Below are 288,358 nucleotides of genomic sequence, written 5' to 3'. Positions count from 1 at the left end.
ATGAGGTGGGACAACACGGCTGGAGATGTTGCACTCTGCACCGGTGGGGCAAGGAGCTGCGAGCAGCGGGGCTGGCTGCAAGGCTGCGTCCAGCCGCCCACACTGCTGTGACGGCAAGGCTGATTTAAGCCAGCTAGTGCAGCATGATCCTTGCTCTCCTCACGAATGGATGGGGGCAAAGACAGTGTGCGCGAGTACCTCAGAGCATTACTGGGCTGAAACCACGGTTTTGCACAGGGGAGCCTGACAGCTGGAGGTGGGGTAGTTCCTCATGGAGCATTTTCTTTTAAATCGAGACTGCTCCGAGGTGGTTCATCCCATCTGCCTCCCTGGCTCACGTAACAAGCAGCAGCGCCACGGGGGAAGTGAGACACGGGAAGGGTAACAAGGCTGTTTCATCCATGCCGTCACGCACACAAGTATGTGTGCATTTGCATGTGTATCCACACAGGAGAGACACAAGGACATAGTCCAGCCACCCAACACCTCTCCAGTGCAGCCACCCACAGAGCCACATGCTCCGGTTTCCCGGGAAATGGAGAACAACAGCTAAGGGAGAGGGAGAGCCTGGAACCCATCTCTGAGCCAGCCACTGCTCCCATGCGGGAGGGTATGAGCACCCAGGAAATGCAAAAAGGTGTGAAAATACTTCATATCATCTTAATAACTAACTCTCTAAGCACAGTTTTATGCTTCATTGTTATTATGGCCAGACTACAGCAAAACTGAAAAGCCCATGACATTGGGCGGGATAGGGCAGAACATGCATATCAGTAATTTAAGGGAAAGCATATCACTGGCATATTTGGATTATGCCAGAACAAAATGTTGTAAATCTTGGAAATACAAAATGATGGTTAAGTTCAGGAGGAACCAAACGTGTTCACAGTAGGGAGTCGTATATCTGATAGAGCCAAACAAGCCTTAACTCTGCTCATTAGTGACACTGTGCAATAATCATATGACTATGACATTTTCACTAAGCTTTTAGCCCAACACTGGATGAGCCTGGTTTCCAAACTATAACCTAGTTAACCCCTTTTTAATATTTTTTAGCCATGCTTCTATGGTAAGTAGTTTTGTTTGAGCAGTTTCCTCTTTTGAAAATGTTGAAAATGTCAGATTTGTACAGTGACCATGAAATGAGAAAACAATGCTACTGCGCAGAACAAGAAATGATTTAAAGCTGGAGAACACCTGTGTTAGTTAAATTTCTTGTCTTAATTTTTCTGACCATGTTCGTTCGTAGCAAAGATACTGAAGTAGGTAATTCAGCGGCCCCCCAAGACCTCCACGCTGCCTCCATGGCTTGTGCCACCTGCATTCCCCTGCACTGTCCTGTTCACTTCTTCTCTCCCGTATATCTTGTACATATATTCACCACGCAGGCATGTGGGCACTTTCACATACTCCATCCTCCTTCTCATTTCACAAGTGTAGTCCTTGTGCTTTTCTGAAACGTCCGTCAGTTCCTGTTGTTTTCAATTACATGGAGACTATTCCTGCCTCTTTTCAAAATGGACACCTGCTTCCAGCTTATCCATTTTGGGGAGAATCTTCTTCTCTAAAGACTCACTGATCTGTGCCAAGTTGCAGCCTCAGCTCTCCCAAGAGCGGTGGTAGGACGTCATGGTGGCAGCTGGATCCTTTATGAAATGGGGCAGCCTGCAACACAGCGGTTACCTCTCATCCCTTTCCAAAGAGGTTTCAGTGACGAACAAGAGGGGAGGAGCTCACCCACCGCCCTTTGCAAGCCCCTAAATGCAGCCTGGACAAAACACACCAACTGTAAGCGAAGGCTGAAGAAACAGCTACACACTTCCTCTGCAACATTCATGTGAAAGGAAAAGTCTGAAGACGGGTGCTAAATTTGTTAAAGGATGCATTTTCAAAGTACTCTTAACTCAAGCTAATTATCAAATTTATTTGCAAATTATTTGAAAATTCATCCTCTGCTCAGAAGAGTGAGTGCTGTGATTTTGCCAAAGATTCACTGTATCCATGTCAGTCACTCACTACCTCCTCCAAATGCAAAGAAATGCTGTAATTGTCAGCAGCCATCCCATCATGCAAACTGTTTTGTTCTGGCTGTTTTTTTTTCCCCAGCGTCACAAGTGAAGGGTCTCCTGGAGCCACCTAGAGCTGAGGGGCTCTGGAGGAAATGAAGGACAGTGCCGAGGTCTGGCTGCGAGGCTGGGGAAATCACTGGCGACATCTCAGTGTGGCTGAGGGCCTCCTGGGAGGGGAGGCAGAATAAGCAAGAAGCGTTTCTGAGAGGGGAAAAATGATAGAGGGAGTTTGTTTCGAAAATGATGTGTGTCTCCATCTCCATCAAACACAGACCAGGTCCCACAGTGTGGGGAAACGGGGCAGATGCTTGAGGTCTGGCAGTGGCCCTCCTCCGAATGTCGGTTGCCCCACGGGCCCTGCCGCAAGCCACCCTCCGTGGCTCAGCTCAGCAGGTTATTACTATTGTTCAGCCCATGCAATTAAAGGCGATCATCATATACGATATATATATGACATAATATAACATAATCATCGGCACCAAGGGGAAAGTTTTTCTTTCTTGGACTGTTCTTCGTGGGAACTCTTTTTCCAAGGAAAGGATGTGAGGGTTTCTCATCAGCAGTGAAAGCAGATTCAGACCAAGGGCAGCAGTCCTTGCCCATGCCAGTGCTTGGCAGCCTGAGCAGCTCTTGTGACCCTGAAGAAGCAATACTGCAGAAAAGGAATGGGCGAGGAGTCAGGGCAGTTCCCTGCCATAGTTTTGTCTGTCCTGTAGCAGCTGTTTGAGACTTTGGTGATGAATCGATGTCTGAAATGAAGGACACCGAAGGATAATCATGCAAGTGCTCGCTGTGATGAGAAGGGACCTTTGGCTTAAGTGGCAGTTGCTGCGGGGTGGGGAGGTTGTAGCTACACTTGCAATGTGCATGCCTTATGATTAATGTAAGGGAGATGCCAGGAAACATTTGGTGAGCATACACACGCTGTAAGACGGCCTTATAAAAGCTGGGCCCATAGTCAGGCCCAGATATAGGTGTGGGGCACATGCAGAGAAGGGCCACAGTGCTCGCTGCGCCAAGCAGAAGCTGAGGAGCAAAACACAGTCAGTGGAAGGAAAAGCAGAGGACCTGCCTGGCCTCCCTACCTTATGCTATGCCTTGGGTCACCAGATAGGGCTGGGTGATAGGGGCCCTTGGCATCTTCCCCCCTGAACCGCGCTGCCCCTTTGAGCTTAGCAAAACCCATTGTCCAGGAGCAAAAAGAATGGCCCCAACCTTCCTCTTAAGTAAAAAATTAAATGGCGTTTGCTTTCTTTTGCTTTCAACTGATTCTCTAATTATTAACTGTACAGAAAGGTTCAGCATTTACTGCGTGTGTTACTGCGGACCATCTTGCTCTGATAAGATACTGGGCACATCCCTGAGGGGCTGTTTGTTCCTCGGTGCTCCTGCATGATAAGAAAGATGTTAAACAATGGGAACCCAATAATCTTCCTTTTTTCCCCTTGACCGTTAATTTGATTCATGGTACTTTTTGTTTGCCACTCGTGAGTAATGAGCTATTTCATCTTCATTCTAGATCTGTGTAGAAATGAGAGGCACATATCATGCAATGTAAAAGATGTATGGATTTAACCCCTCTGTCCCAACAACGCAGTGCTAATGTCTCAGAGATAGTGCTGTGGTAGCAGAGAGGGGAAGTATTTTTAAAAAATCTACCTTTGATTAGGGACATACATTTTTGGTGTGATGGCCTGCCAGAAATACAGTATTACACAAGCTCTCATTTTCTGAACCAGCATCCGAGGAGTAGCTCATTTTTCTCTCTCAGGATTATTTTGTTATTATGCAATTGCACAACCAAGGCAAGCACTAAAAGGTTAAAAAGACAAAGAATGTTTTGAAGTGCTCCCAGGAGCACGGATTCATTTAAGGCTGTCCATTTAAATAGATATGTTTTAAATATTCCCCATGCTTCCTCTCGTTTTTGCCATTTTTTGCAGCCCCATTAGAGTCTGCGGCGCAGAAATGCCCTCTGCACCCCACTCGCAGGGTGCCTCAGGGTCCTGCTCTCCCTATGCCCAGGCTGGGGCCATGCAAGGAGGGCGCTGCATAAATATGTGAGTCTCCTTCCTGCTGATCCAGAGCGCGGGGAGAGGCACAGGCTGCTGGCATCTGCTTCGGTCTCACCCTGGGCTCGCTGCGTATCTCTAGCCAGAAACTGCTAGCAGGTGGGAAAAGTGCTATTTTCCACTGGCAGTGACACCCCAGCTGCCAGCCATCACCTTGCTCATGCTCCCTGACTCACCCCTGGGGCTGATAAGGGAATATGTGAGGGGATTAAGAGCAGTGCTGAATGGGTGATGGTTTTCCAGTGCCCTTCGCTGACTCACAGGACAGCACAGAGCTGCGCTGGAGATGACAAGGGGGACAGAACTCAGGGCCCTGATGAGCTTTGTCCTCAGTTATCTACTTATTTTGTGCACCATATTCCCCTCCTGCCTGTTGGCAACAAGCAGCATTCATAAATGATGGTAATAAATGCAAAATGGCAGCTAATCTTAATTGACCAACGCTTCCCTCAAAAGCCTGGGTCTTGCTAGATGTAATATGCTCTAAATGTAAAAATATAAGACAGGAAATTACATTGGTGGTTTTACTTGCCTTTAATTGGACAGTTTTTATGCTGCCAAGCAACAAAATCAAAGTGGAATCCAGTTACGAGAGAGATTTTTTTTCCCTGAAGTGGAAACTGCAAAAGTCTCCCTTTTCCTTTGCACCACCGAAAAGGTCACTGGAGCAGCTGGGTGAGACAGCCCCGGCTTCCCTCCCTCGCAGCTCTGTGGGTGCAAAAGCCGGAAGCAGGAAATTCGTGGGGGAATTCGCAGAAAATCCATGCGGGCTTTCTAGAAACCTCGGCCAGCCCAAGCGAGCATCAAGGTGACTCAGGCAACGGTTCGGCACCCGCTTGGCCACAACAGCCAAGCAGGGCTCGGGAGCTGTGCACCTTGTTGGGGTCTCATCTTCTGTCTGGTATCACTGCACCCCAGCAGCCTCGCGGCCGTGTCTCCAGCTCCCCAGGCAGCTGATGGCCGATTTTTTGGCTCCCCAAATATATATATATATATATGTGCCGGCTGATCCTTGGGGCTAATCACCCAGCAGGTGTAAACGGCTTTTGCCATCCCTCCGTGCTGTTCCCGTGCCCTCCTTCCCCGGGGAAGGGGGCAAACACCCAGGCAGCATTGCGCGGGAAACTTCTCTCCCGTCCGAGGGCATCTGAAAGTTTCAATATTTTCCAGCTCAAGCGCCCGCGTGGGACAGCGCGCGGAGGAGCCTGGCTGCGCGGGACCTGCTCCCGTCCCTGCCGCAGGCCGGCTGCGCGGTCTCGCTCGGGAGCCCCGGGGCTTCCAGCGGGGTGAGCTGGGCTGGTGCCGGCCAGGGCACCTACACGGGAGGGACAGGGGCCAGGAGGCACAATAGAAAACCTGAAGATAAGAGCACTTTGAAACCCTGCCAGAAAGCTCTTGCTTATTTTTTTTTCCCCTCTCCCCACTGGTTTTGATAACTCTCCTTCTTCCTTGCCCTCCCCCCACGTGCCATGCCAGTTGGGCTGAGTTTGTACTGCGGCACTTTCATTAGAGCATCCCCGAGACTTCAAAACCTCCTCCTTGCGTCCTGGCAGAATGACTTGCAGCTTTTCGTAAAAACTGGCACGCAGTCTCAGTGCCTGAAGATGGGAACGGTGTTAACCCCTTCCCTCCTTCCCTCCTCCTCTCCTTTCGCTCTGCCCTGGTACATCACCCTGCTGGTTTGTCTGCGAATGGGTGGCTGGGAAGGACAGGAGGAGGAAATAAAACTAATAGCATTTAGTTTTTGCAGCCCTGTGACTCAGGGTGACTGGAGCGCAGCCTCATGCTGAAGTTTCATCAGTTTGAGGTCACTAGACAAAATCATTCGCACATGATATTTGAAAAGGAAAATTGTTGAGGCTTTTTGTTTGGTTGGATGAGGGAGGTGTGAAACATGCAGAAGTGGGGAAACAAGGTTTATGCTTCATGCACTGTAGCGATGATATGGAAGTGGATCAAATGGCTCCAAGCTCTGAAAGAACATTTGAAAGTTTTAATATTTCCTAGCTCTGCATAGAAGCAGCCTACCGGAGCTGTGCACCGGGGAATCAGGACTCCTGGGTCCTCTTTGTGTTTTTGCTTTGGGCAGAAATAGGAAAATGATAGAAGTTATATGATAGTGATATGGTAGAAATGATAATTTTTTTTCACGTGTAACTCTGTAGGTCCAAAAACTGTGGGGTTAAATGCATTGCAGCTGCAAATCCAGCTAACCAATGCAAGAGCTGTGCACTTCTCCCTGGCTTCTCCCACCGCCTTGTGGGAAGCATTTGCCCCAGGCTGCGGCGGCGGCACCCCGGGGCGCCCCACGGCGCAAGGCCAGGGCGCCCCCGTGTCCCGCAGCAGGGGGAAAGCCAGGCAAGGGCATGTGGCTGCTGGCGGGAGTCAGCCACATCTGCTGCCTTTCCCCGCAGTCCCACGGCACCCACAGCCGCGGAGCACTGCTTCCCGCGCCGCCCGCTCGCCTTTGGCAGCGTTTTCCCAGCAGGCGCCCCGCTGGGGTGGCATCGCAGCTGGATTTACCCCCTGCAGGGGAAAAGAGAGGAGTGACAGGGCAGGGGAAATCAAGGCACATTTGTAATTGGAGCCTTCCGAAAGGCGCTACAATAAATGCCTCACTAACAGAAATGACCACCGTCCTCCCACGTCCCTGAGTGCGGTGGCACCAGGAGAGGGGCCAGCGAGTGCTTGCACCCCAAGTTTTACCCTGAGCTTGGCGCCCACTTCCCGGCTCCTGCCCAGGCCCTCCTTTGCCTTTCTCCGCCTGCCCTTTTACAGCCTGCCTTCTCCGAAATGGGCAGGTTTTGCTCTTTTCCCAGGAATCCAGGCTGTTAGGAAGCTGAACAAATTGCCTCGGTGAGGGGGACCAAAGCAACTCGGAGGTAGCTACTTTGCTATTATTAATAAATCAGGACTCTGCTCCCATCCCAGGCGACACTCAGAAGTGCTATGTGGAGGGGCTGAGCATGGGGACCCCCCCCCCACCGCCGGCCTGGGCGTCCTCCCCGCCTCAGTGGCTGATTGCAGCCTCGCTCGCCCGCTGTGTCCTGGGGCACAGTGCCCCAAAACCCTCCCCGGGTGCCTCCGAGGCCACAGCGCAGCTGGGCACCAGGTTTTGCAGCCCAGAGGCCTTCCTCCCGCAGGCTCGGCAGCTGCCGGGCTGCAAATTGCAGATTTTTCAGTTTTGCCCATAAAGAGTCAAGCTGGATCCAGCCCTGTCTGCAGCAGGGGCTGCGCGAAGCCACCACGAGCAGCGGCTGGCCCCACTAAGAACCTGGGCAGGAAAACAGATCACTGGTTGCATAGCTGGCACCACCAGCAGGGTTGATTTTTTTTGTTTGTTTGCTTGTTTTTTCCCCTTTCCGAGGTATTTCACATTCCAGCACCATGACACAAAGGGAGGCTCAGGACTGATAGCAGCATCGCAGCCTGCCTAGCCCGGGTCTGCAGGAGGTTCATTATTCACTGCCAGAGCCAGAGCCAGAGGCAGCGTGCGTGGGGTTCATCTCCTCCAATGCACTGGCACCGCCGCGAGCGGGAGGACGGCTTGCAGCCCGGAAGAGCCAGGGACAGAGGCGTGGGAAGGGGCCTGAGAGCACCCCACAAGCGCCCGGCGAGGGAGGGTTGCCCCCGCCGTGGCGGCCATCTGGCCAATAGCCCCGGTGCAAGGCCAGGGCATACGTAGTATTATGGGTGATGGCCGCGGAGGAGGAATAATTACAGCAATGCAGATTAAGGAGTTGCTACCATGAGGGAGCCCAAACCAGTAAGCCCATACTTCCAACTTTCTTCCTTCTTTTTTTATATATATAATTCCCACTCCTGTGATTTCAAGACTTCAGATTATTGGAAGATAAATTTAGACTGGATCTGAAAAGTAATTTTGAGACCTAAAAATAGTTCTCTGCAAGCCTGTCTATCCAGGGATTGTAAAGCCGGAAGGGAGGAGAAAGGAGAGAAGCGATGGCAGGGGAATAGGAACAAACAACAACAAACGGCTATTGGAGCAGGCAACAGTGACCGAAAGAAACCTTGAGAGCACACGTGCCTGATCACCAAGATCATGGGTTGGACAGCAAGTTGTCTCAAGTCGTCTCTGCACATGTTGAGAAAATATGGCCGGCTATTTTTGTATGAAAACTTGGAGGTGCTATTTTCTGTCCCAGGTAGGGGACACCAAAATGCAAATGGTAAGGTCTCCAAAACGCAACACGTCACGGCTTGAGCTGATGGCGGGCCGCTCGGCGAGCGCCGGCCGGCTGCCAGGTCCTGCTGCCCAGCCTTTCCGCCCTGGGGGGAGACTCGGTCCTTCCCTGACCCTCCTGCTCCCCCGTTGAAAGCAGACCAGGTGGGACCAGGTCACTTCTCCCCGATCGCGGTGGCAGCGACAGTCCCCGGGGGCAGGAGGAGGGGGAGGCGCAGAGCAGCACTGCAGATGTTTCCTGCGCACCGAACGCAAGCCGCGAAGGGAAGACGAATGTTGGCGCTGCGAGCTAAGCCTCGCCTCATATCAAGGCTCGCTTTTATAATCTCTCCTTTTTAATATCCTGTTGAGACAAACAGCCCGTGCGTGCGCGCGGGGCAGGCCAGCCGGGCAGCTCGATCCCCACTGGCGCAGCGCTGCGAGGGAGGCCTGGAGCAAAGCGCGAAAGAAAGAGTCGTTACTTGGGGGAGCCGGCCGCTTCCCCCGGGGAGGACTGCCAGCGCAAGGCGCCCCGCGCCCAGCGCGGCCACCAGCCCCCTCCGCGGCCGCTGGCGCCCTGCCACACAGCAACCGGCGCGAGCTCCGGCCCCGCGCTCGCGGCCGGGGAGACGCGTGCCCTGCGGCTGCCCGGGCCAGGCTGGCGAGATGGCGGCGCGCGGGAAGCAGAAACGAAGCCCTGGTCACCGGCAGGCTGCGAAGAGCACGGTCGCAAGCGGCAAAGCGGGTTTCTCCCGCTGGGAGAGGGAGCTTCCCAACGCAGAGCCCGGCCGCTGAGGACCCTGCCTGCCCAGGGTGCCATCGCAGCTCCGTCCAGCGCCTTCAGCAGCTTTGCAGCACCAGGGCCGGTGCTAATTTATGCATGTCGTGGTTTCCTCCTTGCAGCTGAAATTTAAGGCTATGACTTCCAGTGAGATGGGGGTCTTGCACTGAAGTGGTTAAAGCGTCCAAGCCTGAGAGACCCCCAAATGTTCCAGAACCAGAGTGGGCCCCACGTGCCCACCACCGTCCCTGCTGCTGGCCTGGCAGCACCCACCGGGACATGCTGCAAATCTCAGAGAATTCGAGCACTGGCAGGTTTGAGCCAACCGGGAATGGGCTGCTTTTGCCCTAAATATGGGGGCCCAAAGACTACTTTGAAAGAAGGAGGGGCAAATCCTGCAGGTTTACATTACCCACCCCAGGGGAGCATCTGCAGTCCCTACCACATATGGGCTCCGCAGCCCGACCCTGGACAGCCACTCCTATGGTTTTGGAAAAGAAGGGGGGTGCTGAGCTGAACCATGTCCCGCCGTGGTCACCAGCCGAAGGGGGCTGATGTGACAGGCAGTCAGCGCCAGGCTGGTGGGCAAGCGATGGGCCTCTCTGACGCCGCTGGCATAGCAAACTCATTTTAAGTGCCACCACCTGGACGGTACTGTACTGCTTTTGCTCAGCCCAGGGTGGGAGCTGGCAAGCGCAGAGATGAATATGGGCAGCAGGTAGGTGAGGCTGCTGGCTTAATGCGTGATGCTGCTGCTGGCCGCGGGTGAGTTTGCGTCATAAAAAGGGTCCGGATGTGGCAATGTCACCTCTCCTTTTATATCTCCCGTCAAAGCACTCCTGCCCGACATATTTCTCCTTCCCTCCTTGGCACAAATTGCCATTTCTAGCTGGTGTTAGAGGGTGTCCAGCAGCATGTGGGAGAGGCAAGACAGAGAGCAAGAGCCTCTATTTTATTTACACAAATGTCCCCAGATGATTGATGCCCAGGATGTGGTGGAATTTCAATTTTCCCCTTGAACAATGAATCATGCCCTGTTTCTGTAACACATGCCTTGTGGCGGACGCTTCATCCGTCACGTGGCCCGTTGCCTTTAAAACACTCCCACCTTCGAGCCACAGGCGGAGGTGCCAGGAGCGGGCAGCGGGGGCGTGAGGGCCACCACCTCTGCCCGCGCTGGCGGTGTCAGGTCTCGGAGAGCAGGTGTCCGCTGGCCACTGCCGGCCGCGGAAAGGATCGCCCATGCGAGGGACTCGGCCCAGCGGGTGCCTGTCTCCCTCCCGTCACCCCAGTGGGGGACTCGGCTAACTGGGCACGGCCAACAGGGCACTTTCTCCTCTCCTTTTCCCAGCTGGTGCTATGTCGGTGCCTCTCCAAGACAAAATTCCACTCTTGTAACTAAACACACAGCTCCATCTATTCATTCCCATTACTTTGGGGACGATCTATGGCTGGAGGAAGTGCTAAGCCTTTTGGTTTCTTCGCCCGCGCAAGGGAACTGACCCGAGGTGCTGTGCTCACCCTGCGCATCTCCCCAGGGGTGGCCCTTGCCGCGGGGCCGGGGCAGTCTGTCCCCACCAGGGCTGTGTAAGCCTCACTAAAATCTTTCTGAGTCGTTCTGTCCTAATAGTGACATGCAGTGGCGGCACACTGCAATGGAGATTTAAGAGACCATTGCACTCAGCTCAAGTTGCTGGTAGCGAGTTTCCATAGTCATATGTTTATGTTTTTTTTTACTAATGGTTAGACACATTGCAGGGTTCTCACGCATTCATACACGTGCACAGTAGCCCCCGGGAGGATTTAGCTGGCTCTCCCCAAGCTTGGAGACATGTGCATATGTGGCTAAGACTAAGCATGGACAGCGGTTTGCAGGAGAAAATTACAAGGTCCTTTGCAAGGTAAATGGCCACCTTTTCTGTTTTCCAGTGGAAAACTAAATATTCTTACTATGTTAGTATTATCTTGATAATGAATAACTTATATCGGTCTTGTTTTGTGCAACATTGTTTTCTTAAATGTCCCTTGCATTATGCACATGCATGCACACCCACAAGTCTGCCACAACATTTTCTGTTGAGACACAGCTAAAAAGCATTAGAGCTGCCACTACTTTCCTAGGACATGGCCAGAGAAGACATGTTGCATCCTCTGGAGCAAGCAGGGTGCCCCGAGAGGCCAGGCTGGCCCAGGCTGGAGGGGTTCCAGCTGCTCTGCCCCAAATCTGCACCCCATGCAGACCTCATTGCCTGCCTGCTGGTCTTTGGGGTCTTGACACCTGCCTCAGACAGCTCCATTAAAACACAGTGAGTTTCTTCCCCATGCTCTTAAGGCGGTAAAACCCCTCCCTTTCAGCAGGCTGGCAGGATGCAATGCTTTGTTTAGCCCTCATATAGCACACCCGTGAATGTACCCCACCGTGCACCATGGCATGCACAGCGCATACTTCAGCACTGCTTACCTGCTGTTGCTTGCAGATCAAGTAGCTAATGTCTGAGCAGTCCCATTTAAACCCACAATCAAATTACAAGAACAAAATTAGAAGCCAGACTGGAGCCACTTTAAAAGTTGCCCCTTATTTAATAATTCTGTCGCAGTTATTTTTACTCTTATCACCATTTATTCTCATTCTGGGGTTGGTCTGTAATAGCATAGGAGGTTCATTTGTGCTCCCCCTCCTCTTTGCAACATCTAGTCTTGCTGCGTGGGTTTCATTTCTGCTTTGTGAAAAGACATTTAGATAAATAAAACAATGGTACGGAACTACAGAGGTCTCACTTTATGGGACCACACTGTACTCTCCCATTTCACGGCCCTCTCTTTCCCGTATGAAAAGGGTGGGTCAAATGCATGAAATTCCTGTTCGAGCTTCCTCTATCTTTTTCCTTGCCCACACCTATAATTATCAATCTGCTGTGCACGTGGAAGGAGATTTTGCAGTGCAGCTGCTTTTTTTCAGCAAGCACCACGCAGCAGCAGGAGCCTGATGGGAGCTGCCGGGGCAGCAGTGGCGGTTTCGGAGCACCGTCTCCCCTCTAGTGGGTTCGGCGCGGAACTGATGGAGGAAGGGGAGCGAAAGCCTCCGCTTCCCCCGCTGCTCCTGGGGAGCCAGAGCAGGGTTAGCATTTCAGGTGGGGAGTCATCGGGGTGGGGAGAGAGCAAAGGCTCAGCCAGGAGCTGGCTTGCACTAAAGGAGCCCCTGGAAATGCTTTGCGATGCAATGATTTGCATGTTTATTAAAGATGTGATTGATGGGAGTTCAGATTCATTCACCTGCCTGAATTTTCATCAGTGTTTCAGGATATTGCCAGGAAAGAAAAAAAAAAAAACCACGCAGCTTCTCTCTAACCCTTTAGCACATAAGTCAATACTACTTTTAGATGCCTTTTAGAAAAGCTAGAGCTGTTCTACAGTAAGCAAACACTGCTGTGTGGTTAACAGCTGTTTTCTCCCAAGTTACTGCTGAAATCTGTTAGCATTTAAAAATAATAGGAGCTAGCTCACATGATGTTTTGGTGACACCTGCCTCTGTGCCACACCTGGACTCTTTGTTTTATGGGCACGGTGTGACCCGAACTTGCGGCAGGCACCCACTCGGCCGTTTGCTGGCGGGAATCCTGGCCCACACCGGGCAGCCTGGGAGCTGCGGCAGGGTAATTAGGAGAGCAGCAAACACGGCCTGACTCTGCTGATACAGAACGAGGAGCTATCCAGAGGCACAGGGAGCTGAAGCGCTGGAAATTTCCAAGAACAAAAGACCGATGATTTGCAGTCAGCGAGAGGTGCTGGCGGCCCTGGGGGGCCCCGCTGCTTGTCAGACACGTCACAGCAGCGCCTGGCGAGGCTGGGAGCCGAGCAGGAGGCAGACGAGCGGGCTGGCTGCTCCAGGTTGTCCCCTAGGCTCTCCCCGTGCCTTAAGGGCAGCCAATATTGCCCTGCAGAGTTTCTGGCCAGTTTGTAGCAACGGTTGCATGTTCCTGAAGGCTTCAGCCCTAAGCAGACTAATGGCAGGTGGATGGCTTGGGTATTTAAGATGCCCAGGAGGCTCAAAGGGTCCATCCTGGGGCTCAGGGCTGCTGGACGGGGGAATTAAATTGTGAGAAGGGGAGCTGCAGCGAGCAGAGAAGACACCGCCACAGCCTGGAAGCAAGCCAGAGCCAAGGGCTGGAGAAGGTTGACCACCCCGCCGTGCTCAAGCCCTCCTTCGCTGGTCCTTATCCCATGTGCCCTGCTAGCAGGGTTTTCCACACGCACAGCTATGCCAAATGGGGCGTTTCCCGAGGAAGAAGTTTCTACGGGAACAATAGGAATGATTATTGTTTCCTAACCCTGTATTTTTCCAATCAACTACTGGGGCACTTTCCAGGCAAAACTGGCCACTTGCCTGAAGGCAAGCACAGCAGCTCTGTGTCCAGCAGGAAGAGCCCAGGTAAAGCTATCGCGTTGCAGGCAGACGCTGAAGACAATAATGGATCCCAGGTAAATGGGAGCAGTAATCTCTTCCTCTGAGAGGGCTCTCTACACGTGGGATTTGCATCCGCTGACCTCTTTAGCTTCAGTTTTAGATTTGAGCTCCGAGTGAATGTAAATGTCTTTAAGCGAAGTCAAAGCAGAAAGGCTGCTGAATATTAGGCAAGTATTTAAATATCACACGGTTACAAAGGAAGTGATAAGTCTCACCTTGCTCCACATATGGCTCCAGAGATTTACACATGAATTATGTGAATTCAAAAGTGCAAAACCAGACCTGTTAAAATACTGACATTCTGCTTGTGCAGTTATTTTCAAAACATATCTACTTCTTACTGTAGATTTAGGGTTAATGCTTCACCCCACAGCCCTCATCCAGCTTTCCAAAAAAGGTGTTTCAGTCTGCTAACTTTCCTTTACAAGCAAAGCGTAAGATATATGTAAAGTGCAATAAACACCTAGTTTAGTGCAGTCACCTCTTTCATCTTGCTAATTAGCATCACTTATAAATTATGTAGACACAAAAAAAAAATCTAAATTTCAGGGTAGCAACATGTTCTTGCTACTTGTGATTGTTTAATCTTTAAAAATATACTACAAATATTTCTATTTCTAGATAAGAAATATATTAAAAAATGTTCTGTATTTTAAAAAATTTCAGTGGAATGCTAGATCTGAGCACTAATGAAGCAGTTCTCTTAAAAAAATTTCTACATTCTATCTATCGCACGTGAATTTTAAGGCAGGATACTCATACGATTAAAATGCTATTAGGCAAATTGGAACACAGCCAAGACCCCACCACTCCTCTTGTAAAATGTGGTACATGATCCTCAGCGACCAGGCTTCTTCTAATCTTGTTTTTTCATTTTACCTCAGGCAGTTCAGTGTCCCCCTTACCTCATGCTCTGACACCAGTACATTTTTGACTCATAAGAATACCATTTCTCATTATCTTCCAAATACAGCGGGAGGCAGACTTTCTTTAAAAGTTTCCCACCCAAGTGCCAGTCTGAGGTGATGTTGCCTAGCTTGTGAAATACCATATGCATTCAGAGGGCAAGCTTTAGTCAAAGCAGATGTACCAAAACTTTACAGGGCCCCACGTATCAGCCAGACTTCCCTCTAGCTAGTGCTGCAGGCATTCCCCTTACCTTGATAAGGGTTATTATTGTACAGTAATTTTAGTTAGTGCAAATAAAACGAAAGAGAAGGGAGTTTGGAGATGGAAATACTAAGTGCTAACTTGCTGTCTAATTCCAGTGCCCAGAGAAAAAGCTATAGTTAAGACAAAGATTCAGTGTTTTAGGGAGGCAATGAAGAATTAATTATAAGAGAAGGTACTTCAGCTTAGCACTTACTGGATTACAGATGTTGGCTGCCTAGGGCTTAGTTACCTTCTTGCATGCACCCTTATGACAGCAGGCTACCTTCTGTTCTAGCTTACAATTTCACACCTACCTCCAGGGATTTCAGTTTAATTCTTCTTTCTCCTCGTTTGTCAGTTCTCACACACACTTTCTACGCCGTAGGCACCAGTGATTCTTCCCCTCTCCATTTCCCTTATCCTCAGTCAGATCTGAACCAGTTCTTGAGGCAAGACAAACGTTTATTCCCCACGCTCTTCGGCTGAATTTTGCTGTTTTCAGCTGCCTCACTCATTTCTAACTCTTACTTGTGGTAGATGGTGTCATTCCAGTTACAGGCCTCTGCTGCTACACATTGCTCCATCCATCTCCTTCTGGAAAGCCTGAAATCTCGATTGATTTTCATTTAATGCCACTATCTCAGAAAGCAGTGCTGCATGCCTCTGTCCTGTTGGGACCTCACTAATGCCTCTAAAACAAGTCTCTCTCTAGTTACCTTTACTGAACCCAAGCTGACCCTTTGCTGAGTTTCACTTACAGCTGTGTTTCCTACAGTCATTTCCTTGTTGAAGCCTTTTGGCAACTTAGGCGCACTGCCATGCTTAAAAATAGCAGCATGGGCTAACACTGAACAAGACAAATGTCGGATACTTGGATGGGCACTAAGAAATTACCCATTTAAAGCCTCATTCAACAGCTGCAGTGGAAATAGGTGTACTTAAAGACTTTCACTGAATTAACTGGTGTTTGGGCTAGCAATGCCTCTGTAGTTACTTCTCTTTACTGCTTTAAGAAAAAGTGAACAGCACTTTTTATTCTCTTGCTCCATGGTTACCTTACTCTTTTTCTAGTTGGTCACGGAATAACCCTGACTCTGATGAAGGGACGACCCCAGCTTTTGAATGATATACTGAGTTCAGAGTAACACAGAGAATACAGGTAGAATTAGTGTAAACACACTAAACACTGTGTACAAGCTTGGGAGATGTAGCCTTCTTAAAAGGAAAGAGCTAGAAAGTAACGTAACAAGCAAACAAGTCACTGCCTGTTTTAATCTCCTTGCATGTTGGGGGAAAATGCATTTAACAGGTGACTATTGGCTTTATGCTTCTAGAGGCTCACATTTCAATGAATGTTAGCAAAATAGGCGTTTTGAAATATGTCTGCCTATATATTAATTCCAAATGCTTTTATTATGCTTAATCTTGTCTAACTCCCAGTCAAAATCTTGAAAAACAGTGATTGGGAAGAGCTGGGAGTTTTGAGCATAGCCAGGGATCACAGTGAGTATTTCAGACTTAGATTGCCACATCAGTTTAGCATGAACTGTTACAGCAACCTTAAAAAAGATAGGGTTTAAAAACAAATGCCAGCATTGGGTTAATCGGAGTGAAACAAGATGACAGCATTTCTCCTGCTTGGATCCATCTCCAAGCTCAATGCCTATGAATTCACATGCTCAAGCTCCATTTCACAATCAGATGTGAACAGGGACTTTCTTGTGACGCTTGCAAATGTTTCATTATAACACCCTATCAATAAATTACTTCTCTGAAAATCATTTTTTTGGAACTAAAATCTAAGCTGGCAGCTGGTTCAATAAGTAACAAGATGAAGTCAGCCATGCAAACAAAATATTACTAAGTCATTTTAATAAAATTTTATCACAACAACTTTAGGAGGAAGAGAGTGTCCTGGAGATTCAGACAGTTAATCTCAGATTTTTATTAATATTTAGAATTTCTTATGCTATGCTGTAGCTTCTGATACAAAGCTGTCTTCATTTTGAGGCTACAACAGGATAGATCTCTGGGCGCTTTCATGCCTGTGATTCTTGTCTTATTTTACAGCACTCTAATAAAAACAGCCCCATTCACTGCAACACATTTTAAGCAGCCAGTCATTGTACTGAAACAGAACTTTTGGAGAAACTGAGCTTACTCCTTGAGAGCAATTGTTCACAAAAGATCTAGCTTCCAAGTCTTTTCAGTATATGCTATCCATTATCTGTTCAGCACCTATTATGATGTTTATTACAGTAACTTTATTAGGTTATGTTGCACACAACAGGATATTCAAAATTCCACCTTGACCTTCATGAGAGTATCTACTACGGCTTCGAAGACAACCAATTTACACTTTCTCTGTATGTACAGTCAGGGTTCTGAACGTGCAGCCGCTTGTTGACAAATGTTTACCTTCTTAGTTAAATACAAGAAATTTTAAGAACATTGAGGCATTTGAAAACAAGCCTTACTATATTTTTAACATATTTTTGAATTGTTTAGCACAACTTATTAATTACTTTTGACTTCCAGAGCTTAATCACAGATTATTACAAAAGCAACATTAAATCAAACAAAAATTTAAGACTTTTTTTATTGTGCAAAACTTAAGCAATAAGTTTTATTAGTACAACGAGCTGAAAAAGCAGGGGATATTCAAAAGAATATTCACATTCAGTGTGCAATTTTTATCCCTACCTACATCTTTTGATGTGGAATTTGGAATTCCCATCAGTAAGTGCTATCTGAAAATACCAAGTTTGTTTTGTCTGTTATTATTTGGAAGAGACTCGGAATATGTTTTTAGGTTAGGTTTTTACACACAGGTAAATGAGTTATTTAAGCTTATTAATGCAAATTAGACATTGATAAGGGTGAAAAAATATATACTGACAGCATCAGTGTAAATGGTGGCATGACTGATAATTTATAGCTTATACTAAACATAATTGATACTCTGATTTTCCATTTTGAATGCAAGATTTTAGCAAATAACACAGATTTAAAAAAAATCTGGCACCTGCTATTTGAAAATGTAACTGAATTCAATAAATTATTTTAATTAAATTATTTAACTTGTTAGGTATTAAGTGCTACCAGTCAAGGCAGTCACAAAGACTGTTTGATGTTTACATAGCACCATATATGAAACATCTCCTTGAGGGAGAGAGATTATGCTCAGGCTGGAACGTAATCAGAATATTTTCTGAACATTTTAGGTATCTTTGCCTTTCATGTCATAAATATGTGCAACAAATCATTAATTTGAACAAAAATGCACAGAATTCCACTCAAGCCTTAAAATGGTGCTATTGTTAATTAAAATCCTTTATGTATATAAAAGTATCAAGAACTCTGCAGTAGTCAATTCAACATTCAAAAGCAGATCAATAGTTTCATGTAAACTTGTTTTTAAAAAACAAACCACCACATAATTTGGCTTTAAAGTGACAAAGTATTTTGCTTAATATAATTTACTAAGCATGCGAAGAACTAACATCAAATCTACACTTTCAAAGAGATGCAGAGACTGGATTAGCTCTAATTTCAAAATATTCAATTAAAATATATAACTGCATAAAGCACCTCCAAAACATGTAATTATAAGTTGTTACAGTGGTATTGTTTATTCCAGTAATAATAATCCTTCCTATAAGGAGGCTGCATGTTAACTAAAATACACTATTCTGTTGTAGTTCCCAATTAGAGAACATCAGTATTCTCCCCCTCCCCACAAAATTTATTAAAAAGCAGACTAGGTTTTCTATTGAAAGAAAAAGGGAGTTATACTCACTATCCAGATGGCCATTTCCTAGCATTAATCCAAATCTTGTCAACTTATCTACAATTGTTAGGTTTAGGTTAGCAACATATCTTGCAGTAATTATATGGTGTTAAAAATAGATAGAGTAACTAACAAGCCATCTTCTGTATTTTAAAATCCCTGAAATCTACAAATCAAAGTATTTCTGGAAGCACGAATGTCAGTGACATCACTGACTCTTAGAAACTGAGGCTTCAATGAAAGTTACACACAAGGAAGAAAATGCCTTCAGATAAATGGAAATAACATCCAACTGCAGAAAGATTTCCTAATATCAAGCCCTGATTCCTTACAAACTAACACATTTCAGTGACAAACATTGTGCATTATTTTGGCCTTGTCTCTACCCCAAAATCAGCTTCACAAGCTGTTTTAACTCCAACAGGAAAAGAAACCCCAAATCTTAAAATATGGTATATGGAGTTCTGCAATCCAAAAATAAAGTATGTATGAGCAATTTCATATTCTTGCTATGAAACATCAACTAGAAAATATGAACATTTATAAAGAAACCAAATTGCATTTTATGCATTATATCTATATTGATATAGTTCTCTGTGTCAGTGGAGAATGCAACATCTTTATAACATTCAGTGTATGCAAAATTCAATTACAATTTGAAGAAAATTCCAGTTTAAAAAAGTTGTATGTAATTTCATATATGACAGGCCAAGACCTAAAGACAAATCTCAAACAAACCTGTACTGTACAAAGTTTGCTTAAAATCACCCTATCCCCCCAAAAGGCACTAAGTGGTTTAAGTGTGCAAATAACTTCTTAGAAGAAATAGTGTGCAAACAGAGCCTGTTCCATGAGCTCTGCATTCTTTAGTAATTTTCTACAGAGTATTGCTATGACATGTTACCTATAGTAAGAATTTCTAAAGAGAACACAGTCAAACACAGTCAGTCCACAGAATTGCAGATATCCTTCACTCTTTGATTGAAGTCTTCAGGTTGATCAGCATACACATAATGACCTGCACCAAGGATAGCCTGGAGGATGAAGGTAGAGAAAGAGGTCAAAAGGAGAAGAATGTAAAATATATATATATTACTGGGATATGTGAAGAATATCCCCACAACAAACTGAGTTTTACACATTATCAATTTGATACATTATTATTTGAAAGGAAAAACTTCGAAATTGAACTATCTATTGCATCCAGTCTGTTAATGAAGTTACCACAGTTGCTGCCAGGAGATAGTATCATGCAACCTAAAAAAACAATGGTCTAAACTTAAGGAAAAATGAAAGTTTATTTCACCTGTTGAAGGACTTTGTTACATAGGAAAAGAGGATAAAACCACTGCTTGTTCAATTACACACCTTGTTGAAAGTAAGATTTAAGTGGACAGAAGTCACTGCAAAACAAAAGAACACTTTACATATCAAGCTTTCAGTTAGCCTTCATCCCCTTCATTCTCCACTCAAAAAAATCTGCAAAGTGGCTCTTTACTTCCATAAGTGTTTGTACGAAAAAGAACATTTGATCATTTGTATTCCCTTATTAAAAGAATGATATGGAAAAGACTAAAAGGTACTAGGGTAAATGAGTAAGAACTTAGAGGCTTAAATTGCTGAGGATTTTCTAGACTTATGGAAGCAGATTTCAATCCTCTGAGTTAACTACTACTTTAAACAGGGAAAAGTCAAATCCAAATGATGCAGTATATGGGAGGGGAAAAAAAAATCACGTTTGTGAGCCTTTTCTGACCTAGATTATTTCAACAAAACCATGTAATAAAATGGCTTAAGTAACCACACATATGGGTGGTTAAAGCATTTCTGCAATTTATCACTCTCCGCCAAAACTGTTATGAAGCAAGTCACCATCATACTGTATGGTAAAGGTGCTTGACCTATTTTCTTCTAATGTTACAACCAATCCAAGATTTATTTGCATTCAAATCTACTTTTCCCCTCCCCCACCATTAAAACATTCCCTCTTAAGTCTCTAAAATGAAACACATTGCCTTAAATAGAAGTATAGCTATGTTAGCATGTTAAAAAAAGAAAACTTCAAGTAAAATTTAGTTAGAAATAAACATACACAATAAACCCCTCAAAATCTCTGTTCACTTTACCAAGGTTGGCAAAGGCAATGGTAAAAGAACAGTCCATGTGTCAGCCTTACGAGAGCCCTTTCATTCCTTTGTTTTTCTGAATATCTTTCAATGTCCCTGTAATTTTCTCCACCCCAACTACCTTTTAGAATCTGCACTTGGCTTGACAAAATTTTAACCTGAATTACGCTAAAACATTACATTATCTACTGTGCCTTCTAAAAACCACTGACCAGACTGGAAAAACTTGCCTGCCTGACATATGCTTATCCTAATAAGCTATTGTATACTTCTTAATAGTGATTTTTTGTTAAAACTTATTCTGTGGTTAAGCAGTAAAATGATGCTTTCAGTTCTGGATGTCAGCATTTATGAAAGGTATTCGTGCTCTTTAATACATGTAAACAGTTCCATAACAACATCATTTCTCAAATTTTACTTGAATGACTTGTCCAACTGTACTGTAGACATCACACACTGTAAAATTCCGTCCACTTAGGACTCGACATCAGTAAGAAGACAGCTGGCATATTCTAGCATTTTATCACCTCATAAGACTGTAACATATATACATATCCAATTATCGTGGCTGACTAATGTGAGAATGCGTGAAGAATACTTCAATATTTATTTGTTTTTAAAGAAACCAAACAAAAAATGCAGTGTGTGCACATCTGCAGCAAGTTACAAGTGCACGTATTTTAAATGATAATGCCATACCTCTAAACGGTGATGTACTTGCTAGAAAGACAAAACCGAGTATTTTTGTAATGATTCAAAGAAAAGTGCTTTCAAGAACATCAGCACCAGGCACAAACCACTCTCTTATCAGAGAAACAAAAGCATTATACAAACGGATTGCGACAATTTATAATGAGAGCCTCCTGACCATTTCATACATGGATGTTGAAGATAAGAAAGCTGTTGTTTAAAGCAAACAAAAAAAATGCCTGAATACTCACCAATGATCACAAAAACTATTAGTATTAGCATATTGTAGAGCAAAAACTTTTGTAGAGAAAAAAAATGACCTTGCTCATAGACCTAATTCAGCTTCTCATGGTAAAATAAGTTTCATTCTTACTCAGGGAGCTCGTACATTTTTGTTCCGGTTTTCTTTGAGCTAACACTTACTTTCTCTTTTTCTGTTACAGAAATCAGAAATTTTTATCCAAGGCTTTAAATCAAAGGGCCATCGTTCCCACAACTAGTATGAAAAATACAGAAGATGGATATAATTAAAACAAATCCACACAGATAAACCAAAAAATGTCTTAAAAGTCAACTTACTATTGTCTTCACATATGAATTTGGTCTCAGAGACTGGATAGTGCTGCCAGAATTGCCATCTATACATGAACGTGCCCCATAGACCACAGTGATCGGAATGTCTTGATCCATGTGTGAAATCCGTTTCAGCATTGGCCTTTTTGCCCATCCATAAGGAATAGTCATATTCTTGAAAGCAGTTTCACCACTTAGCCATTCAAAAAGGGTAAAAAAAAGAATAAAAAAAAAATCTTCTCCAATGTCTCTGCCCCCTTCTCTTCTCCCTTCCCCATACCTTGAACTACCTTTAAATTGGCGTATCTGTGCCTTTTGGTAACACACACAAAAAATGCAATAATAAATGAAGCTGGGATTTTTGACAATTAAAATCATGAGTTTTCAAGGTTTGCATGTAATTTTCAACATAAATGGTGTATGTTTTTACAGTACTGAGTACTAACACTTAAAAGCATGAGCTGACATATTTTTAAGGTTTTAAAGAAAGTCTTTACAAATTAAACTAGGATAACATCCTCTGGACTAAAAATTAGTGCCCAAGCTCTCTGTCAAAGTTAAAACACAAGTAGCTTGAAAAAAACAAAATTAAGATAGCTTCTACATTTATCAATTTCTGAAATTCAGAAAAAGTGCAATCCTCTTTTTCTTCTTTTTAATAATAAATTAATAATTAATAAATGTTACAGTTTATATTAATAAAATAAATGTTACAGTAAAAAAAAATAGCATGCACACTGTTACCATGACCATTGGAGGGAGCAGCACGCACTCAGTAAATGAGAGACATTTCAAAACACACTGGGAAACTCATACTCACCTGGGTGTCTGTACATTGCAGTGATAGATATACTCAGTCACAGTGTTATCATCAAACATTGATGAATATTTTCGCTTGAAATCTGGCCTTAAACGCTGTACAAGGCTTAATCCTGTTAAACAGAAAACAGTATTATAGGAAGAGCTGGTATAGACAACTTTATCAGGTTGCCTAATGCTTTTCATTACAATCCCCCAAACATACTCCCTTGAAGCTTGTGGCATTTGGCGATTTCTAAACAACGTTTTGCTTCATCACTTGCACGTCTTAGGAAAACATGATGGCCAAACACGATTGCACCAAACAGGAACTAAACGTAAATATTCTAAATGATTTTATGCTGCATTGAAACGTGGCAATTCAAACCCTGCTGAACACGCTTGGGGAACGTTTGCGAAGGGCCACTTCAGCAATAGAAGAAACATGCAAAGGGGATGAGCAAATGGGCTAAGCAGATTTTTTTTTCACCAGTTTAGTTTTACATGATACCAACGCTTCCCTCCCCATTGCTCTGGCAGCACTAGGTGAGACAAAAGCATCTCATCTTTCAGAACTGAAAGGCACCGTTGAAAAAAATGGGTTGTTTTTCCTTCTTAGATATGTCTATACTCCTCTTTTATAGAACAGTCTTCTTCTGAAGGTAGTTCATCTCACTAGCATTTAGTTGAAAGAACATAAGTCTACGCTGAAGAACTGGTGTAGAAACCTTGGTATGAGTACAGGACATAAGAAATGGTATAAATGAAGAGATTTAACTTAGGAAAGCTCTTCTCCCCATGCTCTCTTCACAACCAAAGTTAAGCTCCTGCTCTGAATCACTTTCTCAAGAAATGCATGTCTTCTAATTGACCAGGCAGATCTTAGGGACAAGAGTCTCAGCAAAGGCTAATTTTAGTCTATGAATATTATTCATGTCTTACTGAAGATGTAGCCTCACAGCTTACCACTTAAACTTATCAGCTGAAAATACTGTTGTTAATCTATGCAATTATGATGATGTCACTTCTTCCTACCTGTTCCAGGCCAAAGGCCTGTGGCTATTTATGTAGACCTTGTCACAGTGATCTATGCTTTTGTAACCTTGAGATTAGACTATTGCAACATGCCTTATGTATGCTTCAAATCAATTTAGAAACTGAACACAGTACAAGAGGAAACAATTGCCTTATGAAACGGAGGTTTAAGTCATGAGGTGATGAAGATTTTGCAAACATTCTGCAATTTGTTCTATTGCCTGTATTTTCTCTGGAGAGCTCAATTGTTCGATTTTTGTCTTTTTTTTGTTTTGTTTTGTTTTGCTTTGGACCATAAATGTTGCAGCTGGCCTTGAATAAGAATGCCTGTGAGAGACGAATTCTGTGTCCTTCCCACTACCAGTATAGAAGCCACAGTATGTCCATTTCCAGTAACTAGGGACTGAAAGTCTCCCCATTTTAGAATTCACTTTCCATTTTGCTAAAAAGCAAATGAAAAAGTGTTTTGATCTGTGGGTCAAATTGGAAAACTGTTCTCTTTCCCTGGAAATTTACAGGGAGAGAATGAAAGAAGGAGTCAAGATACCCTGGAATGAATTCTGGAATGAAATCATACTGATTTATCCTTAATGTTTATTGAAGACACCCTCAATTGTTTGGCTGATGTTTCCTGTAGTGTCTAGGGAAACTCTAAAAGACATATTGACATTAAAGACTAAGTTCTACAGAAGGATGTGGTCACAGTGATATTAGTGGTGCCATGAGTAATTTTAAGCATTCAGCTCTAGCAATGGAATTCACAAATCCAAACTAAGCATCTAGAACCCCTACACTGTGAGCTTACTGGCTGACTGGTCCGGTGAAGGAAAACAAGTAAATCAGCTAATTGGAAACTATTTAAAGAAAAAGATTTCTCTCAAATTCTGTCTCTCTCCCAGGTTCAGGTAACTGTCTGCTGGTCTGAATAAATATGCACGTGATACCACCATGATACTCCAAGAAATCTGTCCCCACTTTAATGCCTAACATATAACTTTGAACACAAGCAGCTGGCCCCATAGTGAGGACCAGACAGCTATGCCAGCCCAGCAGAGTGAGCATATGAGCATGAAGAGGGAAACTTGGGTTTGGTTCAGTGCCTTTAACGAGCTGGGTTCGACGCCTGTTCGTGCCTATCTCCCAGGACACTGTCTTAAACTTGCACTTCTCTATCTGTGAACTAGGCCTCATCTGTCAAGAATTCCATGCTATGTCAGTGTCGAAAAACTTTTTGAAAAACTGAAGTGAGAAATGGATGGAAAAGGATGAAAAATAATGCCCTCAACATCAACCTACAGGAAAGGCTAGGTTTGGGATACCTGTGCAAAACAGAGCCTGATTCTGCAGCCTGGCTATGACTGCATTTACTTGGTAAGGGAAGCAACTTCAGCTTTGAACTCTTCCATGTGAACTGATTTATGCACGCATTTGTTATTGGATAAAATGCATAAATCAGTATTTACCAATGAATATGCTTCAAGTTGTTTTGTTAACCAAATCAGAAAGCACTTTACTTAAAAATAATTTGTTTGTACAAAATATGTTGCTTGTCTGAAGAGCTAATTAATTTTGTCATGCTTCTGAAAACAATCAAATATATCAGCTTATTAAAATATATATTTCATACAAAAATAATTAAGAAACAGACGTGGTTTAAATATAAACAAAGACTAGAAGTGCCACTAGTTTCTTTTTAAACTGAACACTAAAAATGAGGGAAAGGTGAATGATAGCAACTGAAAATATTTCAAGAAAAGAAGTGATAAGCAAAAAGTTATTTATAACTTGTAAGAGGTCTAAAGAATACCTTTTTCCAAGCCTCCCCAACAGATACCCCTGTAATACAAGGAGTAATAAACAGATAACCTCTTTCCCTCAAGAAGGAACACACATAATTAGTTTAAGAATTGGCATGAATCTTTATGTTTTTAACCGTGCCCTCCTTCCCACTCTCCATACAAACGAAAACCTTACTATTTCTGGTCACCTGTACTTATTTCTAGGATTAGGGTAAATATAGAGTTTATCTAACTTCCCTTCAGTGCTGTTGAAGAGATGTAGAAATACAAAGAAGGGCAAGACTGCCACCGTAATGCAGGACACAGCTGAGAGGAAAACAGCAGACAGAAAAAAAAAAAAAACAGTGTCAGCTTAATTTCTCTAAACCCAGGCCAAAGACAAATTTATGAGAGATGGTATTCTAACATTATCCTAATTTGGAAATGCTGTTTGTCAATCAAACTGCAAATAGAAAGGAAACTAAATGGACTGTGACTGGAGGCAACTAGAAAAAAAACAAACAACTGTTCACACTGATACGTCTTTGTCAGGCCTCCCCAACAGATATCCACATAATCTATCTCACTATAACTGTAGCCTACAATAAATGCTATAAATTATCATATTAGTATTTCTAACAGAAAGATCTTGCCCTCTTGTCCTGAAGTGTTTTTTTTTCTCAAGCCCTCACACCTCTTCCTCCAATTCTTTTCTCTGTGGGTGGTAAGAGCTTGCAACAAACCTTATGTTAATGTCATATCTGCCCCATGTTTACATCCACAGAAAAACAGTATTTAAGAGTAGCTAACACTCACCAAAGGGTCCTGCTATCCTCAGCCCAGCTAATGGATTAAACGGACTCAATATAGCTCCCAGTGCTTTGATCCAGATTGGAATTGGTCTTTCTTGTTCAGCATTGTCAGGCCTCTCTGGAAAACCCCATGGCTCCACTAAGATAAGGTGCTTTACCCTGTTGGCAGAAAAGGTTCAGAGGTTTAGACGTTCATTTTTCTTCGGCTGAGAAAGATGGCAACTTGCTATCTGTGTATTATGCAACCTGTTTAGTCACTTCTATCATACTGGCCTATTACCTAATATCCGATTCATCAATGATTTTGCTTTTGAATGCTACTTAAGGAGAGGCAGAATGCAAAGCTCATTGCCAATATTTGTATTCTGTTGTGCTGCAAACACAATTGCAGGTAACCATATTTAAAAACACCAGAAACTGAATTTGCAATTCAAAAAGAGTATCAAAATTGGAAAAAAGAGTATGATTTAAGAAAAATGGAAGTTCATGTCAAAAAGAGAAACTCAGTATTCAATAGATGCCTACTGTCACACACATTTGAAAAAAAAGATTAGTCTTGCTTCTGTCTTTAAAAATGGCCTATTCCATGTACTCAGTCAACATTGGCAGCAGCAGCAGTTTGAGACAAAAGAGAATGGTATCTATTTCATTTAAAGCAAACTTTTTGAAGTCTTTCTTTTCCAAGCTATATAAGCTTTCTGTTCTAAGAAGGGATGCAAATTTATCTAAAAAATTATCTTATCAAAGTAAAATCTGAAGTGAGATGATTGATTGATTTAATTCACAACAGAAGCTTTAGAGATACAATTTATAGAATTATCATTCAAAGGAATCTCAGCACAGAAAGCACAGCAGGAGTCTCCAGCACAAGCAACTATCAATCATTTCATTCTTTGAGTCCCCTTCAAGCAAAAAATTTATTTCATCTTGGTGGATTGGAATCATCCTTTTCTATTTAATCCCATAATACACTTACTCTAAGAGGCCTGTACTAGACACTGCTGATTTCTGAAAAAGTGACTCTTCGCTACAGTTTTGCATATTTAAGGTGATTTTGCGTATGGTACAGCTTCATTATCTTTACTTTTTTCTTCATGACCTCCTTCTCTTTCAAAGCCATGAGATTAGATATTAAATATAGCAGAGTTGTCTTAGTGTCTAAAACGATTTCAGAAGCGATTCTGAAGGCTATTTCTGGACTACAATCGTCTGGGAAACCAAAAATCAGCACTTGAAATGAAGGGTTGAAAAGGATTAAGCTTGCAAAGATGTTTCTTAGCTGTCAGTTCAGCCACAAATGTATTTGCACACAGCAGCATACAAGAATGGGAACAGAGGACAGGGTGGAATTTAGCTGTATAAAAGAAGCAGGAGAGACTGGAAGGCTAAGGAGCGCAAGCAATGAGAAGCGGTTCAGGACTACTAAACATTCTATGCACAAACTATAGCATTAAACGTAAAACAACATATACATAAATGAAAACAGAGTAAGTTCTTTTCAGGTTTGGTTTCTTAATATTGTCCTTCCTGTTTTGCATTCCTCCTTATGGTAATCAAGCCTAAAAGATGATCAAGGAGAACGGGAAGCTCACCATGAGAAATACTTCCAAAAGTAATAGTCCAGAGGTTGCATTATTTGAAAATCATGGTTCCCCACCAACTCCCCAAGAATCTTCTACATTGGAAGTTTTTTGGACTAATCTCAGATTATGATGTATGATGATGTTCCATGCACAATTTTAGTACTACATAGTAAATTAACAGATCATCTAGGCTTGGAGAAACACATCTACTCTCCTAACAATATGTATTGAGAATCCCTTAAGCTTCGAATGCATTGTTAGATAATCTTGTTGAAGGCTGCCCTATATTTATCACTTGATCCAATACTGTCTTAAGACCCTACCAGTAAGTGTGCTAATTTGAAAGAGTGTTGGCTTAATTTCAGAGAAACAATATTAGTAATGTGAAAGCACAAACTAAAACCCTCACAAATTAGTTAAACCCCAACTTAAGCACAAGGAAGCCTGAAAACACAGAAGTGTCACCTTCAATCTAAATCAGATGACAGAAACAATATCCTATCCCACAGGGGCCATCTATAAATACTCCGGAAGAAAGAGCAAGCAACTTTTGTAGTGACTCCTACAGGAAACTAATTCCAGTTAGCTAGTTGTTGTACACCCAAAAGGATAAGAAGTTTATATCCCCAAAGCACAGGACAGCATTTCTTGAATTGCACTTCGCTGGAATTCTGGATTTAGACACACACCTACTTTCAAACATCATTTCCAGCAGTATGTGCCAGCTGTCACCCATTTGGAAAGAAACAGCCATTGTTTTAGGAAAAAATGGTTTATGAATTTATTTTAAAATCTCCAAATCAGAGAGAAAGATATGTATATAGTGTAAATTAACAGTATATAAAAGAATAAGGTATTTGTTCTGTATAGTATACAATCTGCCATGAGATTTGGAAAGCTAGACTTATATTCACACTTCTAGCCCAACTCAATAATCATGTACTAGAAAAAATAAATCACATCAGAAATCTGATGTGTCTTAAAATATGTTCTTTGGTATTGATAATTTTTTTTCCATTCTGATGCATACAGAGGGATAAAAGAGTAGTTAATAAGAACTGTATATAAAAATTTCTTGTTTGATTACACTGGAAGCAGGAGTCCATTAAACTTATCTAGACAAAAACAATGTCCTTTCTTTATGTAGAAGGACCTCAGCTGGTGGGATCCTAGCTCATCAGAGGCTATATAACCAGGCTATGTTAAAAAAGAGGCAAGTTATCAGTTTAGAGAAAAAAATGGATTAGCTGTTGACCATGATGTGTCTGCAGAAAATGCTGATGGATACAATTACAGCACTGCTGCAGCTGGATTGTTTTCCAGCAAAGAAATATGAAGTGGCATACAGACAATTTAAATCAAGCAGTTGCCAAAATTATTTTTATATAATCATGCTGGCACCAGGCTGACTGCCAGCATATAGGCATGAATTCCCTCGGGGGATCAGGTTCCTCAGTTGCATTGTTATCCAGGATAATGGGAAGTTTGGCAGAAATAGGCCTCTTTTCCCTTGACAAACCTAAGTTTGATCAGAGATGCCATGAAACATTAACACGTAAATATGATCTTTTCTATTTAGCCTTACAGCATGGCAAGGTAATGTTGAAAATCAACAAGGTACAGAAAAGTACACTTGAAACATTTCTAATATATCTATATTTCTAGTCACCTGGGAACAAAACCCATGATTAATACTTCAGGCTTAAAACTCAGTATTAAGTTTCTTTTAATCAACACAGTCATCTACTTAATCTATAAAGAACCTGATCAAATTAATTCTGTGGTAAAAATCACTAGTCAAATACAGAAAAGGAATTCCTTCATTCCTTTATTTTCACATACCTTGATGGGTACTTTAATGAGTAAGCAGCAGCCAGGAATCCACCTAGGTTGTGTCCAAGTAAAATCATTTTTTCTAACCCCACCTCCCTTCTCCATTCTTCTATGGATTCCACAAACTGATTTTCTGCTTCCTGAGCATCATTGTCAAAGTGTGGTCTACTGCTACGTCCAAATCCCAAGAGGTCAAAAGCATGAACGGTCCTGTTTTCACAGAGATCTTCAAAATTGAGAGCCCACAGTCCAATACCTCCTCCAAATCCATGAAGAAGAACGAGCGGGGTTTTATGTGAAAGGTCCGGAGAGAATGTCAGTGTCCATATTTTATTTCCATTAGATAGGTACACATACCGTTTATTGTATGTGCTTGCAATACCTGAAGAAAAAGGGGGAAAAAATTGATGTTGCTAGATGTGACTGATAAAATATAAAGTACATTCTATGGAAACCAATGTTTGAAATAGGAGATCCCTTTCAAAACAAAGATCCTAGGATCAAATATCACAAACAAGGTAACACTGAAAATCTATTTCTAAACCTGTTTATTTCATCACAGTGCAGAAGCCACATTTAAAAACTTCTAAAATTATTTTTAATGGAAATCTACAGAAAATCAAGTCATATCTATAAATCTTTTTAAAGAACAAACAGACTTACATTTTAGCATTCTGTCTTCAGCCTCTTTAAGATGTAGCAGTGATGTGGGACACCAGGCAGGAAGCCAGCTGAATAACCATCCTGACCTACAACAGTAATAAAGAATATAAATTTCTTGAGTAAAGTAATCACATTCTGCACCATCTGAAGCTTTGAAGGAGCTTAATTTGTTGCTCTGCATGAAAGAACATGACTAAATTACACATCATGTAGGACACCAGTGAGCTGTAGGAAGGAATTCACTTTCTCCTGACTTTTCGTGGTGGTATAATGATCAGGGGTGTTCTTTGAACAGTGTGCTGTCTCTCCATTAGCTGTTCCTCATCAGAGTGCACTGATCTATCTCTGTCAGAGCAGGCTTCTCCTGAGAATCTGGAGACGGTCCTCACACTGACCCAAGAAGCTTGGCAAGAAATACGACACAATTCCTGGGGTTTCCAGACTCTTTTTAAGTTCCCCTGGAGGTTTGCCTGCCCACACGCTACTCTGCATGAACCTACTACTTCCAAAAAAGCAATACACCTTGTGTTTGCCAGCTTCATCTGAACTGACTCATACACTAGATAAATTTAAAAGGTGAAACCCAAGCAGGTTTATTTCAGCAAAGCAAAAAAACAAGGGCCTTCATTATAAACTTAGAAACAAAGCCACAGAGGAGAATAAAACAACAATTTCAAGTACCCCTAACAGAATGTACTTTTCCAGCTCTCACTTACTATCTTTGTAATACTTTCTTGACCGTGAGAGCAGGAGGAATGATTCAGCTAGCAGCATCATCTCACAGATGCTGCTCCAAAGAACCCAGCAGTTAGGTTGCCAGGCTAAGATCATAACCACATCTTAGAGCTACAACTCTTCTCAGGTGTTAATTCACCCCTTTTTTCAAGATGGAATTCTCTTTTCCCTCTCTCGCCTGTTTTTATCCTTAAACTGGCTCAGGCTACTTCTTTCAGTGAGAAGGTTGCAACTGTAGGACCCTGGACCATTACTCAGGGAGAAAAAGAGGAGGTCACTGAGTTCACAACCATTTTTCCTTCTTTAGCTCATTTTTCCTAGATTGAATTGCTTTCCAGCTGGTTACAATATTGTCAAGATTGAATGCTGGAGTATTAATTGTACAACAATTAATGTTAAAGACCAAAAAGTTACCGATGTCCAAATTTTCAGAGTTTACAGAACACATTAATAACAAATTACAGGTCTGGCCTTTCAAGTTCTTTATCCAAGGGATCTTTTCCCCCACCTTTCTAGGGGCTTGAGCTATCACAGCTGCATAACTATTTAAGTTCATGATACAATATGGCAGGTTTTCTGAGAACGCACAAAGCAACTGCAAGCAGCACAGTTCAGATTCCTAGAAACATATTAGAGGACATCAGAAGAGAAGCATCTGATCAAAAAGAATTCATCAACCAATCACCGTTATCCAATATGGTTTACTTCTCTAAGAATCATATTGATGTCTGGCTTTTTGGTAGATAATCTTCCTGAATCACCAGAATTCTTGAATCACTTTAATGGTGTAGTCTCTGAGAATCTGAAAGTGAAGGCCATATGTTCTTTCAGATGCCTCATGCAATCTGAGAACTTAAAAAACTCAGCATCTTACAGGAATGGGTATCCAAGTAATTTGCTTCCACATTAATCCACATACTTATCTCTTTACAAGTAATATTTTTAAGAGATTAAAGCTGACACCAGCCAAAAGCAATATAGCCAGCAAATAACTGTTAAATCTGAGTTTAACAGTATTGCATTATATAATTGTGTCCAATTTTATGAACTACTTAGATAAATTATTAAACAATAACTATGTCACTACCCTTTTAAGCCAAACCTTTTTTTCTAGTGATGTGCTGAATTAGACATTTTCTTTCATAATTCTCAAGTCAGAAGCATTAAACCTAGTCACTATTTCCCTCAAACCAAAACAGTATGAAATGTTTCTTTTTAGGGAAACCCCTGCATTAGAAAAAGAGTTCTTTAGAAATTTTTTTTTAACAGAAATGTAGAACTGTAACATGTCAACATGAAGACAGTGCAAAGATATGACCACAAGGAAATAAAAATTAAATCCACAGTAGACAGTCCCAAGATTTTATTTCCCAACCCTAGGGAGACACATGGATACTGAGGAAAAATATTCCGAAAATTGCATCAGAATGAAGGGGTTGAACATTACAGATGCTCACTCTCTCATCTATTAGTTATCAGTACTGTTTATAAATATTGAGATTTTCACTCAGATAAGACATCACATGTATGTACACCTTGACGAATAAAGTAAGCAAGCTGAAATGCTTATAGTAAAAATTATGTTTGGAATTCAGTCATTCTGTAATTTCTGAACCAAGAGAGTAAATGAACAAGATGTTCTGTCAAGAAAGTGATGGGAAGAATTTTAGGAAGAAAATATTTAGTTACCTATGTTCAAAACTTATTCCTTTGCTTTTCCTCACCCTTGCCTTCCAAAAAACAATTTATCACATTGCTAGGTATTATCTATATGTGCAGAACAATCAACTATTTATCCTGATATTTGAATAATTTCTTTGGCATAGGCACACTCTAGTCTTCCAAAGGTATAATTTATTTTGTACATCTGTGCTAAATGTGTCTTCTAAATGAACATAAGAATGTTAATTGCTTATATGACTTATTGTTTTTATTTCTATGATATAAAGTTAAAACAGTTATGCAATATCAAAAAGGAAAGAACGGACCTTTCATGAGTTTGCCCACCAAAAATGGAGATAAAATATGAAAGAAAACTAAAGATTTCATTCATTGCTATCATTTTCATACTGATTGTACACATTGCAGTCACACATCAAATTACCAAGGTACTTAACTTGTGTAATTTAACCTATATTTTCTTTTGTGGCTGAGCAGTAACATAAACCAGTCTGTACATCCCTGCTAACATAAGTAATAATCAGTAGGGCACAGAGGCACAGCCATGCCATGGGAATCTTCCTTGCACTGCCCATCTGCGGTCACTTACTTTCCCAGCCACCTGAAAAAGCCTGGAGATCTGGAGGCAGGTAAAATCAGTGGGGAGCAGGAGAGGATTTGCTGGCCCCCTTGGTGTTCAAAGAACCCACGTGCTCTGGCAACAGACCACTGTTGTTACCTAACTGTTGCTAACTTCAAACTTCTTGTACTCATTTGGGACAAAAGACCAGAAGGTAATAGGAAACCCCAGAGACAGTCTCTAAATGGTTTTAGATATGGAGAAAGTCTGTTCCCCCATGACAGGCTGTCATTGGATTATTCTACTAATAGACAGCCCCAATCACATCATTATTCAATATACAATCAAAAACAAACAAAAGAATACCATACAATGTAGTTTAACTAAAAAGAAAGCCTGCTTATTCAAGTACAATATTCTTACTTTTATTGGGTGAGTTGGATGTTTGTGAACCACCCAAAACAGGAGATTCTCTTGCAGGTTACATAAAAGGAGAGAGAAGTCTCTGACAAAAATCAAAGTGTTTATGATTAGTTAACACACAGATGTGTAACAATCTTGCCTTGCCTCACAGGGTGTGATGCTTATTAACTATGCTGTGAACGGATTTCAATGTATTTTGCCAGACTCCTCTCTGTTTTTAATCAATTGGACACTGAGTTTGGGATCTCATTTAGAAAGCATTTACCATGCCACTCTGGTTCTCCAGACAAGTTAATGAAAGCCTTATTCTGGAGGTGCACAAAGATCTTACATCACCTGTTTCCAGAGCTGGACAATCAACCCAGAGGGAATAATGTGGATGTTCTGAGGGAGCAACTTCCCAAACGGAGCAAGTCAAATCAGATTCCCAAATACACTAGTCTCAGAGGAGACATTAGAAGTTCATTATCTATAAATAGCACAACCACCAAACTCCATTGGTATGAAAAGGCACAAACTCCAAAACTTGAAGCTGGAAAATGAGACTTAACTTTGCAGCTACTCTTTCCGAAAGGAAAACTTCAAAGCTGAGAGGGTATATTCTTTTAAGGTGTTCAGGCACATAATTCTTAGTTGTATTTCTGCTTCTTTTTAACTGATTATTCTAAGTAGTCTGAAATGGCTTAAGACTTCAAGAGTCCCTGGCTATATATATAAAAAGAAAAATCAAAGAATTAATGAAAGGTGATGATCAGGCAGCAGTGTGCTTCCGCTGTTCTTTCTACTAAGGTTTAAAAGCAATAGGGAATGTTACTAGTTTCCCAACTCAAACTCAAACATGAAAATGCTTCTGTTGTAGCTTTTCGAAGGTAGAGGAAAATTCTATTCATCCAAACAAGTTCATTCTAAGTTGAGAAAATTACAGAAATCCTATTCCACTCAACCACGAAACATATTGTGGACATTTTTTTTGACTGAGCTGTCAACTACAGTCTGCTTGGCTGAGGGAGTCTCATACATAAGCATGGTCAGGCTGAAAGTAGTAGGATTTAGAGAATACCAGAACATGTTATAGCAAAGCAGACAACTTCACATTTATAAAAGATACTCTTTACCTGTACAAGCATAAGAAGGGATACAGGTATGAAAAATAAATAATGATTACTGCCTGCAGAAATCTAGGGAGTAAAGAATAATTAAATATTGTGTAAAGTGATAGTAATACTCCTTTTCCTTAGCTGCTTGAACTTTAATTTGAATCAAATACTTGCTGTCCCAGCACAGCTAAAATTGCCTGAGGGTAACTTTCAAAAGAACTAAGAATCAAGTAGAGGCAGAGGCACAGTGAACCCGACCCACACATCCACCTCCACTAACTAGGTCAAATCAGATGAAGAATATGGCAAATAGGTAACTCAGATACTATCATTCTGTCAGTTCGATTAATCCTATTTAGTTTGGTGAGAATCGATTACACGCAAGACAATTGATGGATTTATGGCCAGTTACAAATTTGACAGACTCCACAAAAAGCTTATGAAAGCCTGGATAACACTGAATAACTGAGAATAGCTCTTGTTATGCTGAGGTAGACACTCAAACCGCTGAGTAGTCCACCTGATTTCTGGCTTGTAATGTGGATTACCGAAAAGAAGCCCTACCATGTAAAGACAGTTTCAACGTTCAATAACAGTTGTTTATAACTATCTAGGAGATACAAATACACATATATGCAGCTCATTCTCTCACTTTTCAAGCTTATAATTTACTTATTCACATTAGAGTTATAAGAATATATGGCCTACGAGATGTATTAGGCTTAAAATCATTCAACAAAGGTATTTTCCCATGTACAAAACTGCCGTACAGCTAGCTGTAATAGTCTGTGGAAAGCCTGTGTGTTAAGAAAACAAAACAAAAAAACCCCAAATGACAGAACTCCACTAAATCAGAGTAGCTGAGCACAATACCATTTCCTACAAGATGATTTGCCACAAGTTACTGACCTACAGAGATGACATATGCAGAGATTTTTCTATGGTGCTGATTATAAAATCTGCTTTTCACAAAGTATCTTGAAATTAGTAAAATAACTAAAACTCTCAGTATAGACCAAAAAGTTGCCTTGAAACATCTATCAGTGCCAGGAGTGTGGAAAACAGAATTTCCTGTCACAAAGATTACTTGAAGCAGCTGTAAAACACTGGACTTATGAAAGATATCACTGGGAAAATTAGGGCTTAACATATTTTTCAATTGTATTTCTACAAACAATGTTGCAAATTACCAAGATTTTAGCTATGAAACAAGCTAAAAAACTTTAAGAAGTTGAAACACCGAGTAAACTCACTGAAATGATTTCAAGCTTTACCCTTAGATCTTATTAGAATCAAGCTGGTCTTTTGAAAATCTTAAACAACCCTCTCTTCTCCTGATTTTCAGAAGTAAATGCAGCTATTTATAAGGAAAGAAATAATAAAAACATATTCATGCAGAGAATTTGTTGTATTGCTTATTCCTAACACCAGGATGAATGGCATCGTGATTTTCAGGGCCATCCAGCTGGCATGGCTGTTACGAACATCAGCTGATTAGATCTAGACCCAAATTAAGAAAAGCTTGCATCGTAACAGGAAAACAAGAGTTAGGTAATTCAAAAACAGCTCAGGTTCCCTCCTCTGGTTTCTGCACATAGTATTCTTGAAGTACTTTGCTAGCAAAGGAATTAAGAACTGCAAATGTTTCGAAATCTAAATATGCTAAGCACCATAAGGCTTACTCTTCTAAGGTCTCAAGTAACCTCATCACACAAAGCACTGTACTCAGTAAAACTAGTGATATATTTAAATGCTCCACTGAACTGAAGATATAGTGCTTAGTGTTTTATCAGAAAAACCATACAGATATACATACAGTATTATCATTACTCCATACATAATATTCAAAAGAGATTGATATCAAAAGAATGGAGCAACTACTGTTCTGGTTTTAACATCATTTAAAACTTCAGGGCAAAGCAACTCACTCAGACTTTTTTATTGTTATAGAAATACTAAGGAGGGGCAGAACAGGAGGAGTAAAAAAGAGCCTCAGGTATTCATAATGGGGCAAGAGTTCAATATATCAAAGGTAGGGCAAAGTGCCAATTTTAAAAGTAAAAGACTGTCTTGCCATAATGCTCTCTATAGTTAACACAGAATTTTATATGCATGGATATTTAAGTGAAATAACTAAGAGAGTCTTTTTTTTTTTTTTTCTTTTTAAAGGCACAGCAGAAACAAGCCTGTTTACTGGAAGTTTTATGCATTTCCCCCAGCATCAGTACAGGCACACCTCGTTTTATTGCGCTTCGCTTTATTGCACTTCACAGATATTGTGGATTTTACAAGTTGAAGGTTTGTGGCAACCCTGCGTCGAGCAAGTCTGTTGGCGCCATTTTTCCAACAGCATGTGCTCACTTTGTGTCTCTGTGTCACATTTTGGTAATTCTCACGACATTTCAAACTTTTTCATTATTACTATATCTGTTAGGGTGATCTGTGGTCAGTGATCTTTGATGCTACTATTGTAATTGTTTTGGGGCACCACAAACCGTGCCCATGTAAGACACAGAACTTAATCGATAAATGTTGTGTGTGTTCTGACTGCTCCACCGACCGGCCGTTCCCCCGTCTCTCTCCCTCTCCTCGGGCCTCCCTATTCCCTGAGACACAACAATATTGAAATTAGGCCAATTAATAACCCTACAATGGCCTCTAAGGGTTCAAGTGAAAGGAAGAGTCGCACGTCTCTCACTTGAAATCAAAAGCTAGAAATGATGAAGCTTAGTGAGGAAGGCATGTCGAAAGCCGAGACAGGCTGAAAGCTCTGCCTCTTGCGCCAAGCAGGTAGCCAAGTTGTGAATGCAAAGGAAAAGTTTTTGAAGGAAATGCAAAGTGCTATTCCAGGGAACACACGAACGATAAGAAAGTGAAACGGCCTTATTGCCGATATGGAGAAAGTTTTAGTGGTCTGGACAGAAGATCAAACCAGACACAACATTCCCTTAAGACAAAGCCTAATCCAGAGCAAGGCCTGAACTTTCTTCAATTCTATGAGGGCTGAGAGAGGTGAGGAAGCTGCAGAAGAAAAGCTGGAAGCTGGCAGAGGTTGGTTCATGAGGTTTAAGGAAAGAAGCCATCTCCATGACATAAAAGTGCAAGGTGAAGCAGCAAGTGCTGGTGTAGAAGCTGCAGCAAGTTATCCGGAAGATCTAGCTAAGATAATTGATGAAGGTGGCTACACTACACAACAGCTTTTCAATGTAGACGAAACAGCCTTCTATTGGAAGAAGATGCCATCTAGGACTTTCACAGCTAGAGAGGAGAAGTCAATGCCTGGCTTCAAAGCTTCAAAGGACAGGCTGACTCTCTTGTTGGGGGCTAATGCAGCTGGTGGCTTTAAGTTGAAGCCAATGCTCATTTACCAATCCAAAAATCCTCGGGCCCTTAAGAATTATGCTCAATCTACTCTGCCTGTGCTCTATAAACGGAACGACAAAGCCTGGATGACAGCACATCTGTTTACAACATGGTTTACTGAATATTTCAAGCCCGCTGTTGAGACCTACTGCTCAGAGAAAAAGACTCCTTTCAAAATATTACTGCTCATTGACAATGCACCTGGGCACCCAGGAGCTCTGATGGAGATGTACAACGAGATTCATGTTGTTTTCATGCCTGCTAACACAACATCCATTCCGCAGCCCATGGCTCAAGGAGTCATTTCAACTTTCAAGTCTTATTATTTAAGAAATACATTTCGTAAGGCTGTAGCTGCCATAGATAGTGATTCCTCTGATGGATCTGGGCAAAGTAAACTGAAAACCTTCTGGAGAGGATTCACCATTCTAGGTGCCATTAAGAACATTTCTGATTCATGGGCGGAGGTCAAAATATCCACATTAACAGGAGTTTGGAAGAAGTTGATTCCAGCCCTCATGGATGACTTGGAGGGGTTCAAGACTTCAGTGGAGGAAGTAACTGTAGATGTGGTGGAAACAGCAAGAGAACTAGAGTTAGAAGTGGAGCCTGAAGATGTGACTGAATTGCTGCAATCTCATGATCAAACTTGAACGGATGAGGAGTTGCTTCTTATGGATGAGCAAAGAAAGTGGTTTCTTGAGAAGGAATCTACTCCTGGTGAAGATGCTGTGAACATTGTTGAAATGACAACAAAGGATTTAGAATATGACATAAACTTAGTTGATAAAGCAGCGGCAGGGTTGGAGAGGATTGACTCCAATTTTGAAAGAAGTTCTATTGTGGGTAAAATGCTATCAAACAGCATCGCATGCTACAGGGAAATCCTTTGTGAAAGCAAGAGTCAGTCGATGCGGCAAACTTCATTGCTGTCTTATTTTAAGAAATGGCCACAGCCACCTCAGCCTTCAGCAACCGCCACCCTGATCAGTCAGCAGCCATCAACACTGAGGCAAGACCCTCCATCAGCAAAAAGATTACAACTCACTGAAGGCTCAGGTGATGGTTAGCATTTTTTAGCAACAAAGTATTTTTTAATTAAGGTATGTACATTGTTTTTTTAGACATAATGCTATTGCACACTTAATAGACTACAGTATAGTGTAAACATAACTTTTATATGCACTGGGAAACCAAAAAATTTGTGTGACTCGCTTTATTGTGATATTTGCTTTAATGCGGTGGTCTGGAACTGAACCCGCAATATCTCCGAGGTATGTCTGTATATCAAACGTAGGGCAAGTGTCAATTTTAAAAGTAAAACACCGTCTTGCCATAATGTTCTTTACAGTTAACATGGGATTTCATATGCATGGATGTTTAAGTGAAATAACTAAGAGAGTCTTTAAAAAAAAAAAAAAAAAAAAAAGCACAGCAGAAACAAGCCTGTTTACTGGAAGTTTTCTGCATTTTCCCCAGCATCAGTAATAGTCTATGTAGAATTGAAGAGGTCAGTAGGATATCGTTTCTGCCATCATCAACAATAAACGAGTTATCAGAGAAAATTCTATTCTTGGTCACTAAATTTCAAGTTTACTTTTCAAGTAATAACCTGAAATCATACAAAGCCAAAGAAACAGTCAAGGATGACAGAAACAAGCAAGACTGTGTGTGTCAAAATATCAGAGAGAAGCAGCAAGTTTACATCTGGCTAATTTATGCCTAAGCTAGAGTTAAGTTGTACACTTTTCCTTTCCCATTTTATTAATATAATGGTTTGCAACACCAGAATACTGAATGCTGTTTACATGGCTGATTATGGCAATAAAAAGTGTTTCTTTATTAACATTTACAAGCAACACTATTACATACAAAACACTATCATTTGAAGTACAAAAAAAATATTTCTCTCTGTAGGATTCACTATACTCAAGTTCCATAGTGTTCTCTAGTTACTCCCAGGAGTATTTTCCTTGTAGGTTGTTTAACAAATCACTGGAAAAAAATACTTAGGAGAAAAAGGCAATAAAGCTATTTCAAACTAGCATTTGAAAACATGAAAACATGTTTTTAAAGCCACAGCCACAAGAACCTGATGACAAGGAGCCCCAAAGAAACATGTACTAGACATAAACCTTTGCCTGGTTGACTGGAGTTAATCTTCAATGTTAGTTTGTTAAGTGATGAAAAGCCTATTTTTAAATGAGGAAGATAAAACACAAAGAAGTTCGTATGCTAGTCCAATTCTGAGAAGCATCCTATTTCTGCGTTTTCATTCCTGCCGCAGTCAGTATGAGGTAGCCCGGGAGATGCAATGCCTGATTCTAAGGCCATCACCACTGGCAGTAGATCAGATCTAAAAGTTTACTAGTTGCTCCATTTGGCTAGTTCAATTATTTTTGTGACTGTTCTGAAATTTCTGAAATGTTTCAGCCTAAAGAGAAATTATGTTTTAAACTGGATCGTTCCGGAGATCCAGCTGACAGATGAGAAACAGTTAACCAGCAAAGCTCTGGGCTAACAAGGTGGAAAAAGCCTGACCAGTGAGGCAAGGTGGAAGATGGCAAGCTTTTAAGCCAGAGCTGCCACTGACAGACAGCGACACATAACCATGACCTCAGTCAGACAGTTTGAATTTAACTGGTCAGGGACATCTCAGGGACAAGGCTCAGGATATGGTTTCATGAAAGCTTTAATAACATAACCAGTTTAAGGAGTCCTCCTTGTAGTCTTTCATTCTTGCCCCCAAAGTACAACATGTTCTTCAGTGCTTCAGGTTTCTGAGAATGATGAATACAGTCAGAATCATTCCAGCGTACATGATATATGCACAGTGAGTCTTACTGCAAGGGCTGCATATCCAGGGACACAGCTTTTGCATGTACAGTAGAAGTCAGTTGTAGTAAACACAAAAGTAATTTGAATGAGATGTTCCACAGACAAAAATTAACTTCTGGCAATTACAAACATCAGGAGAATAAACTTATTCCATTGATCCACTTCATGATTATTGCATAAAAAGACCAAAAATGTTGCAGTCCTCAGGGACATCAAGAGCTTGAGGAAAAAGGTGAGACCCAGAAGTGAGAATTAGGGGTGTGGGAGGGAACATAAAAACCTCCCAATCCATTAACAAATGTCTGTTCAGGATTTTCATGACGTGACAAAAAAAATATGAAATTGATGTAAATGAGTTTTATGGTTAAAAAGGAAACCACTTTTTTTCCCCAGATAGCATTATAAGCCTGCCTATAAAATTCTGTTTAGAAAAATTTCAAGCCAAGATGTTCCATGCAATTAAATGTTGTGAAACTCTTGGCTACTTCAGTAACACAAAACATATTTTTAAAGCCTCTGCATAATATTTCTAGGAAGTGTAATGTACATCAGCCCCATTTCAACAAAAAGCCCATGGTTATTGCAGAATATTGCTACATTAGGTCAGAGGCAAAAACAATGCATTCCTCATGTATTTACTGCATCTTGAACTCTGTATTCAGAACATTCAACATCAAAATTAATGTAAAAATTCAGAAGCAAATTTTATTACTCTCTCTACTTATATGAACAGTGCTACACAGGACTCTCACTTACTAAAATTAACCTGAGAACATAAATAAGGTAAATCATAAATAATGAGTATTTTCTGGCTATGTTAGTGATATTCAAGTTCCTCATGATGTTAAAATTCAGTTGAGCAACCTGAGCATTCAGGCAGAGGAGCGGACTTACAGTTTTGCTCTCTCCCATGCTGAACCCCAGCTGTAGGTGAGCATTGCTATATACCTTACATCATTGTTTCCCCACTACAAACACATTTTATTCTGTCTCCTGGTATTGCCTTTCACTTTTTATCCACATGTATCCTTTTTATACCTTTTTGTCATTTCTTCCATACTATTTCTAGGTATACGTACAGGTGTTCATTCCAGGAGACAGAGTTAAGTGGCATGTGCTCTTTTAGTGAACACCACAAGAATGAAGTTTATCAGTAGACTGCTGCCTGTGCCTGCATCCTGTAACACTCATACTGCTTACAAAATAAACTGCGTTAGTGCCTAATGCAAGAAACCATTAAGAATGTTTGCAGCAATGAGGAAAACATGCTTGTGGTCATGCAGCTATTCCTTACTCCTATCATTGTCAACTGCTATACAGACTCTAAATCTCCTCCAAATTGCAGTGTTCTATCTTCCTTCAAAACATCAGATATATTCCCCTCCTAACTCCATAGTCTGGTTAAAACCGGGTCACATATATACTACAGAGCAGAGAATTAATTAATTCTAACAAGTTTTCAATAACACTGTTCCTCCCTAACTTACAACATACTCCCTAACACACAAGCATTTCCACTTAAAAACTTTACAGCATTCCAACTGCTAACAATTATTTCCTCCCATCTTTTCTAATGACTCATTATATCTCAATTTAAAAGTTGAAATCAAAAACTATCTAGGGAAAAATCATATTAGCAACTATAGACCATGTACGAAAGAATACAGTATACAGAGATAAAGATGCAGATACAGCGGGGAGGGAAGGGGAGCTGCACAGTCACACTACAACTGCTCAACCTCGTGACAGAGATCATATGTGTAACACAGCTTTGGTACGAGTGAGGATCCACACCCCTTCGCCTCAACCACAGTAAATTCACATCTGATAGATCTCAGCATTGCCACAGTAATTAAGTGTTTTTACAAATATCACATTGTACATCACATTAAGAACTTTTGAAGAAATGTATTATTAAAAATAAATAAAATGATAATTTTCAGGTATTACATAACTTTCTACTATTCTCATTTTATTCACCTATTGATATACTCTTGGTGCCCTTCAGATATTGTATAACCTCAAATAAAATAAATAAATATTAAAAAAATAAGTAAATACTGTTTAAACCTTATTTATCAACCTTCTAATACCTACCTTGCCAGAGGCCCACATTTCAGACTACCCCTGAGTTGCATCAAATTGAACAAGAATAAAATATATAAGTAACAAGCATCTTTTGTAAATCTGCATAATTGCCCATCACCCCACTTATCTTTTGTTTATATTCCTTACTGCATTACACACAATTTGGATCACAACTTAAATAGGAGATGGATATATAGATTTTTCCATAAAGAACTGTGTAAGAACACAGATAAAAGACTATTTAAAGCGTACAATTATTTCACTTAGCTCCAAACATGCTATACACAAACCACATTCATACCACAACCTTTCACTGCATACCATTAGAATAGCAACTACATTGTGTTTTTTTTTTTTTTTTTTTTTTTTACCATAGTGTTACTTCTTCCTATGTCAAATTGCAGTATTCAGTGTTTTGGCCTACTGAGCCTAGTCTCCACTTCTTAGAAAACCCTCATGAATAGTGTCTAGGAAGTGCATAGTCCCTCCCATTCTCCCAGAAACTCAAAGATAGTTTTGTTTACATGCCTACATTGCAAAATTTTTAGATGTCAAGAAAAGTGTAAATAACCTTAAAAACAGGTAAGAAGATGAACAAGTCTAAAAAGCCATTGCATCAAATGTTCTGCTATGGAAAGCTATTATATATATACACAATTAATAAGCCTTTAGGGTCATGTATAACACTTGCTAAATGTAATCAAGAAAAAAGTTCAATAGTCTGTTAGTACTAGCCCACCCCATCTCTTTTTTTCCATTGTAACATGTTTCTCTTCCTCACTGCAATGTATGAACGGACTTTCTCAATGGCAATAGAAGCTCTTGCGACTTTACTAGAGAAAGCATTTTTGGGATATATTTTTTCCTCATTTCTGTAGTCTCACATGATCCTCAGTTTCCTATTACAACTCATTCAGAAAGTCTTCCTCCTTCACCATTTGTCTCCATGTTTTCTTCTTGTCACTCAAGGCTTTACCCTTAAATTTCTCCTCTTTTACCCCCTTAAGCTTATTCCAGAGTGACCTCATCCCATTACACAGCTTCAGTGACTCACAAATCTCTTTCTTCTCCACTGACCTCTCTCCTGCTGTTCAGCTTCTCATCTGGATCTCTTAGTGCCAATATAAACTGAGCCACTCACCTTTCCTCCCATGCCCTCTTCTCTCTTGCTGTCAATACAAATTATGGACAAAACCCTACCCTGAAAGAATGTCAGTGTTGCAAGTAAACACTCGAAAGTTATGAAATATGAAAATCAAAATTTCCTCATCAAGCAATCTTAGTAAGCCATCCGATAATTTATCAGACACTCTTCCCCCCCCCCCCCCATCAACCAGGAAAGTTCTTCAGATTCTCTCAGTAATGTTCAGAAAAACTGTAGCTTGCGGAGATCCTCCTGGCATGGACACTGTCCTTTTTCAAGGGATAGGTCTCTAACTGGGCCTACAAGGCAAGGCTTAGTATAATGTCAACAACAAAAGAACAGGACTCTGGCACAGCACCAAACTTTAAATAGGCTCTAAAAAACTTAGAATTTATCCAAAGGTATGTGATACTGGCAAAAGTTTGTGTTAGACTATGATCCCCAAACCCTTCCAATAATAACTCCAAAGCTAGTTTACCTTATTTGAGAGTTCACTTAAATTTCCATTGGGCTTATGACTTCACTTACTCACAGGTACTGGGATCCTAGTTTGGTAATTTCCATACTAGACTCTTCACTTGGTAAACATAAAAGTTTCCGCTTTATCCACAGTGTTAGTAGCAGAATTCCTTATGTTGCTTATTAATCCTGTATTACCCCCATTTAGTAACATCCTAAATGTAATTGAAAAGCTGCTGTATAACTGCTATCTTCCCCCCTCCACTCCTCGTTGTCTTTCTGAAACGTAAGGACTTGAGCCAGATGACTGATAAATCTAGTAGTATTTTTAACAGGGGATTTCTGCCATAACAGATGACTCAGCCAGACAATCACTGAAGGAGAGCCGGAATTGATAACTTCAGGCAAGATATTAAAAGTATGTTCTCTGTAATGGTATCTATAAGAATTCTGTGTCCATTTATTAGATATTTGAAGTGTGAACCACATGTAACACAGCTGAAGATTACCTGGGATTACCTTCAGGCCTAGTAGTGACAGGCGAAACCATGCAGTTGAATGCTGCTTCCCCTAGGATGGAAACCAGTGTTTTCAACACACACAACTGGAAAGGAACAATTGAAAAGATTCCCTGTTGCTTGAAAAGAACTACTGAGGAGGAAAGACCTTCTGCAGCTCTCTGGAGTACATTGGTATTGCTTCTTCTCATATTGTCTAACATAAGAACACATTGCAGAAAAAGCAGAGGAGAAAATCTTTAGCCTAGTAGCGTGTAACCTGTGGTGTTCAAACCTCTAGATTATGATTCCTAAGGCAGTCTCCCTTAAGAATCATATAAAACTATGAAGAACTAAAGAATTCCCTGAAAAATCATAAAAATGTGTTTGCTGATCTATAAATGGAAAGCGTGTCATGCCCAGATTTTTTTTTTTTTTTTTTAATAAACAGTGAAAGGAAGTTCAGGGACCTCCCTGAGGCCTCATGAACACATCTTAACCAACTGCTATTTCTTCCCTGCTGTGGCTCTTTGGCAACTCCTTGCCAGGCGCTCTATCATACCATTCCCTGCCACACTGAAGGAGCTTGAAAGATGGTAGGTAAGCACACAAATTGGTCCATCTGAATCTAAAAATCCATTTCACAAAGATTAGTACATCACATGTAACAATGGAGGACCAACCGGGAAAGGGGAAAGAAAACGAAGAAATGAACAGATAAGAAACTATCCTCTAAATCTCTGCCATAAACTTGAATTAAGGAATATCCAATAAACAAAAGAATCCAAAGAGCAGTCAAAAACAAGAGCAGATCATCCACTCCTATATATTCACTGCATTTTCCCCCCCCTTTTTCAGTAATGTTTGCCTAAAAGCCTGAACACTACTCTTCTATTCCCTAATGTGCTTATTCAAGCTTCTCAAGGGAGCATTTACATGAAATTCTTGCTTGCATAGGGATAGGAAACACACTATTGTGATCATCTTTCTTCTGTCACTGGAATGAGAAGATAGCTCCTATCTTTTTGCCATCTTTTTCCTTCTCTCCCTTGAGTTTGTGTCGGGGGAGAAGAGGTATCTTCCTGATGACCACAGACTTTCCTTTCCAAAAATTATACAAGGACAGGAAAACTGTTTGAGAGATGACTACACAAATGTAATGTAAAAGGCATTAAGCTCTGAAGTTACAACTTACACCACCCTACCAGTGAAAAAGACAAAATCAGAAAAGAGGAAGGAAACATTCTTTTTTCCTTTTTTACATGCGCTATCACAATGAACTTGTTATGTTTCAGTATCCCTTTAAAAAACGGAAGCTGCAAGTCCCAGACCTGCTGCTAGTCATATGTGCTATAGGACTGGCCTTTAGAAAAAGTCTCCTTTCACAAAGGAAAGTAAGCAGGATTGTGCTTTCAACAGCCCACCTGCTTAAGGTTTGTTTTAAAACCTAGATGTTGAAACCAGCAAGAAAGCAAGCAAAAATTTGAATTCAGACTGCTCCATAAAAATATGCTTTAATATCACTATGATACCAGTGTGAACTCTCTTAGTAAGAGACAGACATAGGCTGTATTAGGTCTGATACAGTATTTCTCTTTTGTTTTAATCAAATAACTTGCTTCTATAATTTGTAAAAAGAATACTGTAACATTTCAAACTGCATACCCAAAGAATCAAAATACAAGCAAGTCTGAAGGATAATGGAAAAATAATCGTGATTACTGGTGTTGCAGTAACACTTACAGTATATGTTTTTAAATATTATTCCAAGCTGCTATTTTGTGAGACTACAGGCCATATGCAAACAATTTGATATAGGCTCGTAAGTGCAGATCCCTTTAAACTTTTTTTCTTAAAGAAAGTTAATTCATTTATCTCAGAGGGAAAAAAAAACACTGCTCTATCTTTGGGATTTTTCCCAGATATGTACACGTACTTAGTAGCTGCTATTACTAGTTATATTATAAGTTGTAAGTAGTCCTGATGAATCCAGAGTGAATATGAGTGAATTCAATATTGGCAAAAGGATTATGCTAGGCTGATTGCCTCACAGACAGAAATCTACTTCTGTAACTTAAACAGAGAAGGTTCAAGGCTGTGAAGAGGTTTGGGAGTTGTTAGTAAGTGACATGTTAACCAAGCAATCGCTTCCATGATGAAGACTCAAAACATTTGTTCAGTTAGTTTTCTCATTCCAAGTTAGGACAATGTCATGAGTATCTTTCAAGACCATCTAGGAAGTTACTGAGACACTGTCATTCTGTTTTCACCACACCTGTGTAGTTACCAGATTTCAATAAACCGGGTATGTTGCAAAACAAGATGAGTAACACCAATTTTTCAAGCAGATGAAGTAAACTTCATATTTATTTTTCAGATACACTTGTCATTAACAATCTAATCTAGGGTTTTAAAGATATCTAATAATTCTTCCTCTCATTATCACAGAGGTTTAAATCCAAAAGTATTTAACATATTTCACTCATTTATAAATTTTCTCTGGGTACTGAGCTTTGTTCAGCTTGAAAGGATAAAGAAATACTAATTTTGACTAACATCAGAAACAGACCAATAGTGCTAATAAACTGGAGCATTAACATTTCATCATAGCTAATGCACTTTTTGAAACTATGGAGAAGCAGCACAAGATTTTGTTCTTAGAAGTCTTTAGTGAACTGGGGAACTTACTCTGAAAGATTTCACGTTAAATGTCCTGATTGTTTAGAAGGGGGATACTGACAACTTCTTCAAAATCAAGTTCCTTTAAAAACTATCCAGTTGAGCAAACCATGATGAGAGATTCGTCATAGTCCTTTTTGAAAATTTAGTCTATGATTCCTAACCCTATGCCCAGACTATCTAACATGACAATCCTGCAGTTCTGACAGGTTACAGAAGTTGAGGGCACTTGGCACTATTTAAGCAGCACTCAGCACTCCATGTGATCAAATCAGGCAGCTAATACAGTTCAGGCTAATGAGCTGAATGAACATATAAACAAAACAGGTTGAGGCAGGGCTATTTTAAGACTCTGATTTAGAAAACCCGCAAATCATCAACAAGAGGCTTTACAAGTAACGTGTATTTTATGAATGTGAATGGATAAGAAAGTCATCTGAATGCAGAACCAAGAAGGGAAATGTAGTTTCAAACACAAGTAGTAATGTTGCAGAAGGTGTAAAGAAAGAAAAGATTAAAAAAAAAAAAGCTATTTTTAAGTTTGAGGAAAGGAGGACCAGACAGAGATACAGATTAGATCAAACTGCACAGGGCTTTGCAAGTAAAGTCTTTGAAGCTTATACTAAAAAAGAGAATGCTGTGTGTATATGGGCGTAAAGGCACAGTAGGGAGCTGAAGGCATGAGAAGATAGATAGTCCAGGTTTGGTCAAATCGAGCTGGCAGCAGAAAACATCCAAGATGAAGTATCAAAGCCAGAAGTTGTAAAAAGGGCTAAATAGAGATCAAGACTGAAGGTGCAGCTAGTTTTGAAAGATAACAGAAGAGACATATAACATGACCACATGCAACTAATATCATCCTGGATATGAAGTCATGAATATACAGTATGATTTTCATGCTAGTAGTTAAAGAATTTTAGGTGGATTTCCTCAAAAAAAGTAAAATTTAATTATGAAAGGAAAGAAAGTAAAAAGGAGAAAGTAAGAGTGGGTTTCTGGGGGCCAGGAATCAGCCATGTGATACATTACCTGAAGAATGGAGATAAAGGAATGAAGGGAAAAAATATTTGTAAATAGCACATATGAAGTACATACACTCATCTGACTGAGGGGATACAGCATTTGTATGACTACAGCACAGTTAGATACACTCTGATAGAACACTGTTTGGACTAAAAACATATAATATGATTGAAAATTGGGAGATAAGTGACCAGCAGATACATTAAGAAGTATGCTTTGTGAATAAAAAAGACCCAAAGATGGGATAACTATATATTCTATAGTGGGATGAGGGAAGACAGAAAATATATTTCAAAGCAATAGAAAGATACCATAACAGGTCCATCTTGGCAGCTGAAGCATACAATGAGAAATAAAACATACACTGAAGGACAAGGCATGAGAAGATATACACCAATAAATAATATGGGAATGGAAGAACAGCAGAGCACTGATTAATAACTTATTATGGAACCATTTGAGCATACATAGTCTGAAGATAGAGCACAGGACTATGCAGCATCAGGCAGAAGAGTGATTAATAGCTATAATGAAGGCACATAATGAGAGTGTGAGCCAGTAGTTACAAACAAGTAGTAGGGATATCAAATGTATGTTAAGAACAAGGCAGGGCAATCTACAGCAGGGGAGCCGGTTTGGTCAATGAGAGTGTCTTGGGATACTGAAAAGAAAGAAAAGTTTAGTGAAGACAGCTGAAGATGAGGTAGGTGTACAGTACTAAAAAAGGGGAAAAGTCAGAGCAAGAGCAAATAGGTTTATGTTGTAAAGATGTGCTCTCATCCCCACCTTGTATCAAGGATTACACAGAAGAATAAAGGTAGAGTGGCAGAGAGACTGATAAACTTTACTGCCTGCTCTGTGCCTACGTGAATATATAGAACACATGGAATGAGAAGGTAAGATATTTATACGTACAGGTAAAGTTTCAAAGGCACACAAAAGTGCGGGCCATCCATATATACCAATGAGAGCATAGAGGAGATTGGGGTGCAAAGGAAGGACGGACAGAATTAATGTGTGCACACACCGAAGGAAGGCTGTTAGTGCAACGTGCACGCATCTCTTGCGGTTACAAAAGCCGGGCCAGGAGTTGTTGAAGTTTGCACGCAGAAGCTGAAGCAGCAGAGGACGGCTAGCGACGCAAGGCTTGTGTGTGCCCAGCGGTGAAATCACTTGGAGACGGCATGCGAAAGGATGAGTGTAGCTAAAGGAGGAAGGCACGGCAGGGCTTTGCAGCGGAAAAGACGGCAGCCGGCGTGTGCGCAAGCGGTGCCCGACACGGGCCGGCGGCAGGGCGCGCACGGCAGGGCAGGCGGCACAGCGGCAGCCGGGCCGAGGGGCCCCGGGCCGGGCCCAGCACACCGGAGCCGCCGCCGGGCCCCGGCCCCGCCACGGCGGCCAGGGGCGCCCCAGGGACCGGGACGTCGCCTATATGAGCACGCACCTGATACAGACAGACACCCGCTTCCCAAATGCACCTGCTTACACAGGCACGCGAGCCCCTGCAGCAGGGCACACGCGCGGGGGGACCCCAGCCGGCGGCCGGAGCCCACGGCCACAGGCAGGGCCGCGCGGGCGCCTATAGGCGGCGCCTGCCCCCCCCCCGCCGAGGGCACCTATAGGGAGGACGAGGGTCACCCTCAGGGCGGCCCCGCTGCCGCCCGCTGCACTCACCCTTCGCTGGGGGCCTCCTCCTCGGCCATGGCGGCGGGGCAGCGAGCGGGAGCGGGCGGCGGGGCGGCGGCGGCCGGCAGCGCGGCGAGGGACAGCGCGACCGCGACGGCACCGGCCATCACGGGACCCGCCCGCCCGCCGCCTGCGTCATCCCCGCCGCGGCCGCCCACACCATAGAGCGGGGAGGCCGCCAGCGGCTAGAGCGCCCCGCCGCCAGGCGGAGCCGGGGGGCTGGGGAGGGCCGCGCGCGCCGCCGCCCCGCTGTGCCAACCGTCGCTCTTTGCCCGCGCGCTGCGGGGGGGGAGTGTAATAGGGTGCCTGCGCGCCGCGGCGTGGCCGTTGGTCCGCGCGCTGGGGCGAGGCGGGAGGGGGCAGGGACATGGCGCCGGCTGCCTGCCGGTGTGTGTGTGTGACCCCGGGTGAAGGGGGAACAACACACGCCGCCCAACGCCCCCGAGAGGGCAGGGCAAGGACCTTTTGCTGGCGTTTCAGGCTGGGCTCCTGGGACTGTGCTCCTAGGCCCCAGGTCCCTGCAGGACCTAGCCCGATCCCAAGATAAAAGCTTACGTTAGTAATGAGGACTGCTGCCTTCATGAGGAAAGGCTAGACAGAGGGTGAAATCCTTCCTGGCTTAATGCTCTGTCGTGGCCTGTCAGCCACATCATCTTTATAAGTGTCTCTGAACTGTGAATCTTAAGTCTCCAAGAGAAATATGTATACATGTGTACTGAATGAATGCATTTCCCATTGCTTCCTCTCTAGTTAACAAACTGTATAATAGGCAAGAGCCTGAACATGAGAAAATTACATCAGATACTAAAAGCTCCTTGCCTGCGTACAGGTGACAAGTCATTCAGGAGAGGTGGCAGAACCCAAACCAACATCTCCTCCCCTCCACGAACTGAGATCATTCACCAGCTTGTTTAGCAAGGCCCACAGAGACAGCAGCACTGGATTTTCAGGTTGCTAGTTTGTGTTTAATTTTCTATGTAAGAAACAAATGATTACCTCTGAATATACCTTAAATAGTACCTCTCCTTAAGACAATTATGAAATAAACAAGTAAAACGGATATTGTGCTCTCCATTTTCAAGTATTTTGAAAGACTTGTAAGTACTTTGAAAGAAAGTTTGGCCATACCTATGGAGAGGACAATGCTGAGGGAAAGGGATATACTTGATCCAGGCAGCGTTCAGTGTTATGATATAGATTGCATTATTATTCAGTTATGTAAGAACTGCATCCATAGTGAACAATAAATAAACCTTAAATAAGGCACTAAGATGCACTGAGTGTCAGCAGTGGTGAGAAGTTTTTAAGTCTTGCATTTCTTCTGAATTTTGCCACTGAGCTGAGGCACTTTAGAAAAACAGATACTATCTTATGGAAGATTGTTTATTTAACTTTCTGAAATCCTTTGGTAAAATGCATAATATTAATTTGGTAATAGCTGAGATTCTTCTCAGATAAAATTATTCTATAATTTTAACAACAGTGATTGCTCAGATTAAACAATCTCCACTAAAGTTTGTTTGGCTGTGTCACAATGGTTCAGCAATCTAACATTTCTCGGGAGAGTTCATTTTTTATTATTTCTCTGAAAGATTTTATTTACAGAAAATATGAATATCTATGAATGTAGAAGTATATGATCACAGACAAACATTTGCAGTGATACTCTTTGGAATTTACAAACAGCCTGAAACAATAGCTTTGAATGCTGTGATTCTTTCCTCTTAATTTCAATGGCATAATAAATTTAAAACCTCATAATCAAGATTTAGGCCCTACTCATGGAACACACAAATGTTTAGATACAGTTATCTCCATGATTTCAATGCGGTAGTGCTCTCAAAAGCACTTTTACATGTGTTTAAGAATATAAGTGTACAAGTAACTTCTCTCTTTTCACAGTCCTTCTTTCTCTATTACTTTCTTAGTCTTTGATAGAAATAGCTCAGTTACTTTATAATTGACTTGATTACATCGATAAATTAGTTATATTTCTGTGCATGAAGAAAACACTGAGATAATGCCAATAGAAGAAAGAGGAACGTCAGTTGGCTGATGCTGCAGTGTAAAAGAATGAAAGACAGCTATATCATAATGAGAAGCAAATAGTTCAGATGAATTTTCTCATTTTGATATTTCAGAGAAATTCCTGGACACTGAAAATACTGTTTCTGAGACTGTAGGGAAAGGATACCTACCACTGTGTAATCTCTCACTTCAGTAATAAGACTCTATATTGATTTTTAGTGGGACTTTATTGGATTAGCTTAATGCCATTCTCTTTAAAAGACGTATATTACCCAGTGTTGCTATAGGGGCCTGAATTTTATTTCCAGATCCTATTGTCTAGTATAGATAAGGTTAAAAAAGAAAAACTTTCCTCTCTCACAGTGACAAAATAAGAAGAAATGTCTGCTCACTGTTGTTATCCTTACAGCTTCCTTTGTTACATTTTTTCAAGACAAACATTTTTTCCTGATAGCATCAGAAGAAAAAACAAGTTCCCTTGTCTGGGAAAAGAAGAATGATACAGCTGGCCTCACATATCCCCCTTGTCCTGGACTGAGATAAAGAGTCAATCTCTGTGCTAGAAAAAGCCTCCAGATGACATTACAGAAGTTTGAGTGTCAGAACCATCTTGCTTACTCTGGATTTCAAATAGTAACTTTTGAGACCAACTGTGTTAGAGATAACTATCATTGTTTTTATCTATTTAAGATTTGGGGTTGTACTATTGCCTATGTCAATATAATTCAAATACACAGAATTTCCATATTATGCATAATACACTTTAAATCCTACTTTCGACCCACAGAAAAAGTAGCTACTTGTTAGCTAGAGCTTGTGACTTACTGAAGCATGAAAAGAGAGCACAAGTATTTATCACCCATATTTTTAATAACAAAATATTTTTTTATAATGACCACTTAGCATGCTACTTCTCACAAATAGCTTCCTAAAATCAGCATAAAGAAGACTGACCTGGCCAAGTGTCTGCAGACTAAGGGGAAAGGTTTTTTTATGCTTGGTATTTATATGAAAGGAACATCATATACTGTGCCTATTCTGATTTGGTAGCAGCAACTAAGATAGCACCCCAGCTCACAAGCAAAGGGGCTCACACCAGTTGCAGCCTTGTGGCACTTCAGCAAGCATGTAGTTAACTGCCACACAGCCTCTGCACGCCTTTTGTTTCTTGCTCCCACAGGTCCTTCTCTAAGTGTCTACCCCACATGTTCTCCATGTTTTACTTCAGGCATGACTTCCAGCTGAATGTTTAAGCCTTGCAACCCAGGTAGCCCAGGCTGAGAAGGAGAGCCACGTTATTCTGAGATTTTGCTGTGACTCAGGATAACAAGCAAATTAAAATTGATTGGTCTCCACAAATAAACCTGTTCGCAACAGCAAAAGGACCCTGAAGCCCTCATAGTATGCCCCTATGAGCTCCCATCCATGCCTGGCTGTCTCTGGGAGGGCTTGGCTTATCTCCCATGTTCTTTCAGGAGAGGAGCCCAACATGTGTCACCTGCCTCAGGGCCCAGAGCTGCAGGTGTTGGAGCTAGCTATGGCTGAGCCTGAAGGGAAACCCAAACAGCTGCTGGAGGACTTGTCTCTCTCAGGACGTATAAATGAGGAAGTCTGCTCTGAGCCCTGTTGTCTTTGTCTCTCTGTGAAGACCTCTTGGTCTTGCTGAGTTGGGGGAGGAATCCTGACATCAGTTGAGCCTCTGCTGCCTGGTTACAGGCCTCAGTAGTATGGCAGTTTGGCAGCTGGTTGTGTCAGCCTTGGATAAGTCAGTGGAGAAAGGAAAAGCAATAATCATTTCAGTCTGGTAGAGTCAGGAGCTCTGAATTACTGGGCACTTTTAGACCCCCAGTGGTCTACAGAGGCCCTGCAGCCCACAGGCAATGTTTACAACTTTTTTCTGTCTTATAACTTTGCAGACTCAGTAGCAGGAGCATTGCTGGGAGAAGATCTCATGATAATACAGCACATGTGCTACAGGTAATGTTCTAGAGAAAGGGAAAGTGGCATGGCCTTAGGATGAGCTGTAGTGATCTGCCAAAGAATGAGGGTTGCATGCAAACAAGTACTGGGATGAGGGGAGAAGCTATGTGCCTCTGCTATATGAGAAGCAACTGGCTAATGGAGCATCCTTATTGCATGCTTTTCTTGTCTGATCAGAATGAGGAATGGGTTTTCCTGTTGCATCAGGGCTCCCTTGCAAATTGGAGTGGAAGTTTGAGACCAGTGGCAGCATGCTGGTTATGTTCCTAGTGTGACCGCTCTATATTATCCTGTTCCCCAGCCATATTGGGGTGTGGAAGTCTTGAGCTACCTGGAGGTCCTCCTTCACATGAATTTTGCCAGCATCTTCCACCTGGCACGTCTCTGCCTCTAGCGAGCATGAGCAGGCTGTTCCTACAGATACCCGAAGTCCTGGAAGTTGTAAGTGAGGTTGGTGGAGTGGGAGTCCCACTCTCACACAAGGCTAAGTGTTGTGTGATGGGCGCTGTGTCTGAGGCCTACCCTGCATGGAGAAACAATCTATCTCAGCCTCCTCTCATCTTCCTGCTTTGCAGGAGAGCAGGCTGCCTGGTAACCCTTCTAAGACTCATGTCTGATCCTGCCGTGGGAGCAGATTGTCCGTGGACTGGGGCCAGGACACTGAGGGGACACTACTTGGGATGGATGGTTGGGGCTAACAAGTGTCTATAAGGCTGGTGCTTGAACAAAAGAGGAGTATCTGAAAAGAGTCGTAAGAGAAGACTGAGGATCATGCTGGCTACTTCAGGGTCATGTCATGTCATTTAAGCACAGTAAATAGCAATCTTGACTGAGTTGCTGTTTACAAAATCAGAGTGTGTTTGCATTCAGAGCACCTATAGCACTGTTTTGAAACAGTGCCCACAGCAGTTGCAGTAGGAAGTTGTGTAACCATGCACAAGAGTCAGCTGTGGGAAGGACAAAAGAAGTTGAAGTGCTCCAAGAAGCAAGTGAACTGCACAGAGGGGTAATTTGATATGTCTTCATTGACCGGCAGCAGCTGAGGCCATGACATGCTGTGTTGCTAGCCAGAACTTCCATCTTGTAATACTTGGCTATTACAGAGTGCATGACTCAGATGTGATTAACCTGAAATTCCCTCCTGGATACTGGAGTGGCTGGAGAGAGACAAGATCTCATGTTTTCAGGTGGGTGGAAGGGCACTCCCATTGAGTACTGTGTCCGCCTGGGTCATATATGCAGACTGCCAGAGCCAGTGCTGACGGTACATTCAGTTGCATCAGACTGTGTGTGTCATCTAAGCAGGGTCCCCTGTGCCACCGCTTTCTGTTTTCTTTTACTAAGCTGTGAATATGAATACCCACATGAACACACAAGCTGGAGATGTGAGCCTTCCATGGTTTCTAATCAGGAGCACACATTAGCAAGAAGGCTATTCTAGTTCTGATTATAAACAATAAAAAGCAACTAGCTGAAGAGGTCAGGGTGGACATTAGATGAGCCTTTCCATGAAACAGCAGAGTTAGTGATCTGCACAACTGAAACGAGGAGTAGGATCAAAATAAACTCCATGAAATACAGGAAGAGAAACTTCAATGAACTTGGAGAAATGGAAGGTAGGGGTCCTCTGGGAGGCTTGTCTAACAGAAAAATAAGAAAAAAAGAGTGAATTCACAAGAGCTGCTAGTTCTTTAAAGGAATGCTATTAAGGGCACAAACAGGTTTCCATTGTGAAAGAAAGTCACCAAGTGTAGTTAAGAAACCAGCTTGGCTAAATTGCTCAAACCCAAGGAAGAAACATACAGGGAAGGAGAAAGTAAGTTAGGATACTGAGCTTCAGAATAAATGTTTAACACAAGCATGTAAGAACAAAATCAAGAAGACACAGACATAAAATGAAGTGCAACTAGCAAAGAAAATAACAAATCACTCTAGAAGCCACACTAATGTAAGACAGAAAGGGTTCTCTAACTGTAGAGTGAGAAAACTAAAGGATGTCAGGAAGGCAGTGCCTTGTAGACTTCACTAAAAAGATCAGCAAGATCAGGAAACTGATGCAGTATCAACAGAGGGTAGAATTTTAGCCTCAGTTAAGGGTAGAGTATTTAAGTCAGATATTTTCACATTGACCTCAGATCTCTTTAACTTCATCCTAGGGTATTTAAAGATTTTGCTGACAGAATGTTAGTGTCATTAAAAAGTTTCTTTGAGATGGATGATAGGTGAGACACAGGGAGGCTGTGGAGAGACAAGTATGGTGGAGGGGAGGTAAGTGAAAAAGAGGAAATATAAATTTATAGATTAATCAAACTAATTTCAATTCCTAGAAAAATATTGGAACAAATAAAAAATATTTGTACCTCATAGAAAAATAACCTAGGGATGAGTAACAGTCAACAAGAAATCATGTCTCAAAATCTGATTACCTTTATGACAGGATGACATACCTTGCAGACAGAGGACAGCTATAGATGTGATATGTCTTGGGTTTTGGGCAAATTTTCATGCGATTCCCATAAGCAAATGCATTAAGTATGGTCTACATTGATCTACAATTTGACGCATGCAAAATTTGTTGGAAAACCAGAGTAACAGAGTGGTTCTTTATCAAAATGGAAATGTGTACATCAAGTGGGATTCCACAGATCCAGAATCTGGTGCTAGTCATTAGTGACCTGAAGGATGCTTATAAAAGGGGAAATGCTTATTGAATTCACAAATGTATCAGGCTGCAAAGGAGTAAGTATGTTGGAGGACAGAGACAGAATACAGAGTGATGTCAACAAATTAGAAATATGAAAAAATGGGATGCTATTCAACAGAAACTGCTGCAAACCTAGGCAGGAATAATCAGCTGGTAGAGAAAAGTGGTTAGGTAGCAGTTCTGTACAATAGTATGTCAGGCTTTGAGTGGTCACAGACTGGGTGTGAGTCAGCAATGTTTTGTTATTGCACAAATAGATAAGTGTCCTGCTGGGATGTATTATGAGGATTATAGTCTGCAAGACTTGGCAAGTGATCCTGCTTTGCTCAGCAATTGTAAAGCTGTTGGAGTATGGTGTCTAGTTTTGGGTGTTGCATGTCAAGGATGTGGACCACCTGGAGAGTGCCCAGATAAGAGCAGCCAGAATGACAAGGGTCCTAGAAAAAATACACAATGATTTTGGATTGGTTAACTTAGGGAAGAAAAGACTGACCAGGGGAATGGTAACAGTCCACAGATATGTGAAAAGTTATTGCAGAGATGGGGAATAATCTGTTTTCTATGTTCGTCATGGGCAAAAATTGCAGCAAGGAGATTTTAGGTTAGACATTAAGACAAACTAAGATACCGGGGCATGGTCAGGCTCTGTCATTGGAGGTCTTTAAGAACAGGCCATGTAGAGATACTCCATAATTTGGAATTGCCTGGTATTGAGGCAGGAAGGCTGAAAAGGTGACTTCCTGAGGATCTTTCAGCCCTATGTTCCTGTGGTTATTAATGTCATTAAGGCCAGCTGTGGCTGCAAAGCAGATTGGGGTAGGCAGGGGTCCTGCCCACCAGTACAGTCATCTCCCCATCACGTGTCCTGGAGTGCTTGTCACTCCAGTTGATACTAGTTGGAGGGTTTCAGCTGCCTAAAATCCTCCTTCTAATCCTCCTCCTAGTTAATTCACCTGTGAAACAATAGTGCAACTTCTCTGGTGTAATCCTGATCTCATCCTAACTCTATTGGCTGTAAATAAAAACTTGTGCAATGTTTTGGGGTTTTCTTTTTACATTGAGCTACATCTTTTTTTTAACCTCAAAGTTCATGTTATACACGATTGGTCAAGAATCTCCAAACGACTGCCATGGGCAAAGGAGGAGGAAGTGTCTTGTGGGTACATACTTCATATCTGGTGAGCTCCAAACCTGACAATTTCCAGTCGTTACTCTTGAGAAAAAATTTCATTTTGTAGGTTTTTTTCTTAAAAATATTTTTCATACTTCTCTATATTTGAAATAAAATAATATATTCTTAATATAACATTAACCAGATTCATAAAAATAACTTAAATATTATTTTCCAGCCATATTAAATCCTAGTAATTTATGTACACAGTATGTGTAAAGAATAATTAACTTTACTAATGAAACCTATTGCTTTATATGTGTCAATAAAATATTGAAAACAATACTTAAAGTTAGTAAGCATACATTTGGTTACAATTGTGTAATTGTTGTTTATTCTTTTGAATGATCCATCATTAGTGCTTAGTAAGGCCAAAACAAAATATTTGCTATTTCTACTGATTCTAACTAGTAAGAAATGGCAGTAGTAAGTACTAGTGGAGAGGGAAATATATCACTCCTTGGCATTTGGCTGTTTTTAATATAATGATCACTTTTGCAAGGCAATGTCATGATGAGTAAATGTTTAAACTCAGTTTTAAAACAAAAATCCCCCCCCCCCCCATTTTTTAGCCTTTGTTGCTGGCCAGGATCAGCCTTGCAAATTGTTTTAAATCAGGGAACCTGGAGGCAGAGAACCCAGTTATCTCTGTGTTGTAGTGTTTTCATTTGCAAGGAATATACACAAAGCCCTATTTCCCTGGAAAGAGGAAGAATTAAACAAGAGGAGGCAGATTCTTTGCTCACAGTTCTTTCTTTTGCCTTTCTCTGTGTCATACAAACATTGCTCCACTTGCTCTCTCTGTGGCTGTTTTTTCCCTGCTTTTTCTGTTTGCTTGCTGGGTAACGACACACAGATACTCACTGTCCTTCCACACAGTACTCAACCTTTGCATTTGCATTCAAACCACAGGACTACCCTTTACACAACATGGCTCAGTTCCTACCCCAGTCTTGTCATGCTTGTTTTTATTTTAGCTAGTGGTTTTTACTGTGCCAGTTATTCATACATAAAGGCAAATTTAGCATGATTAGAAAGTCCACTGTCTTCAGCAGTGCCAAGAGGTCAAAGTCAATGGCTACTCCCATAGACAGCAAACCTACAGAAGGAAGTCATATTACTAAAAAAATATACATAATTACGCAATCTTGGTGTTCTGAATCCAGTGGCATATAGCAGCATGTAAATAAACTGTTTAACTTCACTGTTAAAACAAATACCACCCATGATTGTTCAAAGATTTAACAAGACATGGAGTCTATGAATCTGAATAAAAATCCCTCAAGAGAGGGGCAAAATATCATTTTTCCTAGCTGGCTGTGAAGCAGAATCATTCTGGGTGCAGTGTTAGCACATCTGTGCCTCAGCTAGCTGTTACTCACACCTCAAGTTAAGCTCCTTGGTGAACAAGTTCTGCAGCTGCACTGACTAGCTCCAGAGAGGATGCCGAAGGCAGCTGGGGCCACACCTTTTCATTAAATCAAAGATATTATTCTGCATGATCTGGGAGAGTTTTGTTACTGACCTAATTAGGATCAAAAGCAAATCCTAATGGCTGCCGGCAGGACCCTGTCAGTCCTGTCAGTGAAAGTTTTGCCATTGCACTTTTGTACCAACTTCTTACCACATCCTGACTTCCATCTGCATGTGTACAGAGACCCAAACAGCCTGAGTTCTTATCAAGCTTCTAGAATAAAGCTGATCAAAAGTAAAATACTGGGCCAAAATCTGCTTTGAGTTATTTTATGTTTCATACAGATTTAACTCCATTAATTGTCATGGAATTTCTTTTCAGTTTCACTGCTGCAAGTGAGAGCAGAGTTTTTTGCCTCTAATGTCTTTCAGCTTCATAAGATATTCTGATAAGGAATCTGTTAATTTTTTTCTGTTTTTTCTTGATGTTGAAGTAATTTCACTAACCCTTCTTTATCTTTGCTGCTGAATATACATTTGATTACTAAATTTAGTGCTTCTCTTCACATGACCTATTTCTTTTGAATCTTAATGTTGTTGCTTGGATACGCTTCCCTCTTGTAAGTGAAGCACTTGGTTTCATCTTGCATTCTTCTGTGCTTTGGGCAATACAAATGGATTGTTATTGAATATTTTTTCAGGTTCTTTAATGTATTTGATTTGCCTGACACCTTTGTTTCAGTAGAGCTTTGTCTTTGCAGATCTGAACTGGTATTGTTTCTGTGGTTTTATATATAATATATCCTGTATAGCATAGACTAGCTAGCTATTCTTGCTTGTCGTTATAATTGATTACAAAAAATTACACCGTTACAAAAAATGGCCAACTCCTAAATAACTTACAGGAATGTTAATATTTATAGATAGATAAATAGATATTTAATTTTCTTTTAGTATGTGGATTCATCTTTTTGTTTAGTCCTTAGCTAGTAAAAGTAGATAACAGGAATAAATTAAAGCATTTCAGTTTTTGCTGAGGTATCTTTACTCCTCCATGCTGTTTTGCTCATACCATTATGAAAAAGGTATAGTAGAAGAAGAAAAAGTTGAAGGAAGGATAACAGAGACTTTCAGAGGTAAAGAATAGCTACCATGTATAGAGAAGTTAAATAGGCTATAATTCTTGACCCTGGAAGAGTGATGACTGAGAGCAGCTCAAGAGAAATCTTTAAAATAATGGATGGCATGGAAAGGGAAACAAGGAACATTCATTCACTTTTTCTCACAAGAATTAGGAGCATCCTGTGAATCTTATAACAGATGTGAAACAATCAGAAAGAAGTACTTTTTCATGTGACACAAATTGTGGAACATGATGGTGTTTGGAGACTGAAGAGCCAGTACTATAAAAAAGGGAGTAAGCAGGGTAATGAATGGAAGATATCTGTTGGTGGTCTTTGAAGATAGTGGCTGGATGCAGCCCCCAGCTCAAGAAATCCTTCAATCACTGATTGTTGGAAGCTGGGAAAATGTACAACAAGAAGGATCAGGGTGTCACTAGATTTTTGTATTTTTGTGTGGGTTGTATTGAAGACAATTCTTTACTGTGAGGGTGGCTGAACACTGGAACAAGTTGCCCAGAGAGGTGGTGGAGTCCCCATCCTTGGAGTTATTCAAAACCTGACTGGACATGGTCCTGGGCAACCTGCTCTCGCTCTCCCTGCTTGATCAGGGGAGTTGGACCAGGTGATCTCTGGAGGTCCTGGCTAACCCCAACTATTCTGTGATTCTGATTTACATCATGTCCTATCTAGCCTATGCTACTGCATCTTCATTGCTGCTTACAGCTGTGCTAACTAGATTAAAGTTATCACATGTATGCCTCCCTATGCTACAGGTACACCTTCATTTTGCTGTGTAGGGTTTTGGGCATGTAGAGCAATTCTGAGAAGAAAGAAAACTTTTAAGGTTTACCCCTGTCAAAACATTCCATATACTGGTATGTAGCTGAGTAACTGACATAAGTGTTTAATACTGAGAATATTCTTTGTAGGTGGGCCCAAAGCTTTATTATAATTTGTATGGTTGGTGAACTAGTATGTTCTTTACTATCAAGGAGTTAGTTTTGTGAAGAGAGCAGTAATTGTCAGTGACGTGTTTTGGAAGCACATGCCTGAAATGAATTACGTACTTGGACATTCTATTTATTAACTGTATTATCAAAAGGCACTTGTATGAGGAAATTATTGTATGCTGTGTGCAAGAAAATTAATACATATGCCTGTTAACAATAAAAATGAGAATCATGTATATGACCCTGTTCTTGACTGAGTAACTTCTTGCATTAAAAATTCTTGGTTTTTTTGGGTCGTGCAGAACACTGTTTTCTCAAGGAAAAAAGATAAAATGCTCACCTAACTAGAAAAGCAAAAAGATTAAAAAAAAAAAAAAAGAAACTGAATTTCTAGTACATGTTTACAAACGCTTAACCTTGTTTCACTTGTATCCTTGGACCATCATCCTTACAGAGCTATTATTAGCAGCTATGTGTTAATGTATTGGAAACTGACAGGACCTCTAAAACTAGGAGCTCAATTGAGCTGCCTAAACATAGGTGTCAAGTACTATTTTAGTTGCTATGTGATATCTCTCCTGGCCTCCAGCTGCTGCTTCAGAAAGCTGCAGGTCTATCATCAGTCTTTTGTTGCATCTGCCAGTCCTCTGCAGATGTCTCTGATACACAAGGGTGTGTCAAGTGGCACTAGGTGATCTCTATGAAAGGCAACTGAAAGGTCACCTGGGAAGCTCTTGCTGACAATCCGTAGCGCTGTACTATCAAGAGCAGAAAAGTGGAGGAACCTCATCTGGGGAACCAATTCCTCATCTAGATGTGTCAGAGGTCTAAGGCACAGCCCCCAGAAGATATGTTTATACTCTAGCTACATGAATCGGACTCATTGGAGTCAACACAAGTAAATTACATTTAAAAAAATCAGGTGTATATGTGTTTGCAAGAGCAATTTCTACATTGTATATCTTCAGAATGTTGTCCAGGTACATCTATTTGATTAAATATTTGCTTGATTTGGGTTTTAAATATGGAATAAACTTTAAGAAAGGTCAGTTAGATATTAATGGATTGTTTTTCCTGATCTTTTTAGGAAATTTTGTTTCTTTACCTTTTTCCTCCTTAGTAAAATAAGTTTGGATGCTGTTGAGATTGTACTGTACCAAATGTATGTATACATTTAGAACAGCAAACAAATGTATATGACATCTGAAATAATAAAAAGTATTTTGGTGAACTATTTTTATCATCCACTGTGTACCTCAGAGAGCTGAATATTGACACACAGTGAATAAATCAACAATTAAACATAACTATCCCATGACAAACAAATGGGAAAAAAAATAACAAAACAGCCAGTACAGACCTAGATACAAAATCCAGGAAGATGTTAATATCTAGAATCTGCAAAATCTCCATCAATCCAAAAATCATTAAAATAATATTACACAAATAATACTACACTTCACCATAAGAACTCTGCATTTTGTTTAATCTGTGTTAATATTTTTTGGAAAACTAATCCTTTTATGTTGTTTTTCCTGAGAGTTATTGCACAGCATTACTTTGGTCCTACAACAAAATCTCAGGAGTATAATGAAACCTCCTGAAAGACCATAGACCTAAATGAGGCATAGATGTAGTCTGTTCTGGATGGTGACTGGAAAGCTTTGATTAGAGACTGGAACCTTTATTCTTAGCAAGAAGTTATTGGCCGGACTCTGCTTCCATTAAAATCAACAGGAGGAGCCACAGGCTTTCATTATTATTTCTAATTTATTTTGTGGCCATGCCTAGGGCTCAACCAGTCCAGGAGTTCTTTGAGGTAAGGACTATATGTATTTACAGCACAAAATACCTTTCACTTTTGAATCTTAAAGTCCTCTTTAAAAATGTCAGATGAAAAAGGGATGTGTGTTTGATATGTTGATGATTACTTTGTTAATGATGAAGGAAGAAAACGATGTATCTGATAATTCAGTATTACTTCTTATCAACAGTTGGCTAAGCAAGGGATATGGAGAAAATTTACAACATGTCTCTCCTCTGTCTAGATGATGCTGATATCTATACTCTTGCAGCATACTCTGTCAGTGTTGCCAAGTGGATCATTACTTGTAGTGAAAGCTACTGCAATTACATCATCTAATATTGTCATTACTCATCCTAATATTACCATTTCCCAATCCTCCTAGTTTTAAGAAAAATTTGAGAGTCCAGAATGTTTTAGGTTAGGGTGTTTCAAACCTAGATTAGTGTGAGTTTCAAACTATTCTGGATGGATAAAGCTCTGCAGCTGCATAAATTCTCAGTGGTTTCAAAGTACACAACCTTATTAAGCAGGAACAGGCCCAGAATAGCATGTTGTATAAACTGTTGCACAGACCCACATTTCCAGCAGGTTCTACCTATCTGGCATGTGGAAAACCTTCTCCCTAAATATGCTTGTTATATGCCACTAACAAAGGGTTATTGCCTTTCAGTCCTGACCACCAGCCATTTGTAAATGCTTGAAGGGAGAGTCTTAACTGTGTATTTTACTTGTGCTCTTACACTGATGTTTCTGCTTGCAAACACATGAATCCGTCTCACCTCAGACAGGAGGTAGGATTTCAGTCCAGACAAGCTGGCTCGGCTGGGACACAAGACCAGGCCTGCTTGCTGCTCTCACAAAGCTGCCAGCTTTGGAGTGACAACACAAATGAAATCTTTTGAGTGCTGACAGTCGCCCAGTACTCCCCAGCATTCCCACCATGAGTCCAGAAGAGCAGACAAGTTCTCCCACATTCAAGGGGGAAAGACTCATGGCTATTGTTGCAGGTGTGGATTTAGTGAAGAAAATTACAGAGGATTTAATCCTCCTAACTCTCAGCGTTAGCCTCCATCTCCTAGCTCCCTGCTGTAGTACCAGGAACTGGTGCTATTCGTGTAGCACTGTGGCTGCTCTCTGATTGTTTAGTCCCATGTGCCTGAAAAGAAGCCATGGCTTTCTCTAACAGCCAAGAAATATATGCCTCTCTGCCTGTACTGCTGGTCCATCCCACTGTGTGTCCCACCCAGGGGGCTGCCTACCTTACATGGCCTCCGAGGGAGTATAACCCATAGGGCCAGGGTGTGTGCCTCCAATGTATGGCTTGACACAGATGAGAGAAACCTTCATCTGTCCCTATACTGCAATAACAGATAGGGGATTATGTCCCCAGGAGAGCTAGTGTCTCACACACAGTGCTAGTGAGACTACTGTGACTCACATTCAGCTTTAAATACACCCGCTTGCACCTAGGCTAGACTGAGATTGCCTGTACCTCACTAATTCCGAAGTGAACACAGACTCTTGGTTGTATAACATAACACCAAAATACTGTTGTTTTTTTTTTCCCTGAAAAAGAAAGAAAACCCAAACAGAACTTTCATTCTATGCTTTGGTTTCAGTACATGCCTTCAGATCACCTAGGAAAAAGATTTTTAAGGGCGATATTAATTGTTAATCTTTTCATAACTTTCACTTGACTTGACATTTGATTTTAAGAATAGAGAATCCTTTTTTAATTTAATTTTTTCCTTGGCTTATTTCACTATAGTACTAGCAAGAGGGAGCAGTTCCTTCTATGGCTCAAAATGGGGCAAATAATATATTCTTCTGAAGTTCTATTTTGACAAACACTAAACATCTGCTTCATAAGGAACTGAATGAGAAGAGAAATAGGATTCCTGTTTTCTATCACATTGCTTTTCTAATTGCTGATTGGAGATGATTTTTACTAGGATAAAGACTTTTTAAAATTAGGTTTGATACATCTGAGTGTGCTTCAAATCAGATTATAGAATTTGTCTTTTATTTCTGTAGTGTATAATTCAATGATAAGATCAGGGATTTTCTGTACAGACTGATAGTACTAAATTTTAAGTGGACCACTTATTATTAAAGATAATGTACTAGTTCCTAATAAGTTAGACTTTATAGAAAACTTTTTAAAATTTACAAATATTATGTCTTTCATATTTCTGAATGTATCGCCATAGCAGACAGGTTAGGTTAAACATTTTTTCAGTTTCACTAAAAATGCCTAGTGTTACCCTGAATTCACAGAATATACCACATATCCCTATTTACCATGTTCAGAATATTTGATGATAGCACTGGGACCCACATGGACTCAAATGGTGAAAAACTGTACCAGAATTTGGATTCAAGAAGAAACTAGCTAGATACCAAATGTATATGTTGAACTAGACCAGTATATGCAGTCTTTTTGCAACAGCATATGCACAGCTTCTTGTTCTGTCAGTGCTTTGCTTGCCAGCCCTGCGGAGAGATCGTAAGCAAAAGAATTTTGACTCATTCAATTTTACTTTATCAGCCAGTACTACTTTACGGATTGATTTGCAGTGTTTCACTGGTTATTTCAAATAGTACTATTTTCACTAGTTCAATATTTTGCTCTTGGTGTTGTTGGTTTTTAAGGGAACAAGTTGCATAATTTTGCAAAGTCCAGTGATAGCATTTATGTTTTGGTAGAAAAGTGAAGAATGATTTATTCAATACTTGCATTTTTTTTATTTCTGTTTTGGAATCTTGGATAAATAAACACCCAATTGTATGCAGCAGTTGGGGGTCATCTAAAAATGAGGAAGAGAAAGTTATGCTGCTGAGTATGTAGATACAGTATGTAAAATAGACTGACGCTGATTACAATGGAAGGCTTGGGTCCTCAGAAATAGGAATTAACGGATATCTATAGTTGAACAGATTTAACTAGTTTCATCATTTTCCAAGCAATGGCAAGAACAGTTGAATGAAGTAGTAAATGAATAGTAAATGTCATGTTAATGGGTATTAAGTATACAAAGAAATCATATACCAACTTGCAAACGTGTAACCCAACACAGTGTATATTGTATGAAAGTGAAACAGAACTCATAGTCTTTCGATTTAAAGCTGTTGGACAGCTGTCAAATTTATGATTATTTGGTCAGTATGCCAAACATACTGGCAGTATTCCAGTGCTACGTCCCTTGTCTAACTGAATAAGCCAAAGTATTTCCCTAGAGAAATCAATTCATGACAGCTTGAAGAATCAGCTATAAAAACTTACGCAACTCATCTTTTTTCATAGTCAAGAGCTCCATAAAAGCCCAATTCCCAAATTATGCTTAAAGTTACTTAAAAGTTAAAAAAAAAAAAAAAAAAAAAAGAGAGAGAGAGAGACTAAAATAGACCCCATACAGTGAAGATGTAGTATCAGCATTTTATATAGGTATTTTCATAAAGTTGCCTGTAAGAACATATGAAAAACTTCATGAAGCACAATGACAACCACAATGTGCACTGCTGGCCTAGTCTGGAATGGCTGACGGTACTCCGGCTGCTTGCTGATTTTGGTTTATCTTAAAACATTGTACTGTGGTTGTTAGCAGCTGAACACATGCAAGCACAAGGGATGGAAGACAATTGGGATCATTAACTTCTTAAGCCCTCCCAGGACCATTCCCAATCATAATTCAGAGCCTTCAAAGTAGGATCATAAAGGAATAATTCATTATTTCATTATCTTTGGGGAGTGTTACTGTGAAGGTAGTTGTTGGAAGGTCTTTTACTGAACACTAACTTCCTGAACTTGCCTCTCCTAAACCCTGGTTAAGCTCTTTCCCTTATAATTAAAACTCAGCAGCCTAGTTAAGTTAGCATGATTTTTCTTTGTCAGTTCCTAAATCCAGGCAGAGATATTGCTAAAATAGCTCTTTGAAAAATACAATCTACTGAAACGCTCCATCAGATGGGGCAGTACCTCTGTGAGGCATAGCCCCAGTGACAGCTGGGTCCAATCTATGTATATTTTCTGAAAATGCATCAGGTTCTGCTATCTAATAACTGATAGTAATTAACCAATTGGCTGGTCAGTACTATTTCTAACCAATGACTAACAAATAAACCAAGGATGTCCTGCCCAGGTGGAATCAACTTTGGGTCTTGATGACTTTTAATTCACTTCCCTTGAATTCATGCATAAATCAAGACTAACATATTATGTAGATGTTTTACCTGCTCCTTCTGCTTAATAATTTGAGTGGTTTCTCTCTCCTCTTCCAGGCTTAGCCAGGTTGGTCCTCTTTTCATGGTGTTTCCATTTTGCTTGATGAAAGGCAGTTTTTTTCTCCTTATTGCCTTCTGCTGACAACCTAGTTTGAGAATAGATACTTCTGGGATAAAACTAGATGTTTCTGATTAGCTAGACCCACTGGGAAATGAAAGAAATATAGCTTCCTTGTACCTTGCAGATTATAATTGATCAGCTTCATTGCTCAGTGTTTATGAAACAAAACTTCTACGCTTTGACCTCAAGCAATGTTTGGACTGTCTGAACATATCTATGTGGAAATTCCTGGCAAGACATGAAACTTATGCCAAATGTGGCTGGAAAATAATTTCTCCTTGATTTTCAAGAAGAGTAAACACATATTAGTAGTGCTTACTACACTGTTGGAAAGATCCTGTATAATCTACCTAAAAACAAAACTGCACATGGGTAAAATGCGACTGTATTTTAGTCTGACAAATACACTAATTTTAACTTAATTACAAAAAATTAATGTAATTACCATGTTAATCTTAAACTTGATGTCCCATCATCCATTTTACACTCAAACCAATACGGCAGTAGTTTGGGAATGGAACAGCCTATTTTCCTGTCAGCTTCTCCTTACCTTTAAGATAACACAATGTTACAGTATGCCTCAAAAACTAGGTAATGGTAAATCTTAACAGAATGATTATTTTATGTGTGACCTCAGATAAGAGCCAAGATTAATCTCATTTATGTGACTATATGGTTGTCATACCACACATATGTCTATATATATTTGAAATACAAGGTTCAGTGTATGGAAAGGCACTTATCTTGTGACAGCTCTTGCTCTTACCTAGCCTCTCTTTGCACTGTTTTAAACCACTAAAATGGAACAAAGCAACACAAATCAAAAAGGGGTAGTGTGCTGCGGAGCTTGTAAATTGAATGGGCTCAGAGTGAGTGAGATCTGATGAGTTGCAGAGCTGGTGCAAGTATGGGGCAGAGTCATAGAGCTGGCAATGAGGGCACAAGGAAAAGGAAATGGGGATGCTGGAGTGGGAGTGAGATCTCACCCTTTTAGTAATAGTGAGCTGCTGGATGGGCTCAGCTGCCACTTGAACTATACCCAAAATGTGAACATAGTTTCAACAATTATAAAAGATAATTGGCAATTAATAGTCCAGTGGAAGGATGGTCAACCCTAGAACAGAAAAATCCTCTGCTCTTGAAATTTTGATAGATTCTTTTTGCCTCTTTTTTTTTTTCCTTTCTGCCTTATTACAGCTCATCCATTATACTCTGGTTACAGCCTGCTTTGTGACTAGCAGAGACAGACCATGAAAATGCTATAATCCACTAACAGAATCACAAGATTGGACTATGGAGTCACTCACAGATACATGCTTGGGATATCTCTTAAGCTATAGTTATAGTACAGTTTGCAATTTAGGGTGGGCATTTAAAGACCTGATCGATCTTAAAATTAGTTAACTCTCCTAATAAAACAGTTTAGTTACTACAACACTTTTCACAAAATGATTTACTCTGTGCCATCATGGTCAGACTGCTTCCACTGTCTGTGCCAGCTCTAGTATCTCTGATTACTCGGTAGACACCTGCCATCTACTTATGAATCCTGTTTTCCTTTTGTGAACATGGAATTATATGCTAACCTTTTAGAAAGTAACTGATAGCATGACAATAAGAATTCATAGCACAGCAAGAATGTGACACCTAGTGGACAGACTATATTCAGGAAAGGTGACAGAATTGTCAAGGAATATTGGCATTAAATGACCCTATCAAGTATAACAATTAATTGCTACCAGCGAAGACAATGATCTTGAATGATTCTACGCACAGAGCCAAAGCAATTAGATAATGAAAATTCCCCTCTGGAGACTCAGAAGTGAGAAAGGTGTCAGAAATTGTTTTAAAATGAGTTTTTTCTTAATCATTGGCAGAATGAAGATGTCAGGCCAAGATGGCCAGAGGGCTCCTAAAAGACCAGGACCAAAGCCCGTGAAGAAACTGAGGATACTGAGGAGATGCACTGGAATTGGAGATTTCCTACATGCAAAACTCAAGAATAAAGTGTGATTTAAAAAAACCCTTTTATTTAGCTTATGTTTCTCTTATTGCCACGTTATATCTGCAGGAAGTGAGAGTTTTCACAACCAGAGACACTCAGTGATGAATAAACTATGTTATGGTTAGGCAACTGGGAGCTGGACAAGACTGAGACACAGTTTAATAAGTCTGACTAATAAATTCTGCCCAAACCAGCTGATGCAGAAACGCTTGTGTATGTCTGTTTTTCCCCAATGCCGTCTGTAATACCTGAATTTCAGGTACCCACAGTGAGGGAGAGAGTCCCTCCCCTCACTGCTCATTGGGTATTATAAAATAGAAAAACTCATCACCAGAAATTATGATATTTTATACTGGCTACAGAGTACAAATCATACTTTTTCACTGTAAAATTTAAAAAATTTAAATCTGTGCATATTTTGAAATATGCTGAAAAGTACATGTTAACCAATAGCCAGATGCTGGAGGAAGGGTAAAGCTTACCCCTCTGGCAGCCAGATGTGGTGTGCTGGCTCTATACACTGGCTCTAAAGAAACTCAGACTGGGGGCTTTTCCTGTAGCTGTCAATTCTAGTGGATTAGCCAAATGAAGTCTCGTGGCCGACTGGTTTGTGCTAGGCTCATTTTATCTGATACAGTTCAGAGCCATTTGCCCTGTTAGGCAATGTGGAGTGTTCCTATTTGGCATAAACCAAGAAGGCAAACATTGTGTTAGTTCAAGCCAGTGCTTCTCAAACTCTTGAAGACAATTTCTGGAATCATTCTAGATCTGTATGTACTGTACAAATCTGTAGATCAAATTTGCGAGAGATACTGAAGCCCCTAGTATTTTCCAAAACAAAAAATGTTCAGAGAATCTATCTAAAGACACCTCCAAAAGCCCATCAGGACAGCAAGCCTTAGCTAGCCAACTTGTTCTTCAGTTTTAATAGAGATATTTTGCAATCACACATTTTTTTTTCTCACACAAATGGACATGTTGAAAATGAATTATATTAGCATGAGTATCTTGATATTGCAATGCAGGAAATGTCCTCTTTTGGCTGTAGACAATGATAGAACTAGCCCAGCATTTATTACTGTGAATAATCTTGCTGCAGGGCAGAGTTTTTAGGATGGGGCTCCAGAATAAAATTTGGCCTAACAGCACCACAGGAAGGGAAAGGTGCCACAAAGGAGGGCAAAGTGAGATTTCTCAGTCTATGAGAGAGGGCCAATGAAAGTGTTGGCAACACAGAGGCAAAAGGGGTTTTGCTGAAGCACAGGCGCCAGGCGGGCGGGCGGGAAGAGCAGGGCAGACAGACGGGCAGGGCCAGGGCCGGGCAGGCGACCGCCATCACCAGCGACTCCGGGCGCAGGCCAACGGACGACGCCTCGACGTAGCACCGCGGCAAAGGGGAGAGGGGGGAAAGCCCCCTACTTCAGCCAATGGGAGGACGCGAGAGACCGCGTGGGGCTGGTGGGCGGGGTCCGCGCGCGCCGGCGGGCGGTGGCACGTAGCGCCCCTCCTGCCAACGGCCGCTGCCTGCGGCCGCAGCCCGCTTCCCCCCGCCCCGCCCTGCCCTGCGGATGTGGAGCCGGGAGGCCGCGGTGAGTGGGGAGGGGGCGGAAGAGGGGGGGGACCTGGCTGCCTGCGCCGCCGCCGCCGCGAGGGGAGGAGCCATCCGCCCGCCCGCCCACCACGGCATTCCCCGCGGGGCGCGGAGCCGGCGCCGAGCCCCCCGCGGGGTTCAGGGGGGCGGGGAGAACGCCGGGCCCGGGGGGAGGGGAAGGGGGGGCCGGCCTCCGCTCGCGCGCGACCCGCCGCAGCTGCTGACGACCGTCCCCTCCCGCCGGGCGGGGCTCGAACCCGTGCCCGCCTCGTGCACACCCCCCTCCCCCTTCCCCGGTCTGGGCTCGTGGCTCTTCGTGACGTGGGGCTCGTGCCCGGCTCGCGCGCCCGCCCCCCGCGGGGGTCTCGAGCCCGGCGAGGGCCGTTGGGGCGGGCTCGGGGGGAGGGACGCGGCCCCTGGGTGGCGCCGGCGGCCGCTGGCAGGGAGCTGCCTGGCCCGAGTGAGTCACCGGCCCTGCCGTTGTTAGGGGGGAGAGGGGAGGGTGGCTCCTCTCCAGTCTCCCGGCCCCTAAAAAAGGGGAGAGCAAGCCCCAGCTTTGCTGCTGCTGCAGGATGCTGAGGGCTGGTTCATGGGTGGCCTCCAGGTGGTTGAGGTTGAGGTCCTGAAGAAGCCGTGGCTTCTTGCTGTCTGGGCACGCTTGGTTTATGACAGGGTGGCAAGGACTTCATGCTCGCTGATACCTAGACGGTGTTTCCATGTGCAGCCACCTGTGCGAGCCTCTGCTTTGGAAGGGAGCTTCGCTTTCATTGTGCTCCTCTTCTGTGCCTCCTCTCAGCGCTGAGAAGCGCTTTGGCATCGAAAATGCCACAGCTAGGCCCCAAACTATTCTCTGACTGGAAAGTTGAAGCGAAAAGGAGAGAGAAAAAAAAAAAAGGCATTTTGTCTCTGTTCCCCTCACTTCTAGATCTGTGATAAGTTATGTTGTGCATAAGCATGAGCAGAAAATACCAAATTACATCCTACTGAGTGTGCTAGATACTACATGTTTTTAATCAAACTAGTTTGTGGTATCTGAATTCACAAAGACAAGTTGGAAGAGTGCTTCAGCCCTATTTTAGGTGTCAGTACTAACAAGCGTAAAAATAATAAGCAGCAAATCTTAATCACCACATCAAGCACAGTGATTCTCAATGAACAATAGGAGCAAAGTTTCCTGAATAACATAGTGTTTATACAAAGGCTGTGTTCAGAAGAGATCTGTTCTCTAAAGGGATATTGATAACTAATAATATTTAATACTTACCTAGTGCTTTTCATTTTTAAAATTCTTTAGGAGCTGCAGTATGCCCAGTGGGGCAAGTATTACCTTTTTTAAAAAACAAAACTGATTATGGAAAGTGATTCAGTAAGGTGGAGTGGATTGTCAAGACAATGTAGTGAATCATTGACATAATCACAATACAATGCCTAATCATTGATTATGTTTTCATTTGTCTGAATCATTCTGCTTGTACAGATTTGTATCTAAAATATAATTTAAATATTCTATTAATCTAGTGTATTACTTTTATAGATCTGCACACTTGGATTCAGAGCTGTAAATCCAAATGCAGCAGAACTGTGTGCATATGAACCCACCTGCAAGTGAAACTACCTGGAAACACAGTTTAAATTGGGAATGAAAGCTTCTTTGCTAATCAAAAGCAAATAGGCATGTTTATTATAAGTCTATATTTAAAGAATCACTATATTTTGTAGCATAAATTATATAAAATACTGGAGATTATGATTTCTCTGTGAACCATACCTGAATAACTGTCATAAAAGCTCAACTGTGTACTTAAAGCAAAGTACTTAGATATTAAGTAATTTTATTCTTTTGCACAGGATAAAAGTGCTTAGAATCAAAGGCAATGCATAAAATCCTTTCTTCAGTGAAGTTAACAGCAGAAAAAAACCCCAAACCCTTCCACACAGTTTTAAATTCAGTGCATAGTAGGGTTTTTGTTGTTTTTTTTTTAGTTTTTTTTTTTCTAAATTGAGTAGGTTAATTACCAGATTTATCTTTTTACAGTAACCCCTCTAAGATGCTTTATGAAGCAAGGAGAGGCATGAAGCATGATATGATTATCACTGTAGAATCCTTTATCCAAAAGCTGGAGAAACAATATGAACATAATGGTTCAGTTAGATGGTTTGGATAATTCGTGTATAAAGCTAGGGTAATGCTCAGTTCTTTGCAGCTGGACTTTGTCACAGAACAATTGATTAATATCTTTCAACAAGTCATTTAAGTGCTCTGTGCATAATTTGCTTATCTATAAAATAGGTATCCTGCTCACCTACCAAAGATGTTGTAAGCTTTGTTGGTATATGTGGTTAAAGCTTCACAAGATTAATATGAGAAGGTACCTTGTTAGATGTGTAATGTATTTGCACACCCTTACCTGGAAAAGCTTATTGTTTTTGGATATCTGTTTGACTAATGTTCTTTTCAGTTAATATTTTCACTTGCTAACAAAGATGCTGTAGGAAGTTGCGAACTGTTGCTTTTGATGATAATTCCTCTTTATTATTTTGTTTTTAATTATTTCTTTGCCTTCTCACCACCACTACTTTGCTATACATGATAAGAACAACTTTGCTACTTAGAGAGTAGGACATACATGCCACCAAAGGCTGGCAGTGTCTTGCCAAGTGATGACTGTAGAGGTTACTTAAATGCTTCACAGTATTGTTTCTGGTAGGTCCACGGAAATGTGCACCTGTCCCTTTGCCATAGCAAGTTACAGTCATGTGTTTGTGCTCAGCAAAGTTTTGTGCTGTTTAAATTGATGTTGAGTATTATTTTTAATACTGGCATTTTTGTTTTGTTTTGATACTTAGCAAGCTATCAAAAGATGAAGGAAGGCTGGTGTTCCTTTGACATTTCTGAGCCTAACTTCAGGCCTTTGGTAGTAATTGAGCTTGCAAAAGGCACGAAAGAGGAAACCAGAGAATGGCTCACTAAAAGAATCGTGGATAAAAAGGCAAATGGAGGTGAGTAAAATATGATTTCTGTAAGACTTTGAATTTGAGTTGGCTCTCATTATAATATCAAGACATATGAAAAATAATTTTTCAGATAATTAAGAATTATTGTTTAGCCAGTCCCACTTTATTTTGTTGTTTTGAAGTTACTTAATTTTATTTAAGACTAGAGCTTTGGACTTGCCTTGATTGAATTATTTATTTCAGTCCATTTATCCTAGTGGGTGAGGTAATTTTGAATTCCAGTATTATGTTTCAAAGCTTTACTTATTTCACGTTTGTGTCATGCAAATTTAATTAACTTAATACTATAGTAACCCAGTCATGAATGAAAGTATTGGGTTAAGGTCACAGGCCTATTGAGATCTAGAATCCTTGCATTTTGGTGGTGAAACACTGATAACCTCTCTGTTAATACAGTTTTGTAATCGGTTTTTATATTCATTGTCTAAAGCCTATTTCTCTGGTTGCTTATGAGAATGTTGTAAACCTTACCAAAATCAAGATGCATCACATCTGTCCGCATGGCTTGGTACCATTTTGTAGAAAGAAATTGAGTTAGCAGGAAGCAATTTAATCTTGACAAAGTCACGTTGGCCTTTAATTATCTTTTTGCTAGCTTGTAGGCTCTTACAAAGAGAATATATTGCTACTTGTTCCAGTATACTTTCAGGAATTGAAGTTAGGCTAATTCATCTGTAATTTCTTAGTTTATTTTTTAAGGAAGGCACTACTTATGACTGATGGTCAGTAATACTTTAGTGGCTGTTGGATCTGTGGCTACAAACTTGCTTTCAGGCCTGTGTTAGATACGTCAGTGATGTTTCTGTTTCAAAAGGCTAGTCTCCTTAAAAATGCGTGGGTTTATTTACAGAAGTAAAATTGTTTATGTGCTGTGAGTGTTGCAGGAATAGATCCAAACTGTCCTGTGTATCCCAGTTCACTGTCTGTCAGTGCTTCCGCAGAAACAGGGGTGAATTAGGGAGGGGACCCTGCAAGATTCTGTACACCTCATGTCAGGTGTTGTTGAAGCCTCAATTCTTTGTACCCTTAAAAAGTTACAACTTCAGTGCTTCTGATAACTAGGTCCTATGTGATGAATGTTAAAATAGTAATTTTTCAAGACATAACTTTTATGTATTCTCTTCCTTATTTTATATTTCTTTACAGGTGCACAGCTGCTGGTTAAACCATTGGTCACAGAAAATGATGACCAAAATATTTATCTAGTTGGAGCTTCCCACTTCCGGCTGTTGCTGGGAGCTGAAGCTGTGGGTTTAGTGAAGGAATGTAATGATAACTCAATGAGAACTTTTACATACACCAGTAGAAAAACTTTCAAAGATTTTGCAGGTAAGCATTTCTAGGGCTCTTGTATCATTACAAAATTATGGTTGAAGATTATAAGCAAGAATGCTATCAAATCTTTCACAGTCTTTATATTCCTTGGAATGGTGACCACGAACAGAAATAGGAAGAACAAGCCATGAATTATTAAATAGTTGTTTTTACCTCTGGAAATTCAGACATATTTAATCTGTATTTTTTTTCTTCCCCATGACTTTCACTTTCAGCTTGTTTTTACTTTATGCTTTTGTATGTTTCAAGTATTCTCTCCTTTTCAACAAAAACCTTTCATACAAATAAGACAAGAAAAAATAGTTTATAAACATGGGTGCAGGATTAGCAATCCATGCTATGAATTAACATTACAACTTCATTTCTTAAAAAATACCTATGAGCCAGTTTTGAGGTTTGTTGTATTATGACTGGCTGGAAAAAATAGTAATATTTTTCTCTATTGTGTTTATACATCAAACAGAATTAAGTAATTAAATAGCAGAACAGGGCATTTGTATTCATTGGGTTTGGGGCATGATTAGCAGAGAAACCATTTCTTTTCCTTTTTATTCTGGGGATGCTGCCAAAATAGTATCTTTTTCCTTTAAAGGTTCCAACTGCAAGGTACCTGACCCCCCAGTATAGTAATGGTAGAACTTGTTTCGCTCTCCAAGTAAATATTGGAGTTCCAGCTTAGTTTTGCTAATACTTTTCATCTGCCTGTTTCAGTGATGCCTTTCACCACATTTTCAATATAAAGGTTCTTGGATCTGTCTGAAAGAGCAATAGAGCTTTTTGGAAGTTGATTTTTCTTATTGTTGCTTGATGCTTGATACAGTCAAGAAGGCTGCTGTGTCCAGTAGTTGTTGCAGTGTGTTTTCTTTTGTGACCTTGCTCTCCTGAAATGAGAAAGTCTAGATATATCTGGCTGGGTCAAATATAAAGCTGCCGTCTCTCTCTTCCATGTGTTTACATTCTTAATGTTAATCTGACAGTCATTGCTACCCGATCCTCCAGTAGCAGCTGGGACTCCCAACTACCGTTAATCAGAAGGAGAATTTTTGCTAGATCTTCCAGTCTGTGTCAGTCTGTGTCAGTCTGTGTCTCTCTCTGTCTCTCTCTGTCTCTCTCTGTCTCTCTCTGTCTCTCTCTGTCTCTCTCTGTCTCTCTCTGTCTCTCTCTGTCTCTCTCTGTCTCTCTCTGTCTCTCTCTGTCTCTCTCTGTCTCTCTCTGTCTCTGTCTCTGTCTCTCTCAGTCTCTGTCTCTCTCAGTCTCTGTCTCTCTCAGTCTCTGTCTCTCTCAGTCTCTGTCTCTCTCTGTGTCTGTGTGTCTGTGTGTGTCTGTGTGTCTGTGTGTGTCTGTGTGTGTCTGTGTGTGTCTGTGTGTGTCTGTGTGTGTCTCTGTGTCTCTGTGTCTCTGTGTCTCTGTGTCTCTGTGTCTCTGTGTCTCTGTGTCTGTGTGTGTCTGTGTGTGTCTGTGTGTGTCTGTGTGTGTCTGTGTGTGTCTGTGTGTCTGTGTGTCTGTGTGTCTGTGTGTCTGTGTGTCTGTGTGTCTGTGTGTCTGTGTGTCTCTGTGTGTCTCTGTGTGTCTCTGTGTGTCTCTGTGTCTCTCTGTCTGTGTCTCTGTCTGTGTCTCTGTCTGTGTCTCTGTCTGTGTCTCTGTGTCTCTGTGTCTCTGTGTCTCTGTGTCTCTGTGTCTCTGTGTCTCTGTGTCTCTGTGTCTCTGTGTCTCTGTGTCTCTCTGTCTCTCTGTCTCTGTGTCTCTGTGTCTCTGTGTCTCTCTGTCTCTCTGTCTCTGTCTCTGTCTCTGTCTCTGTCTCTCTCTGTCTCTCTCTCTCTCTGTCTCTCTCTCTCTCTGTCTCTCTCTCTCTCTGTCTCTCTCTCTCTCTGTCTCTCTCTCTCTCTGTCTCTCTCTCTCTCTCTGTCTCTCTCTCTCTCTCTCTGTCTCTCTCTCTCTCTTCTCTCTCTCTCTCTGTCTCTCTCTCTCTCTGTCTCTCTCTCTCTCTGTCTCTCTCTCTCTCTGTCTCTCTCTCTCTCTGTCTCTCTCTCTCTCCCTCTCCCCTCTCCTCCCCCTCGTCTCCCCCTCGTCTCCCCCTCGTCTCCCCCTCGTCTCCCCCTCGTCTCCCCCTCGTCTCCCCCCCGTCTCCCCCCCGTCTCCCCCCCCGTCTCCCCCCCCGTCTCCCCCCCCGTCTCCCCCCCGTCTCTCCCCCCCCGTCTCTCCCCCCCCGTCTCTCCCCCCCCGTCTCTCCCCCCCCGGCTCTCCCCCCCCGGCTCTCCCCCCCCCGGCTCTCCCCCCCCCGGCTCTCCCCCCCCCGGCTCTCCCCCCCCCGGCTCTCCCCCCCCCGGCTCTCCCCCCCCCCGGCTCTCCCCCCCCCCGGCTCTCCCCCCCGTCTCTCCCCCCCGTCTCTCCCCCCCCGTCTCTCCCCCCCCGTCTCTCCCCCCCCGTCTCTCCCCCCCCGTCTCTCCCCCCCCGTCTCTCCCCCCCCGTCTCTCCCCCCCCGTCTCTCCCCCCCCGTCTCTCCCCCCCCGTCTCTCCCCCCCCCGGCTCTCCCCCCCCCGGCTCTCCCCCCCCGCTCTCCCCCCCCCCGGCTCTCCCCCCCCCCGGCTCTCCCCCCCCCCGGCTCTCCCCCCCCCCGGCTCTCCCCCTCTCCCCCCCTCCCTCCCCCTCTCTCTCTCCCTTTTTTTTTTTTTTTAATGGTAACATCACTTCAGTGTTGTCCAGATTGGTTCAGGTAGCTGGTTTTCACTGACTGCTTAATGTTACCTGATCAGAGGATGAATAATTGACCTAGATTAGATGAAACAATACATGTGTCTTCTGCAAAGTGAAACCCTGTGGCCTGTTTTTTCTTACTAATATTTCTAGTTCCCCAAATTAAATAATACTGTTTTCCTATTCTCTGTGTTAGAGAACTGTTGCTGTTTATTACTTCGTTACTTAGTGTATTTAGGACCATCTGTATAGTTTCTTATTCCTAGTGGATGAAGAAAAAATCAATGGTCTGTTATCTCAAGGAAACTAGGCTCTGCTTCCTTGACAATAAATTTCTGATAGGGTTGTTGCTGTAGCTCTTTAAAATTTGGGATTTTTTTTTAAGGTTTCTTATTGTTTCACCTTGTTTATATATTTTTATCACAACTAATTGTCTCAAGTGCCTATCATTATGTTTTCTAGGCAGTAGAGAACAATATTTCTGTACTGTGGTAGTAGGTGTGAAATGCTTACCAGAAAGCGGATTTGTGCTGACATCTTACTGTTGTTTTTAGTTATCAAAATACTTCAGAAACTGTATGGCAGAAAGGGATCTGCAGATCTTCTGAGAGTGGCAAATAACGGGTACCTAAGCAACAGGGCAAGAGTACATAGTACTTCCTAGTGTACTCTCCCAGCCTCCAGCAACTGTAGTTCAAGGGCACCTTTGTCTCGAGTGACATGTTCCCTTAATTCACCTGTGGAGTCAAACATGCAACGAGTCAGTTAGTGAAAACTTTTTCTTAATATGTCTATTTTAAATTGTGGAGGTTTTTCTAGCAAATGTTGGTTGGCTGTAATTGTGTAATGTAGTAATTTTTTTTCTGATTCTGGTTATTTTCGGTAGCTATTTGATGCCGGGGTTGTCTTACTATGCCACAAAATTTCATACTTTTTTTTTTATTTATTTAGAAGATAATCACAATTTCCTTACAATGGCAGAATGTCAGTATATCATCAAACATGAACTTGAAAATTTGAGAGCTAAAGATGAAAAAATCATCCCTGGATATCCTCAGGCAAAACTATATCCAGGAAAATCAATTGGTAAGTAATGTAGTTTGTCTGTAACTCACTTCCTTGACTTATGACATTGTTCATGGTGAAAAGAATTTAATATTTCCCTGCAGTGAAGAGAAATCCTTCAGACTTTAAAGTCACACTAATATTAATCAACTTTGTTTTCTCTTCTTGGAGCTGTGCACAGTGATAGGAGGCGATGGACTTATGTTTTAACAAGAGAAATTCCAAATAGCCCTAAGAAACTGTTTTTCACAGTGAGGGTCATCAAACATTGGAACAGGGGCTTAGAGAAATTGTGGAAGTTCTGTCCTCAGAGATATTCAGATCTTGACTGGACAAGGCCCTGAGCAGCCTGATACAAGTTGGACCTCCTTTGAGCAGGGGGTTGGACCAGATGACTTACAGAGGGTCATTCCAACCTGAGTTTTTCTGAGACTGACTCTGTTCTTAGATTCTTTTCAGTTGCATATAATTTTCATGTATATTGATGTCATCCATTATTTTTATAAGTAGTACACAAATATTTGTGTAAAGAAATAAATTTCTTTAACAAGTGGGAAAGCCACAAGATATAGCTGAAATAAAAGTATTTCCGCTCATGACTAAGTATTTACTTTTTCTATGAGTAGATAACAACTTGTACTTGCTTCTTTTTGGAGTAAGAATTCTAATAGTGTGAACTATATTTATTGTCTCAGGGGCAGATTTGTGATCTGCTGAGTTTGGAAGGAGCATGCCATGAACCATCCTATTTGGTGATGTTTATATTAGATAATGGTATATTTGGATTGTCTCCTTATAAAAGTATTGGAATCAGTAATAGTGTTTCAGAGCCACCGATTTCACAATATGAAGGAGATTTGATTTAATTCGCTTGATTTTGTTTATCCTCATCTTTGATTTGAGAGCTCTTCTGTTTGACAGCTAGTGCTATTTTTAGGGTAGCTGGAATAGTCCATTGGCACAGATGTCACAGTTTCCTAGGAGTCAGTTTATCACTTAATATCTGTATGTCCTTTTAATAACAGTGTTTTAATTCATTAGTGTTAGTTGCCTAAGCAAGAAGATCTGTGTGTATCAGTGATTCAAGAAATGTATATAAATAGAAATGTCAGATGGGTTTGCATTGTTAGCTTTTTATATAGGTAGGCATTTTTCTACATGTGTCAAGTGGATGGCTATGAGAAATGGAAAAAAAGTATCCTCTAACTTCTAATGCCTCTCCTCTCCTATTCTTGAATTTATTTTCTTTTCAATATTTCCACAGTTGTTACTTCAAGAGCAGTTTGTTAATAGTTTGTCAACATAGATAGTATTGCTAACTAAAGCTAAATACAAGTTGTAGAGTATTTGGTTTGTTTGCAGTGGGGATACATTATAAACTTATGAATTTGTATAAATTGATCATTCAGAATGTTTTTAGTGTCCCATAATAAATATAGTAATGGTGTTTTCAATTTGTTTTTTGTTTTGTTTTTGCTATTTTATTTTAATTTGGTGTGGCTTTCTTTGTTCAAATGAAATAGCCAGACCTAACAATAAGTGGTATGAAAGTTTCCCCACATAGCTATACATGGCATTTGAGTTTTGACCTGTAGCACTTCTTGTTATTCAGGCTGCAACTGATTATACTGCCAGCTTGTGGCATAGTTAATAGATGTATACAGACTACTCTTTCTCTTCCTGTGCACAGCACTTCAACATAGTCTTTGTAGGAAGAGTTAGGGCTCATGCTCTCTATAATAGATAATGTTTAACTAACATGCAAGCATTTTATGTGCTTTGAAGATTTAAATGCTCAATTAATTTATTTCAAAGAAATTGTAGGCTTGAACTGTAGGCATGCTAAGTATGCAATGTAATCCATTTGCATGCATATCAATTTTGTTGTGCTTTAGAGGAGTACTAGGTACTTTTTTTCTTTTTTTAATTACTATTTTCTTCTAGTGAGAAGATTATTGACCAATGGTATCCTAGTTCAGATTTTTCCACTGCATGACCAAGAAGAATTGAAAAAGCTCCGGCATACCTGGTATGGTCGAGTCAAAATTGGCTATCAACCTTTAGGTATGTGAACACTTACTCCACTACAAATAAAGTGCAAGGTTTGAAGCTGGAGAATTTTTCTGTTCAGCTTCTATGAGAAGGCCAAAAGCCCTTCCAACTTCTACTCCAGCACCTAGCCACTATAGAAGTGACACTCCTGTGTGGAAGGTAAGAATTGTACCACGAAGTCCGTTGCCTGTAGTTTCGCTAAGAGTACACCTTATCACATCAGCTTATTGATTGCAGCTCACCTCTGCTAATATCACCTTTCTGCAGCAAGTTGCTTTATTGGGCATCGTGAGCCAAAGTTTTTATTTCACCTAGCCTTGCTGTTACTGATCTTGGAACCAACAGGACAGCTTAGATTCTGGTTAAGGAAACATTGACAGTTCCAGATATGTTGATGTGCAGAGTTGAGGTCTCCTCATCAAATTCTCTTTGATTCTAAGATAGCTGAACTTCAGTGACTATGGGATAATCTTTTGCTGTAATGACAATGCAGATCTTCTGGAGAGAAGCACTGGATGTACAGGCTGTTGTCTATTGATTCTCAGTGGTTTTTTTTTTTTTTTCCTTGTGGCTATAGGAATTCTATGCCATATAGGTCTGTAGTCATAGTTTCCAAGCTTTTGGGGAGCAATTCAAAGTCTTACCATCTGCAGTGTGATCATCTCTCATAGCATTGAGTCTTTCTTGTATCTTAAGCATCGTGGAGGGAAGCAGGGAAGATGCAGTCTTCAAAGTTGAAAGGCTTCCTGAAGTTAACCCATTGCTCTTCTCCTTTACTAGTGAATGTCAGAGTCCTGTAGTGACCAGGTTCTTTTAGATATTCCACATGTGCAGGGTGTAATGTTCAATATCTGATTTAATTATTTGAAAATATTTGATGTTACCCAGGATTTTGATTTAGTGGAGTGATACAAATATAAGTGTAAGTTGCACTTAGCAGAATATAACATTTGCAATATACAGTAGAATCATAATACAAATGTGATTCTCTTTACCAGTCTCTATAATATGCTCACTGTCACAATGCTGGGTGTCCCCAGTCCCTGGGAAGGAATATGTGGGTTGAAGTCAGCTCTAACCCACTGCTCTCTTCAAAGTTCATTTGTTAGTTGTTCAGTTTTTATACTATACGTCTGACTGAGCTATGTCTATTCTCCCCCCATTCCGGTCTGGCTAACTCAGTAAGACATTCACACTCTTTTGATTAACTCAGGGAAAAACATTTACACAACAGTTGAGCCACTCAACTGGTATAGCCGTTTATCTAAGACAAAGGCTACCCTCTGGTCCCCTTTGTGTTGAGATAAATTCAGCTTTCCTTGCACCAGCTGTGGCCAGTCACTCCCTCCACTCTTCCCTGAGCTTCATGGGCACATTGCTCTTGCCAATCTCCTCTGAGTCTTCTTCCTTTATAGGGTTTCGCTGGTCTGTCTCAGTGAGGCAGGTTTTCTCTCCCTCAGCATTCCTGGGGTGATTCCCTGAAGCAGTTCAAGACTTGTGAAGTTGGTGGCTCAGAGTCTGCAGATTGAGTGTCTGTAAGCTTCTGTTTTAGGAACAATCTGCACATAACAGAATCTTCTTCCCATCAGCAAGGCAGTAATGGATCAAGATAGGACTATATTTTCAAACTGACCCTTGGCAGAAAAGTTCAGCAATGTTTGGGGTTCCCAAAATTATTTTGATTTGTAGGCCTATCAAGAATGTGTTTACAACTATTTGAGTTAGATTCATTGCCTTTATGAAGGCTGCGTATTACTGTCTGTCACATTCACTTGAGTGTTTTTTACATACTAAATAAGCTTAAAATGAAAATGAGTTTTAGTCTGGCAATGCAAAGAGTTAAGTTCTGGATTCTAAAATTGTACACTTTACCTAAAAATAAGAAAGATTTGGGAGTTTGCCTGATTTTTAATCTCTTGGTCCATCAGTTACTTGAGGCCTTTTCCTAAACTATAGAAAGTTAAAGGTCTGGCTCAGTAATGCCCTGCCTTGAGAGTATTTGGTTACAGCCTGTCTCTTGTTTATACAGGAGAGTTTATTTGACTGGTATTGAATACACATGAAATTTCAAAGTAAATCACAGGAACCCTGTTACACATGCACTGATTTAGGGATCTCTTTCCTCTTGTGCCTTTGGAGTGTGAAATGATGCTAATGGCCAACATATAACTTATTTGAAAGTAAATCTTCGATTAATTGAGAGGGATGTTGGAATGCTGATTCTTCTTTCTGTTTGCCTTTCCATCTTGCCTTCAGAGACTTAATGGATTGGCAATTATGAACTTCTACTGCAGTGTTTTGCAAACCACATTTTACCATAAGAATATTCTAGTATTACACACAAGCTTTTATGTGCTAGCATTTTGTGGAGAATACTAGTAGTGTCAATTCAGAGGTCATCATGCCATGGCTGTTTATTACATTGGTGAATATACAGCAGCAGCCTACAAGCATAAAGTATCTGGTCTTCCAAGGAGGCAAAGGTAAATAGATTTCAACATTCTGCATTTTGGTTTGCTAGGCATTCCTATGTTTTATGTGGTGTCATTTCTAGATAATGATGGCTAATACTCCTCTAGCTTTTTAGTAGTAAAATTCTTCCTTAGAAATAATGAATCCATCATAAGATATATCCATTAGTAGTGCGCTTTCCAAGTCTTGAGAATACCTGAGCAGACAACCTGGGTGAGCACAGCAAGTATGCATTTCATTATCAGTCGTCTACTAGAAGAGAATGTCTCAGCCTGGGTGTGCTGACATGTTCCTGATTTCAGATTTCTATATACATTTCCATCTCTTCCATTGAGTGCTGGCAAAGCATAATTAGTCCTTTTAGCCCTGAACAAACTGAGAAAAAATTTGATTCCCAGGTCTACTTACAACAATGAGAAGCTTCCAAAGTCAGTTATTCCCTCTTAAAGTTTGGTTTCTATCTATCTATTCATTAATAGATTCTGTTTTCAAGAACACTAATGTTTTTTTCTCTGGATATTTGGTGCTGGTATTGCAGGTATTGAGATATTTGACTTCTCTACCACCATTTGCGTGTGTGTGTATGTATGTATATGTCTGTATACACACACACACACACACACATATGCAGGCACGCACACATGCGTGCACGCACATTTAATTTAAATAACTCTTCTGGGTTTTTGGAACACGGGAGAAGGAGGAACAAAAAAGCAATAATATTGGTTGTCATATTTAGAAAACTGAAATTTGAGCCATGGGCTTCATGTAGAGTCAAGTTTGATATTATACATACATCTATGTTAAGTGTAGGCTTAATTGATTTGTTTTCTCTGCAGATGAAATACGCTGCTACTTTGGTGAAACCATTACTCTCTACTTTGGCTTCTTAGAATACTTCACGTTTGCTTTGATTCCAATGGCTGTCATTGGGATTCCTTATTATGTGTTTGCATGGGAAGACTATGATAAATATGTGATGTTTGCCACGTTCAATCTACTCTGGTCCACTGTGATCCTGGAAGTTTGGAAGCGGTTTTGCGCGGTGATGACATACCGTTGGGGGACCCTGTTGATGAAGCGGCAGTTTGAAGAACCAAGACCAGGATTCCATGGTGTTCTGGGTATTAATCCTGTCACCGGGAGGGAGGAACCAGTGTACTCCAGTATTAGAAGACAGATACGAATTTATCTGGTGTCCTTGCCATTTGTGTGCCTTTGCCTCTACTTCTCCCTGTATGTCATGATGATTTACTTTGACTTGGAACAGTGGGCTCTGGATTATCATCAGGAGAATGAATCTAACTTCAGCAGCTTGTTGCTGTTTGTGCCCAGCATCATCTATGCTGTTGTGATTGAAATTATGAACCGTATCTATCGGTATGCTGCTGAATTCTTAACATCATGGGGTAAGAAACTCGTTTATTCTTCTTCCGTTTGCATGAATATTTAGAATCCCAAATATTTAGGATTTATGTCTTAGTAGAATACATTATGTATACATGTGTAGAATACATGTGAGTTCTTGTTCACTGGAATGGGGTAAAAGAGGGACATTTTAACTTACATTTCTTATTTCCAGTGTTCTGAGGCTGCAGTTTCATGTTTGATTTAATTTGATTCGAGTCTAGGCTGCCAACAAGAGGGGTGATCCTGCCTTCCTCCTCAGCCTCTCTCTGCCTCTGATGCAGAAGTCCACCTTCCCTGATTTTGCTTTGTGTGTGGCTCTATTAGCCATAGCATTGACAGAAGGGAAGAGGTTAGAACATGAGGATGGGAATTCAGAGCTGGATGGTAAGAGGGACTGTCCTGACAGCTCACATCCAGAATGTTGTGAAACCACAATCTGGATTTGATGAGTACATCTTAGTCTATTGATATAACTGTACAGAGGACAGAGACACTAAGATAATAGCACAAAATCTAAAAACATCATTAAATTGTTATATGAGGGTGTGTGTGTGTGTATATGATACATATAACAAAGACCAAGATGTCACATCCCTATCAAAAGATTTTCCACTGGGCACCCCAAGAAGAGGAATGTTGTAACAGATTGCCTTTTTTCTCTGTGCACATGATTTATATATAACAAATTGGGCCTTATGTTTTGTAATCAAGCATAGCCATAGTGAAATGTTAGTGCTTATTTTGAATCTTAGCACTTCTATGGGCATGCACACTCAATTTCAGACTGAGTTAACAGATGAAGCTAATGGGCATTTAAATGGTTTGTATAGCTCAGTATGGCATATGCTTACAGAGTGAAATCCAGATTATTGAAGATGGAGACCCAGAAAATTAACCTAAGAAAGATTAAGCAAAAGGGAGATAAGCAGAGAAGGCAAAATGAAAAGAAGTTTTGAAGCGGGGATTATTTATGCATGCCAAAGTGATTTGCTCAGCAAGTTGAACTTGACAGCAGCCGTAGTAAAAGGAAGCAAGTTCTTGATTTGTTTATGACTGTCCAAAGGTTATTATTTTAACATTAACTTGTAAAGTCATATGTAGGTTTCAATTGACTGCCTTCTTTCATTTCTTTTACTATACTGCAAGGAAAAGCCGTTATGCAAAATGCCAAGTTGTGCTTATCAGGCAGACTGAAATGCCTTGAACAGGTAACCAAGTTAGCTTGGGATATCCAAAATGGTAGTCCTGTTAATGTGGTGTCCTACCAAAGGCAGTTAGCCTCTATTTTATTGCTTAATAACTTGGTAGGAGCATTGTGATAGAATGCCTATACTGATTCTGACACCTGAGATTGCTCTGGCTGTGGTTTCACCCACAAAAATGAGCTGATTTAACATTTTGCCCTCACTGACAAGGAGAGGTCCCATTTTAAAGTTCCTTCCTTCTTTTCTTCCCTTCCTTGTTCCTCGCTGCATGCTTCTAGCTTATTATTGGCCCTAATGTTTGTTGGACTCTTCTGTGAGTCATGCTTACCTTGAGAAAAATTATTTGGGGGAGAGTGGGGTAAGAAAGGGAAAGAATTTTCTCTTGGGTTAATAATTTGGATTTGCTCATAGAAATGTTTGACAAATGCTAGAGCTACAACAGGAGATGTGCAAGCTTGAGAGCAGGAGATATGAGGAAAGAAGTGTTGGCAGGAAGAAAATGAGAGGCTTTTTCCACTGCTGGCAGTGGAAAGCAGTCAAATTGGTTTAAATGTCTGCATACTCTCTACTTGTTGCTCTGTGTGGCATTCCACTGTCCTTGTAAGCACACCCCAGGGCCTGAGAGCCTTTGGGCACCTGCGATGTAAGGTTAACGGCAAAACACAGGCAGTTTGTCGCACTTTGCAACAAGTTAACAAGTCTACCAGCTGACTTTGGTTTTGATCAAGTTGAGGAGAGAGGCAGATTGCGATTATGTTCTTTTGGGCCTGTGTAGGGTGAAACTGCTGTTACTTTTTTGGCTGAGCATCTAGCTATCATTAGGCCATCATGCACTAGAACACTCTGTTTGTTTGTTTGTTTGTTTTTTATCTTAAACTGCTGTTACATGTTCAGCAGCAATGGTATTTATGCAGCTCCGTGCACTGACAGCTTGTTCTTCTGTGCTATCCAGTGTGTTTACGCTTCCATGCTATGAACAGTTTGAAGAGCTCATCTGGCTGCCTGCCATCTCCTCCTACCTGGCCTATTTTCAGCTAAAATCTGGCTTAAACAGCTAAACTGGTAAAGCATAGGAAACAATCTTGTTATAGGAGCAGGTGACTGGAGGAGTTGCAGGGTTTGCTGATGTCACTGTTGCTACTGAAGAAATGCTCATAGAATCACTGACTTGGTTTTTGGATTTGAAAGGTCAGGGTGTTTTTAAGCATACCTCTTGCACCCATTTATTATGAGAAGCTATCATTAAGTGAAAGCTGAACATATAAATCCCATTCAGCCTCTTGAGTGCATCTTCCATGTGTCAGGCCCAACTTCATCTCTTTTTCAGAGATGAACTCTGCTGTTCTGTCCTGAACAAGATTAGTAGGTAACAATCTCTCTTTTTCAGCCCCGTTGACAAAGCTGATGTTAATATGCTGCCTTCTCATTCAGTTACTGTTTAGCCAGGGCTTTAAAGGTGTGATCTGACAAAATAGTGGAAGGAAATAGCAAATCACCTCCCATTCACTTCCCATTCCTCCTTCCTCCCCCCACAATAACCTCAGCTCCTGACAGTTTATCTTGAATGAACTGAAGATCTTAATTTTATAATGAGTAGCACATCTGTTGAAGTTTATATGATTTAGTCTTGCTTTGAGACTTAAGGGTCTCATCTAAAGTCCTTGGAAATGAATGGGAATATTTCTGTAAACTTTTATGGGGTTTGAATCAGATCCTGTATTGTTATTTTTCATAATGTGTTCTGATTAGTTTTGTATTTGGTTTCAGCCAAAGAAAAATCAATGACTAGGCACAATTTATTAAGTGCTAAGACCAGTTGAATGTTTTTGTGTTATAAAACAGGTGTCCTGAGTAAGAAAGATGTTGTAAAAGGGAAAGCCTTTGCAGTAGGAAAAACACTAGAGCTGTAGCCAAAAATTGTATGTCAGTATTGTGTATCAGATGCACTTGACAGGTTGAGTGAGGTACTGGTACAGCATAAATTCTTTTCCCCATGAAATGTTGTGGGAACAATTCCCTATAAACTATTACTTAAATAGTTTCTAGATAGAGGAAAAATGCCTGTTTGCTTTTTTGTATAACTTGGTGTCTAATATATGATATGTGCTTTTGCTGTTTACTAATTAATAATTTTGTTGATATTTTAGAAAATCACAGGCTGGAGTCTTCATATCAGAATCACTTAATTCTGAAGGTTTTAGTAGTAAGTATATAGTATAAGCAGCTTTTAAAGATTATTTAAAATAAGGACTTGTGGCGTGTTGAATTAACGCTTTCCTAGCATTCCCTCTCTGATCTACAGTTTTGTGTAACCCGAAATACTAGCATAAAAATCAGAGTAAATTGAATTTCTGTTGCACTTACAGTAACTTTTGGACTGTTCTAGACATCTCTCTTTATAGTGGGGAGTTGGTTATTTTTTGTTTATTTGTTTGTTTTCTTCCGATGTTGTAAGTTGAGATTCTTTCATTAGGAATCTGGGTATGTAAGTTTTTCTGTTAACTGATGTGATCCTGGCTTCAAATAGGAACTATTCCTTTCATTTTTTTTTACAAGATTTTATGGGAACTATATTGTAAAAAGTTCATGCATTAACTTTCACCTGTATTAACATTCAGACAACCAGTGAGAGGAGGCTGGATATACATGTCCCTCAATCTGCAGCTATGTAATTTATAGCATATAGAGATCTGTTTACTTTGTGGCTCTGAGTAAGTTGCTTGTGTGTGTGCGCATATGTGTGTGTATATATATGGTTGCTGTTTTAGGTGTCTATCCAGTTGCAACTAACTAAGGAACTGTATTGTAAATCCTGAGTTCTCATATAAGATGTTTGGTAGAAGCAGTTGTAAAGATTGGCTGATTTGGAGACTATCTTCTCTGTCCTTTTTGGAAAGATTGTTTAACTCTCTTTTCAAATACTTTGTTTGTTTGTTTGTTTCCCTTTTTTCCTCGACTCCCAAAGCTTGCTTTTCTGGGAAAATTTTGAAATGTCTTATTTAGAAAATTATCTGCTTGATGAACCTGTTATTACTGGTAACCTCTAGAGGTAAAGCTCTTCTATGTTTTGTTTATACCTTTGTTTCCACTTGCCTTTCTGAAAAATTAGCACCATTTCTTTTTCCCATAGGAAATTTATATAAAATAATTTAAACAAATTATAAAATGTCAAATGTAAGCCCTGATTTTTCATTTTGGCTCTACACGAGCAGTTCTCTGCACTCAACAATAGTATCTTTGTTGTCCATAAGCTCCAGAAAAGGAGCCTCAACACTGCTAGCAAGTAGGAAAAGTTTTCTCCCACTTCAGAGCTTGATTCTGATTTTCGGGTATCTTCTGTGATATTTAAAAGTAGAGAATGTTTCTCTTAGTCATGAAACCTCTTGAAGTGAATAAACATAAAGTACAACTAACATATGTTGGGAGACAGTTGTACGTATTAAAAGATGTATCATACAGCAAATATGTTTTGATAAAGTATTTCCTTGAAAAAAACTTAAGACTAAAATGTGTCCCTTTTACCGCATTGCTTATGCGGAAACTACCAAAAGATGTTAAGCAGGTGGTGACAGGTATTTTTAACGTCCACATTTCATAATTGAAATGTAGTTCCCTTTACTTGTAGACCCTGGTTCAGGAAAGCATTAAGCCTACCTACTGAAAATATGAACAGGATAAATATCAAAAATGAGATTTTTCTAACCTAAGTTTTAAAAATGATAAAGAAATTTTTAATGGACAATTTATATTTGCATAGAAGCTATTTAGTCAAAGTAACTGTTAAGTTAGATGATATTCTGCATTTGTTCTCAGACTGTGGACTTTTGCTTGAGTAGTAATAACAAATATTTTTATTTTCAGTTCAACTTCTTAAATTGTTTTGCATCTCTCTTCTACATTGCTTTTGTGCTGTTTGACATGAAGCTTTTGAGACAGGTGAGTTCCAAGAACATCTAAGAACATTGGTGCATCTAGGAAACTAAAGGATTGATTGAAGTTTTAGGACTTGATTTTTCACTTGTTTTTCTAAATATGTATGATATATTCATTGTCATGCTAATATTTTCTTAAAATCCAGTTTCCGTATTTCAGTTCCTTTTGCACAGTTGCAGAAGCATAACACAACAATGTAGAACAATTCTTTCCCTCCTTATAAATGAGGAATTGTTTTCAAATTAATTGATTATTCCCTTACAGAAATGAAGCTGGAAATTTTTCATTTCCCCATTCTTTCTTTTTATTAAAAAATTTTCTCTGTGATGTTCTTCCTGAGACACTGATTAAATTTATGACTACAATGAGGAGTTGAGAATAAAGAAGAGGAAAAATAATTTGCAGTCAGTATTTAATATCAGCTTTCTGTTGTTAACATCTTTTAACTCAAATGCATGAAAATCAGGTAGAAGAAAAATATTTTTGTTCTAAATATAAATGAGCAAAGCCACAAGAACTGTAGCCCAAGATCCTTGTTCCTAAAGAGATCGCCAGCAAAGCAGCTCTCAACCAGACATGAAATTGCCTGTACTTTATGGTAAAAAGCAAGAGGAAAAGATATCGAAAGAAGTTGTTTAAAATTTTTGCTTTATACTTCCCAAGGAGCATCCTTTCCTCCTAAGAAACCTAAAAAGTTGCTTTTTACTTCTCATTTCCTTTAAAAAATGGCAATTCTGTACCATGCTACATACTGTCTCAAATAATTTTGTCTTAATTTTTGATGACATGCTGGTGGATTCTCAGACTTTTGGAGGTACAAATAATCCCCTCCATTTTCCCATATACTTTCCAAGGTTCTAGACAGTGATTATTCCTTTGTTTGAAGAGACTTAATTTCTCTTGCTTTAGAGACCGTTAAGCTCCTTGTGTAATTCTGTTGTTACTGTTGGTGTGTGTGCACCTTTACCCTTCACTGAACTTTGTAGAAACTAGAAAACCAGATTCACAGAATTTTTAGGCATCTAACTCCTATTTTACCCTTGTCAGAACATAGCAAAGAATGGGAACTAGAGCAGCTATTCTTATTGTATGCTATTGCTAGTTTTGGTAGGCTGGTCTGCTTTTGTCATACTATAACCACTTACAGCATTATTGAAATGCACAGAATTTTAAATGATGCTGGTTTATCACAGATGTGTTAAAATTTTTTTTTCTTTTTTCTTTTAAGAGCTTGGCCACTTTGCTGATAACTTCACAGATCCTTAATCAGTTTGCAGAAGCCTTCCTTCCTTACTGGCTACAAAAGAGGCATAAGAAGAGGATGAAGAAAAAAATGTTTTCTCAGAAAACAGATACGGACCTTTCATTAGTTGAGCAAGTCAGCTTGGAAAAAGAAATGGGCACTTATTTTGTACGTTGCATATGTGTTGTTACAGTATAGGTTGTTAGATTGTAGGCTGCTGAAAAGTAGCCTCAGGTTAATTCTAGGTGACTGCAGTGTGGTGCTTTGGAGTAGAAAAAGCTATTATATTTTTGAAGGGAATTTGAATATATGATGAGAACGCTTTGGGTTTTGGGCAGTAGTCATAATAAGCTCTTTAGAAACAAAGAGCAGAACACAATAAGGAATTGTTTGCTTCTCATTATAAAGTATGATAGCAATTTTTCCTTCTGAAATGTTTCATCACTTCTGTCAGTTCTTTGGGGTAAGCTACTCTTCTGGAGACCCCTTCTAGTGCCAAAATTATCTCTTGCAAGTGAAAGCCCCATTCTCTTAGGGGTGGGACCTTGTGATTCATTACTTCATAATTAAATTTCTTTGTTACATCTCCCAAATGCCAACTGTGGTGCTTGCCAGGCTCAGCAAGGTTGGGAGGTTTAAGGGTTTCCTTTCCCTAATGTATGAACATTTACAGACTTCTGTGAAACAAAATATATTCTGTTTTACTAAGAGGTATATGCTAGTCAGGACACTATTAAAATTAGAAACTTACATTCCTATCAGTATTCCTACCTGCATTTCTCAAAAATCATCTAGCTTTTTTATTCTTTATTTCTCCTGGAAGCAGAAGCCATAGTTCTTCAGACTTTTTTGTGGTGGCAGTGCTAGTTTAGACATTTTCTTTCCTTGAGCTCTTACTCCTATGCTTGTGCTGCCTTTTGTTTGTGCTATACACTATTGATGCAGAGGTTCAGTGAATCAGATCAGGGAACTAATCCAACTGAAAAGTAACTGCAGAAATAAGCCAGCTGTTTCTAACATGTGGATGAAAACAAGTGGATGAGAAGGATGTAAGGAAAAGGAATGGGGACTGCTTATAATTGCATTATAGTTGAGGCGGATGGGAGGAAGTATTTGTCACCATGCCCTCAGTTACTGTATGTCTGTAGAAGATGCATGCCTGGCATCTTCCAGTATGCTTGTAACAGTCCATCATTATTAATTATCATGTTTCTGCCAGTTATTATTTTTAAAAATATTTTTAATCCTAATAGTAAGAGTAAGACAAAGAATGAAAGGAAGGTTTTTAAACAGAAGTGTTCCTGCATGCTTGTTCTACCCAAAGACTTAGGTAGGCCTGTTTTCTCCAAGTGCACAGTTTTGGTTGTCACTCTGTCTATCAGCAGTTTCTGCTTTTGTGCCTCCCTTTAGCATGTGTGTAGAGAATACTTATTCCCTGATTAAATTTGACTTTCTGGCTCAGTCCCGCAGATGTTTGTACTGTCACAACTGAGGCTGCAGTTCTGGGGCAGCCTGAACTACTGTGTTTGCTGGCTTCTGCAGTTTTGTCCTCATGGTCCCAGCTATGTTTCTGGCCCTCTCTTGTGCTAGACCTGACAGTCATCTTAATCTTCACTAAGACAACAGAAATCTAACGTTTAAAAAAAGTGAACAGTTTTCTGGGCTGTAGTTGATAGGGGCATGAGCCACTGCAGCCTAAATAAGTATTTGTCTGTTGTCTGGCCTGGCAGCTTATTTCCAGCTTCATCACTCTTTTGCTGTTAGGATTGTTTGTACAGCTATGAGGTGCACTGGATCAGGATACTGGGAATGAACAGCTGAACCTAAACCAGCATTATACCTGAAAGAAGTATATGTGTAACATATGCCCTTGAGTCTCCAAGGGACAAGGAATGAATCACCTGGCATGGGGAAGAGGGGACTATTTCTGATTTAGTTTGTTTTTTGCAGTGCTGATAATTTTAAGTTATCAGTGGAACTGCAGCCTGATAGAGTGGGGCACTCTCGTGCGGGGCTGGCAAAGGGAACGGCAGAAGAGACAAACTCTTTAAGCCAGTGTTACTGCTTGAAGCTCTGGCTTCTTGAAACTACAGACTAGGCATCCATCCCCTTCCTGCTTGCATTCCGGACAACCTCCTACCCGTTAACTCACAGCAAACCAGGCAGCATAAAATTGAGAAGTCTTGCCTTTGTTGTTTTTAAGACTTAGCAGCTATAAGTTTAGTTTCCTCCTTGTCGTGATCCACAAAATTTTAGGACATAATTACATTGTCCTATTAACACTGATAATTTCTCTCAGAAAATATATTTCTCAGTAAATTATCATCCCTCCACCCTCTACTTATTATTTTGAATTTTGTTTTGGATTTTTGTGTGTTTTTATTGTGTTTAACTGACTGTGTGGAATTCATTTCTTGCTTTTCTATAGGAGTTGACAAAATGGACATCAGTGTGTATGTTAAGGCCATGCAGACTAACTGACTGACTTGCTTGTTCAGATGCTGCAAGCATAGTCATTAGAGTTTTAATACTGTGATTTATACTTTCACAGAATAGGAATTATATGTAAATAGTGTACCTTTTATGTAAAAGGTAGCAAATAGCACAGTTTGAAATTTGTTTTTAACATCGAATCAGATTCCTCTCTTTCTGCATAAAGTGCCATGAAATGGGAAGATGAAAAAGAAATACTACCTTTGCAGCTGAAAAATTGTGCAAATATTAATACTTTTATTCTTCTTACATTTTATACAAGAGGAAACAGATTTAGAGACAAAGAGCATGTCTGTAACTCACAATGGAGAACACAGCAGAAATCTCCAAGTTAGTGTCTATCTGAGCTGGCAAATCTGCACAGTCCAGCACTGTACCATGCAAATATACCAGCACATGTCCAAAAGCTACGTATTGGCATTTGGTGTTGATTATACCTGGCCTAATAAGCTCTGCCTCTTAGACCCGAGCTGACTTCTGAATCTGAGCTGGTGTATACAGTGTGTGGTGTCTTTGGGTCACGTTGCCTCATGCTTCTTGTGCAGAGCCAGATCAAATGTGTCTGCACCTGTTGTATAGTCGTGCCCTGAATAATTTTTTGAAGGGACACAATAGGTCAACAGTAGAGTTATGACTTGGCCTTGGAAGCATCCACTTCTAGACTCAGTTTCAGTTCAAGGTATTTTGTATTCAAGGCCTTTATTTTATTTTTAATCTGAAGAGTTTAATTGTTCTGTGCTTGTGAATGAACAGTATAAAACCCCAGTTTTGTTCTCAAGTAGTGAGCTGTCAGCAGGAAATAGTATTTCTAGGATTATATCTGTCACAAGGGGGAAGCATTTGACTATGTTTAATAACTAATATTTGCAGGCGTCTTGACAGAATTCTCTGTTTCAGTCTCTTCTCTTTCCTTTTTCTTTTCCTTCCTTTACTTACTCTTCAGCATTTAGTTTTCTTTTTTACATTTGTCCTTTTTCTACCCCGCTTCTCAAATGTCTCTAGGCCTTAACCCTGCTTAAGATGTGAAAGCTTCATCCTGTAGTTGTCTTTTTTTATTTATTTTTTTTATTGCTGCTTCTCTCCTAGTTCATTTTCTTCCTGAATTGCTTTTATTTTGTTTCCTTCTTGCCATAGTTTGTTATATGCTGCTCTCATACTGGGAGAAGGAGAGAACAGGAGATTGATAATAGCACAGTTTGAATTTTGTTCTTAACATCGTATCAGACTCCTCTTTTCATGCATAAAATGCCACAAATTGAGTAGGGGAAAGATAAATACTCCTGTTCTTTCTATGCTCTGCTGTGTTGAGAGTCACAATATGTACTGGGCAAGGAAATGAAAAGAAATAAGTATGAGGAAGCAGTAGGAATAGCCTGCAGTTTCCAGAAGGAGGAGCAGAAAGGGAAGCTTTGCTCCCTGCCTGCAGCGCATGTCTGAGAAAGTGACAGCAGGGACAAATATGTGACTGCCACTCCAGTGACTGATGCTGCATAAATGTCCTTAAGGAAGATCTAGCTAAAATTCAGAGTTCATACGAAACATTTCTGTGGAAAAATCTAAATGGTTTTAAAGGTTGAGTAGCTTCTTAAGGTCTAGCCTCCAGATCAGTTTATCAGACCCAGCTATATTATGCGATTTGAAAGTGAGCCTGACTGTAGAAAGCAGCTAATGACAGCTCCCAACTTTTGTGTGTTGATTTTTGAGCTTGCAGGCTTCTACTGCCTTTGTTTGCTGAAGAAAGCACTAGATGCTGGAGGTGGCAGACAGGTTAACAGAAAGAATCAGAAAAAAGTTAGCAAAAAACCCCCCAAAACAAACAGCCCAAACCAATTTTATGTAGTTTCTGTAATAATCTTCATTAAAATCAAGTCTTTATTTTTAATATTTCATTTTGAGAGAGAGGAAAATGTGTGGGCCTAGAGGAACACAAAATAGCTTGATCCCATTTTGACTCATTGATGGTATTTCACCAGCCATAAAAACATCTACGATTCCTTTGTTCAACAAACACCTTTTCTTTAAAAATGAATTTTGTTCATTACTTTTGTAAGTAATTGCTGCAGTCAGGGAGAACTATTATTAATAGTATGAAACAAGTATGTAAATGTGTCTTATAACCCACATGTGTATACTTACTCAGCAGTTAAGTACCCACATTCTTGCTTCAAAGATCAGGTGATAGATGCTTTGCAGATTTGCCAAAATAGTGGGTTTGTTGGCGTTCATTATTCTTTTTAGATGTCAGTGCTGCATCCCATTATTCCAGCCTTCAAGTGGACAACTAATTCTGATCTACCTTTTTGAAATAAACAAGCAGAAATACCAGAAAAGAGTCACCTATCTACCAACCTACCATTCTGGTTAGGTCTTTCATGGGCAGTCTGAAATATTAGGACTTTTCTCATCATACTGCTATTCTGAGAATGTTATGCCAGTTTAAATGTGTGATGCTGTTTTCCTGTCCAGCAGTGTTCCTTCAAAAACTGTTTCACTGAGATACTCAGGAGCTTGAATAGATGAATCTGTTTGTACAGCTACTTCATATAATAAGGACAAGTAGTGTGAATATTGCAGAAAGTGCATTAGACAAAAGGAAAAACCCTGGCCTCCATTTTCTAAGAGGTTTAGGATAATTAAATAATCCCAAATTAACTAGAGGTGTTATCTTTTGTTTTCTGCCTCCAATCACTCGCAAAAAAACTAATTTGGGGTGAGGAAGCTTGCATATGACTATTCTTAATTCTGCTTTTCTTCATATGTTTTTGATGTAGGTAAAAGGTGTTCTTATTTTTGCTCTGTTTTTCAGGGTACTTTTGATGATTACTTGGAGTTGTTCTTACAGTTTGGCTATGTGAGTCTTTTCTCGTGCGTCTACCCATTGGCAGCTGTCTTTGCAGTGCTAAACAACATCACAGAGATATATTCTGATGCCTTAAAAATGTGTAGAGTTTACAAGCGTCCATTTGCAGAACCCACAGCAAGTATAGGTGTTTGGCAGGTAACCTTTGTTTTTTTTAATCTTTTTTATTCATTTGTTTTAAGTGAGGATTCACCAAATATCTTTAAGCTGTGTGTTTGACCCATCAGCATCTTTTAAACTTTATTAGGTCCATTGTCCATCTTTCTTCTTCAGTGCCTTAGGATATTATCCAACTGTGGTGATTTTTTTTTTATAGAGTTTTCAACCATGTGCCATTTTCAGTTGTCTTTGAAAAAGAAAACAAATCCTTCCTTTAGTCCCTGTATGTGTATATATTGTACTCCTGTTGCAATTGCAAGAAGACAAAGCTGCCAGATACTAGCAGGTACTCTTTACAGCCTGCATATTTTAAAGCTGGTAAGCTGTATGTAGTCTCAGAAGCATGGAGCTCAGCAAGGGTTTAAAAAATTGAACATAAATAGGTAAGTACTTGGATACCTAACCCATGCTGAGCTGTGTGCTCTTTTCTGGTTAAACTAGCTAATTTTAATCTAATAATTTAAATCTGATTTTAATCTGTGAGCAGGAGCTATACTTTTGACTGCATTAAAGACACAGCCCGAAGATGTAGTATTTCTAAATTTCATGCTAGTAGTGCTGGGTTAAGGATTTCCTGTTCCCAGTTGTTTGCCCCTGTAATCATGCTACTACTGACTAGTTTGAGGCCCACTGATTAGATCACATCAGTGAACTGATTCAGACTAAAAATAACCCTGCAAAACCTTTCCAAGACCAGAGGTGTTTCTGACAAGAAAAAAGGAATATTAAATCATATCCAGAGACTTTAGTGTCCTGTAATAGCAGTGGCCTGATAATGAGTGTGAAGTAGGTTGGAGGAGACATCTAGGGGATGATCCGTGTTCTAGTTTTGCTTAGCAACTCTTCCAGTGATATATAATGGAGACAAAGGGCACAATAACTTTTCCTTAATTTGGAGATGTTGTAAGTGTTGGTAGCAAATGAAACAACTGGAAAATAACAAAAGTGAAATCAGGAAACATCAAATGAAACATGTATAGTAAAAAACACAAGCTAATTATTCTAAGCAATGTTAATTAGACAGATACATAGATATTCATGAAATGGAATTATAGCAGAAGCCTTTTTAATATTAAAGTCATTAAAATGTGTAAATAAAAATCTGATTGTGTTTTAACATCTTATGCATTTTGTCAGTCCAAATCTATGCTGTCAACATGTTGATGGCATAGCTGTTTTGACCAGACGTGTGATCACCCTGTTTAATGAGCCTGTGGTTGTAAAAGTCCCAAGCATAGCTGCAGGTACATGAGCAGCATTTAGTTTTGCTGGTATAGCTTTTTTCAATCTAGGGAGCAGGTTGAAAAAATTATAACACTTGACAGTCTTGATCTTTGTTTACTTTGTAGTGTAGATTTTTAAGTAATACTAGAGATGCATTTGCTTTGTGAATAAAAATAGTAACATAAAGTTTTAGTATTTGTTTTATGTGGACAGCAAGAGTTAGGACATTGGCTAAAGGATTTCTGATAAAGGGATATGGGAGTTATTTTATCAGGTGAGCTGAGTCAGCACTTTGTTGTAAGGGCAAAAGTTGCTTTCTGCTGCCCCCCCCCCCCCCCCCCCAAATTAGAGGAAGAACTCAGGGTTGCCAGGTGGGCTTTGTGGTTTTCTAAAACTTGTCTTGGTCTTGTCCTTGCTGGTTCTTAAGGCTGACAAAGTCTGGACAGATTATCGAACAAGTCCTATGTGATAGAAGTCAAAGGACTAAAGAAAGGAAAAAGTTAAAATAATGGGCCTCCTGAGGATTTGAAGAACAGAGAGGGATTTTCCAGAGCAGTTTAGGGACTGGTAAATTAGAGATAATAGTCATAACTATACTCTAAAATTTTGCTTTATTTCAGCTGGCTTTTGAAACTATGAGTGTCATATCAGTAGTTACTAACTGCATACTAATTGGAATGTCTCCACAAGTGAATGCCCTTTTCCCAGACTCAAAAATGGACCTCATTTTGACTGTGGCATTGGTAGAGGTAAGTCTGACTTCAAATACTATGTATGTTTTAGTAGCAAATAGCATTTACAACAGTTGAAATTATACCAGGCAGTAGATTTGTTTTCTTCTATTAAAAAGAAATGAAAATTTCACTATGAAAGAAGTGTTTTGAAGTCTTGCTTTTTAACCTGTGTTTTATGTGTTCTCATGTAGTGTGAGCTGGCAACTGTTGTTACTATACTTTTTTTTATGCATTCCCAAAATACTGTGTATTTGTTGTTTCATGTATTTCAAGAAGAATTTAATATGTGAATTGGATGTTTCTCTGTTTAGTCTGTGACCCCAGTATATCTATAAGGACCCTTCTACATCAACCTTATAGTTGTTTCCTGTAAGGCTTATCAAAAACAGATGTACAATTAGAGATAATTGATCTCTTTTGAAAGTAGAACTGTGTGGTCAGCTTCAGAGTCTTCAGGATGCATTTCTAAAAGTTGCCAGCAAATCTGTGAAATGCTAGAACTTATTTGGATATATGTTTAGTAATTTATGTAAATGCAGTATTAATGAAGTCTGTGTATGATGCGTATAAATACTAGTAATTGTAACAGCATTTGGATTTCATCTTTTCTTAATTCTATGCAGTAAACACTTTCGAGTGTCATTCCTTTCAGACTGGGAGGGACGACTGTGGGCATTCTCTGTAATAACTGAAATCACAGGACGTTGTCCTTAGGTATCTTTCTTTTGGAACTTTCTTGTATTGCATTGCTTTGACTTTAAACATTAAGCTTGTTGTTTAGCTTTTAGGAATTGAATTACTTTTCCATGACAAAATCTGTGTTGCCTATGTGTAGTTTCTGAATTGCCTTACAGAGGTCTGTCTAACAGGAGCACATATGTATCTTTTTGCTGTAGGTGTTACAAGGCTATGCAATGAATTATGAGCTTGCTTTGAATTTTACTTTTTAAGCTTTAAGGTTTGCAGAGTTAACTCTGAAAATATGAATCAAATGTCAACTGGTTTACTGAAGTTCAAGTCTGCAGACAACCTGATGTGTGTGTATCAGTCATGTATGAATATTTGCATTAAACTGAATGAGGTACTTCAATATAAAACTAATTTGGGCCATTTAAATGTAATGTTATAATTAGTTCATTGATGGACAGCATATCCAGAGAAATTACATTATGAAAGCTATATGACTAAATGTAAATGGAGTTTTGTTTTAATGTCAAGCAGGCTATCTAGCTTGTGGGTAGGCCTCTGGCTCTTGGTAGGCCATAGGAGAATACCAATATTTTTCTCTCCAAATTTAAATCCTGCTTATATGCACTCCTTTAGAGGATAGGGCTTGCAGCATGATGATTAGGTAGCTCTTGGAATTCCTTTTTAGTATCATATTTCAGACAAATTATCTATAAAACTTATGGAATGGGGGAGAAAAAAGAAAGGAATAAATGAAGAGAAGAAAATGTGAAGAGAAAAGCTAAATCCGTATCGAGGGGAGGAAAGACAAGAATGTTGTCTTAGATATCTAGAGGCAATCTTGGAGAAGACTACCAATCTAGAAATGAGCACATTGTATGAGGGGACAGATGGAGACTGATGCTGAATGAGCCAGTGCAGAGGAGGGGAAATGATGTTTCCTGAGGGAAAACTGCCATTTGGTTAAAGAGAAGTCAAGTTTCCTCTTACTTTTTTTCTTCAGTAAAAATAAACCTCATGATGTAGTCATCAGAAAAGTTATATTTTAAAGAATAGTTTTAATAAGTAGTATCATGGCAATCTTTTAAATATGTTCTTTTTAATTTTATTATTGTTTTATGTTATTACAAACTATTTATTACTGTTTTTATGTTATTACAAGCTATTTATTGTCTGAAAATACAAGACAAACCCCATAAAAATCTCGTTATACCACTTAGGGATGCACTTTTCAGCATTGTACGTCATGTGATTTTGGCATGTTGTGGGTTATAAACAATTCTAAAACTGTTAAGTATGAAAGTTAAAGCTTTCCCAGTTGCCCGAGGGACAGTCTTTCAGTATATTTTAAAACTTTCAATATTTAACAACTTCACAGGGGGTTTTTTGTTTTTTTTTTTGAGTCAGAAAATAGTATCGGACATACAATTTTGGAGTAAGTTTGTGACACGGGTTATGAAATGCATGGAGTTTTTGGAGTCCAAGTGTTTCCCAAGAAACAAATTATATATAATTTATACAGATATATACCCCCCCATATCTATCTATATATTTACATATATAAATTTTATTTCTAAAAATGAACACAAGCATGATTTTCACTTCTGTTGAAGACAGTTTCCATTGTGCTGACAATTAAACTTGTTCTTAGTTACAGAAATGAAGTAATTTTTATCAGTAGTCATGCTGTATATCTTTTCAGCTTAAAACACTTCTTATGAAAGTTAGAAAGAAGGGAGGATGACTAGATGCTGTGGTCCCATGATCAGTCTCAGCAACAGCATGGATTTATGGCAGGTTAAAGAAATGGGGCTATTTTTGCCTCTGCTTCCTGAATATTTATTTCTACTTTATCCGCTATTCTCCCACTATCTTTTGTCTGGTGCATGATGAATCAGATTAGGGAACTGATCTGGGAGAAGTTGTCGGATCCAGTTCACTGGTGAAAGGGAGCAAGGCTGAAACAGCTATGTGTGATGACAGTATTGCCCTTTTTGGTAGTGCTGTGGGTTTGTGCTGCGTTCAACTAATGGGACTTCAGCACCACTGACTTCCTCTAGATAAAATAATGCTTATGGGAGAAAGATCCCTAAGCTAGGGGATGAGTGCAGATCTTATGTATTAGCAGTTTTCCCATACACCTTTACTATCTTTATTTAATGATTAAAGCTATACATTTCAGTAGTAAAAAAGAAATTGATGAATAGAATATGTTACACTGAACCTCTAGCACAAACCTGGTGCATCTAAATAGGTCAGTGTCTAGGTAGAAGAACATTCTGTTCATAGGGAGTGTGTTGATGGGCCGGGGCGTTGAAACAAAGGCATCTGAGATCATCTCGTAGAGATTCTGCACAGAAATGCGTGATTGATATAGGTGAGCTATATTTTACTTTCTGATATCTGCTGCAGATGGAACGAGAATTTTATGGTGTGTTAAACTATACTGACAACGGTTTGGTAGGCAGTGTGAAAAAATTAAGGAATGCAAGATTTTTATTTTTTTTTTCTGGTAGGTTACATATTGCTTTCACATGTTCAGTTTATGGGACAGATACCCTACTTGAATCTTAACTGTCACTAAATATTTTTATAAGGTTTCAAGTAAATGAGACTCCAGTTGAATATTTATATCACTACTTGATTTAAAAGCTAAAAAGTAAAACGTATTTTTTTCTTTTTTACCAGATCCAAGCATTGGTAATAGCACTATTCTGATTTTTTCAAAAAAAAAAAAAAAGTGCTTTTTAATAAGAATACTAATACTTTTCAAATGGAGGTGTGTGTTTATATTGCATCATTTGACATTGTTTAGCATAGACATCATGAAGAACTGCTTATGATACTCTTTTAAACATTCTGTACACAGCCATCACAGATTTATGCAAAATAAATTTTCTACATTTAAAAAACACTTAACTCTAGTGCTGCTTGCACTTTTTGTGGGCATACATACTGTATCACCAAAGTCAGTGTTAATTAAATATAATAAGCAATTTGTAAAAATAATGGTAAAAATTAACAATAAATTTTGAAGAGTTAAAACAGTGATTTTTATTTTTATTTTTTTAATACAGTTGACCTGTTTTCATCAATCCAATATATGCTTCCATGGCAACATCATTTGAACCAGGAGCAGAATCATAAAACTCCCTTCTTTCTTACAGATGGATGCTGAGTGCAGCAAGTGCAATTTTGAAACAAAGGAGTAGGTGCATGTCCTTAAAGCAGAAAACAATAAGCCCTTATAAGCAATGTTTTTAAAGTAGTTACATCCCATAGTGCCTTTGTCGTCTTGTTTTTTTGCCTCTATCATAGATGCATATTTTGGAGTGAAGCACAGGTGCAAAGTAGGACATTCCCAGCAAGCAAATGGCTGTGCTCATGTGAAATTGTTCCCAGTGACTTCTTGACTTCTTAGTGGAAAAATTGAGGAAAGGATTCTGAAGAAGTATGGTGAACGGCTGGGGGAGTGAGTTGAAACAAAATATGACTCTAGTTCTGCAGTGCCTTTCTCTCTCATGTGCTCTCTCGTGCACAGTCTCTTGCTCTTTTGCACGTGCTCTGTCTTATTGTCCACACTGGGCTTGCTTTTGTTAACTATTTTTTCCTAATTTACACTCAGAAATTTGAAGAATGCTAGTTAAATCCGTTTCAGGACTACTATGAAAGTTGAGTCCAAGAAATCAGTTGTATATACAACTATTAATATTAATTTTTTTTAAACAGTCGTTTAATAGGTGTGTTGTGAAGCAGTAGCTGTAAAACATAACTTTACATGAATATATCCCAATCTCTGAATGTGACTTTTCACATATCCCACAGTGAAATGTAGTACAGTAATTGAAAAGCTTTTATGCAGAGGTGGACTTAGCCTGGCTCTTTCACGTCACATCCAGGCACTTGGGGGCTAGCACGAAAATATTAATAACTGAGGGCCCCTTGATAGCTGTAGTATCTATAGCTGTAGTATGAAACCTGACCTTACAGGCTGCAAATGTGATTTGAATGGGGCAGAATGTAATTCGTTTAAATCTGGTATAAATGAAGATGAGGACACAAGTGTAAGGACACAGGAATAGCAATATTCATAGTAAACATCGCTTAATAAACAATTGGGCCCCATGAGTTTGATTTCATAGAATACTGATAAAGATTTCAAATAGATCTTCACAAGCTTCCTAAAATACACATGCTAGCTTCCTAAAATATACACACTCATGCACGTGTGCGCACATGCCATGCACACATGCACACGTCAGTTCTGTAAGAGGTATGGAGTGAAATAAGGGAAGTAACCCTTTCCTAAGCTTTGCTTCTCTGGAAAAGGAAGAGCTGACAGTCCATGTATCAAAGCTAGGAAAACAGGAATCATAGTTCGTTAATAAAACTGAAAAGTTAGTGATGTTCTCTTCAAATGTGATAGATAATCCAAAATCAAAGTGGTTGAGAGTTGCCTGTTATATCTGCTTTTCTCTAGGGTTCCCTTTTAGTAAGTGTATTTCTTTATCAAATGCCTCCTGGTGTACAGTAGAAGCTTTTGCGCTTCTGCTGAGCATTCTTAATATAATGGCCTCAACACTCAAAATTCAAGGAAAATACCTGTGCATAAAGCTATTTTTTGCTAGATTATTTCTGTGTTTGTGCCAGGTAGTACTTTAAGCTATAGTAGCTGCAGAGGTTCACATATGGAATCATAGAAAAGTCTAGGCTGGAAGGGGCCTTCTGTTGAAAGTAGAACCTTAGATTAAGTTATCCAGGGCCCTGTCAAGTTAAGCCTTAAATATTTCCAATGAGGGAGAGTCCACCACTTCTCTGGGCAGCCTATTCCAATGTTTAATTTATTTGTTCTCATGGTGAAGATTTTTTTTTTTTTCTTATAGCCAGACAGAATTTCCCCTGAAGCAACTTGTGCCCATTGCCTTATGTCCTTTCACTATGCATCCATGTGAAGAAAGCACCTCCATCTTCTCTGTAGCTACCTTTTAGATATTGGAAGACTGTAATTAGATCCCCACAAGTCTTGTGTTTTGTAGGTGGAGCAAACCCAATTCCTTCAGCCTTTCTTCATATGTCAAGTTCTTCAACCCTCTAATCATCTTGGTGGCCTTCTGCTAGATCCTCTGCAGGTTTTCAGTGTCTTTGTGGTTTCCAAGTTGCCAGTGCCACTTTTAAAGAAAGGAGAACAGTGCTTTTCATATGTCTTGTCACTATTTCCTCTTACCTTTCTGCCAGTTGCAGTGTGCATTTTCTTTGTTCTCAGTCTATTTGCTCTTTAATCAGAGGAAATCGTTGTGATCATTCTTACTGCTGAAATTTTTTTTTCAGCAGCAGTCTCCAGGCATTTCTTTGTGTGCTAGGTCTTTTCTGTGGCAACGTGTTTTGTTTATACTGATGTGCATATGTACATGCATGCATATCTACTACTTGAGGGCGTTTCTTTTCTGGTTTTTGGTTGGGTAACTGCTACTTGATACATAACCTTGATGGTTTGACAGTTTTCAGGTATGAATATAAGGAATAGGATTTACTGGTAAGTGTTTGGTGTATGGTTTAAATTTGTATCTAGCAGTTTGGTTTGACTGAAAGAAGTTAACTGTATAGGGAAAAAATCATTGACTCCTTAGCTATAATGAATAAATGTTAATTAGAAAGTTATAAATAAGGCTCTTTCTCTGAAATGTTGCATATAAGTTACAAACCTTACGGACAGCTTTACAGTTCTTTTTTGAAAAAATACTTAGTAAGATTATTCATCAGGTATTTTATTCTAGTACAATGCATATCTTAGCCAGGACCCATCTGTGCTTGCAAATGTGTCAAAAAATAGGAAAATGCAGAAAGATAAACAAAAAATGCAGTTTATAGAAATTGTGTAATTATTTGGTTCATTGACATATACATATGTAAAATAATTTTGCAGCATTACTAATGCTGAATGTTAAGAAAGGTTAATCAAAGCCACTGGTGATTTCAATTAACATATTGTTTGTGTTTGTGAATACCTCTATCTCAGCTGCGAAGAGTTTAATATGCTTAAGAAATCAGATCTAAAAATTCTCTTTTAAAAATATAGAATGTGTGTGTTTTCATTTTTAATATAGTACAAAATAGAGTGATTTTTATCTTGTATGCTAGGCAGGTAGGCCAGTGCAATTCAATTTTTTCTTTCTGTCAGCCATAAGAATAGTTTATTGATATTTTAATTTCAAGTTGAAACCTTGTTAAAAATTATCACCAGATGCTGAATAGTGTTGGTAGAACACCTGGTGGAAGTTTCTAAAGGTTACTGCGGTGTAAAGACTTAATAAAGTGTACTGATTCTTCAATTTACACTTTGAAAACATTTGAAGAATAAAAATCAACTAAAAAATTACTGTGTATTTTATACACAGACACTGTACTTTGCAAAAGATTCTCAAAATTGTACGTTTAATTTGAGTGTAAAGATCTCAACTATTTTAGATATGTTAGTCTTCTATGTAACAGGGGAACAGATTGTTCTCAGGTTTTTTTCCTCCTCTCAGTGAGGGTTTTAACCTTTCAAATCAGGAGAAGACTTACGGATTTATCTGTTTAAAATTTAAAAATATTTGTCATTGAAGCAAATCCCTGGGACTGTATCAACAAGGTCAAAACATGACAATTAAAATAAAATACTGGTCCTGCACTAACATGGCATGTATTTATTTCCAAATTCAAGGTTTATTGCAGATCTTTTCACTGCCATCTAGTGTTTCTTTTGAGATATTCATGCCAATTTTGTGTAGATTTTTTTGGTTACTTTTAATAGTAAAGATTAATGACAAAAGCTTCTCAGATTGAAAGCAAACATTAAAGAATTCGAAGATCTAAGTAAGTTTATAGATGTTGATTCTATTCCCCTGTATTCTGCTGTTGTGGGAATGAAAATACATATGAACATATATCTACTCTTAACTAATCCAATGGCTATTTGAAAAACTCTCCTAACTTACAAGTGTAGTTGTTCATCTTCTTGAGTATTTGTTAGTCATTTTAATTTGTTCCTCTTAATTTTCTGTTCTTTGCTCAAACCCTTCCTTTTTCAGCTTCTCCATTTGCTATGTTGGAAGTTGAAAAAGACTCACATAGATGAATGAATTGTGCTGTTTGAACTGTGCACAAATGCTGAAACCTGTTAAATGTGCATGTGTGCACAATAATCTGTATGACAGCCGCAAGCCACTGTATCACATTAAGTTTTTCAAATTCAGTAACAGAAATGTTTTCATACATTTTCCTACTGTGTCTACCCCAACTGGAGCATTGTCTTTTGAGAATAATTTTCCTTCCTTGTTCAGGGTGACACAGCTCAGAATGTGATTGTATCTTTAAATAAATGTATCTTGCTTGTAAATGTCAGTCGTGGTATATAAAAGATAGCTTTACAATTTTTTTTTTCTGTCAGAATTTTTTGATCAAATATTTGACCTAGGCCAGAATCCTTTTTCCAGTAACAACGGAGAAGAGTGTAAGTGTAGCCAAATATGCAGTCCTGTCTCCTCAAAATTATTTCCTAGGATCTGATGATCTGTGGTGTAAGCCTTTTTAAGTCTGTCTCTTTACTGGAAATGAACAAGCCAGAGCGGCACATGAAAGTGTACAATTGATTTATGCAACGGCATATCCATTTTTTCAAAGGAACTTGCGTTATTTTTTAGTATAAAGTTAAAAAACTAATGTTAGCATACTCTTAGCTTAGTAAGTAATCAACAAGTATGTTGGTCCTAATCTGGATTTTGCTACCTTTTCTCTGCTTTCAGTTGCCTTTATTATATAAGAAGGACTTTTAATTCTAAATTGCACATTGCCCGTGTGGGTGTGCCATAATAGTGGAGGTTAAGAAATAAGTAAAATAGAAAGCACTCTTACTGGGAAAGAAAACTTAGGCTTCTCAGAAGAAGGAGTGATAGCAAAAAGGGAGTGCTCCTATTTTGCTCTCAGCCAAGTGGTAGTAGGAACAGGGAGCTACAGATGTATCAGATGCCAGTTGACTGGAAGACGGGAATTTTCAAGAAGGATCAAAGTACCACTCTGAACTCACGTGGGAGTCCCTTCAGCAGAAATGGGTGCGTTTTCTGTGATGGTGCCATTCCTCCTGAATTTAACCTCATCTGGTAGATACTGCTGTATTTTTAAACCAGAAAGGTTGGATGAGGAAGATACCTTAGGAAGTCTTCTAGACGAGCACGTATTCCTTGACTATGCTAGTAAATGCTTCAGAAGAGTCAACCTACAGAAATAGCAGGAGACTGAATAGGAATAACTTTTCTTTTCCTTCTGGGATTTTGGGAGGCTGCCAAACTGACAAAACTTCAGAAAGGAAGATGAAAAGAGAACAGATCTTTGGAGGCAATTACAGGGCATTTTAAAGAACTTGTAAGAGTTACGGTCAGATCTCTTCAGAATCCACTCTGGTTAGTATTGCCCACAAAGAGGTCTCCTGTTGTGTATAAATACGGTATTTTCAGCTCAAGCCTGATTCTACCATTGATCAGGATGTACAAATTTCTTGTTGGCAGTTGAAAGCTGAACTGCCAAACAAAGGCCAAATTAATACCTATTCGTTGTTTGCCTTCTGCTTGATTACAGTGGTTTAATTTTAGGAGGGTGGAGTGTGAACATTCAAAGCCTCCTGGTTTCAAAACTCTTCCAAAGGATAGTTTAGCATTTTGTGGAACTGAATTGTTTTTTGTAAATAATGTATTAGCTTATTCAGTGAAATTATTCAAATAATTTTCTACAAATTTTGGAGGGTTTTAAATTATGATAGACTCTATTGACGATGAGGATTGGGGGTTAGTTTTGTTCAGGATCTGTCTAGAGGTTGTTAGTAGTGAAAAGCTTGCCTCAGCTTTGAAAGCGGCAGTGTTGTAAAGATTCGTTTGTTTTTTTTTTCCTTTTCTTTTCTCCCCTCCCACCCCCCACTGTGATAATCAAAGCTACCAGCGCAAGCCTGAATGTTGGCTTTTACTAGAGAACACATATAACCATAGGATCCAGAGACCATATTTCAGTACATCTGTGATGCAATTTGCACTAGCATTTTTTTTGTATTTATCTTATTAGCAGCCTTCCCTCTCTTGTGATGTTCTCCCTGTCTCTAAAGTTATGTGTAATTTAAGGTGGTATGTTTTCTTTGACTGTGTGTGGAGTCTGAAGATGAATCTACTTTATTGTTTGTGTCCTCAGATTATTGAGAATGAAAATGAGTTGTTCTGAGTAGATATAGGAAAGCAAAGGTAGAAAAGAAGGATTTTCCAGCTGCAGTTCAAAAAGAAATGGAGAATAGGAGATCAGTAAAACTTTCTCCAAATGGCAGGAGAAAGCTCGTCATACCTGTTAGAGCCTTTTTAGTTGTATTATCTATTAGATGTAAATGCCTATCTTCAGAGGGAGTCTCCATGATGTAATATTGTTGCTTACATGTTTTCCAGTTATAAAATTGCAGAAGTGGTGGGGTTTTTTTTGTTTTTTTTTTGTTTTTTTTTTGTTTTTTTTTTGTTTTTTTTTGTTTTTTTTTTTTTTTACCTACAATGATGTCTAACATTTTGTAGTTTTGGAATGTTAAGACTTCTGGATCCTCTTTTGTATTCATGTTGCTGTGTTATACACCTGCTCAGTATTGTAAAGATAATTAGCTGGAAACTGGGAGCAAAAGTTCTATAGTGTCTTATTTAAAAATGAATCAAATTAGTTGCTATATTTTTTTTCCCTCCTGCCCCCCTTAGAAAAAATGCTGAGAAACACCTGACCCTGTTAACTGAAAGCTGATTTTGGAACTTAAAAATTGTGCAAGTAAATGCAGTACTGGACAAAAAAGCTGTAGTTCAGAGTTGTTTTTTTTTCTTAGAGGGTCTCTTAAAAGGTTTAATTAAATACAGGCTGAAGATGGTCGTGAGTCATCATGTAAAGTAAATGTCAAAAGAAGTGGAGCCTATTTACTTCATTTTTGCACAGACTTTTTAGTCTTATCCTGGAATGAAGTGTCAATCCAGAATGTTACTCTTCTGATCAGAAGAAATTAGTGGAGTGATGTTTCAAAGGCATTTTTCATTAACTGTGTCAGTGTGCAAGGAGCATGGTATGCCACTACTTTCTGTTCTAATACCTTTAACAGTCCTTTTGAAGTCATGCGAGATTTCCAATGTATGCATATAATCGGCTGAATCTCTATGGTGGATAATGCAAAGCAGATGAAGTTAGAAGCTGCTGAGATTTCATAAATTGTAATATGTTTGATCAAGGTCAATTTTAGTCAGGGGAGTTGTCATAAGATATAAAGTAAGTATATGCAAGAGTGTGTGTGTGTTTGTGTTACAGAGGTTACAGATATCTCATGTTTTCTATTGGTTTATCTTTTATTAAACTTGAAATATTATCATATTGTCTCCAATACTTGGATTTATTTGCATCTTCATGTATCTTTTTCAAAAGTTGATAATCACTGCAAATTATTCTGAGTGGAACTTGGTTTAAAATCCAGTGGAATGGAAATAAACAATTTATTGAAAGAAATTGTTTAATTTTTATAGTTACAGTTTGGCAGGTAGTTATTGAATTCAAGTACTTTCTTATTCTAGCTTCTAAAAGCTTCATTTTTTAAAAAGATGACAGAAGCAGTTTATAACACGTTACTGGATCCTTGCATCTTGAGGGATAAGATGTTGGAAAGGTTGAAGTATTAGTCTGTTCTAGCACTGGTTGCATTTTGCAGTTCTGCTTTGTTTCCTATGTAATTATAAGAACTACAGAAACAAACAGAAGAAATAAAATGAGCACTGGTGTGACTATCTTTCCAGTGTTTTTCGTGCCAATTAAAATAATTCTGGGAAAAGTGGATTACATTTTTAAAACATACTAAAAATGTGTCTATAGGCAGGATTTGAAGGTTGACTCCTTAAATGTGGAATAAGGTATTACCCTTAAAAATACTCAAGTGTGAATAAGGAATCCACAATTCAGATTGTAGAGTCCTTCTCTAAGTGCTTCTGCTTCTGTTGTAGTAGTTCACTCTCTAATTAGAGGAGACTAAAATTACTTTTACATTCTGACTGCAAACTGTGTTTTAAGAGCCAAAAGCACAGCAGGCAGTGAGAATGGTACATGGCTATATTCCTCCTTATAGAGACAGCAGATTGAAAAGTGACACTGGTACTATTATGTTAATAGGTTCATTAATTGGTCTTCCCTAAACTTGCATGGTCTTTTAATGGCCACATAAAACTAACTTTGGATATGCCTTAAGAAATGGGTAAACCTGCCTTTTTTTGACTTCTAGATCAGATTTTTCCAGTGTGTATCTGTTCTTTGACAACTGAATGGTCTTTGCATCAATGTGGCTGAAATTCCAAGTTCTGAATTTGTTGAATATATATAGAACATTTTATTGTTTTGGCTTTTGTTTTTGTATGAATCTTCCAAGGTGCTTGAGTTTTCTGAGCAACTTCAGTTGCTGTGAAGGTTAAACTAAGGCCTTAACTACTCAGAGAAGTTAACCATAATAGTAATTGAAGAATAAATGTTAGCGGTATACCTCCCCATGCGAATGTTTTGTTTTAGTATTAAAACGATTTTATTTTGGTTTAAGTATTTAAAACCACAGGTTCAACATCTCCTGAGTTTTTTAGTCCATTTTCTACATCTCCTCTCTGCCTCCCTCTCCAACTGTTTTTGAAGGTGGAGTGAGTAACAGTAGCGGCAGCTTACTTCCCCCCATTCCCCCCCCCACAAAAATTTGTAGATTAAACTGAGATCTGTAATTATGCAGTTTAAATTAAAAAAAAAAACACTTCATACAACAATGGGTCAAAGGTTGTACTTTGTGAAATGTCTTCTGAAGCTGAAGCATAAGAATACATTCAGCTGTATGATGTATTTTTCAAATTTCAGCTAGGAAGCTATACTAGAATTGCCTAATACAAACACTGAAGAAGAAGAAGGGGGAGGAAATCTAGCTTCCTTTGCAATGTCACATTGTGTTAATAATTGCAGCTTCTTCTTGCTTTGCTCAGCTTCCATCTGAAGACGTATGAACTGCAGAGATACGGTGATAGGAGCATGATCTTAGAAGTCATTAAAAAAGAGACAGCTGCTTCTTCCGATCCCTCAAAGGAATTGTGGCTAATATGTGAAAAGTTGTATCGTGGCTTCTTTTTAAAGTTTGGGAGAAAACTTACAACTTTTCTGACTCTGTTTCAAACAAAGGAAGCCTTCTCTCTCATCATTTTCCATTAGTGCATCCTTTAGAGATTTTGCCTTGGTATGATAATATTGGTGCAGTTCTGGTAGTGCAAACATTCTTATGCATATGCATACAATTTACAACATATGATAGCTTGGATTTTGGCAAAAAAAATCAAGACTCAAATTCATATCAGAGAGATTCTTTGTGTCTACTACCATCTTTCATTTATAGCTATAAACTGTCCCTCTGTCATGTACCTTTCTGATGTGCCTTACATTACAGAATTATCACTACATCTGGAAAATCAGTGTCAAAACTGTGGAAAGCTTGAGAGCACTATCTAGTGTTTGGGGGTCTAGCTCACGCATAGCATGACTTTGTCAGGATGGGACTTGAGTGTGCAGTGTTCTCCCTCTGCGCCTCTATACCGTATCTTCCGCTAGGAGAAAACCTGGGCGGCTGGGAAGCGGAGGAGCTTTCGTACATTCTCACATCCCTCCCAGTCTGGCTAATTGGGGAATTAAGATTCAGGGTGTGTTGTGGACCCAGCCTTTCAGTTTAGGTTATCTAACTTTTCTCTCCCTGCTCTGAACCCGGATCATGTGTATCTCGACCAACCAGAGGAGATACATGGTGCACCTTTTTTTAAAGCTTCCTAACCTGGGGTTTTTCAGCCTTCCAAAGTAACCTTTTCATGAACTCTTTATTCTTGTAGTTAGAAAGCTTTTAACCAAAATCTCTCCAGTGCAAGTTAAGCTGACTACTACTTGTTTTTTTTCTTGACAGAAAAATAATTGGTCACTGTTCCTGTTATGACAGTCTTCAGACTGCTATGATGTACCTGTCTTTTCTTCTAGATCAGATGGACTCAGATCTTTCAACTTTTCCTCACAGGTCTCCACCCCCCTAACTCCTCCCAAATATATATATTTTTTGATTCTCATCAGGATTGTCTCTACTTCTTCCTCTTCCTCTTCCTCTTCCTTTTTTTTTTTTTTTTTTTTAAATTATGGTACCTGAAACCAGATACAGGTGCATGAGCTTCACCACTATTGAGTAGAAAAGTGTAAGTACATCCTATGTTATATATGATACTCTTTTTAACACATTAAAAAGTTATTTGCATTTTCTGCAATAACATTGTGCTGAATCTCTTTTTTTATGAGTTGCTGCTACACACATTTCAATATGTACCTCTTTGTGTTTGTTTTTACTGAATCTCATCTCGTTCACTGAGACTATTTTTTCAGTTTATCAGGAGCACAGAGTTCTTAAACTGTTCTTCAGAAGACTTGAATTTGTCCTTGCTTGATGTCATCTGCACAGTTCTTAAGCATGCTTTCTGTTCAGTCATCAAAGTTGTTATTGAAAATACCGAACAAGAGCCTGATCTAGCACAGATCTCTGTAGGTCCCCTTGGGATAGGTCCTTCCAGTTTGACACTTGCTAATGATTACTGTTGAAGGGCTTTTCTTTTCCAGTCAGATGTGTACTTTCCTATTCAGTAATTTAATTTAGTGTTGTCAGAGTGACACAATTACTGTCAGTCTTATTAGAGTAGTTACATTTACTTTTATTGTTGCTTCTCAACCCCCATTTGAGGTTGTATGCATTTCCTTACTATAGTTTCATTTGTGAATGGTTTTGCAAGGAATTTCTGAAGTATACATTGATTTTAATAATTGGTTTATAGCTGTCTAACAAATTATAACAGAGTATGTTTTATTAATCCTCTGCCACTTTTTTGTGTATGAAACAATTAGTGTTGCATCAAGACATGCTTGTGTTAAAACATGTTCGTGATATATAAAATCACACAGAAAAGGTTAATGTAGGCCAAAAAGTTAATTGCTTGGTTTTTGTATTTGAAGAAAATCCTGAATGTTGATAGAATTCTGGTGGCACTTTCATTTCTGAAGAAGTCTTCCTTAAATACTAACCAACAGGCTGAAGGTTTATCTCAGAAAAGATAGGTGTCTGTTCTGTGAACTGATAGTGTGTCACGTTGTTTTCTGCACTGGCCTTTGTTCAAAACAGGAAGAAAGTTTGAGGGGTTCCCGGGTAAGCAATGGTTTGTAGAAGGTGATGAGTGACCTTTGTCACACAGTCGCATTCAGTAGAACAGTGTATGAGATTGTAAATACACCAAAGTACAGTTAGTGAAGGATTGAATCGCTTGCCTGTGTACTAGCAGTCCTTAAGAATACAGTGAAAGCTCTGCCATGTCCAAGCATCAGGTATTCTGGTTCATTAGAACTGCTGAATACATGCAAATGTGTACCAGTTTAAAACAACTGAACTATGAAAACAAATTGTGATAAAAGCTGTTATGATTTAAAAAGTTTTTGTTTATTTTTACATGTACAATCTATCTGGACCATTGTTAATATAGTAACAATCTGTTGGGTTGCTGCATTGAAGGAAGAGGACAAGCATGTGGATAGGAAGATTTTACCCATACTTATTAATCTGAAGTACAATTACTACATTTTAAAAATAGGTAACATGCTAGTCTTTTCTTAGAATAAGAAATGATAACATACTATTTAGAATATTTGACAGTCGTCTGTCCGGCAGTATTAGAAGCTGAGTTGCTATCTGAGATCAAATTTCTGATGTGTTGGCAGCATTTTGAAATAATGAAATGCAAATCACTGCCACCAGCATAGGCCAGAATTAGTGGTGTTTCTGTTTTCAGTTCACTGATTAGAGTTTAAAAATAAAGAATAAATATATATAAGCGAAAGAAAATTCAGTGGCTTAAGACAGAAAGAACACAAATACTCATTTATGATTCCGGTAATCAAAGGTTTTAGATATTAAGTGCTAGTGCTTGAAAGAGCACTAAGAGAGTGTATTATCTATGTGTGAGCAGGGTTTTTAAAAAATGCTTAAAATATGGAGAATTCTGTGACATTATGCTAAATCAGTTTTATACCTTAATTGATAGTTCTGTTCTATTCTTTGTTTTTTCTTATGTTTCTATCCTTTGACTTGATGACTAAGACACGTACTGAGGCTTAAGATAAAGTAAGCTTATCATCTTCAATGGATAGCTTTCAAAAGAGGTTACAGTTAGGCCATTGGTGGCTAAACTTTATCTGGGAGATATTATGAGAATACAGTTTTATCTTGGAGAGGAGGTGGATAGAAACTCTGAATAAGATAGCTCTCATAATTATTCTACCACTAGAGGGCTTATTTGTATAACAGTGAAAATTGTGCTTGAGAATACCTTGAGACAGCCTTCAGTCCAAGAAAAACAAGGAAAACTCACTGAAGAAACAGATATCAGATTGCTAAGTTAAGAATATTATGAATTAGAAATCTGATATTACTAGTTCTTCTAAACGCTGAAAATGAAATGAGAGATTGTACCTCAACCCACAACCAGACATAGAGGCTGGTTAAGAGTAAGAAAAGATTGGAGAAAATATATTTTAAACTATTCTGTCAAATTATGTTTTAAAATAATTTTATTATTTATTTGAGCTGTGCTCAAAATGCGTCTTTGACAGAGCAGTTCACTTTCTGACATCAATTACATTATCTTTGTAATGTATCTCTTTCCTCCATTCTTTTTTCATCAAAAATGGATGTTCTTCCTTCATTTTTACAGTTCCCACTAACATGTAAGACACGTTTCCTTGGGAGTCTACTTAGTATGGAATGTGCCTCATTCGCAGTGGTGATGAGAATCCCAGTGCAAGTTTCCTCTCCTTCCTATTCATAAAGCCTAAATTGTAATAGCAATATGTATCATCTCTTTTGGCACTTTCCAAGAGCATCTCTCTTGTTTTTAAACATTGATTGGCAGTTGCATGGCCTGTCAGCACAGAATCTGTGGAGACAGCTTTCCAGAAAATTGCTACTAGTTTTGAGTTTTTGCATGCATATGTGCTTAAAATTAGATTTTGCAAAGCTGGAGGTTTTGATCTGATTCTATTCTGTTGTTTAAGGTGTTAGTTTGATTCTGTTCTTTTGTTTAGAGGTCTGCAAGTTTTATTTGGTGAGTCTTTTCTTAAAATGTGTAGTTTTGTGTCAGTTAAGAGCAAGAATCTCTAATGTTGATAGTGCCACTTCATGTTTGCCACAAATCTCTAGACATGTTTAAAATTACATACTGGAGTTCTTATCATTGCTGCTGCTGGTAAATGATGGAGAGGTTAAGGGAAAGTTTGATGTAAAAAGACAGCAAAGACTATCACCTTAACAAAAGAATATTTTGAAAGACAGAAATATAAAAAAGAGTAGTTTCCTGTTTTTTATTTCCATCTTGTTCACTGATACTCCTTTTCCAGAAGGAATCATCTCTTTGGAAGTCTAATGTTCCAGGCTGTTACAGAACTGTGTATTTGTGCACATAGTGCTTTTCTACTCATTTGGCATGGTATCTTGGTATCACAATGCTGTGACAAAACAAATGGTGGCACATATTGCCTTTCAGCACTAACTTGGCTCTTAATGCTGTAGACAAAGATCTGTTTTTTTTTCCCTCTTCCTGTCATCCTGAGTGTTTGCAAAAACTGTAGACAGCAGTGACTTCTCTCATTGAGTGTCCCTGACAGCTGTGAGACCCAGATGCCAAGTTCTGGCTCCCAAGCTTTGACCTCTTCTTTGGCTTCTTGTCTGGTCTCTTGGCTGGCTCTTCTGCTCGTTGCTGTGGCAGCTGCAGAATCATCTCTGGAGCAGACAGATACAAAGCTAGCTTTTTCAGAATCTGCTTTATTGTTGGTGATGCCACTTCTCTTAGACTTAACTTAGTGAGAATTATCCATATGTTTTTAATGTATTCTAAGAGTGAGAATTCTCAAATTACTATGATAAAAATGTTGATTTTTAACTTTCTTACTGTAAATAAGTGTTTCATTCTACATTTCCTTTAAGCAAAAACATACTGAATGTGAATACATGACACAAAGAATAGTTGTCTCCATCCTTGACAGTTTTGTTTGAGATACTAGCTTTCTGGACAAAAAGAATGATAGTACATTCATTGTATTAAATATTTTCTTAATATTTCAGCAGGTTTGTAAAGAGAAAGTATGTCTGAGGATGTGGTTAAAATAACTTAAAAGAGATGTGTTTTTAATTTGAAGAGCAAGAAACATGTATTACCTATTCAGGCATTTAATATCAATGCCTACGCATGGAGGGAGTCTGATCTGGTTTGGAAGAGGTACAGATTTGTAGAGGGAAGGGGAAAAGCGCATGCGTGAGTACAGGATGCTAGGCTGGGTATAGTGTCTAAACCTTGTTTTAGACAACTAAAATCTATGGTAAGGAAAAAAGTAGTTCCATATCCTTTTGCTTTTACCTCAGCAAAAAAAGTAAAGTTTTAATGTCTAACAAAACTATCTATTGAAATGCAGTATCATTAAAGCCAGACTTAAACTTTAAAAGTGAGAAAATACAGATAAATGACTAATGGATTTAGAGGTGACGTGCTGTCCGTGACTTAAGCAAAACTACAGAGCAGGAGCAAAATAAGCCCTTTAGTGAATATTATATGGCTGCACTTTGGCAGAGGGTGTGCAGGGTTTTAAGAAAAGCTGCAGTAACTAGATAACCTCTCAGTATGTTTATCAGAATGCCTGTGATTTTATTTCAAAGCGGAAGAGACAGTCATAAATACTGAGTAGAAGAATGTAAACTGTTTCTGAGCATTTCAGTTAAAAAGATGATGATGGGGAAAAAGCAGGTTTGACCTTAACTACTCACAATATATTATGAAGAGGACTTTCTTCCTCAAAGCACTCCAAAATAACTTTTTGAAATAGAGAGACCCAAAAAAGCCAGTGTCCAGTCTTGCTGGAGGAAATTGAGAGAATGGATATTTCTTACATCAAGGACCATCCATATGAATAACAGTTTGTGTACTGATTGCAAGCTGGACTTAAGTAGTTACACATGCTTATGTATTTTAGGGCCCCACAGCATTCTGAGATAGTTAGTGACCAACTGCATCAGCTAAAACATGTAAATCCTAAATTGCTGTGCCCTGGGGCTGCCTTGCATACCGCAGATTTGGCCACCATTGTTTATGCGGCAGTTGCTTATGAGTTACTTCCTGAGGAGAGCTGCCCCATATAAAGCATCTCCTCTGTTTGCTTGAGAGAAGAAAAGCAGCAGAATAGTGCTGTAGTGGTGTGTAGGAGAAAATGTATAACAACTGGGGAAAATGCAAACCAACTGCAGTGTGCAGAAATACTAGGCCAAGAAGAATCAGGTTCAGCTTAGTTGGGTTTTTCATTCTTGCACCAGTTTCTGATACTACTGTATACTGAGTTCATGTTCCTTGCTCAGCGAGTGAACTGGGGAGAGCACAAAGCTTGCCATGTTCTCAGCCTCAGCTATTTGGGGAGAGAGGAGTAAATACAGCAAGTTCAAAATGAAATGTGTGTATAAGTCATTTCAATACTTGCGAGCTTTTCATGGACAGTGAACATCAGGTGCCTAACTGTAGAATGGATAGCAGAAAGAAAGGACTAGATCAGAGCACTTCTGTTGGGAATTATTAAAACATATTTGCATATCAGTTAAAAATTAGCTGTGATTTTAAAGACATCTGTTAATTTTCTAAATCTCTCCAGAAATACACACTATAATTTACATAAGCAAGTAATGCTGCACGGTAGTAACTTTACTATTTTTTACCATTTACAGTTTAAACATTAGCAATAATAAGAATAAAGTTAATACTGAAAATAGGAATGCCAAGATTTTACTGTAAGTGCAAAGTAATTCCAGAACTGAGTTGATGTTCCAAGATTCTTGTCTCTTAATGAGCGTAATTTGTTGCCAGAACTTGAGTGTTAGTTTCTAACACATATTGATATTTTTCTGATTTTTTTTATTAGCCAGTTGTGAATACATGTTCCCAAACTAAAGCTCTGTCCAAACCCACCTTCAGATCCGAGGTTCCAGACATTCCTTTAATTCCCTAAATCTTGATCCTATGACTTTTGGAAATCCATTAATATGATTTCAGAATTTGAATCTCTGTGGTGGTGCACATTTGAATCTCGGTTTCATTTTGGGCCCAGCTCTGTTGTTGAAGACAGGTAACAGAATCCTGCCTTTAATTTGCACTGGAGAGGCCTTTTTGATGCTGAATATGGTGAGCGTTGAGCATTCTTTTAAGACTGCTTTTGTATCTGAGATACTTTGAGGGAATGCAAAGGAATGTTGTTTTGTTTAAAGTATTTTCTCATTTGCATGCTTTTTTTTTTTTTTTTTTTTTTGCTGGTGTTACTGCTTCCTGCTGCCTGCCAGAGAGCACTTGCAACCATTTTGAGTTAGAAATTCCAAATGTACACTTTCCTAATTTTAATAGCCCCTTCTACCACTGTGGTAGTTTGTGCGTGTGTGTTAGTGCTCATTCAATCCCTGAGTGAGCTTGAAGCCATCCTGGCTGTGTGCTGATCTACTTTTATCTAATAATTGTTTTTCTTGCTTCAGGGATTTGCACATTGTAAACAAAGGTACTGATTTGCCTAGTCCCTGCCTGATGTTGTTTTTACTTCCTGGTGAATTGCCATATTGTTTGGTAAAACTGATTTATTTTGGAATATTAACTACAATTACTTTAGATCAGCTGAAGTATAATTGAAGGAAAAAGTATAAAATAACACATTTTGAGAATTCGATAATCACAAGAAAGTTTGTTAATTGATCACAATATGCTCTCTTCTTATGTGCATACAGAGGGAAATGCACAATGTGAACATGTGTATCTTTTATAGAAAAAATGTTTAATTAGCATATGATACGTATTCTTAAAATTGATTTAAACCACTATTAAATTCATTATTTGTGGATTAGAGAATTGGAGTTGTGGGAAGGGGTTGTTTTTGCCCGAGCTGAGCGTTAGGCCATGTGTTGGTGGAAAGAAAAGGAGGAAATGAAATTCCTCATTTATCTAACTTACATTATAGAGTATATATGGATAAATAGCCTATTTGGAATTTGGTTAGGGTACTGCAGCTAATGCTGTTGTCTTCCCATCGAATGGAAACTCTGACCACAGGTGATCAAAGGTCTTGACTTGTAGCTCATGTTCACTTCCACTAGCGCTAAGTCTATAGACAAACTTCTTTTTCTGGATTCAACTGCATGGTTCCGCTCCTTTGCCAGAGACAACACCCTACTAATCTGTGGTGACAGTACTCCTACATCCATATCGGTCAAAAATGAGTTGCTCTAAATTTATATATATTTGATTATCTAACCAAAATGGATTAGGGGCCTGTGACTTTAAACTTCTGTAAAGATCAACTCAGAATAACTAAAATAAAAATATCCCAATAATACTGGGAAATTACTATAAGAAAAAGAAAAGAATAGAACTTCAAAGTACATGAAAATGTCTGCTTATCATAAAAAGAGACACTATACAGCACATGATCCATCTAATTTGCATCATGTTAATGACTAAGGGTTGCTAAACAGGAGTAATTTAGCTAGCTGATGTAGCTCTTAAATTAGATCCTGAGAACTGAAGTTCATTGTGCCTGTCTTCCGATTTGCATGGAAATAGTTTTTTATGGTACCCTTTTATACATAAACTTATTTTGAAGCTTAGTCTGTGTCAGATCTTCATGTGCAAGTGTTTTGGAAATGTATATATTAGTGAGACAGTTTGATCATGTATGTTGAATTGAAACCTCCATATATTCACTACAAAATTAGTTATTTCAAACATTGGGTCAAACATTGGGTATTCTGGATATTGCTGTCGATAAATCTGTTTGTGAAAATGTCTATACAGGTAGAACAGAATGATGTATGTGCTAAGCAAAATAGAAAAAAAAAGTTCATAGTTTCTTATATTAATGGTTAAATCTATTTTCCCTAACTGATAAGCTTTTATTTTTACAATTTTCATTTAAAATTGAGAACTATGTTAAACTTTGGCTATCTCAGTTGCATAGCAATGATTGATGTTATTCCAGAGAGGGACTAATGTTAGGTGTGGGTTTTTTTAACTACAAACAAGCATCTGTAAGACAGATGCATACATTGTCGAGCTAATGCTTAATTAGCCAAGGTTAATAAAATGGAAAAGTAGTAGGTTTACAGTCTGTTAGCAGAAGTGAAGATATAGCAAGTAGGATTGAATAGCCACTTTATGGGACAGAGCTAATTATGAAAACAGAGTTTATAATGGGAAAGATAATTTTATTGTCCATATGCTAGTTATCTCCCTGAGTAAGACATAAGTTAACAGCATTTTTTTTAAATTGTATCTTTCATCTTTTATTTTCTGAATGTGTTGACTCCATAGATTTTCTTGTACTTAATATTTCCTAAGTGAATAATCAAAGCCATTATTGCATTTAACACTGTTGTGTTAAGAGTGGTGATTGTCTCCACAAACACAGGATGTTTTCTCAGCATTAGATGAGAAAAAAAAAGGTGTTAATACATTCTGGATAGCAGCATGTTCTTTTTTGGGGTACTAAACAGGAATAATTTAAAAGTAGTTAATTTTAACAAGTTTTAAAAGTTCTAGTCTGCCATTTCACATTCATAACTTCTCACGAGTGTATTACCACATGAAGGAGTGAGTCAGGTGGTTTAGTTTGAACTGGACTTTTCACATATTTTATTAAATATATTTTCATATCTGTCATTTTCTTGTAACACTTTGCTCTTTAACAGTATCTCTCATTTGAAGAACTCTTAAGACTTCTGCATGGAATACTTTTGTTTTTTTCTAAATGACTATGTATACTTGTTTCTATGGTCTCAATTAGATAGCTAGAAAAAGTCTTAAGAATAGTGAGTGACCTGGTTTTATGTTTTACAGTTTATTAGGGTACATCCAGGGATATATAACATCATTATCTTCACTTGCAATTTTATGTTGCACAGGATTGTTCATAATCTTTGCTCAGTAATTGGTTAGTTTTTCTTTCAGCTAGTGTTATCTCTTAGCTTTTTCTACAAAATAACTTTGAAATACAATTTGTATGTGTAGAAATACAAAGTTAAATGAAAAGAAATTTCAAGATTTTTAAGTTTGTTATAAAGCTTCTTTTAAAATATCAATATATTGTCTGACTTGTAATGCTGAATAAGTCAGGAGATTACATATATCTGTAGCTCCAGAAAGAATCTTAAAATGAGAGAGAAATAAAATATGTCTGGACAAATACAGTTACCTAAAAATTCAGACAGCTGCTTCATTTTTCTTTTTGTTGATCTGGTTTATTTTCGTTTTTAGCCTGAGGATGTTGCAATGTTACCACTGTAGTTTCTTGGTGCAGTTACACGAGGATGACTGCATGCATCCGCACTCAAACAGGGCTGACTGAAAGAAACGTAAACTGCTTTTGTGCCGGAATAAAAGTATCTGCAAGGAATTACATTGAGATAACCCTAACTGTATCCCGTAGTGGCGTCACTTCCTGATTAGCAAAGCTCTGAGCACTTACAGTGTACATTCAGTTGTTTTGGAAGTTGTCCTTTCTCCCTGTTGCATTTTCTTGATCTTTTTTCTAGCAGCCCTCTACTACCAACTCTGACACTTAAAACTCAAACAGTTTCTACTTGTTCACTCTTAGAGCTTTAAGTTCAGTCTACATTAACATTTTAACCATATTTAAGAACCAGATATTTTTTTAGAAATTGCTTAGTGTTGCTGTGAGGCTGGGATTTTGTCCTGATCAGTTCTAAACCATGAAAATGTGTTGGAATTCTGGTAGAGGATAATTTTACAGAGGGGCTTATGAAACACACTGAATGGAAAAACTGTTTCTGTCTAACAGAACTGTGAAAAGAGTTTTCAGAAATCTTTCAGTTGTAGAGTTTTTGAAGAGCAAAAGTAAATTCTTATGCTTTTTTTCTTTTATGCCTCCCTAAACATAATTGATAATTTGCATTCCTACCTGCAGATGTTTCCCTAGTGACAGGATGTTTGGGCTACAATAAGTAAACTCAATGAAATTTGACTTAAAATAGTTCTAAAAGGTAGGTATTTATTATCAGCAATGACATAGATAACTGTGTGATGCCAGAATAAGCAAAATAATGATTTTGCTCAGTGGAGAAGGAGGAATCTTTAATGGCTTGAAATGAAAGTAATCTGAGCACTTAACCGGAGTTTTACACTCAGGGTTGAAGGCTTTTTGAATAGTGCACACAGAGCAGGACCTGTTTTATTGTTGTATAGAGACACCACATTTTGCAAAACAGTGAAACTAGCCTGCTGATCCTTTGGCTGAATAATGCATTTTAAGTGAAGAAAAATATTTTCATCATGGAATGTATCAAAGTAGATAGCTATCCCATGTACATCACTGTATTATCTCAGCAGTTGGGAAGATTGCCTAAATACAAATAAATGGTGTAACAAAGATGGGCATTCTGTTTCATTTTCCATTTGCAGGCATGTTTTCTCCTATTGATTAAAAGTATGTGGAAAATTGAGTAATCGTGGATTTAGAATTTGGTACAGACTTACTTGTTCTCATTATCTGGTATGTATTCATTTTGTGGTAAATGATAAGGTTCCTGTGAACGTATAACTCTGCTTTTGTAAAACTGCTAAGATGTTATTTGAATCCCAACTGTGGGAAGCAAACTTTGGGAAAATATTACATAAGCAGACGGGATGTTGTTTGCTCTCCTTTTCCTCTGCTTGACACTGAACTGGCTCTGTAAGTCTCCTATGTATACTCAGGAGTGTTCTGAGCCAAATGCTTCAATATTTATATCACATACCAGCAAACAAAAACAAAACAGGCAGAACGAGAGAGCTGGGAGGCCCAGTGGGGTTAATTTGGCTGTTCTCTTCCTCTCTAGTTCAGATTTAATATATTTACTTATTAAACCATAGATTAGTCTTTTTATCGTAAAATCTGGAAATTTTGAGAACAAATTCATTGTTGTACAAGTTGGTCTCTTTTTAAAGGAAACTAGCGTTGAAACAGTATTGCTAGTTTTGATAAGTACCGTCAAAGTTGTTTTGCAGTAGTTGCTTTAGTGTAATGTATATTTTTTGAATATGTTGATAGTATGGATTCCATGCTGGGGGATGTGCTTCCTCCATGCGGAGAAGTAAATTTTAGGGTAAAATATTTTTTTCTTTTTTTATGAAAGCAGCATATTAGGTCTGTTTCCCTCTAGTAGTACTGACTATGGTCAGGCCTCAAGTAAAAATTGAGTTTTTTCAATTACATTTTGCAAAATGCTTTATGAATAAAAAGACCAAACCAAAGGTGTAGATACAACCTCTGGCACGAGAAGTCCCTAAGCAGCAGTTTGTTAGGAAGTACACTGAGGGAAGTATCATTATACACTTTTCTTCTGCACCTTCTTCCCAAGACAGGGTGTTGGATATGGTCTGATCTAATATGGCTGTATTTGTATGGCAGTATTTGGTTAGGTGTATACTTACGGGTGTTTAAAAAATAGGAAAGGACATGTAAGTTGTGATTTGAGCAGTTACAAATTGCTGCTTGGAAGACCTCTGGTAGTCTCTCCCAGTTGACTATCTGCAAGAATATTCAGTAATAGTAAAATTAGTTCATTGTTACATGTGGTGATTTAATTCTTCTCCTCTCCTGCATCTCAAAGCTTAAAAAAAAGCTGCTAAGTATAAATATTTTGAACAATTATATTGCCCTAGATATTATAAGATATCTGCCTGATAGTATGTTTCTTCCTGTAGTTTGATGATGATCTTAGAAAATCTGTCTTGAATAGAATGGGTAAAAGCTTATTGCGATCCACTTGGTATCTTATATCTGAAAGGAGATGAGAAATAATTACAGTGGAGTTTTTTCTCTTATTAATCTGTCAACCTTGACATGGTTAAAGGGAGTTCCCAACAGAATGGGCTTTTGGAGTGGTAATGTATGCTGGCCTTGGTGAAGGTAAAACAGAACAAGATCTTGTAAAGGGTGGTAAAACTTACTGCTTTAGAGTGTGTTAATTACTTTTTTTTTTCTTTTTTGATAAATATACTACTCAGCATATTTTAGTATCTCGTTTTTGATCAAGCTCATTCTGGGTTAGTAAAGTTGATCCTACTCAAATATGTTTAAAAGTAGACTAAGGTTTTTTCATTTTTATTTTTTAGGGTGATCTCTTAACATAGTAATTTGGAAGGTTTTAAAATATGTTGGTACTTAAGTATTTACACCGTGGATAGCTGGAAACATGACTGGAGGTGGAGAGCCGTGTCAGAAAAAAAAGAATGTGATAAAATGCTCACTATGTAGAAAAATGTAACTGTGTTGTTAACAAATGTACTTTGTCATTATGTTTCTACTTTGTTAACTTAACTTGCAAAAAAGAAATGATGTAAATTTCAATAAATAATAATTTCCTCTTCTTAGGGCAGTTAAAATCCTTTAAGCAACGAAAAGAGCAGTGATACTGTAGCTCTTCATTCTATATAACATCATTTGAAACTGGGGATTTCAGATCATGCCTTCAAACATAGATCATTAACTAGTCATTTAAATATTGAATTTGGTAGTTGTGTTAATGGATCTGAGATTTGAAATGTGTTTCCTTCTGGTTATGTTGATATGGGCTCTTTATTCCTTTGCTTTTATCTGTTGAACACATTGTGGATTGTTTTATTGTTGTGGGAAGATTGAAATTTTTTTACTTTACAATTTGAGATTAACTTTATATTTTAACACTGTACAGACTTTCCACATTGAATATTTACAAGTGCACATGTGAATACTCTGAATTCTGCTACTTCTTACAAGCTTTTCTTTGTATGTGTGTGACTTTTCAGTGGATAACTTTTGCTTCAGAACTGTATCATTTTTGTTTGGAAGCAAAAATTTATGATCCAGTGATGCATTTATGTCATCTATTGCTGAAGTAAATGTAGGCACAGGATGTCAGGCAGAGACTCTTGATACTTGGAGGAACAGAGAACAAAATGAATTGTTTGCTTCTGTGAATAATGCAGGGGCCAGTCACTAAGAACTGCTTGCTCATCCTTGAAGCTGCAAGTGAAATAGTTAAGTGATAGCTGTCAGAAATGAGAAATTGTGAATTTGTTATTTTATCTTGTTCCTTTTTTTAAAAAATAGAAAAATAGCATTTTATTTTCCCTATCTACTCAGTGTTTTGTTTTCTGACATGCGGTATTTAGATTTTTGTTTTGAAAAAGGTATTGTCAGGTAGAAAGTTGAACTAGTTTCAAGACTTTTAATTTGCAGAAGTGTATATATGCCTCTTATGATATATAACCTGCAAGTCAGCCTAGAACTTCTCTAACTTTAAGATGTATTTGGACCATTGCAACTATTATGAAACAACTAACTGGATGAACATGTGCATTTTTTAGTTTAACTTATTTTACCAAAACAGTAATAAAACTTGAGTTTCAGTAATCACAAATTCAATTTAAATTTCATTCAGAGTGTTGGAATGAATCTTGTTTTGAGCTTCATGCACAAGTTTTGTCTTTGCAGATGACAGAATCACTTTTTGATTTAAGTATCTATGCATCAATTCAAGAAAAATTAAGAAAGCAATTTATTGCAAAATATGCATCTTAAGCATGAGGTTAATTTAACATTCTTACCTAAATATGCTATGAGTGCTTATTAAAGTATAAAGTAATTTAGCATAAGAGCTAATTTATGCCTTATTAAGAGCTGTATGGTTATTTTACAGCTAAGTATGATTGCTTCCTCCTTTTTAAGAAGATTATCTTCTTCCCGTTTTTAGAACTGTATCATCTCTCCTGGCTAAAGATAGAAGGAGGACAATTTAAACTTCTGATGAGATAGTATGAGGGCTGTTTGGGAGCTTAATGGAAATTTAGTTGATTTTAATTAAAAGTCAATAGAATTAAGTGCATTTACTCACTTCAGTGTAGCTTCTTTATAGTACTGATAATTTACAGATAGAACTTGATGCTGTAGGAAAAGGTGACTAATGGAGATGACCAGGACTTCATGGATATATATATATATTTTTTTATGGATTGTGCTCTGTTTTCAAAAGCAGACTACAACTGAACCTGTCATTCTTTGCAAAGTTTTGAGCATTTCTGGCACGTGCGTACACACACATGTGTGCACACACACATTACTGTTGTTTTAAAACTGAATATTTGCCTTTAGCAGTTGCTAAAGTAACTATTAAAGAGTCTTCCATTCTAAATTTATCAAATGTAGGTAAAAATGAGTGCACTGAATCTACATGCTTGCATAGTATCATTCATGTATAGTGTCTGTAGGCTGTGCCCATGGCTTATGCCTGACAGGTGATAATCACTGTATCACCCAGGAATGCAGTAAGTATTACATATATTCAGCATTTCTTCAGTGATGCTTTTAGTGAATTCGTATATACTTCTATCTCAAAAACGTTTACATTATAGTTAAACAGGATGTTTAAAAATAGGTAATAGGCAAGAAATTTGTAGGAATTAGATATACAAATCAATGTTATATATTTACTGAAATCATATATTGCATGTCATGCATCCATTTTTTTTACTATTAATTTATTCCCTATAAATTAGAGGAAGTTATCCATAGGAAAGTTTAGCTGAAGTTTTGTGATAAGTTTTAAAGAAAGAGAGGAGAGCATGGGCAAATGTATAGAATCCCCTGTTTAAAAATAGGGTCTGTCAACAGAAAAAAAACAGTTTGCATAGAATGATGCTAACTGGCAGAATTTAAATTTTGATCAGAAGAAAAGAAAAGTTTTAGGTGTATGAATGAGGATTTACAAACTGATGATGGAATGGCCTCATAACTGCTATGGTTGTACAGATATGATATGTGTGTATAAAGAAAACGTGCATGCAAGTAGTAGAAAAACTCTACATTTCTAGTAATTTGGTATTTGGATCTCAGTGGGGTTTTTTTTGTTTTCTTTTTTTTTTAGTAGCACACGTTATTTTATGTCATTGACAGTATTTATACCATCTGCACTATCTGACTGCAGGCACGTAAGTTAAGTCTGACCTATCCTAACAGTCAAAGAAGTTTACAGCCTATGCGATCTAGGCTCCACTGATTGCAGAGAGGAGCTGAGGATATATTGTTAGATGTTAGCTTTTATGCAATGCAACAGTCTCTGATGCAAATAGCAGTGCTTTCCTTTCTTCTTTTCTATTGAATCAATGTTTAAAGATGAGAATTTTGACAAATCTACATTTTTATTTTTGTATGACTCTGCAGTTCTATGTGACATTTAAAGCACCTAAATTAGTTGGCATTGCTTTTATTTTCCTAGATTTTGGTAGCCAATAAAATAATAATAGAAGAATATGTATATATACATATAATAATATGTAATAGAATATGTTGTTACAGTGGATACTGAAAAAAAGATGCTGCTGTAGGAGGGTACAAATTTCATTTGATATGAATATTGGTAGAGGTAACAACTCCCAGTTTTGTGCCCAACTGTTAAACTGCCTTTTTTCTCTCTCTTTCTTTTTTTCTTTCTTTAACACTGGTAACATTTGTGCTATTGTTTCAGAACTCCATTCATAAGTTCATGACTTAAAAGAAAGGAGAAATAGTTACTGGAAAATTTGGATCCAGACTGGGGCCTTTAGTACTGCCTTCAGAAACTGAAGATACTGTAGAGTATATGTAGTTGAATTGGTCAAGAGAAAGCAATTCAGAAAAAGATCTTGTTTATCAAAATAAATGCAATTCCCTATCTAGATTTGCATGTTTGTGGTTTCTTGGAAGTAAATGGTAGAGCAAATATCTATGCAAAGCCTTATGTTCTATGGCTTAGTGCATCTTTACAAGGCACTGCTAATCCAGTCAAGTGCAAGCTGTTGGTGCTAGGCAACAAATATTTATGCATGTGTTAGATTGATTTCCTGCATTACTACTAGTTATATTTTATGAAATGCTAATAAAGCAGAACCTAAAATTACTCAAGGATAGAATTAATGAACATATGGAAAATACTTGCAAGAAAAAAAGTGAACAGATCTATCTTATAACTTTTTATAGCTCTACAAAAAAATGAGACTTAGTTCTAGTCCAAATGGAAAAGTACTAATTTTAGTCTATTTAAATAGTGCATAATGCTTACATGGGCTAACCTCTGGCAATTTGCAGTAAAAATATCTCTGAAGGATTGAATAATTCCAGATGTTGAATCTTTAAGTGTATACTCTCAGTTTTTAACTGATTTATTGCATAAACCTGTTCTTGAATTCTGGGGAAAGTGTAGATGAGGAAGAGAGTAGACTGGTATGAATCTGAAAGTGAAGCATTGCAGAACACCTCGAGTGGGAGACTTCACTTCATGGTTTAATATTCGTACTGAGTAAATATCTCTGCTGACCTCCTAGGGATACCTGTGATACTTTAAGCATTTCAGAGTATTTGATATATGAATGATCCTTATTCTGCTAAACCAAGAAGAATGGAAGAGAAAGGATAAAGCTGTTTTGTGTTTTAATTATTTACTTCCATGAAGGTTGTTGCTATTTACTTTCCTGTCCGTGAAAGCACACATGGCAAGCCTTTTACAGTTGTGTAATACCACTTTTGAGATAGAATAGAATGGATACCTCAACTTTATCACTTAAAAGGAACAGATTGCTTAGTTCCCTATAGGCATTTTAAGGAAGGTGGTTAATGGCTTTATGCAATTCTAAGATCTACAGAATAAGCTACTCACGGAAGCAGTATTTAGAAATTATAATTTTCATTCACAGGTGCTTTTTTTCCTATTCTTCATCACTGTCATGATCTTAAATTCATCTGTGACAACAGAGTCACATTTCCCAAGTTAAAAATAAAATCTCTTCACCAATTATAGCAGCACATGATACCACCTGAATTTTGCTAGGGAGCTGCTATCTTTTCAGTTTTTCCTTTTTTCCTCTTTGATCACATCTTGAAACAAGCTTCTGTTTGTCTCATATGAATTGTTTGCCCTTATTCCAAATTAGGGATATGTTAGCATCCTTTTCTTCTCACTGATTATATTTCTGTTCTTTTGTTTTTGGGATCTCTTAGGCAACTAGCTAGACCTGGTTTCCTGTTAGTCTTAGAATGGGAGTATATCATTTCCCTTAATTTGGGAACTGAGGAAAGAAAGGATGTCTTGTTTATCTCTTCTCTTTTAGAGCACCCTGTAAAGTAAGATCTTCAACATTACAGGTGCTTATCCACTCACGTTTTCCTCCTCCTTGGAAAGATTTTATCGTATCTTTTATTAACAGAACTTCAGAAGTATATTGGGAAATGTTGTCTGTCTCTAATTGTTACAGTCACTTTAGGGTACAGCTAAATATTTATTTACTATACAATGGCATATTAATTGCATTAAAGTATAGAAAACATCAAAAGTTATCTAACGTTAGCCCCTTTAAACTGCACATAAACAATCCTTGATTACTTGTATGTTAATGTTATATGAACAGGTGGAATTTAAGCTTATGTGGTTGTATAAGCTCTTCCCAGTTAATTTCATATTAAAAGGGCTCTACGGTATCCGTTGGAGAATGATCTCTTTTAAAATGACTCCAAAAATTTAGCACCCTTCGTTACCTTTGCTTTGTCTTGGTATGCAGCCCTTCAGTAAGGAGCAGCTAGCTATGCTCGAGTTCACTGTTCACCATATGAAGTGTCTGTCTTCAACACGAGCGCTTCGCAGGTTCAGTGTCCTTCCTCTGACGTTCTGCTTTTCAGATGCATTGAGAAACTTGATTCCTATGAGGGGATGATAAGCAGAAACAAAACTGGACAATAAAAAAAACCCCCACCACTTCCATTACTCAACAACTGCCGATTTCATAGTAAATCACTGAAATGTTGCTATTTTTTCCTTAATTGCAGTAGCTCAAGGTCAGCATTTCTTTTCCTCTAAATGGCAAACAAATCTCTGCATTATCAGACTTCATTTATGGTAACAGGATTGTTAGGTCCTTTACCTTATTGGAAAAGTTGATTATAAAACACAAATTAAAAACTAAACTTGTTTCAGACCCATTTATTAAGAGAGCCTCTGAATTCTTGGCCTCTTTGGTCATTCTGCTACTCTCCTAGTGATTCCTTTCTACTGCCATCATTTTCAGTCTGTTCTGACTGTTTCCCATGTCAGAAAAACAGTTTATTTCAGTGTTAATTAGCTGATTTATGTGTCTTTTGAAGTGTAAACAATCTTGTTTCAAAGGGGTTTTTATTATTATTTTTACAGTTCTTAACAGTTGCATTTTTTTTAATTATTCACTTTGAAGTAACAAGACACAGGCTTTACACATTTGATTAATTCTTTAATTAGCACCAATGTGTTGATCTGTTCGGATGCTTTCTCCTCTTGAAATGAAAAGAAGTTCATTTGCCACTACAGTAGAATGACAAAAATTAAGTTTTCACTAATACAGAAAAACTTGCCTAGAAAAAGGAATCATGCAGCTTTGCAGTTTTAATTTTATGTTGCTGCTGTTTGAAGAGTGTAGCAGTTAATGTAGTGAATGAGTATGCAGTATTTGGTATGTTGAGATAATGGAGTTACAGTAGATTTCAAGTAAATTAGCAGTAAAATGAGATGACTAGAGAGGAAATTGCATAATCATTTTTTTTGTTGTTTTAGTCCTTTGGGAAGCAATTTCAGGTGTAACACAGCCTCTTAAATCTGACTTTCAGGTTCTTGGAAATTCAGTGAGTATGTGATACATAGATGAACGTTTTACTGGATGTTTTTTAAAACAGTATTTCTGCTGAAGATGTTACTTTTCTGAGTCATTCTTGTTGGTTTAAAATTAGCTATTTGCCTTATGTTGGCGAGCTTCTGTTGCACATCTTTTAGAAGCATTTGCTTGTCCAGCATTCTAAAAATTAAAGTTCTGAACTGTTTATCCTGCTTAAAATGTGATAAATAGACTAAAAGACTATTGATAATAGAACATCTTGCGTGATATTAGATTTCTCTTCTAAAGCTACAAATTGGCAAATACATTTTTGTCTTGACATTTGCACTTGTAAAAGTGCTCAACATGGGGCATAGGTGTACCTCAAAAATGGGTATTTTGCATAGAACGTCTATTATATAAGATAGTGTTGTTCAGGTACATATAGTTTATTTGTATTGAATGTTTCTGCAAAAGTCAGATTTTAAAGCCAGAAAGGACCACTCTAATTGTCTTACGACAGGTAAAACTTATGCCATAGGTTTTCAGTTCTTGCTTTAAGTCTGGTAGCTGAGCTTATAATATATTTCTTTTTAAAAAAAAATGCTGAAATTTATACATACTTGTACAGAAATTGTACAAACTGTGATCTTTACATTGTTTAAAGCATCCATCATCCTTGCCATTTAAGAAAAGAAAAATCACCTGTTTTGATTTTGACTACCTTCAGTTTCTTTTCAGTGGTTCTTATACCTCTGTCTCCTTAAGCTCATGAGTCTTCTGTCACTTTTGCTGTCTCATTTTCATACTTTAATCAAATTACTCCTTAATTTTTGATAAAATAAATAAATGCTTCTTCAGTTTGTCACTGTGACCCTTTAATCATTCATATGGCTCTTCTCTGAGCTCTTTCCAGTTTTTCAACATTGTTCTTGAAATGGGGAAAACTAGATTTCCTGTACTTCTTCCAGTAGCAGTCTCACCAGAACCAGAGGCAAAGGCAGTTTTTCTTCCAGCCTTCTCCATATTCCTCTGTTTGCCTGACCAAGTACCATGTTGTCCTTCATTGCCATTCTGTTCAAGGAGTGGTGTCAAACAGTTAGTTATTGGTGCCCAAATCTCTTTCTCAAGTTGCTGTTTCTGAGGACAGAGATCCCCCATTCTGCAACTGTTATGTTTTTGTCCATTTCTAGATATAGCATTATACTTGGTTGTTCCGAAAAGTGTATTTCTTGGTTGCACCCAGTCAATAAAGAAATGTAGGCACCTCTGCATCAGTGCCCTGGTGTCCTCAGAATTTATCACCTCCTAGTCTTTGTTGCCACAATACTTTTCAGAAATGATTTCAATTTTTTTCCAATTCATCAGCAATTGAATATGACCCTACCAGTACTGTAGGGTCTAGAATTGGTTTATATAGTGCTGCAAAAAAGTACAACCATACTGGGATGATAATTTTGAGATCTATCATGTAGCAGGTTTTTAACCCTGCTCAGTTTATATCATGCTGCTGTATTTATTCTATTTAATCAAAATACTGTATAGAACCTAGTCATGTACTACATCAAAATTGTTACCTTTTATCAACACAGTTTCATGAAGTCCTCAAAAATAATATCCAGTTAATGTGATGCATTTTATCTTAATGCAGGTTGGTTGGCACCAATTCATTAATTATTAGCACTGAAAAGAAGTTAGGACTCAGGCATAAAACAGGCAGTGACAATGAAAGCTTTCTGTGTTGTAGTCTGTGTCTGCGTATAAATCCTTCTCGGAATAGTTCTATTTGTATATGTGTTTTGTTTTTTATGACATATCATGGAAAAAGATCAGAAAAATGTGTTGCCCAGGAATGAAGATATTCAGGAAACTTAGTGTTGATTGTAAATACATATGAAAAACAGAATAGCCATGTTTCAGAAATAAAACCCGGCCTAATGGTAGAGACCATCATAACAGAGACAGTGTTCTTGTTCTTTCTTTTGGATTAGACATGGCAGCTCGGAGACTGGGTGTGATATATGCAGTATGATTCTCCAGGTATTAGTAGGTGCAGCACCTACTGTTGTGATGGCCACACTGCGTTTACCTTTAAAAATATAATACAGCATTAGGACGGTGCTGAAAATACTGATGTAGTTATTGAATGTAGAGTTCTATGGGCAAGTAATCCCTGATTTCAGTTTAAATAGTTCACGCTCTTTTAATATGCTATTGTATAATCTATGGTATCTTTCTTTTCATAATTTTATACCAGATTTTGTTTTTTAACTGTATAACTATATTAACTTGAAAAAAATGCTAAGAACAAGCCCATGTTGTACTGAAGTGGATTATTAGAAAGTCAATAAAAGCACAACACAAACTGAAATGGCAGGCAACTGTCAGCATAAATTTACCAGTCATCTAGAGCCTCTTATTTTCTCGGGGGCAACTGAAACAGTTATACCAGGGTGGGAACTGTCCCTCAAAACCCAGGAAAATAAAAAGTAATTTTATCAGCCTTAAACTACTGGAATGTTCACAGCATGAATGCACCATATTTTTGATAATATATTTCTGTTAAGTGCTAAAATAATTCTCGCTTTGATTTATCATCAGCACGCTCCAAGAACACATTGTTAAAGTATTTAAAACAATCTCATTTTGGGTTAAACTGAATAAGTAGCTTTGTAATACACAGGTAAATTGTAGATTTGCCTTTTGACTCATGTTTAAAAACAAAACAAAACTTTTTTTCCTCTCTGTTTATAGAAACAGCCTAAACCCTTTTCCTTCACTGAATGATGGGCTTCTTCCTGCAGCAAGTGTATGTGCCAAGATAAACAAATTCCTGGAAATGCAACACATTTCAGTATTGTTCAGAAACTCTTAACACAGTATTTTCAAACTACTAAAAATGGGCAGCATCTCAAAAAATATATTCTTTAAATATTGTATCATGATAGTTATATTTGCATTCTTCATTGTAATTTTTAATTAAAAAGATAACAGGTATGATACTGTCAATTCCATTTATGGAATGCATAACATGCAGACAAAGCAGAACTGCCTAGAGGTGACTGTTAGGTGTCCCAGTAGGCTTAGAAACCTTGGACTGATTTTTTTTTTTTATGACAGTGAGATTAATGCTAGTGTTAAAGCTTCTGACTGTGTTTAGGCTATAGTAATATCTGCCCCATTTACTTACCAAAAGAATTCCAGAAGCACATTTAAGAGGTATTATTTGGTAAGACTTTATAGACGTGGTGGGCTGCTGAATTTAAGGGAAGGAAGCACTTCTTAAATGTAATGCCTAGACTCTTCTCTGCAGGAATCAATTGGCCCTCACCTATTTGTATATTCATAACACACATCTTTAGAATCATCATTGTTCTCAGCTGTCACTTCATGGCAACAAAGCAACAGTGCCTTAGACATGGCATTTATAGCTACCGGAGCAGCAAAACAAAACAAGCAGTCATTCCCTATTGTACTGCGGTTCTTTTGTCCTTTGGAAGGAAGAAAAGGACCTTCAGCTTCTTAAATATTTTTCAAAGCTTAAAGTATTTAGATGTTTCTGTTCTTTGGTATGTTTTCACTTACAGTTTTAGACACACCTTATTTTATTATACGAGCTTTATTGTTTTAAATCTGCTGCACTACATTATTTTCAAAATATAATGACTCTGTCCACAGTAGTTGGTTATGCAAGTCTTTTCATGATCAATATGGCTGCTGGTCAGGCTTGATTGACATTTTCCTCTTAGGCATCTTGATGCGCAAGAAGCATACTTATAAACTTAAAGTACCTTCTTCTGCCATCCTGAAACACTTTCCAAAAAGTCCCAATGACATTAGTAGCATTCAAGGTTAGAGGAAGTATTTTGAAATGTGACCTTCTAAAATAGTTTTGTGTGGCTGACACCTGTGTACACGAATGAATACCAAAAGAACTTGGTAGGTTATATCCCATACATGCATTTCCCCTCTTTAATAGTATAAATTTGCGTCATGAAACATTTGTAACACTTGAACAATACATAAAGACTATTTTTTTTCTGTTAATAGTGTGTCAAGGATTGCTTTTCAGGAAACTCTAGTGTAACTTATGTATATTTACCTATTCATTACAAAAGAAAAAAGTAAAATGAGATGGTAGATCCTATTTTTTTTTATGAGGAGTTTTGGTTTTGGTTTGCTGGTAAAGAAATGATAATGATTGCAATGCAATCCTCCACTGGAATAAAGCTCAGTTCCTTTCCCAGAAGCCAAAACCTTCCCTGAACAAAGCCCAGGCTCCTCTTTTCAACCGAGACTATTCCAATAGATTGTGTCATTAGTTTGGTTTAAAAAATAAAAGTAAAAATCAGTACACAGCTGTATTGTGATGTTATTAATTTCAAGGATCACGTGTAACGTTAAATCTTCAGAAATAGTTTGAGGTTTCAGTAGAAGCTGAAATACAATACAGTCGAAAGATGAGAATATATATATCAACATAGTTTTTTTTTTTTTTTTTTTTTTTAATTTAGGAAACGTGTTGGAAGGATTTTTTTTTCTTTTTTTTTTTTTTTCAATCTTTTAAAACAGACCTGCGTAGCAAATGGACTGTGGGTTGTCCTGCTGGGCAATTTTTTTGGCCTGTCAGGGCTGAGGAGCAGTATGTGCTGTTTGGACTGAGAATTAAACATTTCCCGGCTGGGGAGTGCTTTAGTCAGAACAGCTGATCTCCTGAGTGCTGGCTGTGACCACCTGACCTGTATTTGAATTGATCTAAGAAATCAAAACATAAAATGGAAATATAAAGAAACATATTCTCTTTTGATCCATTGACATACAGAGCTTTCCAAATATTTTTTAAGCATCTGAAAGCTAATTCAGTACAGATTGATTGATTTCGGAGAACTCTGAGAGCAACTAAGACCCCTATATTTCAGCACCATGACAATTGTTATATTTCTCATGAAATTTTCAAATTAATGGAGTTATTGGAGTCTTTGCTTTGAACAGTTAGTGCCTCCTCTATAACTGCTAAGTTTCTGTCAGAGGACCTTCTCCAGGAGACCATCTCTGTTTTTGATCTTCCATGTTCAGTGGGAAATGCTTGACACAAGAATACCTCCAAATATCTCATGCTGGTTATAGCGTTGTTTGCAGGGCATTGCATTTGGGCCACAAGTTCAGCTTTGGATTAATGAAAAGAAACAGGGCCCTATGAGAAACGCGGCTTTCCATTTTGCTGTTTGTTTTTTTTCTCTCTCTCTTTGTAATTTCTAGGTTTTATAGGGAGGGCTGTTGAGGTGCTGTTCAAACACTGGGTGGGATGTTATTGTTTTTGTTTGTTTTTGCTAACCTGTAATTTTTTTATTTAAAATAGACCTAATAATGGTGGTATATATGTCAGGTCTAGAAGAGATTCACCTTTGAGCGTGTGCTGAGGTGGAGTATTGACAGTTTGACTGGATAAGAGGAGTAGTGGTCTGTTCGTGTGCTTCCAGAGATGGGAACAAGACTTCACGAGATGGTCAGCAAAGTTGATACGGTAATTATCTAACACGAGGAAAAAGTGATACTGCTATGTTTCAGAGGAGGCAGTATCCCTGGTTCTGGCACCTAGGCTTAATCCTGTTATGGAAGTACACACAATGAAACAGAAAGTGAATTACAAAAATAGAATGAAAAGAATGAGTACTCAACACACAGATCTTTGAGTTTACCAGATCTATAGCAGTGCGCAGCATTGTCTTATTCACTGTGCTGCTTAGAAAGTGTTTTAAAACTCTCTTTCCTCACCCCTGTCAATGTTAATTTGCTATACTCCTACCTTTTCCATTTATTTGAAGGGAGCAGGGAAGCTTTGACTGTGCATGTGTTTGTGTGCTGCGGTATCCAGGTTACAGTAATTTATTTATAGCAAGCTTCAGTAGTTGTTTCACTGTCCTAATGTGCTTTCTTTGTTAAGATTTGTCACTACTGAAGGTGCATGTTTAGTTTCATCATTAAAGCCCATGTATCACATAGCAAACTCTTTGGGTTGCTTGGTTACCATTAAACACTTAGAGAGTCTGAACAGCTACCTGAGAAATAATTAAGTCTATAGCCATCTTTAAATGATAAGCTAAAGCTTGGAAATTTTAACAGGCGAAGGCTTAAATTGCATTTAGCTAAGAAGTAAAAGGCTAGGGCAGTAGACTTCTGTATATTGTGCATTTTGAAAGCTCAAAGTAGACTGTTGCTGTGAAAGAGAAGTTACTGTAAAATTTGGTAGAAATCTCTTACTCTATCTGGAAATATTTACTAACTGCTGTTGGGCTCATTCTTGTTAATAGTAATAATGTAATTAATGTGTTATTGTTTTTTTTTAAATAAATATTATTACAAACGCATACTTTATACACTTAACATTTGAGAAGTTCAGCTAGTAAGGACTTTTTGAAGAGGTTGAAACAAGCAGTTCTGTAATTAAATCTTGAGCATTGGTACATTTTGAAGTGAAAATATTAATATTCTTTTAAAAAAACTATTAAAAGACTTTAAAAACATAATCAGCACAGTGAATAAGACAATGCTGTGCATTGCTACAGTTCTGGTAAACTAGAAGATCTATGTGTTAAGTTTTAAACTATTTATATATACTTGGATTTACTTTTACTTTTTTTACATTTACTTTTTTAGCATTGAGTTGAGTTGTTTGTTCAACATCAGATAGGTGATTTTGATAAAAATAAAAATTAATATTTTTCAACATGGAATTTGTGTGTTAGAGACTTCATATGTACCTGAGGATGAGCTGAGACTGGAAAAAAAGCTTTCATTTGCAATATTGAAGCATTATAACTTCTTCCTACAGGAAGACTGATATCAGCTCTTTGTTTTGCGTCTTCTTTTATTCTTTCCAAAGAATCACAGTTGTCTTTTTGGAATTATATGTGGCATACTGTGTGAAGAGGACAGCCTAGAATTATCAATTGATATTTTTGTAGAGATTAGGGCAGACAGCAAGGTGTTTACCTATTAGAAGAGTGTGATGGTTCACTGAGCTGCTCCTATCTCATAGGAATTCTGCCATACTCAGATAAAGCTGTGGTTTGGTTCAGGTACAGTCACAGTAAACAGCATTATAGCTCCAGATTTTTATCGTCACCTGATTATGTGCTCATATTGCTCTGAGAGCTACCTGTGTGTAGACAAAGTAAATAAGCAGCCATACTAAAGAGCAAGATTTTAAAGTGGTTTTGTACTTTTTAAAGGGGAAATGCCTGCTGGATATTACATCCTTGAAGCTTGAGTTGAAGTCAGGTAGAGTTATTGTATATAACTGTGAAATTTGGCAGCATGGGTAAAGCTGAGGTTACATTTGGTTTTCTTATGGTAGGGTAGGCGGATCTTAGAAAATCTATCTGTTGTGCACTGTGGATGTCTGAGAAGGTGTCTGTATGTGTTAAAAAATGAGATGTGTTCTTCTGTGAACTTTAACTTGCATTTTTTCTGTGCCTGTAGTTGAAAACTTAAATATTTTTGTTAGCCTTTTTACTGTTTTCATCATACTGAAAAATGTGTAGTGAAGCCTTAGAATAACTCAATAATAAATAGAATTTAATTCTTTAATTGTTTGTTAAAAGTGAAGTTGTAATGCTTATTTTCAGATAATTTAGGTTTTTGTAGGTTGTAGGTTTTTTCCTTTGAACTTTTCTGGCTTGTGAAATCTTTCAATCTTTTTCTTCACATATTCTCTCTATCCATCTGTCTTCAAGCACTTTGTAAATGATTAAAAATAATTATAATAATAATAATAACTTTGCAGCATCATGTGAAACTAGCTAGGTGGTCCATTTACAGAAACAAAGAATTTCTAATATTTTCCAAGGTCATAGGAACAGACGAGCAGTCCGGAGCCCAGAATAAGTCTTTTCTTTGACTATAAGAGCCTCCTTTTCTTTCTTCATCATGGTATTTGTCAACCTGAGCACCTGACTAGAACTACTTAAAAAGGGACTCCATATTGAACTTAAATGTGGAGAATATTTATACTTGGTATCTTCATTCTGTTTTTCTGTATTTCTTTTCATATTTTATTTAGATATTTTTGTTTGAGCTCAAATACATCACATTTTCATAAGAATGATCCTATGGTCACTTTCTAATCCGATGTTCATGACTTCAGTGCTCATATCACAAATTTAGCTGTGAGGGGAGAGAGACGCTATGAGACAGAGAGTTTGACCTAAACATAAAAAAATCTTAAATTAAAAAAAAAAGCATGAAAAAATATTGAAATAAGAAAGTAAAATACACCTGTTTAAAAATATTTTACTATTTTTGTAGTTGGATTGGTGTTTTTAATTTTGATATGAAAATTTGTTGTTTATTTTTAAATTAAACCAAATGGCTGCATTCTGCCAACAATCTAAGATGGCAATGTAGGAAGAGTTGTGTTTGCCAGCTGGCTGTGTTTGAGGGTTTTAATCTGCATCCAGTCTCTTGGAACACAGTGAAATTTTTTTCAGTGTGATCTGCACTGTTGGGTAAGACAAAGAGCATGAAAGGAATCATTTAATATTTCTAAAGTTATTGGTAAAACCTCATGAGAACTTCTGGCCTCATTTACAAGAGTGTAGTAGTATTGGCTTATTGACCTGAGGCACTTGAAATAACTAAGTCTTAAACATCTCATGCATAGGCTGGATTCTCCAGCTGAACTACCTGAGCACTGAAGTAATATTTTTGTAGCTAATAATGTACAAATGTTTTTAAAAAGTGGTTTTCAGTCTCAAGAAGCAGAATGGTCCTGGAATTCTTAGGACATGTAACTAATATTCTGGGCTACATCTGGGTAGCTGCACTTCTGGGTTCTTGAGAAGATAATGTAGAGTTATGAAATGGGGAACCATAGATTTCAGTACTTAAGGCTGCTTGCTGCTCTTCTGATTTGCTGTTCAGCACTGGGGGCATAGATTACGCTCATTTTTTTCAGCAATAGAGTGTTAGCTCATTTATAATAGACAATATGAATAGTTTAATTTATGATGCAAGTTCTAAGCATTTTTATAATACTGTAATCCCTCTCCAGCTTGAGAGACAGGATTCTGTACTAAAACCTGGTAGGTAATCAAGAAACTGGCATTCAGGATTGCTGAAGGCTTAATGAAGCTTAAAACATTAACATTTGGCCTGTTGATGGTAAATGCTAAATTAATGGTCAAGGACTCTACCCATAAACTGGCCTAAATCTTCTGAAAAGGTATGGGACTGCTAATTTACAGAGTCATTTAAAAGCAAGTTTGACTGTACTGGTCTATAGTAGGAGTTCTTAGAGTAGATAGACTAAAGGGAGGATAGTTGGAAGTGTGTGGTGATGCTCCAAGTTGCCTGTTTTGATCTGGAATTGCTGGACCACATCTGACAAGAAGATTAACTCTGAACACTGGCTTAGCAATTTTAGAATACTGTTTTTACTCCAGAATCCATTCTCTCTTCATTACTTTTAAATGAAATGAATTTCTTGTTTTCTGGGCCTTGGTCCTGCAAAGCTTTATTGCATAATATTGTAGGGGTTGAGTTTGGTAAACATGCATCTAATTTAAGGAGGGGGTTATCTTAGCTGTGTGATTGATGGACTACTCAACCAGTAAAACTAAGCTAAAAGAAAATCTTGCTGACATGGGGCTCACCCTAGTGTGACCGACGTTCCCTTTTTAGCAAGAAAAGGCAGCAATTTCCTCAGCAGTAAAATAGCGTGCATACCTGAGGGAAGAGGAAGATCCAGCAAGCTACGTGGTCTTAATATTTTGGAGAAGTAAAGAAAGTCAGTAATTTTCCTGTATGTGAAGAAGGAATGAGTGTTTCATAGCTTCATTTCAGAAGCTTGAATATCTTGCATCGTTCCTGGTTTTCTCTTGAAATGCCTCTGGGAATATTTGAGTTGTACCAATCTGGGATCTTGGTTTACAGAGTCATGACTGAAATTGTCAAAATAATATATTAAATCATTTAAAGTCTTCCCAGTTAGCCACTGGTGTCTAGTTAAAGTCACTATGGTAGTGTCAGGAGCTGAACGGCTGAATTGTACCAGGTTTAAGCTGGTGGAGACATGAGGTTACAGTACTTCTGAAAACTCTGTATGGCCTTGCTCTTAACTACCCTTTCATTCCTAAGAGAGGGTAGTTTACTAGACTTCTTCAACTGCTTCCTACAGAATAGCATCCTGTTTTCTGTGACCTAGTGCTTTATTCAATATTAAGTAACTCCTTCTCTGTAGTTTTCAATGCATTCTATGGACTGCCTCCATTCAGTGTCTGATATATGTCACTTTTTTTTCCCTCTGTCATCTGGAGACTTCACCAGCTGTAAAGGCTGGAATTAGCATTTTCTGCAAAAAAAAACCAAAACAAAACAAAAAAAATGCAAAGCTGTTTATATTTTTTAGATAGTTGACTTTATCTTCAAATTTAAAGATTTTTTTTTCTTTTCATGTTTAGTATTATCAAGAATGGTGTTTGGGTTGGTGAAGATAGACAGCTTTTTCTTTCCTCTGCAGAAGTCAGAAAAATAAGAAAAAGGTTATAATTTTATCTCCTGATAATCCAGTGACCTCTAATCAGAATACAGTAATTTTAAAATGATTGAACACAATGAAATGTGCACAAACACCTTTTCTAAAAACATTACCCGATATTCTAGTCTCAACATTCTTTGTCTATATGCAAATATTTCACAAAGTTTCCTCTAATATTCTGTCTCTCATATACAGGTTAAAGGTTTTCTGAAGTCTTACTTATTGCTATTGAATCCTCTTATGCTTAAAACTATTCAGAAGTATAGAGGGGATGTCTTTTCTTCTGAGTTCTAAAATGCAAGGCCTCTATCCGCAGTCCTCACATATGAATAAGCATTTAAATACAACAGCTTTGCAGCCTAAACTATCTAGCAATTTTGGTAGTTAGCTTCAGTAATCACTAGTAATTAGAAACTGTACCTCACATTTTACACTGCACAAGTTACACTTGGATCTTTTTTTAATGCTTTAAAGTGCCTTTTCAGCAGAAACAGAGCATCATGGAAAGCTGTTTGAATATTTTTTCTGCTCAGGATAGTGCACTGTTGTATTTATTTCCCACTGAATTTAACTGTAAATTTTTTTGTGGTATTTATGCTTAAATTTAGAAAAATTGGGAAACATAAATCTCTCTGAACTTTAGCTTTAGCTTAAAAAGTCTGATATAAGCTATTTGTCTAGATTACTGTGCATTCAATGAGAATGTATGGGCATCTCCAGAGAATCATTTGTGCCACTTAGTTTAGAATGGAATGATTTGCACTAGGGGGACATCTGTCTGCTAGATTTGGCTACACCTTATTTCTTAGATGGCTAAAGTTAGATGAAAGAAAATCTCATACATGACTTTTATTTACTTTTGCTTAAAAAAAAAAAAAAAAGTCTTGATCCAACCTGGCCTGTCTAGCCTTAAATTTCAGTTCAGGATAATTATTTATAATTTTTTGTCTGTTTCAGTAACCCAAATAATTGGACACCTGTAAGTATAGTACAGTAAGACAGAACTTTTCAATTATAGGTGTCTAATTTCAAGCATCTACATGTAGGTAGGAAAGTAGCATTGACCTGATTTTCAGAACTACAGCACTGCTGGTTGTGCCAGCAGAGATACAACATGCTGATGTTATCTCAGAATCTGGTTTTCAGCATATACTCTAGGAGCTCTTACTCAGCTGAGATATTTGGGGATAAGGGATTACTTTTCATTTTTAATTTCCAAAGTTATTGTTCTAATCCCGATAATGCTTGGTATTCTGTTATACTGATGAAGCCATGTATTCCACTTTGATCTTGCTCTGCCTCTATACTTGGCGCAAGAATAGAGATGTGGGCTACATTTTTTTTTTTCTTTCCCCCTTGCCATATTTTAGTTCTTTCTGGTAGACCTCATAGTTAAATGAGTTTTGCAGGAAAAAAAAAGTTTTCTATTAACAAAGTTTGAGTTCTAAAAAGGAACCATCAAGGTGCACTTGTGTTTCACCATTCAGCACTAATCCTTTCTTTCTAATCCTAAATCTTTGCCCTCTTGCTTGTTTAGAGTTGACAGTTAATGGCATCATGACTGATCAAAATTCTGCTGTTTGGAGCAGGAGTTGTTGTTCTTGAGTCTTTACTGTAAGTGGAATGTGTTTGCTTGAGGGACTGAAGAACATGCAGGGGTGTAGTTGGCTTCTGATGTAGGACGGCCTTGCCTGGAAGTGGATTAGGAACCTTGTGTCAGTCATGCTGCCTTATGCTCCTGTCTGTCTTCACACGGCTCAAGGCCCAGCCCTGCACGCTATGGGGAAGTGCACGCTTTGTGGGAAGGCTGCTGCTTTCAGGTGTGCTGCACAGAGAGAATGTGCTGCTGATCTTCTGTAGTCAGCAAAGGCCATTTGCACTGTTCAAGCAGGGTTAGTGAACAAGAGAACCCAAGTTTTCCCCCTTCATCATTGTGAACTGTATTGGTAATCATTCAAGGTGAAAACAAAAATAGTGTTTTCACAATTGCTTTCGGTCTACTTCATACCTTGTTTCTTTTATAATAAAGGATTGCTCACTTGTAAGCACATTAATGTTAATCAGATACCAGGGATTTCTTTTCCTTGCAGGTAGGTAACCAAAAGCAGAATTCATAAAATAACTTTACTTTGTGAAAAGAAGATCTTTTGTTTAGAAAATTGGAAAAAAAAAAATGATACAGGTCATTGAAGAATAGGTTGTCCACTGGAAGGTTGCTAATTGCATGCAAAGAAGACATATGATGTAACACAGATATTGCAATTTGTACAGTCATCTCTCCCAGAGAGAATAACAATGTGCATTTTTGGTTAGCTTACCTAACAGGCGTTTCTGACCTGTTAGTTCAGCTGTTGAACATGTTCTCGTAGCACAAGAAAAGAAAGAACATTAAAATAAAACCAAAGCTTTGGTCATCATCATGACTATAATTAGTAATATTTAGTTGGAAGCTTTTATTTGCAAAGATCAATTTTATTTATTTATTTATTTTACTGTTTTGGGTTTCTTGGAATAAGATTCCTTATTGCCCTATTGCAGAAATGGAATAATGCCTCTAGCCAGAACAAAAGTATTTCCTTGTAATAATCCTAGATACTAAACTGTTACTGTCTACTGTTTGGAATGGGACGTTGCCATGTTGGATACAAGTGAATGGTTGTCTTGTTAATTAGTCTTTCAGATTACACAGGGATGGCACATTAATTACATGAAATTTGGAAAATACCTGTGTGAATGGTTATTCTCACCATAATATCAGATATTGGTAACAGATTATGCAGGGCTCTGGAGATTTAGCACATTAGGAAAATTGGTCCACAACAAAAATCATTAGAGTGCATTTTTAAGGGCAGTATGTTCAGGATTGGCTGTGCAAATTACAGATTCATCAGAAAAGCCCAGTAACTTATCTTGTTCAGCATATCCTATTGCTGACAGTGCACAAAAGACTAGTTTTTACTGTGCAGCAGCAAGTCCACCTAGGGATAACAAGTATGACCGTATTCTAAAAATATGAAGAATTTATATTATATTAAAGGTCAACTTTATATGCTTATTCTTTAAAAATATTTATATAAAAAAGGAAGGGGGCAACAAATTGAATAGGCCATGTAAAGCTAAGACTGCTGGCATGATGGGGAGTAAAAAGAAGGGAAAGAAGGAGAGATTTGAACTTTCAACCCGACAATGGATAAATGAAGCTTGTGTCTCTCTAAAAGCAAAGGTTCTCAGAAAAATTACGCCTACTAACAACCAAACATGTCCTTAATGAGATCAGGGAATCAAACCTCTGACAGAACTGGATAACAAAGTGCCTCTCTGATCAATGTGACTGTATCATGTCTGTATTGTAAAACTAACCTATGATGGTTCTCCCTTTGTTATAGCAATAAAACTAAGTAAACCTTACTGTAAACGCATTCTTCCCTTTAGAAACCAAGTTTTAGAAGTCTCATGCATGATTTGTATTCACTTTAGGCAACTGAAGTGTACAAAGAAATTCTCACAATTTACATGCTTTCAAAGTCTAACTGGTGGTCATCTTTTTAGGAATGTGTCTCTCTATAAAGCTTGTTAACATCATAAATGAAGTGAGGGAAGACCAATGATGATGCAGACTGACTTACATCTTGCAAGAGAATCTTGAGTGCTCGGGTTCCCCAAATATCTTTGTTTTGAATCATGTTACCTAACACCATTTCTGTCTGTGTGTGAGAAGTTAGGTAAAAATAAGTTAAATGTAACATGGAAAGATGCACTAGTTACTTAAACGACCCCCCCACCAACACACACACACAACATCAAGCACAATAAACCCCCAAAATTTAAAAACCCAAGCCCAAACTTAAGCATAGGGATATACTTGTGTAAAGTGTTTAACGATACACCATTTGGAATACTGTAACTGATTTAAAAAATCAAGTAGGTAAAGAAAAATGTTACATTCATGAAAATCTAAAACAAAAATAGAAGCAATACAGCTTGTGGTACTTCTGTAGTTTACATTTGGCATTCCTGCAGATTCTGAAAAGGATTCAGATACTTTTCAGTTTTGAGGTCACGGTAATGTGATTGTTCCCATTGAAAGTGGCAAAGCAATATAACCTGATCCTGTATGTCTGCTGACTAGTAAAGAGATTGTTTCTGCCTGGAGAGAGCTAGGTTTCTGTGATGCTAAAATGATTCATTATAGAAATAGATTTTAAACTGCTATATGCAGCAAAGTCATCTTGTCTAACCCAGAATCATTCAGTATTATCAAAGAAAGGTAATGTTCCTCTGGGTTGAAAGAAAAAACATACTCTTTTTTTTTTTTTTCTCACAATACTCATATGTCCTGCTAGAAGGTTTTACTTTTAAATACTGTTTGACTGAATTCTTTTTTTCCGAGTACATTTGTGGCATACCACCATTTCTCTCAGTAAAAATATTGAATGAGAAGTTGGGAAAAAATATAAAGTAGCAAAACTGATGTATGAGCCTGTTATCTGCCATCAGTTTAACCTTTTAGGGTTTTGTGTGACAATTTACTATGTTAGAAGATAATTCTTTATTAGTTATGTCACAAAAAACCACATAACCACAAATAGCGCCAGATCTCACAAACATTCCAGTACAAATTCTTCCACTGTATTATTTTCTTACCTTTTGTGATATATGGGGAGTATTTATTTTATGCATAAGAATGTGTGTGTTTGGATTATCAAAGAAAACTTGATCGAGAATGTAAAAAAAGATGAAATCTAAGCCAAGAAGTTTCAGGGATTTCTTCTGTCGAGTAAGAGCTCTGAAGGGACTTCTAAAGGAAAGGCAAGGTTGCAGCAAAGTAACATCTTAAACATCGATGCTTTTGCTCGCATTTTGGCTTTTTCATTGTGCTGTCTAGTAATTTGTCTCTAGTTAAAATTCAGGTGACTGTTGTGGGAGTCTGTGTTTGTAAAGGAGATTTGAAAGTCTATGGACTTCAATCACTTCACTTTTATAAACATTTATCTTTTAAGACAGTCCTGACAAATTCAAATAATTTCTGTCTGGTCTGTTTTCTGAGGTGATTAGACTATCCACCTCCAAGAGTCCTTTGGCATTTTTGGAGACAACACATCTTTGAGATACTAAGCTGGCTCTTGTAACCATTGGGGGCAGCAACCTGATGGTATGCGTTGCATCAGAGCCGGTTCCAAGACTGTCTCTCTTTTTCAGGAACAGCCTTGCTCTTGTGCATGAGACTTAGTCCTATACATTTCCATACTATTACGTTTCTCCATATCTTTCTCTCTCTTCCCCCCACCCCTTTCTGGAGAACTTTCCTTCCCTGATGCTAGTAGAAAAATGAATGGCATTTCTGCTTCATCTAGAAGCTGAAGAAATGCATTGTAAAAATACTTTCATATCCAGTGTTTCCTTGACTTAAAGGAGAATCACTTTTCTGTCTAGTCGTAAGTATAATGAGTAAGTACAAATTAGTCCCAGATTCAGGAAATAAATATTTGCTTTCCATTGTTCCATCTGTGCAGGCCCAGGACTGGTTCAAGACTCTAGGTCTGCTGGATATATACTTCCATAATGCAGTCTTCTGGGTTCACAGCAAAGCCAAATCACTAATACTAGAAGTTATTCCTGTTACGAGGTAATACCTCTTCAGCGGTTTTCTCTAATTCCCAGAGTAACTTTTGAAACTGAGACAAGCAGTCATTTTTGGCACCATGTTATCCATTTCAGTTATGACTAGCAGACCAGTCACAGACACAGATGATTTCTTCCTTCAGTCCCTGGACTTTTCAGACTTGCTATGATAGCATTGATCAGCTCTGTTGATGTTCATGTCTGAACAGTCTCCGTTTCCCATCCACCTCTGCAGTCATGTTTCTTCTTGCATGTTATGTTAGAGCTACTTAGAGACCTGTGTTCAGATTTAGTCACTGCTCCAAGATCTTGTCTGACATCTCAGCATTGCCTGCTTGGGACCTCTTTCAGACCATATTCAGAATTGCTACCTACTTCATTTCAAACTGAAAGTGGTTGTCTCAACTGAGGTAACTTCAGCCAGAGAATAACCCAGCTGCAGTTTTTTATGGTTGATTATACCTATGTGACAAAAAGGGCTAAGCATCACTTGACTGCTGTGAAACTTTTTAAGTTGACTCCTAAAGGGTCTTAAAATTCTAACCGAATCTGTGAATACTACTGTTTTTTTTTCAGCTGTGCTACTTGTAGAGAGAAAAGAGCTTGTGCTAATTGTATGTTGTCAGAGCTGTTACGTAGGTAAGGTTAAACTTTTGGTGGTTTTCTGCTTGTTATAGCAGGCAGTTCTAAAGGCCAAACTATCAAGTCTCAGGAAAAAAAAAAAAGTGAGTAACAGTCTGTCTTGCTACATTATTGTTTTTGCTGGTATTTCTTTGTCCTGCACATCAGAATTCCATTGAGAATCTCTTCCTGTTTCAGAAATGTGACATTTTTTATGTCCCGGGTACTCACTGAGTTTGTCAAGAAGTAAGCATTGGTTTATGCTGATAGAAATCTAGTTTCAAAAAACAGTATTGCACCGATGCAGCTGTATATATCCTGCTGTATAGAAAGGTTATTGTTTTGTAGTCTTTACATTTGCATTCTGATTTGCATTCTAAGTTGATAGAATGACTTGCTACCTATAGCTTGCGACCGATGTGGAAAACGCAGCTTGTTCTTCCTCTCTTGCATTCTCTTCTTCTCCCACTTCCCACTCCTCTTCTGGAGTCTGCACCTAAGATGGGCTTTATGTTCCTTAAGAATTGAAGCAGTTATGGAAACATTTCATAGCCTGCTTTTGTATGAGTTTATGAAGATGTACAGCCATGTACATGAGATGTGTGACTACTGAAAAACGTGATTACACATGCATGTCATACATGCATACCTACAAAGGGATCTGCATTGACTGTGGTGTTTTGTCTTGAAAGTGACAGTTACTGGGCAAAAAATTCTGCTCACGTTTTAAGGTTGTCTTTTAGTCAGCTTGAGCAGACCAATCATGTTCCCAACAAGTTCAAGCAGGTCAGCGGCTAAGGCTAAACTCTCATGGCTGTGCTCTCTTCCACAGGTCTGCCATGGCCATAAAAGCCGACTTAAGAATTGCATGGCTCGTTTCCAGCAGCCTTGATGAAGAACTTATATATCTCTAGGGCAGGTACTGGTGTTCCAAAACTGAGAAGATCTTAAGTAGTTTGTGAATACTGGTTTACAGAAAAGGCAGAAGAAGAGAGCCTGAGGACTTACAGATCTTTATATTTTAGAGATAAAATTTTTATGTGAGCTTTTCAGGAGTTGTCAGCATATCCAAACACCTTCTGCAATGTTTAATTAAAATACTTCAGCTGAATAAAAGGCTTTTCTTTTGACCTTTATTAAAAACCAAAAAGATTATTTGACTTTGTATCATTCTGACAAAAAAAAAAGTCTAATTTTTCCAGGAAAAATGCAGCTGGTGGGTTTCCAATATTAAAATTGTTAATTTAACTTTTTCCTACAGAATCCCATTGTTTCAGATCAGCTAGTTTTACTGTGCCCATTTCAATTAACTTGTTTTTATCAAAGTTCCACAGGAACAGAGGCAACAATTAATCTGCAGTTTACCTTGTGATATATTGCAATACCATTATTTTTCTCTAATGAATCATGGCTATGACATTTTGTTCATTATTTAACATTGCATGATTCACCTTTTGGTCCAGATAAAAAAATGTGCTGTGTCCTACAGAATTTACTGATAACTGCAAATAGAAGTATAGTGAAGCAAGCCATTTATAATAGCATGAATACAAAGAAGAAAGCTGTGCAGTACATCAAAAGTATGAATCATTCAATGAAGATGTATTTGCAGTGTAAAATATTCTGTTTTGTTTTAAATGTGTTTTTTTCAGATATAATTATTTACTTATCTTTTAATGGTGTTGTGTGGCAAACATTTTTCAGAAGCAGTAATAATGTTCTTGTGAATTAGCTTTCAAAGCATCATAAGGCAGATGTATGTAAAGCCAGATAATTGTGGGAAAAATAAGCAAACATCTGTAAATAAAATGCATCTAGTCAAAAAATTTACTGTTCACAGAGACAGGTAAAAACTTGTCTGTATATCATCTCTGAAGAATAACTGACTGAGGCTTTTCTCTTAAAACTAAACCCCAGATATTTTTTGTGTTAATTACTATCAAGAAGACAGACAAAAAGCATTGACTTTAATGGTTAAAATAGTTGAAATTCTAATATAGATCCAATTTCACCTTTTCCTAATATAAATGAAGAAAAATGTCAGATCAAAAAGTCTATTAATAATCTCACAGTCTCCAGAACCACGGTAGAATTCTGGGAAAAACCATCTGTAAGGCTGATTAAAGTATACTAGTTTTACTTCTATTTCTATATGTTTTGATATCTTTGAATCTGTCCAAAAATCAATAAGAAAATAAATTGGGAGTTTTATACCTGTCCACTTTGGCTTGGACTAGGACATATGGGGATTGTTTGGGGTAGGAGGAAGGAATTGTCAGGACCAGTGATGCCTACCATAGGTGACAATTTCTGTTTAGCTCTGAACTGACTTACAAGTTTCAAACCTCTGGCAGAAATAATGCTTTATATGTCTTTACTAATCCCAGATCATCCAGTCATGTAACTGAGGATGAACTTCTGAGTCCTGACAAACTGAATTTCTTAGAATATGAATTACAATTAGATGTACTGTATTTACCTGAATCTTTTTTCTTGCAGGAAAATGTGTGGCTTAGAGGTAGAAAGAAGTGCAAGTTTTACAGATTAATAGAAAAAGGTGAACTTTTTTTTTTTTCTTTTCTTGATGTGGTCATTAGGGCATTTTGACAATAAAGTATGCCTGTCAGAATGGGAGCCAATATATAATGCTAGCAATCAGCTAAGAGGCACTTCATAAGGCTTGGTATTAATCATAATGCCAATTTCAATTCCACGGGCATCCTTTTTTCCACTTTTCACTTAGAAATTATTTCAGAGCATGATCAAAGCTTTACTGTTCATTACATTCAGCATTAGCTAATTTGGCTTTTGGCAACTCTTATCCCAGTTCCTATTAAACACTATCCATAAATTTAGATAGGATTGTGCCAAAACATTTCAGGATTATCAGATGGTAGCATATAGATGGGTGCATTATCACACTGCTTTAAAGACTGTTGGACTGCTGCAAAATTAACTATTAGCAAATACTTAAAGCTCTGAGAAAGAAAAATTTATACCTACAGTGCTTTTTTTTTGTGTGTGTTTTTTGATTTGGCTGCACATTGAACAAAATGTGAGAAAAATGTCTTCGAAAATTTCTAAAAGGCTCATTTGTGTGCCTTCTATTTTTATAGACAGCTTTGAGAAAACAGCTTTGCAAGCATGCTGTATCATAAAATATTTTGGGTCATAAAACATGCTATGTTTATACAACAAGAGTAACTAGGGTTTGCGTTTACGTACCTGTAACTTTTTTTTTCCCTGGTTGCAATCAATCAGAAGTCTGTGTGTGAGACTGGTATCAAAGATTCTCTTCCTTATAATTCTTGATTTGAGCAGATATTTCTAGAACCTGCTGAATGTTTAATATCTAGTGGTAGATCCAAAAATGGCAGTTTGTAGGAAGAGAGGGGAGAGTGTTTTCTTGGTATGTTTTATCGTTGTTCATCATTACAAACAAGTTCCTTTTTCATGATCTTCTTTATTTTATTGTTAACCTTACCTTTCTATAGCCATTGTGAATCAAAGTTTGCTTGCACCACTTTGTACATTTGTTTCTGTCACTGTGACTGATAAAGGTTTCATGCTTTTTTGAAAACTTACTTGATGTTTAACTGCATAGTGGAAGTGATCCTTGGGAAGGACTCACAATGTTGATTTGCTTGGGTATATAGAAAAAGCTGCCTGCCTTACCAGCCTTTGCCCCTTCTGTTTCATATTGAATGTCTCACAAAAGTACCTAATTCATAGAGAATACAGAAAAAGTCATGTGAAATATCTATAAAAAGGTTGAACAGATCTTTAAAACCTGAGAAGTATAAACCTGGTGGCTTTACTGCAGCATCAGTTAAGTCAGTGATGGAATTTCTATAGATTTCATTGGTGGAGAATAAGGCCAGGTCTGCCTCGTTTCTTCACTGTTATTGCTGGAGAAACCTATGGAGAAGAGTTGTATATCTTTTTTTTTTCTTAAAGACTAATAAAGACTAATAAAACCATATATTGCTTCAGTTCATTGGTGACTGAATATGATGTATTGCAGCTGTGATTTACAAATTAGTTGTAACTCGTGATTTATATTTAAAGTCTGGTTTGAACATCTCCTAAGACTTTCAAAGAACAGGACTAAGTTTCAGGAGTAGTACTGGATTGTTTTGTTTCCTTTCTACCTGCCACTCTTATAGCCTTTTTTGAAAACAGGAAGTAAGTACAAAAATATGTATGGGCAGACGAGACTGTCCCCCACTCCCTCCCTAAAAGATGATGTTTGAAAAATTTTCCACTTTTTTCTTCCTAACAAGGTTATCTTTATTTCTCATCGTTTATGCTGGCTTATCTGTTAAAGTCTCTTGCTCAGGAGTGCTGGTCTGGAATTGGCTTATTTTCAATAGTGATAGTAATTTGAAGTAGTTGTAGTGCTTGAATAAATTTACTTTTAAAGAAAGACACCAAAATCAATAGTCTAAAAGAAGGACTGTTTCTAAAAGAAACCAAATCAATAGCCTTGAAATATAAGGCCAAGACTCAACTGAAAAGGGTGGTATATCAGTGATACTAGGAGCCAGTGCTGCTAATGTAGTTTAATGGTAACAAAACAAACCCTGGATCTCATGGTATAGCTTAATAATTTTATGTGATTGAAATACACCTCAAAACTACATACTAAGCCGGGGATTGTTTTCAGTGCTCAATTTTGCTTGTGAGGTTTTAGAGTGGATTGGTAATGAAAATACAGGTCATGATTTCTGCATCTAATTAGAAATATTACATTTACATTTCTGAAAGGAGAGACTCTGTACAACCCAGTATTCATCTTTTAAGACAGGTGACTTCTGTACATGTCACATAATGCCACTACCAGAAAAATGAAATATGTTTTGTGGTTCAGCTCTTGAATATTAAGACCCAGATTCAGCAAATGACTTGCATATTATTTTTTAATCTTCTATTTTTAAGCCTGTGTTTAAATGTTTTTTCTGAATTTAACTGTATCTATAGATATGCTCAAGACTAAGCATATGCTCCAGTGCTTAAAACTAAAGAAATGCTCAAATGCTTTCATGAACAGGGCTAGTAGAGTCAGCTGGAGGACTCTGGTGTGCTCTTATCTTTCCAATGCTCTGGGATATGTTCCCTGAGAAACGTAGCCACCAGTTTTCCTTGGGCAGCCTTCATATTTTATTTTAATGTGTTTGTCAACTAACAGGAAGAACCTGACATTCTGTTGCAAATAATAACCGGACCGGATAATGCCATCTCTGCTTATGCGTGCTGACATGTTTTGTAATAAGCCACTGCTTAGTTGTATCTATCTTGGCCACATTTGGCTGAAAGCTTCCCATGTCAGATGTTTTTCTCAGTTTGGAGTTCTGCGTTTTTGCGTTTTTACACAAACGCTTTCCCCCTTTTGAGAAAGGAGAAAATGTATTTTTATACATGTTTAAAAATATAATTGCTGTTGTGTTGAGAAGATGCAGTGCATTCGTGCTCTGAAGTAACAATGAAAAGGTTGGCAAAAGGCTCACTCCAGTCTCAAGAATGTGCTTTATGATATTCCTAGGAGAAAACAACCCAAAGTTGGCAAAGGTGCAGGCTTCTGAAAGCTCCTTGTTTTGTGTGTCTCATAGATACCAGCGGACAGCAGGTTTAGGTGCATAAAAATTTCACCTGTAGTGAGCATGTTCCAGCTGGGAGCTGAGGCAGACTTCCCCATAGTTGTGTTAGTGGCAAGAGGCAGGAGATCAGACGTGTGGAGATTTGCACTTTGTTCTTTGTGCTCCCCTTGAGTTTTGGCAGGGAGGAGGAGAAGCTGTGTCCTGCCTGAAAGGCAGAAGAGATGGGTTATGCTGGTTTGGGGGTGGAGGGGTAGATGGAGCATGCAGATTGTGTCCAGAATCTGGACGTTAAGTGTGAGCATGCGTATGAGAGGGGGAAGAGGGGAGAAAGTCTGAAACTGAATGGCAGATAGGAAGAAGCCTTGAAATAGGGCCAACGTGAAATAACCTCTTCCGTTTTTCTCTTCTTTCCCCCGCCCTGGAGTTCTGAAGGGAATATCAGAGATTTTTGCTAAGGCAAATTCTGTTCATATTTTATTAAAAAAAAAAAAAAAAAAGTAATAACATATGGGTTTTGAGGTTTTAAAAGCAGCATTTATCAGAGTAGCAGAAGAAAGGCCTTTATTAAAGTCCTGCCACTTGGGTGATTCTGCTCTATTAGCAAGTCTCTATAATGAAAACAGTTGAGTCTAAAAGTGGGAAGAAAAGTTTAGTCATGCTTTCTTTTTATGTATATTGCAGGAATATTTTCTCATAAATTTATTTTATTGCTATCTATTAAAGATAATTGAATTTAACTTCCTGAGTTTAATGGAAATTTTTCTTTGCCTGTATTGCTCCCTTGACAGAAGTCTTTTTGATTTCTTTCCCTGTCTTTTCTTTTACCTCAGAAAGCTACAAGACCCTCAAAACTGTTGCCACAGAAAGATTAATTTATTCTTTGGTCTGTTCTTAGTCTTTGATCTTAGTTTAGTTTAATGTCAGAATATCTGTGATCCAGAGTCCTAGCAGAGGATCCCATGATTTCCCCGTCTTCTGCTCTGAGAATAACATAATCCTGTGCTGATACTTTCCTTGATATTCACAAAGGTATTTTGCACACACCAGTAGAGGACAGAGGTTCAAAGTCAGGTACCATTCTCATATGTAGAGTCTTGTGCAGAGTTCCTCATCTATGAAGAGTTAGTGACCAATGACCATCTGGTTTTATAGTAGATACTGGTTCTAGACTAGGTCCAGATTTCTTACTTCAATTAAAAGTATTTGTAAATATTAGATTCTACAACAGGCTTTTGATATGCAATCCTATTGAAGCCTTTCTAAGCTGACATTTGGCATGTGCTTTACCTGCTGATCAGCAATACAACTACTGCTTTTTGGTCTTTTTTTTTTTTTTTTTTTAAGTGTGCAGAGACTTTGACAGGAATTGCTGCAGGCAGACCACTATAGAAATCACATTAGCTGTTCAAAATTCAAAGAATTTAACCCTAATTTGCATTTTCTGTTTTAGAAGAGACAAGGTTGGGGACACTGCTGCAAAACACAGCTGCTGCTCCTGCTCTTGTCAGTGGCTTTGCAGAATAGAATAGTTCTGGTGCTCTCAGTGCCTGGCGCGAGTTGATGGCCTTGCGTTTAGCGAGGGTGAAAGACTCACTGCCATCTCTCTGTCTACCTGCTTGGCAGACTGCAAAATGGGAGGATACTTTGCTGTTGGCATCAGGTAGCATATAGCTTGCGTTAATGTCATCCTAGGTTTTGTTCATAGCGAAATAGTCCTCTCATAATCATTATGAAGGGCATGTTCTTGGAAACAACATCCCCTTTTAATGGTTGCATTTAGAAAAAATGGTTTGGTTTGTAACTGTTGCTTAAAAAATTTTTTTTGAGGAAATTTTAATATTAGACAAATAAGTTTTCACCAGTGTAGCGAATTTGGATAAACTTAAGTATTTTTGTTTTAAATATTCATATTTGTGTTCATGTAACTTTATACTACGGAAGAGAATTTAGAAGTCTGTTCTGGTGATTTATATTGTACTCTTAAGACATCTCTTTTCTGAAAACAGATGGTTCCTCTTCTTGGATCTGATTTGCAGGAATTATACTAAAACAAGATTAAGAAATCCATACATGCTATGGATGATAAAATAATACAGCTATTCATCTCCCTACTTTTTCTTCAATTTCTCTTGAAAGATTACTTGTATTTTGTTAGTCAAATGACAACTATAAAATGCAACATAAACTGTTATTAAAATTAGGTACATTTTCCTTTAAAGAGGTTGCTTGAATCATGCAACCCACAGTCGTCATTTCTTCCAGCTATTTTCCCAGTTTTATTAATTAATGTTACTGCTATTTCACAAATAGAGTGCAAGACGTCTCAGTAATTTTTTTTTTGAAAGATGTTATCAAATGAAAGCTGTTGCTCTAAGGTCAGGGTTTTTGTCTGTTTGTTTGAAAACTCTCAATATTTCAGAGCAGGTTCACTAGGTGTTACGAGGTGAAATTGAATTGAGTTTACTGTCTTTAAGTCCAACACATTTTCTGAGGTCAGAAGCTTTCATTTATGCACTAAAATATCCCACATCAAATGTACCTCTCACTTAGTTTGGAACAGTTTATAACTAATAAATCTTTGTTTTGATGGAGATGAAAGAATATTAAAAAGCCACTCGGAGGGGAAACCAAAGGTCTGTCTCACTGAATCTTCTTCTCCTGACAGTGACCTGCAGTGGATGCCTAGGAAAGAGGGTGACAGCAGGGCAAACAAAACCAGTGACCTTCCCCGTCTGTACTGCTGCTAATCAGCAGCCTCTGGCTTGAGGGCTTTGAGTCAGCTTCTGCCTTCATGCTTAAGGTTGCGTGCTAACGTGAAAAGTGACTTCTTCTCTGACAAGCAGTTACTTTGGGTCAGAGGAGATTTTCAGTATATGTGGGTAACGGGTAACTGGTTGGCAAAAAAGCCTTTGGAGTACTGTTTAAATACAGGGCTCCTTTTAGTTGATACAGCAATAAAACTCTGCATGTAAAACACATTGCCCCTCTGAATCTTCTCTTTTAAAAACTACAGTGTTTTCCAGGATTAACTGCAGCATTTTTGTTGCATTGTTTTTGGTCTCCCCAGGTGTTTCTTCTCCCATTCCTTCCTCACCATGTTAGAAATAGTGAAAACTCTGTCGATTGGTCTCTGTCCTCTGTTTCATACTTTTTACATGTCCCTGAAATGTTGATTTATTTTCTGAAAAAGTGTTTGGACTTGAAGATTCATTAAAGTTACCAAGTACAGAACCTACCTTGGTTTCTTTTCAAGGGTCTTCAAGAGTCAACACCTAAGCAATTACTCTTCTGATATTTAATATATGGTTTTCTTTATTTCTTTTGTTTACCAAAATGAGATGAATGCCAGTGCAAAGGACTTTGGGCAGCTATAAGCTACCTTTTGTGATGCTGAGTCATTTTCTTATTGATATCTCCATTTTAACTTTTCCAGTTTCCGTGTCCAAATCCCTCAGTTTCTGCTAGTTCTGTCAGTCCTTTGGCTTAAGTGTAAGATTTTAACCAAAACCTATTATCTCTATTTTGATTTACTGCAACTTTGATCTGATTATTTTCCTGTTTTCAAACCAAAGCATTATCTGTAGATTAGTTATTCCCCCTCAAGCTCTGATCCCTTATGATTCTACCCTGCATAGGAATATTGTCTTATTTTTTGTTGTTGTTTGTCTTCGATATTTTACCTTTTTCCCTTTAAGAGATTCATCCAACGCTCTCTCTCATTCTTCTTTTTGAAGTTTTTATGTATTTGCAGTATAAAACATTGATTGCTGGCTGGCTATCACTTTTTTTTTTTCTTTAATATACAAGAAATGCTCCTTAGGAGCAGATACTGTTGAGTGGGAAAGGAATATTTTTATACAACTAGGAGACTGTTCCGTTGCTGACATAACTGTTTTTTAATAATGTGGTATTACATGTTGCATTATGCAGCCAACGTGCTAATCCCTTCATTAACTTCTTAATCTGTATATGGGCCTTCGCTGTTGATGTATTAATGTTAAACTAATTTTCAGCCACCTTTTCACCTCTTTTAACAAATGCTTATTCCTTGCACTGTCCATTTATTTCCTAAACTTATTAACTTTTTCTCTGTAACAGATTTTTAAAAATAATTTCATCCATGGTTCTTTTTAAACCTTTTGTTGTTCTATTAATGTTATGGTTCCTGATTTTTTATTTTAACTCTTTCTTGTTGGAATTGGTGTATTTAGAGTTTCACTGTCTCTATTGTTAGGAAGTCTGTAGTCTTTTTGCTAGCTTCTTGCCTGCATAATTCCAGAATCTCAGGATTTTTGGTCTGTTACATTGTTATTCATGGGCCTAACAACATCAAGATCATATAGCTTAGCAAAATCTATTTCAGAAAGAAGCAATGTTCTGTTCCATTTTATGAAAATTCGGGGTCCAAATAGCTTGGGCATGCAGTCATGTGTCTCAGTACCATCATGTCAGTGGAACCTAAGTGCATACTTAAACACGCAAAGTATTCCCTTTTATTGATCGAGGTTTCCTCAAGTAGAAGCAAGTTCCTGCCAGCAGATATGAGGCATACTGTTAGCCCTTGATCGAACAAGCCCATAATGATTCTTTTTTAAGTGATGTCTGTATTTGACATACATGAAGAAACAAAACCAAAACACTGACTTGACAGTTTGGCAATTATTTTTGATGAGATGACTGTGATGCTGCATGCTTAAAGTGAAATTTAAAAATGGGTCAGCAAGCACTAGGTTCTATAACTGTGTTTTCTCTTAAATAAGACTATAATCTTCTGTGATAAATTATGGTTAATTTGGCACCTCACATTTAGAGCATTTTTCTGGTTCATGGAAAGTTTCTGTTCATAAGTTTGCCCACTTTAAAGATCCTGATTATAAACTTCGTATTTATTTTGCTTTGTACTCTCCTGATGCTTACTCAGGAGTGCTTTTAGATTTTAATAATTTTTCTAATGCAGAAATTTTGGGTTTGTTCAGCATAGTTTTACACTGTGCCTGTGCTGTGACATACAGATGTTATATTTTCCACTATGTGCTGTGTGCCATAATTCAGATTCTGTGGACTTGTTACGTGAGTAATATGTTAAAAAAGCTAGTAGTTTATCTGGAATCACAAATACAAAATTAAGTTAGAATTTTACAGTACATAGTGAAAATAAGATTATTATAAAAAATAAACCAACCAAATTACAGTTATGCTCAAAGTATGAATAAATGCAAACAGAAGAAATACAGAGTAGATGGTGCCCAATGTTGTTATAGTATGTTATCACTGTTTTACGTGTCACACAAAATAATTTTTAAATACATTTATTAGTAAAATTTGCAAAACTGTTATGCTGTTCTTTCCATGTTTCCAACTATGTAAAACAGTATTTTTCTTCTTACTTTTTTCCAGCATGTGCTACTAGCAATGAAGTTTGTCATGGCATTTGTAATTCCTGATAAACCAAGAGATATTCAGATAAAATTGGCTAGGTTGGAATTTGAATCTCTGGAGGCACTCAAACAACAGGTAAGAGCAACTAATTTGCAAAGCAGTGAAAAGCTTTGGGGCATTAAAGAAAGATAATCCAGGAAAATACTTCAGTTCTAGGTGAATAAATACCAAGGATGTTGAAATTCTTGTAACATTATGTTAAACTTAGCTGATTAAAGCTATTCCACCTCTGCCCTGGAGGTTGCTGGGTCCACAGCTGGAGTGGGTGAATGGGGTGTAGAACAGTGGGCTGTACAATGTACAGCCCATGGTATTCATAAATAGAAATCAGCACTGGTTTACTTCAACATGCTGGGCTGTAAACTGTAGCATTTCTGATACTACTTCACTTTCTGTTAAGCCATCACGGTGTAAGGCATGGGGCAGAGAGCTGGAAGTTTTAACTGATTTGTCTGTCCTTCTAACCCAACAATGTGTGCATGTCAACACCAGGAAGATAGTCTTGTTTTCAGACAGTTTGAAATTTCTGGTATTCCTAGTAATATAGGAACTGGTATGTTGTCCTTGTGTGCGCATGCATACTTTGTTTATAATGTCACTTTTAAAGGACTTTGAGCTCTATGAATGAATAAGCCAGGAGGTGTTCGTTGTTGCAACATTATGATTATTTTTCTTGCTGAAATACCATCACAAGTAAACAGTAAGTCACCTAGACAGAGATTACAAACACACTGACATGAACTTTTAAAAAAAATGTTGAAATAATTGCATTGAGAACTGAGTATGCATGTGGAAAGTGTAACATTGCCTTAATTTCCTGTCCACACAATATTCTCATTTGATTGTATAAGTGTTTTACAGTATATTTAACAAGCATTCCAAAGCGATTTAGGGAAATAGGGTACTAGATTTTTCTCCTGAAAACATCTGTGTAAGCAAATGCTTCCATTGAATTAATGATGGAGTTCACAAGAGATGAAGAATTGTAGGGGATGAGCTTCAGTAGAGTACAGGGATTCTACAAAGCTGGTTCTGCAATGGCAGTATACTTTAGGAGTTTCTAACTGTATAACACTAGATAGAGATTTCTAAACTAGCTTAGATATCAGAAATCAAATAGCATGGAACTGCAGAGTAATTCACCTATTTATTGCTAGCTCAGATATTTTTACACTATGCTGCATTGTTTTACCACGAACATATCCTTTGTGTGTTACAGATGCAGATGTGTAACCTTCTGTATTCTTTGATAATTGTGTAGAATTGGAGATCACTTTAAAAAATATCTACCATAATGGCATGTGACAAAATACTCTGTTAATTCTGGGCAAACCAAGCCCAGAAATAATACATTGCCTTTTCTAGGAAAAACCCACACAGTCTCATGTGGTAGAACATCCCTATCTAGGTCAGCACTGTCTTACACAATTGACCGTAACAAATAAAATCCGAATTACAGTTGAAGCTACCACCTGACAGTTTTGTTTTGCCTTTCTCTAATATTTCGGTGTGAAGTTACCAGGAGCTGGTCATGGATCTCATGTACTTTTTAGATAATATTAAAAGGAACAGGACTGCAATTCTGTTTTAGTTGTTCCTTCTCTGTTTTTATTTTGTAGACAGGCAAAACGAGCTCATCCACTGAATCCTTAAGCTCAAGTGAATACAGTCACCTTTGGTTATAACATGCCAGCAGGAATACACAGTCTGTTCCAGTATGAGTTTATATGTCAACAGTTAGGACTTAATCTCCTATCCAAGCATCTGTGCCTTCACTGTAATAGTATATGTCTGATCCCTTGTTCTTCAGAGTTGTTTCATTAATAAAAGTAAAAAGTTAGTCCACAGTCCATAGTAAAAGGTTAGTCTGAATTTCAGTAAGAACCTGAACTCTGGCAGTTCTCTCATACTTTCAGTTGGAACCTTTTTACAGGATTCAGGAAGAGTATTGGCTGGTTTTAGGATGTCTAAACACAAGTACCCACCATTACCTTTTTAGATTTCCTCTGATTGATTCCACACTACGTATCCCACAGATGCATAGAAATTTGGGATTTTTTTCTAGTGCCTTAGTTTTTTGAGTGCATGAAGGCAAAGTATCTGCATTTAAAAATAATACATTGGCAGTACAAAAAGATATTGAAGCATTTATTTAGGACCATGTTTTCAAGTTCTTCTAGCTAAATATAAGCAGATTGTTACAGATACGTCTCTTGGTATTAAGAGTCGTCATGGTAATTTAAGCCATATATCTTACTTTCAAACGACACCCCCCACCCCCTTCTTGTCCCACCCTCCCCCAGCCTCCAAAACAATGTAGATATAAAACCCTGGGGCAAACATGTTGTGGGATCACATATTACATAGAAATTAGTTTATATACTTTTACACAAGTGTGTTTCACATCCCTCTCTAATGCCATCCAGACATGCATACTGTTGTGTTCTGCAATGTGAGATTTATGTTAAAAGTGATGTCTATTTTTTCAATGCTTTTGGACCACCACTCTCTTGGGATGTACGTACTAGAGGAGTATTAACACAACTGGACTGTAATCCTCTGTTACATGCCAAAATAGGATATTAAGCTCCTTATATATTGCACGTAGAGCAAATCTCCTAATATAGCTACTTTGAACAGTTGTATCGATTATGTTTGGGATCCTTAACTTTAGACAGTGTGAACATGTCCAGATTTTCATTACTGCTAAGATAATTGTTTTTTGACCTGGTGCAGCAGGGCTGTAACTATTCTGTGTTCAAATCCATTTGCAAACTGAGTTAGTGTCCCTTTGAAAGTGATTTTAGGGAATACAGTGTCCTAGTTCCCTGACAGATGTGAAGGATGATCATTAGAGCTTGCTTAAAAACTCCGATATGGTAAAAAATGCTATCATTTCAGAAGAGCTCATTTTATATTGGAATAGCAGTCTATCATTTTGAAGTTCTCAGACTTTAAGGGAGGTCTTTAGAACGTTCTGAAATGTTTATTTTCAACATTTCTTTATATGTTTTGTGTTAAAAGGAAATAGTTTGTTGAATAGGTTGAAATAATTCACTATATTCTGAAAATATTTTGTTTTGATATATTCAATGTGTTTTTTGGCATACCTCAAAACACAAAGTATTTTAAACTTTCTGAATTCAGATCAGGGAATATGCTAAATCTGTGGACGTCGATTTAGGTTTTCTTGCTGTCCTTCAGGGCAGAGAATGGTGGAGGAGGCTGGCAGGACTTTGATTTGAAGGGGGGAAATAAGCATAATAAACTCAGTAATAGAGGATTAAGGAGGATAGGGGGCAAGGTTGTGGGAAGAAGAGAAGAAGGAGTCCCATTCACAACCCCTAAGGTGTTGTCAGTTTTTGTTATCTAGAAGCAAGCCTGGATGTTGGGCAACTAGAAATGGGTACTGTCTGCTACTAGGATGGTGGACCATTTTCCAGTAAATGTGATTCCTCTTAGGAAAGTAGCTAACTGGTAAAAGTGGGATGAGATGCCAGAGACTCTTTCCCTTTGCTTCATATCAAGTGCTCTGCTCTGTTGCATCTGTTTCTTGCAAGTGTGGAAGCATGCCATGCCATTCTGTCTAATTCCTGTTTTGAGGGAGTGAGACCAAGTGTGCCTGCAAGCAGCAAGGGAACAGTCACTTAACCCTTGGGCAGCTCAGGAATGACAGGGGGTTGTAGGTGAGTCCCAGTGCTGCAATACTAGTGTGAGGATGCTGTAGCATTGGAGCAAGTGGAAATGACCCAGTTTGGAAGGAGAGGCTGGACTTTGTCCTGTGACAGGCTGAGACCACAGAGAGAGAAACATGCCAGACTACAGCTTCTGGCCCTGGGGCCCATTTGGGTTCTCTGTCTTATGCACTGAAAAGCAGAATAAATACAGCAGTGATAGCAGTAACAAAGAGAGAAATAAATATTGATGAAAAAAAAGCTTGCTTTTTCACAGTAACTGTAGGGGAAGAAAGCTGTCCTTAAATATAAAAAGGAACAGAGGTATGTTTGGGGGGCTTTGTTTGTTTGTTTGCTTTGTTTTGTGCACCCCTTTCCAGTTCACTCTTCACCCCCCACCCTTTCCTCCAAGGGGACCTTTATGTAAAAGTCCCTTCATCCTTGTGCCCTAGCTTCCTTTCTCAAGGTGGTGGCCAGTATCTTCTGGAAGGAATGCCTTTTCTTTCTGATAAGTGAAAATCTTTCTGTACTCTGTCTGAAGAAGCGTGTCCGTCTGTTGGATGTTATGGTACTTGCTCCACCAGAAAGAGATTTCGGGTAGATCCATGCTCATGAGCAAAGAGCACAGTCAGCTGGTTTACAGTCAGTGTATATTTTTCTCAACTGCCAGTAATAAAAAGGATCAAGCTCATTAAACAGCTGCCATGTGGCTTGAAAATATGCCTCCTTTATCCTCCCTGGTGTGTTTCTTTCCAGAATGGGACAAAGCAATCTAGTCATTCAGCCTGGCGCAAGTGGAGAATGACCTTTTGTTCTTTAGTACAGCATCTCCCATGGTGGTCATACCATCTGCATTACAACTGCTTGATGGTGGCACTGTATTCTGAATATCCATGAACAATTACTTAAGTCACTTCAGAATGAGGTCTGGGTATTTGAAAGTCAGTAGTGCACCACCTTAAGGATTTCCAGCAGAATGCCAAGTATTCCAGAACAATAGTTGAGGTGATACTCGCTAGGTTTTCTCCAACAGTATCATCCGTTTCCTGAAAGTGAGTCTGATGCCTCTCAGTTCTCTCTCCAGGAAGTGCAAGAACTGGAGAATTCTGTGGCTGATCTCTGCATCATCCTTGCTGACCAAATGCTTCTTCAAAACATGCTAGTGCGTTGATTAGCTTCTTTTTGAAAGGGATGTTGAGTACATGACAGACAGAAGCTGGTGTCTGTTTGCCTAGGTGCAAGCATTTGGAGTGTTTCCACTCTCTCCCTGCTCATACAGGTATTCTGGCATTTAAAAGCTGCTATTCTCTCTAATAACCTTATGCTTCAAGTAATTTCAGTACTTTTAACATTGCAATTCTCTGCACTGCACCACCTCTAATAATTGTAAAGCTTCTTGGTTGTTGACAGCAATGGTTGCACCTAGCCATTTCCCTGGGAATAGTACCCACTAGCACTAACCACATTCTTTCCAGAGGAAATACCCTACGTTTGAGTGTGCTGACCCCTCTTGACCACTCTCCTGTTAGAGTGCTTAGCTTCTTTGAGAACAACTTAGTGTAGCACTGGACTAAACAGAGAAGTACTGCTAATTTACTGTTTTCTAACTTGGGCAAAATGCATTTATGCTTGCTCCTTGCACCTTTTCAAGCTGTTCTTGTTGCAGAGGTTTCCACTTACTAACACGTCTCAGAATGTGACTGTGGGTGTGATGGACCAACATAGCTGCTTGGACTGGCGATAAACCTTAGAAATATCCCTTCTCTTTTTTGGGAAGGGAGAGAACAGGATCTTTTTTACCACTTTACTTTGGGGGATGCTGGTCTTTAGTGCTTAAAATCCTGTTTATTCATCTTGCAAAATGGAAACTAAAAACAGTTTTTGTGAAGCTAAAACTCAATGGATAACTGCTTCATTCAGTATTGTAATTACCAAAAGTAGAGAAGTTGAAGAAGGACTAACTGTAACTTCAGCAGTGCCCTCAAAACACTGCTGATACTAAAAGCAGCAGCTTGTTCTGTGCTTGCTGGCAAGGCTGAGCAAACACAAACCTGCAGTCAGTATGGAGGAGAGGCAAGTAGCTGAAATGAAAAGAATTCATTCAACCTGTCAAAGATTTGCAAGGCAACCTGTCAGAAAGAGTGTTGAAACTTGAGCCAAAATGTTGAATTTAGGTTATACTAGAATGAAATTAAACACTTGCGTTATGATTTGTCAAAAGTTTTACTTAAAATTAATATTGTTTCTCAAAAAATTATTTTTTAATGAAATCTCATTTTTCCAGCAAAAACACATGGCTAAATTTTTGATAGGCTTTAGTGGTTTGTGTAATCAATACATAACTCACAGATGATGTTAAAATAGAATGATTACTAATCATTATGTTTGTTGTGTTTTTTAAGAGTCCAGACCTGTTAATTCAACTTTGCAAAAGCAATTTTTCCCTACTGAGTAGCCAGAATGCCTCTAGGCATGTTTTAATATAACACTTGCATGTGTTTGGTAGCAGCAGAGATTTAATGCAAGTAAGATTAATTAGATTTTCATAACATAGTAAGCTTTCAAAAATAGAAATGCAGCCTCTCATAGGAGGATATACTGTGTTCAAACATAGTTTTGCCAATATATGTTAATCATCAGTGTCTTGATACTAGACCTTTCTTGAGAGTATGTTTTTGAAACTTACTTTCAATGTAAAAATGCTGGAAGACCCAAAATAAATGATGATCCCTTAACAAAATAGAATCAAAAGCCCAAAATTAATTTAGAGAGAAAATTTTTGTGTCCCCATTTTGCAGCTTCAACTAAAAGTGAGATGATATCAAGTCTGTCTGGTTTGGAGATAAATTTAACCTTGTTGAGAGCTAACAGCATAAATAAAAACCTTTAAATAAAAATGAGTACTATGTGATAGTAACTGAAACTGTGGCATACTCTTAATAGAAAAAAAAACCAAACACCAGATTTGCAGAAAGTACAATTTTCTTTTCCAAACAACTCATTCCTTCTCTGTGACAATTGCCAAGGGTGAATTTGCCCATTAAGTTAGGTTTCCATAACAGCTAAATCACTGTGAAAAAATAACCTGTTTTATCTTTCTCAGATCCTGATCTAGAGCCTGGTGGTGGAATTAGGACAATTCAGTCTTTTCTTTTTGCTTAGCATCTCAGATCATGACAAGATATCATCTCAGCAAGGAAACCTGGAGTAAGGGGACAGGATAAAACTACATTAAAATTGTTCATACTGTAGGAATGCTGAAGTCACATCAGGCTTTCATGGGTTCAGAACCCAGAAGGGATCCTAATTGTATGTGAACTGGCTTGAACACAAGGGAAGAGGCTATTCCACTTCCCATACAAATGAGAGTAAAGTGCAGAAGGGGGTTGATTTCAAGGAAGTCTGATAACCAACTTTCAAAAGGACTTTTATGTGCCTGTAGTTACAGATGTTTAAATAATGGTTGCACCTGTTACTGAGAAGGTGAATGAGCAGAGTGAGAGACAAAATGAGATCTCTTATCTTGCTGAAATTCCTTCAAAAGAAAAAAATCTCAAAAGAATACACTTAACAAAATTTCATTTTTGAATCATGGTAAGCCTAAATAGAACTTGAGGTGTTAAAAGAAATAGCATTTGTTGCAAGCAACTAGGGACTTGTACATGCCTATCACATTTTAAGTATCCTTTTCTTTATGTCACATTAAAAGATACCAATGAGAACAACAAACCTTTAAAGGAAATGCTAGTTTAACTGAAATACTAAACTAGACACTGGAAAGCTCGCTCTAGGAGCTAGAAGTCAGTAAATAGGATATGTCTTACTTCTCAGAGATTATAGTCAAATTTTAGATGTTTAAATACTACCTGATCCCCGCCCCCCCAGTCAGCTCTTAGGGCTTTTTTAATTGCTTCCCTGACATCCTTCCTATAAGGAGAATTGTTTTTGAGAATAACTGGAGATCAAAAAGCAGGAAGCCAGAAAATTCCTGAAAAAGAGACAAAAATTTAAAAAATGTGTGGCTGTCCATGCGATACTAGTGATGACACTTGCACTGTTGCTAAATCTTTGCATGTGTTTTGCAGCCTGATCATGGTGATTCTAAGAAAAAGTGTCAAATATGATACATGTTGCCTATGTAGTCACTGGGATTTTTATCATTTTAAACTTGGAAAATCTCTGTGCCTATTGAATACTCATACTTTCTGTCGTATAAGTAGTAGCACATCAGTGAGATGGGTAATATGCATGTCAAGTGGACACGTCTGTGCTATATATCAATAGATCTCTTTTTCTCTGAAATGAAATGCAATTGCTTGGCTGAATAACATAGAAAACTATGCTATTTTTATTTTTATGGGTAAATTTGATGTTTAAACTGCACAATGATCATGCATACTTTAATATGTATTATATAGGACTTAAGTAGCACATGCTCTTCATATGGTAGAGTAGCGCTTATGTAAATGTTTTTCAAAATTCTACCACGGAGTACTTTGTAAAGGTTGCTTTGTGGACCATTGCTTTCTGCACTCTCTAGTATCTAATTCTGTACCTTCCCTGCAGCATCTAATGAGCTGATATAATTGAAAATGTATTGAGAGGGAAATTTTCATAGGACAAGAAAAAAATTAACACTTGTTATGTTCGTTTTGTATTATGTTCCCTATTTTTAAGTCTGTGTTGTTGACCTGGACATCTACATTAAAGAGGTATTGAGTTTAAATGGTAGGCCACAGCTTTTTTTTTATAATCACAGATAAGTACTAATAAACAAGGCATAAACAGTGTTGAGTACATGCATACAGAACGTCTTCCTATAATTCACAGCAGTAGCGAAATTCCTCAGCCCAGTCAAGGACTGTGTTGCATAGGAAAGGAGGAGACCTGCTCTTCAGGCATTTAGATCTGTCCTCCTCTTCTGAATTTAGTCCCGCCACCATCTTTCCTGATATTTTCCACTGCAACTATGGCTTGAGATTCAATCTGCTAAGGCATCTTTGATTGCAGAGAATGGGCCCTTGGCCATCACAGGCTGGACCCTGTCCTGTATGACTTGGGTCCCTGTAACACCTAAGCAGTGACAATTTATGCAGTTAGCTCTCTGACTGCTTCTCTGCGTTACTGATGTCTATTAAGATGACAAAAATCTGTGAAGCCTGTTAGGGTTAGCAGTGAATTATCTTAAAGTATTAACTCTCCTCTCCCCAGTAATCAATCTTGTTGAGGATGGGTGGGATCATTGTTCTTTCTCCTCCACAGCTGGGCAGAAGAAGACTGCGTTGCAGGAGGTTTGAGGTTTCGAAAGCTTCTGGCTTTTAAGGTGCCTCATTGGAGACACCTGCCTGACAGGTGGTGCAAATGATTGATTCTTGGCTGGCTTACTGTCCCTGAGAAGCCACTTGGTTCCCATAGCTGAGCAACATATGGTAGCATTTGGGTTTTTGTTTGGAATTTTTGTGGCACTCATCATTTTCTGGAACAAATTACCTACTTTTTTACTTCATGTACACTGTGTCATGTTATGTGCAAGTTATTTGGCAGCTCAGTTTCATGCACTTGCTTTGTTTTTGCTCCCTCTTGAAATTTGTGATAATTCACAAATTTGAATGTAGTAAAATTTGTGCAGAAGAAAACCTTCCAAGTGAGCAGATGGATGTGAAGCAGCTTGGTGCAATGAAGGTGTTTTTATTTGTTTTAACTCCAGTGGATTAGAAGGCTTCTGCAAACTCTACATATGTTCATCTGTGTCAGTTAACAAGTAATTATGTCTGACATAAATATCTCCATTGTATCAGAACACAGACTGCCCATTTGTCCATAGATGATTAATAAATAGCTGTTCTGTGTCAACACCCAATTTTTAAGACTTGCTATATCCATAATGAAAAGAACTTTGCTATGATGTCTTATATCATTTTGTCCTGTGCCAATATCCAGACTGATATCTAGACTAAGTTTGAACACAACCTTCAAGAGTTTTAGATTAGATAGAATCATAGACTCACATAGGTTGGAAGGGACCTCCAGTAATTATCTAGTCCAACATCCTCCTGTTGAGCTAGTTGGTGTAGCTAAAGCTCCTTGTGGGATATGAATTCATTATTTGCTTTCTAGGGCACATTGAATTGTATATGAGACATTTCTGTCTGAATACATGTATGTGTAAAAACAAAAAGACCCACCTCTGTCACTAGTAGAGAAGTGGGAGCTCTAACCCCAAATTGAATGTGTGTGTGGCATGATACCACCAAAATTTGGACTATATATTTCACAGATACTGTAAATGAGGAAAGCAACACTTTCACTCATTATTTGACTGCCCTGGAGATATGAGTTCAGTGACGGGCATTACTTGACTGAAATGAAAATGATAGTTGATGAGGGCCTGCAGAAACTTCTGTCCCTTGACAGAATGCAAAAGGATGTCTGATTCCTAAGGAGTGAGCAGATGAAGCCTCAGTGTGTGAAGGGGGAGGGAGATCCAGTCCCCTTTTCTCTACATTTCAGATCAGGCAGCAGGATCATGTCCCTGTGTTGAGTCACACAGCCAGAAGCAGACATGGAGCATCAGCCAGAAAGAAGCTTTTACCTTCTTTTTCTTTCCATTTCTCATGTATTTGCCATTAAAGCAACCTGCCAGCTTCCTTAGCAGAGGACTGGTAGCACCTGTATTCCCAAAGGAACTTCTTTTGTTCCTTTTAATTTGGTACAAAGGATTAGGGAGTCAGAAAGGAGCTGTGATGCCACACCAAGAATGCAGGAGATGACGTGAAGGAGAAGGGAGGATTGGGACCTCTGCAGAGATTAAGTTCTGTTAGTTTTTCTGGTTAGTGCGCATTTAATATGTGTGTATGGGAACAAATCTCTGTCTGCTGTAGGTACACTTATGAGAATTTTGTCCCTGATATCAGCAATTCTTTTTTAATGCTTATGCAAATGATTCTCTTGAGCTACCTGATGGTCTGAACCAGAAGTTTGTGACCTTTCCTGCCATAATATAGGAGAGGTTATTTAATGACATAAGGCTTACAAGACTCTATATAGCTCGTCAAGGATAGAGTTGAGAGGTGCCTTGTCATGTATATATATATTTACTTATGCATGGGAAATACAGTGGGAGACTTCTTAACCTTCTTGATAAAAGCATAATGTAGCACAGTGGCTGAAATTGGAAGTTAGATACATTCAGTCTGAAACAGACACAATTTTGTATCTGTGAAAAATCTGAATATTGGACCTGATTAGAAATGGAATGTACCAGGAATGGCTGTACTGTGGCAAAACAAAGGTCTGTCTTTCCTGGTATCCTGTATCTATCTACCAGCAGCCCCAAAGAGATGCCTAGGGAAGAATAGAAAAACATGCAGGTATTGTGCTTCCTGTTAATATGCCCCCACTTTCAAATCATTTTCAGCTTGGATTTTGTAATCCAAGTGCAGTTTCTTTGTGTTTAGTAATTCTCGGTGTTTTTTTCTTCCATGACCTTGTCCTGTCTCCCTTTGAACCAGTTTTAGCTTTAGGATCCACAACGTCCTTTGGCAAGAATTTCTACAACTCAATTTTTCTTTCTGTGAAGGACATGGGTTCATTATTATTTGCAGTCTTTTTAATATATTCTAATCAGATTTGGTGGAAAAGTTTTTTAGGTTTTACCTATGAGAGGAAGTATTTGGCTGAATTGTCATGGAGATCCTTTTGACTTCCAGAATCTGTGGATTTGGATTTTTATAATTTTATTTTGTGGGCTATGGGGAAAACATGGCTGCCTGATTTGCTTTTAGCTTGTTAATGATGCTTGAAGATTTGCTTTAAGTCAGTTAACACAATCTCATGCTTCAAGGGTTGAAGATTCAACCATTGGGTTTCAGGTTTTTAGCTAATCACCTTTTTTCCTCTTTGTGTCTAGATGCCCAGATAATGTGAAATGGTGCAGATTCGTCCTTTTTGGAGGCCGGGTTAACATCTAGCTTACATGATGAAAGCCAGACTGATTACCAGATTTGGGAAAAGTCAAATTAGCAAGCTTCTTGAGACTTTCTGGTTTTCTGTTACTGGATGGCACAGGAATATTAGGCCTTTAGCATACTTTGGTCTTTCCTGTTCTTTTCTTGTGGAACATTATTTAATCCACTAAGAACTGAAAAATCTGAGAACTTTAGGTTTGATAGGGGAGTGGAACTGGAATGTCTCATGAGATGTAATATGCAAGAGCTGAGGATGGTTAATCTGTTGGCCTGTTCCATCTTTAAAGTATGCAGATCTGTTATAGCATAGCATAGCAAGTAGCATTGTTTATTTTCTTAAAAAAAAAAGAAAAAAAAAAGGCAGTTTTAGCACTTGGGACCAGTGTACTTAAAAATGCACCTTCCAAACTTTAGTAACTTTGTATCAGAAAAAATTTAGCATTGATGCGCAATAGGTTTATATTACTTAATGTATTTAATTATTTTCATCTGTGACTCTTATGTAAGAATATATTGTATCTAAAATTTAAATTTAATTTTAAATAGAAATTTAAATTTAAAATGATTATTCCCTTATTAATTACCATTCAGAAATGTTAAGTGATTGAATCTTTCTTCTTGTTGGATTTTTTGAGCTTGCGGGGGCACTTTAGTTATGGAGTTCTGGCCAGCACCTCCATAATGCATAGGCATATTTCTGCAGCCCATGCTTTCTACATAATAACTCTGGGCTACACATTTCCTTTGTAACTGTTCTATGTGTTCATTTTCTTAAAGGCAACTTTATAGTCACAACAGGCAGTTTTTGAAAGGTTCAGCTGATTATAAGAAGCCACTTTTCCCTGGAGTAGATATATTTAAAAGTTCCTGTCTGCCAGTGTGCTGTGTACATAATGTTTTCCAACAAATACTAATCATACTGGCTAGCTTTGAGAGTAAAACTGTTGCACCAAGATAAACATTTGAGACTCTGCTATAATGCCCAAAGCCTCTTAGCTTTTTAGGTCAGATTATCTATCTTATATCCTCTGTCCATGTTTCCAGGCATGTTACAGCTAAATGCTACTTTTTTAATTCAAATTCTATGTTGTGGTTTTGAGGTTAAAGAGATGGTATTTCACAATTAAAGCCCCAGCTTCAATCATAAGAATAAGATAGTGGTTCTACTTTCATATACTTGACATTTAAGAAAAACATTAGTTGTGTTATACTTAAAATGACAGTATTATATATGCTTTTTGTATTCTGTCAATATGTTAATGAAATAATGCTCATTATGAAGGACATGAAGGAGATTCTTTTACAACAGCATGCTAGGAGTTAATGTTTTTGTTTATCAGAATGTGTGATTTCAGATTGTTTACTGTTTTACTTTCCTGAAAAAGTATATTTTACAGATTCTGTTGTTTGCAAGTTATAAATAATTATAAGGAAGTGTGGCTGAAGAAATAAAGCTTTATGACTGTATAACTACTCTAGAAAAGACAAATAGAGCTAATATTCTTTAGAGTAAAGTACCTTGTCTTTTGCATTGGTATTGGCTAAGAAAAATAACTGAATTGGTAAGAAATGTTTTCTCACAAGGTATTTTCAAAAGTAGTGGCTTAGTTGTTAAATAGATTAGTATCATACAAGAAATTTCCTTTCCCTTCCTCCTCAAAGAATGCTCTTGGATAATGTGGGCCATCCATTCAACTGAAGATTGGATTATTGAGGAGTGAGGAGAAGAAACATTTGCAAAAAGTGGGGGGTCTCCCACTGTGAAACAGTGACTGTATTGTAAGCAATGTGATTTTCTAAAGTTGTGTTTACTTGCGGGGGATATATGTGAGACCATGTGAAAACCAGAAATCTCATCTGCTTCTGCTGTTAGGAAATGTGATTCCATTATTGTACGTTATCTAGGGAGCTGGGTGGGTTTTTTTGTTTGTTTGTTTTAATATCTCCGTAAAAGCCGGATAGTGAGAGAGCTGGAAAGGAAGAGCTGTCGGATAGCCAAATATCCTGGAGATCATTTGGCTGTCATAGTATATGAAAGTTATGTAACATGTATAAGCACATTACATAAGTGTTCTCCAATGCTACCGTTCACTGGATATTCTCCCAAAACTAACTACAGCAAAGAAACCAGAGGGCACAACTAGAAAATATGTATCTAAATTATATCTACAGTAGTAGCAGCAATTTTGAATGAAATTACTTATGAATATATTCTAAAAGTAATAGGAGGATTTGTATAAAGAAAAAGTCAAATGCCCTAAGAAATTAATTGAAATTTATTTTGACTAAGTGAACATGAGTTTAAAAGAGCAGATCATATACTAAAACTTACATGCAGTAGAATAGTTTTCAGCACTGGGGAGTTTTAGGCCCACTAGGAGGGACCTGTTGTTTATGTACAGTCTGATTTAAGCATTTCTTCCCTTTTCATTTAGAAAAGAGAGAATTGTGGCTCAGGTTCTGTTAGCTTTTTGATATTGCTAGTAAAACCTTCTGAAAGTTCCCCTGCAAAGAGAAGCGCTGATATGTCTCTAGGAAAAAAGGAGGGGAGGGTGAATCTGCTGAGGCCTTTTTAATCCAGCACAATTTAAGAGCAAGACCAAAAGGTGTTTGATGATAACAAACCTTTTCCACCTTTTAAGGCATCATGTAATGGTAGCAGTAAAAGCATGACTTTCATGCTTTGGTCAGATAACTGCAGTGCCTCCCTGACAGTGTGCCACATTTCACTTATACTCTGGGTTAAATGGTTGCAATTATTGTATTTAGGAACTATGTAACAGATAACAGGTGATAGTTCTACCAGATGTTCTCTTCTCCTTAAATTACTGGTAAGATTCAGTTCAGGTTTGCAAAGGAATACTCTTTTTCATCCCTCGTCTCCTCTCAAAGACCTGTTCTACCCAGAAATGGGGGAGGTAGTTCAGAATACTTTCCTTCTCAGGGCATAGGGTCTTCGCAAAGAGCTTGTTTTCACCCAAATCTTCTGCAACACAAAACTGCATGTATAGAAGCATTCCCCCTCTCTCCAGGGGTTCCAGAGGCCAAACGCTGGTAAAGTACACTACAGATGTTCACTATCCAAACAAATCGGGAATAATATTGGTTCTGCTCTGTCCAGAAGCACGTTGCTTTGGATTTGGGGTATTCATCACCACATTAAGCTGGAACCTCTGTACCTATCAGGCATTTAACTAAACTAAATCCCTCTTTTATTATTAGAGAGATAGCTTGGACGTTGTATCCTGCTGGTCTTGAAAATCCTGACAAGCGGAATATATCTATGGCTCCATTACCATGATGCAGATTGTGCTAGAAGTCAGCTAATTTGTCAGTCCAGCCTGTAGCCATATTACCTGCTCTGCCCAATACTGCCTCACAAAACTGTAGTCAGGATCTGCATTCATATCCAGCATTGTTGTATCTGGCATGTCCTAGCTGGATTAATACAGTTCGTTGCCGCAGAGTGAGGCAGTTCAGCTATAGTTCAGAACTTTCTTGTCCATGAAAATGCAAAGCAACAACATTTTATGCAGACTGACTTACCAAGTAAAACAAAGGAAATTTAGTCAATTGGCAGCGTAAAGTTAATCACTAACCCTCTACTGTTTTGACCTTTTGCTGCTCCTAATCAGAGCTTTCCATTAACTCAAAAAAGAAACATTTGGCAGAAGTGTCTGCAGTCCATTTTCTTCCTTCAGTGCCGTAAGATACATTTGCTCACTTCACAATTGCTAGGATCTCATTTACCAGTTCATGAGCCACTTTTTGCATTGTCAGTCTAGCGCAAACTGAGCTTTGTGTATTTTCCTTGAGGCATGATCTGTTCTTATTTCATGTGTCTAGGAAGATTGTCCCATAAAACCATACCACTTCTATATAAATGGAACAATTCACACACACCTCCAGTCCACATGGTAACTGATTGCTAGTCACTGGGAGTGAGATCTTTGTGGACAGTTATTTAAAGAGGAGTATTTACTTACGTGCTATAGTAAGTAATGGGTTGTTTTTCCAGATCTATATTCATCTTATGATGCGCCGTAATTCTTTGTCTCTACAGAGTTTTTTATATTTTACTGATTCCTTATTGATAAAGGGAAGCTGGTTGTTCCCAGTCTCCATTTGGGACTTCAAAATAACCAGACCACAACGATCATAGGTATCAAGGGTATCAACAGCAGTGTCCATGACAACAGTATAACTTGAAGAAACAGTTAAAGTAAAATAGCAGTGCTTTAGCATTTAGTTTGTAGGTGAACAAGAGGAAGAGGAGCTAGCTTGATGTTCTGGTTCTGTACATCAGTCTGCAGCCAGACTGTTTCCTTTATCTGACAAAAAGAGTCACTATAAACTGATTATGTTTCATAGAGATCATTTGGTTTGGAAATTGTCTTCTCCCCTTCCTGTCCTGTTCCCTCAAGTGTTGTACTTGCTTTTTTTTTTTTTTTTTTAATTCTGTCCATTGTGCTTTTTTCTAAAGGGTTTTCTGTCCTTGCTCATTTTGGTGTGTAGACTCTTGTAATCTTTCCAGTTTTGAATTTCTTTGTTTTACTTATCTTAATGTTTATGACCTCCTTGGGAGAGACACTGTTAGGCTATATGCAGGCAGTTTCATGAAGCTGATTTAATAAATGTACTATTTGCCTTGTTGCAGTTCACCCTGAACTCTAATCAGCTGTCAGGCATTTTAAACCCCTGTGTAGTGAGTATTTTGAAAACATCCATTTATTTGCCACTGTGACTGTTCTACAGTTCTAAACACAGTGACAGTGGAATTAATCCAGGAAAAGAAGTGATTGGAAAAAAAGTCATTTAAGTACTCGTGCCAGCCTTGCTCCACTAGGCAGTTCATTTACATTGATTTTATCAGGACACAAACAAAGAGATAAAGAAGAACAGAATCTATTCTGTATTGTACTGTTCCCTCATCACAATATTCAGTATTTGAACAAAATCTCACGACCTTTCAACTGGATTAAATTGTATTTAATTTACCCTCATTATATGCACATTTGGTTATAGCATTCAAAATACTCAGCTCTTGAGGCCTTCATTTCAAAGAGAACAGAATGTGCTGGTTTGGGAAGAAAACCTAATGCAAACAATACTGAATGCTGAAACCTGAAAATGAAAGTTGAGGAGGATAGAGGAGTGACAGCAAAGGTAGTTGCACATATCACACTCACAGGATGTGCTTTCCTTTGATTTTTAATTTCTCACTGATATCAAAAATCAAGCAATTTCAGTGTCTTCACAGTAGAAAAATAAATGAGCAACTCCTGTCTGTATATGCCGAAATGTAAGTTGACTATGAAATCTCTCTTCTTGCTATTTGAAGTACATCTTTATTTTTCTAACACACTGACCCCCGTGCATGTACACATGTCCTTATATGCCTGCATGTGAATATGGATCTGTATATAATTTTATGTCCTTTATTATTGTTATGTCTTTGGTAATACTTAATCAGCTTGTCAGTGACAATTTTGGTAGTAACTGTGATACTGAGTGATTCTGCAGCTGTTTTATTAAACTTTTATTTATTATTTCAGAGGTTTTTTTAAGCTTTTTCTTTTCTTTGGGTATATATGCAAACTGTGGCCCTAATGTTGTGATTACTTATGTGCAAATCTATGTGAGCTGTTTGGCCTCTTGTAAAATATCATTCACTTTTATGTGTCTCTGAAACTGGGATTTGAGATAGTAGTTCTGCAGTTTGATTAGAAAGGGTAGGCTGGCCATGAGAAATTTTTAGATTTATTAAGCCCTGGAGTATTAGGGAAAAATCTGTTTTAATTTCACTTTTGAGTTTGGAAATAGAGAATGCAGATTTAAGCAGACTAAGGCAGTGATTCTTTCACAGCTGAGTGGAAACATGGTTTCTGAACCTGGCTTGTTGAATGAGTGTGACGTGATTGTGCTTTGGCTACTCATTGAAAAAAAAAAAAAAAAAAAAAAAAAAACCCACTGCAGTAATATCATGACTCCATAAACAATGTGATATAATATAATGTTACTTCCCAAAGATGGCTCAATAAAAATAAGAAAAGCACTCTTGCGCAAATACAACTTAAGATCATTATTAAGTCAAATATTGTATATATACCACATACTGCATATGCCAGCATGCACACTCTAAGCAGTACTGTAGTATGAGCTTGAAATTCTTATTGCTTTGAGAAAGATGCATGCTGCTGGATAAAGTTCTTGTGCTTTTATATACACAAGATATTAGCTGTTTTGGTTATTGGACAAAGGACAATGTTTCCGTATTGGCTACAGGCAATCCTGATGCCTAGTGCATCCATATGTACAGATACTTACCAAACATCTTAAACTGTTGAAGTCAGTGGACTGGTGTACAAGTGCAGGCTGCCCTGTGCATCCAAGTAAGATGAAATGTTTTAACAACACAAAACTGGTATAACTAACTGGAAGTACTTGTATAACAAGTAGTGTCTACTCGTATCTCTCTTAAAGTTTTATTTAAACAATGTGACTTGACTGAAATGGATGACTGGAATGTCTTTTTAAATGGTGATTTTTTAAAAGTCCTTTATATAAACATATGCATAAACTCTTACGCGTTAAAAATAGAGCATAGTGGATTTTGTTTGTTATGTTATTTTGGTTTTGCTTTTTTGTAAATATCTTATATCAGTTTAAAGAACACTAAGGCCAAATTTATTTGTACTTACTTTTTTATTTATTTACACCTACAATCTCTCTATTTTTGCTTTCAGGTGTGTTTCCTCTATTACCATAATTACCCTCTTACAGAGGGGGAACCTATGCAGTTGAGTTTCCTGCAGAGGGGTACGTAAGAGTGATGCAGTTGACCAAGAACAGTGAAAAAACATTTGCATATTCACTGTTGTCAGATGCAGTGACAACTTTCTATTGTAATCTTATGAACTTTGGTACCTATGGCAGGTATAAAATTAGCAATTGGAAATTCGACTTCAAATTACCTGAATCCCTTTAAATTAACACAGTAGAGAGCAGCCTTTGTTACCAAGGCAACAATCAGCTGTCATCCTAAGGACATGGAAGGTGTTTATATGGCAAGGTTGACTTCAGAGAACATCTTACTATATTTAAGATTTTACATTCATTCAAAGTATCTGGAGCTACAAAACTTTTATAGTGTGGTGTACAGCTTTCAGTACATCTTTATTCAGTCATGAAAAGAAATAACTCCTACAAAATATATTCCCTCCCCAACACCATATTCTAAATATGCTACAGTTCATGCTGCATTTCTAATTTCTCACTGTGACTATTATAGGAGACAAGTAGTGATATCTATAGCTAAGCTAATCTAATACTTTCTATTAAAAAGCTGTAAACTAAAAGACAGACCATATTAGAAAGACAGCAAAAATTATGCCCTGGAGGAAGTGATGAAAAAAATAATCAGGCATTTTGGCAGATCTAATTGCATGGACAGTTTGCAGCCCACCAGGAAGACGTGATCATGACTCATTAATGCCTGATCATGGTTGTATGAAATGTTCTGTATACATCGGATGTGAGTTTTGCAAATGTGCTTTCTGGATGTTCATAGAGAGCATTTCCATACCTATGTGGCCATATGAAAGAACAAACAATGATTTTTGAGGAAAAAGCATGCTAACAAGGAAGTGAAGATGGCATGTTTCTGGCAAAGCAGTAGGAAGAGTTAGCTTCCCCCTGTCATAATGCAACAAGTGGATTATGGCTAAAATATAGAAATTCTGGAAGTCAAAAGAAGTTAGTTTCATGCAAAGGAACAATAAACCAAAGGGAATGGTAATAAAGTCAAAGAGAAAATTGGAAAGATTAACAGCAATTTTTTTTATTTTTTTTTAATGGAAGGAGAGGAAAAGATGGATGCAGGCAAAAACACTCAGGAAGAAGAGATTCCACTGACTAAAGGGCAAAAGAATTGGTGTTGGGATAAAGTTCACATTGGCAAATTATTCTTTGCTCTCTAGTTGCACATTTTATTTCATGAACGTGCAGATTAAAATTCTTACCACATTTTGGAGATTTGTCTAGCCTGTTTTTAAGGAGAACAGTAAATGTGGGAGATGATGACCCTAAGTCAGTATTATTGGGGGGAAGTGATTTACTGAATAATGTAGGTACTTCTGCAGATCCTTACAGACAGAATTCTCAAGTTATAGTTTCCAATTCCATGATAATATATTAACTTGAAATTGTAACCCATTTAATTATGCAGAAGAGATTGGTTTGTTTTGAAGGTTTTTTAATCAGAAGATACACCTCTTTGAAAAACTATCATTCTAATGATACCCTCAATTGTTTTCTAAAATATAGTGCTAAAACCTGTGTAATTTTCCTGTTGAATCTAAATGGTGAAATGTACAAATCTGTTTCACTTCATTAATTTTTACAGGAGTCAAGAAGCACAAAAGTCTTCAGCTGGAATAATCAGCCCAACTCCATTAGATTCAAGAACCTCCTACCCAAAAGAGATCTAGGCCATAGGTTTTTTTAGTGGTAGTTGATACTTAAAACACCTAACATTTTGAAGGACCTTCTAAAATTTAAACAGTATTAATTTTCAGTAACAAAATGGGGACTTGGGGACTGAAGGTTTCTTAATGGGATATAATGATGGTAAAGTAGAACAAAAGTAATAAATAACAAAATGAATAATAAATAGCAAAACTTGCCAAAACACAGGTCTGTTCCTTGAGCTCTGGATCATTATTCAGGGTTGAATTGTCTCATTGCTATTACTCCCTTCCCACCTCCCAAATTCCTGTCTCACTCAGTGATAGTTAGATGATGTTCAATGAGTGAGGCTGCCTTTATTTTTATTTTTCGCTGTTTAATGCCTAGGCAAATAGTACTTCTTTGCTTGGGACCTAACCATTGTTCCTTGCTTCACCTGCTGTTTATTAACCAGGATACACAGTTCCTTATGAAGCACATTCTGTACTTAACCAGTGTAAATTCAGAATTCTCTCATTTGCAAATTAGTGATAGTTCTACATAAGTCTTGGATTTTCAAAATTGTAATTGTACTCGTTACATTTTGTTTCTCTGTTGCTTGCCCAGTGTATTCTGAGTTCTGAAAAAGATAGGAATTTTGAAGAAATAATAGGTAATAATGTAATCAGACACCGAAAGTGGGATTTTCAAAAATGTTTTGATAGATCAAATGTCGATCTTCACTGAATATCACTAGAAATTATGTGTGGCCTTTAGAAATTTTTGGAAGCTTTACCCTTCATTTCAATTCTGTTTTAAGAATTGCGTGTGCACCTTAATTTTAGTTTCACCTGTTTTTTAGATACTTCAGTTTGCAAATTTAATATTTTCTTCATTGTATGAATTTTTAAACCCTTTTGAATAATATTTAATAATTATTAAATAACAAAACCAGCTTTTTATAACATAAGTATGAACTAGAGATTTATAGAATGAGACCTTTATTCTGTCAAGTGCCTATTACTGTTGCATTTGGTGATCCAGCTGCCAAATACAAAACAGAAGCAATTCCATTTATAATCTTTAACCTCAAGTAACTGAAGATAGTAGACTGGTTGAGACTAAATTTTAGATATACCTCCTCCATGGCAGTCTGTATGATCCAGGTATTACTCATAGTTGCAAACAACTAAAAAACTGTTCACTTAATACAGCCACTGAAGTACTGTATCATGAATGTTGCTAAACTGTGGAGAAGAACTTACCATAGTGGTCTTAGCAGAGGGAGAATGCATGCTTCTGCATTCCCCTAACTAGCTGACTAGCTCTTTTATGCTGTAGTAATTAGTAAATGCATTTGCACTGTAAATCTTTTTCATTATGAGTTTCTTCCAGTTTTGTCTGTTGTACAGTATGATTGTTTGCAATATAAGGAAGGGAGTAAACAAAATACTGAATTAATTTTTCCTGGCAGACTAGGTTCTGCAGTAATTCAGATTCTGATGAAGCATCAAGGTGTTTGATACACTTTTCTAAAAATGTTTTTTAAAAGATACTTGTGTTTATTGAGCTATATGGTACTTCTCAGATGCTGCATTTGCTGAAAAAAGTATTTTGATGCATATAAGTAGGAAGGCATAATTATTTATTGAGGTATGCCATCACTTGAATTTATTATATCTGTGAAACATGAAATGCATAAAAAAAAGATTATAATGCTTACTGGCATATTATCATTTGTGGCAGTCTTTCTGCTATCTGTGTTTATATACTATATTGTAATATAAGTGTTTCTTTGTAGCTTTCTATGTTTTTCCATGTTTCAGGAATTTCAAAGTTACATAGTAAAAATGTTTACAATCGCTTCTAAATATAAATAAGTTTAAAAATAAATCCTGCAAAACTGCAATGATCCATTTAACAAAATACCTGTTTCTCTAAATGCACTGAATGGAGTGGGAGAAAATAGTGTGACACATCGTGTGGGCTTAATCTGTTTCATATAAATTTGCTGTGAAAGCTCTAGTTCAATATAGATAATGTGCAATCTGTTCTAAACATCCAGTTGTACAATAAAGGGTAATTTGTGGGAGACAGTTATGGATCTCAAGAGCCCTTTCATCATTCGGAGTATTGAATTAATCTCCTCCTAAATACTCATTCAGAAAGTACCAGAAGACTGCTCTGTTTGGTTGCCATGGCAGATATTATTCTCCTGGCTCCTTGGAGAGCTAAATTTCTATAAACTGTGAGTGTTTTCAAGTTTATCAAAGCAGCAAGCAGTAGTCAGTCTCATTTTTTGTTGTTGCCGTTGTTGATGGTTTCCTTCTGTCATATGCTCACTTGAATTTTTTTTCCTTCTAAAAATTACTTTCTTTCTAAACTTTCTTTACCTACTTGCTCACTCAAATTAGAAAATAACTTTCATTTAGGGACGAAGAAGGGAGAGAAAGTATTTCAGATATAGAGTCTTGCAGTCTTTTTTAGATAAATATAAAAAGAAATCTGAAAATTGAAAACCTGTATGCTAAGAGAATACTGAACATGGCAGAATTCTCTGATAAAAATAGCTTATAAGCGAAGAAGGAATGAAAATATTTTTTCAAGTGTGTAGGGGGCAGATATGATAAGGGAGATTGAACTGATATCTTATACAGTTAACTTTTCGGTTTGTGTGTGCTCATGTTGCACACAATTTGCTTATGAGTAGTGGAACTAATGAAGCCTGATTTCCTCTGGATTTATGTTTCACCTGTCCTGAACCTATATACAGCTGTATATACCGAATAATTAAACACCTGATAGCTTCTCATTGCAGTGAAGGGGACTGAGTTACAACTGACTTTTCAATGTTAGGGCACTAATTTGGATTTCCCTGTATACCCAGCCACCAATTTTCATAAAATGTATAGGCAATTAATATCTTGAAACCTCTGAAAAATGATAACTGTGGTTGAAATAGGCCAGTAGCTGGCCGTGGAGAGGCTCCTTTCCACCCCTTCCTCTGTGGCCCCTGTCCTTCATCTTTCCATCTTCAGTGAAGGCATTATTCCGTGCCGCACCTGTGCTGGCTCCTCTCTGCTGCTCAATTCAGGACTCGGCAGAGATGTGAAATCCCACCCCACAAGCGTTACAGTAGTGCTCCTCAGCTGAAAGACAGTATTTTGCCTCTCTGGTAGACACCTGATTCAGGTGACTTTGAAGAGACATACTGTCACTGTGAAAGAGTCGCATATTTTAGGAGACAATTGTTGGCCACCATTGAAATTCAGAGACTAGCTTGAGCTTTACAGAAAACTTCTGGAGTCTTGGAGAGAATGTTTAGTATTTATTCAGTAGTAATCTGTCAGTTCAAGTGGAGTGATTATACATTTGTATACGCTTGTTGTTGGCTTGTCCAGATGCATATTACGCTGTGGATGCACGTGTGCTTTGGGCAGGTATGAAGTTTTTTTTTTGTTAATGTTTTGGTAACTCAAGATAGCCAATATAAGCCTCTCCCTAGGGAGACTAATTGGATAAGAATTTGCAAAGAGATAGTTGCCTGTAGTTACCCAGGTGCACCCATCAATATTCAAATTACAGTGATGACCTCAGAGAAAATCCTGTAGTCCTGACATCTGAAAAATGACCCCCTTGACTGCTGCTGTGTTGCCGAAATGTTCTATTTAAGAGAGGTCCAGAAACAAAGCTGTTCTTGGCAGTCCTGTGGTAGCTGTTCACCTGAAAGACTCTGAAATCTTAACACCAAATAAACTGTGAATATGTGGAAGGATACTTCTTTGGATCACTGACAGTGTGAATGATCATATGGACAGGCATTGAAGGAAGAAAAGGAAACTACCCATTACTAACTGGAGTTCTTAGAAGTGCTTTGTCAGTATGTAAATTTACCATCTACCTACTTCAGAGTCCTTTTTAAGTCTAGCATGAGAGAACAGAGCATATGTAAACTCTTAGGGTACTGGATAGGCAAAAAAATATTCATGCTATACTTTTTGTTAGGGATATTGCATCCACAGTGTGAAACTGCATGAGGACACCATGTGTTAGTCCTCCTGAAAGGTGAGATTTTTTGTGTGCATAAAATCTTAATTAAAATATTGGGAACAAACCTTGAGGGGAAGACAGATATTTGGAGAATTGAGTAACTCAGGGTAGGATGATAGATCGTAAATGACTTAAAATGGATGTTGAAAATATGTACATTACCATTAAGTTTCCTATTTAAATTGAAATTGTTTGTAGAATGAGATTGGGGAAAATGTCATTCTGGACAGAACCTATACATAGTTCAGATTGCCAGCAAATCTGTTGAAAGACCATCTCACTGAAGTAACAACTGAACTATGAAATGATGAAACAAAGAAAAATGCATGTAAGAAGGTTAGAGTGCCAGTAATGTGAGATTTTTTTCACTATATAAACAAGAGGAGGAGTGTGTTCACTGGAACAAATGAGACCTGATGCATGTTTATGAAGGATACTATCTTTAACCTGTATTTGTGTAACAGCCAACAAATTAAAACTGCCTCTTCTCTCTCTCATCCTCCTGTGGTGCATCATAAATGCAGTATATCTGCTGCATTTGAAATCTCATACACTTGTATGGAAAAGCAGCAAGACTTGACATTTGGGAAATGCAAGAGGTGTTGTGTTCAAAGAAAGATGATTAGGGCCAAAGAGCATGTCAGTCTTTAGTTAGTATGCAGCATCCTTTCTCGATGAGTCTGAGGAGTATTTTAGACTATTATTGCCCAGTGTGTAGTTAATTCATTATAGACTATGCTGTAAGAACAGCAAGAAATGTATATTTGCCAAGCTGAAAGTGACCATTTCGATTATTTGTGCAGAGGAAAAGCTGTTCTATGTTGAACAGATTATAAAATACTAAAATTCTGACATGCTTTAGAAAGACATCAGTGGAGTTCCCTATCCGTCTCTTCCTAAAATAGGTATTAAACCGAAGTGTTTGACATTCATTGTTGTCAAGTCAACATAATAGTGCTCTGAGGCCTTTTTGAAATCATGGGGCATACTGTAGTTCTCTAGACGCAGGCTGTATATTGTATGTAGTTTCAGACTTAGTATTGCTGTGTTAAGGAAGCAATATTATGTTGCTGCTCCGTGATCTGTATTTACTTTGTTTAAAAAAGAGACTGAAGTCTCCAGTATATAGAGAGAATTTTCATGAAAAACAAATTCATTTGCATACATAGAAAGCATCACATCATTATATAAATAGCTGTATACTTAGACAAAGAGTGAGTTTTTCTATGTGTACATCTCAGCATTGGTTCTCTCTAATGTGCAGTTATATGAATTGCAAGTAACATGACGTGGTGATAGGTAGCTTATATGCAAAAGAAAACACTTGTTTAAAGCAGGTCTTTTGATGAGATGATGTCTGTTCACTTTCAAGAAGTAGGCTGTCAGGAAGTTTCAATGGTACTGTTGGACTCTGCATACCAAAGCATGCTTTTTAAGATGCCAGTCTGTACAAAATGGGCTTGGAGAAGCCAGGAAGAAAGTATCTGACAAAAGAACCAAATTAAAAGCAGTTCTGCATCCAGACAGCTACTTTTTAATGTTTTATTATGCTTTAACATTTTAGTAAAATAAATGAGAATTAAATGGAAAAGCAGAAATGGAGATGAACAGGATATTTTATAAGTACAGGTGCTATGTACTGTTCTTTGTTTTGTTTTTTGTTTTGTTTTTTTTTGTTCCCCCTATTATCTGCAAGCAAAACTTCAGAAATCATTTCAGAGCTTCATGCTGCTCTGTAGTTTGCTAGGTTATTCACCCAATAATAGGTATAATGTGCACTGTTCATGGCTATCTTTCCTTTGCAGTGGACTGAGAAAAGGAAGATCTGCTTTCCTAACAAGCATTTGGGGAATGTAAAGTTTAGTTGCCCTGTTTTTTTCTCATTTACAAGCTTGTCATCTTTTTTTGGAGACTGCTTTACTTCTTGAGCCTTTGTTAGAACTGCATACCAAATCTATGATTTTTTTTGTCTGATTCCTTTCTCTTATTAGAAGAATCTTCCTTACTTTTTGTCTGCATCCGTGGATAACAATAAGGTCCTTCATAGTCCAACATATTCAGTATTTTCTACTGCCTCAGTTTTCTGTCTCCTTGAAGATGTAGTTGGAATGTGTGTGGATAAACATGCAGTAAATGGCAGAGCACTACTGCAGCAGCAGTGTTGTCTCAGGCCCAGCCATAGCTGTACTGTACACATTGTTATCCTGGAACAAGGCTATATATATATATATATATATATATATATATATATATATTCCAGTAATGCACGTTCCAGTTGAAGTGTCTGTTGCAGTTCTATGTCCTTTCCTTGGTCCATCGGAACAGAGGAGGAAACATTCAAAACATGTCCTATTTGGGCAGAAATTCTTAGCTCCTCAGACACTGAAGATTTGGTGGTGTATCAGATTATTCTGGAAGAAGAGGACAGGCCAAAGTGGAACATTTCCCAAGTAAAATTCCGAAATGAATCAATGGGGCAGTTGAACAGAAAGGATGGAGAGGTGCAGAGAGTGATTATGTCATTTTAGAAAACAGGGAAAAGCAACAAAATCACTTGAGATCACAAAGCAAGGAGTTTTCCATGAAAGATAAAATTTTATCACTGTTTGACATTAGAAAAAGTGCTTTCTTTAGAGATTTTACATAAGGGCAGATTACATTTGATCCTCAGGTAAACTGAGATAATTTGAAAAACATTTAAAAAAGGACTATATAAAAACGCAGTGGTATTTTGAACAATCTTGGTCTAATGATATTCAAATTGCGTGGACAGACTTTCATGGATGTGATCTATGACAGTTCCTTCAAAGTCTTGTTAGAAGGAGTTTAAATTGAATGAAGTTGCAGGATTTTAAAAGTCTCCAAAACTATTTTGGTAATTCTCGTGCAGGAGATGGAGCAATTCCCAGAATGGCCCACCAGGCCCAGGTCAAACACCGAGGCAAAAGAACTGTGTGTTGCACATATTTATACTGTGGTATTTATATAGTTGTAGTACTTAGAGGGCTCATGAATATAAGGGCTTTGATTCACTTAGCTCTGTTTAAAAATGCACAAGTGTCAGTTCCTGTCCCAGAGGCATTTCCAGATATCTGTGCTACATACACATGTAGGTAGTCTTGGCCATGCAGTTTCCAAAAGCTTTGGGCATTTCTGTCTATGAACTGCTTTTAGTTATCCGTGAAGAAAAAAGAAGAGTTGAAAAAGCTGAGATAATAACACAGCCCTAGATGTTCAAGGATAATTTTACCTGCCATTAGAAGAGCAGAGCTCCCCGAAGCAAAGCATGGATCGATGGGTATTCATTGAAGAGCTCTGGGTTGGCGCCTCCTTTGCTTGTAATAAATGAAAAACTATGGTAGTCTGTTTCCCTGAAAGGGTGGGATTTCTTTTCAGCACCTTCCTAAAATGATGGATTTTTTCAAAAGACCGAGAACCCCTAGGTCTATTATTAAAAGAAAAAAAAAAAGGTTCAAAGGAGCAATAAGTTTGCTAATAGAGAATCTTGTGGCTCTTCCTGTTTCTGACTTGACAGATGCTATCAAATTAATTAATTAGCTAGCCTATCCCTTGGAAAAGGCCTTGTCTTCATGGGGAGGATGGAAAGGTCTGTTCTTACCACATTTTAGCTAATATTTGATAACTATCAGTGAGGTAAAATCTCAGTGAGATGAAAGACAGATGGGTTTCCGCTGATGTACTGTGGGCCAGTCTGGAATTTAGCTGCTCTGCCAAACTGAGCAATGAAGTGGCTTAATTAGCTGCTCCCACATGGTAAGAACACACCTTTTTCTGCATGTGGGAGCACCCAGAGTTTCCCTCACTTGCTTTTAATTTGAGGATGTTGGAATTGTCAGACCAAAGGATTAATTAGTTCATCTAGTTAGTTCCTTAGGGGTGATCGATTCCTTTCTTTTTTTTTTCTTTTCCTTTTTTTTTTTTTTTCCAGAGAGAAGTGCAAGAAGCTGTAGAGAACACAGTTACAGATTTTGAATAAGTACTAATGGGAGACGTTTCTTCCTTTCTATGCCCATTAGTATTATGCTTATCTCATGAATCAGAAGATTTTTTATCTCTGCTTCAAAAACAGATTGATTTTCAGTGTCAGTGTGGAGGTTCTACTTGGTCATATGAACATCTAATACAGGAGTATTTATATGGATTTATATGCTAGTTCTGAGTTCTATTTTCTTTTCCATTCTTTAATTGATCAGCAAAATGAAGAAAAGAGTCTTTCACTAATTCACTAAGACTTGTTCACTAATATGGGACAAAGATATATTTCCAGCGGGACCCCTGCAGATTCCTCAAGAGAAAATTTTGTTAAGGTGTATTTGTATTTTTCCAAGTCTCTTTGTGATTATTTACATGTTACAGAAAGATCAAGCATAATGTCAAGAAGCAAGTTCAGCAGATACCAGTTTCAATGCGATAATTTCTTTGACCAAAGGTTAATCAGATTGCATCAGTTTGCAAGCTTGAGTGCCTGAGATCATTAAGAAAGAAGCTTTAGCACATTCAGTTAGGTGAACAGTCACAACCGTTATTAAATATCCTTTAACTTTGAGTTCAGGATTCAGAAAAAGGAAGAAAAGATGCAGAAAAAGAAAGAAGAAAAAGGAAGATACAGGAAAAAAAGGAAGAGCTGTTAGCATGGAAACTATGAAGGAATGCTTTTATTTTAGCAGTATCCCTGTTGCCCTTTTCTGTTAACTCAGAGAAGCCTCCAAAGGAAGACTCTTCTCATCTTCCTAGATGGTATAATTGTCCTTTTCTGGAAAAGGAGAAAGCCTGAACTACTACTGCTGCTGCTGTTCTCACTACCGCTGTGTCAAAGTTGTTTTGTACTTTCTGGAGAGCTAAAACAGAACAAGCACACATTAATAAAGACAAAAGAACAGAAAAACTAGAAAATGCAGTTTCTGGTACTATTTCTGGTACTGGCTTGTACCTACAGCCTTGCAGCTGGAGCAAGAAAAGAAACAGTAGTCACCCCAAACCATGGCTGTTTTGTATTGTCCTCATGCCATTTCAGATATTCCCACATTGTAGTTTTTGAGTGGCTTATTTGTCACAGCACTATTGGGGTGGGGGGCAAACTGAAGTTTGCCTTGACGGGCTTGCTGAAGTTGGGATTCTGGAGCAGAATCGTGAGGAGATGAGTGTATCCTCTCCCCTTTTCCCCTCCCCTGATTAGGCCCAACTGCTCAAACAGCAGTTCTGGTCCCTTGATTTCTGGTCACCTTGTTGTCCCCTTAATTACCAAGTATGATTTAAACATAGTCCTTGAGCAGATCATCTTGGACCAAAGTTTCTCCCGATATTCATATAATCTAATTTTTACAAATGATTGCATATAAGAGGCAGCAAATAAGAGTGCTATTTCTGTACAAAGTCTCTTAGTGGAAATGCCAAAGACATTCTTGGCTGAAAAGAACTGCTTGGAGCTCCTAAATGGCTGACTTTACTTGGACTTTCTTCTTCTAAAGAGGATACACAACCAGTGAGGGGGAGATTCAATTACATCCATTCATTTATTTGTACTGATCATGCGGATGGCTCTGTTGCTGGGCTCCATTGTTCAGTTAATCCCATCGGCCTTTCATCTGCTTTTTATTTGATACTGCACCAATTTGGGTAATTGCAGAAAGCTGCTGCTTACTTCAGTAGCTTCCTCACTGTCTGTCAGGAAACTGGGCTGAATTTTTTCCCAATAGTGAAGAAAACCTTTTTTTCATTGTTAATATGAAAAAAGAAGTACCGTGTTCTGAGGTATTAGTTTTGCAAATCAGTGGTTGTACTGTTTTTTCAAATATACTTTTAGCCATTGAATTGAGAGTACATTTTTTTTAAAAAAAGGTAACAGCTGAAATAGAATTTCCAGAGTAAAACTTGATTTTTTTTTTCTTTAGGAAAAAAAATATTTTTACTAGGAAATACAGTAATGGAAAACCAACAGCAAATTATCTGCCCTCTGTAACTGGCTCTTAGTAAATAAAATCATAAACATAAATTATGGCACAACAATTAAAACTCTGACCCAAACTAGATTTCAAATCCTCAGTTTCCTGCAAAAACTTTGTCTCATATTCTTTTCTTTCTCTTATAAATTTAAGAGCTCTTTTCTGACTGTGACATACCATATACTAATGTCTTGTGAGAAAACAGTACATAAAGGGTTGAAATTGCTTACTCCGTGATCTTTGGCTCTACCTTAAAAAGGAAGTGCTACCACAGATAAAGGAAGTAGAGTGAAACTAAGAAGAAAGCTGTTGGTATGCATGCAATACACTGAGGAAATTATCCTGCTGACAGATAATTATCTTACAGATAGTGGCATTGGAATTTTATGAATATGGCAATGATTTTAGTATGACATTTTAATAAGAATAGAAAGTGCTGAGATAAGATCAAAAGTAAATTGACATTTGTCACTGTCCTTAAATGCTAATTCACATTACCACACGACTTGGCTGTCCTGCCCGAAACTACATTGTTTAAAGAATCTTGGTCAGAAGTTGCCCATAAAGTTTTATTTTGTATTTATTGGAACTGCGTGTAATTCCATTTTGTGTTATGTCTTTTACTTTTTACTGCACAGCTTCCCTCATCATTTATCACTGATGAGTTGTTTCTTGAAGTCTGTCTCTCCCTTCAACTCAAACCACTAGACACTCTGGTTCTAATATTGAAAAGAGTTGGTGGTTCAGTTTCTCTCATTTGTTTTGTTTTATAAATTTAATTTTGTGCAGTCAAGTCTGCTTGGAGTAAGGAATTATGAGAGTATTGAGGCTGTAACATTTCTTTGTCTAACACAAGCCTGAGAGAACTATCTGTAGAACGGATAGTAGAGAAGTCATGCAAGAATTCAGATGAATAAAGTCTCTTTTATTGACATCTTACAGCATGAGATGGAATGGTAGGCATCAGGAAAAGGGGGACTGCAAAAAGTGGAATTCAGATTGTACAAAGTCACATGTGATATTGCGGGTAGAAAAAGTAGTAAGACTATTTGAGGAAGATATGCAAAATAACCTTCCTTTCATCTGAAGAAAAGCATTGTTAGCAGGTTTGTTTCCATATTATTCCTTGAATTTTAAAGCTCTCACTTAAAGTGGTCATTTCTATCAGATAAGGTTAGTTTTATAATTTCCCCCCTATATTGTGATTTGTGCTTTTTTTTTTTTTTTTTTTTTTTTTTTTTTGGTACTGGTGAATAAGGAGAGGAGCTGGGAAGTAGAATGATTGATTTCTTACCTGATAATTCTCCTTTTTCTAGCAACCTCTCTTTTTCGTCAGCCTATTTTTATGTATTTTGAAAAATGACTGGAAGTAGTTTTATAACAGTTTGATAAAGCAAAATTTGGACATAATTATCTAAAGGTTATTTTTATGTGAAATTAATGCTCAATAATAAATAGTAACATATACAATAATATATATATTAAATTAATGTTTATTGCTAATTAATTACTAGAGTACGTTGTCTGCCGAAGAGCTTCTTTACTGATGTGAAGGATAAATTGCCCATAACTTGCCCAGTTTCCAGATTTCACAGGCTATAAATGAGGAGGAGACTTACCAAGTTAATAACAAACAAAACCCAAACCCAGCCTGCCATTAATAATGTTGAGGATGCCCCCGAAAATACAACATAATACTGAGACTGCTCATCCCTATTGAATCATCCGTCTTACTTGTTCTTCTGCGTATATCTGCATGCAGTCTATACGTACACACTCACACACAGAATGAGAATCTGTTTGTATGGATGCTCTCAAGTTCCTGTTGTAGGTATATTCTTACATTGGCTTGTTATAACCCATAGCCTATGATTCCATTTCTTTTTATGGGATATACTCTTTTTCTTTAATATATTTCCTTACAGTGCTAATATTTGCTGGTGTTTCCTACTAAAATGGAAAATGATGCTCTGTCCTTTCAGTATGTGAGAGGTGTTAAGTTTGCTTTAGATTGTTCAAGAAGTCTATGGCTACAGTTGTGAATTATTTTGATTTTAGGAAAGGGTGAAACCGACTGGTGTACTTTTGCAGTTCTCTTGGTCCTCTAATGATACATGGAATTTTTACTCTTTGTTTTATGATTGTTTCCAGTGTATTTGAACAGTGCCAAAAAGGAAACATGATCATGTGAGCACTGACATTTTATCAAGCTGAAAGTGCAGAAAATGGATTTGTGGATCTTGTTAATATTTTGTAATTATTTATCTCGTCCCAGCTTGCTTATTTGATTTGCCCTGAAGGATCTGTGGAAATGTGTGTTCACCTTCCATCTTATAACATCACATAAATTTACAACAAATTAACTAAGTGACTCATTGGATAATAGTAACTCACTCCACTGATGCAAAATCGTATGATACTTTAAACATTTATTTAGAGTCCTTTGACTCTAAATTATTATTATTATCTTCAAGCCTTATCAACCCTATAATCCCAGTTTATCTCCTCACCTAATGTATAATGTCAGCACTTTTACTTGGCCTATCTATTAAGTTAACCTACATTTTGTGGAGTATAATACATAGAGGCATAAGTAGAAAATTTCTGCATTACGTAAAGATATGTATAAAAATAAAGTGCTCACTAAGTGAGCACTTACTGGCGTTTTTAAAGTTTTTATTTGTGTGACAGATGTAGGTACCTATTTTATATAGGACTTAGAATAAAATTTATAAGACAAGGTACATTTTCTGACAAGTGGTAATGTTGTACAGTGTTTCTATAGCAATAGGTCACAGAGTTGTAATCTATTACAACTAATGGGTTGAATAGAAATGATTGTAAATGTTTATGGTTGCATGTTAGATAATATATTTGTGATATATTGTGATGGATTAAAATTGAGAAATAGCAATGTGATGGTACCAGTAACCCAGGGTGCACAGTAAAAGCACATAAGAAACATTTCAAAGCTAAGCATTGAGGTCTGATAGAATTAAATTAGTGTGGCAATTGAACATGAATCACAATAGTTAATCCCTCAGCGTATGCTAAAGCAGGCTCCATTTGCTCTAATTTCCACTGAAGCAAAGGAAGGTCAGTCTAGAGGAGAGAGTGGATTGAGGCAGTATATAGCTGGTCAACCCATTTATTTCTTGGCTTCAGTTTGTTGCCAGGCTTCACCCAGCCCCTCAGAGCAGAGTAGCAAAGTGAACGCTACTAACTGTACGTTGTTCTTCCTTTCCTCCCCACTGCTCCTCAAAGAAAAAGAAAAAGCAGAACGATGCGAGTGGGAAGAAGAGTGCCGCTTTCTTCCCACTTTGGGGTAGTGCTAGGCTTCAGGGACAGTCTTGCTGGCAATTTTCTTGCTGGCAAATCTGACCCTTATATTGACTGCAGATGCAGAAGTGAGCAATTTCTCAGTTCAGAGAAATAAAAGTAAAAGTCTGAGGAAAAGGGTGCAACTAGGAGGGCAGAAAACAGGACAGGGAGTCAGCAAGATATCAGAAAAGAAGTAAAATGTAAAGAGGAAAGAAAGTAAGTTGAGAAATGGGACAAAAATAAGAAGGCAGAAAACAAAAGAGGGAGTGTTTCCAAAGGCTTCTGAGAATTGACTGAACTGTTCTGTTCATGGAAAGGCCCCACAGACACCAGAATGATGTTGGAAAAACTAAAATAATAATTTCAATATGCCTGTTGTTTTTTGCAGTTATTCAACTTTTGTTTAGAAGAGACCATTTTTAATAGCTTGATATGAAATTCTAGAACTAAAAATTACAATGTTACTAAAATGAACCATTCTTATACATTTATACATATCTTTACGTAATGCAGAAATTTTCTACTTATGCCTCTATGTATTATACTCCACAAAATGTAGGTTAACTTAATAGATAGGCCAAGTAAAAGTGCTGACGTTATACATTAGGTGAGGAGATAAACTGGGATTATAGGGTTGATAAGGCTTGAAGATAATAAACTAATGTAGTCAGAAATCAGTCCTACATTTCTTTCCAATCTAAATCTCATCCAAAAATGTTTTTCTGTAGTTTTTCAGTTATACATTGTAGTGTGTTCCAGAGCACTAACGCAGATATCAAAAAACAAAGAGTACATACTAATATTCTGCCTGTCTTAAGATCACTGTTTGTCTTCATGTTACAAAGCTGCTTACAAATTCAAAACTGTTCAACCTGAAAAGCGTGGCTATTACTTAGCTTTAATTTTCCATAGCTCTTTCTTCATTGCAATATAATTTCATAAAGCTTTGCAAAAAAATTGATGGCATCATTAGAGATGGAAAACCACAACATTTTTTTAGGGTCTCTGATAGCCTAGAGATAGCTCTGAAGAGAGGCCTGTGAAGAAAGAGCACCTGGGGCCTTTCACTGCTGCCCGTTGCCTCCTCCATGCAGCCCCCGGGAGAGCTTCATTGTTCCAGGGGAAAACAGGCGGGAGCTGCGCAACTACAGCACCCCAGCTTTCCACCTCTGAGCAAGAGAGGCAAGCAACCCGGAGCAAAAGAGGTTTCCTTCCCACCAATTTAGTAGGAAAGAGGAAAAGTGTTTTGTTCCCTCGTAACTTCAGAAGTACATAAGATGAAATTCTGCCTCCACTGAAATAAATGAGAACTTTGCCATTGCCTTGAAAGACATCAAAACTTTACCCTTCGCTAAATTGTTTAAAATTACTGTGGGCATTGCAGAGTAATTTATAAGTATTTCTATATTTGTAATTTAGAACCATGCCAGCTGTTGTAACTTTCAGTTTGAGGAAATGCAGAATTACAAACCACCAAATCAATATGTTTTACTTCATTTTCAAAATGTCTGTGCAAGCCAATTCAAAGTTTATTCTGACTATCATACATGCTTATTATACAGTCTTCTGCAGCGCTCTGAGAATAACTGTTCATATCCAGTTATGCATCTTAAATGAAAAAGGAAAGTTTGGTAAGCCTTATGTGTCGTGTGTACATGTGAGTGCACCTACATGAGAACTGCCAGATCAAGGTCTGTCTAGGTCAGGCCCCAACAGTAGCGATAAGCAGAGGAAAGCCTAAGCCTAGGAAAGAGTGAAGAGCAGGGCAGATATGTTTATTTCCCCTTAATCTCCCATTCTTCAGCCGTTTTCAGCTCAAGAACTTCCTGAGCCAGATCAAACCGTCAGCCCACCATAACTAATTTCCGTAATTGACTCTGTCAGAACAGGGATCTGGCTTTATCTGATCAGATGGATATACATATATTTCTATATGCAAGCCAGTATCTATAACTGATCAATACTCAGGCTTAGCGTGGTGTTTAGTTAAGGGAAAACAACTTGCCTCTTTTTCTGTGTGTGAATAGACTTTCCAAGAAGCAAGGTTCTTGACAGAAGAGGAATTTGCCTTGTAGCGGGTATCTTCAATGCAAGAAGTAATTCTGTCAGTTGTGCTATTGCCATTCTAAAAGTATTTGCCAAGGAACCTTCGCTACACTTTAAAATTGGTAGAATGGATTTCTTGGGAATATTTATAAAATTATTGTAGCTAGCAATTAGTTACCAGCTCTATGCTGATTAATTTTTCACTGGACTATAAGATAATAGCAAAGCTCCCCACAGTAAAGTGGGAAAGAGCTTATCTTTGAAGATAATTACTAGAATGAAAGTGTTACTGGAAATTACATTGTAAGGACGAGAGTTTCCACAGGGGAGGAAAACAAATAGGGTAATCCGATAGGTCCTTTCTGTTTCTAATCTTGGATTCCTTGCCTATTAAGCTCTTAGGTGGACTTGAGAGTATTTCTTCTTCACCAAATAATTTGAAGTAAATATTATTATTTAGAATAGTTTCTCCTACTTTACTGCAGTGAAATGTTATTTTGTAACTACTGTGGATAACGATAACTTCAAAATTAAACTCACTTTTCATGCTAATGTGGCAGGTAAACCAAGAAGCAAATCCCTTTTTTTTTCTTAAAAAATGGCTTCTTAAAAAGCACAGTTGCTTTTGCTATATATCTGCCCAGACATGGTTCTCAGGCTAGAGTTTGCTGCCTACTGCAAGACAGATGCAAATTTTGTACCTACAGCATTTTGGTCTGTGTGTGGACCATGGTAGCAAGACAGAGCACAGACCACTGTGCATAGCCATGTAGCCTCTGTGTTTATCTGCTTTTTATATCAGATTTATATCACAGGTAAAAAATTTCCAGAAATAGTGCCTGAAGTTTGGTTCTTAGTTTCATATCTGGAGTCCAAACTAGATTACCTAATTACTTTCCTGTGTAGAGGAATAACTTTTTTTTTTCTTTTTTGGAAACAGAGGAGGGCTCTGTACTGCTCCAGAAGTTTACAAATTTGGAAATAGAAGTGGACACAGATTACTGGTCAAGGAGAATACTCTTGCGATAAGGATAAGTGTGCCTTCATGCTTTTGTAGCATCTGACACAGTAGAGGGTGAACAGAGTGCTGGTGCTTTGTGTGCTCAGTTCGTAGGGTTTATGTGCCTGGATTGAAATGATTGCCAAAACTGTGATCAGAAAGGAATTTCAGATTGGCATGGGATTACTGAGTGTTTTTTGCCTTCTTCCACAGTGTGGGGCATAATTCGTTTTGAGAGACCCTCTAGGCTTTTCATGCAACTTATTCCCTTCTGTTGCATGGATTATAAGGAGATATGTTCATGCTCTTGATCTTTCCTGTGTTCTTTCTACAGCATTAAATAGTATAACTTTGTGGCTTTTGCTTTTTTTTTTCTATAGAATTTACTAAATGATGTTGGGGAAAATTGTGTGGTTTTTGGCATGCATAATACTGGAGTGGACCCTTCTCGGCTAAACCTCTATTACATGTTTTTATGCACTGGAGGGAGACTTGTGTCTATAAGCCAGGAGGTCCCTTCTGGTCTTAAGATCCTAAAAAGGAGCACAGATCTCACATAGCTTTGCTTATCTTGAAGGCATTACACTGACATTTGTATTCTCTCAGAAGCCATTGTAAGATATGTATCTTTGTCTTCATCTGAGAGCTTAATCATTCAAGCAGAAGTGTGTGGAGGAAGGACTGTCTGCTGTCTCATTGCTGTGCCATGGACTGCCTTTAAATCCTTCACCACTGTTGCTGGCATTTTTTCAGACACTGGTTTCACTGTTTCTCTGCTGTGCTTCTCTGAATCATGAGGCCGGGTGAGTGCAAAGCACATGAGCTAAAGCAGTAAATTAGTCTGTGTTAAGCAATCTGGTTCTTAGCCAGACTGTACTGGTATTAGAGCTAGTATAAGGCTAACTCAGCTAAGTCTGCAGTTACGCTTCAGTCACACGTGTATCCACGAGTCTGAGTCCATGTCCAAAGGCCTACTTAAACTCTGAAAGTGCTGGGTAGTTCTCTTCTGTAGGATGAGTAGTGCTCAGGGGCATCCTGCTTGGAGTATAAGCTTGTTAAGGGCTAGCTTCAGAGAGGAGGAATGGTTTATTTTACCCTTTTTCTCTTGATTGTAACTAGCAACTGCACAGAGGTGATTAGTGTTATCCAAAACTCCTGAGAAAATCATTTTTATCCTAATAGCTAGCTCACCCCCAACTCACTATAATGTCATTCACATGTTACTAACCCACTGACAAATTGCACCCTTAAATTGTAGTGTAGTCAATTTGTTTGACACAGTCACAGAATTAAAGAAATGCATGACTGACAGGCACAGAGCTCGAGTGATCATGTAGTCCATCCCTCTGCACTGAGATGCAAACGAGGTCTTGTCACTTTGGATGTTTTTGCATCATTGTTTTCTTAGCTAGTCAATAGTTTCTGGCTCCAAAATCTTTTGACTGGCTGCTTACTGGATGAGACGTAATTGCATAACCTAAAGGAGAGAGCTCATGTTATGGTGTTCTGTCATGCTGTGAGCACGCTTAGAGCATATGCTCTTCATTAGACATTTAAGCATATTGGTTAATGTTGTATATTTATTTTTCACTTTGCAACTACATGGTCAGACACATTGTGAAAGATGTTAAATTTAGAAAGTATGGAATAAAATAGATAAAAATAATTTTAATGTTCTGAGGGTAGTATACATCATCATTACAACACAGGGTAGAAACATAAACTATACTTTTGAAGAAGCTACTATGATATCTAATGTGGCTTTTACTATTACTCTTACATTTTTATCCTATCTAGTGAACTAAAGATTCAGTAAAGGGTGACTAATACAGTAAGTATATTCTAATGAGTATTAATTAATACTTTGCAATTTAAATCAGAGACAATATGAAGCAGATCAGAAAAAAATCTGGAAAAAAATCTACTACAAATGGATTTGCTTTGTCTACTGTGGCACATAGTGTTATTAATCAGAAATAAACCCCCAAAGCATGTATTATGTGATTTTGCAAGTATTCCCTGACTATGCAGTTACTATTTTTGCAAACTTATTCTTGCATTAACACTAGCTTTTTTTGTAGCTGCTATTCTGTCATGAATTAGACACATGTAAAAGAAAAGAATAGAATTATTTTTTTAACACTGTTTGTCGTAACAGATTCCCACTCAAGTCTAGAGTCGGGGCATACTTCTCTGTCAGAATTCCTAAAGGAACAACTATAAAATCACTCAGCCTGGAAGGGATCTTGGGAAGTCTCTAGTCTAATGCCCTGCTCAAAGTGGGGTTGACACTGAATTCAGACCACGTTTCTTGGGGCTTTTTCTGGTTGGGCCTTTGAAAACCTCCACAGAGAGAGCCCACACAACCTCCCTGGGCCCCTGTTCCAGTGCTTAATTATCCTCGTAACGATTTTTTTTTTCTTATATCTTTATGACCACTTTGTTTCCCATTCTCTTGCTGTACACCTCAGCAAAGAGCCTGGCTCCATCTTCTCAGTAACCTCCTTGTTACTGAGAGTAACTCAGTAACTCTCAGTAACTCCTTGTTAATGGGGAGGTCCCCATTAAGCTGATTCTCCAGAGCATCTCAGCCTTTCCTCACGAGGCATGTACTCCTGCTCCTGGACCATCTTGTGGACTGACCTTTGGCATGCTGAAGTTAATCAATAGTCTTCTAGTACTGGGGGGCCCAAAACTCGACGCAGTATTTCCAGTGCAGTCTAGAGTGTGACAAGGTAAGGGCAATAATAGTTAGAGTGTTTGGTAACTTTTCATTTCTTACAGAGTTAGATACTGTAGTTGCTTACAGGGACCTTCTCATGAGAGTTACATAGTTCACTATCTGTTTCTTTGTCTATTATTTATACTTAAAATTCTTCTCACCTACTCAGCAAAAATCTTTGTCTGTTTAATGCCCATGTATGAATTTTCTTTATAGAGAATAGTTTTTACTAGCTTGGAGCTTCACAGGGCTTTTGGTCTTGGCTGTGCTAAATGAAGAAGTTGTGAAGTTGTTTTAAGAAATCTCAAAGTCTTTACCCCCTGCTTAAGTAATATTTTAACTGTAGTCTAGGAATAATAGCTTTCAAGAAGAAAGGACTTCAAGACTTAAGGACTGTACTGGATGACTTGCTGAAAATGAGCATTCAGTGACCATTCACTGTAGCTATGTGGAGTAACACAGAAGGCCTGGAAAACAGGGGTATATTAGTATAGAAGGCGTTTATTGCTACTGTAAACAACAAGCATCAGTTATCTTGTCCAGTTATGGCAGCCGTACCTTAAGAGGATGCTGAAAAACTGGTTGTATTCAAACGAAGCACAAAAATCACCTCAAAGCTGAAGCTCTTCTCCCTGCAGAGAACAGTAAATGTCACATGCAGAATCCATGAGTGAAGATTTGTGGTTCTGGATCCATAGTTACCACCATAGTTATAATCAGCAGTAACAAATTTCCATTAAATATGTTTTTATGCTTCTATACAAAAAGAATAAAATATTAAATGTAGAAGAGGCTTCTTGAGTTTTGAAGTAGGTGTTAATTTGCCTCTTATGTAATCGGCTGGTACTTAATGATTAAGTTGATATAGTTCTCTCAGGTGTCAGCAAATGGTTCAAGGCCCAAAAAACTCTTTATTGTGACTGTCTACTGTTAGAAAAGAATAATGTGAATATATTTCCATTGTATTTTCATATTGTAATTAATGTGAGAAACTGAGAAAAATTTCATGTAACACTACACTTTCTTTAAGCAGTAAACTCCTAATGAGCCATTCTACATGGTGAATGCAAGAAAAGCATAAGGTGGAGTTGCTGGTTAGAAGAAAAGCCGTTATGACTTCTTCACACTTACAAATATCTATATGCCTATTTATATGTATGTTCTTCATATATATAAATGTATGTGTGTATTGAATATGTATATGGAAAAGTACCAAAGTGGTGAGTCATTGAATCCTGGTTTCATTGATTTTTCATTTTTAAATGCTTTTTATTTTTTAAAATTATTTTCTTGAGAGGCTGAACTGTCATCAGTTTGTGTAACACACAGTGGTAAAATTAAGAGTAGTTCGAGGATGATTTACTAGGACCAAGCATAACTCAGAAATAGTAGTGTTCTGAAGTATGACATCTCGGCAAACATAAGAAATTGATATTAAATAGAAAAAAACGGAAATAAGGAATGCAAAGAATGTTAGCCTTCTGATAAAATTTTGTTTGTCCCATAAAAATCACATAGGAGAGCTGAGAATGTTTTATTCGAATAAAAAATATGTGTGAAATGATCACTGACAAAAATAGAAATGCTGGGTTATCAGTATCGTCGCCTAGTGCAGAAAGAAGGTCACAGATGTATTTGCAAGACAGGGTTGGTGAAACGCAGTGTGCAGCTCTCGCCACAAGAGCACAACGATGCTGCAAAGTGCTGCATAAAGTGTCCCACCTTCATCAAAGCAGCCTGCCTACGCAGACCATGAGATTAGGTATTGCATATTGGGGCATGTTGTCTGCAGAATCTGCGCTTAGGTATTAAAACTGAAGGTGAGCCACAGTTCTCATGGTACAAGCAGAAGCAATCTGGATTTCTAGTGAGGCTGTTACTTGAACACAGCCCTAGTGCTGCTGTAGTAAAATCCTTTGCAACTCAATTATTTTTGCTTCAGTTGAAGTCTGTAGTGCTATTTTGTATTTCTGCTAGTTTGCATTTGTAGTTATTTCTTTTACTTGCACATAGTAGTATTGTTCATAGCATTAAATAACACAATTAGACATCCTTAGACCCTCTAATTGCAGTTGCTTGTAGTTGATCAAATACAGTTGATACCCTGTGTATTAAAATTTATTTTGTGTTTCTGACTGTGAACACAGAAAGAAGGTAGCCTCATGTTACAGGCTTTGTACACAACTGTTTGGGGTGTGAGAGTATCAGTGATGTTTTATTATTTTTAGAAAATCTAATTTTGAAATATAGTGCAATATAATTCATTGGTGAGACCTATTTGTAAACCACATTGAAGAGCTTTTGCTATTTCTATTAAAAACAGTGTTCAATTATATTATGCATGTTTTACCAAGAAACTTAAATGTAATAAAATGGAAATAGCAATTTCTTGTATTACAGCAGATAAATATTTAGAGCAACTCGTAACATTAGAATTTTAGAATAAACTACACCACGGCCCCAGTACAATAAGATACTTAGTTAAACATATGTCTTAATTATTATGTATATACATGCATAAGCTACTTTTAAGTGTGCTATTTAAAACAGCATAGTAAGTTACTATAGCCACATACAAGATACTCTTCTTAGGTGCCATGTTGAGTCAAGCCTAACTTTCTCGGTAACGGTATGGTAGGTTTGATTGTCCAGTGACAGGCGTCACGTACCTATTTGGCAGAACAAAAGCAGGATGGAGTACGGACTTGATTCTGAATTTATTTGGGTGTTTCTGGGTTTGCTTGTTGAAATTAAACTCTTGGTAGCCTTAGTTCTCAGCTGGTGATAGACCAAGAATGGTTTCCTGAGCTAACTCGCTTCTGAACTATGCCTCTGCTTAGTTTACATAGGCTTTTAATACCCCTCAACTTCTACTTGTTTTTTTCTGACACTATATATCTAGTGGATTTAAAAAGTAGACTGAGAGGTTTTTGCTTTCCCTTTTCCTTTATTTTTAAAATAATAAGTAGAAAAATACATATAAATGTCATCTTTTTGATAGAAAGATTTTTAACTCAATTCCCACAGGTGCGTCAGTGAGCTTGTTGGAGCCATCAGGGGAAAGGTGATCTTAGTATAAAAGGTATCATGAGTTCCCCTTCTCAGTAACAGAAAAAATACACCCCCTTTCCCATATGTTGTCCTAGAAAAATATTTTCCCTGTGAAAGAAAAAGGAATGTTCCCTTTCACAGTAAAAGAAAAGAAAATTTAAAAAATTTTCAGCATGAATTTGGCAAAGAATTTCATCCTGTCTAACGGTGCCTCCACATGCAGCTTGCAGAAGTGGTATTTTTTAGGGGAGCCTGGTGTTGCCAGGTTTGCAAAGTATGTTTCGGTATCACAGAAATTAATAAAGAAGAAAAGAAAATCCAGTTTTGGGGGCTCTCACTTTGCTTCTAATTCATTTCCTGAAACATCCCAGTGATGGCATTAGGACTGTTCTGGCCCAGGCTGTGCGTGCCATGGCAGCATGTGAAACTACTTTAAGAGTTTTTCTACTTGCTGGCCCACTGAAGAATCTGGGAAATTAGTTTGTTAGTCAGATATATTTTAAAGTAAATGTTAATGTTTACTAGCCGAGAATTAGGCCAGTTAAGTTTAAAGAGGGCCTTCAAAAATAAATGATAATAGTCCCACTTGTACAGAATTTTTGAACAGATTATCATCTGGTCATCATTAATAGTAATATTATGTGCTTGAGGTTTTTTTGACAATTTTGTGAGCCAAGCAGAAACCAGAGAATAAAAATACTTTTCCAGTTTTCTATATTCGTCATCAATCCCAGTGCTATTACAATGCCAAGAATTTAAGAAAATCATTCTAAAATAAGTGAGTTAGGTTTGAATTTGATGAGTCATGAACTGAGTTAAGTTGCTGTGTTCTGTATCTTTCTAATGTTTTTATATTGGGATAGAAGTCACTTTAAGTGGCTGTAGTTTTATTCAGAAATTTATTTAAATAAGTGAAGCAGGATGTAGAAGAGGAATCTGTATTCCAGCATTTCACCAAGCCTTTTTTTCTGCACTGTTGCTATGAAGAAGCATATAAATATTTGTATCACAAACTAATTTTACTTCCCTTATAGGTGTGGGATGAGAATGCAGATAAAAATTGTAAAGAACAGCTATTGTGGGTGGTTTTTATCACGTGGAGTAATTTTTTTTCTTTTTTTTTTTTAATGCATTCAGGCACAGACTAGCAGCAAAAGAAAATTTGAAGGTTTTGTGTTAAAGAAATCCGACATCTTTATGTTACAGGATAGAAATTGAATGAAAGTGTCCATTGTGTTTTCAGTTAACTCTTTTCCAGTTTTTTGCTAGTATTATTAGGCATCTGTTTTTCTACTAACCTGAGTTTATTAGACGATTTATATAAAATCAAGTAGAAGAATAAAAAAAGTTTAACTCTGAAGCATGTGTCCAAAACATCCAATGGGTGAATGATATGGAAACTAAATGGCTGCTTAAGAGTTAAAAGCTGCATAAAATTATCTATATGATCATTGACAGTTGTTTATGTTCAGCTCTTTCCTTCCCTTGTCTGTCGAATTGTCTGGAAGACGACAGCCGGGCTGGGCACCGGCCTGTCGACCCTGAGCTCTAGCAGTGCTGTGCATCTCCTTTCCTTTGCCCCGTGCCTTGTCCTTTGGGTTGGTCTCCATCTAGTCTCCTTTCTTTGACTTTACCTGTCAGTCTCTCTTCAGTGAATCAACTCACTGCAGTCAGTTCTTAGTAGATCAGGATGGATTCCGGCTTTCCGCATGTTGAAAGACCCTTACCTGATAACACCAGCTGATGTGGGAGCTCCTTTTTTGGTACAGTTTCAATTCGTCTCTTCTTGCCTTTGTAAATTCTGTGTTATGAAACATCCTCTTTAACAAGAAGCTTCAAAGAGCAGCTCTGGTTTCTCTACTCAGCAGATACTTTTGACACCTGGAATTGTTATTCTGGCTTCACATGGAGCACTCTCTTGTGACATCCTAAGATAATGAAGACAAAAACCTTTAACAATAGCTTTGGAAAAACACACATCACCGTAGCTGCCCTCTACTTCTTTCTTTATATCACAGGATGTGTTCATTCAACTTAGCAGCAAAAAAATTGGCAATACAGAGAAAATTAATAACAATTAGAGCTTAACATTCTTGCAATGGGAAATTGGGGGGTGGACTATTCCAATAGTTCACTGAGCTTTGAAAATCCCCTAAAAACGTAAGTATTTAAGACTAAAAGACTCTTCTAAGATTTTTTTAAAAGATCTATATGTCTTCTATATATTCAAGACTTTTCAGTGAACAGAAATTTTACATCTTTAAAGAATGTACCTTAAAAATGTACACACCACTTGACCAGTAGGTAGACTCTCCCACTAACAGAGCAAATTGCATTCATGTCTTCAGAATTAATATCTGTTATAACAAGGAAAAATTATATGTTTAAAAAAATACTTTCCTTTTGTGTCTGAGATTTTGTTCTCACAATCCTTCATTGTGGTCAGTATTTTGATTATCTGAAGTTATCTTGAAGAAACATCCCATATCAAAAAATATGGTTTTTATTCTGTCATTCCAAGATAAGTTTTCTTAATTTCAGCCTGATAGATTTCTTCCTAAATGTAAATGTGGATTTCTACTCAAGCCCTTTAGCTATTCCCCTAGCATTTGTGTGCTTACTGCCATTGTTACAGATAATAGCTGGTGCTGCATAGGAGCAAATAATGTGATTGTCAGTTATCCTGCACACACACATCATCAGAGATAGGACTCAGGGATTTCCAGGAACAGTCATGCTGATGCCAGCTTACACAGTATAATTTTATGAGCATAGTTATTACTTAAGAGTGGCAGAAAAGAATTTCAATACAGTGGTAATCCCTGGCTTTCATTTTGCCATTTTACAGCAGTTCCCCCTAGTCATGAGTTTGAGGGAAAAGGTTATTCTGTATCTGTGGGGCCCAGGATTTCCAGTGTAAGGAGTTTATTAATGTTATTCATCATGAAAAGAATTAATTAACATACAAATTGCATCATCAATTGCTGAGTCTGTTGGTGGGAAAAGCAATAACTCTGTTAGAACTGTTTTATTTGTACAGGTCATGCCTACAATAGACTTGTGGTTTTGTTTTTATTACCAAAGCTTGAATTAATTTTTTGTGTAGTTTTATTTTTCTGTTGGATTCAAAACCGTCCTGCTTTCAGATTTAGCTTGTTTAATTTGTCTTGCTAACACAGCATTTAGCATACCTTTTCTTTTTTTTCCTTCCCTCACAGCAAATGAAACTTGCTGCTGAGTCACTGAAGGAATAAACAGATGAAGGAACGAAGATGACTAAAGCAATCGCATGTGAATATATGCACTTCTTGAGCATTTGTTTATGATGCTCTGTAGCTCCAAGTGTGCACTCTGCCATGTATTCAGTAGGTGGCACCTGTTTATACGATACTTGGTAAATCACCATTCACTGCTTGACACGGTAAAGAGGAGGATAATAATTTCTCCCACTCTTTCTTACTCTTTTTTCACAACCATTTGTGAAGCAGCACCAAATAAAGCACTCTAGCTTATGCAAGGTCAGGCTGAAATCTGCCAGAGTCGCCGCTACTTCCAACCAAATATTCAGAACAAATCTTATGATTAAGCATACAAAAGCTCACTATAGTTTTGAACTGTAACTTTGTAAAAGAGAAAGAAAATAAACCCAGGTACACTAGTACTTAATTCATGGTGTACCATCCCTATTGCTCCTTTCATTCTTGTATTACAGTAGTTAATCAGTCCTCTATTTTTTTCAAAGATCACTTATTAGCCACTGTTTACACCTAGCAGATCAATGTAAATGTTTTATATATTATGTAATGCAATGTATGATTGTTCCCTGAGGAATGTTTGAACACTAACACTATGAAGTATGCACTATATTCTCCAGTGTGCTAGTTATCTAAATAAACCCAGTTAAAATATTTTCAAAAGCTGCATAAAAAGCATTCAGTAGGAAACAGATTGCTGATCAGTAATTTATATTTAAAAAAAAAATAAGTAGCAGTTATTTGTATATTTATTTTTTAATTTACATTAGCTTTTGGTATCACTTTCCTGGCTCTTTTGAACTATGTGGTCTTCTGGTTAAATGAACTGACACTAACAGAACAATTAAACTTGATACTGTATACCAGTTACTCGTGTATGTAGTGAATATCTTAATTTTTTCTTGAATTTCACAAAATTTTCCTAATGTTTCATTGCTTTCTGAGAGTAATAAGACCAAAATCCACATTGCTTGCCTCTGTGACCTTGAAACAGTTTATTTTCTCCTGCTGTGACTGTCAGCTTTGGTAGATCTAACTTATGTATGACACTTACTGGAATCCTGTTTGGGAAAATCTGTAGGTATAATAAATGAAGGTATTTGCCTATTTTCCATGTTCCATATTTCTGCCACAGGGCTCCCACAGCAGAATAATGCAAGTAAGCCAAAATAACGCATTCTGTCTGCAGTTTAAAATTAGCATTTCTCAAACTCTGCAAGTGTGACCCAGTAAGAAGCGACTCAGTTCCCTTGGGAAGAGGAGCAAAGACGTGCTATGGTTGCTGTAAGTATCTGTGGCCCTGCCCTGCCTGACCGGGAGGGACCGTCGATGGGCACGTGTCTCCCATCGTCCAGCACTGCCGAGATCCCAGCTGGGGGCTGGGCTGAGGAGGGGAGCAGCACGTGCTCCCTGGCTTTCTGGTTTCTTGCCTACTTTGATCTGAAGTAGCCCGCATTTAAAGTTTTAATCATGCTGTCAAGTCAATGTTTTTGAGTGAACATTTCAGGAGAACAGAAGTCTGTGGGATGGGTTCCCACAGATCTGTGGAATATGTTCTGTAAGCTTGTAATGGCCATTTTGAAGGGATCCTGTTGGCCTGTTAATTCATATTGGTTTCAGAGTGTAACGTGGGCATGTTTCACTCATGGCAACGGTATGCGGTATCTGGCATAATTTGTTGAGATGGTTTGGAAAAGGATTTGAGTCTTGTCTCAACTGTGATTATGTGAAAAAAGATTATTAAAAAGATCAGCAATGATTTTTGAAAAACTGACTTGCTGGTTGTCTTTGTGGTCTTTACGTTCTCCCTGTTTTCTGCAGACCAACAGGAAAATCTGTGGTGGGGCTTAAGTACCTGGTGGGAATAAGTGACATTTGGCTCTCTCCCTTGCCTTGGGCAAATCCCTTCACTTCTGCTTAGGTTCCTTATCTATAAATGAGGATAATACCTGTCTCATGGATTCTCCACCTAAAGTTATGAAGTACTGAGGAATTATGACTTTCCCTAGTGAGTGAGAAGTATAGGAATCCTTTATTTTATAGGGATTAGAGTTTATTCTAGATAATGGGAGAATCTCTTGGCTTAGCATCACTATACCAGCTCCTACACAACATGATAAAGAGCATTTCTGTCCAAAAGAGCATTCAGTTAAGTTTGCGGAGAAGGATTACCTGTGTATTGCCAAGTAATATTTTGTCACTGAACTGAAATCTACCTTCTCTTCTCTTCCTCTGCAAGCTGTTCTTTCTCCTTGTACTGGGGCTCTGCTCTGTTTAGTACTGTTCGATACTGGCTTTTGTTTCTTTTTTTTTCCATTTGCAGTGTCATCTATTTTTATTTCTCGTATGAGAGAAAAAAAGTTCTTGCCTATGCATCTCAATGTCTCTGTCTTCCTGTTACTTTCTTTCTCTCTGTTGTAGGTTCATTTGTAAAAAATGTGGAAAAATGGTGGGGATGAAAACTGCTGACAAAAATCTGTTTTCAGATGAAAATATTAGAAAGAAAAATAAGTTATTTATCAGTAACTGGCATTCGCAAGCTGCGTAATCTGTATGTCTGTTCTTAGTCTGGGTAACTGTTTGCCTGAGGCATTCAGGAGTGGAGACCTTTATTTTCCCTTTGCACTCAGGTCTGGTCCCCTCGCGCAGAGCTGACGTATGAGTCCGTTGGTCAGAGAATGCTCCCACACAGTTTTTCTCAACATGTAACAGAGAAGGGCATAGTGGGCTATGAGGGAAAAGGGGAACAGGCATTGGAAGTGAACGGACACGTAACCACTTAGATCAGAGGTGTCCAGTCACTGGCAAGTGTCTTCTGTCCTCTTCCTTGGGGTGTCATCGAGCAGTCTGCATACAGCAACAGCTGAAGCCAGATCTCAGGCCCTTCAGGCACACACTGGTTGGTTCGCCTTCAGTGATGGTGTGGTGGTTGTGGAAAGTGTGAATGGGCCTCAGGATGGCGTGTTCCTGGGGCTTCTCCCCATGCAAAGAATGACTCCATCCTTGGGGGTTCACAGGGGACCTGGCACAACCCCTCACCCGGCTGGAGAGTCCCAACACAGAGGTGGCGCTGGCTCTGGCCCTTTCAGGAATGCAGACAAACAGATGTGGGTGTGTGAGTTTTTCTCTTTTAATGTGTGAGTCTAAGAAATAAAGTAAGTTAATCTCCTGTCTCAAGCTTAGAGAGAAACCTAGGATGAGTTTGGAGGGGCATCTTGTTTGGCAAGAGGGCAGTGTGGGAGTAGCCTGTAGCCTGGCTCCTTAGCAGAAGCAATAGTAACCAAGAAAGCTGTTTTTAAGGAAAACTGCAATGATAAATAGTTTACTAGTGATACAAAAATTGTCTTATCAGGTGTGTGAGCTGCAGGTCTGATCCCGTGGCCCAGTGGGATCTGCTGACTCGAGACCTCTTACTAAACTTGCCTGACTGCAGATCCTCATCAGAGTTCCTGGGAACTTGAGACCAGTAGAATAGAAGAAAACTGAGATCTTCACATGAGATAAGGTTCTTTCTTAAGCAGACAAGCGCTTCTGCTTATTTTAGGCTATCTAGATCTATGGGAGTCAGTGTCAAATCTCGTTCAGGAGGACTTACACTAAGCACCAAATTGAGTATTTACTCCTTATTCAGATAACCAAAACCAGTAGGAACCATTCCTACTACCAATATGTGCTCTCCTTAGAAAAACATATTGTGTGTAAAGAGGAGAGCCAGCCTGCACTGGGGCTCTCAAGGGCAACTTGCTGGAACTGGTGGAGACTCTTCTCTGAGTATGTATTAGCACGGCTCCTGGGGAAGGAGATATCTGGGAGCACTCACCAAGCAGCTCAGAAATTTTGAAACTAAAATATTTAGGCCCATGCAGGAGGAGCCCCATCTCCCTCTACATTTGAGGCACCTGGGACAGCAGTGGGATCGGAAGGAAGGTGCTGAATACGCTCCTAGTCCCTGGGAGCAGGAGTGATCCTGACATGGAGCTTGATCCAGGCTGGCCATAGTCAAGGACTCCAGGGGTTTCATTCTGGAGCCGAGGGGAAGCAGTTGACTACTTTGCATGTCCAGTCCTTGCTGATGACACCAAAAGCATCTGACAGATCTCCTGTTCCTGATCCATGAGTCGGAGAGTTGTGTGCCAGGACCAGGTCTGGAGCTGGCAGCTGAGTGCAGTGACTCATGTCAGCCCTGAGCGCTGATGGCCTCTGGACTTAGAGGAGGGGATCTCTCTGCACCCTGCTTGTTGGTGTGAAACACCATGATGATGGCATTCGTCATCACTGGCATGTTGATGATGATGATGATGATGATGATCCTGGGCATGGCCTAAGAAAGCTTGTCAGCCCTTTCTCCCAGCTCTGCAGGGTTGAGCTGAACCTCTCCCAGGCCATGGGCACTCGAGCTGCCTGAGTGCATGTCCAACACAATTGCCCAGAGTTAAAACAGATCCTTCCTTGTCCTCCTACCCCCACCCATCCCCTTATTTTTCAAAAGAGTGTATTGAGAGGGAAGAAGTAGGAAAACATTACACTAAGGCTTACAGAAATTAATTGCTAGAAATATTTAACATGACATGTCTGAGAGCCTAGTGAAGTTCTTGCAAAAACACATGCTTTTCAAGTCTTGTAAAATATCATATATACAGTACTTGCATTTTTCGCATGACGTAACTCTTCTACCATCTGGGAAAGTGAACAGGAATCATCTTTTTCTATTGTAACAAACAGACTAATTGATGTCATTTACAATTTCTGTTACAATACATACAGGCCAAACTCAAGTCAACTTGTTACAGGTTATTCCTGTTTTAAGCTCAAAACATAGTCACAGCCTGTGCTTCAAGAATCAGGAAGAATAAAACAACAGCTACAAAATGTTGCTCCTGAGAAAGGAGAATGAGCTGTCCCTCAGTACAGCGTACCTACTTGACTTTGATGGTGGGTCACTGGCTTAGGTTTAGTCAGTAGGCAACTGAACAAGGGAGTCACTGTTACGCTTTCCCAAGTGTGGTCACCTAAAGAAGTTATTATTCAAGCACCTTTTATTGAAATTAGTGACAGATAGATCTGCTCTGATTCATCAACATAAACTTATCTGCATCTATTGGACAGGCTGTCTCAGTGAGTTTCCCACTTTGTCAGTTTTGGTTTTTTTTTTCTAGTCTGTCCAGAACATTCCAGTTTGCCTCTAGTCTCCATTTTTATTGCCAAACATCCAAGTTGGGTATTCTCCATAACCAGCTAGCATGTTTCTTTTTTTGCTAATAAAAAAAAAAAAAAAAATCCGGCCTGCATGTCCTAATTAAGCCAACAAGGCAAGCTCTAGACGCTCTCGAAAAAGGGGAGGGCAGTGGGAGATGATTGCTGTTATGCCTTTCCTGAGGCAGGATCACAGCCCCACAAGTTCCCTGACAGCTGGCTGCTGCTTGCCTGCTGTTGAGGCTACCACAGTTTGTATTAACCAGAGTTAAAAGTTCACCAGCAATGGCAAGGTCTCAGAGAGCTGCAACAGCCTGTGGGTAGGGCTTCACGCAAATAACCAATCATAAAATGAATTGCATATGATTACATAACCTGTTAAATGCCATTAATCCTTATAAATGTGGCAAATGCCATGTATCCATATCATCTCCAACTGGTTATGGTTTATGCTTAGTGAGCAGATAAATCATAGGCTCAGACTGCAAAAGGTCCCTGAATCAATTGCTGAGAACTGCTCCAACTACAGGTCATTTGCTTGGTTTAACGTGACAATTAGCAGTTACTTACTCTTTAATTAGACTTAAGGTCTTGAATGGTGGGACTATGAAGTCCTTTTCAGGACAGTAGAGGCAGAGCCTTCTGCACTGGGGAGTCTGGGCTCCCTCTGCATCTCCCATGAGGCATCATTTGCACAGTTCTTTTTTGCATGACCAGCAAAACATCCAGGTTAAGGGTAGAACAGTAATGCATGGTCATGCATGACACCACACAGTATCTGACAGTTTAGTGCATATTACTGTAAAACATGCTTGGCAGCTGATGTTTCAGAAGCACTGGCTTTGGTACTGGCTCTGCCAGCCCTCTTCCCCACTTGAAATGCTTTTCACAGTACTGCGAAATAATATAGCAAAAAAACTGGTAGATACATGTTATGGCACAGAAGTCATGCCAGTAAATTTATAAGTAAGTGGTGACAGTGACAGCATGTGCATGTATCTGAGCTGAGGTAGTTCAGTTGTTCTCTAGGTTATAGTACTTTATCTTAGACTAAACCCTTCAGGAGCAGATGTTTTCCAACACATGGCAGTCTAAACAGTGCAATGTGGGGCACAGTTGTAGAAACATACACTGTGAAGCAGTTGCATTAAATAAGAAGTGTCACACTTGACAGCAGAAACAGAACAGTAGCATGCATTCAGATAAAGGTATGCCTTAAACTGTGGTTTTACATCTTAAGTGTTTTGGGTCACAATACGTTTGTCTTAAGGTCGTCCATCTTTTAGTGTACAAAGTCAGCATGCTTCGCTATTCACTTCAGCTGTACATCAATGCTGATGTTAACATCCTTTTTTTCCTATAACCACTTTACATTGCAGAGAAGTACAGCACTGGGTTAGGTTTGCATTAAAAATGTTCCATCTGCACTGATGAAACTTCAAAGAACTAAACTTTTTGTAGAGAAGTTTACATCCTTTTACATACCACCTAAACAGACTGGGCAAAACTGGCATATGACCAATCATTGTGCCTAGTGAGAAAAACCTGAGAAGAGTAAAGCACCTTTATCCAACATTAAACAAAAAGATATTTTAACAGGTGCCAACCATGACAACTTTTAAACCAAGATGAGCAAATCTGATCTTATCTGTGTACCAGAATAGCACCAAGTTAACTGAAAGTTTGCAAATAAACTTGCGTCCACACACAAAGTTGTACTGTTTCAAAACAACTAAGCTTGCAGTTCTTCTAATTTGTTAATTTAAATTTTTAAAAATTTGTTATTTTATGAGAACTTGTAACAATGAATGATGTTCAGCATTGACTATTAAATGCTCGCAGAACAGAGAATTCATTCTCAGCAAACAGGGCTTTGGAAGTTCTGATCTCCGACAGGCTGCAGTGTGGGGGAGTGAGCTTGTGCTTGTGCCACCATCATACTGTACAGTGAACACCGGGAGTAACAAACTGTACTGACATGCAAATCATAGGTTATGCATCAATCAAGATATCACTTTTATTAACTGGATTTTCCATTTCTGTCGCACACCATGAATGTTTATACAACGAAAAAGCCAAACATTGCTGGAAGCAATAAGACCAGCTGATACTTCTGTACCCTCTTAACACACACACATGGATTCTTTCTTGGTGAGAAATTTTATATTTCTGTTCTGTTCATTAATTCTGCTTATTTATACTGCTACTCTTAAAATTCTGTTTCAAGATTGTCACATCTTAAATACAGATGAAGTTGTTAGAGGTACATTATTATATATATATATATATACACATACAGAAAAATACAAGACTAATTGTTTTTCCACAATATTTAATTTATACACTACTGTAACTATATGCAACTTTTAAAGACACGTTAAGGGGTACAAGAAACTGTTTACTTGCTCTAAATAGTTTGGTCCAATATTATCTTAATGTAGTGGTTATTCTCGCCCTTCCTTTTACGTGACAACATAATACAACATACACCACATGCACAATCATTCACCTATCAACAAATGGATAAAGGACACCACTCAAACTAACATTTGTACACCCAAGGTTCAACCAACCATACACAACTAATAAGGCTATAATACAACTATGCAGCATAAATGGTCAACACTGCTGTTCTAAAGTGAGCACCATATATACATTTGTATATAAAAACACTGGAAACAAAATACACCTGGGGTTAGTTAAAAGGTGCCATTCCAAGGCTGTACATAATATCAGGAAAGAGTATTTACAATACTTGGAAAAAAGCTGCAACAAATAAGTTTATTGCCAATGCCCTTTATAAACTTCTCTCCGACTTCGATGTTACGCTCACTGTCTGTGAACCACACATCTGATTTCTGGCCCTTTATAAGATCCCTGCTCAAAAATTTCAAGCAAATATGTTCTATGGCTTCACCCACACATCTATTCTTGTAGCTTTTGATTTATAAATATCACACTGACTAAACTGCCTCTTAAAACTTAAAAAAGTAAAATGCTTATCATTTGCTTTTTTTAGGAAGCAGAATGTAAAATCCCTAGCTAGGCTAAACAGTAAGAATATCCCATGCAATTTAGACTCTCTTAGTAAAGTCTTTTACTAATCAAGAAGAGCTATTGTGAACTGTAGAAATTATGACTAAACATAACGCAGTTCTTTGGTGCTCTACTCACTCTACAGTGGACCTGAAATGCATTGTATTTGACCATTTTGCAAGTGTTACAAGATGCTAAACAGTGTAAACTTTTCTCAGACATTCAATGTCTGGCCAGGGCGCTGCTACATAATACCACCAGTTTTACTAGCATTGCTTAGAAGACCCAGTGCACAGCATGAAAAAATAAAACATTCTTGCCCTTCCCAAAAGTAGGAATCTGCAATATATTTTATTCTAGATAATAAAATTCCACAAAAGTTAGTTCATCTGGTCAAAAGTATCCTTTTGTACAGAAATACTCTAAATCAAGACCTTGCCATGGCAATGGGAAACCAAATAGAAAAGCTAATAGCTGTAAAATAAATACTTATATGCTGTTTTTAATTGATTTTGAGAAAACATGATTATTGAGGGAAAATAAATGGTGTACGTATGGGAAACAGCAGTATTTTAAGTCTTTAAAAGAATCAAATTTAATAATGAGAAAAATGTAAATGACAATAGCATTTTCAATTTGCATCCAATTATCTAAAGGTTTTTCATCCCTTATTGCCTTTTGAAAACTTGGGGGGGGAGGCAGTACAGGGAAAAAAACTAAAATACTAAGGTAAGTGTCATGATATACTAATAACCAAAGTAATTTACACAAATACTTTATTTTCAGTTAGAATGCAAAAACTCAGAAGTAGACTTAATAATTTATCTTTGTTATATTAAAAAAAGAAGATTGTCTGCTTGTAATATTAACATATTTCTATGGGAAAAAGCTGCCTTACAAATCTACTTGCTTTTTTAGGAAAAAAAAATTGCCTCTAGCAAAACAAGATCTTTTCAGTTTGATTTTTGAGACACAACTTTATCCATATCATAGCTTAAGACAAATAGGTGTGGGTTTAAAATCATATTTCAAGATCACTAATTTTCAGTGCATCTTTGCTTTGTACAAGCCTTGGAACATCTGAAAGCTCCCTGAGGAGTTTTCAGCATCAAAACATTATTGCTTTGGTTCTGTTTCAGACACATAGAAGTATGCCACATATCACATATTTTAGATATCACAGGTCAGAACAAGAATTAACATTTCACAAGCAAACAAAGCTTCTCTCACTCTGGTTTAAGTGCAGAACATGAAACTTTTAAGTGCTCCATTTACATTAGGATCCAGATACTCAATTTAATCCAGATCTTCCATAGTAAAATTATAAATGTAAAAATTACACAATAAAATAGTCTGCTCTGTTGGGAAAGAAAAACATATTGGCTAGCAGCATGCAAAGACCATGCATTGTCATACCATCAAGCAAACACAAAATTAAAATGTAATAAATAACTGCTCAAAGCCCACTTAAAAATATTAAGACAAGAAAAGGGAGTTCAGTGACGTTCACAGCTCTGAACAGGAAGAATGATGTTGTCAAGTAAATTGAGCTATTAAAGTCAGGTCATTCATTGTCAAATGACATGACAACAACTGGTTTGACTGGAGGTACACAGCAGTCCCTCCTTCGGGTTCCGCTGAATATTCACAGATATTGTCTTTTCACAGAGAGGTAGTTGTAGCACATTATTTTTCAAGTTCCTGCTCTTTATCCGTTTCAATTCATTTGCTGTATCTGACATTTGGTCAGAAAAAAATTTTAGGCTGCCCAACGATGAAGCCTGGTTTGCACTTCCACTGGAACTTATACACATTTTCCATGTTGATTTCTCCTGTACTTTTACACTGGAAAATGACAGATTGTTTTGAGGATCAATAATGTATTTAGTACTGCCATGAATCTGTGAACCTAAGCAAAAGCTCATCAACTTCAGGCTTTCAACCAGTTCCCCTGCACTTTTAGACGATAATTGCATTGAGTTTCCAGATCCAGCGCACCTACGAGTGGAACCTGAAGTGTTGTTGGTGCTACCACTGGAGCTACTGGAGGGACTTCCCCCACCTTTGTTGTTATCGCTCGGGCTTGTTTTGTCTACCCCTCCGTTTCCGTTACTTGGTTTGCTTTGTCCACCACCATCTCCTTGGCTGCCAGGTGGCCCTTCGCTACTATCCCGTCTATGCCAGGAGTAAGTAAACCCACTATCTTTATCTAGGCGTCTCCTACTTTCTGAGTCATCATCGCTCGTTTCTGAGCTGCTGCAGCTCGAGCCCCGTCCCTGGCTTTTCCTCCTGTGATAGCGCTTATGCACTGTGCTAGGTGAAGCAATGTTCATTTTTAACCTGCTAAGCTTTGGGGGTAGGTTCTCATCCATGTCAAACTCATCATCTGACTCGCCCTCCTCAAAGATTTGATTGAGGACTGGTGCACTCTTTCTTGAAGTAAGACGGTTTGTAACTGAAGGCTTACGGCGCAAAACAACTTGAGTAGAAAGAGAAATCGGTTTCTTATCTTCTTCATCCTCTTCTTCGTCTTCTTCAACCCTGAACAAGCACTTTCGGCCACTTGTAGTGGGTTTTAGGCTCACTGATGGAACTACTGACAGTGCTGGTCCAGCTAATTCAGGGATATCCTCTTTCTTTGCTGGATCACCAAGTGCCTTGCTTCTGTGACCATTGAGAACATTTTCAGCCGTGCGAGCTGGAGACTGAGGAACAGTTGCATGGGAGAGAGGAGAAGCTGTAAGGTCATCCTCCAGATCTTGGGGTACATCAATTTTTGTTGGCCATGATTGCCTAAATAAACAAGTATAAAGGATAAAAGAAAAGTTAGATCATGGTGAGCATTTAAGATGTAAGAAAATATAAGATCTGCACAAAAGGAAAATAAATAGTACCACGTAGACTGGCTTGCAGAGTGGCATATTTGTAAATAGCAATACTTGGTAATTAGAAAGAAGGAAGCATTTTCAAAGAATGTGCATTCCTTTAGAAATGCTGTTACTTGAAAGGCAAGTTGTATATACAAAAACATGGTTTATAAGTTCTCTTGGTTGCTATCAAATGAAATAATAAAAAAAAAAAAACCTCCTTTCACGGCTTTCAGAAAACTAATTAAGCAATAAAAATCTTTAAATAGTTTTCTGTCACAAAAAATACCTGACTAGAGCCAATGTTTACAGAAAGATATGAAGTATGCAAGTGATTCAAACACAATCTAAACAAATACTATTGCAAACTACTTTTAATATGAAGCTATTATTATTTTTTCCAGTATTCTCTAATACAAAAAATCAGATTAGAATTAACGCATGAATGAGACTGAAAAGTTGAGTCAGAAGAAATGTTCTCTAATTTTCAGTAAGCCTCATTCAGACTAAGTTCTGTTTTACAAAATCACCTTTAATTTAAAGCATGTGAATTGAGATCATATGCGTATTTGACTTTAACTGAGGAACTGCAATACAGTCATGTGAATTCAGGACTCAAATTGCTTAAGAAAATGACACTTAAAGAGCTATTTTAACTGTAAGCGAAAGTTTAACATATATGACTGTGTACTAAGCATTACCCTCAAATCAAAATGTAATGAAAGAAGTGACCCTTGAGACTAAATCAGTCTTTAGTCAACTAGCAGCTGATGTCTTATCTTCAGTATCTAAGCAGATATCTAATGTTATATATTTTACTTTAAATCCTGAAATATATTGTAGTTTTTCCCTGAAAGCACATAGAATGAATTAACAACAACAAAAAGCCTGTCAGTGTCTTACCTCTACGCCTGTATTTTCAAAGCCTAATCCAACGGAAAATAAATAACCCCTTAAAAGGTGTAAAGATTCCTCAATTGCTTCACTCAGCATAACCTCTGCATTTCATGTACAGAACAAGAAAATTCCTCTAACCATTCAAATTAAGAATTACCTTTACGTTTAAAAAAGTTTGCCAATCACATAATTAAGACACTCTAACATACCGTATGAAAAGTTGTCATAGAAGGAAAGTTACAACTATAGGAGAGTTCCATTCACATAAAGACAGCATATTGCAAGACATTCCCAGACATATTTTGAGAGTGTGCCAAAAAATAAATCAAAAAAAGGGGGTGGGGGATGGTACTGCACAACTCTAGCCCCGTTCAGAACCAAGGCGCAGCAGGAACACGAGAGGGGAAGCAGTGAGTGTTGCACACTCAGAGAGCATGACCCTGGACATTTGCTTGCACAGTTCATCTGCGCAGAGGATCATCCAAACTCCCTGAGCTCTGCTGTGTTAAGAAGTCAAGCTGAAGAAACAAGGGATGCTCAGACACCCCTTTGCTGCTTTTATTCTAAATGTGTTCTACTTAACTTTAAACACTTAACTGAAGCCCCTGCATTAGGACTGCATTTGCCCAAGGCTCCCTCCTCTGTAATTGCTGGGCAGAAAAGGATCCTGAGGTGTGAGATGCCTGTCTATGGGCAACACAGTTCACAACTATCTTCCCAATTACATCAACACTGAAGAGGAGTACTTTATCAAAGTCAACATTAAACTCACCAAGCCCAACATGCAGGCTTTGTTTTGGAGTGCTAGCTTCTGTTTTTGGTAACAAGCTGGCGGTATGCAAAGCCGCAAGGATGGCTGTAATAGTAGGATCTGACTTGCACCATGGAGCAGCCGGCAGGTCTGCAGGTGCTGGTAGCCGATGCCCTGCCCCTTTGCCAGGAGGCGCAGCGCAGGCTCCTTTCCTGGCACTGGACTGCCCCCCACCAGATCCACTGCAGGGAGCAGCTCGCCCTCAAGGGAGGCCGCCAAGCTGGCAGCTCTGACCCAACTGCCCAGCCAAGCAGCAGAGCCTCGGCCTGTGGCCCCTCCTCAGTTCTCACACTGGCTGCCTCCCTTAGGCCCCAGTTGACTCCAGAAATGCTGGGAACCACTGACCTAATGTTTTGATGACTTGTGCTAAACTGAGTATTTTAAACACAAGCAACTGTCAGTGGTTAACAAATAGGACTTAAATTAGAAATTTAGCTAGGAAAGTGATAGAAATGAAGATCTAAACATTTCAACAGTTTATAGTGCTTTAACAACAGACTGGTTTGTCAGCAAAAACCAAGTTCTGTGGCTGGCACAATAAAGTGTAAATACACTTTATTTCCTATTATTTCCAATAGGCCTGAGGGGAGGGTGGTGGAGAAAGGAAGCTCCAGGTTAATCTTCTAAACTTTAAAATCAGAGTAATGCATCACTTTGTTGTCTTTTTCCATGAGGCCAATCTAGATCAACACTTTGAATTTAGGACATCATGAAGTCTAGGAGTGAAATAGTTTGAATGCTACTTGGGACCATTATGTGCAAGTGTTCCTCAATTTATGCAGATGTGCTTGTCATGAAAAGAAAGTTCATACTAGCAACACAGGCTTCAACTACTCCATTCAACTTTACAAATTCATATCAAGATTCAGATTCAATAAGCTTGTTTGTTCTAGTTCCTCATATATTTGAAGCAGCTGGTTTACTAAAATGGTGACACTGATGTGGAGAAAAAACAAAAATTTAAAAGCAGGACTTTGTAGTTTTAGAAGAGTTGTAGAACTTTCATTTGAAGGTAAGCTCAAAATTTTCATGTACAGTAATCTCTTTTATAACCAGTTCTTCCTATTAGACATATTTGATACTCTGCTTGGATTTCTTTTAGAAGAGATTGATATACATAAAATAAGAGGATGATGCATGCAGAATGAAAGGTTATAGTACTACCCTAGAACAGAGAAGTTCTGTAATACCAAGCTCCAGACCATTTAGGTTTATGTAGATTAAAACACTTAGTTGTCTGCAACAATAACTTTTTTAAACCACTGATAACTATGTAACATAAGGAAGTTTCCTACAGAAATGACCACTGAATAACCTTCAAGTGCAGCAACAAATTTTCAAAGTCTACTCAATGACATAAAGCAGGGGGCAGTCTCATCTTGACATGAAAGAGATACTGGTAACTGTTGCACAATTCAGAGAGAAACAAAAAAATCATTATTAGGCAAATTGAATGGTATTTGGAAGCCACTGAAAACCTCCAAACTCTCAGCCAAAATCTAAAGTAGCGATCATAAGAAATGATGTATTCCAAATTCGAGACTTTTCAAATGCAAAATCCAAATGCAAAAAATCCAGATTTTCAAAAAATGGATGCTTAATTTATAACAAGTGTTCATGTTCTGTGGATTGAATTTGTAGTAATAATACCTCACTTTATCAATTAGGCTAGAGAAAATACAGGCATACACTAGGGGGATGCCATAACATTTATGTCCCTCCTATCTTTCCTGTTAAGTGACTCCACATACTATCTTGCATGAAAGGTACACAAAGAAATCTTTGGGATGAACATGCTATTTCATCTTTTTCTCTGCTACACTACAGATGAATTAACAAAACTGAAGACAGGCAGCAACTCTAAACATCAGCACAAGAACCTGATATTCACCTCTCATTAAGATATCAGCCACCACCAACCAATATTATACCAAAGCTTAAAAGGCAAGTTCTTTTGGAGAGACTGGAGGTTAGAGGACAAAAAAAATTAATGGAAATGCCTCAGCACAACCTCCACAATCTTCACTAAAGACATAGTCAAGACTGAGCAATGAAGATTTTTCTCAACACCACCATATCCCTACTCAGAAAACTGGTCATACTCTAACACTGACTCAGCAAATTAAAAACAAGAACTAAGAAAAAAAATTAACTCTTCAGAATTTCTCCTCCAATACCAATGTGCAGGTGGAAACCCTTCAACTTCTAGTTTTTGTTTTTAAGCATACACTGTTGTAACTGAAAGCATGTGATGTTTTGATAACTGACTGCAGAGAAAACAGACTGGGTGAACATATCAATACTAGCTACATGCCAGAACCCACCCCCTCCCCTTAGTTTTATTGTTTGTGACAAGTTAAAGCTTTGGACATTTCAGGGAACTTTACTATAGGGCCTTTTAATAATGTTTTTGTCAAACTAAAAATCTGACTTCAGCTGAAAATTCTATTGCAACATGCTTTTAATTACCAGAAATCAATTCAAAGTAAATGAAACAAATTAAAGCCATTATTTGAACAGTTTTCCTTAGACAATCGGCATATTAATCTATATTAAAAGGAAAAAAAACCCATAACTTAAAGATGCTTGCTCCAAGCTTGATTTAGGAAATGTTCAAGCACATTAAAATCGAAGCTAACAACTAAACCTTAACATAAAAGTCACTGTCTGAGTTCTCATAAATGACTGATTGCCCATTTAGGGAATTATGAAACTAATTTTTGCCACATATGCAATTTTAATGAGGAACTGAAGGTCAGTGAACATGCCCTTTCCTACCAGGTGTGAAAATTCACTACTTCAGGTAGACTTCAAATTGATTAGTCATTTCCTGAAAACAGTAGGAATTGAAAGTATTATTGGTAACCAATTTCCAAACAGTTTCTGAATTGCCCACAGCACTTCTAAGATACTTAGAACTGTCAATGAATAATCATTTTACTATTTTAAAAAGGCAGTACTTGAGCAATTCAATAATCATCTCATTAAACCAAGTTAAGAACAAAACAGAACAAAAAAAAATTGAGACTTAAATTCTCACCTGAACTGAGCTTTGATGTTGCTAGGGCTTGCAGATCTGGTCTGAATTTCTTTCTCTTGTTTTTCTCTCAGAATCCTTTCAGCTAGTAAGAAGTAAGTAGCAGTGATGTGATTGTATTTGTTAGTTTCCAATGCCCTATGGAAAGCACAAAAACATGAAACAAGCCCTACATAATGGCTTTCTAAAACTGGACATGCAGCTCACACAACTCACTATATTTCTCATAGCAGGAGGAGCACCTGAAAGCAGAAATGTGTATTGTTGATGTTTTGACAAGCGTTTCTTACATTATATGCATAAAAGGAATAATATTTTAAATTACGAAGATTCAGGTATACTGGAAAGGTACTAAGGGAAAACTAAGAATTTATCATCCCTAGATATGCATGACACCAGACACAACTCTTGAAGAGATATGTAGCATAAGTAAAAGCATGAATTTCAAAGCAGTTAGAATTGTTTAATATTGCAAATTACCACATGAATCAAATACGGTTCCAAAACATTTTTTTAAGATTTTTTTCCTATGGTTGTGTCTACTTAAGTAGTCTTAATATATAATACTTAATGCATACTTAATATTTAATATATAATACTTAAGTATTTCTTCCCATCACAGAGCAAAATTGTAATATTTTGTTAATTGAATGGATTTGGTATGTAAACACAGAAACACCCATGTTTTCATGATACTCTTCATTCAAACTACATTCAAACTAAAACAAACTACATATAGAAAATTGGTAACTTACTCCACTATTGTATCTCGGTCTGCTATATCACCAAGAACCATGCGCTGTATTATACTGTTGTGTTCTTCCTCAGACAGATTTTTGTATGACACAAGAGGAATATTGTACTTGGTCGCAGGAGAGGGGTCAACTCCTTGGAGCCATGCATGATTTTCAATCTCTTCCAAAGATGCCCTTCGCTTTGGGTCTCTCTGCAACATCCGTGTAATTAGGCTGTGAATAAAAAATAAATAAAACTAAACAAAATGCACTCACATGTTTAAAAAACAGCCATTGCAAGAGCAACAATAGGAAGAAATTTTCTGCTTTCTGTTAGATCACATGTATCTTTAGAAGTCCCTGCAGTAAAAGTAATGTAAACAATATGATGGAAAATTATCTTTCTCAAAGACATCCTACATGACAATGCAGAATTGAAACAAACATAATTTACTTACTAAAACTGTAAATATCATAAGCACTAAAATTTTCATTTAATATGCTAGATTCTTGACTTCTGTGGTTTTGCTGATTTTTTCTATAGGATTATACAGCAACTGTCACAGATGGCCTGCAGGCTGGTCTGTACAGTAATAGAAATATCATTTAGTATTATTGCTGTTGTGAACAAGAATATGCAATGGCAGAAGCAGCAGAAATATTTTATTATGAAATAGCTATCAGCCAAGTGGTTATTCAGTATCTGCAAAAAGACAGTGATCTGCTATACCCGTGGGTTGGGGGGGGAGGCGGGCAGAGGGTCTATCTAGGATTATGAAGTGACAAACCTACTTATGGGTTGATACTGAGTGTTGCCAAGCGCTAGCAGGAAGGTGCACAAATTCCCAAAATAAACAGAGAAAGAAGACCTGATTAGCAAAGCACATCTCTATTAGCTTACTGCATGTGATGTTTCAGTGTATATCATGACAAATTCTTGGGGGAGGTTTTTTGTTTTTGTTTTGCTTTTTGTTTTGTTTTGTGCTTTGCACAGTAAACAAAACATGGATATATGGTTTTGGTGCCAAGGTTTCAATGAAATGTTATTGCTCCAAAATGCAGTATGAAAGTTCGGCAATTTTGACAGAATGTTTTAATTGTTTCACTGACTATACTACACTATGCAGCTACAAACTGCACTATGCAACACAAATAACAAAGGTAACATGAAAGTTTGGATTTTTTTTTTTTTTGCAGTCTGAAAAGATTTATGGAAGGAAAAAGGGCAGTTAGTGCAGACTCTTGTAAAATAATTTAAAAAGGATGCCATGGGTACACTGAATCTCTCTAGTCTCTGCCTTTCCCAAAAGAAAAAGCTGTGTGAAATATGGGAGCATTGTTTTTCTTTGCTTTTATTAAAATTTTGACAGAAATGGAACAAACTATATACTTGAGGGTTTTTTTTTCCTTTAAACTACTCCTGTAGTAACATGAATACACAAATGCACAGCATCTCTCTCCAGCTTTAGGCTTGCTTATGCAACCCAAACCTCCAGGAATGCTTTTGCTCAAAGCAGGAAGTTTTAGATCTTCTCAGAGTCTTTTCCCTAAGAAAACCTAGTCTATAGAGGACTTCAGCAACTGATCGCATATTGGCAATGTGGCGCACAGAGAGAGCAGACTATACTACTTCAACCTTTAAACAAATTAGTGCTAGCCAGCATATTAACTGAAAGGATATGAAAAATAGAAATTTCTTGCCCCAGCACAGTATGTAGCATCTGAAAAGATTTATTCTGACAGAATTCACCAATATGATCTTTCTTTTAAACTTCTGCCTGCAATTCAAGCTGTTGAGAGCATTAATAGCAGCCTTTCAGATAACAGAATCCTAGACAGAGCTCTAACCAGAGGCATTTTTCAAGCCTTTGTATATCTACCTGGTATTTCATATTGACAAATGACAAGATTCTCTATCACTGATTCAGGAATCTAGCCATACATGGTGGAATATAGTCTAAGTAATGCAACTTGGATATGTATTTAAAGGGATGACCCTTTAAATAAAGACTTCATTCATTAACCTATCTCCATCATATGGCAAACAGTGGAACATATCAAAAAAAAAAAAGAAAAAGCTGCAGTGAACACTGCAGAAAAAAAACATATGAGTCATGATTCCCAAGTGGCATATGGTATTTGCAGGGAGATTATTTTTCTCTCTTGAAGGCCTAGAATGTTGATTTGGAGTTGCAATTTCTGTAAGTGAGCAAAAACTTTCTGTGTTATTCTTGGGTTTTGAGCAGAAATCTAAAAGAATCAGTCTCTAATCCTTGCCACAAAAAGCCCTCAACGACACCTGGTAACTTGTGCAGCAAGAGTGGTGGCCAAAGCCAGTCAGTGGTGAGCAGCTTCTCCAATCTTTTATAAAATAAATGACAACTGAGACAGATAAAAGAAGGATACATTGCATAAAATCAGAATAAAGTTTCATACAAATGCCAAAAACATCATGGAATTAAACTTCAGTAAGAACAGGTACAGAGAATAAAGACAATGTAGTAGCAGTGCCCAAGAAACTTGGTGGTAAGAAATATTAACAACTAAGCAAATGCAGTAGACAAAGTCCTATGAACAGGTAAGGAATATTGCGCATGCTGATAGGGGAACTTGCACAGCTCATGAGAATCCACCTCCACGAATGCACCCCAGTTCTTTAGTACTCTACTTACTCTTTACATTCTTTGGACACATGAGGTGGCACTGTGTATTTGCAGTCCATTATCATAGTCAGAGTTTCACTGTCATTTGCTTCTTGAAACGGTGGCTGTCCGCACACCAACATAAAAAGGATGACCCCTAGACTCCATATATCTGTAAATAAATAATGCACATTTTAAAACTGTTGATGAGCCAGAGATAATTACCATCAAAACTGTAAAGTACTATTGAGATGCAAGTTAGAGTTACTACCACACTATTTACATGTTATTCTATGAAGCACAAAACTCTAAAAAATATCACTTATTTTAATGAGACTGAATTAGGTATGTTTTTCCTTCAGGCTTAAAGAAAAAAACATTTCTAGAGCTGAGGGTAAGTAATGAATTAAATCATTTATGTAAAACTACCTTATACCGAAATGAAACATATTTAATAGGGCTTTTTTTAATCCATCAAGCCTTTAACAAAACTAACAGTGGCTTCTAGACTCAAGGAGTCTACTTGTTTCCTCCTAATTCCTGCTTGTATAAAACATTTCAGCAGCTTTCTTGTTTCCTGATGAAATGACATACCAAAAGATGAAAAAAAAGCACTACAGGGTGTGAAGCATTTATTTCTATGTATTGTAAAAACTAATATTTAGTTCAATCTTCATAAAAAGTTAGCACAGAAGAAAATATTTCACAAGTCTGACTGCATTAGACACAGAGAACTTAAATAGTGAGAAATATGTAGTGTTGCCTTAAAAAAAAAGTATACACTTAGATCAAAGGACATGTTCTTAAACTTAAGATACAACTCCATGTTATGAAAATTTCACTGCCAATTGTGGTTTTCCTACCCTAGCATTTCACAGATCTGTACACAGTATAACCAACCAAACAGCTGAACTGGTATAAGTGAGCAGGCAGAAACCTCTTTCGCGAAGAGGAGAGCGCAGCTGGCAGCAGGCACAGGAAGCTGAGCGCGCTGGCCCTGTGTGGGACAGGTTTGTGACGTGGAACCACACCAAGGTCGCCACGCCACTGCGCCTTGCTCTCTGCAGCCTACGCAAAAGACTTGACATGCATTTAAAGCTGATGGATGGCTACAATTTTATTTAATAATGTAAATCACACACATTCACCCCTGAACGATTACTGATTTTGCTAGTTACAACCCATTCTTCGTATAGCTTAGCTGAGAGATAAATAGGAAAACTACAGGCTAATTTTCTTTAGAGCTCTAATTTATAGTAAGTGTATGCTATTAACTCAGACAATCATCTGATTTCTGTTATGCTGACTTAGGGTCTCAATCCAGTAGGTACTGAGCATTTTGAGTCCAGCACACCAACTCATATAGGCCTGGAAATTCAACAGGACTATTCATGTGCTTAAAATTCATGATGTGCTTTAATACTTTGGCAGCCTGATGTCAAAAAGCTGACTGTTCTGGAGTACAGGATCAAAAAAAAATTTTTTTTCCTAGAGTGTTTGGAGAATTATCTCCCACCACACAACAGATTACAACTCATTTTTGCAAGCACATAAAACATGCAAATTCATGCATTTTTATTAACAATTGCACCATTTGGATATCAATCCCTTCTTAGACTTTTAACTTTGCCTAACCAATCTATTTTGTGATATTTTGTCCATCCAGTTTTTAATATTCTGCTCAACACTCCCCCCACAATAAAATGCTGCACGTCTCCTTTAAGCTTCAAGTATTTTAGAAGATTCCACATAGTATTCATAATTACAAACAAATTACATTTGCTATAATAAAGCAATATACATTGGCTAAATTTAAAACAAGTCACAGAGAAAATATTGTGGAGGGAAATGAAATACTTTAACACCAGTTATAAACGAGCATATAAGAAGTTCAAGCAGAAGGAGAAAACAAATGTTTTAAGCTTGATCTTTTAGAACATGAGAGGCCTGAGGAAAGGACAGAAGTCACCGTAATGCAACAATTACAGTTGAATTTCCATGAAGTCACCCTGTATAGGGAACTCTGGCAGTCCTTGAAATGTTTCAGCTGCATCGAGTAGATACTGAACATCCTGCAAGTATTCTTCCTTTAGGAGATAATATCCTGAGTCAATTTTCTATTTAAACACATGAAGCGATTCAGCATATTACACACTGGCCCTATGGTTGTCTTCTTTTCTTAGATATACAGATACTTTTTCATACTGCAATTTGGAATGATTTGTAATGGCAGATATTGTCATAAAATTTTCCTAAAATCTGAGTAATTTTGATAAATGTGTACGTACATTTACTTGTATAAAAAATAATAAAAAAAAATTTCAGAAGTGGTATTCAACTGATCTAAGTCTAAAGAAATAACAATTTTGTTTCATATAATGCAATGTAGAATTATATATCAACCTATATCACTTGTTTTGACAAACGAGTAATTAGTGATTACTCAGCACATATCTCAATGTAGTGCATTTTTCTTTGATTAGTTACTATATTTCGCACTTCATACCCACAGGTCCTTCTAGATGAGAAGAGCTGCTAACAGTGAAATGAAAACCTACTGTTTTTAATACAACTGCATGAAAAATAGAAGACAAGCTCTTGATCATAGTGAAGTGTCAATCATGCACTAAACTGCTACCATATTTCATCGTAGTGTGCACTTTGTGTTATGAAAAAGCGATATGTATGTAGAAAAAACAAAGTTTGTTAAAAACTAAAAATGGTGCTTGAAGACCTTTTGCTTGAGCTTATCACATTATTTAGATATTTTTATGTTCTCAGTGAATACTAGGGTAGCAACAATCACATTTTATCTCATTCTCACATACTCTAGGCAAAAATTATATTACATTTTCTCTGACAAGTGTGCATTTTGTTAATTTGATGGCATAGCAGACCTATTCTTGTGCAGCCAGGAAATAACAGTGCCCAGAAACAAATACAAAGCTTTTATTCCCACCCTATTTCTACAGCAGCTGTGGCTGGAGAGAGAGATTTTCAACTTCACTGCACCTACAACCATGGCTACTAAAATGATTCAGCTGGGAGTTTCAAGGATCCAGTTTAGCAGCTTGAGGGGACTTAAAAATATAATGATAACTAGGAAGCAGGATTGCAGTGAGACAGTGTGCCTAAATAAATTTAATCTGCACGTTAAAATTGAAAATAGAAAATCACCAGATGACTTGAACATGTTTCCTTCTTATTTTGGTGCAGACCTTATGTTGTGAGCCAGATGTCGTCTTGGGGTCATCTTTACAGGCCCTCCAGAATCATATTGTGGCAAGTGTTTCCTCACACATGAAAGCAGACCTAAGCGCTTGGATGCCTGCATGTGTATGAAGAGGACACATTCAAAAGTCCTGTCTTGCCACTTCGGGTATGGACCCCAAATCAAGGGTGTTACTCCCTAGTCTAGTCTCTGTGTCACAGTTTAACTAGACTCAGGCACCTGTTTGCAGCTCCACATGTAACTTAAAACAAGAACACACACACATATACCAATCTGACAAAGGATGCAACATCTTTAATGTGGCTCACTTGTTGGCCAACTGCAAGTTGTCACCATGTTAAAGGTAAAGACACAATGGAAAATGCACATGTTGCTACAGCCACATCTAAAGCAAATCTGGAAAAGGCTTTCAATTTGGCAGGGGTGGTGGGGGAGGCAAAACTAACTTAGTGCATCTGCCTGTTGCTTTTGTCCTACAGACAAGTGACCCAAGAGCAGATCTTGGTCAGATATTTGCCAAAGTTTTCCTGATGCTCTTTTCTGAATGGAGAGTAGTGTTAATGGCCAAGCTCATTTAGCCATCCAGCAATTCAGACAAAAATCTACAGGTGTTTATTAAAACAAACAAACAAACAAAAACCCCCAAACAACCCCCCCGACCCAAGCCCCCCACACAATGAATCACCATAATCATTTCCAGAAAGGCCAGACTGCTGCCTTTAGTATTGTACTGTTTTTCTTTTAGGCTTTGTTTTAGGGCTGTCTCACTCAGCTATAATCAGAATTATATTTAACTTGTCACACCAAACACAGTTGATGTTTATCAGTGTGAAGGAAGTGGTAAAAAAACTGACAGAAAACAGGAAACACTGAACAAGTTTTCAAAGTAACTTCATTCAAAATACACAAACCCTGCAAGAATAATGTAAAAACACTTATAAGAACCGGGAAATTCACTGATATTTCAAACTATCACAATTATTCAGAAAACAGATACATGCTAACTTAAACAAATTAAGAATAGTAAAAGCAGTATCTTTCCCTTCCCAACCAGCACAGAATTTTACTTTGGCATTTTTTTTTATTTTTTACATAAAAAGATATATATATACACACACACAACACTGGACAAAATAGAATTTTACTGGCAGACCTCCCTGCAATTAAGCTTCCTGAATAGACAGCAGATCACTATAGGTTTTACAATATTTTGAGATTTTTGTTTTGCATGTTTTGAAGCCACTTAATAACTTGGCATAGGTAATACTAGTGGTTAAAAAAATAAAAAATAAATTTAAAAACAAAAGGAAATCTCTTTGTTTGAAAAATAACAATCCTAACCTTAAGGGTTCAAAGTTGTATTTATTTGCAAATATCTATTTCAAGTTTAAACAGGTGACCTATGCTCCCAACATACAAGTAAGTTTGAACATGTGGGCTTGCTAGACTTTGGCATAACTCAAGATCCAAGCATTAGAAGTTGAAGCCTTTGAGGCAGATATTCCACCCAATGAATTAATACCACCTGTCATTTTGAATGTTTTAAAAGATAACAATTAAATGGCTATTCAGTATATGTATTAGAAATGTCAATGTTTCCACTGATTTATTAATTTTTAAGCCATTCTATACATGCCAAAAATCAATACTGCATTTGTGTTTTGCACTCTTCTCTACAGGAGATTCATAGCTGCATATTTTTTCAATCAACTTCAGAAAATACACTGAAAAAAATAAAAATGAAAAAAGATGAAAATGCTTCCTTCCCTTTGAAGATATGTTTTTTGTTCTCCCATTTAATGCAATGATAACCAGATTATATTTTGGTAAACTCATGGTTCCCAAAACAGTGCCAATTTGGCTGAGACAGAGACTTTATTCAAGATCTTGAAGAGTGGCTGTCTGAGAAACTGGTAAAGGAGAATCAGGAATTATTTTATTCTAGTGCTTACTTAAAAATGTTATTATTCCCCTAAACAAAATACAAAGCTACGTGCAGCCATCTTCTTCACCATGCTGTTTTTTTGCTGCTGTAATCAAAGCCGCTCTATTATTCTTGCCTAGTCAATTAGGAGAGAATCCATCTGTCCTCTGGATCCCAAGGAACTGAAGGAAGATCCTGGAGACTTTGCACACAACTGCTGAAGGGCTTTGATCAACACTGGGCTAGTACACACTGCCCACTCTTGCGCCCTACCCTGTTATTGGAGATTTCTGCTTGCATAGTAGGTACAGCAAAAGCGGAAGAGCTCCTTTTGCTGGGGAGACCACTTCCACCAGCCAAGCAGTAAATGGCACCCTGATCTTTCATTGCAAAGTCCCAAAGAGCATTCTTATCTCTGTTATAAGAAAAAAAAAAAAAGGAGTGAAAGCCTCACTCAGGATCTAGTCATCTGATTTAGTTAAAAGCATTGACTTGGACAAGATGGTTTTGTATGCAGATTCAAAAGCTGTTGGGGCAGCAGTGAAATAAGAGCCTGACGCACCTTATCAAGGCAAGACTTGTAGAAAGAAATAACATCTATTAGACCAGCTGATAACCAGGGGAAGAAAAAGAAATCAAAGTTTTCAGAAACGGACTTTTTTGGATCTCTGCTCCCTTGCAAAAAACACACGATAAGGCCTGCCTGCACTAGAAAAGGGTGTGTCCTTGATTTGAGATAGCACAGGTCAACTCAGGGGGAAAGCCTAGCTGAGACAGGTTCCTGTTTGCACGCATTATTAGAAGCTGTGGAAATATATTTAAGAGCAGAAAAGAAAGCATTTATCTCTAACGAAGTGTTCTCCCACCAGCTTCAGGAGCTTGCAGCCAGGGGCCCTTAAGAACCACCTCTTGCATCTGACACACTGAAGACACCACTTAAGGCTCAAAGTTTCAGAAGACAGCTTAGCTTGTCTAACCTTTCACTGACCTCAAAGATGATCTTTCTCTTACTGCTTCTGTTCCATTAGCTTCAGTGGTTGTCTGACCTCTTTTGAGGTGGTTCAGCCCACTAAACTGCCAATATCCTAATCCAGAAAAATGAAGGGAATTATTTTCTAACCTTTCACTGACTGGAACTAGTTCATTGAGGGGTTGTACAAGCACCAGAGTCAAAACAAAAACAAAAAAAAACCACCCTTCCCCCACATGCATGCACGCACACATGAAAGGAAAGAGCTACATGGGCAAAATCTGAATGCAGACCAAGATGGGCTATTTTGGGCTCTATTAAATGAATGATGCCCCCCCACACTTTTTTTTTAATCTCAGCTGCAGTTTGATGCAAATATGCTTTAGTGTACAGTACAGTGAAGAATTCTGCGGAGATCTGTCTCTCCACCACCATCAGCTCTGGCATATCATTTTAAGACAACATAGCACCTATAGTGCTGCGTCAATGCTCCAAAACATCAGGTTTTAGACAAAACTTTTAGCTACTGCAGTAAATTTAATACTGGACTTCTTGGACAAATACAGGAGTACTTTTTGTAAGCATGACTCCCTGGCTTATGCAGTCAATAAACATTTGCAACTATATTCCCATATTAGAGCTCAGGTGCCAATCCTAATTCCAAATTTGAGAATCTGAACTGAAGGAGCACAGGGAAAAGAAGGGTTACAGGGATCCACCTTAAAAAAAGAATGTTTAAGCAATTTTATACTACTACAAGTTTTTCTACTCCTCTCAGTGATTAGCCATAGAAGGCTTTATGGAGAATTGCTTACTTCTCTCCTTCTCTCCCCTCTCAGGGTCATCTAATTTTCTCTGTTCAGAAAATGGATGCAAAAATAGAGTTCAGGCCAGGGTACAGCATGCATTTAGTATATTTACAGCCCGGAAAACTAGAAAACAATCAACTTCAAAAGGGTATATAGAAGGAAGGCACACAGCACTCCTATACGGTGCAGTGGCTAGAAAAATCAAGGTCTCCTTCAAAGGCACAGTGAAGATTAAGATACAATTTAGCCTTTACATCAGATACCAGTATCTTGAAAGTGTCATTGTTGTAACAAGAATAAAATAAGAGAGAGGAGGACTTAAAAGCACTAGCCAGCTAACTGCACTGGAGAATATTTTAGGGTTTTTATAGCCATTAAATACTGTTGATCAGGCAAGGGCTGTTCAAGCAGGAGGCTCAGAACCATGACAACCAGGGCAGTGTATACGCAACTTCCTTACATAACATGAAGTCACTGCCATGGAAACCAAGCTACGTCATTAGCTGCCTATGCTATGCCTGTCTCAAGCACAGAGCAGTCAAACATCTGTTATGCTGAAGTCTGTACACTGCACAAGGGATATTCATATTTATTTGCTTAACTACTGAGCTGAGCGCTCCACCATTTCATTAGACATTTATTCCTTTCTAAAGTTCCTGATTTCTTCCTAATATCAGCACTATGGATTTCAGAAAGTAGAATTCACATTGTATAGGGGATGCCTACAGCTTCAGTATTAAAATTTGCTCAAATTTTTGCCATTCCTCAGAAGTCAGACACTTGTCACATTTTATATACACTATGAGAATTTGTGATTGCAAGAAGCTAAAAATCCACTCATTTTGGAATAGAGACATTTGCACTCAACTGCTTAAAGTAAGATGATACACAGAGTCAATTATCGAAGTTGCTTATTTCAGACCTTTTTGGGAACAGGAAGATTCCCCCCCCCCCAACTGCAAATGTAGAACTGATAAACAGTTTACAAATCATATATTGTTTAGTTGATAAAACAGATCCTTCCACAGAAAATCTGTTTCTTCAAAAGTGATTTGCAACATTGAGTAATCTTGTCAGATTTTATACGGTTCTCTGGAGTGTTTACTGTAACAGCTGAACATTATCCTCCATTGGACACCACTTAGTTCAACATGCAAAAAAGCAACCCCCAAAAAATCAACTTTTACTGAGATAACCAAAAATGCTTAAGTGTTTATTTTGCCATGGAAATTGTAGAAGAATCTACAGACTGTGGATAAGTGGGAAAAGGAATTGGACCCAAATTGCCAGTATCATCGGCAATTACTCTAACTACACATTAAGACATTAATAAGGACCACCGTCGCCACTTCTGCTACCACCTCTTCAGAGAAGATTTATGAAAGAAAACCCAATCCATGGACCTGTTGAAGATAAGTCTTGAAAGAGACTGAACAAACCAGCACTTCAATATCAAGCTCTTCTATGTAGAGCTAAATATGAAAATCTAACGTAAAGATCCTAGGTGTCTCTGTACTGTGGACATCTTCAGGGTTAGGCAGCAACTTGGCAATACCTGAAGACTGCTGGGACGTAAGTCCCATCCTGAGCCATTTTATTTGGATTTGAGCTTAGGGCTGGAATTCTCACCCTTAATTGTGCTCAGGTGTAGGCACAAGCTGATAACTCAGGAGGCTGAGACAGCAGCAGTCAGCATATTTGTTACAAGTTAAAATTGTAAGATCTTGTTCACAACACAGGCTATAAAAAAAGAGAATGAAAACTCAGATAGATAAGCATTCTGCAGAAAATGAGATTTCTAAATGTCTAGAGTAATGAAAAATTACAGACAGTACAGTATGAAAGGATAAAAGCTGGTATCATAGTACTGAATCATTTAAGTGGTGCCTATTATAGACATGCTTCAAAAGAATAAGAAAAGCATTTCCACCCTATACAGCTTAAAAGCTTAATAAAGTTGTATCTCTTGCATAAGAAATCAGTAGCCAGACAGTATGCAGTAATCCTGTGTTATTAATTTCAGTAATTCTATGCATCACAAGTGCTTTTACACTACAGAGTACACAGACTGATGACAAGTTTGAAAGATGATCTAACTGGACCAATTGTAAAGTTTGAAAAGTATGGTTAAAGGAGCAGAGATTGCTATTTTTGCAGATACTCAATTTTTAGCTGACTGAACTATTCTTCCATTCTTTAACTTTCATGAAACAGGTAACACTTTTCAAAATTAACAGGCAGAACTGGGTTTTCTCCTTGTCTTAAAAAACTACAAACCTGATTAAAATGACCATTAGAACAAATAACAGACAAGAGAACGAGAAGAAATCTTATCCCTCCCCTATCTCTCCAAAAAAGAGCATAAGCAAATGGCATTTTACAAATTATTTTCATAATTAGCTTATCTGTCTGATGAAACAGTCTGTTCTATATGTTGTTTTATTGATGCTCAAGTCTTAGTCAAATAACTACTCTTGTCTGTGGAAGTGATTCTTATTTTCATGCAATCTGGCAGCCAATACTTATTTTTCCTTAAAGCTAATTGTTTGAGTTTTGTCAGTTGCATAAAAGTATTAAACTACAGACAAACAGTTATGTTATTTACTGTTCAGTAATTAATGCATCTCAAATTTCTTTAAGGGTAGTTTTAAAAAAAAAGTTCTACTAAACACATGCCACTACCTTAATTTCAAAACACCCAGTTTTACTCTGATTCATCAGTTCTGCACTTAGAAATGCATTCTTTCTCCTTTGGTTTCTGTTGCTTAGCCACATTTCAGAAGTTATTGAATCTCCATTAAACATGAAAAAGAATGTTTTCTACTTGAAGTGAATTTCTAAACACCACTACTCCAGAAAAAGTTAGCCAGGGAAAAAACAAGTTTTAATTAGTTAAAGGTAGAAGGGAGTTTCTTTGCAAAAGATGTGTTCTCAAAAAAACTGTACATATCAAAGTCCATAAAGCAAACACAACTTACATACACATTTCACTACAATGTTTTCTGTGTGAATACTAAAGACTGTTTGCTTATGGTATCTAAAAAAATCCTTCATATTTTCCTCATAGTCTACATCATCTTTTCCTGAGGTTTTAGCAGTACAATGTATATATAATCTGTGCTTTATGTACTAAATTGAACATCTCAGTACAGATTTACCCATGAATGATTAAACAAGTGAAACCTGAGCATCTGGTTTATAACTAAGTAGTGCAGCACTGATTTAGGTCCCACTAGATCTGTGTTGCCAAGTTAGTCAGCCATGGGCTGAAGATAAGTAACTTGAATATTTGTCTGTAAGATACATGAAATGAAGCTTCCTATCTGTGGAGACTGTATTTCTTGTAATGAAATCTTGCTCCATAAGAGCATTTGGGAATACTGTGAAAACAGTTCTCCTGTGAACACAGGGAGATGACTAAGAAACATTACTATACTGAAGTTTAGCTGACATGCTAGCAACTGAAGTCTATCCTGACAATTCTCCTGGGTAGTTTCACTTGGATGAATTATTCTTTGTTTCATCCAGCAATTTGCTGGTGAATGCATTAAAACATGTGTGCATTGTGTAAGTAATCCAGAATGGAACACAAGTGATACTTCATAAACATTAGTGGGCACAGATCTACTGGGGAAGCCATCAGGATCACAGATTCCCCATCCTTCGTTACAGCCCTGCCGCATCATAACTTCGCTTCTGAAGCATGCAACACCCTGGTAATTTGAGGCATTAGCAGTATTTTCTTGTCAATAAAGTATTCAGACTGAGAAAAAGCAGAATCAAAGGGGAGCACAGTAAGTAAGAATTGAGCTCCCCTCTTTCACCCAAAAGAAATTTTTACTCGCCTGCATACAAACTGCCATGGAACATAAAAATGACAATATTTGTGTCACGTTCACAAAGAATGTAAGATTAAAAAAAAAAAAAAACCCTTTCTACAAGTATACTAAAACCACTTGCCTATATTTGCCCCTCCTAAAGAAGTACAAACATCTCATTTAAGCTCATTTCTCAAATTTGACACTTTTCTCAGCAGTGCAGTACAGTGCAAGGCGTGTGGCAGAGAAGGGAGAAGACAGAGGAGCCTTGGCCACTAATGCAAGCAAAGCACCCAAGAGGAGAGAGCAGCACTGAGCAAGGTGCTCACCTAGAGCCCTTCTGTTTTGTGTCAAAAAGCATCTGAGCCCAAACAGCAGAGAACACCTCTTTGCCCTAGCAACAATACTTGATGAACGGCCATCATTTTCAGTCAAATGAGTCTCTCTTACACGGAAGGCGCAGATAAGTAGACTAGGCTGGGCTGATCTAATCTAAACTTGCTCATGCTAACAGGGACAAGTCCTACCATCTTCCCTAGCCCTCTGGCCCAAGTTGCATGCTCCCACCACATCCTTCGTGCTAGCTTTTCCACACAGTTGAACGCTAAAGTGAATACTTCTGTTTGCAGTTTTCTGTCAAATTAGCAAGCAAAATCAACCCCTCAAATGGTCAGACAACCAATGGAGTACTGTGCAGAAAGAGTAGGACTGCACTGACGCAGACAAAAGGGAAGGGGAAAACCACTTAAGCTGGAAGCAGCTAACTATTTTTTAGCTTTCCACACCTCTAAATCTTCAAATTCACTCTATAATCTAACTACAAGTCTCCAAAAATGCTTCAATGTGACATTAAAAAGAGAGATTTCCAAAACAAAACACAATCAGCAGAATGATCCTGTAGGAATTTCTGCTTTATTTCTTTCCAGTTTGGCTATAATCTCACTTTGAGAATACTAAAATTCCAAAACGATGTTAAGTATGCTAAATTATTCAATACAGTATATATAGTTTACAAATATCTTACTACCTATTTTGTTATCAAGTCTGTCAAATTTCATATTCAGCATTTTTGAAGTGTAAAAGGTTACTATACATACCCACTGGCCATTATGCTTACATGCGTTACTTAGTTTGCAAATAAAGCGCTCTACGTATTCAGACACCTCAAAATTAGCTCCAGGCAGGCCAGCTAGGGTCATCAGAGATATTTAGCCATAGACAAGCACCATGTAAGCATGGATGAGGCCAGCTGAGGCTCTGAAAGACTGAACACATTTAAGCAACACTATATGTAAATATGAAACCCTTACAGATTTTGATGCAACAAAGGAAAAAACAAAAGCATTTGGGATCATTCCAACAGACACAAAGGGGTCTAAAGGCAGTATCATCATCTCAGGAAGGGGAAAATGTGTATGACAAGTCCTCTATTTCCCTTAATAATAGCAAACATATGTCTAGATAATGAATACATACAGCAAGATGTAATGGATGTATTATCAGAAGAAATCCAGGTTTGAGCTGTGCAAGAAAAGTCAGCATCTAACTACTTAAGCAATGAATGCTATCCAGGTGGTTGGCTAGTGCAACTTCCAAGAAGCCAATAAATTACACTTGGACTACAAGCTGCCAGTACAATAATACTGAGTTGGAGGAGCTATTATATTCTTGTTAGGCACACCTCTTATGAGGAGCATCTTACCATCATTCTCTTGGTGTAGCTGTGAGGACAGACTGCAATACAAAACACATACAATGTTATTTGTGTATTACCGTACCATTCAAGAGGCCTGTGCTCAACTGTACTAAATAGAGACAATCCTAATCCTATGATCTGAATTTGCTCATTTCTTACCTCCAGAAGGATGCATTTACTCTACAAATGTTTCCATATATTTATGAAATCACATACAGAAACCAACTACAGTAATAAAAACTATTAGAAGTCTTAATATATCTTCCAGAATTATTGCAGCCTACCCAACACTTAACATTTTGGTACAGATTTGAAATAGTTAAAATAGTATTTGCCCTCTTCTGAAAGAGCCAACTAATCTACAAATCTGTAATTAGACTATCGCCTAGGAAAGGGAGGATTTCCGTTTATTTAATGAGCCATTCTCTGTTGATGCTGGCAGAACAATGAAAGAAAAGTATTACCAAATGCATGCTCTATTCTCTCTCTTCTGTAGTTACCTACCTCTGAACACTGCTAGAGACGGATGAATTAGACCACTGGTCTAGACTGAACTCTGGTCTGACCTAAAATGGTATGTCCATTTAATTTATGGGACTAAGATTAACTTTATATCCAAGAACAGTCCCCTCTCACTTTCCTCTGACTAGAACAAATTTTAATTAAGTGCAAAAACAACATGGGAAACTACAACTGACAAAACTTCTCATTAGCTAACTTGCTCAGCTTTTCAAAAAGCCCTGGGAAATATAACCATTGCCCAATTTTCTTCTTGTACCATTTTAACTGTAACCTTAAACACAAAAGGAAATGACAGAGCTAAATTAACTAGTCTATTCAAGTGTGAAAACCTTTAAGTAGCATCACAAAGAGAAGACTGATCTCTAAATTAGCTGAAACAGTTTTTGATAAAGCAAGCTTCACCATAATGTTTATTAAGCATATAACTTAAAAGACTTGTCCTGTATATATCAGTTCTTTGTGGAAAGAAAATGTAAACAGTCTTTTCCTTTATGTACTCATTCTAACATTGTTCATAAGACATCAGAAAAGCCATTTCTGTGGCAGAAATCTATGGCAAAAAAATAAACCAGTTTTAAATACTGATCAATTATTCTTGCTTTTTTTTGTTAATATAATGACAAATTTGGATAAATGCAAAAGGATCTTTCTTTTAAGATTATCATGACTGCAAATTTACCTTCAAATGAGCAGAGTATAAATGGGGCAGTCCTTTTTTTATTTTGGCATTTTAAATTGATTTATCAAGTGGTCAGATGCTCACAGAGGGGCAGGACCATGCAGTCACACAAGAGAAAGTATAACCTCTTTTCTTAGCAGCAGCTTGCTTTTAGATTGGCTCAGCTATAATGTAATTTCACCCCACTGGCAAAATATCTTTGCCGATGTCAGTTATTAATCTTGTAATGTTAAAAGCCATACTCAGCCAACAGCTGAATGAGTTCAAAGCACTTTGCCACTATTTCAGGCTATATAAAGACATTGTGCACAATTAACTCTGCATTTTATCTCTGAGGTAACTTTTTTCTTTTAAAAAAGTATGTCTAGTTCTGAATTTATACAAACTTGTAATCTACACATGACCTTATCTAAGCATGAAAGTTTATCTTCAAAGGTTAAGAAAGGTTTTCACAAGCTTACTTCTTGCTTGTTGGAAGGGTTTAGAGAAAACCCTGGAAGATATTTTTCTTCTTTCACAATCTTTGCATTAAAAAAAAAAAAGTCTTTGCATGGTACATCTTACCTTTTATTCATAGTTAGAGGGGAAAATCCTGACTATTCAAGGACATATTATCTTACTGGCAACTCATAGTAAACTTTGTTATATTTTAACTCTAACTACTGTACTGACAGTACATTACATGTTAAAATTTTGTATTGCATTACAAAGTGATGAAAACTGGGTCACTATCAACATTTGAACACAAGCATTGCAATCTGCCCACCAGGCTAAGGAAGAGTCCTAGTATCCAGCAACTGAGACTGTGCACTGGGGAAATAAACATCAGTAGTTAGTTTTTGCTTTTTTAAATACACTGGGAAAAAGAGCTTAGCTACCATCTTTAACCAGAAGCTGGAAGAAATTCTTTTTCTGGTAAGCTTTTCTACTATCCACATCAACCCACTCTACGCCAGCCACATGGCTAGACACCTCTTCTATTAATTCATTCAACCATTTGCTTCTAATACGATCATTTAAAAATTTACATAGTCTTATAAGAAACATTTTAAATGATAAATGTAAGAATAGCGGCAGCATAAAGAGGTGCAAAGTCTGCTTTTTAACTATAGAATTTAATTTGGACCACGTGATCAAAGCTTTTAGACTAAAGTCAGATTCAAACCACTCTTCAATTTAGCTCTGCAAGATAAGTAGAGAAAGACATCTTTCAAAACAAAATAGCAAAACTGTATCTTCCTCAGACAAGCCCTAACATTTCCCTATTACAGGCATTACCCTCACATACAGAACTGGCCAAGAAAATTATACTATTTTACTATTTCTAAAAGTAATCCTTGCAAAATAAAATCATCCATATTAGTTTTCTCTAAGATGCACTCCGACAAATCTTAAGTCTCTTTCTACTGATAGATGAAGCAATATGTAGATATCATAAAGCACCACTGCAGTTACCATTTATTCTACATTAGTGATAACTTTTCTTTCAAAGTAATGCAAAGCCACAATAGAACGTAGATCATAGATCATAAAGAAGTATGAAATGCAGTGTCAAAAATTATGACTAAAACAGCAATAAAATCAGAAGATGACTACTTAGAAGTAGCATCCCAAGCTTCCATATCTTGTTCAGATCTTCAAAAGCCTCGAACTGATTCTGAGTTACCACTCCTCCTAAGTTCCTCTCTTCCTTGTCTTAACTGTTCTCACCTACTGCTTAGAGAGGTTAATTTATCTTCTCTCCTTATATTTGTACATACTGTTGTGCTCATAATGGCCCCTCTCCCCTAATAAAGTAATCACCTCATATCCGCCTTCTTCCAAGAATCTGGGCAGCAGTCTCAATGCTTCAGTTTTTTTGCTCATCCTCCAAAATTGGACTGCTACAGCACTTCCTTTTTTAAGTAGTAATTCATAGAAGGCAGTTTACAGATTATTTAACATTTTCGCATCTAGTCTCAGAGGCCACTACAATCAGGTAGATCCAGACTTCAGGAAATTCTCATAAAGAGGTACTCTTACACAGAAGAGCCCAGGATTTGGGATCTCTAGTTTGTCACTGATAAAACCAGAAACAACTTATCTAGAACAGTTGACTCTAAGTAGAAATCACTATGTCAAACATCACTGTAGCATCAGCATGGATAAGCAAAGAGACAAATGACAGACATCTAACATTCCTAATTATAGCACATTTTAGGAAGTACTTTCAAGTTTAGAGAACTCCTAGTAAAATAACTATTCAAAGTTAGAATCCATAAAGTGACAATTTAAACAAAGACCATAACATCTAATCACTAAAAATATCTATATTAAAAATAAAGCAAGATTGTTAGTTCTACAATATGCACAAGTACCTTGCCAGCATACAAAGTAAGCCGAGCCTTTATCTCAGGTAAATGAGCACTTTTATTAAGTCCCCCTCCTCCTTCCCCCACCCAAAGAAAAAGAGTTAGGCAAGCTCCAAGTCGGTCTCAAGTTTTATCTATCACCACTACAGCCATTACTGTAACTGTACCAGAATACATGCATGGCTGTGTACAGAGTCCTACTGCGCGTTGTAAAAGAATAAACTATTAGATACCAGGTACATAAGAGCAAGGAATTTTGACTACAATTAGCTATTTTTAAAGCATCAATTAGAATTATACATACCTAAATCTGTTGTCATGTAAACATACGAAAAGTGAATTCTACTTCAACTAACAGATATGGGCAACCTGTATGACCACAGGCCAGTATTCAGTGACTCTACCAACAGCTTTGACAGCTATTAAAACAAAAACAAAAAAATCCCACACTCTAAATTACTTCTAATAGTATATGCCGTAGATCTAACAGAAGAGTAAGAATTATCTTTATCAGCCTGTCTACCACACACCACCTTTCCAGCTGGAAACATGAAAGCTAACTTGCATATTACTGTCTCCCTCACCTTTTAAATATGAGAACAACTGGAAACCTCACACCCACTTTCAGATTCCCAGATGAGCAAGACAGAGGGAGAAGAGGGAGTTAAAAGCTTTCCTTAGCTATCACAGGAGGAGAGAAGAAACTAAAACAGCATCCATTAAAAATTGGATTTCTACCACCTTTGAGCAGAATACGTAAGCAGCCCGGGCTCAAAATGTAAATGTCATTCTTATTGGCCAAACTAAACACAAAAGAATCACTTTATATATATTAAAAAAAAAAATTCTGAAAAAGCGATGGATTTTCTAACAAAGCAAGTATGAATATATGCAATTGCATTCACCCTCGCGTTAATAAAGTTACCATAATTATTTATAATGAATATGATCACATCATTCCATATAAAATAAAAACTTTAAGCATTTTTGACAATTTTTTAATATTTCTTCATTCAAATAAAGCTGTTCAGTAACTTTCAGCTTATAGTATTACTTCTTGCCGATTAGCTGGCTTCCACATATGGCGTTATGTTGAAAGGGAAAACAAAGTGGTACAACATCACAGTACTTAAACTTAGACTACTGGTTGAACACAAAGAGGACTTACCCACTGCTGGTGCATCATATTCATCCCCAAGTAAAATCTCAGGAGCAGAATATGCAAGAGATCCACAACTTGTGGTGAGCTTCTTTCCAGGCTGAAATTTGTTGCTGAAGCCGAAATCAGTCAATTTCACAAGTCCTTGTTTTTCAAAGAAGACCACATTCTCTGGTTTTAAGTCTCTATGAACTACATGCAGTTTATGGCAGTAGGATATAGCATGAACTATCTGAGCAAAATATTTTTTTGCCAGATCCTCATTCAGACCTTCTTCATGTTTCATGATGTAATCAAACATATCTCCTCCATCACCTAGCTCTAGGATAAGATAAAGCTTAGTCTGGGTGTCAATCACTTCATACAGCCGTACAATATTGGGATGCTGTACAAGTTTCATGCATCTGACTTCTTGGAAAAGATGTCCAGTGGCTAGAGTGTCCAGCTTGGTCTTATCAATTACTTTTACTGCTACTTTTTCACCTGTAAAGACGTGTCGAGCAAGTTTGACCACAGCAAAATGACCTCTGCCCAAAGTTTTATCCAAGTCGTACAATCCTGCAATTTTTCCATCATATCCTCGTTTGAAGCCTGCCATACTGTTTCAGGAGATGAAATAACGTTTAAACTCTTTGGAATCGTGATCTTTTCATATAAGAGTATCTGATGCAAATAAATAATCCATTGTCATGACCAAGCATACCTAAAAATAAGAGACAAAATTATATATTTGTGTAAAATAAGCAAAATTAACAACCTGTAATTCTCCTGAAGTTACATTAACACATTACTATAGACTACTTACAAAATTCTTCAAGAGTGTTTTGAAAAGGGTTTGATAAGCAATGGTGTGGTGACCAGCAGCTATCTGAAACCATATTATCAGTGTGCCTGAAGAAAGTGAATTTCAACAGCGCAGCAATGAAAATTCTTCTGAAACTAGATTACCTTCATGTTCTTGAGTTAGAAGCCTCGCAAGTAACACTTGAGAAATCAGCGCTACGAAAAACTATTGCTAAAGATGAAAGCCACAGGATTTCCAGCTACTTTAGAAATCAGCTGGGCAGCACAGGAGGAACATGCTCAGTTTAACTTAGATTTTCTGGCATCCAATTTTACGTTGCAGCAGGAAACTGTTCTCTTGTAATACAAAGTTCTGAGTGCATGACTTTGGACTTTTATCTTCGCCCTTTTAACAGCTTCCTGTTTAGCACAGGTCAGACTGACATACAAGATTTCATTTTGTTACTCTGGTAAATTTAAGCATAGTTAATCAATACTGTAATTACAACAAAAACAAAGCTCTATAGGCTGTAATGAAACATTTGGGTTGGATGTGCTCTCAGTGCTAAATAAAAACATTTTGTTAAATATTTTGACTGCAATTATAAAAACTGGTGAAAAAAAGTTTGCATGCAGGCTGCGTTATGTTCAGCGGTTCTGGGAATGAGTCAGGGGAAGGGGAAGAAACATGGTAATGAAGAGAGAGAACTCAAGAGTTCAGCTTATTTGTGCTGAACTTCTGCTTGCCAATTAATTTAGCATTTAAGCAAGCAAGGACCGATGTACAAAATGGTCATATTCAAACCTGTTTGTGAAGGTCTGATGCCTACTTGCCATTTTACTTCACACAAACAACTTCCCCAAAACTTTTCCTGCATCTTTAACTTGAATCTGAGTTTACTAACAACCTGTAGTTATCAAAAAAGCTAACCATTCCTCCTACCTTGAGTACAAAGCAGCTAGAGGTATGAAAATTAGATGGCTTATTGCCAGCTAAATAAAAAGCAGAAAAAATAACTCTTTAGAATATGTTTTCTCAGTTTCAAAACTGAACTTCAAAAAGAAAAGCTTTGAAAAGGAGCCTGGCAAACAAATAGTCCCCTTACATTAGTTATTCTCAAGCTGAAATGTAAGCATTAGATTAAAAACACTCCCTGCTAAACAAGTTATTTCACAAGCAGTAAAACTAATGAACCAGGTTTCATATGGATTCAGTTACAAGGCTGGGGTCCTATGAGGATTCTCTGATGTTTAACAAGCTCACCTTACTGCTTCTCTCAGCTGGAGCCATGATATAACTTCTTCTCTATCCAGCTGTCTATTTCCAAAAAGTCTGTAGGAGTTCAGTTTGAGACCTCCACCCCTATAAAATTTGAATGAGATAATCAACTTCTGAAACCTCACAAGTTGGCCAAGGAATAGGATAGGGGCAATTACAAAAACTTTGTTCCTTTAGAAAAAGCAAGCTTTAGAAAGAAAGAAAAAACAACTTAATTGTTTGAGGGGGTTGGGGAGGGTGCTGGGTTTTTTTCTTTTTTTTTTTTTTAACTGCACCCGTTCAGTCAGCTATGAAGCACGATACTTCCGAAAAATCTTCCGAAAAATCTTCCAAAAAAACAGTCCATTTCATTAGTAGATATGATAGTATCAAAATTTGGCACTGAGAAGTCATTAATATATACTATAAACTTAGAGAAAAATCTTTCTTGAAAAGTTATTTTGGATTTGGCTAGGCAAGTTACACTAGGGAAACACATGCCCATAAAATTAGAATGAAAATGACCAAAGCTTAAAAGAAACAGTCAAAAAACGAAGAGCTTGCTAGCAAACTTAGGACATAGCCTTTCAAATCCAGAACCTTCCACTGGAAAAGCAAAACAAACCTATTTTTCAAATCATTCACACATTTCCTCTAAGACACACCAAGTATATGATATACTCTCAACCCCAAATAATTCTGTTCTCATACATGTAGGAAGGTAAAGCACTGCACAGATACATACCACATACTGCAGTACGTACTGCATAGATGCGTAAGTCACAACTAAAACCCATACTATATTTGGTAATTGTGCCTCCAGAATTCTCCTCAAAAATACCTATTACTCTTCCAATAACCACCCAACCAGCACAGATTCCTTCTCAGTCTTCCTTGTGCCCATCTAGCTAAGTGGGTTTACTGGACAAACAGGAAGGGAGAAAGGAAGCAACTACAATTCAGAGAAGGAGGAAAAATATTTCAGAGATACCTGAAAGGGGACTGAAGAGAAGCAACAAGCAGTTTTCATACCAGTGCTCCAAACAACTCCTCATACTTAAGTCTAAAGGAACCTCTAGGCAGATGCTGGTCCAATACAGTGCAAGAGTAATGTACATAGAAGAGCCTCCTCTGGTTGGACAATTTCGTATCAGGCAGAGAGAGGCTGCTGGTTCTGGGAGACTGATTCTGTACTTATTCAGAAGCAAGCTCTTCATATTTTAGCAACTGGCTTTCACATATGGTATTAAAATTGCACACCAAGGGTTGCTCTACACACAAGAGCTGTAGAACTACAAAGGACTGAAGCTTCAGTGGGGCTGGCATGTATGTTTCCTGACAACGCCCCTACTGCTGGTCTTACATAAGTTTCCCCACCTCTCCGAATAACCATGCAATACTATCTCATTATTATTCCAGAAAGTACCAAACTAGACAAGAACATACCACATTAGATCAAAGGCCCACCTAGAACAATATTCTACCTGGCAAGTGACCATTAGAGGATGCATAGGGAAGAGCATAGGGAAATGGCAAATGTAACAATACATAATGAATCCCTCCTTATCTTTTAACAGGTTCAAGCTTCAACAGGCTTGTGCTTCTTTGCATCAGAGGACAGTGACTTTGTGTTTAACAACCCTTGATGGATTTTTTTTCCCCCCTATGAAACTGTGCAGCTTTATTAACCCATACAAATTTTTAGTGTCAAGAACATCCTGCAACAAGGAGTTTTATAGCTTAACTATGTGTATGAGAAGAATCACTTCCTCTTGTTTTGGACCTCCTGATAGTACATGCATCTTCTCATCTACTGCCTGTTCCAAAACAAGAATTATCAGACCCTATTTACCTTGCCTCAAGTGACTCATGATTTTACTGTCTCCTTCCTCTCTCTCTTCAGTATAACAACTTGGTTCAAGCTCTAGTCTGTCACTCCTTGTACAGAGGTTATTCCATATCTTTCAGCATTCTTCTCACTTTTCTCTACATATTTCCAGTTCAACTATACTTCCTTTGAAATTGAGGAAGAGGAGACCAATAGCATACACTTCATTCAAGATATACATACACAATGTGCTGATATTTTATATTATAATATATACATATTCTTAATATATAAATATTCAAACATAATATTCTGTTTGTTCTATATTTCTTTATGTCAATTTTCTTTTTGACTACTACTGAGAACTGACACAATGCTTTCATAATTATTTATTATAGTTTACAGTATTCCATCATACTGACCTAATCCCTACAATGCAGGCTAAAGAAAAAGTAATCCATGAACATACATAAACTGCCTACCCTTAATCTGTATGAAGCAGTAAACTATTCATCAGCTGTGCCCCATCCAGTTATGAGACTACAGAGTCTGAATCCTAAATGAATTGCAAGTATTTTCCAAAAAAGTGCTTTAAAGAACTGCCATCTCCACAGCACCCTAACCAGATCCTTCATTGCTTCTATTAAACAAACAAAAAAAAACACAAAACAAAAAACACTACAATCAGAGACGATCATTTTTAACTGCTACTAGGCATAGCCTATACCCACAAATATGTTTTTGCCCATAATGAATCCTATATTCAATATTCCATGCTAAATTGATCTTTTTTAGGCCCCTTAAAGCAGTAAAAAAAAGTGTCAAAATAGTTAGCAGCCATTCTGCAATACAAGCTGCCAACAGCACAAACTCCAGCACTCAACTTTTCACAGACTGTTTCTCTGTTGAGTAATAAGTCACATTCAAGACTTAAACCTCTATTCACAAGAATTCATCCCATCCCACAAGTCTGGCCAGGTCATGGAACTCCTTTACTCCCTCAGGAATCGCAGCTTTAACAGACATTTTCTGTTAAGTTCCAGATTCAAAAACAACACTTGCACACACTCAAAACAGAGCTTTCTTAGTGTGTGGCACACCAACCTAGGTTTTGGTATTGGAAGTAGTAAGAATGACTGAGGTAAAAAGACCTCAGTCCCTTTTGACTTAGCTTTTCTCCAAATTCTAGGAAAAGATTACATCCCTGGCAGAGAAAGGGGAGAGAGTAAACCCAAAGAGATGTAACAGAACATAATTTGTCTGAATTTAAGTATCTACAACACTCAGCTGCAAGGAAGGGATTTATACATAATTATTTGTTCACTTGGCACATTTTCAACCATCTTTATATAAACTCAACATGAGATTTATTTCTAGATGACAGTATACACAAACATCAACCTGTCAACAAAACTCCAGGAAAAATCAGCTATGCTTAAGCCCCTGAGAAATAAGTCAAACAGCAATCAATAGGATAAAAGCTCACAGAAATGGAAGATGAACTACACTTATTAATGTTGCAGCCCCATTACCTGAAATAAAATGAATGCAGATTCATTAATAGTTTAACTTAGAGCTTCCTCAATAACAGACCAACTAACTTTTAATTCTGTGGTTTTAAAATAAATCTTCAAAGCTAAACACAAGGATCTTGGATATATACATAGTCTGAAGTGAACATACCACAAGTAAGAATTGTTCATTAGTAGAAAATGGATGCAAAACTGTCATAGTGCAAATATACAAACCTTGATTACAATTTAAATATGTTGGTTTAAAAAAAATGCAGTTACTACATTAATACTTTTCAGAGCACTAACTGGAAATCTAGATTTTCTTTTTAGCACTAGCATTACCCTGCCAGAGAAGACAAGTAATTTCTTCTTCTCAATTTCTCACTATGAAGAAAGCAAAACTTTGAAAGCATTTAAGGATCACCTAAGTGTTCAGTTTCACAAGGTACTAGCTTCAGAGCAGAAACCAGTTTGTCACCTCCTGCCTCTCTGTGACCCCTCCTGCGCAGTTCATTGTCTCCTTAGTTACACCAGTAAAGCTTTTGGGGATAATTGTAAACTGAATCACCAAAAGCTTCCAGATTTAACGCAACTACTACCATCACCCCCCAAAACAGGGTTAGTTTTAATCACTGAAATGATCCGATTTACAATATGAACTTGAACAGCTTTACCAGCACAACTGAGGGAGCTGCAAACTGTAGCACATGACAGAATCATGAACCAGAACTTCAACAGGCCACACTTTGGCAACAAACTGAACTACAGCCTGAGGAAGAAGATGCAAGAGCCAGTTATATTGTTGTACACAGAAAATGTTTACTTGCATTTCCTTTAATTCACATCATCTCTAGTCTTTTATGAGCTCATTTTTCAGCATTAGTGAGTTTGGGTTTTCTAGCTGGTGAGCTTTACTAACCATTAGCAGCATTTAATCCCTGTGTGTAATTATGGTTTCCAGAATAAAGTTTTCCCTAACTATACCAGCATTCAGCTACACTCCTGATACTCATTTTATGCAATGCAGACATTTACCAATAAATAGATTCCGAACAGACCCTTCCTACCATAAAAAAAAATCTCATATACTACTGTGAACAGCTTTTTTTTTTTCCCTCAAAGCAGAGACCTGCAGAGGCAGTTCTGTAATATCACGTGCATCTTAAGATGTTTAACAGTACTATGATTCAACAATCTCTAAGAGATGGGTGAACAGATCTCCAATACACTCTGTTTAGAAAAATAGCACATTTCAGAGACACTACTTCTTCCTTAAGCAATTCACCCCGTCCATAAAGCTTCAATTAGATTATACATGATGTATAATATCAGCCTAGTTCATCTTACCTTAATTTCTGTATTAGTTTCGTACTGTAGAAAATGAAGATTCAATGTCTTGTTTCAACAAAAGTTATAATACTATCAGTACAAAAAGCTTCCCTGCATTATTGGGCTAACAAACATGAAATCTGAAGTAATCTTGAGCTGGATTCATCTCGCTACAGACAGCTAACCATTCCTGTCTCCCTTCATGATAAATGGAGATTCAGTCAACACAAGAAGAAGCCTACAATGAAAGGAATCACACCCTAAAGCAGATAGCTAAATAGATAAAATCAATCATTTCTTAAAAGCACATATGTTTTCATTTTCTGTAACAGGAGTTCAGGATGACTAGTTCAGAGAGATGTACACATAGCACACATCCAAGATAGAGTAAATGAATTTCATCCTGTCCCACCTTTTGGTCTCCTGTGCCTCAGATGATATACAACATCGGTATTAATTATTTATTTACTAAGTAATTATATGTTGAAAGTAAGTCTTGTGCTGCTACTCTCCCTGAAATCAGTACACCAAAATTTTACACATACTGATCACAGAGATTCAGGAACAGTCTTTGACTCAGGAAGCCATTTATACGAATTGCTAGAATCCAAGAGTATATTGAAGGAAATATCAAAACCAATACATATATCTAAAAAGGCAAGTACACTTTTTCATATTAGTCCTATATTCCCTATTGATGTTTTATCTGCCATCCTGCTGTAAGACACCTTCATGGTTTAATCTACATGTCTATCTTTGTGACATGACGAGCCATTATTTATATGAGAGGATGCTGCACCTTTACTAATATGTGAATTCCTTTTCCTGCCAGGGTCTGGGACCACCTTTCCTTTTATATAAGTAAGGGAAAGCCAACATGCTAGAAACAGGTACGAAGCAAGAAGTGTCACACAAGTGAAGTGTGAAGAACATACACGCTTAATGCATATCACGCACTCAAAACTAGTGTGGTCTTTCCTCTGAGAAGGGAACTGTTCAGACTTCTGTTGTAAGCACTTTGTTGGGATGTTCTCATGGAAGTTGTAATTTGGACATCATAGTGATGTCAAAGAAATGATGTCAAAGAAATGGTTATCTGAGTCAGAAAAGTGCAATTTAAAAGGAAGTATTGTGTGTGTTCTGAAAGACGCATGCTTACTCACACAGCACTGCCATTGGACATGTCTCAGTAGGGCACAGGAAAGACTGAGCAACACTTGGATCAAAAGTATCTAACATATATCCTCTCTCAAAATAGTATTTTTTTAGAGACATTGATTTTACCATTTTACTAGTGTATTTTTGTGCACACTCAATATTCCTCGAATACGCAAGGCACCATATGGGACTTAAAATCTGGAGAACCTGTATTTTCCCTTTGTTTCCCCACATAGGTGGGGGAGTCCAGCAAAGCCCTTTCTTCTCCGCCTTCCTGTGATCTATGCCTTCACAAGTACCATTCAAAGGTACTCAGGAGACAACAGCAAACTATACCTGCCCTACAGCCAGACACTTTACAGATGCAGCATTCTTATTGGGGAAGTGGAGGGGAAGAAGGCAGGTTTTATAACTCAGCCCTTATGTCCACAGTGCTATCTGATGCTGTATTTTTACTTTGCAAGACTGCACCACATCTTCGCCTTCACTGATGACAATCCCATGGCAAGATCAACTCTCCTGCTCTTGACAAGTTCCACAGTACAACAGTATTGTAGACTTCAAGACATACATGCTTTTTTCTTTTATTTTCATATGAGGCCTCATCGTCAGCTCTCACAGCAGCATTGCCCACCTCAGAGTCACTACTGAAATGTCAAGATAAATCAGTGAATCTCTCTATCATTCAGCATGACTACACCTAACATGATGAAGAAAGATAAGAGTTATCAATTAGCTACATGTTCCAAATCTAAAGAGAAGAATTCACCTGCATAATTTAATGGTATTCCCTAGTTTTAAGTAGTCTTCAGAATTTTGCTTAGAAAAGGTATGAGACAAAAATGAAGCTGCCAATTCCTAATAAACTTTATCCATTAAACATTTGTGAAGGCTGCAGTCAAAGGTCAACGTTTCATTATTTTAGAATGCATTGCAGGCATAAGAGCTATTCAATAAGAGCTTTAACTCTTCTTAGGATTCAAACCAGAAATAGAAACAGAATACTAAACAAGAATGCTGCAACTGTAAGGTCCATTATTCAGTGAATAGCTAGAGGTAGAAATATTTGGCAGGCTAATAAACTTAATAAAACATTGCTCCTGAACCCATAAAAGGGGTGGGTGGGTGTACACATCTCTCTCTCTTATAGATTTGGGAGAAATATAAATGTACTAACTTATTTTATAATTGAAAATTATGAGAGTTCGCATGACCTGAGAACTAAGAACAAGGCTTTGAGGCAACTCTGATGCATTAAAAGCTAAATTTAAAAAATATATATACATGATACAAGACGGAGGAGATAGTAGATTAAAGAACACAGTTCTGTCTTAGACATGATGCTCCCAAACTTTTAGATCTATAAATTGGTGTCAAGAATCTTATTTTCTTGTAGAGGAGCACAGCCACATCAAACATGCTAAGTTTAAGCTTCGCTGTTTGCAAAGCTGCAGTAAATGGTTTGCAAAATATCAGCAGAAAGCCAACTAAAGTTTGAGAACTCTGTTGTAGAATCTCCCCTTTACAGCTGTTACCTTCATAAGGCTTCAATAGAGTCAAGTGAAAAAAAGCACCACTGGATCTGAATTGGTTTTTCAAGATCCCTCACTAAGTCAAGACTGCATGCTTCCTTTTTCTTTCATGAAAGTTCATTGAGTGAAAAAAATAGAAACAACACTTACATAAGTATATATTAAAAAGCAATAGTGATAACAAGATTATGATTACAGAATACACACCAAAGCCATTAAGCAGACAGATGCACTAGCAGTGATCAAACTATTATCCACAGACAAACCCATCATCGTCGCTGGCAATGGTTCCAACTGCCTCTAGTTGTGAAATGTTTTAAAAGCATAAAATACTTTCATAACTATGCAGCTAATCACTGTAGTTCACAAGGCACTTTTCATTTCTAAGAGGACTTATTACACAAGACATAAATGCAATCTACGCTATGGGTCTGAGAATTCAACAGCAGCTTTACACCATTTGAAGACTTCACATCAGCCACAGCTCCAAAAGCAGTTAATTTCATGTTGCGCCCATTTTCCTCTTATACCTAATCTCAAAGTCCGTTACGTAACTGAATGAAAAGCAATGTACAAAACCCACACCACCACCTTGTTTGCATATCAGATGCTTCAGCAATACTGACCACTTAAGATCTAAAGCTGCTAAGAGAACAATGCAAGATCTGTCCAAATGATCATGTCCTCTACATTACCTTCTGCAAGTTAATACGTGATAAAACAGTATTTTTAAAAAGGTCTTGCTCCAAAGTTTATGATACCTATTACTATTTTCTTTTTGTACCTTTAAATCAGTTATAAAACTTTGTTCAGACAACTGATGTTATAATGCATAATAAATTAGTTTCAACTGAAATAATAAATTTCTGCAGTGTTTCTGCAGTACTCATTGACAGAAACTTTTCATCAACTACAAGAAATTAACATGGATATCTTAGTTATAAATATTCATAAATCTAACCAAGCAAGAACTGATACCAAAGAAGGAAAGTCTAAAGATCATGGAAATCAATATGCTTTTTGGTCATTTTTGTATATAATAAAAATAACTCACGTAGCTGGACTCCTGAGTCCAAGATGCTACTTTTCAAAGGCTGACAAGCAGTATCAAAAGAGCTTCCCAAAGGCTTCACAATTCTAAACCCCATTATGTTTTCCTCTTTTCTTTGTTGTTTTCAAAATAACTAGGAACATGAAACTGATGAAGAGATACTTTGCATATCAGAGAGAAGTCATATTATTCTGATTCAGGATGGTATAACTATCTTTTATACAGGACATTACATCTTTTTTTATTTTGAGAAAGTTCACTGCAGGCATTTTATAAAAGACAGACAAGTCAGACTTCTGTCCATCAACTTCTGGACTGTTTTAGAAGAATCACCTCATCTACTCTTTGTTTATGACATCTTAGAATTGTTTCACCATTTCCAAAAGTCTATTTATTAACATTTTCAGATCATTTATGATACTAGTTTCGTACCGCCTCTCCCCCTCCAGTTCCTAGGTAAGCAGAGCTCCATATTTCTCTCCACCAGAGTATACTGAAAACACTATCAGGAGCACTAAACATTCCACTAGTAATCATCAAGTACTTCAAGGGGGCTTAATGTTTTAACAATAATGATATAATCCACTGTTGTGACACCTAACAATATCTTTGGTCTAGAAGCACAAACATAATTTTCTTTATTCAGTATCAAGGGAGGTGAAAGTGTTAAACATTGGCTCAAATATGAATATTCAGATGCAAATAAATGTAGGTATTGTTAGCATCTATTATAAATAACAGCATTTTCTACTAAATTTCTCAAGCTCAAATTTCTCACAGCTCAAATTCCATAAAGCTTAATTTGTTTAACAGCACCTCAGATAATGTAAAAATTCAGTACTGAACTTACTTGATTAAACTTACTATTGAAATACTGACATTTTCTCTCTAGGATACAGACTACTTAAACCTTAAGAAACAACACTTATTTCAACCCACAGCTAATCAGTTTCAATACTTCACCCTCACTCCTAGCATCCTAAATTAGTTAGGAACCATAAAAAACATGAAATTCACCATGCTTTAATATAAACTAAAGCTATAAAAGTCTAAGCTATCATCTCTCAAGCTAAGTTGGTTTAGGTCCAGTCTGTAACTGCATAGGAAACTGCTGTAGAAAACACAGAATGACATATGAAGCAAAAAGTAAAAAACAGTCTGTAAAAATCAGCACATCAGTGCACCAGTATTGTGATAGAAGGTTGCTGTGCAACTGAGATTTAGTTTTTCAAGAACTGAACATGCTTCATTTCATGTTTTGCAAGCATTAAAGACTACACAGCACTTTTTTCCCTCAACAGTCCTTAACATTTGTGACCTCATCAGTTTATGTACATTAGAATTCTGCCAGGTTAAGTTATCCTAGAATTGCAAGTGAATATACAGTTTTTCAAATCCTCTTAAGCTCTTACATAATATTGTGTTTTAAAACAACAGCTACTTTACATTTTTACAGATGATGTAGCATTTAAGCATTTGAAAGCAGTGTGGCAAGCAATACACGCAGAACCTCGTACGCTACTGAAGTTAGCAGTTTATGCAATTTAATACTAGTATATTCACTATAAATTGCAGTTCAGCAATATAAACAGAAGTCAGTGTCCCTAATCCAGGCAAACTGTCTCATTTTCTTATTTTAATACATAATTAAGAAACACTACCTAATAGAAATGGACAAAAGTTCAGCAAGAAGTTTTAGAGCTACAGCACTTCAGCAGATTTTTGAAAACAGGGGAAGATACAAGAAAAGAATTGCATTAGTTTTGTGAGAGATGCTTTCTATGGAAAAAGCTAGCTAAACTAGGATAGTGTGCCCTTGAAAGAGGGACAGGCAACAAAGCAAGACAAAAAGGCACTAGTTCAGCATTACAGTTGCTAGTAGACTAAAAATTACAATGATACACTGAAGGTGTAGACTGCACAAGAATTACTCAAACATGATACTGAAAGTATGGAATTAAAAGAGCCTGAGAAGAGACCAGGTTGGTCAGAACAGCGCATGAGGAAGGTGACTACTGCAAGCAGAAGATTGCCTGCAATAGCATATTAAGCGTATGCTTGTTTTTAAAATATGTATCAAGAAGTCTTGACATGCCATTTGTTTAAAATAATCAGAACATAGACTATGAATCTGCAGTGCAAAAGGGAACAATGACTATGTCAAACCACCCACACTGCATGCAAATAACTGGTCTTGTAGCAAGAAAATTCAAATATAAGGAACATCAGTAACCTGTAGAGAAATTTCAAGAAGCAAGAAGATCTGTACTTTCCTGCTTCTCAATTGTGCATACAGAAAAAAATTCAGCTCATCAGTAAGTTCACTTAATATGTCATCTGCCCTTTTCTCCATTTTTGTTGGATGCCTCAGGTGTGAGCCACAGAGATTCTTTCAAAAGAAAGAGATAAGACTTTTGTCTTAGAAGATATCTCCTCTTCCAAGTACTCCTCCAGCATTTAGGTTAACTTCTTTTTCCAATCACTTGAAATGTAGTGTCATCATTCACCGGTTCTCTGGGCATTTAGAGTATTCCAGGAAAAACATGTAGAAAAAGCTGAATTTTTTCCCCTCTCACTTTTTGTTGTGAAATTTTCAAATTCAGATTTTTCATGCACCAGAAGTAAAAGGGACAAAGCTTATTCTATTTAAGTTTCATTAACATTTCAAAACATTTCACAATATAGAATTTGATTGCATTACATAGCAATGATAGTTCAGTCTTGTAAATTTGTTCGGAATTCTTTTTTTTCCTAAGTATCAGCAATAGCAAAAATAATAATCAGCTGAATTTTCACTTTCTGTGACGTACTTTAAGCTATCAAAAAAATCCCATCCATTAATCCACTCCCTAATGGTGCATGTCTTCCAAGAACTGCTTAATTCTAACATAAAAACATTTGCTTGTAAACACTGTTTTATATAGATTCATTTTGCTGAGATTCATTAAACTTGCCCTTCCCCAGAGCCTGGAGATCTAAATACATCCATAATAAACAACTCCGAAAAGCAGCCTATATGACTAAGTAGTGACTGCACTACAGAGGGCAGGCGTAAGCAGATTTGCACGCAATTCATTCATACTAGATGGCTCTAAGTCACACTTTAGCTGTTCCAGGAACTGCAATGGTATCATTGAGGAAACCACTTTTTTGCATATCTACTCCTAACAAGCTCTTGAAAGCAAGGTGATCAGTAAGAAACTATCTGTGCCTACACAAAAAAACTAAAGGTCTTCATATTCCCATTTCCCATGCAAAGCTTTTTTCCCTTAGTTGCTAGCTTTTCTCCTTCACAGGTGTTCTAGCATCACTTACCAATAAAAAAAAAAATCCAGTTTGAAAATAGGTCACATTTGTCTCCAACCACCCTCAGGCCAATATAGGATTTTTCCCTAGTGTATGTTCTCCAATACTTTATGCAGTCTGTGTATTAAAATAATAATAATAATAATAATAATCTGTCCTTTAGCTATTACTGAGGTTGCAAATCAACAACAAACGTTTTAAAAAGTCATCTTCCATAAATTTAACTAGTGGAGAACCATATGGGTGCTAAAACCTGCCCAGCAAAGAGCACAGAGACCTTTCCAGGACATATCTACTTATCAAAACGATTTCTATAGTGACCTAAAGGCAGTAAATTCAATACAACGAATATATTGACAGAAGCAATGTAAGTATTGTCAAAGAACAAGGGATATCTGTGCTTTCGGTCTTTGTCAGAGACATGCTTCAGCTCCAAGCAGGAAAGACACCAGCTCGCACTCCGAACAAACCTGTTGGCTATGCATCTGGTTCCAAGGGGTAAGATGCACTGTCATTCCCCCAAAACGCACCTGTGACTGGACCGATTCTCTAACCGGAGGGATTTCGCCCTACTTGTTTATTTTTTATTTTATGTTATTTTTTTCCAAGAGACAGAAAACACGAGGCGGAGCTGGCGAGGGCAGCAGGGCGGCGGAGGGGCAAACTCGCCACCACTTTTCCCGCGGTGACCCTGCAGTGCGCGCACACGGAGCCGGGCGGACACACGGACACGCGCAGGGTCAGATGTCAGTGGCGCGGCGGGCAGCCTGTCTCACACACACACGCCTCCCCACACGCGCTGCTCCCGCTGCTGTGGGAACGCAGCGCACCGACACGGCTTGCAGAGGACAGGGCTCGCGCGGGGCACGGGAGGCTCCCTCCGAGCCCCCGCCGCAACACCCGCCTCTCCCCCCCTCCCCCGCCCCAAATCCCTCTCCTCAAGCCCCGGGCGGCACCGACACACCGACCTTCGGCGGCCGGGAAACGTCCCCTCGCCGCCTCCTCCCGGGCCGAGGCCGCCATTGGGCCGGTCGGGAGGAGGCCGGCGGGCGAGGCCGCCTCCAGGAGAAACGGAAAGACGGCGGGAGGGGAGGAAGGGAGCCCACCACACCCCACCGGGCCGGCCCCATCCTTACCGGTCCAGCCCGGCCCGGCCCAACGCCGCCTACCCCCGCCGGCAACTTACTCCCTCCGGCAGCAGCGTCTCCTCGGGCCGCCGCGCCCCGCGCCGCCCCCAGCATGGGCAGCACCCGCCGCGACTGCCCGCGGGAGCGGCGGCGGGGCCGGGGAGCGCGGCGCTCGAAAGGGAAGGCAAGGGAAAGGTCAGAGCGCCCGGCGGGAGCAGCGGGGACCTCGGCCGGGCCGCAGGGTCTCGGGGGCGGCGGCTGTGGCAGCTCCTGCCCGCGCCCCGCTGGCTGCCGCTCCGCCGGGCCCCGGCGCCCGCCGCTGCCGACTCTGAGACGCAACTGACAACAACGGCCGCGGCGGCTCGCGGCGAGCCGTTGGGGGGGGGGGAAGGGGGCGGGGCGGGGCGGGGCAACAGACACCCGCGCGAGCCCGCGAGCCAGGGGCCGCTGCGCCTGCGCGCCGGGGAGGCCGCGCTATTGCCGTCACGGCCGGCCAATGGGGGGAGGCAAAGCGCGCTCGGCAGCAGGAGGGGCGGGGCCTGGGCGTGCGCGAGGGTGGGGGCGGCGAGCGGGGAGGGCAGGGCGGGGCAGGGGAGGCCGCCCCGGCGGGTCGGGGCGGGGCGGGGCAGGGCAAAGCAGGGCGGGCGTTGCCCGGGGCAGCGCCGCCGGCCGGCCCGGCTCGGCCCGGCGGGGCTCCGGCCTTCTAAAAGTGCGGGGCAGGGTCAGCGTCAGCCCTTGAGACCCCGGGGCGCGCCCAAAGCCCGCAGGGCCGGCTTCCCCGGTGGCAGCGCTGCGGCAGCTTGGCCGGCGCCCTTGGCCCGGTACGGAGGGCGGTGCTGAGCCGCGGGGCCCGGTCGGCGCCGCCAGACCTCGGCATCGTTGTTCCCTCGCTGATCAGACCGCGGGGGGACGGGGCGGAAAGGCGGGCTTGTGTCCCAGTGTCCGTGGGGTCCCGTGCGGCCAGGCGCGCCGCAGTGCGATGAGCCGGCGAGGGCTGGGGGTGAAGCGGGGTGGCGAAAGTAGGGGTGGTGAAAGCGTGACACTGAGGCTAGGGAGAGAAAATAGGCCAGGGAATGAGCCTGGCAGGTGTTTCGGAGAGAAACAGCTGTACATCTGATGTAATGAAGGGGAGGGAGAAACCTTGGAACGGTGCGACGGCAGTATCCAGGCTCCTCTGTGCGACAGGATACGTGCAAAGCCTTTGCTCACCATATCAGAAAGGATGCAAGACTTCCCTCCAAAGATCAAGACAAGAAAATCTTTGAACAGCCAGGGAAAGACTCAAAAGCGGCACGTTGCGTAGTACCCGTTCTCAAATAGAAATGGCCAATAAAGGCATGTGGAGAAAGAACAGAAAACCTCATTATACCGAAGCCCAATTTTAAGAAGAATGTTTGATATCTACCTTTCTGTTTTCTCTATGTTTGACAAAGTTTATGTGTCATTCCTTCATGAAAAGATTATATTACACTTCATAGCAGGGGCTATTGAATTTCCTGTGTTGCAACCAATAATTTGTGAATAAACTCAACTAGAAAATACAGTCAGGAAACTACTAAACTGAAATAGTGTGATCATATGTAATAAAAGAGACCTCATGTTTTCATATGTTAACATTACAAAAGAGAAATAGAAGAAAATACATCAAGATTTTGAGATAATGTTGATTTGAATCACTGCTTCTTAGTGAAAATGAGATTTTCATTTTTGCCATCATTTACAACATTCAATGGGCCTGAATCCCCACTCTTACACCAATTTAAAACCAGTACAACACAACTGATTCTTGAATTTGCAACATCAATCTGATGTAAGAGATTGCAATAACCAGCCCACCATCTCAGGCTGCCTGATGATCACTGATTTCTCAAATCAGTTTGCACTGTTGTGCAGCATGCACCACTTGGATTTCTGAGCCTACAACAATCAGATCAAGTCTAATGTTTGTTGCTCTGTAAAGTGAATTCATTTTCATTCATTTTCATTAATTCAATTTCATTTCTATTTTATAAAAGCTGTGATTTCCTTTTTTTTTCTGTTTGAGTTTCATTTCCATTTTGGAGAAGGAGCATTCATACGAAGAACATATACACATGAAAGTCACAAAGATTCTTCAATGCAGTGCTACTAAAGGCCTCCCTTTGCAAAGTATTTTGGCCTAAAGGATTGTTCTGTATTTGTGAGAAATCATATTATCTGCTTGAAGCTGCCATGCACGGTGCACACTCGGATGTACTCAGCTACTAAACCATTCAGCGCATTTGTGTTTGTTTATGGAGGAGAACAGGTGGATGGAAAAGGATAGATTTGCAGAAGAAAATGTGATTATTTTGAACTGCAATATTGCTGTTGTGAGTTCCTATACTTTGGGTCACTATTGTGTAATACAATGGTTCTTTCACTCAGTGAGATGAGTGTTTGTAAAAGAATATGTGTGAGGCTTGGAAAAAGAGTGAGAAGATCAAGGATACATGCAACACTTAAGGGGAGACAACGGGGACTGGAAGGAGTCTAGCAGTCACACTAGGCTGGAATTCAGCACAGGCTAATATGCCGTTTTTCAGGCAATTTTTTTCCTGGCCACACTAAATTCCATGCTGCTAGGGGGAGACTGATACCATTCCCCAAACAGGCTAACGTTAATCTCCTGCCACATATACAGTCACTTACACTGGGCTTTGTCTTCAGGGGCACAAGGCCTTGTTTTGTTTCTTGCGGGGGGGGGGGGGAGGGGGGTTCACAGAGAAAACTTAATTGATATGATAGCTACATACCTGTAAAATCAGACAAGCTCCTGTAGTACCTACAGCTAGGTTGCTAGGAGAGCTCAGAACTGTGCTTCTGCTTTGGTTGACCTCACCTGGTTTACCTCACAATTATAGTGAAGTGCCTCATCTCCACATTGGTTGCACGACAAGGTAGCTAATGTGTTTTAGTTATGCCACAGTGAAAGCACACCTCATTCATCGAAATGCAAAGTGGTGAAAGTTTTGAGGCTGTTTCAGTGTGAGTGAGACTTACATAATGACTTTGGACCAGTCTTTGCCGATCTGTCCGTTCTCCCTAATAACCCTGAACCCACTGGCCAAATCTGCGTTAAAGGGCTAGATATCACCAGGATAATGTGTTTTCATAAGTATCATGAAACTAGAGCTAGGTAGTGGAAAGTGACCCTACCCGTACTCCCAGTAAAGCAAAAGCTGCCGTGTGAGCTTACACTTTATTAGTCACAGAGGATCCACATGGATGAGAGTGGCTTTTTCCCCCTGGGATGGAAAAAGCGTCAGTCAAAAATCACACTTGATTACACACTGGATAATCCAAGCATGAGGCACAAATCCATAGGCCTCATTAGTTCCCTTTTATTATTAAATTATTACCAGTTTCCCTGACAAAGCAGAACAAAGCAGAACAAAGCAGATATAGAATAGTAAGATTTATACTGAGATTATTCGTGACATTCAGATATTACATTTCTTAATAGTCTTGGTGCTTGCATTTGAAAATCTAGTACATTTCCATCATCAGAGTAGGTAACTCGGGTTTCTGTGGTGATGCAGAAACTGCAGCAAACGTCCAAAGGAATCACACAAAGCCTCTTTTCTGAATTCAAACCTCAGCTGGAGTTAAGACTTGCAAGGGACCTAAAGGGCAACATGAAGAGCTTCTGCCAGAGCTCTGGTAGTAAAAGGCTGAACAAGGAAAATGTTGCTGAATGGGGCAAATAATCTAGTAACAACAAAAAAGAGATAAAGCTATGTTACTCAAGGCCATCTTTGCCTCAGAGTTCACTAACAAGGTCTCCCAGGTCTCCGTGTTTAGAGACAGGATTCAAGGAGGAGAACTACCAACAGGGGATGAGGATTGAGTCAGGGATTACTTGAGAGGGCTCAACTGAGAAACATCCATGGGACTGGGTGAGCTACATCCAAGGGTGCCAACAGAGCTGGCTGATGTCACTGCAAGGCCCCCTTTTACCATCTTTGAGAGGTCATGGGGACTGGGGGAGGTCCCCAATGACTGGAGAAAGATAAATGTTGTTCCCATCCTGAGAAAAGGCCAAAAGGACAATCTGGGAAACTACTGGCTAGTCAGCCTCACTGCAGTCCATGTGAAGATCCGTGTCCTCTTAGAAGACAGTTCTGGGCACAGGAAGGATACAAAGGTGTTTGGAGCAGTCAGCATGCATTTACCAAGGGTAAATCATGCCCCACCAAGCTGATTGCCTTCTATGATGAAATGACTGGATTTGTGGATGAGGGGAGAGCAGCAGATGTCATTTGCCTTGACTTTAACAAGACTTTTGACACTGTCTCCCACAATAATCTTATATTCAAATTAGGACATTATGGTCTGGATGAGTGGACAACCGGATGGATAAAAGACTTGTTGGATGACTGGGCTCAGAGGGTAGTAATTAATGGGCTCTATTCTACCTGGAGGCCAGTAACAAGTACCACAGGGGTCTATCCTGGGACCTGTCCTATTTAACATCTTTATCAATACCTAGGGGAGGTGACAAAGTGCCCTCTCATCAAGGTTGCAGATGACACCAAATTAAGGCTCAAGGGTAGAGCTGCCATGGACTTAGACTGGAGGAATGGGCTGACAGGAACCTCATGAAATTCAGCCAGGACAAATGCAATGCCCTGTGTCTGGGACAGACTAACATCTTGCAGGGTACAGGCTGCGACTGCCTGACTGGGGACCAGCCCTGCTGAGAAGAGCCTGGGGGTCTTAGGGGACAGTAGGTAAGCAGGAGCCAGCATGCCCCTGGCAGGGATGAAGTCTAACAGCACCCAGAGCTGTATCAGCAGGAGCACGGCCAGGAGATTGAGCGAAGTGACTATCATCCTCTGCTTGACACTCAGTAGACCTCATCATTACATAGTTGCTCCATCACGCTCCAGGTCTCTCCAAAAGGTCTCTCCTCCCTCCAGGAAGGAGAGAAGGGCACAGACACCCACAGGCAGTGCTGTCCTGGGCGAGGAGAGACACAAAGCAAAGCCAGTGGTACTTTAGTGCTGTGGAGGAAGAAGGTCTGTGCTTCCTGCTGGGGGTGGAGAGCTGCGATTCCAGCTGGTGCCAAGGACAATTAGAGAGTTGCTGCCCGCTGTGAAAGAAGCATGTATTGTGTCTCCTCATCCCTCACTTGCTTTTGGGTCAAAGATACCAACCCAGCTGCTGATATAAATAACTGAGGCCAAGAGACAGAGACAGGGGATCATTGTACTGGCAGGAAACCTGTGATGTGGCACTACCCCACTACACCACCTTACTTACGACAGGCAAAGGGGACAAAAAAATCAGAATGAAACCCAGCACGCAGCTTTTCTGAGACCTGGTTAGCACAGAAGTAGTGCAGAAACTTTGCCCTTCCTATGGTACCTTTGTCTCACACCTAGTTCTAGCAAGCCAGTACCCTCCACAGGCTCTCACTTCACTGAAATAAGAATAGAACATTAAAAGAAAATCAGGCGTAGAAATGATGAATGAAGTCAGATATGATGTGGCCTCCTAATGCCTCGGTCCAAAAGCATAAAAATGTACGAATCTGTCTGGGAAGGTAGAGGCCCAAGGTCTGTGGACGTGCCATTAGTGTTGCAGGTGATAAACTAATTAAACATAGTAAAGTTAGGAGTGGTTCTAAGATTAGTGATTTGCATTCCATTTCACTTATGGTTTTGGGCTTGGCCAAAGTTATTTAGGGATTCCCAGTAACTCTTCCAGGAGAGCCAGAGTAAGGAAAAAGTGAGTCAGTTGCAGAAAAGAATTTCCTTAGTGCTAACATGTTACTTTATAGTAGTCATGAGTTTAACTCAAAAGTACTCTCTTTCATTCTCTGTTCTGGGAAAGGTTGGGAGGCCTTTGGGAAGAAATGCCAGGTTTCATCATTCAGGGGTCTCGTTGGCTGATGAAGACTCTGTACAGACAGATTTCTCAGAGTTCCCCATCCAGCTTGCCAGGGTAGAGGGATAAAGAAAGCAGCACTGACCCTGGAGGAAGAAGGGAAGGTGAAGTTTAGGAAGAAGTGTCCTTAGATTTCTGAAGAACAAATCCATGGCGAAAGAGTCTCTGAAAATAATTTGTAGAAAGGATTCTTTTCAATTTCTTCATGAAATACAGGGTTTGAATACACTAAATAGTAGGACGTGCAGAAAATCAGTCATATGTTTGCTGCTACAGAAAAAGTATGCAATTAATTTGTATTAAAATCAAAACTAGAATTCTGATCATGTGACCAGTTAATCAACCCCAATGTTTGTTACTGAAGCATAAGTGCTAATGGCTAGGATATGACCTATATCTTCCACAGTGCCACTTTTATAAATGAAATAAGACCATCACATCCTAAAAAGCAAATATTCAAAAGCTTATTACAGTACTATCATTGTTATTTATTTTTAGGTGTGATCAAACATGCGTTACGTAATGAAGGGTCCTTAGGAATTTCTCCAGTATGTATCCCTGCTTTAACAACAGTAGCTTCTTCCATGCACTTAAAAGAAAGCCTAATTACATCCTGTGCACTGTAGAAAATGACAAGATGGAGCACAGAAACCTGTAACTGAAGACCTGTAAAACCACATCTCAACAATGTAATGCCACAGATTTAAAAATAAGCAATGTCTTAGAAAGCAAGCTTGAGAATTGCATCTTTGAGGGCAATTGTAGACATGGGACAGCTGTAATCATTTTTTACGCAGCAAAATGTTCCATGAAATAACTGATGTTCACTTAAAAGGGCAGTGTTGCCATTTTAGAAGTGCAACATTTTAGTTTTGAAATAAAACATTACAAAAATTCATATCAACAAAAGTTTGGGTTTTTTTCTGTGTTCTAATCAATGGCTTACTAAATATCTATGCATCTGTGTGTAGCGCTGCAGCAAAGGCAGCCAAAATAATCTCTGCCAGTGCAGGAAAACCAAAATGTTAAAGCAATCTAGTTTAATTCACCTGGTGGAGTAAAGAGAGACAGGCAGGTTAGCTTTCCAGTGTTAACAGGTTTTAAGCTGCACATTCCAAAGAATTCACAGCTCCAGCCCTGGCCTGTGCTTCCCTACCAGTACTGCGGAAATTATATCCACCTACGCCTCCTCCTCAGTCTGGGCTATGGCTTAAAAGCCATGAGACAGTCCTTCTATTTTTTTTTTTTTCCCTTTCATTCAGTCTCCCTTTCTGTATCATGTCTTTAGGTAGACTGGGAAGAATGCTATACATTTAACTCATCAGATTTCTGATTTGCAAAATTACTATATAATTTCTCAATTCAGGGTGAAAAGAGAAAAAATACAGTTTTGTTGTAATGACTTGCTGTTGATGCTGAGTAGGTGCACAATAAATTGAGATCTTTGGAAGAGAGAAAGAAAGGAAAGAACCATTCTCACAGAGGTTGTATCTTAAAAAAAAAAAAAGAAGAGAAGAAATAGAAATGCAACTTCAGAAACTGATTTATTGGATCTATCACATAATACAGCAATTGAAAATTCAAACAATGCAAAATAACTATGCATGATTATTTGAACAACCAAAAGGTTTACTATGTTTTAGACAGTAAACTTTGTGCTGTTCCAGGCAACTTGGATATGTTCTTTAACATCCTTTCCCATTTTACAAAGAGAAATAATATTGGAGCCACATTTATTTTTAGTCTCCAGGTTTAACTCAAAATGAAAGGCAAACCCAAACATAATTGAATACAGAAAATTAAATTCCATTTTCATGTTTAAACAATGACATTCTCTTGCTCAAGCACTGCTAAATAACATTTGTTGTCCATTTGCAACTAGTGTATTAAAAAAGAAATAGGATGTTGTGGTTCCTAATTAGAACATTCATTCAAAAGGGTTGCCAAGCTTCAAGATGAACACGGGGATTTCTCTGCCTTCCTGCAGCAACTATTTTATAGCTGAGATGGATTTGTCACTGACATCTCTGAAGCTGTGTCAACATTTTCCTGAAGTCACACTGAGCCCTTTTTTGCAAACAGTCCCATGGAGAATCAAAGGGACAAGATTCTTTGAGGACTGAAACTGAGCGAGTTATAGCATGAGGCCACTGTTCTGCCTGTGCTCTGGTCCAGAGAAAGACCGTGATTAGTCATTCTTTAGACCCAAACCAACAAAATCTATGAGATTTTAAGTCTCTTCACTGCACCAGTTTTAGGACTGGAAATTCAAGAAAGAGTTCAGGCCCTTCATTTTTAGTTTTGAATCTTTTTTTTCCTTCCATTTGATAACTACCTGTCTAGCAGTATTTGTCCCAAGACACTATGACCACATTCACTTAAAAACTATTTTAGAGGATGCTTGAGACTGTTTATTTAATACTACTATAATGTATATATGAGTGTATATTACCTATAGTGAATATATTTTTCTGTGTTTTACATTTCACTCTGAATACTGATTGCGTTGTTTCTTGCAGACAAGCTGAAATTTTACTTGAAGATCTAATTTCAGGGCCAAATTCTGTTCTCATGTCAATGCAACTCCATTACTATAAATCAAACTCAGGATTTGACAGACTACTCCAGCTGCACCTTGCTCACTGTTCCCACTGTTCACTGCAACATCTATAATCTGCCATTTGCAAAATGAGCAACCCCCAGTGGATTATTTTACTTGATTTAATAGCCAGGTGTATGTTGCTGTAACATCAAAGATGTTTCACTTTTTCTATTTTTACCAGCTTATGTAATATTTGTGAAATTATAGTGGATTGTTAGAAATGTATTTAAAACTCTATTATAAAGCACTAATATTTAAGCTCTTCAAAAGGAACTGTACAATCTTATCTGCAAGAGCTAAATACTGTACTTGAGAAATAAGAGGCATATTCCTTATCTGTTGTTTGAAATAAGAAAGGGTGGGGACATTTCTCAACCAATCACCCATTAAAATATTTCCAGATGGAATCATACCTGATGGTTTTACATTGAAGAGTATAAATTACTGCACAGGAATATATTTCATAATGGAACAAAACAAAATATAAGCCTTTTTGACCAGTAATACATTGTGTCATAACATCTGTTCTTTCACATGTGAGTAAACTGTAATTGGGGTTCAGCTTGGAAAGATTTCTTTAAGACACAGTTTTCTCAATGTTTGTTTTAAATTACTCATTGTCTTTTTAAATTTTTTTACTGCTTGTTCTAAAATTACTGTTCTGTTTGTTTTATCATGTCTCAAGGAAACACAAGCATGTACATGTAATAAAACTGTTATGATACTTGTTTGTGCACTTTGCATGCTAGCTGACTAGGCAGGCAATTATGCTAATCTAGCTGCTAAATGTATTTATTACTTGTGCTGCTGAAGTTAGGGCCACACCTGTCTGCCCTATCTCATAACACAGCATGAGAGTTTAGGAACAACAGTGCTTCTTAAATCCATGGAAAACTTTGTAAAAAAGTTCTTATTTGGTAGATCCTCTCCACTCCTAGCATCCCAATCCCTAAATATTTGATCTTTAAGATGTTTGATCGGTAAATCACCAGGAAGGGCTCACTGCTGAGTCATAGACAGCATTTTGAATATTGCTATGACTGTTTTTCCATCTTTGGTGGATCCAGGAACTTGCTCTAAGGAGGTATGGAGAAATGCGACTATGAAGAAGAAGTTCAACCATGTCACATCGGCCATAATTGTATGGGAAATTCCATGTTTCTGCCCTTTGTAAAAGGGTCTTCACTTCTTGTGGTATAACACAGAGGATCTGCAAAAGGTTGGTAATCATGCCACCAGGAAGGGCAGGAGTCATTGTTTTCTTCACCTTTACATTTCACACACTCATCAGACGTACAGTATTAGCTCTCTCCTGAGCAAACCCAATGAGGATGTGGGTTGGAGGTACTGAAACACAGGAAAAAAAGCAAGTTATAGAAGAGGCAATAAATTGGTTACCTTCCCTAGGATGTCAGAGGAGGCAGGACAAGCACTGGGTCTGTGTGCATCTTCCTGTGTAAGCACCATGGAGGTGCAGTCTTGCCCGAAGGCCCAGTTTCATCAGGACTGAATTCCACATAAATCTGAGTGCTTAAAGTTGACCACTGGCAGACACAGGTGGCTCTGTGCTCAGAGCCTTACTTAGATCTTTGGAATAATTACTTGGAAGCCTTTGGGGTGCCAACCAATAGGAAACGGTAGGCATAGGGATTTAGGTGGAATTTAGGCCAGCTGAATCTGGGACTCAGATCAATATTTAGATTAATTGAAGGTGTTATTCACCTCTCTCCCCCGCCTCCCTCCCATTTTGGATAAACTAGCAATCAATCTTTTCTTCCTCTTAGTGGCCTGAACATTTATGCAACTGGGAACAAATCTATCCCAACCTCCTTGTAGGCTTTACACAATTAATCCTACCAACTGCACCCCTGACTTGAATCACATACCTTCTAGCAACGATGTTCAGAGCACAAGTGACTAGCTGTCAGCTGGCCAAGCTTAAGCGCTCTTTGGAGTGCATCTCCGGTTTCCTAGAGAACCTCTTCTCTGTCCTCTTTCAGTGTTTGAAGGCACCCAGGGGACATTTCATTAGTGCTTCTGTTCATGGTTTTGTACATCCCCAAGTAATCAACACATCAAAGGTGCATTTGCATTTTTTATTCTGAAGTTTCTAAAGCAGTAAAATAAATTGCTGGCCATGCAAAGCTGATTGGACTTGTAGCTGTAAAACTCAAGAGCCTTGCTCTGAAGGCCTGAAACTTGTACCTTATTCATCTCACCTACACTGCCAGTTTGGGCTACCGACCCTTACTGCTGGCTTCCATATTATCATATTGACTGGCAGGCCACTGTTCACCCAAGTAGCTACCCATGCCTTTGCTCCAATTTATTTACCTGCTATTGTTCAGGGCTACTTATTCTTCAAACATCCAAATCCTTCACAGTCTGTATTTCTAAGGTAGTCCTGCAATCGTAACGGCTTACTTCTTACTTTCCATGGTAGGCCAGCAGACTGGGCTTTTGCCAGGAAGTCTTCAGTGTATACACAGTACCTTTGCTCAAGAATGGATTACTTTTTTTTTTTTTAAGGCCAAAAAAAAAGCAAAACCGAGGGGATTTTGCCAAAAAATTTTTTGGTAGGCTTTTCCTTCAAAGCAGAAAATATTCTGCAGAGAACAAATACTTATGGGGAAAGCAAAGGCTAAACTGGAAAATTTTCAGTCAGTCTTCATATACATTCATTTATCTGTCTCCAGAGACTCTGAGACCCCTGTCACAGATGCAGGCTTGATATGCACCTTATCTTGTCTTCTCTACACATACTGGTCACAGATGTCTGAATACTACATTTTCCACAGCAGGCTGAGGCTTTAATGCTTTCTCCGGGAGGAGAGATAAGAGCCAGAACATGTGTAGAATGCATTACATTTTCATTTGTAATCAGTGATGTGTAAAGTTTTTGGAAGTTGTTGACACTGTTATGATATATTCTATCTCCATTAGAGGGACAGTGGACAGGGATATGTGGTCAGATACGATTTTGTTTGAAAAAACTTCTCCCCTTTTACCAACTCAGAACCATTCTCTGTCACTTCTGTCTCATATAATGAAATACACAGTTTTCCAGTCTTATTTCTCTTTCTTATCATTCATATTTAATGTATTCCTACCCGCTACTTTGTAACCGTTTGCATTTTATCGATTCTCAGATACAGTTTAAAAGACAGTGATTTATTATCTTTCACTTTTATTTGTGCTGACAGGGAACGTCACTATTTTTCTACTTCAAATGTAGTGTGAGGTAAAAATATTCGTGCCTGAAATTCATGAAAATGCCAAGTATGCATTTCAGCCATGCTAATTGTTATGACACAGATTTTTAGAAAAAGAAAGACGGAATTTCATGGTTAAGAGCGACACACTGTTTTCAGCTCAGGAAACTGGGTATTGCAGCATATGCAACGTCTTGACCATCCCTGTTTAGAGGGCAGTGCAGTGTCTGGCGCATGAGAGGACATTAAGGATTCAGAACAGATTTTTTTAAACTTAGGTGCCAGAAGATAGATATCCAAGGTTTTGGAGCCGAGATGAATTTAAGAGCCTCTGAGTTTGAAAGTGGAGTACAATGGCGTTTGTGCATTAAAATAAAACCTTTAATTCAGTGTGAAGTGCTGGAAAACGATCCAGAATATCCCCTGTGCAGGGTGGGGTCTGGGGTAGTAGTGTGGCCTGCATCACTGTCAAGGTGCAGATGCTGCAGAGGGGAGCAGGCCTGGAAACCGGATGGGACAGGCGCCAGCCGTGGGTGCGGGAGCTGCAGTCGCGGGCACTGCCGTTTGCTGCTGCTGGTGGCCGAGCGAAGGGCTGGGGCTGGAGGTTTGCTGCTCCTCCCAGGTGGACGCTGCCAGAGCAACGGTCAGAGCCTCCTGTGTGCAGTGTCATCTGTTCTGCCCTCTGTTCCACTCTGCTTTGTATGTGAGGCTTTTTGAGGACAGAATAGGGGAAACAGGCCGCAGTACTGCAGCTGCATTAACAGTAACCAGACCCCTGTCTTCTGGCTCCCCTGACAAGGCTGGTGCAACTGAAGAGCTAACAGAGGGCTTGCAGAGGGCTGACGTAGTGATGAAATGGGCTGGCAGACGTGCTGCCTGACAGCAGTGACCTATTTGCTGAGCGGAAGAGAGCCTTGGCAAAAACAGTCTTTCCCACTCCTTGTGGCAGGCGTGTGCCGCCATGTGTTGGTTTGTTGTATGGAGGCTCTAGCTGGATTCCTGTTGCACAACCACACGGCAGCAGTTTCTAGGAAGTTTCTCATCTTTGTCTAGCCAGGATATTGTGACAGCGTATTTTCTTCCCCTTTGCAGGCCTTGCTATTGCAAGCCATACATAAGTCAAATTGCTGTAATGTGCTACTCTTTGGGCTACGTCGTCAATGAGTCCGTGAGCTGTAGGCAGCCCCTGGCTTACTAAGCAGGGTGTTTTACCATGAGCAGCAATCTTACAAGATAAGCTGTTGGGGTTTTTTGTGAATGGCTTGCATAGGATTTACTTACCACATCCCCTTTCTGCTGTCAAGGAAAAGGATAGAGCACAGGCTGGAGCACAAAGTAGTGGCAGGGCACTCTCTGTAAGGAGCTCTCAGCTTTGCACTTTGCTTGAGGCTCTTTTAGGGTTGTGGGATGCAGGATGGAGGGTTGGTTAATGCTCAGGACTGGCTGCAAGTCTCATATATTTTCCCAGGATTTCAGAAAGGATGGGGGTAGACCCAACAGCATTCCCCAAATCCATTGTATTTGGAAAGATTTTTAATAATGTGACTAAAGTACAGTCCTGTGGTCTCTGAAATCACTCGCCACACACACTAGCCTGGCTTTCACTAGGCTTTTGTGCCTGGGTCCCACTACACTGAGTCCACAGCGTCTTCAGCTGTCTCAGCACATAGCAGCACTTGCCTTTTTCTCAACTTCTCTCACTCTTTCCTTGGCCACAGGCTCTCCCTGTCTTTATACTAAAAGAAATGGGACTTTGTGTAGAAATCATGCATCCCAGGCCTATAGCTGACCCCCTTGGGCTGCTCAGGAGCTTAAGCAAATTCCTTCCCTGAGCTCCAGTCCCATGAGTGCGCTGAGTTCACGGCTCACCTCTTCAGCCACACGTGACGGAGGAAATAGAGAGGCAAACTTTGTAAGGATGCCTGAAGAAAGCAAGCACATTTTCCTCCGCCAAAGTGGAATTTCCTCCTGCCACTGTCAGAGACAAACTACTGGTCTCATGGGGTATTTCTTGGGTTCTTAAGTACTTCATCTGGCAAAAGAAATATATTGTTCTGAAAAAAGAAGCCACCAATACATATTTCCCAGTTTAAGTTTCTTAACCACTTGATAGTGTTCTTTGGGCTTAAGTCTAAGGTTCCCTGAGTTCACAGGATCTCACACTCCTCCCCACAGAGCTTTTCTGTGTCCTTTCTCAGCTGGTTCAGCAGCTAAACCAAATCGCTCTGCTGTTTCTCTTTCCTGTCAAATTGCCCTGTGTCTCTGTAAATCTCTTTAAGTCTCTCAAGCTTTGTGGTATTTAAGATCCCAGGTTAAAACCTAATCTCTTTGTCCTGCTTGTAGTGAAAGTCTCCTCTTCCAAGCATACTCCTTGCAAAAAAAAAACTTTTCAGGACTAGTTTTCCCAAGTCTCCTTACCCCATCATCCAGCTTGATGACTAGATCAAAGGGAACAAATGTAGAGATGGATGAATTGTCACTGTGCCTGACCCAGAAATCTTAAAACACATTGCACACATCATATTTGTAACTAGTGGAAAAAGGGAAAAGAAAGTTTTGGTGAGTTGTCGAGAACACTGCAATCAAAAAGAACAAACAGAACCCATTAGAAACTGGCATTTGTACACATCATATCTGATTATTTAAAATAAATGTACCCCCTGGAGCAGTAACCTAAAGACCTTGCCCAAATCCTGCTATTGATTTCACATTCTGAACTGACAGTTGTTGAAAGTCAGTATTTGACCAGTTCTAGAAAGGGGAGGAAACTTTTGGTCACTCAGCAACACCTAATTAAATCCAATACATTTAGCTACAAGCACTTTATATAGGGCCCATGTGTTCTTTTGTTCAGGCCTTCTTGGGCAGCAGCAAAAATGTGCATTTTTGAGCTAGGTGGGGGAAAAAAAGAAGATTCCTTAGGGCATATCAAAAAGAAAAAAGAAGCAGAAAATAAATTCAAGGCACTGGTGCTCTGTTGTTGTATGAGGTCACACTTCACTCTGTATGGAGATAAAAGACAACACAATTTCCCACTTCCCATTTCTGTTCGGTATTGCTAGGTTAATTGCTGTCATTGTATTCCTCACAAGAGCTGCTTCGGCAGCGGTGCCAAATAAACCAGATTAGTGTTCAGGGGCATGTGCTGGAGATGATGCCAAATCCATTCTTGATCCTAATTATATGAAATATGCTCCAATAATTTTCCACAAGGTGAATAAAAATAATGCCAGAACTGCGGCTTTCACTAAAGCTCAATTAGGAGGCATTCACTAATCCCAAGACATATCATAGCTTCTGTGCGGTTACACTCTCTCTTTTATGAACAGTTGTTTACCTAGAGAAGATGAATATCCCTAATTCTGGGCACCAAAATGAGTGATATTGGGAGAGAGAGATCAATATAGACAAGACCTGGCCTATATCCCTGAGTTAGGCAAACTGACCTTTGATTTCAATCTGCACAGAAAAGCTGTTGTGCCTTTACAGTAACAAGCAGTTCAGATATGAGATTATACATGTGAATACAATCTTCATTCCTGAATCTAAGAAAAGAAATGAAAAGCTCCTTAACTTGGAAAATAAAATCAGATTAAACAAATTATCCTTTGTTAGTCATGAAACATCTCCCGTAATGTACAAATACCTTATTCTGCAATGAATTTCAGATTTCATAATAACAGTGATTCGCAACAACTGACTAATAAAGAGGTGTTTCAAAAACAGTTATTCACTAGCAACTGTTTCAAATTAGGAGCTTTGTTCAAACTATTAGAAAATCTTTGTAAAATTCAGAGGCATTCTGCTAGCATATATGCACAATGAAATATATTTTGATTGCATTTGAAAAAAGAAATCCTTTACAGCTGGAATTAAAAGAGGAGGGACAAACACATTTACCAAAACAATAGGATAGCAAAACATGTTCACAGTCTGTAGTTAGCTTATATAATAGCATCATCTTGAAGGATGCTGAAAGAATAGAACATTTTTTTTTTCTATTTGCAAAAAACCCAGCTTTCTCAATTTAGAGGATTTTACTAATATGTGATCTGTTCTTTCCACTTGCATACTTTTGTGGAAAGTCTTCCAAACACCAAAACTAGTATTTCTGAAATAGATGTTATGTTTCTTGACTTCATTTACCCTCTTTTCCATTTTTTACATTTCCTCCACCTCTAAAACTGCTGGGGAGAGCATATTGATTGATTGGCTGATTTGTTTGCTAGTGCAAGCTCTGACTAATTTGTGGAATCATATAATGGCTCGTGTACGGCAGTGCGAAAACTGACATTTAAAGACAACAACAGACTGTTCAGGTGAGTTAGTGGCTTCATGGTCGATGCATTCATATGCACATGGTACGCTCTCTGCAGCTGTCAGAATTGATCTCTAAACTTCAGCTGATAGTTGCAACTATATCTCCGTAACTCCATCCTCCCCAGTGGCATAATAAAGTACAGTTGGATTAAGGAAAAAACAGATACACATCTCTCTGCCCTTCGCATATGCTGAATTCAGATTATACTCCCCCACCCCCAGCGCTCTAGCAGGATTTGGCTAAGCAGATGATATACAATAGCTTGCACCCGTTCAAGCTGAAGTGCTCAAACAGGCTATTGTTTTTCCCTTGGCAAAAGTCCAAGAAAGATTTCATTAGTGGTTGCTTATCATGAACAGGGACAGGAAATTGTTGCTTCTCTGCTTAGAGATTGGTCCCTGAAATCCAATATGACAGGCAAATGCTTGTAAATACACAGCAGCAGTTTACAGCTACAGTGTCTCCTAATATTAAAAGAATAAAGGCTTTCTGGATTGCTGCTGTTGAATGGCATAATCTGTTTTGTTCCATTGACCATATTACCTCCTAATACAAACTAGTATCCTACTTCCAAGCACTGGAGCGTTGGAAAGTTGCCAGCAACTCGACAAAGCTAAAGAGGTGATAAAAGAAGGTTTAAAAGGTCTCCTGGGTGAAGTCTGAAGGAGATGCACAAGCCAACTTCAGCGTCATGGGAAGAGGTTGAATTGGGCTTTGTAGCAAGGATTCCAGCTCAGATCTCCCTTGAACTGCCTGTTTACTTTCCTCGCCACAGGTGGATGCCCAGGGACTTCTAAAGCAGGACAGAGTCAGACTGAGGGAAACAGCATTTCAGAAAGGGCTTGGGGGTTGGGGAGACTTTTTTTGTTTGTTTCTTTGATTTTAATGAGCAGTTTTAGGATACCGTGTAAAATTTAGCTGTATCTGTATGTCTCCTCAGATTTCTTAAAAAATGTAACTGGAACGTGGGAGAATGGGGATATATATAATCTATGGGCTGAGTCTGAGGAGTCAGTACTAGATCTTGAAGACTGGCTGCCAAAATGCAGGTTCCAGGGAGGAAGGTGACAGGGCTTGGGAGAGGCTCTATGAGCAAAGGGCTAGACCTCACTTCTATTTTGGGGCTTGTGACACCTGAAAATTCACTGCCTGGGCCCCTGATTTATGGTAATCCAGTGCATGTCCAAGACACATATTTTTCTAGTTGCTACCCCAGCCCCTATTTAACTGTGTGGATAGAAGGCAGAGAAAGGCATGCAGGGAAAAGCCAAGGGTGAGTGGTCTGTGGCAATCCAACCTTGGAAACAGGTTCATGGCAATCTAGCAGCAATCCTCCACCAGGGTTGCATGTGTTGAAAAATGTTTGGCATGGGTTAAATCCTGCTTCCCATCAACATTCTGTTTATTTATTTAGTTAATGATGGTAAAGCTGTTCCTGGGATTGGAAAAACATACATGCAGAAAAAGCAGTATCAATATGCTGCATGATGATATTAATGGTGCTGGCCAAGCGGCGTTGTTGTGTGCCTCTGTGAATTGCATGATGTGACTCGCCTGTGCTGACTGAGTTTCCTGGAGGCTATGCTAGAATCAAGGTAAGAAAATGTATGCAGGCATGAGGCGAGGCAGTTGCAGTAAGCATGTTTTCCATTGGAGCTAACGCAGGTGATTAATAGAGCTGTAAAACGACCTGGGACAAGGAGACTGGTCTCCTTCCAGCACCAAGAGTCAACATGTTCTGATTGCTGAAATGGAGTGTGTATGTCAATTAATTACCACTTTTCAATTCATTGTAACTGCGATGTACCTTTCCCTAAAGAAATTATTGTGCAATACAACCAGAGCTCAAACTGGATCTGTCACTGCTGAGAGTGTAACTGACTGCATTTGCAATTCCTACTTAACAGATGTCCCACATATCTTCAGGTAATGGACAGAAGCACAAAGCAGGTAATTCAAGATAGACATCTCTGTTCCCAGATCTCATTGACTGACACTCAGCTTTATTCTTATTTTGTCAAATTAGCTCAGTGTGATGCTGGTAGTTTTGTTAACCAGTACTCTCACTGGAGCTTGAAAAACTCTGAATGTTTGGCATGGGCTGTGTATTTTTAGTGTGATGGGAACTAGTGGAGGCTAGCTTTGCAGAGACTTCAGTGGTCACCAGGCTTGATTAAAACATTCCTAATGAACAGCTCTTTCAGGCCCATTAGACAACTAGCCTGCCAACAGTAAGTCACTTTTTCATATTATAATCACTGTATTCATTTTCATATCCAGAAAACAATGCTCTATTTCTCCCTTCAAGAAGATGAACCCTCAGATTGGATGTTCTGCCATATAAATGCATTATTATTAGTTTCTGAAAAAGACACTTTCTCCCTGAAACATTTTGAGTTACAAATGCACTCCGTGGGCCCAAATCATGCTCTCCCATTGTACCTAGCCCTATATACTCCCAGCCCTACTCATAGCAGCAGAATTTACCTTTTTGTACCTTATTCTGTTTGCCTAGGCACCCATCTTAAGAGTGGGAGCAAAGAACTGATAGACCAAAGCTCCCTGCAGGATATCTGGTAGAAATAACATTTACCTCCATGTTCCTTTCTAATAATCAGCAAAAGTTGTTGGAAGAAAATTAAAGCCTGAAGCACTCTTGGTTTGGTTGTTGCTCTTTCAAACTATTTTTGAATCTCCACTAACCTTAGAAGACTTCTCTGAGGAACAATTGCCTAAATTAGAATATCTATTTCACATGAAATATTGGGAAAGGAGAGGAAGGGTTATATTAGCTATTTCATTAGAGCTAGCTCTCGGGGTCTGTATCCCAGCCTGCAGCAGAAATGTCAAGAGGAGCAGCTGCTACGGCACACAAGCCAGAAGAATATTTCCATCCCTGAGCGCGGCGGGGGGGGGTGGGGGTGGGTGGGCAGCCGAGTGAATTGCATAAGAGGGGAACGATGTAAAGTAGCAATGAAGGACTATGCCAGTGGAGATTGGGCTGAATCCTTTATCTGCCCATTTCCAGAAATTAAGCACTGTTTTCTTTGTGAAAGGTGTAGGACTTTGACAGCAGAAACGTGCCATTGCTGTTAGGTTTTAGTGTGGTTCCACTGGCATACCCTTTATTTTTCAAGCCCTTATTGCCACTGCTTTTTCTTACAAGAGAACTGCAGCCACTCTATCTTCACTAGATACCAAATAAGCAGACCTCTTACCCTATTATGCTACTTAGTATTACCAAACAACTCTCACCAGCATAAAAGTAGAGCAAACTAGCTGAAAAGAACAACGAGGACGGTCTTTCATGTGTCATTTCTTAGACTCTAGTCTCACAACTGTTCCCTAACTAGGTTGGCCATCAGAAATGTCATTAGGATTTATCTTTTCTGTCATATATTTCTTTGGCTACGTGAAGAGAGAACCCAGGTCTTCCTGGGAACTATTTTGCTGAGTATTTCTTCAAATATTGCTTAACACTAATACATTGTACTCGTAAAGTATGTGAAAGGGCTGGGTTGTTGCTATGCCTTTTTAGTTGGTGTCAGCATGTTGGACTGGTGTCTCACTGTAAAGCTGTCATGGTAATATGCCAGGCTTTGAAAAAAAAAATTAAGAAGGAAAACATTGGCACTTAAAAAGGCATGCAAAGTGTATAGCAGATCATTGTGCATACTTACTGCATGTACATACTTTGTTCCATTCCACTGTCATTCCCCAAAACTTGTAGAAGGATTAATTAACAAACAACATTCAAAGGGGAGAAGGTAGACTGGTACATGTCTTTGGGTGTTTTCACGTTCTTCCATGTGACTGAGTTACTGCTTTTAACAAGTTAGGTCGTAGGTGTATGTCTTCCTTTGGCCAGCTTAAGAGGTTACCGCCTTGAGGTCCTGGTTACTGCTCACATGAGGGAGGGTCACATTTCCTCTACCCGCCCCGATCTGCTTGCTGAGTTGGTTGTCTGAGCATTTCCTAACCTCTTTGGGCCTATTTAAACCAATTAGGCTAGGCCCTTTGGTGAGAGAGCTTAGCACATGTTTGCTTTTTCAACTTACTGGTAGGTATGAGAGAGTGGTGAACTCCAGCAGGGAGGCTGTGGCAGAGCTGGGGGTGGTAATTTTTTCAGTTAGTTCAACTGTGGTCATAAGAGGACTCCAGAATGCCATCTTGCTCTTTGGCTGAGCCATGTCTAGCTCCTAGACCGTCGCAGTTGTGAAGCAGAATGTTTTAACTTAGGTCACCTTCGTGGAGGGTCATATGGCCATGGGCTGAAGCTGTGCACACTGCCATTTACCACCGTTCAGACTAATTCATGGTGACTCATCTGTTCACTATTAAGTGAACATACTGTTTCTTGTCTCCCATTAGGACTTGGGTCACTTTGTAGGTATTCAGTTTGCATTAAAAATCCATACTGGACTGCTAGGAATCCAGTGTTATCCATGCTAATGTGCAAGAGCAACATTTAGAAGGAGCATTTTAATTTAAGCAGTGAATTTGCTTTCCTCTGACTAAAAATTCATTTTGCAATTCAGACTTGCTGTACCATATCCAGCATTACAATGAGTCTCCTCTGCACCATATTGTTATCACTCTGTGTAAAGTCTGTGTGGTTTATGGTTGGGGTGAGTTATAACTGTAGAAAGGCTTTCATTTTTTAGACCTCTATTGAAGATATCTATCTCCATTATATCTTCTCTGACTAATAAATGAATTACACTATATTCAGTACAAATATACAGCTGGGGGGGCCAACTCCTCTCTTCAACTGTGATTCTATACAGTCTTGGGCTACAAGGTGATAAACATTTATGGGCCAGAAAGGCATTCATTTTTCCTATGCATTATCTGTAGTTTATATAGATTGAATTGTTTGTTACTGTAAAATGACTACATAACTAGGTTTTAAGACTTAGAGATGACAATCATTTAGCCTGACTTCCTCATAACACTCATCCTAATGCTCATTCCTGCAGCGGAGGAAATTAATCTTTGCTATTAATATTGTCTATTAAAGCCAGAATTCAGATTGGTCCATTTCCAGTCCTTATTAAATAAGGACCCCTGCTGGTCCTTATTAGATAGATGAAGGACCAGAGTGAAGTTCCTTGTTACTTAAATGTAACACCATGTTTAGCAAAGCTGTTAAATCACAGCTGAAGGCAGACATCTTGATGAATACATCGGCACTCATGAATAAATAATTGACATGAATGCTAAAATGGGATTCTCATTTTCATGCTGTTTCCATCCTTGGCCAAAAATTGAGACAGTCTGTGTCAGCTGCAGTGCTGGCCCTCGTGTTGGAGGCATATGGGGACAGGTTTTCAAAGATGTAGATGCAAGTCTAGTAGGACCAACAGAAGCATATCGGTCTGTTAGGGGCTCCAGCTCCTTTGATTTCAGTGGTTCTGATGAGTTATGGAGCTGGAATGAACCTTGCTAACATGTTTCCCATAGGACATCAAATAATGTGAATCAGTACTGCTCTGGGACACAGTCACGCTTTGATCTAACAGTTAAAGGCTCAGTGTCCCATTACCCGTTCATTTAAGAAGGCTGCCTTTCTCTGTAATTGTACGACTTATTCACACCAGTGGAGCTTTCATCAGCCAGCCGCTTACTAGGGACAATTATTTCTCACTTTACATTATGAACCTTAAGTAGATTATGAGTCTTGCAGCATTTTGTGTAAAAGTAAATGAAAAGTTTTAGGAAGAACAATGCTTGCTGAAGCATCTTTGTGGTGCTGTGGGCACAGTGGCTGTATCCCGCCTGCGAGAGGGGGGGAATCGCCACCAGTGCTAATCTCTTACAGAACTGGCTCTGCTATTTTTTATCTCCTGCACGAATGCTACACGGGACCCATAAGAACCATTTCTGCATGCCATCTTATTTTCTTAAATATTTAAAATACCTGTGGTTATGGGGAAATGCCAGTTCTGAAATCTGCCACTTTAATAATACAAGTGGTTTTCAGATGCTGGGGATAAGGATGCAGCTGCTCCAAGAGCCCAAAGTGCTGGTATTCTTAAGAACTGCAGCCAGGCACTTACAATGCACTTGTGTCTTAAAGCCACAGCAAAGGGCAGGAGTTGGTGCCACCTGGGAATCAAAGGCTGCCATTTGTGCCTATGCAGAGGTCACAGGCAGAGCCTTTGGAAGACCAAAACAGGGTCAAAACAGGGCTCAGATGGGACTAAAGTGGTGCCAAGTTCTTGTTGTTGTTGCTATGTTTTTCTCCCTCTAACCTCACAAAATGCTTTCAATAAACATCAATCCCACTCGCTCTGTGTGAAAGGCCAGCACATGACATAACACACAATCATCTGCAAAGAGCCAGCAATTTGCTAAAGAACGATATCATGAGAGGTTCTCCTTTCTCCCCCTCCCAATTCTTCTGTGCTGAAAATCATAGGATTTAACAGTCACCGGGGACCTGGTTGCAGTGCAAAGGCTATTATGATCTGTATAAAGACAGAAAACTTACTGAAATTTGTAGATTGTTGCTTTTGTGTATGTTGATACAAGTAAAGGAGAACTTGGAGGGGTGCTGTTTGCATTAGGGATGTTAAGGGAAGCTCAGTTGTTCTTGAATGGATGGAAATACATATTTGAAGAGCTTGAAACAGCTTGCAGTGCCAGTACACTGTGAGAGTTTGCAGGGGGAAATAGCAGAATGGTGTCTTATTACAGGCCATTTTGGGGGTATGTCCCTAAACACATGAGCTTCTCACCTAGTATAAATTGACCTAACTCCATCCAAGTCAGTGGAGCTACGCTGATTTACACGCACTGGAGATGTGGTTTGGATTTGTGCAGGGTAAAGGTAGTCTCAATTTTACTGGCTCATGACTTCATGAAGTGGCAAAAATGGTGACAAAACATTTGTGTATTAGAAACAGAGACATTCCTGGACTTCTGGGGCACACCATCTGCTAAGGCATGTAGGCCAACATCATGCGGCATATAAAAGCCACCTACTAGCATGAAACTCTGTGAAATACATTAAATAGTTCTTATCATATCATGGCATGTAAAAGAAGCAAGTAAACAGTGTCAGCATCAGCAGGAAAAGAAGTTACATACAATTTATAAGGACATTTCTAAAAATCATAAGTTTGGATGAAAAAGACAGCTACTGTTGAACCAAACTGACAAAACTAGCAGTGACCTTGCTCCGTGGCCTCTGTCACCCTACAGCTCTTTCTTTTCGCGACTGCTGCAGCAGAGCTTCCCCTGACAGCTTCTCCTTCCCCTACCAAATCTTGTTCTCTCCTGTCAAGTGCCCCTGTTTTATTTTGAGCATAAAGCACCTCCCCGCAATAGAACCTGTTGTTTGGTAGTTGCAGTACATAGCTAGGACATGCATATTCATACTGTCTTAAAAGAGGAAATTGTGGCTGGGATCCCCATGTTGTGGCTGAGGCTTCTCACTACAGAACGACTGGATAAAGAGGGGAGAGAGGCAGAGTAAAAGGGTAAATTGTTTTACCTAAATTGCATTCTGTGGGGGCAATTGATTGCTGAGATGCTTGTTTGCCTGTTTGCTTACCAGCTGGGTGGACTGAGAGCAGATGAGCCTGAGCATGCTTGTGCCTAGTATTCCAGAAGGCCCAGGAAGGGTCATACACTTGCACCAACAGTTTTTGCACAGTCTTCCCCAAGGACGCTTCCCTATGGGCTGCAGTCTGACTATAGACAGGCTAAATCCAACAGCATGGGCAATGCACAGGCAGGGCACACACCTTGGATAACTTTTGACCTTGCTCTTCCAGCAGAGAAGTACCTAAATACTGGAACTGGGGTATCTGCACAGGAATTTTGGTGGTACAGATGCTGCATGGGGAACTAGTAGGCCAAATTATCAGTGCCTTTCTTTCATATGTCCTCAGCCATGAGTTTGTTGTAGATAACACTAAAATATGTGTTAAAGTGGGACCATTGGAAGACTTTTGACTTCATCATGCTCTCTTTTCTCCTAAGTGAGGCTAAAGCTTGCTCCAGGCTTGACAGATTCTGTGAGTTTAGAAGCCTAGACTAGCTGTGCAAGGCTCAGTCAGATTGGTTTAGACCTTTTTCAACTATGAGAAACCAGGTTGACTGGAGAAGTCTTGTGAGGTCTGCTATCTACAAATGTTCCTGCTCAGCCTAGACAAGATCTTTATAGCCTTTAAAAAGGCTTTCAAAACATTTCTTCTCTTCCATATATCAGCTGGAAATAATGTTGTTTTGAAGTTGCTTATAGGACTTCTTAAAAACTTGTTTCAGTTCTTCTAGCGTTGTAAAAATGTGATGTATATTTTTCCTTCATCTGTTTGTTGCCCTGGAGCTTCCCCCCCCCCCCCCCCCTTATGGTACCTGTGTCTCTGACCAATAGGTCACACATGCTGGACTCTTCTATGACAGATTTCAAAGGGGTGATGAAATCTAGCAAAAGCTGAAGAAGTCCAAGACAAAAGATAGATTGGTGTTTTTGTTGTCACCCCCAAAAGCCAATATTTTGCAGTGCATTCCCAGAAGAGGACTGTGCTAATCCAGATCTTCTTGCAGGAAATGCTATTGTTCCCTGAAGACTTAAGTAAGGAGCAAATTCTGACTGCTTTTATTAATGTACACATAATCCTGATTTCTCTGAGGTTGGAAACAGCAGATAATAAAGTTACAGAATGGTGTTTGTTTAACACAAAGATAGGCTAAAGTGGAACTAGAGTCCACCCTAATCAGATATTCAAAACTCCTCATGACTCCTCAGAGACTGAAGTGCTGAAGGAGTGCAGGGTGTTGCTCATAGCAGGTAATACGTTTTCCTCAAATAATCTCCCTGCCCTGAGCATTTTCAGTAGCACTCATCTGCACTGTATTACATAATATACTATATAAAGCCTATCACTGGATAAGTTTTTCTTTGAAATATTTTAAAAATATTTTTGAAGGGTTTTTTTTTAACATATTCTAGTCAAAACTGTGCTTTTATGAAACATTTCTAGGGCTTTTTTCCAAGATTTCCATTGACTGCAGTAGGCTTTGGCACAGACTCTGACTGTACAAAACCTAAGACTATAATTATAGATTCCCAAGGACTTGACTGGAGGGAGTGACAGATGTATAGCTTGACTCTGAGATCTGCCAGGGCAACATTTTCCAGAAGCAAAAATCAAAATAATCTGTGTTAAATTTATCCACACTTGGACTTCTTTGGTACAGGCAGCAGGAAATCACTAGGGAGTGGATGTCTTTTTAATCTGCAAGTAGTGTAAAGTTTGTGTGCTGACTTTGCAATGATACTGTTTATTAAATTCCTTGGGTAAATTTTACGTCTGATGCAAAGTATATTAAACATACTCACAAGGTACAAGGGAGGATCAATAGCATATGGTTAATATTTCTCTCTTCGATGCCTGCTCAAAGCAGGTCTTATGCTCTTATGACGTGGTTTTGCTTTTAGATCCATATGGCCAGTCTTGCTTCATATAATATGCACTCCCTAAGGACCAAAGTGCACTGAAATCAATGGCAAAGCTCCTCTTGACTTGAATGGCTTTGGAAGTAGGCTTAAATGCGTTGGTCTGCCATTGGCATCAGGCTGTCTATCAGAAACATTCTTGCTCGTGGGACTTGAGAGGAAAATTTTGTTTGGTCTGACTAACAATTTGAGAGCATGGCTATATTTTTTCCTCCATTTCTGATGACCTTTAGTGCTGGAAGCACAGTTTGGACGCTAACTCTTGGTTAGCAGTATTCTGTTTGCTCCTGCCTTGATGGAACCGGAAATGTGTGTTTAGAAGGAAGTTCTGATTAAGATCATCAAAGTGTTTCCTTTCTTCAACTCAAACAGACCTGCACAATGCAAGTGCTGCAAGCCAAAAAGCATGATTCAATGCTTTAATCATTATGAGAGGCGTTGGGAATAGAAAGGAATCACTCGTTTTTCAAGGTGTACGGGGAGGGAGAAGCAGTCTGTACTGGCCTTGTTGGCATAGCCTTTCTGTCGGCGCCCACCCATGCCCTTCATCAGAGACAGGACACAGGGGGAGACGGGACCTTGGCTTGACCCAGTACTGATGTGCTTCTGCTTTTCTCTGTGTTTTGCAGTGAAGAGCACTGGAGGCAGCTGGAGCCGACTGGCTGGAGTACAGGGCTGAGTAATTCATGTGTTCAAAGCACAGGTTAGCAGGAAGGCCTTGGGCAAATCACACGATTGCACCTCGTCTCAGTTTTCCCATCTGTCAGAGGGAATAATAACACTGACTCCACCTGCATCACAAGGGTATTGCATGGCCTGATTCGTCATGGAGGGCCACCCGCTTTGCTCTCTGCTCTTTTCACTCTCTGCCACCCATTCCAGTGCGGTTGCCTGGTGGTTAATGAGGAGACTACGGCCAGCTGATGGTAAAAGGCTTGGAAAGATGAAAAGGGCCAGTGCTAACTGATTAAACTGCAGGGATGGACACACCTTTGCAAAACCTGTACTTTAGTGTTTCCTGACAAGCAAGGGAAGGCAAATGCCTCTTTAAAGAGTCCAGGCCAAATTCCCTCCTCCCCCATCAGGGAACCAGCTCTTTTCTTCTGCTCCGGTGGAATGGGGCGGCTGGCTGCAGGCCATTGCCGGCCAGCTGAGGATTATTGCAGCAGCCGGGAGCACTCCGCTGACAGCGCTCTGACAATTTGGAGCTGGAGGACCGTCCCTCAGGGACCACTGCCAGATGGCTCATATTAGAGTATCCTTCAGGCAGTTTTAGCTGCTGGCTGAGCTGTGGATGTAGCTGGAGCTGGAGCTGAGCAGGACAAAGATGCTTTGCACTGCTTTAGCTGGGCAGATTTCAAGACAGGAGGGAGTCTCACCCACTGTGTTCCTGTGGCTGCCAGATATGCTGATATAAGGGCAAAGCTGAGTAGTCAGAGAAAGGATCATTGATGTTGGATACTGTGTGAATACTAAGTTCGAACTACTGTGTGTACAAATGTTATTCTTGGCTCGGTGATGATTGGTCCTGGAATGTGTCATGGCTAAGTAAGTTTTCAAAGCGCTGGAGATTCATTTACCAAATGTAAGGGTGGTCTAATGAAAAGGTACGTGCTGAAATATCTTTGCCGCTTAGCCTCCACTGTGCTGCTATTCATGGTTTTACAGTGTTTAAAACCAAAGCACATGCTTGCTCCACTCTTTGTCTGGAGGCACAAGCGGTTATGCTGGTCTCTGCAGCTCCTGTGCTGAGTTAGCCCTGGTTTTCTGGATCCTTGTATGAGGAGGGGGATGGAGCTGTCTGCACAGCCAGCCAGGGGCTCACTCCTGCCTTTCCCATCCTTGGCCCCGCTGGCTCTGGCTCTGGCTCCAGTGTAGGTTCATCGGCCCCATACTCAAAAGCCATGTCCCACACAAGATGTCCCCTGCTTGAGGCAGTGTGCAGACCACGTGTCGGGCCCTCCGGCTGAATGCAACTGTCTCCACAGAGATGAAAGCAACTCTCCAGCCTCTGTGCTGGTGCTCCGTGCTGAACCCGGGGCATGTTTCTCTTCTTGAGGATGAAGATGGCCAGCACCGACAGCCACCATTCAAATTGCCAGGCCTGAACGCGCAGTGTCACTTACTGCATTTATTGAACACTGATGACTTATGCAGGGTTGTGTACAGATTATGGCAAGGGTCCCTGTCACAGGCAGGTACAACCTAAGCAGACGAGCAAAACATTTCAGATATGTACATATGTGATGGGTGGCCAGAAGGAAAGAGCTGATTTTGTGACTGCGGCTCTGGGTTGGCATCCGGAAAATGTTCTTCTGCAGCCTTGCTATGTAGTGTCAAACACATTATTTACTCTCCGAGCTTCCTTTGCCCATCTGCTTTGGCACAGCAAGGGGGCATATGAGGAGAAATCCATTATCGAAACTCCAGGCTCCAGCGTAAGGTCATGGTGTTCAGGCACTGTGGTGCCAAGTAAGGATTTCCTGGGGGGAGGAAGGGGGACTAACAGGGCTGAAGCTTTAACTGCTTCTGACGCCGCACGTGTGCTTCTGATTCCTGCGGCACCACCATGGCCATCTAGTTTGTGACAATTCAATCACAGCTACAAACACCTGTTGGGGACTATTACATGACTGTACAGAGAGATGAGAAGACAGGCTTAAGGAAAATCTCACAGTTCTTGGCAAAATACCCTGACCTTTTATAAACAATGCTGATGTGGTGAAAAAATTGCTTGACTGGAGAAATATGAATTTTAAGAAAGGGTTCGGGAGGAGTGTCAGAAGAAGCCTGACTGAAGAAGGGGACTTCCAGACACCAAAGACACCGAGTGGGACCACGTGATGGTTGGCAAGAGGTTTAGGGAAGGAAGGAGAGCTTGAGGAGTGGCGAAGGTGGAAGGGTTGGAGAGCACAACCTGTTCCCTGCTGGCTGTGTTCAGATCCAGAGGTGATTACGTTCCCAAGGCCTGTTGTACTGCTTCGTGCAGTCCGGACACTAGTGTACCAAGAGCTTTCAGCTACCCAGGGAAAATAAGTGCTGTATAAATGCAAGATCATTGTTCACTCAGCATGTCGACTTATTTAAATTTCTGTGAGGAGAGCAAGTATATTATGGTATTGTTATCTTTCACAGAGAGTTGTTCATTTTTAATTATAGTTCATGAGAAATACAGACTCTCACAATGTGTCATCTGTTCAAACAGATATATACATCTTAGGGAAAAAATAATAGTGACATTAAATACTGTTCTTATAAAGTGTCAGAACAAAGCATGTGTGCACATCTCCTCACATCCAGTGATAAAATAAACGGAGAGGACTAAACATAGAAATGTATCCCATAAATATGTATAGCAGCTAAACCATGAGTCAACAGGACTGATTTGTACAAATCCCTCATGAATCTGTATGTAAATAGAACCCCCCCACCCCAAAGTTGACATTCATGAATAAGGAAAAGCCTTGTATTTCCTGGTTTGCTTCCTCTTTCTTCACAAATCAGTATTCCTAAATTTGGAAAAAAACCAACAATTTAAGGATAATCTGGGAGCCAAAGAAGCATAACTGAGAGGGGCTCTTCCTTCCCACCATGGCTGTTATTCACATCACCTTGCTGCTGGCTGCTGAGAACTGCAGAAAATGAAGTGTTGCCATCATCCTTTGTCCTGCAGGCAGCGATTTTTCTGCTTGCCTGTGGGAAATAATCCTCTTTTAATTTAATTATTATTTTTTCAATTATTTAATCCAGTATTTTGGGATAGCGGCAATGCTTTCGGTTAGTTTTCAAATTACTGCCACCTCAGACAGTACAGTACTGGGATCTGGCTCCCTGGGAGAGGGGATTTGTTGTCTTTGAGCCCTTGCTTTCATTAGGAGAGCTATGCCGCCTCCTTCCTCTGGCATATCCCTTGGGATATTTCCATGTATTCTGCCAACCTGCTCAGGTCCCACGGAGGCTTGATCCTGCCTGGTCAAAGCCAATGGCTCCAGATGAGGACAGCTGAATGGGGCACCATCAGGAGTCTGTCAGAGGTCCTCCTTTTGCCAGCAAAGAGGTTGCTTAGAGAGCCACTTGAAAACCCTCCTTGCTGCCAGGGGCTGAGCAGTGCCTGCACTGTGCTTTAATGTTTTCTAGCCCAGGAAAAGCAAATCTTGGCCCTCCGTGGTAGCACTGTGCATTGATCTGCACTGGCCCCTCCAGCCGCTCAGGGATTGTGTCTAATGTCGCTTGGGTTTTTATTTAGACTGATTTCCCACTCTGAGACATATCTGTGCTAGTTCCTGAATGGCATCGGCTCTGATATGAGGGGCAGGAGTAAATTTCATCAGTCCTCAAAGATTATTGTATCAAATAAAAAGATGTTCATACAGTACTGAGAAGGAAGAAATTTAAGAGAGAAGAGTCCAGTTCTGCTGTCACTTGCACAATTTCTGATAGATGTAACTCCATTTTTCTGTGTAGCTAATTTTGATTTATGCCAGTGTGAGAGCGGGGTCAGGCCTTCCTCCTGCACCATTTAGAGTAAAAAACTTGTCTACTTTAAAAGCTGAAAGCACTTCTTACTTCTATTTGTAGTGTGTCGCTTTGCTGGTAGTGATGGTGTGAATGGCACTTAAAAGTTAAATTAGCTACTTACGGCACTACTTAAGACCCTAATACTCTCTGTCGCAAGAGTAAGCAGTCATTCCTTGAGCAGCAGGACTAATGAAATCTGGATTCCTGTGTCCCTACCCTGTGCAAAGATAAGGGCTAATTTTACTCCTTTCATTCCAAAGCCGCTGAAGGAGTGGTTTTCTTCTTTCTGCATGTCTGTTTTTGCAAGATGCTTAGTATCTCCAAGCTCTCTGGACCTCTATAAAATTTGATCAAAACTGGACAAAGGATTTGGAAGTGACTATAGGAATAACAGGGTAAGAAGAGGCAGGAGAAATAGAGAGGTTGCATGAGTCTCTATTTCCCCAGTAAATGAAACTTTAAAAGGGAGTCAGAAATTCCCTCTAAGCGGTGGAAATGACACAGGTATTTGGCGAGACAGCCTGCAGGGCCGTATTGGCTCCAGTACACACGTTCCTCTTTGCTAGGACTGTGCAGAAACCTCACACGGACCCCTTGACACTTGTTTGAATAGGAGGGGAAAGAGCAGTGCAGCTCATCCTAGTGCTGTCCTAACCTGCCAGCGCCAGTGACGGGGTGTGCTCGCACTTGCTCAGCAGTTTCTAGTGTTTCCTGAGATGTGGACTGCGATATCTTTATTGCCTGGTGCTTGGCCCTGCCACCCAGGTTAGATATTGAATATCAGCAGCACATGCTGTCTGTTTGCTCATGCTCGCTGCTTAGGTTTCTTCTAAGGGAGTCTTTTCCCAGGCAGAGACTCTGTGCCCGTGCAAAGAGGAGGGCACGCAGCTGTTCCCTGGTGCTGTCCAAGGAGGGTTTGAGGTGGAAGCTCTCTCTGTGCTTGGCCCCAGGTCATGCAGGGAAGATTCAGTTTTTAAGGACCCTGCGGACCTGGAAGGAAAAGCCAAGGAGTTTTTGGAGAGGCTAGGCTTTGTCCCAGGAAAAAATCACAGACTTTGTGGTAAGTGTCCATGGTAAAGGATAAGACTTGCACACCTCAGTTACAAAACAGGTAGGGGGCAAGGGTAATGCTGCTAATTCCAGCATCACTTCCGAGGGTGAGGACAATGTGAGGATGGGGGGTGATCAGCAGTGCAGGACTGGCTTGTGGCTGACCCTCAGTCCTCAGGGGTGACCATGGACTCTCTCCCCTGCATTTCCAGGCCTGTTGAAATACCAGATTATGTTTCTTCCCCTCCATGTTAAAGTAAATCCATTGGTAAGGTGTCTCACAGAGACATTTTGTCCCCTATCACAGGAAGAAATTTGCCTCCAGCTAGGAAATTTATTCACTGTAAAATTGAACAGGAGAATAAGATTTCCAGAGAGCCTGCAGCTGCAATAAAGGATTATTGCCAATTTCTTAGGCTGTGTGCACCGAACTTTGCACTCAGTTAGCAAATTTTGCACGCTCCAAACTCCACTGCCGGTACACGCAAAGGGCAGGGGCAAAGGCCCCACCGGGAAGGGCCTGGCA

At 38.7% G+C, this 288,358-nt stretch overlaps 3 protein-coding genes and 1 pseudogene across 13 annotated transcripts; 2 read left to right on the top strand and 2 right to left on the bottom strand.

Annotated features, from left to right (window-relative positions):
• Positions 1 to 17,303: 17,303 nt before the first annotated feature.
• Positions 17,304 to 50,781, bottom strand: ABHD5 (abhydrolase domain containing 5, lysophosphatidic acid acyltransferase). Of its 3 annotated transcripts, XM_067291446.1 has the most exons (8): positions 50,663 to 50,690; positions 45,299 to 45,359; positions 30,404 to 30,489; positions 29,750 to 30,122; positions 26,329 to 26,483; positions 22,722 to 22,833; positions 21,908 to 22,094; positions 17,304 to 19,546 (listed from the first exon to the last, which is right to left on the bottom strand). In XM_067291446.1, the coding sequence occupies exons 2-8, from the start codon at positions 45,337 to 45,339 to the stop codon at positions 19,457 to 19,459; spliced, it is 1,044 nt and encodes a 347-aa protein (XP_067147547.1). In that variant the 5' UTR covers positions 45,340 to 45,359; positions 50,663 to 50,690; the 3' UTR covers positions 17,304 to 19,456. The 3 variants fall into 3 exon arrangements, with proteins under 3 accessions (XP_067147547.1, XP_067147546.1, XP_067147548.1); XM_067291445.1 differs by lacking the exon at positions 45,299 to 45,359 and having other exon boundaries at positions 50,663 to 50,781; XM_067291447.1 differs by lacking the exon at positions 50,663 to 50,690 and having other exon boundaries at positions 45,309 to 45,325.
• Positions 37,549 to 39,312, top strand: LOC136991403 (tigger transposable element-derived protein 1-like; annotated as a pseudogene).
• Positions 50,782 to 71,754: 20,973 nt separating the features above from the next.
• ANO10 (anoctamin 10) lies at positions 71,755 to 206,353 on the top strand. Of its 6 annotated transcripts, XR_010883468.1 has the most exons (14): positions 71,755 to 71,787; positions 74,637 to 74,789; positions 75,951 to 76,133; positions 79,785 to 79,919; positions 81,843 to 81,962; positions 85,262 to 85,831; positions 89,185 to 89,240; positions 90,899 to 90,973; positions 92,199 to 92,381; positions 97,513 to 97,704; positions 99,570 to 99,698; positions 100,307 to 100,397; positions 103,689 to 103,842; positions 159,953 to 160,033. XR_010883468.1 is itself a non-coding variant. In XM_067291439.1 (13 exons), the coding sequence occupies exons 2-13, from the start codon at positions 74,651 to 74,653 to the stop codon at positions 205,485 to 205,487; spliced, it is 1,935 nt and encodes a 644-aa protein (XP_067147540.1). In that variant the 5' UTR covers positions 71,755 to 71,787; positions 74,637 to 74,650; the 3' UTR covers positions 205,488 to 206,353. The 6 variants fall into 6 exon arrangements, 4 of the variants coding, with proteins under 4 accessions (XP_067147540.1, XP_067147542.1, XP_067147543.1 ...); XR_010883469.1 differs by lacking the exons at positions 103,689 to 103,842; positions 159,953 to 160,033 and adding an exon at positions 102,625 to 102,746; XM_067291439.1 differs by lacking the exons at positions 100,307 to 100,397; positions 103,689 to 103,842 and adding an exon at positions 205,452 to 206,353 and having other exon boundaries at positions 159,953 to 160,069.
• A 6,315-nt stretch (positions 206,354 to 212,668) lies between these two features.
• Positions 212,669 to 257,046, bottom strand: SNRK (SNF related kinase). 4 transcript variants are annotated; one of them, XM_067291436.1, is made up of 7 exons: positions 256,810 to 257,046; positions 243,912 to 244,010; positions 241,874 to 242,567; positions 224,735 to 224,876; positions 222,084 to 222,296; positions 221,332 to 221,466; positions 212,669 to 216,509 (listed from the first exon to the last, which is right to left on the bottom strand). In XM_067291436.1, the coding sequence occupies exons 3-7, from the start codon at positions 242,460 to 242,462 to the stop codon at positions 215,291 to 215,293; spliced, it is 2,298 nt and encodes a 765-aa protein (XP_067147537.1). In that variant the 5' UTR covers positions 242,463 to 242,567; positions 243,912 to 244,010; positions 256,810 to 257,046; the 3' UTR covers positions 212,669 to 215,290. The 4 variants fall into 4 exon arrangements, with proteins under 4 accessions (XP_067147537.1, XP_067147538.1, XP_013806260.1 ...); XM_067291437.1 differs by lacking the exons at positions 243,912 to 244,010; positions 256,810 to 257,046 and adding an exon at positions 256,760 to 256,780; XM_013950806.2 differs by lacking the exon at positions 256,810 to 257,046 and having other exon boundaries at positions 243,912 to 244,153.
• Positions 257,047 to 288,358: the final 31,312 nt, after the last annotated feature.

The sequence above is a fragment of the Apteryx mantelli genome, chromosome 2 (assembly GCF_036417845.1).
Source record: "Apteryx mantelli isolate bAptMan1 chromosome 2, bAptMan1.hap1, whole genome shotgun sequence".
NCBI lineage: Eukaryota > Metazoa > Chordata > Aves > Apterygiformes > Apterygidae > Apteryx > Apteryx mantelli.
This window is presented reverse-complemented; position numbering and strand designations above follow the sequence as displayed.

Excerpts from the sequence above, each read along its gene's own strand:
- ABHD5 (XM_067291445.1), bottom strand. The coding sequence starts at position 50,781 with ATGGCCGGTGCCGTCGCGGTCGCGCTGTCCCTCGCCGCGCTGCCGGCC. Across the intron at positions 30,490-50,662 it reads GAGGAGGCCCCCAGCGAAGG|GTCAGGATGGTTATTCAGCT; the intron begins GTGAGTGCAGCG and ends TTACTGTTGTAG. Across the intron at positions 26,484-29,749 it reads TCATTAAAGTACCCATCAAG|GGTAAAGCACCTTATCTTAG; the intron begins GTATGTGAAAAT and ends TTCTGCCAACAG.
- ANO10 (XM_067291439.1), top strand. The coding sequence starts at position 74,651 with ATGAAGGAAGGCTGGTGTTCCTTTGACATTTCTGAGCCTAACTTCAGG. Across the intron at positions 81,963-85,261 it reads AATTGGCTATCAACCTTTAG|ATGAAATACGCTGCTACTTT; the intron begins GTATGTGAACAC and ends TTTTCTCTGCAG. Across the intron at positions 90,974-92,198 it reads ACATGAAGCTTTTGAGACAG|AGCTTGGCCACTTTGCTGAT; the intron begins GTGAGTTCCAAG and ends TTTTCTTTTAAG.
- SNRK (XM_067291436.1), bottom strand. The coding sequence starts at position 242,462 with ATGGCAGGCTTCAAACGAGGATATGATGGAAAAATTGCAGGATTGTAC. Across the intron at positions 222,297-224,734 it reads GTGTCCAAAGAATGTAAAGA|CCTAATTACACGGATGTTGC; the intron begins GTAAGTAGAGTA and ends TTTTATTCACAG. Across the intron at positions 216,510-221,331 it reads AACATCAAAGCTCAGTTCAG|GCAATCATGGCCAACAAAAA; the intron begins GTGAGAATTTAA and ends TTGTTTATTTAG.